The sequence below is a fragment of the Embiotoca jacksoni genome, unplaced genomic scaffold, assembly GCF_022577435.1.
Source record: "Embiotoca jacksoni isolate LCO1_2020_lvr unplaced genomic scaffold, fEmbJac1.0.p SCAF_36, whole genome shotgun sequence".
Lineage (NCBI taxonomy): Eukaryota > Metazoa > Chordata > Actinopteri > Embiotocidae > Embiotoca > Embiotoca jacksoni.
Window position 1 is genome coordinate 2144512 of NW_027185388.1, and position 235000 is coordinate 2379511.

General features: G+C 39.8%; 5 protein-coding genes across 6 annotated transcripts; 2 read left to right on the plus strand and 3 right to left on the minus strand.

Annotated features, from left to right (window-relative positions):
• Nucleotides 1-77185: 77185 nt before the first annotated feature.
• On the minus strand, nucleotides 77186-80746 carry cunh4orf33 (chromosome unknown C4orf33 homolog). 2 transcript variants are annotated; one of them, XM_069165972.1, is made up of 6 exons: nucleotides 80463-80746; nucleotides 79937-80130; nucleotides 78882-78942; nucleotides 78725-78776; nucleotides 78423-78622; nucleotides 77186-77977 (listed from the first exon to the last, which is right to left on the minus strand). In XM_069165972.1, exons 1-6 carry the CDS (start codon nucleotides 80501-80503, stop codon nucleotides 77881-77883), a joined length of 645 nt encoding a protein of 214 aa, XP_069022073.1. In that variant the 5' UTR covers nucleotides 80504-80746; the 3' UTR covers nucleotides 77186-77880. The 2 variants fall into 2 exon arrangements, with proteins under 2 accessions (XP_069022073.1, XP_069022072.1); XM_069165971.1 differs by having other exon boundaries at nucleotides 80201-80746.
• Nucleotides 80747-80823: 77 nt separating this feature from the next.
• On the plus strand, nucleotides 80824-92632 carry sclt1 (sodium channel and clathrin linker 1). Its single transcript, XM_069165902.1, has 21 exons — nucleotides 80824-81233; nucleotides 81385-81452; nucleotides 81738-81790; nucleotides 81944-82016; nucleotides 82314-82369; nucleotides 82615-82750; nucleotides 83402-83524; nucleotides 83712-83777; nucleotides 84562-84632; nucleotides 85518-85608; nucleotides 85930-86021; nucleotides 86229-86406; nucleotides 86504-86602; nucleotides 88707-88778; nucleotides 88912-88986; nucleotides 89122-89264; nucleotides 89400-89592; nucleotides 89870-90066; nucleotides 91381-91459; nucleotides 92109-92204; nucleotides 92349-92632. Exons 1-21 carry the CDS (start codon nucleotides 81200-81202, stop codon nucleotides 92406-92408), a joined length of 2055 nt encoding a protein of 684 aa, XP_069022003.1. The 5' UTR covers nucleotides 80824-81199; the 3' UTR covers nucleotides 92409-92632.
• A 246-nt stretch (nucleotides 92633-92878) lies between these two features.
• On the plus strand, nucleotides 92879-144848 carry dnah6 (dynein, axonemal, heavy chain 6). Its single transcript, XM_069165903.1, has 82 exons — nucleotides 92879-92953; nucleotides 93290-93380; nucleotides 93481-93557; nucleotides 93711-93890; nucleotides 94152-94493; nucleotides 94634-94768; nucleotides 95400-95502; nucleotides 95594-95660; nucleotides 95768-95957; nucleotides 96102-96203; nucleotides 96300-96410; nucleotides 96598-96681; nucleotides 96796-96916; nucleotides 98144-98295; nucleotides 98654-98806; nucleotides 98955-99206; nucleotides 99406-99534; nucleotides 99742-99855; nucleotides 99981-100124; nucleotides 100278-100433; nucleotides 101193-101243; nucleotides 102142-102234; nucleotides 102340-102459; nucleotides 102833-103013; nucleotides 103129-103225; nucleotides 103479-103704; nucleotides 104389-104553; nucleotides 104931-105032; nucleotides 105176-105301; nucleotides 105466-105621; nucleotides 105958-106119; nucleotides 109045-109182; nucleotides 109858-110025; nucleotides 110144-110292; nucleotides 111447-111554; nucleotides 111740-111866; nucleotides 113012-113224; nucleotides 113305-113526; nucleotides 113677-113799; nucleotides 115848-116030; nucleotides 116352-116495; nucleotides 117708-117929; nucleotides 118574-118721; nucleotides 119239-119396; nucleotides 120831-120962; nucleotides 121454-121625; nucleotides 122240-122386; nucleotides 122524-122597; nucleotides 122700-122854; nucleotides 124022-124253; nucleotides 124344-124496; nucleotides 124975-125115; nucleotides 125777-126019; nucleotides 126196-126363; nucleotides 126498-126733; nucleotides 127929-128073; nucleotides 128388-128504; nucleotides 128809-128932; nucleotides 129187-129383; nucleotides 129742-129945; nucleotides 130536-130661; nucleotides 130879-131043; nucleotides 132089-132156; nucleotides 132407-132587; nucleotides 132786-132965; nucleotides 133124-133357; nucleotides 135024-135159; nucleotides 135366-135532; nucleotides 136062-136252; nucleotides 136451-136611; nucleotides 137705-137793; nucleotides 138648-138794; nucleotides 138900-139038; nucleotides 140926-141045; nucleotides 141331-141452; nucleotides 141795-141924; nucleotides 142005-142132; nucleotides 142293-142478; nucleotides 143267-143339; nucleotides 143587-143738; nucleotides 144144-144366; nucleotides 144597-144848. Exons 2-82 carry the CDS (start codon nucleotides 93311-93313, stop codon nucleotides 144698-144700), a joined length of 12126 nt encoding a protein of 4041 aa, XP_069022004.1. The 5' UTR covers nucleotides 92879-92953; nucleotides 93290-93310; the 3' UTR covers nucleotides 144701-144848.
• A 4461-nt stretch (nucleotides 144849-149309) lies between these two features.
• Nucleotides 149310-187433, minus strand: chrna8 (cholinergic receptor, nicotinic, alpha 8). The gene is given in 11 exon segments (XM_069165949.1): nucleotides 149310-152372; nucleotides 152374-152472; nucleotides 152969-153078; nucleotides 154532-154618; nucleotides 155230-155424; nucleotides 158209-158376; nucleotides 159265-159344; nucleotides 166084-166193; nucleotides 169922-169966; nucleotides 176503-176642; nucleotides 186916-187433. Coding segments are annotated over 11 exon segments (1614 nt in total). The 5' UTR covers nucleotides 186986-187433; the 3' UTR covers nucleotides 149310-151862.
• A 6137-nt stretch (nucleotides 187434-193570) lies between these two features.
• chrnb3a (cholinergic receptor nicotinic beta 3 subunit a) lies at nucleotides 193571-206735 on the minus strand. Its single transcript, XM_069165941.1, has 8 exons — nucleotides 206331-206735; nucleotides 199986-200146; nucleotides 198435-198479; nucleotides 197094-197203; nucleotides 196399-196912; nucleotides 195206-195396; nucleotides 194517-194733; nucleotides 193571-194215 (listed from the first exon to the last, which is right to left on the minus strand). The coding sequence occupies exons 1-8, from the start codon at nucleotides 206404-206406 to the stop codon at nucleotides 194084-194086; spliced, it is 1446 nt and encodes a 481-aa protein (XP_069022042.1). The 5' UTR covers nucleotides 206407-206735; the 3' UTR covers nucleotides 193571-194083.
• Nucleotides 206736-235000: the final 28265 nt, after the last annotated feature.

Sequence of the window (235000 nt, forward strand, 5' to 3'; positions counted from 1 at the left end):
CACATGTTGGACATAATTAAGTGGATGCAGCTGAGAGAAAGATGAGGGTAGGGCATCTTTAAAGTTTTGTCAGACCATACTGACCTTGGTAACAAAGGCTTTTGCTCAGAGTTATTAACAGTAATTGGATCTAATTATATGATGCAAAAAAAAAAAAAAGAGGAGGAAATTGCAGAGGAGTTTTCAATTGAACAATCATTACAAAGACTGGAAAATAACACAATAAGAGGTCAAGCAGAACCGGTGCTGCGTTTGTGCATCCGTGCATGTGTTTGGATTTGTGCCCCGTGCTCTTGAAAAAACAAGCTGTTATTAGTTATTATTAAAGCACAGCAGATCCCAGATATGTTTACTTCCGATTGATCACTTCTGGGGGTTGCACAGTCGCAGTGAATTCATTGATTTAGCACAGTTAATATCAAAAACCAACAAATATGTTCCGATTTTTTTTTTCATTGGCCCCGATAAGCGAAGCCAAGGAAAACGAAGCAGCTATTTCTCAAACATATCAAAATCAGTGATAAAAAGATACGATTCATTTGCATTGCATGGCCGTACTCAAAAGAAATAACGAATGAAAAAGCAAGAAGAAAAAAGGCAGACTCTGTGATGGGGCAGGCTCAGTGAAGGTGTGTAGGATTACCTCTAGAATATCAAAGAGGGCCAGCATCAGAAAGGGTTAGGCCTGCCGTCATTAAGCATGCTCTCTTAATGATGAGGCTCTCACTTCTGCATTGATGAGAGAAGGAGAGAGACCAGCGGCCAGCTAATTGGAGTCACTTTCTGCATGACTGAGTGTGTGTGTGTGTGTGTGTGTGTGTGTGTGTGTGTGTGTGTGTGTGTGTGTGTGTGTGTGTGTGTTTATCTATGAGTGAACTTCAGGGTGTTTGTCTGTCCGTAAGAGAGAGACAGAATGTAGCTCCATTTTAGCCACCCTGCGTCAGGAATACCTGATTCCAGCTCATTTTACTGCATTTTAAAGACGCCTTTCCAGCCGCTTCTCCGTCACTGGGCTAACCTGAGGGGAGAGACAGACACCTCGCTAACAAGAAGAATTTAGCCAGGGAAGCAACTGAAGGGCGGACATATTGACAGACACAGAACACAATTGAATCAAATTAGTCCACAGTGTATTTATTTAGTCCAATTAGTTCCAGGACTAATGCCAGAAAAGGAAATTGCCAATAAACAGCTCACCTCCATGGCACCTTACGCCTTTTTCAGGTGAGCTAAAGGGCAAAGTCGGATGTACAAACATGCTCAATCCGACAACAAATAATTGATTAGACCTTTTAAAATACAGATCAAGCCACCGTTAAATTTAGCGGGTTTGCATCACACCGAAACGCCCCTGACAAGGACAGCGTTTAACACGAATGGTCACAGACAGGTGGTCAACCCAAGCACTGAGCTTCAACCTGTAACCACGCTTTCTCATTGCTGCTGCAATCAGTCAGTTTGCTGTTGTTAAAAAGCAAATGTGACAAGCATCCTTTTTTGGTCCATATTCACACAAGTAGATTTTCATTTTAAAATGCATGACATCCGTTATGTTCGCGTCTAGTGATAACATAACTTTTTCGAATCCCTTAAATGGAAACTTTTTAAACAATGCTGACCTCATTTTAGTCTGGATGGATGAAAGCTGATGCTGTGTACAGATTATAGACTGTATATTAAAGTGGAAGTTGTTTCCCAGTCTGACGCCGATATGGAAGTGCCTTAAGATGCAATACCACTGATTGCAGCTAGAGGGTGGCTCCAAAAAGCCTCTGCCTCCATAGGCTTCCTTTCAGCTTGTTTTTGCTCCAATTTATTTCAGTTTTGCTAAAGTCACTCCTTGTTATTACTTTTCTGGTAGTGCATCTGAAAATAATCCCATCATTAATTAGAAAATACGTCACGAAAAGTTATGTTTTTGGGGGCGTGTCTGTTTGATTGACAGGCCTGTGGTGCAGTCAGGTTGCGGCTATCGGTAGGCGGGACGTAGTATTGTCGGGTTTCCAATCAGTCTAAGTCAGATCCACCGCTCGCTCCTTCAAGCTCGTCCACATATGGTCACTTCTGGCTGTAAACCGCTCCGAACTAGAAAGAAGGCGCCGGCCAAAACCCAAACTTGATGCTTCATAACAGCCGTTCACGTCATTGTTGGTTGCCACTTGGTACAGATAAAAGATTTCGTTTGAGTTTTTTCCCAGTGACTCATTGTGTAGTTGGGTGTTAAATAAAAAACAAAGTTAGGGATTTCCACGTGTTTATTTTTAAAATAATGTTGTTGTTTTTTTTAAAGACATTACATTTCATTTTCTGGGGCTGCTTCAGTTTCATGTTTTTCTGATATGGTTAAGAAACACTTATTTATCTTGAAAGATACATAAAAACACTGAAGTGTGAAGTTTGGCCCAGTTGTCATTTAACTAAGATGATATTGCCTGTTTGACTAATTTGTAATACAAGACATGAAAAATCTGAATTTGAAGGAAATGATGGCAAACAGTAGCAAACAGTGAGAAGAAGAAGAAGAAGAAGAAAAACAAACTGGGTTTGGAACTCGCATTACTGAAGACAAGGTTGCATCTTCAAGCTTTGTCTGAGAGCATAAAGGATATTGGATCTTAGAATTGTTCAGAACAATACCAAGAAAAAGATCTCTTTTACTGTGGCTAAGAAACATGCTCAGAAGCAGACTTGTGAGAAAGTCTGATAAAAGCAGAAGGTAACCTCTACTGAAATGAATATTATATCCAATCACTGAAATTAAAACAGTCATTAGATACAGATCAATGAAAAAAAAAAAACATTTTGCAAAGGTTGTTTTGAGGGCACTGATTTATGAGGACACTTAGAGTTGACTGCTGAAAGAAAAGCAGCTTGCCGGAATGTGCTGGGGAAAAATCCCAGGCTGCAGTACCTTGAATGTAAAAGATTTTTTAAGTTGCAGGATGATCAAACCCTCCATTCTCTGAAAGTTTTTGACAGCTAGTTCAGCCTGAATCTGGTAGTTGAATTTGATATTAGCAGTGCAACACAAAATGGCATTGCAGCCTCAACAAAAAGTAAAAAGAATGCTATTTTCAGTTTTGCTGATAGGCACATAGCCATATACTTCCAACATCCAATAACCTGCAGGTTGAAATTTATATAGCATGATGTTCCTGTACTGCTGTACCTCCTGTAACTGTACCTTGAAACAACAGTTAAAAAGGATAATAATTAACTGGAAAAACGTTAGTTGTAGCAAGAAATGTATTTTTAAATCCAGCACCATCCAGTTGTGCTGATAATGTCTTGAAGAATCAGGTAGTTGGCACAAGTTTGTTTGTTTTGAGGACTACTCTGAGAAAATGCACGTCTCCCACCTGTCAATCACACAGGAACATCTCAGCCTTATTACTACCAACAAAACAGACAAACAAGGATGTCCACAGAATACGTGACATGGAATAAACTGAAAACCAAAAATAAAGCTGCACTAAGAAACCAGGATGAAAATGGTAATTCAGAGCTAAAACCAATCTGAGAAGAGTACCTGAAGGTCTATGGCGGCGAGTCACTTTAAGTTAATTAGCATCCCGAAAGCCGAAATAATGTAAAAAACCTCTAATTAGTAAAGTTACATGGTGCGTCAGAGCACATTCTTTCAACGTTTTAAGTCCATGTTCCACTGTGTACCAGACCAAGTACCACTACAGATACCAACTACAGCTGCATCAACCTAATGTTAGCGTTACATTAGACGTGGCATGACTAAGCACACACAATTTATTATCTGTAAGATATTTAAATGGTTCCCAGCTATTTTTTTTTTTTACATCATTGTAATGTGATGTGCACATATAATAACTGTTGTCTGTAATAAAATGACATTAAATGAAAAAGTTTTGAACTCGGGCCATTCGGAGTATAATTGTCATGAAATTCCAGTCCTCAATTCAAGATGATCTGAACTGAGAAACTGTACTTGAAAGAAAGGCTTTTACTGTCCTCCTTTTCTGCAATCCTTTTGGGAAAACTTATCCAAACATCTCTGGGCAAAAACTGAAATTCAGGAAAAACTTTTTTTTATCCGGATCAAAATATGCTGACCTCTCAGTTCTGTTGTGTTTGGGTGAGACAATATATCTGATGTCTAAAGAGCATCCTGAGGTTAACACACAAGCGAATCAATTAGTATGGTACCGCTGTAAATTAATACAAAGTTTAGTAGGTTACACTCTGCAGTCCTGCAAAGTTGTATTTAAACTTTTATAAAGTAGAAACAAATACTGTTATTGTTATCAAATGCCACAAACCTAGAACACCAAGCATTGACTGGTTTTATCCATTTTTAATGAAATATGTCCATCAAAGGATGCTTTGCAGCAGGCGACATTTTATTCTGTGTCTCTGTAAAGAGGAAAGTATTTTCATGCTTTTCTGAAAATGCCAGGCAGAGAGGCATTTTGTATTTTTGACCAGGGAAAAAGGCTTCAGTGGACACGGCTGCTTAGACTGTTGAGCACAGCAAGTGCTCAAGGTTTGGAGGTCAAAGAGAAGACAGGCCATATTCCTTCAACTTTTGCATGCTTTTAGCTTCATGCACTTCACTCACCTGTTTATCAAGCTTATCGGGGGAAGGGGAGGGGGGGGTCTTCTTTCTTCTGAACCAAAAACTCTCTTCCTGTCCCAGTACATTATCAGCAGGTGTGGTAGATATTTGTCAAGGGATGAACTGAAAGACCCCAAGAGGTCTTTGCTGGTGATCCAATGCAATTTGTTCAATATCTGAACAACACAGTCAACAGAACGATGTCATTTTATTATAACTATTATAATATATTGTATGTTTTTTTTTTTTTAATTCCTTGGTTGCTGCTCTCTGGGTTCACTTCAGGGTCAGTAACACCTACACAGAGTTGTGTCTCACTTTAAAACTTCAATATATTTGCCAATTAATGTAGAATCAAAGTTTGAGTTAACAATGATCTGTGTGAAGGGATTTTTCCTCCCACAGGTTGGTCTCTGTGGCACCCATGATTCTGGGTCAAACAATGGTCAAACTCTATCACAATCTCTGGAGGATTTGATAAACATTGTAAAGGCCTCTGTTGTTCTGATTATGAAGCGACGTGGTTATCTTTATTTGGCCATGTGTTGCAGTCTGTTAAGAGTTTTAACAACGGTGAAGTGAAGACTCTGTTAAGAGTTGGATTGGCAAACACGCTATGAAATGTGTTGGCTCTATTTATATGTGACATATGGCAAAGAAGATCAAGACCAATGTAGAGACGAAGAGAAGAGGAAAAATAACAACAGAAGGAGAGAGAAAATGGTAAGACATTACAGTTCAAGTATCTGAATGGTCACTTAGTAACTGTAATGCAATGTTTGTATTTATAGCTACAAAGGCAAATGGCCAGCGCTCCTCCCCATCACAGGCTTTGAGCACTTGGCAGTTAAAAAAAGGCAACTCAACAGCAACAATATTATTTTAAACAGGTCATCTTTTATAATTTTTCTTATGTATTTTTGTTCTTGGTTGGTTATACCCATGTGATACATCCAGAGAAAATATAAATCCATATTGTCCATTTAGTTAAGCCAAATCCAGGCTTTTGAAACATGTGTCTAACATTGCCAGGTTTGACTTTGTCTTAAAAATGGCCAACAGACCAAATATCCCATGTTTTCTTACATTTAGTAAAGGCTTTTTTTTTTTGTCCAGCTGTGTACATGACATGATACTGATTAGGAAAAAAAAAACAGGACCTTATCATACTCGGTAATATTTTGACAGTTTGAATACCTGTTATATTCTGGGGCTGAATCTGGGTGCAAGAGGACCAATCAAGAAGTGCTTAGTGCCTGCAGAAGCACCTCCAATTAGTACAAGTTTAGCTGACCCAAAACCATGGTCATATTAACGAACAATTATCTCCTCTGGATATTGCTATATTAAGTGTGAAAATACTTCACCATCTCTTTATCGCAGATATATGACAGCATACTAATTTCAGCAGGAAATACAATCATCTGATTTTGGTAGAAAACTTCCCATTCATTGGATTACAGACCACTTCTATACTTCGATCTTAATTTGGATTTAATTACAGAGGTCTATATATCCACGATATTTTTTCAATATTGATCGTAAGATGATAATTATAGAATTATTGTATAACAGTAATTAATGAAGTCATTTGAGTAATTACAAGAGTTACAAATGATATAAAATTTAAAAAAAATTGACAATTCAGGCAGGATTTGCAAAAAAGTTGGTCTCAAGCACTTAAATCATCAATTATCTCAGGTGCATGAGCTACAGAAACATTTTGACATAATGTATGTCTTGATCAAAGTACATGAAACTGTAATGATGTGATACAAAAACCATCTGTTCTTTTTTCGAAGCATATTTTTCGACGATATTTCCATTAAGATACTGTACTCCAGCTGGTGTGAAGTAGCTGTTTTGTGATAGCAGGCTGGACATTTTAATGAAACTGGAAAAAATAATTGCTTGTGCTTGTGATGTTACAGGTCCCATATATGTAGTAAGAGCTTTCACTTCTTCCACTTCATTAGCTTAATTACACTCTATTTTATAGTGATATTTATTCCAGAGTACAGCAGCTTTGAAGCCTTTGAAAAGCACTGGCACATTCTCACAGTTGCTTTACAAACCGGACCAGCTACAGGTTGAATGATGAGGAGTTTTTATTTTTCCATCCAGTATGAATAAATTCAATTTAATCTCAGCGAATCCTCTGAGAAAATGTGATATTGTTGGTTGAATGGTGTTCATTAATTCAGTGCGGTGAAATGCTACTGAATAGCTCTTAATAAATTTGACACTTGCCAGATTTCTGCATTAATTTAAATATTCTGGAATCTCTATAGCAGGTTTTTATTCTAACCGAAAAAAGCGCACATCCATCCAAAGAGAAGCAGCTAATCTGTGTTTGCTCTGAGTCAGAACCTGCCTATCTGGGTCTTGTGAACCAATGTATGTGGCGATGGACCTCACATTTGGTCTGTCTTGTTTTCTGAACTCCCAGGGGTGATGATGAAGCAGTTCGTGTACCACAGCACTGTAAAATAATTGGGCTACCGTTGGGCTACAACTGTCAGTCACTGCTACACCAGGGAAAGGCCTGTGTCACGTATTTGGCTTATGTAAAGACATGAATATTACTCCACTTTAAAAATTCACAAATGAAAACGAGAATACCATTTTCTCCTCTAATATTCTTGTCAGTCAAGATTACCTTCATGGTGTATCACTTTTCACTGCAACTTATATACCTGAGGAACCAACTGATTTTGACAAATAAATACAGTAAGGTGGCCCCAAAATATACTCAATCCACACGTAAAATGGATGAATTTTATTGAATTAGATAACAAAATATCAAAACAAATGGTATTGATAGAATATATGGCACAATTGTGAAGTAAAATATTCTACAAAAACAATTAAGGCATGACACAATAATAGATCGACAGTTTAATGTGCATGGCCCTTAAACGTTATTCAAAAAAACAAGTTTTCTATGTTTGTCTGACTCAAGTTACTGAACCGTGTAAAAACAACAACTTCATACACTCTGCAAACTATTTCAACCCATCTCTCACCACAACTTTATTCAAGGAGCTTGTAAACAGCTGCTTCTTGCGCATCAGTTAGGTCAGTTAAATGCTGAATATATTAGCAAGCTACCCAACAGGAAAGCGTGTCACCCAAAAAAAAAACACCTGCAAATCTGAAGTGAGTTGGAGTGAATAGCTTTCACTTAAATCTGCTTGTCAAAAGCCTTCCCTTTTGTAAAGTCTTTAGGGTTCATTTTAATATATAACAACACATACAAATTCAGAAGCAAATACATACATAGACACACATATTGATATTGTGGAATGATAAATGTTAATATAAATGCACTGCAGGGTTTTTGTGATAAATGAATGTCGATGTTGTGTCATAAGTTGAAAAGAATTATAAATAAATCTGGTTATTTATTTAGTATCCCTCAATTCCCCGTCTGAGCCCGCTCACCAACGAAATGAAAAGTAAAAAAAGATTTTGTGTAAAACCTAAACTTTGGCAGGTGTTTCCCAAAAGTGGTTTGACACGGATCACAGTTACAGTGTTTTACTATTCAATTTAAAAAAAAGTCAGCAGTAAAATTCGGACTTTATCCACATCAGAGCATCGACAAGCTGACATATTTCCTTTCTCCGTAGCATCCCGTTGGTGCTCTATGGGGTCTGGGTCGGGACTATGAAAGATCCATTTCAAAACTCAGATTTTCTCCTGTCCAAAAATATTCCTTTCACAGCTGGCTGTTATGCTGTTGATCAGAAAGATACAGAATAATAATTGGCAGATTTTGTTATGTGTTCATCCAAATTCATCTGTATGCTTCAGAGTTCATGATTCCATCAATAAATACAAGTTTATCACTGACAAAAACAGACTTTCATGTTCCCACCTCTGTGCTTTATCGTACAGTCAGTGCAGCCTGATTAGGATTCTTCCCCTGGCTTTCTCCACGCAAACTTACTGCCATTAGATCCACAAAGCTTAAATTTGGACACACACCTCAAAGCTGCAATAGCTGTCTTATTCTTTGAGTGTATGGATACATTTTTTCCGTGTCAGTCTCCCTCTGCATCCATGATCCTTTCATAAACTAACGGAGTTGTATTTGGTATTTCTTGTTGATCTCTGTAGTGCTCTTTGCTACCGTTTTTCACATATAATGCCATGTAATCTTCTCGTATCTTCAGGGTCTGCTTATAGGCCTTCAACAAGTCCTTCATTTTTTTTGACAAAATACTTGAATGTGGAGGATAGAAGATGGAAATTTTGCTCATCTGACAAATAGAGTAGTTTTTTTGTAATTACTTTCAACCAACCAGCTCCAAGCTCCAAGGATGTTTTTTTTTTTTTTTAACAAATTAACTGCATGAACCTCATCAAAATTTGCAAACAGTTTAACTGTCTTTCCTTTTTAGGACTACTGTGTGGCACCAACGTCATGAAAAACGAAACGTCGACATCAGTACGGCGTTGTGTCTTCTGTACTTAATAGGTTGAAATTGTCACATCTAAAATTAGAAAGTTTAAGTGCTGGTAATAATGCAGTGAGAGCAAACACTTACATAAGTGTTCTCCACGGGGCGTGAATTTTGGGTACAGACTGATAATGTTAGCACTGTACATTTGATCAGTGTCATATCTCTGTTGGCAGGCTGTAAAATACGTTTATTATAGCACTTAAGTTCCACAGCAGCAACACAGATGTCAACCAGCTGCAATGTTGATTCCCACAGCCACAGCAGCACAGCAAAACCCAAGAGCTCCTTTGAAAAAACTAACATAAGACAGAGCCTGCAACACGCTAGATTAATCAGGTGTACTAAAAATATCACCTTGCACCAAATATATATATATATATATATATATATATATATATATATATATATATATATATATATATTTGAAGTATTATCAAATTAAATGATGAAAGATTTGGACAGCCTTGACTGTCCTGAAGAAAAAAAAAATCAAGATACAGCATGAATGGTCAGTCAACCAATGGTCAAGACATGAATTTAAAAGTGAAAGTAGTGGATTGACAAGTATTTACATGTTTTGGCATGTTACCAGGCTCGTATGGGACCTATAGCATAAGCTCAGTACAACAGTGGGACAGAGTTATTGTGAATGTTGGTTGTAGGCAAAGAGGTGCCGTGCTGCCAGTGATAGCTGATTGTCTGTGTACTCAAGGGGATTACAGATATTGCAGGTTTTTATACATATCTGCTCTGTTGTTATTTTGCAGGCTTGATGGATGGTTGTTTGCGGCATTCATTTTTTAGCCTTGGCTTTCATTCTAAAAGCAGCGTGTGTGTGTGTGTGTGTGTGTGTGTGTGTGTGTGTGTGTGTGTGTGTGTGTGTGCATAACGTGTGCCTGTGTGTTTTTTTCATATGCGTGGAAGTGCATTGAAACCCCAACGACAGCCCCCATGATTGATACCGCATGTAAAACTAAAACTGGCCCTGCCTGAATGCTGTAATAAATTACACTTGACGACAACAGCGTGTCCAGAGATGACAGCAGGACGCACCCCAATACCAATAAATCCATATTTCCCCTTGTACTCTGTTCATTTGCTCGCTTTTCTTCCAGGCGAGGTTCATTGCCAAGTCACACAAGAGTAGATTTTATGCTGCTTTACGGAAGAAGAAAGCAAATTCTGACTGGGAAAATGAGTTTTTGTATAGGGAGAAAAAGGGGACGGCATCTGAGAAATGAGAGAGAAAGAATAGAAAAAATATCACCAACCAGGCCGCATTGAAACTCACAGTTGTTGTTGACTTTTCACAAAAGAATAGAGCGAGGAACAGATTCTCAGAGAGAGGAACAGATTCTCAGACCGAGTTTTATTCCTTTTAAAGAGGGGTTAACAAAAGGCAGCCGTATGACAGACACAACAACAACACAAACAGCCACCCAACAGATAATTGTATGGTCAATTGCTGGAATGTTTTGAGGTATCTGATTTCAGATTGAGTTTATTGTTGAAAACTTGAAGAAATCTGATGCACTCAGGAGGGTGATTAATTAAAAAGCCTTTAATCAGTCATGGCTATTCAATCACAGTAAAAAAAACACATGCCTACGCGTTTCAGCCTCTAAGGCCTTCATCAGGTCAGGTACAAACCAGTTGCCCTTGGGCCGTTCCGTATCTCGGTTGGTCAGTGGTCACATGACCGGTGTTGACCAATGAACTGTCACACACGATAGCAGGCACAGACACATGGTAGGAAACAATGCAGATATTAATAATAATAAAAAAAAATCTTAAAATGTCTTAATAATTTTAAATACATTCAGACATTAAATGGCAAGTAACATTTAAAGTGACCCAGTTGTCCAAATAGAAACAATACACAAAGGCACAGTTACAAAATTGGAGATAAATCCAGTTCTCCATTCAAACAGGGGTATTGCGTAGCTTTTAATGTGTAGATTCAAAATGGTTCTCTTATTAAGAGCCTTTTTCACCTGTCGACGCCCCTCACTGACTTTTCTATCTGCTCTACATTGGTCATATTACAGCAACGATTACAATTTCCTCACTTGTTGAAATGTTCAAACTGTTTGATCCCCAAACTGAAGAGCACCAGAGGGACGACAATTCACACACATCCGAGCAGCCCTCCAGGCTGACACTTTTTGACTGAGTTTATTGTGTGCCATGCACTTTTATCACCTATTTTCACACCACCGGCTTATTGCTTTCTTCAAATCTGATTGTGTCAGTATGCAAACGGATTCGTGTTTTACCTGCACTGGATGTGTGTGCAGCGTGCTTTATCTGCCGCTCTCTTTCATCTTGAGGCTCATTTTAACTGACAGCCCACGGAGTGTCATTTCATGGCAAGCGTTAGTCGAGCTTCTTGCTGGGTCGCTCTTTTGTTCGCCACGACTGTCAAAATTATATGGTGAGCATTGTATCTCCAGCCTAGCCTAAAGTCTGACTCACCCAGTGCTTTATCTTTGGTTAGGTCTGCTTGAGGAGGCAAAGGCCCAGAGCCAAATCTATTACAATATGACGATTTATGTTTTCACAATTTATGGACTTACTTTGAACTTGTGGATGTAAACTTTTAACCCCTTCATACATTGAGGTCACTACAGTAGACAGCTATTCAAAAGCTGTATATGCATGGGTTTTGATGGTATAGTCACACATCAGCCACATCAGTGGATGCTAATGAGTCATCCCATACACTGCCACCCATTGGCCAACCATTGTATGTGTACCCCAAATGTGTCAAAACCAATATGGCCGACAGGAGACCAGAAATGCCATTCAGCTCAGGAATATCTTGCAAATCCTTTTCATAGAAGAACCCCTTGCAGGTGAAACAAAAAAAAATAATCCAACATCAAGTAAGAACTATGGATTATGAATCATGATTCATTTGTGACAGGATTGCACGATGTTCACTCGAGTGGACACGTGCTCAAAATCATAGCAATTCAAAAACTTTTTTTTTTACATAACTTTGCATTTCCAAAATATTGCTCTCTTTTTTAAATAATCCATGCATGAAAGGAGAATAAGCCACATTTTAAAAAGTTTCATTGTGATTTGGACCGAGACTTGTGCTGAGCAGAGCCAAAGTTTTGAATGACTTGACTGCGACACTTATCAACCCTACAAGACTGCAGATATATATCAGGCAAGTCTGTGAACATGCTAAAAATGTTTCCTACGCAAACACACATGAAAGCTTTCGTATCTACATTGCGCATAGACATGCAGAAACACGCAGGTAAATAGAGAAAGCAAAGGATGAAAAGCTCAGACCCCCACAAACACACTCAGACGCATCCAAATGACATCTTAAATCTGCATACATAGCTCATGTTGGAGGGAACGATTCGGTAGCGAGTGAAAAGCCTACATGCACTCAGAAACACATAAACACACTTAGACACATGCAGTGATCTGTTGTCCTTGTTGTTGTTTTTCTGCCTTGCCTTTCATGTTCAAAGCTTAGTGTGTGATTCCTGCCTCTCCAGTGAGGATAGAGGGAGAGAGCATAATCTGTGTGACGGGGTAGAGGTGAAGAAAGAGAAAAAAGGTGGCAGAACGAATGGGAGGCAGAGGAGAATGTATAATTGAGCAACCTTGGCGATCTCACATCCTCATAACACGATTAGGACTAACCTGGCATCTAAATATGGAAGAGGAATATGTTCCTGTAGGTTACCATTGCCACAGGCCTCCATATTTAACAAGATAATATTTCATAATATTTGTTGATTACTTATTCCCTGTAGGTGGATGCGAGCAGGGTGTTTCTGCAGCTGCTGGTCTGATCTTCATAAACGTCTTGGAGCATGAAAATGAAGCCACATATAAATGTAAAAGAAAAAAACGAAATATTCGAGCGACAAAAAGAGAGTATCCAAAACAGAAAACTAAAAATGAGAGAAAAATCTCAGAGCAGTTCGATGTTGGCAGTTATCGATGAGAACAGTCACGAGAGTCACTTCACATTTCAGCCACCAAAACGGCTACCAGCAAGAAATAATGGGTCAGTAGAGCCCATGTGTGTTTGTGTAACCATAATAAACAGAGTCAGCGTGAAGTAGAGATAATGCCTGGCAGATATTAACCGCAAACAGGCTCCAGATTCATCTCTCTGTCCCCAACAAACACACACAGACGCTCGTTGCACCTCTGGCATGAGGCCAAAACCCGGTAGCGATGGGGTAGAGTGACAGAAGCAGCAGTTGGCAGGATATCAGCGGATGACAGCGTGTGTATGGGAGAACATTAGTGTGCGTGGGTGTGTGCGCATGGCCACATACTATGTGTGTGTATGTGTGTGTTGACAGAGACAGCTGGGCTTTAAACAGGAGCAGGCTGTTGGATAAATCAATGAGGCAGTGGGGTGGCCACCACCTCCCCTGTTACTCAGCAGAAAGGACCCCTGTTCATGGGCTTAGGACACATCTCAGTGTCTGTGTTTGTGTGTGTGTGGTGGGGTGGGGGGGGTTTGTGAATATCTGCCTGCTGAGTATTTGCCAGCCAGTGTTTATGGATCCTGCTGTGGAGCACAGTGTAGCCCACGCTGTAGAGCACATTCTTCTTACAAAACTTTTTCCTTCTTTTGATCAACAGTTGTTGGGTTGGCCTTTTTTTTTTGTTTTGGTTCATGTAATGTGTATTTTTTATGCAACCCCCATATCACGGCAAAGCGTGAAATCGACACACCGATCCACAACAGCAAAATGTGAAATAGCCACACTTTGGGCTGTCTAGACATTACATGTTTTGAAAGCGTGAAACTTGCACGCACGTAAATGTAATGTGAGGAGAGACCGTGTCACCGAGGTACCACAGGAAAAGATATGTTTAGGCGTTGTTATGAGGTAGGAGGGTGTGGCTTGGTGTCACAGCCTCACACACTGTTATGTGGGACAATGAGTTTGAATCCAGGAGGTGACAACATTTTTATTGAGTTGTTTTTTGTTTCCTAACCCCAACTAAGTTGTATTTTTCTGACCCCAACCATGTGTTTATTTAGTAACTATCATATTAGTAGGTTTCATTCCTGTCCACTACAAGAAAATGTGTAATGTTCACGCCTAGACAGTGAAAAGCGTGGCTGTTTCACGTTTCGCTGTAGTGGACTGGCGTGTCTATTTCACGTTTTGCCGTGATACTGGGTTGTATTATGTTAAATGTTTAGAAACCAGATTTTGTTGGATTCAAATTTTGGGATTCTTACATATGTTTGTCTGAAAGGTCTCAGATAGTTTTAAACTTGATCTCGGGAGCACAAAAGGTCAAAGAATCATCCCATTTTGATATTTGGTGAGCAGTTCTTAGTGGTACAGCAGTACATTCCAGTCAGGAAAAGTTTTTAACCTTTCCTGACTTAAATAAAAAAAAAATTGCCATTATCACACTCTTGAAATGCTATTTGTTCCCCAAAAAAGTGCGTTAAAGGCACATACCAGCTTCATTACATCAGAGAGACATAAAATAGAAGAGAGTTTAGGTTCTTAAAATGTTTACAGTAGTTTTTAAATGTCAAATGAAGGTCAGATGTTTGAGAGAGAAAATCCAGGTCGAAAAGAGAAGTTGTGGTAAACCTCGTGTACAATACCAACAAAGAGCACCTTGAGTGTGGTCTGTTGTTTTAGCCTTGGCTTTTTCATTCTTAATCTCCAAAAAAGCAGGTAGTGATTAAGGGCCGTCCAACGTGGAAAGTGGGGTTATTCTTATGTATAAGTAAGTAAGTACATTTTAATTGTATAGCAGCTTTTACAGATATAAAATCACAAAATGCTTGACATCAATAAATCAGAAAAAGCCCACAAACAGCACTGGCTGTCAACTGGGTGTCATCCATATAACAGGGGGTGGAAGGAGATCTTATATCTGTAAAAGACAAACTCAAGAAGTATGTAGAGTTAATAAAATAGGACTGAGGACTAAAGCCTGTGGACCACATGATATATGTAAGTAGGACTTCTGATTTACAAAGAAAATCTATCAGTTAGAATACAGAAAATCTGTCCATGGCAGCATGTCATCATCTCTGATGTCAGCATTTTATTTTACAGGCTTTTCCCCCCGATTTCACCTATTTCTAAAGTCATAATTTGTCGTGATAGCCTCAGGGTCACATCTGTAACACCACACCCATTGAATAAATGAGGGAAATTTCTTTATTTGCACATCGCAATGACCTTCCCGGTACACTACCATGACCTGACAACCACTTTACTTTCATCCATTTCCTGATCAGAAACTTCAAATTGAAAATGATTCATCTTTTAGCTCATGGCAAGTGCAGGATGGATGGAAAACATTCATCAGGGATGTTACACAGCAGGCAGTGAGGTGCTTCAAGCTTAATCCTCAGACTGGATCAGCATGCCAATATGCTCGCATGTGCTGATGTATAATGTCTACCATGTTCACCATCTTACTTGAGCATTTTGGTGAGCTAAAATTGGCAATTGGCTTGAAACACAGAGTACAGTAGAGATTGATGGTACATAAATTAGCAGGTATTGGGTCATAATTTGTCCTGTTCGGGCATAAATATGTGGTCATTTATTGTTCATTGACTAAACATCATGACTACAGGTTTGTATAATTGAGGTAATATGTTTAAACCAATGTCATCATAACATGTTGTTTAACAATAATAAAACAAGCATGATACAAACAACATAAGGACCTACTTGAAATATTATAATATATAATAGGCTGTAGTTCAAGAGGGTGCATTTAAAGGTTTATTTTATGGAAATGTAATTAGTTTATGAATGGCTGAATGGCGTGTGTATGTGCTGATGTAAGGAAAGAAACCCGGACTGATCTATTATTTTTTTCTGCCGAGATCCATATTTACATTCAAACAATAAATTAAAAAACTTTCAAGATCTTTCTAACAGAGTAAACTGAACTTGTTTATTGTCAAGGTTATAGTATGTAAATGACATCTCTTCTACATCAAAAAATGTTAGGAATGACTTTGTACTACGAAGTGTTTCATGGTCTCAAAGAGTCGCAGTATATACCCATCAACATCGCACTACGTCTATAGAAATTTAAGTATCCTGCCATATCCTCAGCCAAGCCGATGCAACCTGTTACAAAAGCAGGATTCTTAGTCAGCCACCTGTTGCTATGGTTACAGAGACCATCAGATAGGTAGTACACTGAGAAATGAATTTCCTCTCAACCAGCATGCATTATCGCTCTTTTTATTTCTTCTTCTTTTTTTTCTTTTTTTTTATGACAAGCACACATCTCTGCTTGAGGAGATGATGAAAAGCAGATTCAAGGTGTGGGAGGTTGTGAGGGAAAGTGATGCGGGGTGCCACTGAAGGGCAGGTTAACCCACCTGAACAAGTAAAATATGGATCCCGCTACTTTAAAGAGACGGTCCTGTTGAACGGTTCATGTTGTTGTTTTCCTATTATCCCCATTCACTCAACAGAACTTTTCATCATCCTCAGTCTCTCGCTGTTTCCGTCCTTCAGCTTACAGCAGAGGATGTGCTCATGATGTCCCATTGCTGAGGTTACGGATGTCGTCTGCACTTTATTCTCTCATCATCTTACCTAAATCTCTCTCTTGTTGCCTTTTTATCTCTCTCTCTCTCTATGCGTCACTCTCATACAGTTGGGCCAACATTTTCCCTCTTCAAGCAGTGATGTGATGCCTCGTGCTCATCTTTAAGTGTGTACCTATGTTGTGACACATGCACGCTCTCAAGGACAGGTAAACGCAACACAGGCATTGGCAGCTAGCGCTAAGGCACAAAACAGGCTTTGATGTCGTGCCATCGACACGTGAAAATCTTTGCAGACCTCGTACATCAAAGCCGATATCCGTTTAAGAGGTGACGGTAATGTCAACAGAGACAGTAGATGTACTTCAGATGGCCCAAGTCCGGTGTTGACTAATATTGTAAAAAAAAAAATTGGTTGTGTACTTTTCCACCTTTGCTCTTTGCCAGGGAATGAAGGTCATTTTGTCGTTGGGTGCTCTGGTCAAGTTTTTTATAAAACTGATTCATGATTATCATTTTCTTTCAACTGCGAATGCCTGACTGAGACCGCTATCGGTGGGGTCTTTAACTGTAACACCAAATCTGAATGGTCTGTGTTTGAAGTCTCAGTTGTGGAGACGGCTGCTTGGGGATGTGTCAGAGATTACACCAAGCCTTTCATAGCAGCATCCTATTAACTCGCTGGTGGACAACAGCAAGTAAAGGACGCTGAACCCGAAGATAGCGGCCCTCCAGGCTTGGCTGGTTCAGGGGTCTTCTGATGGTAGTGGAGGTGAAAACACTGTTGTGCAAGGAGATTGTGGAGGTTGGTCTTGGACAATCCTATTTTTAGCAGGGGAGAGATGTGCTTTATTGGGATATTAGATGGTTGGAGAGAGCGCTATGAAGGACTCCTGAACCACACCAACAGGTCCTCTGTGGAGAAGGCGGAGTTATGAAGCCTCACCCAAATCTCTGGCAGTAGTCTCTGAGGTCATCATGTTGCCAGCGTAGATGAGATTCGTCCACAAAAACAAAAGTTCTCTGGACATTGTTAGAATGTCTTGTCTGACAGGTCTCTTCAATGTCCCATGGGACTGTGCCTGTGGACTGGCAGACCGGGGTGGTATGGTTCTAGAGGGTGTGCTGCAATTATTGCGATATTTGCTTTGCTTATTGTGGTACCAGAATAAGCATCCATAAAACGGATGGATCAATTAAAAAAAAAATTCAATTTTCAAACAACTAATGGCAAGCTAGTGAATAAGAATATAATAATAAGAATAATAAGAATAAATAAGAATAGAGTGACGTTTTAAAATCAGTCAAAGTTCAATCACAAGTAGTCTTAATCCAAGCTATAGGGTTGGAAAGTACCTTGTTTTTTCAACCCACTGCATCGTCACCCATTGGTCACCTGCTGACACCATAATGACCTGCAGAAACAATGTATTGGAATTTTACGCTTTTATGATGGGAGTAAAGTGGAGCCAGCCCCATGTGGCCATTATTGGTGTTGTGTTTGAAAGCTCTTCTGCTTTGACTTTACTTTTCAGACCTTTGCTCCGTTCACTCGTATAAACAGTCTATGTTCTGCAGCCCATATTTTCACTTGTACCACAATGTACATGTTTGTTCGAGCAGCCTTCAAAAATTAAAGCCAGAGTCTGATATTTTCATTGAGTCATTTGTGACCCCCAGTCCATTGGGGATACTCCAGATGGTCAGTGTACCATTCAGTAATAATAATTTCTGAAATCCCATTTTTTTTCCCATGTTAATCTATTTGTATTGGGTGAGCCCTGTTAAATAATAATTACACTACACTATGTCATTTAAGGACTTAATTATTCACACTGTTGAACTACATGTGAGCACAAGGATATCTTTTGAAAAACATATAAATGTTTGTGACACCTAAAATTTATACTAGCTTGTATATGAGTCAAACGTTCTTTACTGCAAACCCTTGCGATACTTAAAAGAGCTGTTTGCATTGAGTGTGCCGTGGCATGATTGAGTGATAGTGCATGATTGAACATGTGGACCAGTTTGAGTGAGTAAGGGCTGGAGCCATTTTTTTTATTCCCAGTCTGTCTTTGAAGCAGTATAATAACTCTTCACACCAGCACGGTGAAGTAAATCTACTATGGTTTGTTTCTACGAAGCAAACCATTAAACTCCAGTATTACACCTACTTACATCGATAAATTGAAGTAAATTGAGCCGAACATGTTGTTTCTAAACATAAAAGCATAAATACAGAAGGCTGTTATGTGATGGAGGTATAAAGTTTGATGACATAGCCACTGAATAATGCACTGAAGCAAACACACACACACACACACACACACACACACACACACACACACACACACACACACACACACACACACATAAATAAAAATCAAAGGGATAGTTGTCATCAAAATGATACATACACACAAAACATTGCACATCTCAGGAGAAATGTTTATTTTCAGAGACTGTCTTTTTCGGTTCCTCTCGCTCTCCTTCAAAGATCCTTGCCTCACCCGAGCTGAGTGAGTTGCTGCCATGCCACCATGGAGAGTTTGAAAGTTAAAAGACGGTGTTTATTGTTTCTAAAGGAATATGAGAATACACAGACATTTCCTGCCACTGCTGTCTTTTTGAAGTGCAATCTCTGTTTATCTTTCCGCAGGGTTTTAGTTTACATTTGAGAATACTCAAATAGAATGCTATTACAAGTTTAGTGTGAAATAAACATCAAATGTGATATGCGGTGCTCTCATCATAATTGCACTGTGCAAGACGCCTTATCTTTTTCAAAGATACTATTAGTGGAAATAAATTGGACATGATACATAATAACATCAATAAAGAGGCTTCTTACAGGTACACCAGTCACAACAATTGTTTCTTTGTATTGAAATAATATTGCAATGGTGCGTTCTGAAAAACAGATTTTTAAACAAACTCAGTGTTCCCACTGGGAAGCCGAAAGCGTCACACACGTTGGGAACACTGCTGTAGTTTTCATTCCAAAATGAGATATCCTTCATCTGAAAAAAATGAAAATGGCGTTGACTCTTTTTTACTGCTGCAAAAATGAAATTATTTGTAGGATTTATTTTTGCATGAGATATTAGTTATCATAAGCTCTTACTCGATGAATTAGTTACATCATCAGCTGCATCCTTGAATTTTTACACACTGATCCCTGAATTTCATTTAATTAAGAACAAAATTGAGATGACCTCAATACACACGGTAGTTGGCATTGTTCAAAGTTCCTCTCCTGGCATTGATTTAATCTCGAATAACTAATTGTTTGAAACCCTGACTATCTAACTTCATGTTTTTAAGACTGAATGTCACTGTCACTTCCAAAACAGAAATGCTCAGTCACGCCTTATTTAACTCATGGTATGTCTTTTAGCTTATAAAAACTCCTCATAGACACGTTACCAAGGTTACGAATTGATTTTCAGTTGAGGAGGTCTTCAAATACGAATTTGGAGGACATTCTGACGCTGATGTACCTCGTAACATTACACACAACAAATTAAACCTGTAAGCCTTTACATTTACCACTCAGCTCACGTTGGGATTGACTAACATGACGCATGGGCATGTAATAGCAACATTAAGGCTAACCCAGACTACACCTAACATTTACTCTGGCAGGCAGAGAGATATGAACTTTCAGCTCAGGTTAAGAGTATAGCAAACCCCACGCGAATAAGAAATACCGTATACCAACATATATGTTTATCTATAAGCCACATAGGGTCATTGAAAGAGACTCTGCACAGCCGTTTGTAAAGTGTAACAATGTAATTTTCCATCTATAGTTATCGGTCTACCACCCTCTTCAGCTTTCACCTTGGAAGAGAAAAGCACATAACTGATAAACCAATAAGAACAGTCACAGTTTGTACTTTCTTCAACCTTCTCTTTCCACCAGCTTCTGTGAAAATCGGTCCACCACATCAAAGTCCCTAGATGCTAACATCTAGATGCTGACAGACGTTAAACTGAGGGGAACGTTTTCATCTTGTGCTTAAGAGAAGAGAAATTACAGACAAACTCCACAATCAGTGAAGTTGATATATTGCTAAATGAGATTCAGCCTCAGCAAACTGTTTATTTGATCTTTTCACACTTGGGTTGTTCAAGAAAACAAAAATATCCACAGCAGAAGGGCAGGTGACAAACGTAACAAACGATGTCACCCATAATAAGAACTGTCAAAAAGGGTGAAGGAAAAATGGCTCGGCCTGAAAGTGATGATGAAAAAAGGAAGATTGCACTACATAAAGGAGACATCCATGGCACAGGAGGGGGGGGCAGAGGGCCACTTCAGTGTCATCTAAAAATGACAGAATAGCGGCTCTGGTAACTGGTATGACATCCCTGAAAAGGATTCATCGCCACTGAGCCAATCACAGAAAAATAAAGGAATTCAATCTGATGTTGCAGCAAAACTGAAATCTGTACTTACAGTTCATCACAAATACCAAATTATTAAAACCAAGTGGCAGTAAGTGATGTTTCAGTTTAGGTTGCTTAGGCTTCGAGATCTGCAACGATGTGCAAGAGAAACATGACATCGTCATTGCAGGCATTGCATCAAGCAGGGACTGAGGTGGGTCATTGTAATGTAAAAGAACAAATATTGTTAACAGAAAAAGCTCCTAAACTGCAGATTTGAAATGCAATTTAACACTTTTTTTTTTTTTTTTTTTTTTTTTTTTTTTTTTTTTTACATTTTCTTACATACCCATGTGAAACTTCTTATCAAACCATTGCCTTCCCATTCCCTTTGTTGATCATATTCAAGTCCTCTCGCTTTTCTTTTAGCTCGGTTTTGGGCTCCACCGACTTCTAAGTAAAATCCTTGTTTCTTTAGCTATTAAATGTCCCACTATGTTCACCAGTTAGCTTCTTACTTTGTCTGTTGGCCGTTTAGTGCTGAGTCAGACAGTTATTTTTATTTAGCCTTTTTATTGAAAACAGATTTGATTAAAAAATAAATGCTACACTGTGATTAGTAACAGTAAACAAAAACAGTCCACAAAAAGAAAACAATGAGGCGAAGGCAGATTCGAATCGATTGATCAATCAATCAATCACTCTAAACACGATTAGAATGATTTGTGTTTAATTCGCATGTAGTTTCAACCCATCAGATTTGAGTCAAACACGAGAAAACCTGAATCCATACATTAGTTTAGGTTTCGTCGAATAACTTCGAAGACTTCGTTGGTAAATCTGCCGAGGCGAGACGGTATTTTCTCTTTGAGTATTTGTCTCTTTGTGGTGTTTGTTTGTCGGGAGGCTGAGCTACTGCTCAGGTCATACAACTATTATGATTATATGATTATTGTCTTTGAATTTCAAAGCACTTCCTTCGTATATGTGTGCGCAGCTGTGTCAGGAGGTGCGTAAACTTAAATTGTCTCCAGACGACAATGCCTATATCGTGGGTTAATTGAGCCAGAACTGTGGATTGTGTTTGTGTGTTATTGTTGTGAGCTCTATTTTATCTCTGTGCCTTGGCATAATTGCTGTGTATAAATTTAATGCGGGCCTAGATAGACTATCTGAGGCTGACTCATCTGCAATCATCTGCTTTAAACTGGGCATGGCTAGTGAAAGAGCATGCATCTGCAATAGTACGTAGGTGGAACAGTCTGTCGACATATGATCAGTAAAATAAAGAAGTATTAATCCATAGAGCAGACCAAACAAACTCCAACACCATCGTTATGAAGCAGTCAAGTAAAACAATGATAAGCAGTGATGAAAAGACTCTCCCAGCTACCAGGCTTTTGTCTGGAGCCTTTGATGTTGCCAAACTCCAGCCTCACCGAGCAATCAGGCAACGACACCACAAACGAGCCACTATCTCCAATCTCAGTGCAAACAGATTCACAGAAACACGCTGGAATACAGAGGGACAACGTGCGCGAACGGAAGACACTCCGCGTGCACACAAATCGTGTCCTATCAGTCTCTGCAATGGTAGTCATCTACATTATTGAGAGACAAAGCAGAGAGACTCAGAAGGAATGGGAGCTTGTACATCAAAGCCAGCTTGCTTGATAGCGATCGTCGCTCGTGGCCGCATGGAAACGCAACACATCACTCTCAGCAGGACTCTGTGACATTGGTCTGTGTGTGTGTGTGTGTGTGTGTGTGTGTGTGTGTGTGTGTGTGTGTGTGTGTGTGTGTGTGTTTTTGAGAGATTTATCATGCAGCACTTCATCCATACATCCAGTTCTCCATCTTATGTGTTGTGCATGTGTGAGTGAGTGTGTGAACCCGTGGTGTTCAAGCCTGGGGCAGATGTGATGCGCCAGATGTTTTCCATTTTTTTCTATATTTTCTTTATTTCTTCTTCCCTTCTACATATATAGACCAGCTTACAAACTCTGTAAACGAAAAGCGGCTTAAATAACCAAATTATACATGTACAAGCATTTTTTTTTCTCAGGGTTGAACTTTCGGTTGTTTGTGTCTGAAGCAGCATTGATTTTTTTTTTTTTTTTTTTTGTGGCTATTCAACTTATTGCTGCCATTTTTAAAGGTAAGTTTGATTGTTAGATTATATTTATAACTGTTCTTTTCATGTCGGTTGAAGTCAGATTTTGTTTTTGTTTTTTTAAAACAGTCTACAGTCATACTTTGAACTCCCAAAATGGATTGGCATAGTTGGCATGCTAACACGCTCCCAATAATAATTCTAAAAAGATTAATGATTGCAATTCATCTCTTAGGAGGAAAAATATGTACCAAATGTGATGGCTACTTATCAAGTAGTTTCTGAGATATTTCATACTCACACTGTAGCGGCATACGGAAGTCAGCGATTGTTGCAACAAGCTGTTAGCTTGAAGAAAAAGTTCAGTTAATTTTGGAAATACACGTATTCATTTTTTTTTACTTTTTTGTTCAAAGAGTTGCATATTCTTGTTCCAAATACGATTATTTAAATTACATTTAATTATGTAATTACCTTTAACAGACTTTGGCTGACATGAGACATCCGTGTTTGCTTACTTTTGCTGTCACTTTTGTGCTTTTTTGCACCACGTTGAGTACATGAGAGCTTTCAGAAATGTTTTTCTCTCCCAGCGAGAGTACTGGAAAGCACAGCTGTGTGAAAAAAAACACTGCTTGATTTTGTCAGCCTGCTTAAAATTCTCTCTTTATACCACATAGATTTGTTTTGTTTTTTTCCATATATTGAAACCAAGCCTACGTCAACATCAAGGTAAATCAGTTGTGGCTTTGCTCATTGTCCCTTCAGCTCTCAGCACATGAGTGGGTGGTGGAGGGATGAAAAGTTTAGAAAAAAAATCAAATCACAAAATGGTAAAACAGGCCGAAGAATTGAAGATTCAGTTCTCATCACCGTGAGTTGACGTCATATCGAGATGAGAATATCACGGTCAAAATGTAAGATGGGTCACAATCACCTGTCAGCGCAGTACTCCTCAAAAGCAATCTCAGAGAGAAGATATGGACATGTTAAAGTGGAATCAAAGAATAATTTCGCTTTACCGATCACAGCAATCACGCTTGGATTACTTTTAGAGTGGCTTTGCTAAAGTTACTCAAATGAATAGACAGTTTACATCAGGTAAAGATATCTACGGTCCTGGCTGGGTAATATTTGGTACCTGCTTGAAACCAAACTTTTATGCGTCGCCTACCAAATAAATATAAGGATAAATTTCCCCTCAATAGTAATCACAGAAATAAACACAAGGTTCCTTCTTTATACTTGCCCCATCGAATGAACGATAAAGGGAAAAAGAAAAACAGATGTTGCTATTACATGAAGTTCAGGGACTCTTACTTTGAGATAAGAGAAAGGTAAAGGTTTTGGCACAATAAGGAGTCGAGAGTAGAGCAACAGAGTAACAAGAGCTTTTAAAATGAGCCCACGGCTGCGGAGGAGGAGAGTTGGAAGAGAGAAAAAAATGAAAGGAAAACTGTCCTCCTCAAGGATAAAGAAACCAAGAGAAAAGTATATCCTTGCTTTCAAAAAATATTAAAGGCACTCCTTTCTCTGCTTTTGAACAACATTCTGCATCGTCTAAGAAAAATATGTATTAAAAAAATTCTTATTTTTTACGTGAATTCATGTTTAGATACATGCATACATACAAGAATTACTCAAACCAAACCAGATGACATTTTTACAATATTGCGTGGGTGGTAGAAATGGTTTGGTCAAAGAAAGTCAGTGAATTCAAATGCGATTCTATCGTACTAAACAGCATCAATCAAAAATAATGTTGATTTTTCTGGAGAGCCAGGGACAGGTCAGAGTGTTTTATTGAGTAGCCTGTTGTGCTAATGAGATCGAGTCTTTAAACATGGGGAATTTAAAATGACAAAGAGTAGGTGTTTTAAAGGGAGACAGAGCAATAACAAGTTGACAGGACTGAAGAGCAAGTAGGAGGTGAAGGAGACCAGCAGTCATTACAGTAAATTACCTTTTGAAAATGTGAGATGGACAATAGGGAAAAGAGAAATCATCTCACAGGCGAAGGGAAACGTGGAACCCGGTGCTGAAGTATTCATGCAGTTCTCGATGTTGGTTTTCATGCATTAACTCGCTTATTAGTTGTTGTTTTTTTATAACATATGATTAGCAGCACTCACACATTTCAGAAAGTGAAAGCTATTCAAAGAAATGTGGCATTTAACTACAGTTGGGAGAAGCTAATTGGGTAGAAGGGGAACTTAAACGTAGGAAAAAGGGGACCCAGCACATCCGTAAATCCAACAACTTTTGAATGTGTGTGTGTGTGTGTGTGTGTGTGTGTGTGTGTGTGTGTGTGTGTGCCTGCCTGCGTGTGTGTGTCTGTCACAGTGACATGTCAGTGAACAGACAGAGGGAGAAGTGAGTAAAAGAGCTGTGAAATTGTGAAAAGAGGATATTCACACATCCCATATTATTCAGTGTCTTTTTGTTGTTTTCTACTGCCGCTGAAACAATGTGTAGTCTACCTGTCCGGTGCTATGTATAGATTCAGTTGTGTGAGTGTGGGTGTTTGGAGGAATGAGAAATTGAACTGAGAGTAATCCTTGACTAACAGACTGAAATGTACTGTACAGACAGACATAGGCGGTATGATGTAAGCACCTCAAAAAATATTTCTGTCTGTCAAAGATACATCATCAAAATCCACCCTTTCCATACTGGCCAGAGAAATAAACTTGTGGCATTGCAACACAAAGAAAAGGGACACAACATCCAAAAATGTATTATACAGTCTGTATAAATGCAACATTTACTGTCTTTTTATCTTTGTTTTTGGTCTCCACCAACTCTTGACAGAAATATCCTTTGCAAGATGGTTGCTTAATTTGAATATTTGGTTATTTGTACTGGGAACGTTGTCAGAAAACAGCAGCCTGCTGTGGCTGGAAATGATACTGTTGTGTGTGATGAAAGTGAGACAATAAACCCAAGGTGCCAAAAGATGCCAAAAAATAAGAAGCTTTAGCAGTCTGAGTTTTGTCTGAGTGGCCAAATCAAGGCAGTCTCTTCATGCTGGAAGTAGTAGGGGTATTGTTGTTGTTTTGTTTGGGTTAGGGTGGATCCATTGTAACATAATTGTAACTACCTCATTATTATCTTCAGCTGAACTTCAATGCATTTATGTGCAAATTTTGTGAATTTTTGTTGGCTGAACCACAACAGCAGGACCAGGCCTGTTATAAATCTGAATGTCTCTCACTGAGTGAGTTCGTGAGTCAGTAGCTGAGTGATCAAAGTGACACTCAAGTGGCGACCCACTGTGACATCACCCACTGGATTGTAAAATGCAGTTTAAAGCTTTGCGTCTAGCATTTTAGCCCTCGCTAACATTCGTGGTTCAGACTGAGAACCCCCCGTTTGATGGACAACACTAATCAGATGGTTTGAATTTACCTAAAGAGCAAAAAGCCAAAAATCATTCAGTGGCCACTCAGTGTTATTGCACTTCTACAGTGCCTTCATTTTTCAGACCCAGACAGTACTTCCATTTTTACACACATGCATACGTTTTATAACCATATATGTTCTATTGTTACACCATTAGTCAGCCGAATGCCGCAATTTTTGTACCCATATCAAATTAAAAGCTATCGTTTCAAATTAAAAGCTCTTGAGTGTTTCATACATGGAGCAGCCTTATACTACTTGCTAATGAGAAAATTGTATTTTAAATAATGAGCCCTGTAATGGCACTTTTCCTCACGCTGCTGCCTGTATCATTCCATGGAAACGTGCAGTACATACAACTACACTCAACCTCAGGTCAAACACTCATTTTGGTTGAATTCATTAGTAGTTTTTAATGACGGCTTCTACTTTCAGATGAGTTCACAGCACACGAGAAAGAACTGGGCAGATTTTCTCAAAGCTGAATCTTAAAGCTATTGAAAAATTAAAGTTGGGATTTTTCTCTTTGTAGCCAAGCTCCAGAAAGTTTATTCACAATATCAGCATACAGATTATTTCAACCACTATAATTTTCTTTGACAAAGTAGCCTCCACTCACCCTGCCTCCAACCCATAAGTGGAATGCAAGCTGAGACGATGTGGTGGTGATAGTGGGGCGTGGGGCATCTGGGTTGGCATGCAGCCGAATAGCTGGCATAGCGCTGCAGACACAGCTGCAGGTAATTGGGGCGTTAGTACTAATGTCTATTTATCTATTTTGCAATGAAGCTGGCACATGGCTCCTTACTGGTGCTTCTATGCGCCGGCAGAACATTTTCTGGACTGTAACATGGTCCACCATGGTTCACAGATTGCCTCAGTATATAGTATATAGGACCACAACATGCTACAGGTGCCTATATTCTGGATCGCATGCATGCAGCTTCTGATAGCCATCTGTCTGCTTGTCTTTTAACTGCCTGATGGCCTCAGTCCTCTTTATACGTTTGCCTGGATCGGGTTGCTGGCTGTGCTGATCATGGAACGATCACATACTACCAACCTCCTGAGTGTATGTTTCAGTATCAGATCTGCGTGATCCAGTGTTACAGGCTATGCTCGCTCAACAGGTGTCAGATAAATTGTTCATACTGTCTTCCTCGTACTGACAGGTTTGGTTTGTGGTATCAGTCTGGTCGTGTGGAGTCAGTTTTGCTGCACATGTGGGGCCTGTTTTCAAAATTAACATCTTTCATTGACTTGTCAGCTACAGTTCAGACCCACTGACAATGTTCTACATTACCTCACTCATTTCGATCCTAGAAGCCCAAAGAAGCTAACTTGATGTATCTCGAAAGAAAAATACGAGTTATTTTTGACTGCAAAAATGGATGACTGCAGCTGCTTTAAAAAGTACTAATGCTGCCACTAAAAACAGTATTTGTGTACCTTAACAAAGATAGTGTGTGAGATGTTTTGTGTATACATACAATAGTTACTGACTCAGAGGCTGACGGAGTGTATCAGCTGAACAGTCTTTAGAAATCTTTCTGGTGCAAAATGGAAATAAACTGCAATGTTTAAGGAGCGTAATGTCAAGTGTTAAATGACTAGTGTTAAATACAACCTGGCTATAAAAGGTGAATATACAACAAGTGCTTTGTTAAAGAATATATCGAGTTGTATGTTGTTTCGCTCTTTTTGAGAAGAGTAATGGGTAGATGAGTAAATCCGCTTGCCAGAAGAGGACAGCTAGAAAGATGTGTTTTCTCATTAGCTTCAACATTTCCTCATCACTGACAAGTGTGTGTGTGTGTGTGTGTGTGTGTGTGTGTGTGTGTGTGTGTGTGTGTGTGTGTGTGTGTGTGTGTGTGTGTGTGTGTGTGTGTGAGAGAGAAAAAGAGAGAGAAAGAGCAAGAAAGCTTCCTTCTCCCTCACTTGGAGCTATTGATTGAGTCTGGAGCTGAGAAACAAGATATCACACAGCAACCAATCTCAGGTTGGATTATGTCATATCTCTCTTTCTCTCTGGCTTTTCCCTCCACTACACCTTTACTCTCGGTTCCCTTCACTCAAGTGGACAGATCCTCAAGGTGGAAAGAAAACTCAGCACACGTCCCAAGATATCAAACTCCCCAGTGAATCTCAACAAATCATTTTTCAGAGGCTGCCAATTATACTGAGGGCCTCCAAAACTTGGATGACTTCAAGGACTTTTTAAAAGTCTATGGTAAATTTAACTTTGGTACAGTGTTGACAGCTCCGTGAACGTAGCTCTGTAACATGTTATAAAAAATTATATGCTTTTGTTAGAGAATTCTGTGTCCATGACAGCACTCTGAATGATCCCACTCTGGTTCAAATACAGATCTTCTGTGAAAATGGCTGTGCAGCTTCTCTTTTATCCGTGTTTGTCGCCCTATAACCACCACATTGCATCATTTTCTTTTTAACCAACTGAGGTAATTTGCATTGCACATGTGATCCCCCTTCCTTTCATTTGCATGTAAAAGAATGTCCCTACCATCCAAGGTTGACTGAACTTTAGTTGAACTTGAATGCAAGCACATGACAGACGAGGCGCTGTGCCACTGCTGAGCAATTTGCATGTAAAGATGCGACTGGACATGTACCAACTCTAATTTTGTGTAAGCACACGACTGGACTGGCACCAACCGCCTTGTGAGGAATGCCAATTTATAAAAGACATGCAACTCACAATGGCAGACAGCAGCTTAATGCACTATACATACATTAATTTCATCCATTTACCAGCAAACCTTACACTATCTGTTACATGTACGAGTATTTTATTTTAGTTCTGACTGTTGTTTTCTCCACCAAATCAATTTTGTCAAACTCCAATCACTAAAAAAGATGTTAAAGTCTTGATTGTTTGTCTTAGTTGGAAAAATGTCAGCTATTTCTTAAACAGGTCACCCTCTTTTTCACAACCATTCAAATTGGCTGCATTTTAGGAATTCTTTTAGGAATGCTATGTTCATAAACTAGTGTTTTTCTTCCGCTCTCTGTATCAGGTTATGCTGTACTAGGTCCAGTCTTTTGTTCTCTGTTCCGCCTGTTGTGCACTTGTGTTGACTTGGGGGTGATTTTGTACATTTTCTTACATACCCCTGACTCGCTGGTAAACTCTGGCCAAAATGGGACAGAACAGAAAAAAGAAAAAAACAAGTAGTTAGTGTAATACAAGGGTTGATGTGTGGATCCAAGAACGGTTTCGTATCATTGAGACGAGGTCTTTATCAGCCTTCTATAAAGCTCAGTGTATGGTGCATTTGATTGTATGGGTATGAAAACTCATTAAAAGTTTAACATTTTTGTTTGATTTCAGTGTCATTTTAGCTTCAGCAGAGTAGACAGACCATGGATGGCAACACTGCAACTTTCACATACTGTTGGAATAAAAAACATCTCTTGGCAAGGCGGATGCATTTCCACCTTTTCAATATCTGGCTGAAATGTGTCTTGTTCAACATTTACAGTCCATCTTAAAATGCCTCTTAGATAAATGTATTCATATCTTTTCCAAGATCAGACAGCTACCCCAAAAGACGCGTTTAAGTGGTCTGTCTCCACTTGTTTTTTTTACTGTGGTCTCCACTAAGTCCTGAGGCAAAGAACTCGCTCTTTAGCTGCTAAATGCTCCACTTTGTTTACCAGATAGTTAATAACTGTGTCTGTCTGCTGTTTGGCTCTGGGGAAGATTGTATACAGTTGGTTCTTAAAGCTTTTTTTTTTTTTTTTTTTTTGTGGAAAATGATTCTATAAGAGCAGTCAGTGTGACCTGAAACAGTAAATGTACGAAACAAATGAGCTGAACCGCACTATAAAGCTCCATAAAGCAAAGTTAAATAGCAGATTCAGCTGGTTATTGGAACGTATAGGTTCATCATTATGAGATGCTCTCGCTTGCATGTTCCTGTAATTAGACAAGCTAAAGCATTTTGGAATAACTTTAATGTAACAGGGAGGCCCGGCTAACACCAATATAAAAGGCATGCTAGTTAGGACTAGATGAAAGCATGTACAATGTATAATCCTTTCAAATTATTACCTGATGAAAAGTTCTTGACCTCAGATAAAACTCTTTTTCATATGATACATTTACGCTCCATCTTGTTTCCCATCCCATGGCTTTACCCCTCCATTAGGAGCACCCTCTTCTGGGTAGTGGCCCTTCACAATGAAGCAAGAGTGAGTAGGGCATAAAATCTTAAACCAAGGAAATGGGACACCACTTGTTGCGTCAACAATATCCGCAATCCTCCTAAGTTAATTATTGATAAGTTTATAAAACTGAGAAATTTGATTATAAAATTTTTGGAAATATAAAGTATGATGGCAAAAAACAATCGGTAATGGAAATCATTGCTTGGGCTCAGGAACACTTCCCAAAAAACATTGTCTGGCAACACAGTTTGTTGCTGCATCCACAAATGCAGGTTAAACCTCTACCGCGCAAAGAAGAAAACAATAAATAAACATGATCCAGAAACACTCTTCTCGGGCCGAGCTCATTTAAGATGCACTGAGCGAAGTGGAAGTCTCAGAGAATCCACTATTAATGCTTACAAACAAGACCTCATTCAATTCGTTTGAACCAGAAATAGCTTTATTATCCCCAAGCTACACTTTCAGATAACAAAAATATTCTTGAAAACAATTTATTAATTTATTTTATTGAACATTTTTCTGCATCTAAAAAAAAACCCTCTCTGTTTGCAGGGCTAGTTGGAGGGCTAAATGACCACTACCCCTCAATCCCTAAAAGAAACAGGACACCCTACGTTACCTGGGCACATGCAAAACAGCGGGGTGGGGGCCAGGGGGAAATTGAGATTGGACCTTAGTAAAATATTAGTAATAGCCATTTCAAAAATACCGGTTGAGAAAGAACAGCTTTGATGGTGTCTTGTCTCTGAGAGGTTCCTTGACTGTATTTTACACACTAAAAAAGACTTGATGGTGTAATTTATGAGACGATGAACTAGATTGACTTGATTAGTGTTATATGAGCCATTACACGTATCAGTCACATCTGACATCACATCGTGTATGTCAGTCTATATAAATACACTGGATCTATTAACCTCCCGTAACTCCTGTAAGGAAAGTTTGTCAGAGAAATCTCCGAAGGGGAATCAAGGTGTGTGCTCAAAACAGTACATACTACTTCATATTTAATGTTGTCCGAACATTAAAAGAAATCTGCATAAATTTCTGATGCGAGCACAAAGACTCACTCAAAGGTAATTTACCGTAATATGCAATATGTTGTTAATAACACGCCTCACATGAAAACGGATGGGATCCCATGGACAATTTCCATTATAAATAATGTATAACACATTGTTTCCTGCGGGGTTTTGTGCAGTACACGGTGTAGCTGTTTCATGTTGCATAGAAGAGAGATGTCGAGTGAAATGGCAAGAAATAACATACAGAATATGAAATTTCAAGGTCCAGACGTATATATCTCGATGAATGTGATTAGAGTATGTACTACTGTTTTCTTTACGAAACAAAATCCATCTCCGTGTTGTGAGGCCTGTCAACACAGTTCCACTGTCATGAGGCAGAGGAAGTTCAAAAGATCTCCTCAGATCTTCGGCTCGGCTTGTTGCAAGAGCATGAAAGACCAAGCTTTATATCGATGTCGAGTGTCCACCGTAGTACAACCCAGCTGAATGGAGTGGGTGGTAGAAGTGTAAAGGAAATCAGAAAAACAGATCCAACTGAAAGGTATCTCGACTGAACCTGCTGGCTCTCTTTCCTGTCAAAATGCTTCGTAACATTTGCCAGTAAATGCTGCATGATAAGACAGGTCCATTTTTTATTGTAAGGGTCACCAGTCCTGCAGGAAAGAGCACAGAAAATAATAACTGAAATGCTCAAATGAAAGGCACTTCTCTTGTGTGCCAAAGTCAAACAGGTATGATTTAATGACCCGGGAAAGAAAACAAATTAAAAAAGAACAGAAATGGGAAGAAGATATTTGGCGCGAAAGGTGTCGTGGTAGAAGAGGTCAGGGTGGACGACAAGGTGATGCTTGTTAATATTGATATATCTCATTTTTCTTCAAAGGCTACACCCGCCAGCCTCATCATAACACTATGTCTCTCTCTCTCTTGCTCTCTTTCACTCTGACAGGACAGGAACAAAGATATTTTATTTAATCTCCTCTCTGTTTTCAGGAAAGGAAGTTTTTTTTCCTTTAATAAGATTTTCTTGAATATTAAAAGGAAAATGAAACTAAGTTAATAATATAAGGGAGCTTCCTTCTGCTCCTTATGTGGCAATAATTAAGTCCCAAGAGTAGAGCTGGGTCTCTGTGTGTGTGCGTGCGTGCGTGTGTGTGCGCGCGCGCATACTGTAAGCACATGTTTAATAAAGCACTGTCAGTTGTTAACTATTTTAATGAGTTTTGCACTGACCTCTTCATCTTCTTAAAATCCTAATTCAGCCTTCACTGTCTATCATACAGACATTTCCTGATGGGGACGTGTGTGTGTGTGTGTGTGTGTGTGTGTGTGTGTGTGTGTGTGTGTGTGTGTGTGTGTGTGTGTGTGTGTGTGTGTGTGTGTGTAGTGTTAATTTTATGCACAACTCACTTGCAGCAGCACCTGCAATTAACGGGAATCAATGATGTGCCTGTGTCTGAGGCTGCAACGGGAGGAAAGTTTTAGGTTAATTGCTGTCTCACTAAGATAAAGTTTCCACTAGTCCAAAATGCAGCGTGGGATTCCATAAATATGAAGTGTGCACTGGCAATGCCAACTCCAATGGCAAAAGCAAATACAGGTACCCATCAGGTCCAAAGCCAAATTAACTGTGGGCTGCTTATGGATATGAACCACCCTTTCCAAAATGAGGATAAAACTGGCCATGCATAGGTAATCCTACCTTAATTGGGGTTTGGCTGAAATGTAATATGACACACATGGTAATGATCTGTGGGCTTGATTATTTCAGATGGGGTCCAGTCACAGAGAGAACAGGATTTTATAAACAATGTGCTTTTGTGTTGTGACAATTGCTTTCCTGATGCTGTTTGACTTTGGTTCACAGAATTAACAAAATAACCCAATCAAGTTCTTGAATTTTAAATACAGTTTTTTGGTAACACGTTATTGTAAGGGTGTATGAAGTACCATGAAATCATGCGTGACTTAAGCATTACATCAGGCATTAATGCAGCATGAATCATACAAAAGGAACAAAAGTTCTAAGAGGGGAAAGCCATGGCTTCATCATGGCTTTTTATGATAAAGTCATGAGTTACTAACCCTAAGTTCATCGTTGGCTTTGTGCTGCAGAGTTTGGTTCAGCGGTCCAAAATATTTGCTTAGAAATGAATCGTGATAATTCTTAAAAAGATCATAGTTATTGATTATCAAATCAACTTAATGCTTTAATTAATGTGTTGTTCATGCATGAGATCATGAATGAAAGACTTTGAACTCCTGATGATTCATGAGGTACTAATGCTTGAAGTAAATGTGAATTCATGGTAATTCATGTACCCTTACTATAAAGTGTTACCAGCTTTTTTTTTTTTTTTTTTGCCTCTATGAGAAGGACCATTAAAAGTTAATCCCTCAGGTTTAAATAGAATCAGACTGTTTTAATAGCATTCTGGTTTATTGGCATTAAGAGGTCTGCTGTTCAGCTTGTTGTGAAGGGAGGAGCCCACTTGGAGCCGCACACACTCACTTTGTTGCCAAGGCTTTGTACTTGGTAGTGTCTTACTTGGGTTTATGAGAATAGCATTCACAGTGTTATCATATAATCCTGTGAATGAATGGGTTGTTTTGTGTGTGAAGGCCAGTAGTATTATAGTGTCAATCGACCTCTGCGGTGTTTTTCCACATTGACACGGCACTTTGCGTGTACGTCAAAACTAATGCAGCAGTTGTCACCGTTAGTGCCAGTCTAGCATTAGATTCAAATTCAGAGATTTCTGTACAGTATTGTACTTTGAAAATAGAAAACTGGCGACAGACAGAAAGACACTCTTCAGTCCTCTGTGCGTATCTGCTGATGTTGATTACCATTTCGCCAGCGGAAGCTTACATCTTAGAACATCCCCTGAGGATGGATCCACTTTGCATTTGCCGCTTCTGCCGGAGCCACAAAAAGAACTTGTGTTTGTATCCCTCTGCACCAGTTTAAGTCGTTGTTGGAGTCATTATATTTTCAGTTTGTCCATCCATCCCATTCTCCACATCCCAATATCTCAGTATTTCCTTGAGGGATTTCAAATTTGGCACGTAGTTTCATTTGGACTCAAGGATGAGCTGATTTGATTTTGGTGGTCAAAGGTCACTGTGGCCTCTGGTCTGCCTGATTACTGTGACATGAAATCTGTTGAACACCTTGAGGGAATTTCTTCAAATTTGGCTCAAACGTTTCCATCTGCTCAAAGATCATCTGAAAAGATTCTGCCTGCCGAAAGTCAAAGGTCAGGGTGACCGTGACCTCAAGTCCATCCCAAGCTCATGGACACAAAAGCTCAGGAAGCCCTTGACTCTTGACAAACATGGATATAGCAGCTTACTAGCTGGCAGAGGCATACAACTGAGGCGCTAATTGTAGTTTACTACAGAGACCATAACAGATCATAACAAAGAACTGTCATTACTAAGAGGCTGTGCCATCCAAAACAGAATAACAATACTCGAATACTAATCAAGAAATAAAATGAACTAAGACAAAGAATAGAAAAAAAAGATAATGAGAAATGTCAAAGATACTGGTGTTTAAAAAAATAAGCAATAAAAAACATGATTTGCTTACGTGTTGAAGGAGACTTTGGTCCATCTTTGAAGTGCTTGATCACCAGCCATTGCTAAAATGAAGAGAAATGTTTGACACTTCTTCAATCTAATCCAATTAAACCATCACAGTCTGGGCACAGCAGCATTATTAAGAAGTCATCTTTGATGTGAGATTAAAGGAAAAGATTCAAGAAAAGTATAAGTGGGCTAAGGTGGCCGAGCTTCTTGGTCAGTAAACAATTTGACCTTTTTGCTGCCACATTATAGCTGGCAACTTAAGTTTCCATTTTCATTTATTCACAAGTAAAGTCGGTGGAGATTAAGAGCTCATAATTTCCTTAAAATAAAACAGAAAAAACAGTTGACTATATTCCAAATGATTTATTTTTGGCATTTATACATTCAGCCTCTCCGTTTGCTTTATGAAACAAACTCTGGGAAATGCTAAGATATGCACACTTTCTAATTAGTCTAATAAGTTTTGAGCTTGTTAATTACTTTTTTTCTTTAAGGTGCAATCACAAATATTTCATTGGGTTTTTGGCCATAATTAATATCAGACTTAATTACAAGTGCAAGCAAATGTACTGCATTTTAGATAAACTTCTCCCGATCTAATAATTAATACAAAAAAGCCACAACCCAAAGTCTGCTCCAGCAGAGTCGGAGAGACCAGCTGCTGGTTGTGCAGTTGCCACCCCCCGATCTTTAAGGTAGTGACCTAATTAATGCCGTGGTTGAGGGAATTTAAAGCACTGCAAATGATCACAAGTAAATGAAAATAAAATTGTCACACTTTAACGACACAGAGGTCACATTTAGAAATATGTCGAACACAAGAAAAATGTTGAATCTCATTCACAAATTTGATAATGTGTGCATGGCATACCCAGCCAATGGTCAAATGGAAAAAAAATATGTACATGATACGTGATTGCTTTTAAGTCACACACAACAAAATATGTGTTATTATATAAAGTTGTAGCTGATGATACTTTGTTTGCTTTTAATATTTTCATTGCATAATGACTGCCTGTTGTGTCTGGGCTTGTGAGAATGGGCCACACAGGTTGATGTATTTTCACTTATATTTTGACAAATAATATTGAAATAAACTGCTATTTTATCACAAAATCAGCACAAATAGAAAAAAAAAAATGAAGAGCACAAAGTTTTGTTTTGATGATCTCTCTTCGCCTCAGACTTCAGGTGCAATGACTGCATCACCGTTTAGACACTGCACCCACAGATATGTGACATTCTTCATTTGACACTATCAAAGCTTTAATTAACATTTCCAGGTAAAATGAGAAATTGTTTGGTGAACTATTCACTTTGCTTTTCAAACATACAGAAAAAGTGGAGCAGCGCTGAAAATGTTTTAAATGCCAATAGTTACATTTTAAAGTAGGTCTGGAAAAAAGACCTTTGTGCTTTTACAGGCTTTTTCTCAAACTCAAAGGAGCTCATGATATTTTAATACAATAAGTTATCCTTGTAACAGCTGCAATTTTCAATATCAGTGTGTGGACGCTGGATTAAATGATTGTTTGAAATGTGAAATGCATGATATGTAATGTACAAAGAAAACTGCCAACATTTTAGGATCTTTCAGCTCTTCTTTGGTTCAGTGTCACTGCTGTCTTTAGTTTGTAGCAGCATTAGGCAGCGCGTTTTTTTTTTTTTTATATCAGAAATGGTCTGATAAAACTGCATGCCAACTATCTGACAGACAAATTGGCAACTGGCTGGGCTAACACGGTGGTGCCTCAGGCTGCTAATTAGATAGATATTTTGTTCAGGGGTTGGAGGAGACCAAAATAGAGGTTAAAGGAGGTTAAATATTCATCAGAGGGTCAGAAATCCAAATTCAAATGAATGCTAACGTTACGCTAACGTATGTCTGCTGGATGTGTAATCTAATGCATTGTTTGCTAACACTCACGATAATAACTTTTTAGTGGCAATACAACAGTGTTCTTTAAAAAAAAATAAAAAAAAAATCCTAGCTTTCAAATATAATATTGTCCATTAACAATACTCGTATCCAGGCCTTCCCAATACAACAGTACCCTGCCAAGCGAATGAAAGTTGAATCTGGACCTCGAGTGAGACTGGAATAATTAACAGCTCTTTTGATGGTGGCTCTGCTCTTTTCCCAGCCCAGGGCATGACTTTTTGTTATGAAACCATAAGTGTTACCAACCTCTTGGCTCACAGTGTTGAAAATTAGATCCTCCAAGCATGAAGAGAGGTTGACGGATGGGCAGGAAGACATCCGACTGTGCAACTTTCAAAGCAGTTTTTTTTTTTTTCAGCGAATGTTTAAATCTGAAATACTGGGTATGAATTCATCAAACTAAGTGTTTTTTTTGAAGAAAAAAAAATAGATTCCCTTCAGTTACTTTGGAAGACATATGAGCTACTTCCATTTTCAATATACATTTCTTGAACTAATATTTGCGTGTATGATGAACTCTTTTTGTCTCTGAGGGCTGACAGCTCTTTAGTTTTCTTTTCTCCCAGAAGCCGAGGGGCTTTTTAATGCTAAGTGCCAATTACTAGCACTCCAAGGTTAGCGGGCCATCTAGCCCACACTCTGTCTGCACTTACTCTGCAGCAGGAGACAAGCCTCCAGCCCTCTGACCAGACTCACACTCCCTCTCTCTGTCACTCCTCATTTCTTCCGTGCATTGTTGTCACCCCGTCTCTCTCCTTCCACCCTTCTCACATATTTGACTTTTCCTGTGCTGTCAGCTGTTCGCTATCACGTCTTTCTCTCACCCGGGTTAATCTTCCTCTCCGCTAAAGTGACAAAGATAGAGGTTGTTCATTAAAATGCACTGAAGCATTGCAGTAATGGAATAGACTCGGTAACTGTTCCCAGTTCCTGCACATGTGCGCATATGTGTCTGTCTTTGTGTTTGCCTGGGTCTTTGTTGGTCTCTTCGCGCCGTCGTGTGTGCATTCAAGAGGATCTGACGTATTGCAGGAATAGCAACCTTCGCTTCCCTCTGTGAGTGTGATACAGTGATACAGGCCGTATGCTTCCCCTCAGCGATCAAATCAAATAGGCCCTCATCTCCCAGTGAAGCTCATTCAAAAACGACGGCGGTGATTGACAGTTGCCGTGGGCGCTGCATGCAAACACAGGCGCACAAAACCACAACTCGGATTTATCTGTCACAGCCAGGCAAAACAGCATGGTTGTGAGTTAGATCTCGACTCGGCTTGTATCACGCATTCAAGCATGTGTGCACTCGCGAGCGCTAAAGAGAGGAAGGGGACTGGCTCTACTTAGGAGGCATGACATCGGTGATTTGCAGCAGTGGGATCCAGGTCTCCTCCTGCGAGCTTTGCTTTTGTTTTCTGTTTTTTGCTCGACAGGATTTGACCTTGTTCAAGGGAAATGGGGAGTCTTGTTCTCCTGGTAAAAAGACAATATTGTCACCACGCAGGTTTAAATACACAGACACACATTTACAGACATCATTACCAGACAAAAAAGTCAACTGAGGCAGTTTGTGTGGGTGTGAAGCGAAATTCAGATTGATAAATTCTCCGTGCTCGGCTGCAAGAACTGTGCAATAATACTTCAGGAGCTACGACACCATCAGTGAATGTGTGTCGGGAAGTGGAAGTCTTTTAACTTGAACAGTTGACATTGAAGGCAGCTTTATTCACAGAGATACATAATGTGTGTACGCAACATCAAAACACAAGAACAAAGTTGGTGGAGTGAGATGAGTGTTCCAGAGAGATGTTAATAACAGGTTCATCTTTTTTTTGTTGCCAATTGGGTGCAGTTGAAACAAGTTAAAAAACACAACACCAACATATGATCAAATTTTCTGTTGATAGGGCAAATTTGTTCATTTCATTTCAATTTTATTGGTTGAGGTACGTTTTAAGGCTAATCTTAAAAGCAGAGGGTGTCTACCTCCCAAAACCAAACTGAGAGCTGATTCCACAGCAGAGGAGCCTGATAGCTAAACGCTCTGCTGTCCGTTCGACGTGAGGAAACTCTAGGAGCAAGAAGCAAGTGTGCAGTGTAATGGTTAGTTCAGACCAGGCAGCAACAAACAGTGACGTCACCCATCGGTTTGTGAACGGGCGTTATGAAGCCACGAGTTCAGGATTTGGCCGGCGGCATCTTCGGAGCGGTTTGGAGCCGGAAGTGACCATATTTGGTCGCTGACTCGATCTGATTGGAAACCCAGCAATACTACGTCCCGCCCACCGACAGCCTTAACCTGACTGCACCACTGGCCTGTCAATCAAACAGGCGCGCTCCCCAAAAACACCACTTTTTGAAGCTTATTTAAGAATGATTGACAGGATTATTTTCAGATGGATGATCAGAAAACTAATAAGAAGTAGTGACTTTAGCTAACAACACTGAGATAACTCATGGAGACATTTTATTGACTTAAAATTTCATGAGAGAAGTTGAGTGGGAGTCTATGAAGCTGGAGGCTTTTTAAAGCCAACCTGTAGTGGCACTCGGTGTTATTGCATCTTAAGGCACTTCCGCATTGGCCTCATTTTTCAGACCATGCAATCTATGCAAACAAACAAATGTCCGCGAATTCGAATATCTAACTTGAGCGGAGGTACTTGCGCGAGTAACTCGAGGAGAAAATTTGCTTAGTTTTTTGTCTAAACACAACATAAGAGTGAAGTATTCTATTTAGATAATGGGATACTATGAGGTTTTTAGGATATGATTGAGCTCGGTCATTGGGGACATTTTATGCTACGAGAGGGATTTAGCATCCTCCTCCTGAGGAAGGTTTTTGTCTCTTTAGCTCCTAAACTAGCAACTGCCTGTTAATGAGTGTAAGTCCAACATTCCTTCTGCATTTAGGTCAGATTTTGATCTCCACATCCAGAAATATCTTTTGCTTCATATTTCAACTGGAGATAAGATTGCTAAACCAAACCCTGAATTTGTGGCATGTTAAAAAAGCTGAAGGCAGAAAAACAAGAAAGAATTTTTGGTCTCCTTTTTACTCTGTTTTAGTCTTTAATCATCAACTCCTGAGGAATAAAGCTGTCTTTTTTTCTCTGCCAAATGCTCAAACGTGTTCACCAGCTAGTTCTAATTTTACCATTTGGTGCAGAACAAGTCCAGTTGGGTTTTTCAAACTTTTTTTTGTGGCACAGCTGCCTCCTTTTACTGGAAATGAGGACGAGGAGAGTGTTGAGAGTAAACCAGAACAGGAAAGTTGTGGGCAGTAAAACCAAAACAAAAGTTGAAAGACCCTTAAGCGCTCTGTAGAACTGACTGCATAGTTGGGTCAAAAAAACTGTCTTTGACACAAATAATGACCCCTTTTTACATTACACATAGTCATTTTGTCTATTGTGAATATTAAATTATCATTTTGGCAGCTTTGAATTAGACTTAACATCTTGGCTCTAAAGCTGAGTTTGTTGAAAAGCTTTGACGATCAAGGCTGACTTCAAAACAGACCCAAGCTGTCAAGATATGAATCACATCAATTCACTATGATGGAGAAGAAAACTAGAGTTGGAAACAAGCCTGATCATCTCTAAAGATCAAGTTAATGTGGCATGGGAGGGATTTCATGGCAGTTCTTGCCATTGTAACAGTCGCAGACTTAAAGTAATCTGGAGTTGTCGATCACGGCTTTTCTGTGAGCCCTGCTCTTGGAACAGGAAATCCAGGTTTTCCCTGAAATTCGGTTAAATACATCTGGACAACTCGATAATCCGTCGTTCTGGAGTACCGTTCTAACTCCAATCCCCAGATTTGTCTCACTTATCTCCTTAAATTTGTCTCTTTGTATCTGCTAATACAGAAACAACTGTGAAATTGTGCCCAAAAAGAATAAACACACACACACACACACACACACACACACACACACACACATACACACACACACACACACGCGCGTTAACACTGGTGGTGTTTTGTTGTTCTAACACTGTGTTGTGTATCTTTAATGACTGTGACAATGGACTGACAGTTAACGGTCAAGTAAAGCAGGGAATTTGGAGCATTATACGACTTATTATACCGGCTGTGTTGAGTTTGTCAACGCAAAAAGATGTAACAGTAAAAAATAAATAGATAAACTGTTGAAACAATCCAATATTCTGAAGCTTTCTGAAATTCAGCATTGACTTGTTGGAGGAAAATTTGAACTTAAGTCAGAAGGGTTTTACAGTGGCGAGCTCCCGGGAGGAGCTGATCATTTTACAGGCGCTCACGGCACCGAATCCTCCCTTCAGATCATTGCAGGATGAGAGAAGTCGTCTAGTCGGATTCCCATTTACTTATTTTCAAATACAGAAAACATGCGAGGTGCTTTGAGATGCACATGAAATTTGACTCAATATGCCTCTGGTCTGCCTTTCAACTCTCCCACACTATGTGGCAGAATAACTCAGACTCAGCCTACCTGGGGGAGAGATTGATCTCACAACGAGAGGTCCAGAGAGTTAGAACAATCTGCGTGTGTGTGTGTGTGTGTGTGTGTGTGTGTGTGTGTGTGTGTGTGTGTGTGTGTGTGTGTGTGTGTGTGCGCCAAAATAGTAGAAGGAGAGACTGAAAAGGTTATGAAGAAAGGTAATTCTTTTCGCAGGAAGAACAGAAAATACAGACTACAAAAAAGACAAAAGTGGAAAGAAGGTGAATAATAAACCACTGGACTACAGACAATGCGAGGAAGGAGCAGATACAGAGACAGCAGCAGTAAAGAAAAATAATAATAGTATATTCAGTTCACACTTTCTGTATCTTAACAGACTTGCATCTTAGTGTGCATTTCAGAGAGAAGAGATTATTTTGATCCCTCTCAGCTATACAAACACTTAGATATGTGGCTGTTTCTGAAGCAGACAAACAAGAAGTGTTAAAGGGGTTAATAACACAAATTATTCAGGTCTTTCTGTGATCACAGGTGAAGCCGTCCAACAAAGCTGTAAATGAGCTCATTAGCCTTCAGCAACTTCTCTCTGCGTATCCGTACACTGAAATTTGCCTTTGGGTCTTCTCAAATGTTAAGATGCTGCATTTATAAAAGAGCACTAGTTCTATTTGAGAGCATCTAGCGATTATATAACTACTGAGAAACCCTTCTGCTTGAAGGTTGTTACAGAAAGCAAAATATATCAAAAGCTACGTGTATTACATGACCCAAAGCCTCGGAGTCACACGGATCAATAACTTCGCACAGGAACCGTATGTTTTGTTATGTTCAGTAGATACAGAGGCAGCAAGGCCATGTTGTTGCCAAATGAATTACCAGGAGAAGGAAAAGCATTTGGTCAAATAAAGTGTATGATTGACCTTTTGGACTATCTTGAATAGTTAGCAGTACCCATTGCAGAGTAGAAAGCCTGTGGATTTTTAAGTGGAGGAATGCCCTTGGTCCTGACTGCCCGACTTTCTGCTCCACTTAAAGTGTAATTTTCAGCATTGTAAAGAGAAGAATTTATGCAGAGAAGTTCCTGCAAACACACCTTTACACACTTAAGACTTCATCTCAAGGCAATGATGTTGTAAGTCACCGCAGCTGGTTCGCAGGTGACCTTGAGCTTGATCGCGGCAAAGGTTAGGAGGTAGAGGCTCAACACTGATTTACTCAATGGAGAAATTGACTTTACCCCCGTACAAAAGAATTACACAATGGTGCCGCAGAGGAGTGAAGTAAGGAAATGTTCTCTTTGGTCTTACCAACCTGCATGGTGTCTTCTTTATCCTTCAGCAGACTGAGAGAGGGAAAAGGTCTGGGGGAAGTTGGAGAGTGACCAGAAATAAGTCTCAGCATGCCAAAGAGGAAGTGTTTGTTGGATCGTCTAACAGAGTCTGAAAATCACTTTCTGTGAGCAGAAGAGGAAGTACTGTGTCCGACAATTTTGTCACTTTCGGAAACTGATAATCCGTCAATCAGACACGCATCGACTGGCCAACTGTTCGGAGGTATGAAAGTAGGCAAAAGCTAGTTTCTCCACATAACTGCTTCCATCACTTTTGGTCACACTGTTGAATGCCTTTGAGGGGGGAGACTGCCTGAATGTGTGCTGCTACTGTATTCCCATTTGGACATTTTCATCTTGTCGAGACTACAAAGACACGGCGTGCCTGCAGCCAGAAGGAGGCTTTTCATCGACCTTTCACTTGCGGCCATTCAGAACAGCTTTTGACACTTTTTTCCTGTAGATGCTATTGGGCAATATGATGTGCTTCCTCAGTTGTTTGAGACATGTTAAGACCTCAAGAGAGCTGCCAATCAAACTAATCTCGTAGGCTCCAAACTGGGAGACTGAGAATTACCACTGCACTGCATCGATCATCAGTCCGTCATCAATCCTAGGAGCAGCAGATCTGAAGCAGCAACACAATACATGTCAGGCTCCGGGGCCAATGAAGTATCTAGAATATGAGATGAAGAACTTAGCAGGTCATTGTGGATTCTGTTGTGGTGCAGCCTGAAGAATGAGTCTTTTTGTCAGATAACTAAGTTTTGTTTTGATTGGCCAAAAATGTTATACCTGTAAGTCTCAGTGAAGCCAACCTATCCAATTCCAACTGGCTGCAAAGGCAATGTTCTATGTTCAATTATGATGTCCCTCAACCAAGAACACTGTTCAACCTTGTCAGAGCCTTTCTTATGATTTCAAGAGCTATTTTAATTTCCTCCTCTGAAGGAGCCTTTGTAAGTCTGAAAGAAAACTCAAATCTCAAAACTCAAAAGGTTTGGGCTTGAAATGTTGGCCATGTTTGAAAGGATGGGACATTTTTAGAGGCAGGGACCAAAGATGCAATCCAGTTGCATTATGGGAAAATGCTTGGTTTCTGGTGACTGACCCATACCAGGGACTGTTTTTTCTTTTGTTTTGTTTTGTTTATTGGTCTCTTGTGCAGCATCCAACTTTATAAAAGGAAGGGCAGTAATACATTGCTGGAGTACCCCTTGCAAAAAAAAAAAAAAAGTAATATTGTACTACCAGCACTGCATAGTGGTTGGGCAAACCATTCCCAGTACCCCAAATTAATTACATTTAATTTATATAGCACCAAATCACAACACAACAGATTATTTCAGTAAAGTCCTTACAACACAATATTAATATATATATATATATATATATATATATATATATATATATTAATAATATACACAGATCCTCCGCGATCACCTCACGGACCCGCTGAGGGAACCTGAGACACAGGACGACAAACATCGCCGCTGCGCTTTCGTTAGGCCGCGGTGAGCGAACCCTTCTGCCACAACTACAGAGTCAACAGAGACAGAAAGGCCACAGATGATAGAGAGGAGGAGAGGTTTGGTGAGCGGGAGACGGGGTGGGAGGTGACAGAGTCATACAGGGGGGACGGAGGGGAAGCAGAGGCTTCCCCTGTCACCATCTGTAGTCTCGTGGAGAGCATAAATCCCACTATCTGTGTCATGCATACTGTACTGCTGCTGCCACTGCATCAGAAATCATCAGTGCTCTCACACTCACACACACACACACACACACACACACACACACACACACACACACACACACACACACAGATCAGTACACCACACATGCACTCACAGACGGACACGACACACTTAATGTCTTCCACCCCTCTTAGCCCCATCTGTCTACGTCTGTTGCCCTGCTCTTCCCTCTTAGGTGCACATAAACATTGTTGTCAGTGTGACGGACACAAACCAAAACAGGAAAACACACCAACGACTGAGCACACTGATGCACGCACTCGCACAAACTTACACGAAGATTTTTGTTCCCTTCTTCTGCTGCTACCTCTTTTTTTCTCACTCATCTCATCGATCGTTTATTGTCGTCTCACCTCAACAGCATCACAATCATCGTTTCATTTCCCTTCATTGTCTTCTTTCTCCTCCATTTCCATCCTTTCTCTTCATATCTTTCTGTCCATTTGATCATCCCCCTCAGTGTCCAGCATTCTGCCTCTTTCAACTCATAAAACCTCGCTGAATGGCTACAGGGTAAACCTGCTTCCTGTTTAATCCCACCCTCTGTTTACTGAAGTTGTAAGCATGGCATAGCCCCTCCCTTCTTCTACTTTACATCTCTGCAGGTTTTCTTCTCTCTTCATTTTGTGTTCTTGGATGATTCATTGGTCTTTTCCATTGAGATCTTGTCCTCTATCTGCAATTTCTTTCCATCCCTGCCTTCATTTATGCACTTTTTATCCGTGGATTATTTGTGTTGTCATCATCCTCCTATTTTTCTATCTCGTCTCTTTCTTAGCATCTCCTACTCCCGTAATTTTTTTTCTTTTCTTTTTACTCTTAATTTTTCCTTTCCTTCATTGCCCTTCTCCCCTACTTTGCATTCTTGTTCTATCTTTAAATTGCACCCCGTCTTTATATCGTACCCTCCTCTCATCCTTTTCTTTTTATTTACATTCCCTTGAATCCCATCCATCTCTCCTCCTCTGTTCTCCCTTTGCAACAGCAGATCAGGCAGATTTACATTCAGCACCACAGACAGTGCCTCCACACTGAGAAAACAAAGAGTTGCAGTGCCACCTGTTGGTCGGCGTCGGCACTACGCCAACATGCATGCTGTGGAGTGGGGAGGAGGAGGAGGAAAAAAATTATTGTTTTGCTCATAACACGGGACAGATAACTTCCACATGCTCATACATATGTGAATAAGGCTGAAATGTAAGACCGGCGCGCCAATCCGATGTCTGCACCCACAAAAGTCAACTTAGAGGGAACAAGCTTTAACTCTGAGTGCTACATAGCGGAGATTCAGCGGGGAGATCTATTCGAGAGGTTAAGCTGGCAGGCCTCGAGGTAATGGCAACCATATATTACCCCGTAGTTTCATCCCACTGCATGTCGGGCCTCATAGAAGCAGTGCAACTGCGAGGCGGTTGAGCCAGAATGGGGATCTCAAGTCTCATTCCGTTCATGGCAGCCAAAGGGAGGAAACAATAGCATCTGCTGTCCTCTGAGACAAGGAATTTAATCACAAGCACAGCCAAGGTAAGATTTGAATGTAAAGTAGCAGAGTGATGGTTTGTCTGTGTGTGTGTGTGTGTGTGTGTGTGTGTGTGTGTGTGTGTGTGTGTGTGTGTGTGTGTGTGTGTGTGTGTGTGTGAGAGAGAGGGAGAGAATGTGTCTATTAAAATGAATAGAGATGTTTATGGTGGCATTTATACTAATAACAAATGTCAACAAGGGGGGTGGATGATACTCATGGTGTGTAAGTGTGGGACAAGTGGAGGCGCACACGTGTGTGTGTGTGTGTGCGCGCGCGTGCACATATGCGCATATGTTCACAGCTGTGATTAAAACCAAAAAGTTCAGCAAATGAACACACACACACTCACACTCGTCACCACAAACCCACACAGGGGCACTGATCCACTGCAGGGATTACCAGTGATCCATGACTGGGCTCACACTGGTGTGTGTCTTTGTCTTAGTGTCCCGTCCCACTGGGAACACCAGTTTGTGGGCGCACACAGTAAGTGTTACTGCGACGTTGTTTACGTGTATTTTCGTATATCTTTGGAGGGTTCGAGAAAAAGGCAGAAATGGAAGAAGACAAGGAGAGGGAGAAATCAAAGCCGAGCGGTGGCAAAAAAAAAAGGAAGAAGGGAACGACACAGACAAGAAAATGTGTTATCTTTATCTACCTTCATCTCAATCGCTCTCTTACTCGCCCACTCACACACACACACACACACACACACACACACACACACTAGTAAGTACAATGATCACAGAGAGGTGATCTCAAAGCTTAGCCAGTCAGAAGACAGCAAGCCGCCAGAGAAGCACAAGAAGAAGACACAGAGAGCTTTGGATAACCACTCTGTACTCTTCTGTGTTTATAGAAGAGGGCATCTTTATGAATACATAAATGCAACACATACATGGAGAGATAATTATAGGAACACATTACTTATATACCATAAAACACCTCTTTTTTTTGTCCCTGCAGCTACAGTATTGGTCTCTCATTAATTTCAGCAGCTGTCTCTCGGACATCCAAGTTTCCCGTTGTTGTTTTTTTTTTTTACTCCATCTGGTCAAGTTATATCCTGTTATACAAAATTCCTCATTGTAAACCAGTTATCAAGGGACCTGAACGCAATTACAATAAATACATGTGCACTCATACACATGTACGCCCTCCCACACACACACTAAGTATGCATGAACAGACAAGCATGAATTAATTCAGCTCTCAGGGGGAAAAAAATGTATTACCCAGAAATAGTAAACAGTTTAGATACTTAGATCTGCTGTTAGCTCGACATCGACGACAGCAGGAGGAAAACATCATTGCAAGAGTGTATGGCAAAGAGAAGGCGAGCAAATGATGCATCAGAAGTTAGTACTTTATCTCTTCCTGTTTAAATGTTTAAGTAGAAACTTTTTACTCTAAATCCACCTCTCTTACGTAATAATAATGTGTACAGTTGCTTTTTTTTTTGTGTCCAAGTCAAAAGAAACTAAACAAGTAAAATACCATCACTAGTGTTCTATTTCATTCTTATTGCCATCCAAAAACATGCACCTCAGGTCAGGTTACCTGGCGCCGCGCTAGTGGCAGCCTGCTGCAGCATCTCCCCCCTGAGAGTCCCCCTGCTGTAGTGAAGAAATTTCCCCTCGGGGATTAATAAAGTGTATAAAATCAAAAAAAAAAAATCTAAAATATTGGCCACCACAGATGTTCTTCCTGTACGTTGCCAAGATGGCGACCGTTTAGGGTGGAAAGTGTCCAACGTTTCACGTGTCTTTTTTTGGACCGTTTTTACTTGTAGAGCTCTGAGTGTTAGTACACAAGTACATCCAACGTATATAACATTCTGTCACTGTCAAATACGCAACTCATATTTCGATATAAAAACAGATCCAGAGGCTGCAGCTCATTGGGTCACAGTTACATGTGAGTTCATGATGGTGATCATAAAGCGTGATCTCAGGATTTTGGAGTGTTTGCTGGTTGTTATTGTTGTTGTTGTTGTTGATGTTTGGAAAAGTAAAATGTCCTATTAAAAAAATGCGAGGTTAGGCTCGATACAAAACATTAATGTCTCTTTGCTAACTGGTAGCTGCAGGAGCTCGCTTGGTGGAGGCAGCCAGCAAAATAGGCAGGAGAGATGAAAAAGCATCAGAAAATCCATTCAGTTGCTTTAAAATACAACTTACACACACAGCTGTGCACAGTAAGACAGACACACTTTGAGGGCAGAGGAACTTGGTGTCGGTCTGTCACAGAGCGTTGACCACAGTGGGACACACACACACACACACACACACACACACACACACACACACACACACACACACACACACACACACACACACAAAAACATTAATACACACACATACACACACACACACACACACACACACACACACACACACACATACACACACACACACTCGCATATACTCACAGCTTGACCACCCATCACTGCCCTCTGATTACCACCATCTTCCACAGCCGCCCTCACCCTTCTCTCCATTCCTCCTACACACTCCAATGATTCTCCCTTCTTTCTCCTGCTTCCCTGCATTCATCCACCCCCCTCCACACACACACACACACACACACACACACACACACACACACACACACCCCTCCATCTCTCTCCAGCCCTCCCTCCGTCTTCCTCCGCCCAGCTTCCACCTTTTGTCACCGCCGCTTGCCCTCTCATTTCTTTTCACACCACATTCTTTCCTAACCTTCCTCTCTCTCCCACATTAACATATAAACTGCCTCAGCTGCTTTTTTTTTTTTTAAGGCTTAAGTGCTCAGTGACTTAATCAGTCAGACGCATAGTCACTTACCTGCTCATTCACTCCCTTGATTAGTCGACTGCTCGCTCGCTCACTCATTTACCTGTTTGCCTTTTCGATCTGACTCATTAGTTCACCGCTTCCATCATTCACTTGCAATAACAAAAGTTTTATTCTCGCAGATATGCTCCTACAACTATAACTGCAGCAACCTTGGGATATGCAGAAAGTTTCTTATCGTCCATCTTGAATACGTTTACGTACGTTCGCTGGGTTGTTTCTTTGTTTTCTTGGATCGATTCGTTAGCTTCTTAGAGGCCGTTATGGTTCCAGGGATGTTGACTGGGCAATATAGCATCTTTATACCCATTTCAAGTTTTTCTCAAAATGATATTCTTGAAGTTTACTGCAAAAACAAGGTAGCCTGCCTCCACCCGACTTGTAACCCACAACCTCAGTCTTCATTGTGAATATAGTCTGGAAACCTTGTTCGTGTTAAGGTTTGTGTCGTCACTCTGAAAGGTTGGCCAATCAGCTACCGGTGGCCAAGTGTGATGACCTGTGAGTGATGACCAGCATACAACATACATTATATGGTGGTCGAAGCTGATTGGTTTCAGACTTCTCCGATACTTTACCCCAAGGTCTTTGGCCATGAAGATGAACCGACAGAAAACAATCCCCAGACCCAAATATTCACGCAATGAATTTAGGTCTGGTAAATACCCATCTAAACAAGGGACTTTTCAGAATAACAAAATGACCCTGTAGGTTTATGTCATGAACACCTGTTATTGAATTATTTCAACTTAGTGTATAAGAAATCATGTGTTGTCCTGAAACTGCAGCGTGTTTGTTGTCTCCTGCATGTTCATACTACTCTTTTCTTCTCTACTCTCCCTTCACCCTCAGCAGATTTAGGCAGATTGCTGGCCGCCGCTGAGCCCGGTTCTGTTGAAGGTTTCTTCCTGTTAGAAGTCAGTTTTTCCTTTTCATTGTCAGCGGTTTTCTTCCTGTTTAAAGGGGAGTTTTTCCCCTCCAGCTATTGCTCATGTGGGAAGGGTTAAATTGTTGGGTTATTTTTTTTATATTCTTGCAACCTTTACAAGAAAAAAAAAAAAAACACTTGAATTTCCCCGGTTTTCTCCATGGGACACGTGGGATCTCATGTATGACACAAGTTGCAGCACACGATAAAAACAGGAAAATATGAGGAAAAGTTGTCGCATGAGCTTCACACATTACACCATGAAGATGTTCTAAAACCACATGTTTCCGATAGACAAAGTACAGTTTTCACACGTGTCATGTGGTCAGTTTTTGCACACATTAAATTCATCTCGTTTTTCTGTAAGCAGTGCAACAATATAAAGAGGAACACAGCAATTCAACAATTCTTGCAAAAGCGATAGCCGGAGCAAAAAAACTCCCCTTTAACAGGAAGAAAACTGCCGACAATGGAAAGGAAAAACTCCTGTTGTGATTTGGTGCCATATAATTAAAACTGAGTTGAATTTCTTTGACCACCTGTCCTGATTTGACCTGGTCGAAGCTTTAAATTGTGTTATTGGTTTTAGGACATTTTATTTTCAACTCTACTGTCCACAGAAGTTTACTTTGTCAAAAACAACAGAGATACACAGTCATTGTCGACAGACACCTATTTCCTGCAGTTATATAATTGGGTGGCTCCAGTCATGGTTTGTGAGTACACAGGGATGTGTGTATTTGTTCGTTTCCATTGTGAGACCATCACATGGTGTGTGTGTGTAGCCTGGTGTGTTCATCGATACATAAACAGAGACTCATTCACACTGAGATGTGAAAGGTTCTGCCACCCTGGTGTTCCCCTCAGGAGGTGTGTGTGTGTGTGTGTGTGTGTGTGTGTGTGTGTGTGTGTGTGTGTGTGTGTGTGTGTGTGTGTGTGTGTTTAAACACACCCCTGTCTGTGTGTGCATGTGTTATTTGTGCTCTTTCATTTGCACTTTTCTGCTGTGTGCACAACCTTTAATTGCCTAGGAGCATTCGGGCCTAAATTATAATTCACCTTTAAATTCCCCCCCCGCGCTGTCACTCAGTTCACGCACATGCACGCCGAGCATCGAACTGAGATACCGAGGTACACAATTTCTTCACAAGACCAACAAAACTGAAGCATGAAAAACAGGCACAGAAATATGCCTTCACCTTCTTCCATCTCCCTCAGTGTCTAATTAATCACCAAGTAGTAATATCAGCACCATCTCCACTCGCCTGCTACACAGCACTGCTTGTCTGCTTGTCCATCACAGTGCAGCATAAACCTAGCGAAATGCAGGCTGTTGTTCAACAATTTGGAGCCTCCTATTTGTGCTCACCGAACTCCTTGGAGAGAAAGAGAGAGCGAAAACAAGGAGCGAAAACAAGAGAAGCAACAAAGTGACTGAGAGATGGAGACGGGGAGCGAAAGCAGCAAGTTGGAGGCTGAGTCACTGACTGACATACTGAGTGGTGAATGAATGATCAATAAATGAATCAGTTTTGGGGCAAAGTGTAAGTTGTGACTGACAGAGAAGCTGAGAAAATAAACAAATAGGCAAAAGCGAGTTATACTGGATGTGGGCGAGCTCGGGTGTTCTCAATACCAATTAATTAAATAAAAGGTTTTGTGCACCAGCGGGTTAAAATTAAATGTAGAGAGCTCATGTAGATGGACCGGTGAAATATATATTTGTGGTGCAAAGAAAATGAATGTGGGTGAATGATCTTTTGACCATTCACCCACATTCATTTTCTTTCCATATTCATGTCCAGGGTTGTGACTGGACCTTATCCCAGCATGCATCCTGTTAAATTCCTGAGTTAAAAGAATATAACGTTTGCCAGTGGTGTGATAAACAGAGCATTTACCAATATACCTCTCAGTAGGAGTTTAGTCCTGCTCAATTATAAGTTGAACTTAGTCAAGTATAAATTTGAGCATTTCTTACGCACAGTTTAATTTCGTTTTTCGTTTTTTTGCCCACACACACGCACTTGACAGATAAACATGCCCAGCAAACCTAATTTTCTTGTTTTTGCACTGTGGAATCCACATGAGAGCACGTAACCAAGTAGCTTCAACACCAGACTAACAAGCTGTGCTTCACTGCCATGTTTGGTTGAAGGTTTCTAGCCGGTTTCACCTCCACAACACATTTCCAGCTTGTGTTGGGAAGCGGTGGGCTGCATTTATATAACTTTTTCTTTGACAATCTGATACCAAGTGCGCAAAGTGTGTGTTTGCATGATTTGAATTTTGCTAAAACAAAATCGTATTTAACAAGCAACAACGGACACACACAGAACGGACATGTCTGCAAAACAGAGGACAAAATCCTGTTACACTTGCTTCGAATACATACATTAAAATCAATTTTATGCACTTTAAAATTGCACATAATTATATTCATAGAGATAATAAAATATAACTTAAATTCTCCCCAACATTTTTGACCTACCTACAGTATATTCAGCAATGTTTTCTGTCAGAATTTAGTTCAAAAATCCAATGATTAAATTAGCTAATGTCTGAGATTCTTCCCTAATTTCAGACGTTTAAGATTCACTGCTCGTAACCCCGACGAATTAAATAAAGAATCAGCATATCGGAATTGGACAGTGGGGCGAATTTGATCTACATCATTCGTTATCTGTATTTTTCCACGTGTACAATCAAGTGCAACATCACTGCTGCCTTTGAAGTGAAACTGTTAAAGAGTTTGCCCTGTTATCCCCAGTTTGTTTGAAGCACACTGAACTCTCAAAGCCCCGTGCACACAAATATTCCACCCACACAGCCAATGTTTCTGACACCGACTTTGACATGAAAAAACAAACTGTGCTCGCTCTTTCGTTAGTTTTGTTGCACCTGTTTGGTCAGAACGGTTCACATCTTAATACTTCTTTTTTTGGATATAGAGTTTGGAGATGTTATGTAATTCCTGGTGTACTGTTTATCCAGCCAACCTTAAACTGGTCTAATTACCCTGAGCAACTAATAAACAACAGGCCTATGTATCTGTTTTTTAATCATTCTTTCACCGAAGAGTTAAAAAAATAATGAACTAACTCCAGAGCCAGTACATTTACTCTAATGTTAGTGTAATATCTGTTTTCTTCAACCTTGTGAAAAAAAAAAAAAAAAAAAAAAAACATGCTGCTGAATAGATTTTAGAATTTTGGATCAGTAACGAACCAGAAATATTTTTAAGAGAAAAAGGAGAGGAGCATGCCTGCTCTAAACAAGCAATGCAAAATAAAACTATTAGTTTTACTGCATCAAATGAGATAAAGTATAGCTCTCCAGTCATATTTATTTCCCCTGATATAAAGCAGATCTAATTACATTGTCAGCGTGAAAAGCAGAATTGCAGTTGAGTTTTAGAATGACCTTAAATTCCTACAACCCGCTGGTTAATAATTAAGGACACGCAGGCTTGTGTGTTTTTTGTTTTTTTAACTTGTGTGATTATAGCTTAGGGATCATCACTTCGGCTTTCTATCTATTGAACAGTGAATGTTGTTTTTTTTGCCTGCCACAAATTCACATCTCCAGTGCAGTTAATGAAGACGTTCATCGACTCCAACTCTTGAGGTGAAAAGGCAAAAATAAACAAGCACACCTCGATGCTTTTTGAGCAGTGAAGCAGTGGAATGTGTGGATAATATGGGATTTGCCTGTCCGGACATTTCGCTCGATGAAAAATAAGGCGGGATTTTATCTGGTAAACAGGACCATTGCTGATGTTGTGACTCCAAATGGGTCTTTACTCTGCATCATTATCTCTGGAAACACATTCTTCTGCAAGTGTTTAGCCCAGTGATGTGATGTCATTGTTTTATCATGAACACATCCGTAAATTATCATTGTTTCCCGAGTCTTCAGGTGGAGCTGTGGCAGCCGATCATCAGCATACGAAGTGACTTTTTTGTTGTTGTTTTTTTTTAGCTGACAACGGGCCAGACCTCTTTGATGGAGCTGCGTGGGTGCAACATTTACACTATTAAGGTGTTGCCGATGTCAAGAAACAACACAAAGAACAATTTAAATCCTGCTTCACACTCTGAGAGGCCAGAGAAATCAGCAGATGAAAGGAATATGGCTGGCTGGGTGTGTGTCTGAGAAGAACACAAAGAGAGACGACGACGTGTTGGGGGACAGTGCAAAAGAGGCAGGCACAGCCAGACGAGGGAAGTGGTGACAGCTGGTATTCAAACTGGTGTGTCAAACCTGACAGCCCGAAGTCTGTGTATGTCAGCTGTGTATATTTCTGTGTAAGTTTGAGTGCAACTCAGCATACATGCATGTCGGAAGTAAATCCTGTCCGTACAGGAATTACAAGAAATGTGGCTTCATATTTATTTGTTTTTTAAAGTGTAAATGTGCGTTTATTTTAAATTGTTAACACTGAATTTCTAGTGTTTTCAGCAGTAGTCACCAGCGTCAAAATCAGTTAGACTTTATGACACACAAATGGTCGGCACTACAACCACATGGATTTCCCCCCATCTAGATAGTTCTGTGAAGAATGTTTAGGAAAAAAAGCAACGTTTGGGTTTCATGTTTTTTTCTACAAAATTCCCCAAAAATGTCCAAGAAATTTTCACTCAAATTCAATTCAGTGCTGATTACAGGGAAAATTGAGACAGAAAGCTGGTTAACTCGTGAGATTTATTGAAACAATGAAGCTTCCAGTAGTCAATGATCAATTACTAAAGCGTTTCTTCATGAAAGTTCCTCTAAAAGTCAACAACTTGTTCTAATCTCAACGAAGCTACCTGAAATGACAGAACACTTAAAAACATTGTTATTTCTGAGAAATTTCCAAGGAAAGTATTCAAAATTGTTCGGTCTTTTTAAATCCCTAATGACCAGATGTACCTCAGGTCTGGAGTCACAGGTTCTTGGCCTTTTGCGTCACAACCAATTCATCAGATACAAATTATAATCAAAGCACAACTTTAAATTGCCGAAGGACATGCAATGGAGATGATAGAAAACATTATGCTGAAGTTATGATAAGTGCAATGTTGACTGTCGTGAATACAAAATATATTTGTACCTCAAAAAAGGCTTTTCATAATTCTCAAGAGATTTGAAAGAAAACAACTATATATGTATTCCAGAACTATTCCCTTAGATCAGACTTCTAAGACTCAGTCGGCCATAACAGGAAAAAGCTTGTCATGTTTAGGTCTTATTTGGACTGTGAGGAAGCTAAGAAGACTCTGCTCAGTGATCTCAAGCTGGACACATGCTCATAGAAGGTCAAAAGCACAGAAACATAACTAGGTTTTTTTTGTTTTTTTTAATCTAACAGTCATTGTGAAGTTTTAAAATAGGAAGTTGGAAGTATTGTAGCTGTAGCTATTTATTGACCTTCTCGGTGGCATTAACAATCTAACTCTGACCCTTATCGTGCCTTTCCAATTATTGGCAGCAGAGTTTTCAGTCTTTCACCCGAGCTAAACAGGACAGTATATAATGGCCACTTCAAATTCACTGAGCTTCACAACAAACCATAGTTCACAGGTTCTGAAAATACAGGCAGGGACACTAAATGATGATCAAGAACAGAGAACAAAACTGGTTCTATAAACTAATCCGTACCAACATATTTAACCAGTCAGTGTGATAAAGCAAGATAACCTGTCGCATACCGGAGGCGGAACAATATATCCACAAAATACTGATCTGAAGCCGGTCCACAAATACCACCGCAATGGATTAGACTGTCAACAAGGATGTCACGGTCATTAGCCTGACTGCAGCTTCCAGGTCAAGCAGCACTAATGCAGTACGTTCACCAGTATTTTGCATGCGTCAGCAGGTCAGTAGTGAACCTGAGATGCGCATGCGCTACAGCCGAAAGCCGCGAGTGGGCTGTTTGATCTGGTTATAAAATCTTGTAACCTGTCGACAGTCACCCCACCGCAGTGACGGAGATCCTGGCCAGTGAAGCAGAAAAGAAAAGCCATTTAGCCAGAACATTAGCGAGGAGGTCTGAGATTTCTTGACACAGTCTGTGCTCTTTCAAATGTGCAGTTATAGGCAATTATATTACATTAGGGGAACAAGACAGTGACAAGAAAAACCTAATAGGTATGGGTAAGGGACAGGGAGGGTGGGGGGTGCTCACAAAGACAAAAGATGTATCACTCTGTAACACTACGAAATCACAGTGGAGACTGTTTTTGTATTAACAGAGGGAGAAGTCCTCTAGTAAAGCATCACCTGGTTGACTTACATACAATTCAGCAGTCGATCAAGTCAGTCATTTTCACGTCAATAATTGCCGATGTTGCATTTTTAGTAAATGAATTGCATCGTGAGATAACCTGCAGTGTCGCACTCTGGTAGTCTTCCACGGCTGGCTGGATAACTAAACTAGATAAGTAGTTGAAAAGGCTTTTGAATTGTTATCCATTTATCTGTAATAGCTCACCCAAGTGCCTTTTAAATGGTTAAGATTAGCTCTTATGTCACGACACATGCCAACTGCCTGATTCACATCTATTTCAATAGATGTGAATCTATCTACTTAATAATAATTTATGTCAGTGGGAAGAAATACACATGAGCTTCACACCTGTCAGTGGGATTTGGGATAGGTCTGCTAATGTGCACTAAAGCCACCAAAATAGCACTTAGAGCTGGTTTGAGCTGGCAGAGATACAGGCTGCAATTTCCTCAAAATTGACACCAAAATTAGATTTCACCAGTGCAGCAAATCCACACAAGCACAGAAAAAAAAGCATCTTGTGCTTTACCAAATTGCAAATGCTCCTTGATCTGTGCCTCCACCAGATTTGCGCAAGTACAGAAATAGGGCCCGTGAACTACTTGTTGACATTGTTTTCCTGAGTTTATTTGTGTAACAATCTCAGTACAATTTGTGAGTTTAAACATCACATTTTGTGTGATGTTTCCCTCGCTATGCATTCACGCAAAAGAGGCAGGTTGCTTCTATCCAAATGCCGGTGTCGTTGGGCGAGATTTTGAATCCCGAATTGCTCCTGATGGAAAGCGAGCACCTTGCATTGCAGCTCTGCCCCATCGGTGTGTGAATGTGTTTGTGAATGTATTCCTGATGTTGAGCACCTTGCATGGCAACTCCGTTTGTGTGTGAATGGGAAACAGTGGAAAGTGCTTTGAGGCTGCTACATTGATAAAGCATTGCATAAGTGCAGACCATTTACTATATTTTTTTAAATGACAGTTGTAGCTTTACAGTAAACTCAAACTGTTGTGTTTTCAGTAATCAGCTGATTTAAGCTGTTTCTAGGTGTTTTGATTTGTTCAAGGGGGCCGAGCATAACAACTAGCTCACTAGTATTAGTTGCTGTGACATCGATGCTACACTAAGCAAGCCAAATTTGAAAAGAAATCAAACATTAGCATCAAAAGAAATGAACAAGGTAGATGAGAACAGCGCTGCAGAGATCTACTGGGCTGGCTGACAATGAAATCATAATGAAAAAAATCTAAAATTTAAGGTTTGAACCCCCCCATCCCCTCTTCCCAAATGAATTAATTTTGTGATTAAGTAAACATCTCTAGTTCAATCATATCCTTTTTGATTTACATGTATATCGGCTCATTACTACCATGCTCCCTTACCGTTAGCCTTGAAAGTATATTCTTGCTGTAATGTGTCGCTACAGTACCTGAAAGTAAGTTTTCCTTTTTATATAAAAAAGGACAGGGCTCGTGAAGATATGAGCAGAAATGTTTAAGCTAGTCAAGCGCATCGTTGTCTGAAAAGTGATATATAAATATATATATATATATATATACTTGGGTGGCTGGTTCCATGGTCGACAAGATGAAACACCAGTTTCAACAGTGAAATACTTGAGAAGATGAAAAGACGTGAAAGTAACTTTAAAGTAAAAGACATTTTTATTTTTTTTAAAAGCTGAATAAGTATTGTAGTTGGCATAAGAGGGAATAATAGAATAGAAAAAAATATGATATTCACACTATCCACTTAGTACTTTGTTATAGACACAAGATTAGATAGGAGCCTGGAGTTAAAATGTCAGGTTTAGAAAGAACGTGCTCAGATTGAGATTCACCGCCGTCCTCCTAATCGCTCTTGCGGTGCTGCGTGGAAGTCTGCCGAGGTGTGTGCGTACGAGTGCGAGTGTGTTGTGTGTTTATAATAAAAAAGAGAGAGGTACCTTTAATGGAACCCCACATCCATCTCGGTGTCGCCGCAAATTTAAATGAGACATTTTCCCTTCTTTGCCTTTCAGCGATGAGGCATATTAATAAGCTGGGAAACGATGCTGAAAGGTTAGATAACTTTTTTCTTTTTTCCATACCAGGAAGAAATTGTGTGTATTGTCTAAGGCGCTGGGAGGCTTTAGATGTGGGGTGTGTGTGGAGGTGAGTCAGGAGCACATCAGAGATTACACACAGTTGTGTGGATCAAGGAGAGAAAGGTTGATCAAACACTTGTTAGAGGTCCATTTCAGTGGTGACAGTTTCTGCAGACTGCTTCCAAGTATTTCTATGTGCTCAAAAATCAGTGAAGGAGCGCTTGGCATCGAACCCACCCACCTGCCCCCCCCCCCCCCCCCCCCCCCCCCCCCAGTTTCCTCCCACTCTTCCCCTTTGGCACTGCAACACCTATACTTCTTCTCTTTTCATTACCTTTCCATTTCTTCTTTCTCTCTTTGTCTCTGTCCCTCTGCCTCTCTCGGTCCTTATCAGAAGGTGACAGAATGGTTTCGCGGCACGGCTCAGAATAACTCTGCAAAAGGCCACGAGCGACTCATTCCCATTTTAGAGAGCCCTTGTCATTTCTTAATCTCTTTTAATTCTCACATTCCCTCATTTGAAGGTGGAATCAGTCGCATTGGAAATGTGTTTCGGTAGCAGCACTCTCTGATGTTGTTGTCACTTTTACAGCAGATCTCGTTCTCACCTTGCCTCAGCTTGAGGGCTGCCTCACTCGCCATTTTCACACAGACATAATTAAAACCTTCTTTTTGAAGAGTGGCGCTCTTTGATGATTTTTTACAATGATGATGGGATTGATTCATCTGAGGGTGGATCCAAAAAGTTCCCGGACGCTCCTGTTGCGTGTGACTGGGGCGCGGCACCGTGATTGTGCACGGAGCATGGGGGAAGCTGTAACCCTCACGAGCAAATGTACGTTGCACATTTGCAATTTCAGAAGCTGCTTCGAATGGCGTTCGCATTTTAAGAAGGACAAAACATCACGGTACAAGACTGAAAAAGGTCACATCAGGTCAAGAACACAACCAAGTGGGTTTGCAAATGTGCGTGAACACAAAAACACACACTCACACACTCACCAAGGTGCTGATGTTGATCAAGTGACATAATTTGGCATACGTACAAAATGTATAGCTTCGCCCCATCGCCATGTGTATTATTATGCAGCGCAACAACAATATTCTTGGAACTTATTGATCGCATCTCGAATACTCCCATTAAGTAATCATCGCTGTTGACATCCTCAAATTAGAAATCTCTCGTGTTTCCAACTCTTCCATTACCACTCAGTAATGTGTAACATAATTAGCCAATGTGTTAAGCTGACTGATGTTACATTAGTTCCAAAGAAACAAAAGCTTTTCCAATTAGCATCTTATTTTTAGCCGTCCACATGCGTGGTGGCAGAGCGCAAACTCTCGACATGTCAACACGTTGCCAAGCAGCCGGTTTTTCATGCTGCTGACTTGCAGCATCGTACACTGTCTTCTATCCAGCAGTCATAGAAATTTGAAGCAAAAAAAAACTAGTGATATTTAAATCATTGTAATTAGATGTCTGCCACTCTGGAGAGCAGGGTGACCGCAAAGAGGAAGCGACAAACTGATGAAGCTGGGAAGTAGGAGGGGAGTAGAGGAAGGCAACAGAGAGCAAAAGAGGAGTCAGAGCTCCCTGCTAAGTGAAACTCAAATGCAAGAGACTTCTGTGAAGTCAATGAAGGATACGCCTCCGCTTGTGCGCTCCTCCACTTATTCAAAAACTGACATATTTGAGATTTTTAAATCATTTACTCTGCATGGCATTATGAATAATTTTCTCTTTCTGCATGATTTGACGGAATATTGAATCTAAACACACTTCTGTGCCCGTCGTTGAGGAGACCTTAGAGATGATCATCGCTAAGTATTGATTTTTTTAAGATTGAAAAGTATTTTTATTGAAACCACAAGCATTCTTTATGTACGGTCTTGGCTCGTCCCCTCGCTGCAGTAAAGACATAGCTGTCTAATCTGCACTCCCGGCTTCAGATCTAGTTTCTTTGACGCACGCAGAGGCGCAAACACAGTAGGTGTTTGACAGAGGCAGCAGTGGCACCGGCTTTGGGTGGAATTCGGTAGGGCACTGCGACAAAGCTTTGATGTTATCCTCGGGAGATAATGTGACTTAGATTCATGAGATACATAGAAAGAGAGAGAGAGAGAGAGAGAGAGGGAAAGAAAGTAGGAAGAGTGAGGTTAAATGTACGGAGAGATGAGCTGTGTGTCTTGAGAGAGAAAAGAGAAGCTGACAACGAGAGACTTTTCTCAGTGAAGAGGATTTAATCACAGTCCCTGCAGTTAACCAGTAACATCCTCATCCTTATTCTCACCCTCTGTGTCTTTTTCCCTCCATCCAGCTCTGCGGTTTTCCCCGGACACACACCATTTAGTCCGAGCACCCCCCCCCCCCCCCCCCCCCCCACACACACACACACACACTTAATGGAAAACTAAAGGCGTTCCGGCTCATTCCACGTTCGTCTGAGTCGAGCGCAGTAACTCTCCAAACGTAGCTTGTTATTCCATTATCACTGCTGTGTGTGTGTGTGATTCCTTAAGAAGTCCCAGAGGTGCGTAGTTTTTGAGAACAGAGCCATCAGGTGTCACGGTGTACAATTTTCTTACCATCTGAGTCACGAAGGGTGAGCCAGCGGTGGCAGGAGAGCTGGTTGGAGAGACACGTGTCAGACTTCAGCTCTCCTGACCGAGTCGGCCTCTCTCACTCCCCGAGGCAACCCCTGAAGTACACAGACGTAAACCTGCAAGATGAGGGATTCTCACGCCTGCAGTGGATGAATAGGTTAAAAGAAAAACTTACATGCATACACTTGGGGCAAGAAGAACATTTAAAATGATGGCATGAGTGACAATTAAGAAGGTACAAGAAAGGTACCTTTTGTCAGCCACATATTCTCTGTTTCGTGAGTTAAATCCTCTTTTTTCTGGTCGCATCTTGTCAGTACAGCTTTTACAAGACAGAATAAGGCAGCTGTACCAGGGAAAACAATGATTCCTGTGCTGAGTTCATTTGCATTTGAAAAAGATGCTACAAGAGGAATTGCACCTCGTTGTCAGAGCTGTTAACATTTTAAGACGGAGTACAGGCTAAATGGTTTGTCGAGGTGGAGGTACTTCGCTCTGTGCCCACTAACAACAACACAAATTGCTAAACAATTAAACGTTAAGCAGATTTGGATGCCAGTTAATGGGAGTGAAGGCCACTCATTGAGGGTTGATAAAGTTCAGGAACATAGCTAATGAGTAAAACAAAAAAAACGAAGTGAGGTGAGGTGCCTCTGAGACTACTGTGCTGTTAGTTTCTTCATTTTGAGTTGAGAGGAAATGCACTGAAAAATGTCTGAAGGCCAAAATTAGAGCCAAGATCTGGCTATTTCAGCATTTGTTTGTTCAGCCAAGCCAGTCACCATATTTTCAATGTTAGAAGGATTTGTTACAGTTTAAAAACTGCCATCGTAAAACCCATATAAACACGAGGTGGTGAAACAGCAGCAGTCTGGAAACATTTTGAATCCCCCCTCGTATATAGTTGTGTGTGTATGTTTGACGTTTACTGATCTTAGTTACTTACATTTTGTTGTAAAAAGTGTGACGCCAAATGTGTCTTTCTTTGGTCATCATTAACTGCATGAAAGCTGTCATGACCTTTCTGTTTATTTGCAGAACAAAGTGAAGGAAATGTAGATATTATTGCGCAAAATCTTTACAGTCAATTTCTATTTCACAGATATTTTTGAAAGAACTTCCAATGTTGTTATTTTGTTGCAGCGGAATGCAAAGTTTCAAAATGAAGTGCTATAAAATTAGTATTTACAAGAGAATTTAATTGAATGAATTAACACGGCACGGCAATTTGGTCATTATAGCGCTAATGGCGTAACAATTATATAATAACTATGAGGAATTTAAGACTTAATTGTTGAGTTCGTGAACAAACTTAAGTGGGGCAAATTAAATTTTACAAAATATTTTAATGCTGGTGCGATTAGCCAATATTACAGAGGATCATTTACATACTAAGTTGACGACCATTATGCATTTTTTTTGCTTTGAATTAGTCACAATATAGTTAATGATACTGAACTCCAAATCTACCCACAATTCTTGGTTCTGTAAAAGGACCTGGTGTCTGTTTCATAGTTCTAAAATAAACCGATTTTTCTGATGTCGCTGTTTATTGTCATAAAGAAAATGCATTAAAAAAAAATCTGGAATTTTCATGTGACAATCAAAGCAGATATGAAATTAGGTAAACTATAACCTTTATTTTAGAGCGACACAGATTCAATCTGAACAATACTGTCCAACCAAGTTCCTATATTTAACCTGTACTATCTGCAGTTTGGTTCAAACATTAAATAATACTCCTGGAAGGCCACATCAGCAGCACAGTTGGAAACTGTTGTGTCAGCATCATCTGTAGTTAGTTATTGGTATCAGACAAGCTGTATTGTATTAGTTTGGGGGCAGAAGGAGTTTGGATTTAGCTGGACATCAGCACTCTGTCAGTTTATTTGATAGCGTATTCACGTTAGACCTCATCCATCTACCAGCTCGGTTCCATATTTCAGGAAATGTCACCTGAAACAATCTTTTTTTTTTAAACGCTTCATCTACATGCTTGTAACTAAGAGCTCATGAATAACAGGTTTTGAAAAATACTCAGAAATCAAGAGTAAAATACAATGGTCCTTCACAAGCCAACATGGCTGCCATCTCTCCTAAAGCCTCATTCTGAGATTATCATCTGTTTACAGTCCAGCCAATAAGAAAGAGCCATGTAATGTAAAGCTCTGCAAATATCTGGATGTACTTACATTACTGAAGTTACAACTAACTTGTTTCAAATAAAAGAAAACAAGTTTTGAAAAGTGATAAATGTTGAGCGGGAGTTAATTTACATTCACATCTGGTATGTGCATGCATATATTTCTATTTTAAGCTTGAATTGGCTGTATTATCTCCCAGTTTATTATGTTTTCTCATTTGAAAAGTGTAATAGGCAAACTTGTGCATGCACACACATACAGTTACACACATACTTATTATCAGCACAACATATCGCATGTGGTGCGGATCAGAAATTCTGTCTGTCAGTCATTCCGTCTGCGTGGCATCACACACTGACCCAGGACATGATTCAAGTAATCCTTTCCTATCCTACAATGGACACAGGCTATTCTTCACATCTAAGATGTATGTGCATCTTCATATCAGGTGGTATTTGCTACTGACATTAACTCACAGTTCTATATGCAGTGTCAGCGCTGACCGCAGAGAGCAAGAAGGTGAAGAACTCATTACCATAGAAATGCCCTGGAGTCCAAAGACGACGATGGAGAGAATGAATTCAGATATTGTTACTGTACCTAAGACACAACAGCCTCACTCTTAAAAAGTTATTTCCTTTGTTATATTGAACTGAATTGCTGTCCATCTATACATATTGCAGTATTTAGATAAATATTTCCCACATACTGAGTTAAAAGCATTTTTATTTCCAAACGTCCTGTTTTGTTGTTCTTTATACTTTCCATAATTTCCTTTAAAAGTGCATCATAATTGCAAAATAATTACACTATAATTTGCAAGCTATAATCTTTAAACATTTAAAAGCTGAAATTTGAAACAATGCTGACAAGTGTGTTTTCAAACATCTCATTGCTTTTTGTGTGTGTGTGTTCACAGACAGCTTTTGCACAGAATACTTTGCGTGTGTGTCGATTTAAGGCCTGAGGTGCATTTAACTCGGTAAAAGGTTGTTGTTTTTGGTTCGCAGTAGTCCATTGTGTAAATGCTGAAACAAAATCTTGATTTCTCCAATTCAGCATTAATATGTGTTTGGAGATTTTGGGCTGAAACAATCCCTTTACCAGCCAGCCAAAACACATTGAATTATCTCCTCGTACAAGGGGTGAGTTTATATAATATTCCCATCGCTTGGTACAGTTGAATTTTGTGGACTGAGAGAAAACTGTTCTCCTTTGTGCTCGGCTCGTCTTTTCTTCCGTCCTCTTCCACAAGCGGAGTCTGTTCATCTGGAGGAAGATGAAAGGATGACTTTTGCTCATTGATATAAATAAATGGAGAGAGAGAGGGATGAGGCGAAGCAGTGTAGGAGGGGAGATATCCTTGGGGCAAAGGAAAGGAGTAGGAGAGAGGGATGAGCCGACCAACAGGGAAGGAGAGGAGGTGGAGGGTGAGGGCGAGAGGGAGGTGGGAAATGAAGAGATATGCAAAGAGAGAGGAGAGAGAAGGAAAGAAAGAGCGATGGAGGAGCAGAAGGAGACAACGGGGAGGAGGAAGAAAATAAAAGAGGAGGAGAAGAGACAAAAAGTAAAGAGGAGAAGAGATACGGCGAGAATGCGCGATAAGAAAAAAACAACTTCTCACATTATGAAAATGAGATTTTCTACCACATATGATTACAACTATCATCAAAGGGGTCCAAGTGATTGAGAGTGCATATCCAGTACACTATGTGCAGACAGAAACATGAATATGTGTCTTCAAAAATGTGCACATTTGGTTGCTGCCTACGCACATTGAGATACATTTGCACCCCCCTGTGTGTGTGTGTGTGTGTGTGTGTGTGTGTGTGTGTGTGTGTGTGTGTGCATGAATCGCCCCTGAGTGTTTCTTGGTATTTTACGAGCTCATCTGTCTACTTTACCTATAAGCTTGCACACTTGTATTGCTGCTTACAGTGTGTGTGTGTGTGTGTGTGTGTGTGTGTGTGTGTGTGTGTGTGTGTGTGCAGCATGTGCGAGTCTTAATCTCATCCACCTGTGCCTGTAGAAGCACATTTATATGAAGCACCAGTTAACCTTTCTTTCCTGTCTTAAGCCACGGCTTTGTGACATTTTATTAACTGTGGCAGGTGATATATTACCACACTTCCCACGGTATGATTACGTTACCCCTCTCTCCTTTCCCACTCTGGTTCCTCTTCCCCACTGCTCCTTATCTCGCTCCTGCTCTTGCTGCTTCTTCCCTCCTGCTCCATGAGGGAGAGCTTGGAAGACAGGGAGTCGGTTTATTGGGGTTTTGGGAGGATATAGAAGCTTTTCAGCCTGCAATGGAGTGCTCTTTACCAAGTAGGCAATCCTATGTGGTTACCAGGGATGGCTTTGTCACCGCTGGTCTCCAAGATACATGGAGGACTTTAAAAATAGTAGCACTGGTTTGTAAGAAAGATGTGTGCGGAACATAATGATAGAGTAAGAGAAAGAGTGAAATGGAAAAACGTATAAGAACAGTGAAGTGCACTTATTGTTGCTGTGATACAGGTCGGATGTTCAGCGACATTGTTACCTGAAAAAGGACAGCGTGAGTGATGAGATGTGGGGTATCGATGTCTCCGTCTCCCACTGATAGATGAAGACGTACAAGAGGACTGATGATGCCTCTGTGGACAGATGGACAGATGGGTATAAAAAAAAAAAAAAGTGATGATGAATGGTCATAGTATATTTTGTGTTGTAACTCACTTTTTTGGTGTATCTGAAAAGAAGTGTGTCTCTTCAAAAAGTCTAACAAGAGCAAAAGTGTGTTTGTGTGATATATAACACAATAGCTGAATGACTATTTCACTATAAACTATCATTCAGGTCACGGTCAAACTCTTCAAATGCAACCGGATTTGTTTGAGGGTCAGGAAAACATTTCACCTCTCATCCCAAAGGCCTCCTCCGCTCTGCACTGAACTGAGAAAGCCTTTTCAGATGGCAAGGTGAAAAGTCTTTAAAAAAAAATTCAAACAAGTTCAGTTGCCTTGGGATAACACTTAGATTGACAAAGGACATAACGTCATACCTCTGAGGACACTTTTTAAGTATTAATTATCAAGTATTTAATGAAAGTCGCAAGACAGAAAATGTCATGCCTATGTGTCTTTTACATTTTTTGGCCTTGAGAAAGGGTTTTGAAAGTAGTTTTATTTTGTCATATTGTAATTTGCTTAATACACAGCAGTGCAGCATTATGGACTTGTGGCTTCTGACTGTTTCCAAATTGGTATCTGTATGAAACAAACAAGCAAAAGTACTAGTAAAGACATAGGACCACATTGATATTCCATAAGCTGTTTTATATTTATGCACACGAGTGCCTGTTAAGAGACAAATCACATCATGTATAAAGCGTCCATGGCACCCGGACGTGCACGCCAATTGGAGTAAAAAGGAATTTCTTGTGCCGAAACATTAGCTTATAGAATAAAGTTAATGCTGCGTAACCATAACTACTCCTGCCTCTTATGCATTTACATAAGCAGGACATCTTGTGTAGTTGAACACAGTTTTGAGTACGTTAGCCTCAGAATGAAAAATTGGTATCTGTGTTTTGTCTGCCGAAGATTTCCATTCAAATTCAGCCTGACGTTTTTTTTTTCCCTATTCTTGTGAGTGTGATATTTCAGGAAGGCCTTCAGGGACCTTCTTCAACTTTGGCACAAATGTTCACTTAGACTCATGGATGAATTGAATAGAATTTAGTGGTCATAGGTTAAAGGTCAAGGTCAGTGTGACCTCACGCAATGTGTTTATTTCTTGTTCAGTTATTGTGTTAAACCATTGACATTCACTGAAACTAGAGAAGAGTCACCAGGTCAGCAAACTGACCTACTGTAGTAACATTGAACACAAACTTATCAGCATTAGCCATTATATTTGTCATAAGGCAGAATCAACAAAATACCTTTGATCACTGGATTGAGCAAAAGTGCAGTTTTATGCTAATGATTTCAACTATTCATTTGGTAAAACAAAAATTGTTACATAGTCTGACTTTAACATTTCTTTATCTTCTGGTGGATGTTAATTTTCAGGATAAATGCAAAGTCATGCGGATGAACCGATGATTTGCATCTACATTAAGAGCAGAAAAGGGCATGTGAGGATTTTGAAACTATGGCATAATTAATAGCTGGCAAGTTGCTTACCCGGCCTTAACTGTTGGGAGGGGCTTACCTATCACATTAATTTGACGGACAGGTTTTGGATGGGATTTGGTCCACTGAGAGTCAGCAGCCCACCAGTCCAGTCAGTCACCTTCATAGAGTCTGACACCAGACTGCTTTCCTCTAATTCAAACTTCACATCCAATCACTTTTCATTTTCTCACAGAACCTGTTAGACCCCGCCTCCCTCCCCGCGCTCCTATTAGGTGATTGTGTTTTAATTTGGAGCAGCGAATGAGCTATTAGCTGTCGCCAACACGTTATCCATATAATGCTGCAAAGGAGCACAGCAGCTGTGACAGTTTATCCTCATTCACTCACTCACTGAGCCACATGCACACACACGCACACACACAATTGCTTGCAAAATTAAATGCACCTACTTTTGGAAATGAGATTAGCCGAAGTCTGACTGGAGACAGACAGAAAACACAGAGAAGGAAAACGCAGATGCAGACAAGTGAAGCCGGTTCCTCCTGTTTCTGTGCTGTTAGGTTAAAAAGTTAGATGTGGCCTAACACTCTGATCAGATATTCACAAGGCGGCTCAGTGAGACAAAAAGGATCGGGGGGGGGAAACTGCAGACAGTTTTTCTTCTTTCTGAAAGGAGACACAGAGCTGTAGTTAATTGCAGTTGCAGGAGATGTCGGAGCATTATCAGTGTCTGCTTGGCATCGGAGTTGGCTGGCAAACTAGATAGAAACCTTATCAGCAAGTTAGAAAGTGAGAAGAGGCGGCAGTAACAGGAAGGGGAGCTAAAGAGATGAAATAGAAGAAAAGGAAATGGAGGAAGAAAGAAAGAAAGAAACAAAGAAAGAAACAAAGAAAGAAACAAAGAAAGAAACAAAGAAAGGAAAAGAGGATGAGGACAAGAAAAAAAACACGAAGACAGAAAAATAAAAGATATTCAAATATTTGTCTTATCTGTGGAAAAGTTGTATCTTCTTCACTCATTGCCATGTTGGTTCTGATCAGAAGATCAGTTTGACTGGTTGCCAACCAGCAAACATCAGGAATGATACAAAAATACTATAAAATAGAAATAAAGCCTCTTTAATGACCTCTTTTCTTGCCATTTAGTTCTCCTTTGCAAACCTCTCCTTTTCTGTACACTCCCAGCAGAACGAGGCCCAGTGTTGACTTTTAGCATTTATATCTTGCCTTCCACTCGTTCTCTCTAAGTTTGCCCTCTATTTCTCTCTCCCGTGCATTTTCTTTGTCTTAGATAAGTTTTTGCATTGCTTTCATCTGTTTCCCTTTTTTTTTCACCTCTCCGTGCTGTTTATGCGTTTTTTTTTTCCTTTCAACTCTCCTACTCTAGCTCATTCCTGTACCACCTCTTTGTATATCCTCCTTTTCCTTTGCTGCACTTTAGCTCGTACCGCGACAATCAAATTCTGATCACATCTTTATATCAAAAGATGCCAACCCTCCAGGAAGCCCTACTTTCATGTGATGAAACTTGCTTATAATCCTTTCGAAGCTGTAAAGCCAAGGCTGAATATTAACACTCCACATTATTGACCTTCTACTTACACAGCGCTTCTTTGTCTGTTTTATGACTCGGGTAGTACTTACCGGCCTGAGTGTGTTAGCAACAGGTGAAATTCCACATTAGGTCAATGGTGGAATTTTTTTTTTTGAGTGACAAAGACAGAATTTCAACAGAACAAATCTGCTGCATTTTCAGAGTACAATATGTTTACTATTTTGGAGTGTATTTTTATTCATATCCTTCCTATATGACATATTTTAGTTTAGAGAAGGTTACAGGTGTCATATGGGTAAACAAGCCTTTTGGAGCTGGTTTTATTCATCTTAATTCATTATAAGCTTTTTATTCATAACTTAGACATTGTGATTGTGGTCAAAGTTGCAGTTTTAGGAGGTGCTCAACATGATGGTCCTGCTCACAGCAACTCTTTCATTTATAATAACTCGTTGACGAAGATGGTTTTAAGGAGATATCTTCTTTTATCAATTCACTGTTCCCCGTTTTATCCTTTTTTTTCTTAAGTATCTAAGACTTGCCGAACATTGTCATTTGTCCAGATTGTGGATGTGGGATTGTTAGGGGATTAGGGTCTGTTATATCAGCTGTGTTATCTTCAATCCACCCAGGAGACAGCAAAGCTGTCAACATGCCCAACATGTCACTGTGCTGCATGGACTGTTAAGGTTATTAGAGGTGGGGGATAACTTTTTGGCCGTTGCCATCTTGGTTTTTGGAGCCAGTAGTGACCATATTCTGGATGAGCTGGGGAGGAGCAAGGGGTGGATCTGACTGATAACCTGATGACACTATGTCCGACTACAACCATGGCATGTCAACCAAAAAGGCAACATAATTACTAATTAGCCATAATTACTTGTGGAAAAACTATATTGAATTTGTATTTCATGAACGAAATTAATGCTTTGTTAATCTGACTTTATTTGGAGCCGGTGAGGGTTTCTGAAGCCAGCCCCTAGTGGACCTCAACCGTACTGCACTTGAAGTCACTACCTCATTTGCTTCACTTTTAAGACCCGGAGACTGTGTACATTTTCACATACAGTCTTCTCAAATTTGTTTGGCTGCATGACAACAAACCCAAACAAACAGACAGACTCATGAGGAATTATCTTCAGCCCCAAGAAAAACACAGAGTCCTAAAACAGATGGTGCGGGACACACTGAGCCCTGATCTCAACACCGGGGAGTCAGTCTGGGATTACAGCAAGAGCTAGAGGATACCTTGATTGTGACTTTCTGAGTGCACAGATGTTAGTTGAATGCTGGCTTTCTTTGTTTGTAGTGCTTGTGTAAGAAAGATTTATTTTGAATTAAAGTTATGGAATTATCTTGACATCAAGTTTTTACATGTCAAAGAGCAAATTATATGAGCGATATATACCCGTTTAAAGAAAAGTTTAGGGAAATTGAATACAAACATCACATTTTTCTTATTTCTTGTCTTATTACTATGCAGTTTTAATTTACATTATACAAAACCGCCCTGCTCTCCTCAGTTTGTTTTAGACTTTGCTGTCCCGCACTCTGTTCAAGTCATCTGGAAAAAAATTATTTGTCTTTTAGCCTCACAAGAAATCAGTGTTCTGCACTGCACAGTTCTCTAGCATGTTAAAGTGCAGCGAGATATTTAAAAAAAAATGTATATCTTATGACCCGGTCAGATTAGTTTGGTTGCTGTTCACAACTACTGGCTGTGTATTGGCACCAGAGTGACATCATTGAATTCTTCAAACGGATGGTATTCCTGTGTAGTAAGGGGCAATTACGGCATCTAAGTAAAGTCGTCACCTAAAAATGCACACCGTTGATAGATGTCTAACGCTAGTGGTATAATTAATTGGGTCAGTGGAGATAAATGACTATGCACTGATCATCCAGTGACTTTCAAGCCATTGATTTGTCCCTTATCTTGGCTAATAAGATGCTGTTTGGGGAGGACAGGGTGGCAGCGGTTATTCAGACCGAATCCACTTAGTGTTACCTGCTCCTCAGGCTGCAACTGATTAAACCAATAACAGTTTAATTAAGAGTAGCATTAGTAGCAGCACAAGTTGCAATGGTTGTAAGAGTATGTTCTTCATATTCATCAAGAGGAGTTTCTGGTTTATGAAGCAATATGAGAGACAAAATCATGGCCAGTGTGCGTAAAACTAATAATAGTAATAGTCTTAAGAAGCCTTCTGGGACTGCATGTGATTTTTATATGACCAGTCAAAACGTCTGCTGTAAAAGAAAAAAGGCTTTTGGTCCGTTTTGTTGTCCCTACAAGATGTTTGTATGTTAAGCAATATATGCCTCATTTTTAGCCAACCTAAAAATGGTTTATTGGCAAAATGATGGAGGTTTGTCCTGCATAATTTTTTTTTTTAATTTCTCTTAGATAAATTGTGGTCTCGTCTCTGATCAGAGTGAAAACAGTTCATCTCATTATGAAAACACAGAATGTGCAGTGTTAAGCTTTGTCAGCATCAAACCTCAACCTGGACAAATGAATGTAAATGTAAATCAAATGCAACAACAAATTATAAGAGATTCAGATTCAGATTTTTAAACATCGTGAACTTTAAAAATATAAAGAAAAAGGAATAAGAAAAAAAATGAAGTAATACAAAAGGGAGCAGCGATTCTGTAGTGACAATAAATCATAAAGGTCACAACGGGCACCGTGCATCATTTCAGACGACAGGGTAAATGACATTAATAACAATTTAATGACACTATAAGTATCAGTGAATGACATCAGCAGCATGTGTATGTCGAGTTCAGTAGGAATTCAGTGAATATTGTGTGTGGGGGTGAAATTTGAAGGAGTCATTTACAAGACTGATAGCCTGTGGACAAAGTAACTTAGCTCAACATATATGATTTGAAGTTTTTCTGCTTTATATTTTTTTCAGTTTTCTATCAGTTTTTCAGAACCCATCATTTTTATTTCTGGTTTGATTGTAACTAGTAGTGTAACTTCTTAAACTGTGTTGAGTAGATGCAAAAATACCTGCACCAAGTTGGCCTATTGCATTGACTTTTCTTAACTTCTAAATTTTTTAAGTGTAATATTTGATTTTAATAAATCCATTGTGTTTGAACAGACTGTTGGCACTGCATCAGACAATATACTTTGTATATATTTATCATTTAAAAAATGGTCCATGTTAAACAAAGTGTTCTTGGCTTAAGCCAACCCGGTATCACGGCTAAACGTGAAATAGATACGGTGGTCCACTAGAACAAAACGTGAAATAGCCACACTTTGGCCTCTCTAGGCGTGACAGTTTCACGTTTTCCTGTATTGGGCCATCGTGTCTATTTTATATTTTGCTGTGATACTGTAGTTGCTTAAGCATCTTCTGGTAAATACACTTTGAAATGGATATGCACGATTCATGTAAATTCTAAGAATAAGTGCAAAACTAGATGAAGCAGAATTTTCGGAATAAAATGAAGTGCTCATGAGGCTGAAAATTTGCACTTGAAATATAGTACAATCAGGAGTTGTCAGTAGTTGAAATGCTGCAAGAAGTTAAATTGACAGTTGAAATACATCAAGTGAAGGCCTCCACAGTCACTCTGTATTTGAAGACAGTCACTTAGATTATACACTTCATCTCCTTCCTTGTGTGGTGTGTTTCCTTTAATAAGTGAGGTGCAGGTGCTGAATAGATGGAATGCACTGAAAGAGATCAGCATTCGAACTGCTCCTAATGCAGCATGGGCAACCGTGACACCTAACCCAGATAAATACCATAATTATCAGCTCTGCCTCTCATGGCTCACCCGTCTGCCGATTGTCTGTCGTATCCATCATGCCTACACAAACACGTGCGTGCACACACACACACCAACAAACACACAGAGCGTTTTGATGTGTCAAATCTGTATCCATCATTGGCAAGTCAAAGTGAGATTTAGTGCAGCACCCTGGCAGGGTAACCGCACTGTGGGCGAGTTCATATTAAATTGTCTACTGAAGTGGGCCAGATTGTGTTAGACCAGTCTATCCATTCATCTGCGCTAATGCTTTTTCTGCCTCCATCCATTTCACCAACTGAAGGGGACTGGAGAGAGGAGGACAGGGGCCCAGGGGAAGAGCAGAGGTTAGGAAGAAATGACAGGGAAAAATTCGCAAATGTAGAAAGAGGCTAAGTAGTAGAATAAAGAATAGAGATAATGGAGATGTGAACAAAAGGATAATAGAAGGACGAGAGGAATCACAAACATGATATATATGAAAGAAATGCATGACTCGGGAGTTTGAAATATACGAGGAGGGACGAACTGCAGAGTGTAAGGATCAATATTCCAACCATCTTACTTCATTTCGGTTTATTTGTCATTAAAATCCATATAATACAATCATTTGACATAATGAGACGACATGCCATCGATCATGGACTGTATATAAAAGTGGATGTAACTTCCAGCACTAAAAAATGAGCCCGATGCGGAAGTTCCTTAAGCTCCAATACTAGGATAAAAGTAGGAAGAGAGGAATCACAAACATGGAGTAAATGGAAGAAATGCATGACTGTAACCAAGTAATGTAAATTATTATTATCTTTGGGTTCACAATATGTGTTTAGCTGCATTGCTGTTTTAATATTTGTCACCCTTTTGAATGAGCACGCTCATACCTCCTTCTGTAGGGGCAATACGGGATAAAACGAGACCTAATGGAACAAAACGCAGTGCCATGTACAGCACATAGTAGCAGCTATACTAAAGAGGCCTCATGGTAATGAGCTTGAGGAGGTGAAAACACACACAAACATTAGCAGATAAACACACACGCATGCGCACACACACACACACACACACACACACACACACACACACACACACACACACACACACACAACACCTCGATGTGCTAAGACACTATCAGCATGCTCTCATTTTTGCAGGGACCACTTTTAAGTGTTTGTTGCTATGGCAACTGTGTGATTTATTTCCCAATTAAGAGTTAGTGAACTTGCTCACTTACAACCAGTAATATCAAGCTGCACATAAATTACCTTCGAGCGTAATGCGGTCCGTTTGCTGTTCAAAACAAAGGAGAGTATCACCGCCTCGCATCTTCCAAACAACCAAAACTTCTCTATCAAAAGTTTTTGCGAGTTTGTCGTGCAAGAACAAATATTCTCTAATAATTGTGTGCTGCATCTATTTTGGCAATTAATGCGCTCGCTTAAAAAGGCTGGAATTCAGCAGGCTTCACATCCAATAACGACCTTTTTCATCCATCTCGCTTAAAATGAAGATAAACAATGTGCGGATGGATGAGAGAGTCAGCAGGCAGGTGGGAATGTAATGGAATCAATTAGGCAAACACTCGTGATTTATATTCTGTTATGATAACAAAGAAAGCTTAATTTAGTTTCTTTTCCCTTCCCACTGATATCATTTGTTTCTAATGTTTATGCGATGATAACGTATGAATCCCACTCCCTCTGGTGACAAATAGATTGAGCATGAGTGCCCTTCTTCATATTTCTCTCTGTGTATGGGCCCCATGTGTTTACAATGTGTGTGTGTGAGCTTATAAAGCGGAAATAAAGGTTAATTAATAGCTCTGAGTATAAAATGTTACTGCACATGTTAGCACTGATTTATAAACATGAAGGAATTATCTGACTGTATCTGGTTGCAGTAGTTTGTTATATCCGTGTGTGTACTTTTTCTAGATGTTGACATGAACGATGTTTACGTATCCATGTGTGAATATGATGAAAAAATACTCATGCTTGCCCAAGGTCCATTCCTCCGTAACGAAACCCTTCTTTCCCTCATTTTTTTTTTTTTTTTTTTTTTTCCCGTTCTCCCTCCTCTCTCGTCTCCTGCTTATTGCAGTGTTCTTGAGAAGAGGAACTCGTCTGGCCCTCATTAATGTCCCTGGCATCCGCTTGGCTCTGCGTCGCTTTTTTTTTTTTTCTCTCTCTCCCCGGCCTTTTACAGCTTCATCCCACATTCTAGCCATGCCATACTCATACGCGTAACCCTAGCAGGCTTCAACTGCAATTAGTACTCGTGTCATCACGCATTCACAAACACGCACACACACACACACACACACACACACACACACACACACACACTCTGCAGAAGCATCTAGGTCCAGGTCTCTCTTGAGCCCACTGCCGCCCTTCCCATCCTTCACCCCTGCAGCCCTCTCAGTAATGATGGGCTAGTTGGACAATAATTAGACAGAGTTAATACGAATTCTGTTGATCCAGGACAACACTAAGGCGCCATGTTGCCTTCCATTAGGGCTTTATCTTTTTAAAAACTGAATGGAGGACTGGCACAACCAGTGTCGTATTATTTTCTGACAGTTTCGACGTTGTTGTAGAGAATATATCCGGAATAAGGTACCCTACAGTTTAGGCCTAAATGGCCCTCTGATGATTAAGGAAGATAAAGTCCCTCATGAGCACTGATCAAAGTTTGCTTTTCTTTGTGCAATGTATTATACTGGAAGCCAGCCATACAAGGATTGTATACTGCATAGTGTTGATAAGTTCTATCGCTTTGTACAATCTGAAACAGTTTTTTTTGGCATTAGCTCGCAAAGGCCACGAATTTTGCCGCTATCTTATTAGCTCCAGTATGAATCTTTCATTTGGGCCTCTATCACAGCGTCTCTAAAACTAGGCAAAGTCATTACTGTTTTCACTTTTTCAATCTATCGCTCTTTTTATGTTCCAAGATCACTTCTTTATCCCTCGCGTTCTATTTTTCATCACAACTTTATCCTCATTCATATCCTCAAACACTCTTTAAACTTAAGGAAATGAGACCCAGGTCTCTTGCAAAAAAAAAAAAAAAAAAAGGAACTAGGTCTGGGGTGATCGCCAGAAAGTTTTTGACATGAAGAATCACCCTTAAGCTGGTGTTGAATGTTTTAGAGCAGGGTCTCGGTTTCTGAGCGGGATAAGACAGCTCTTGTGTCTGCTTGTCTGCTGGGGCTTTGGAAGGTAGAGGAGAGGCAGCTACCTCCTCTGCTCTCCCCTCTCATCTCTTCACACTAATTAGAGAGAACTGGGTTTAAATCTCAGTGGGGACACACATCCTCGGCCTTCGCACAGGTGGGTGTGCGTGGTCGTGTGCTTTTTCATCAAAAGCGCTTCGTTTTTGTCTCAATGTGTCCAGAAACATATATTTTTAGATCAACATTTTATTGGTTGGATGCGGTCTGGTAAAATACTGTGACAACAACCCCTTGTGTGTGTTGTGCCTGTGAATATTGTGCAGTGTGGTGGCAAGACACCGCAAGTGATGATAAGGAGGGGGCTTAAGTGGTGGGCTCTCCAAGCCTAATCACTGCACCCATTTCAAAGGCGAGAATGCCAATTAAAACTGATAAGGCTCAATATGGGCTTTTGGGCTGCCACAGCGAAGAGCAACACAGCCAACATGAAAATCAATCAGCCCTCCATCTCCTGGTCAGAAGAAGCAGTATGCCAGTCAGGGATCCGAAAGGAGCCTCTGATAGCCTAAATATGTGCGCTTTATAGAGAGCTATAGCATCAGCGGGGAGAGACTCACGGGGTCACGGAGAGAAGAGAAAGATTTGTGAGTCCCCAGTCACTTGCGTGTGTCGGTGTATGTCGGAGATCCGAACGTCTGTGATCTCAACTTCTAAAAGTAGGTGGAAAAGTGAAGTGAGTGAGTGGGGACTTTGATGTATACGAGGAGGGATGAACTGCAGAGTGTAATGATCAATAGTCCAAGCAGCTTATTTTATTTCAGTTTATTTGTCATTACGTAGCTTGCGGGACTAAAAAAAATTAGGCAGATGCGTAAGTGTCTTGAGCTGCAATACCACCGAGTGCCACTAGAGGTTATTCCGCGCTTTTGTTCGCTAAAGTCGCTTGTTAGTGCTCCAGCTGTCCATCTGAAAATAATCCGGTCATTACTTACAAATTAAGCTTTAAAAGGCAGTGTTTTTGGGGGGCGTGTCTGTTCAATTGACAGGCCTGTGGTGCAGTGAGGTTACGGCGATCAGTGGGCGGGGCGTAGTATCGGTTTCCAATCAGATCGAGTCAAAAAACAATGAGTGACGTCACTGTTGGTTGCCGCTTGTTATCGATTCACGCTAAAGGAATGGGTTGACGTTTTGGGAACCTTGCATCTTCGCTTTGGGAAAATATTCTTCCTCACTAACCGGGGAAATACAGCAAGAGGCTAAGCTTACTAGCTGATTGCTCTAGCTGCATAAATAGTGTCCAAACATGAGAGAGTGGTATTGATCTCCTCAAGAAGAAAGCGGAAAAAAAAAAAAAGTGTATATCACGAAGTGTCAGACAATCACTTCAATAGGAATGGCACTTAAAACATAATCACACATCAGAAGTACAATTACAGTGACACTTATTGAACAATCACAGAGACAAACCAGCCAATAGAACTCACCAGCAGTATGTAATCAATATGTAAAAAAACAAATGATTTAACAAAAAAAAGAAGTGGAATGATTGCGAACAGAGGCCGACTTACAAAGAGCACTAATCCAAAAGCTCTGGCACGTATCCCTGAAAAGATATTTTGCACATCAGTGGTGTGTGTATGATTGTTTGTATGTGTCCTCTACCAGTCGGGGCAAAGAATCACAAGGACCCGCTGGAGGTTATCTCACTGAAGTGAAGCGTTCAGGCTACACCGGCGCTGAATGTCAAAGTGAGCACTCCTTGCCACCGAGCGCAGCGTAAGCACTGTAGGTCACACTCTGCTGAGGCAATTTAAGGTGACGGCCAGTATGTGTGTGTCTCCGTGCTCGCACAGATGTGTGTGAGGGCTAATGTGCTTTGACAAGCCGATAACATATTTCTTGTCATATCGTTTGACATCATTAACTAATAAAGATTGATTGCCCTTTGTTCCCTGTCAAAGACTGTTTGTGCTGTTGCTCTGCCGCCGCTGTGGTGAGTTTGTGTATCTGTGTGTGCGAGAGAAGAAACAGAGAGACAGAAAAGGAGAGTTTTGTTGAAAAGCTTCAAGGCTTTCCGATCCAAAGATCCGAGTGTGGCTGGATCCAACCTTCTCCCATGATGCTCTGCAGGCGGAAATTTTGGAAATATTCCAGGCGGTGGCTAAAAGAAAAAAAATATATTTAGATACATATACAGCATGTCTCATTTTTTTGTGTATAATTCTCAAACCAGGCTAATACCTCGCAAATAAAAAAAAAAAAAAAAAAAAGTTGGGGATTGGCCTATCAGCGACAATTATTCTTTAAATTCTAACTTAAATACTTAAAAGTGGCTGGAAACATTTCAAAACATCAATTCCACACATGAAGACGTGTTTATTGTTGGACTACTATTGTTGCTCTGGAGGGAACTCTTTAAAAGTTTGAACATATCTGTAAAAAATGACCCTGATGATGTCATCAAAATAATGCTCATGATCAAGACTTGGATTAAGGGAAATGTATGATTTACAATTTAAATGAAACTACACTCAGCTACTTAGATACAAACAAGAAATGCTTTGCTACGACCTCTGACTCTGCTCTTTCGGAGTCAGCGTACTCACAAGTTGGGCTTTTGGCCTTCCACTACCTCCTCCTTGGGGATGGGGTAGAGAGCCTCGTACGTCCGCTTCTCTCCGGAGCCGTGGATGGCGTAGGAGTTCATCTTGTTGATGTTGGGGGGGAAGTAGGACCAGGGGATGAGAGCCTCACCCATCCACCTGTCCCCTGTGATCGTGGTACTAAACACCATGGGCAGTTGTTGCTTAAGAAAGAAGTAAATAAAATAAAAAATAAAGTGAGAAATACTTATCACCGAGCATAAAAAAAAGCCCCCTAATAAAAGCTCCCTTTGTGTCACACCTACCACGAACGCTTGGCCGACTCCTGACAGCAATAATATCAGGTGTTGTCCGTGTCTGAAGTAAAAACACAGAGAACATGTCTCTTTTTTCTTTTTTTTTACTGTGACTGTCTATAAACATATGATCAGAGACAGAACGAGAGTGTAGCTCAGTACTTACGGACAAAGCTCCACCTCCAAGTAGTTTTCTGTCGTGCTATCAAGGAAGAAAGACTCCACGACTGATGAGATAAACACAAAATGAAGATAAGACCTTTAATCCTACATTATATTAAAAAAAAAAAAACTGCTTAAAATGTGTTATTAAACCACAATGGCACCCATTCCACACAAAAAAAAAGAAGAAAAAAAAGAAGAATTAAATCATTTGAGTCATTTCTTTCAGGTTAAAGTATAACAATATTATGCAAAAACACAGGATACATAAACTTTGAAATACGATAATGGGATCAGCACACCCACTAACCTAGCAGCATGCTCATTATCTACCTAGATTATAATGGGGTTGGTTTCCAATTTATTAAGTAACATTACCGAGGCCAAATATGTGGGGCTCATTAACAGGAAATCGAACTTCCTTAAGGTCAATTAGAAGGGATTGTTATTACTCAACCTCATTACAAGGTTTAATTGCTATGTCACCATAATAATGATAATGCAGTTACTGTAATGCTCTCATAAACAGAGCTAGTCCCTAGTCTCCCTGACCGCATCGGACTATATCCATAATTTTATCTCAACTGGTAGAACGGTATGGAATTGCATCGCACAGACTAAATTGTGACGATTGTGGGGCGTGAACCATAAAAGCACTTCATGTACAATGCAAAGCAATCTATTACAAAAGGCCATAAAAGTGAAGTTATAAAGTTCAGTTTAAATAAACATTACGGGGCCTGGTTCCCACGCCCCACAGCAGTTGTACTTTGTCAGCAGAATAATTACAATGTTTTGCATTTAAAGGAATACTTTGACATTTTGAGAAATATGTGTATTTGCTTTCTTGCTCAGAGTTACCAGCAGATGTAGAGTTGCAGCGATTGGTTGATGAATCGATTATGAAACTACAGTAACTACATACTGTGTCACAATCCATCTAATTGTTTAAATTTTTGCTGTCACTTATATTCGCAGGTAATTATCATGGATTTACCAACACATCCCGAAGAGCTCTTGCCACAGCAAGAGTAGAAAAGCTCCTACCGTCTTACCCACCTTCATAATTCCACAGTCCGGGGAAGGCCTGACTGGGGGGCCCCGCAGGAGCGGCCGGGTCATTGAAGAACGGACCAAACGCCTCCATCTTCAGCCCGCCTTGCCCGGGAGAGAAGACGACCCTGATGGGGTCATGATCCACGAGGTTGCTGTCCCAGGTGTGCTCGATAGCAAACTGCATTTGCGTGCGAGGACTGGGAGAAAACAATTGTGTGAGGATGAGAATCTTCTGTAACACAGTGTAACAATAAAGTAAAAACTTACAGGGATTCACAGCAGAGCAGAACGTGGATAAGTGTTAGAAACTGCAGCCCACGAGCTTCCCCCATGTTGTCAAAAGGCTTTGTCAATGGCTACAACGTCAGTGTGCTTAACATGAGCTTGTTATGTCATTATATATATCTGCTGTGGCTCTTCAAGCAGATTGTTATCAAGATAATATCCAAAACAGTTCTATTACTTAGTAACAAGGCTGTAAATCTGACTTCCTGATACAGGAAACTGTGACCTATCCCAGTGAACTTACTTCTTGAGGTTGTTAGTCCTGGTGTGAATATAAATCAGCATAAATCTACCAAAAACTACGTTATTTTTTACAGCAGGAACACAGTAACATTTGCATCCTAGTTTGCTGGCGAATCACATGACTTGACGGCCGACAGCTATCCAGCATTTCCCCTATAGTTTTTGTTATTTGCTAATTAACCCGAGATGACTTGCCAGAAAGCATAATCCCTTCTACAAGATATATTTTCTAGAAAAACTAAAAACAATAACAATTTGTCCTGACTTGGAAGAGGTCTTCGATGCTTCCTGATACAGAGCGGAACCTTTTTTTTGCTTTATCTCTTGTACAGACGGAACAGCTTCAGCGATGCACATCTCTGTTGCCATTGGTCGGTATTTGTTTACTTTGAAACGGGCGGCGGAAACAAGGATCAAATGAACAAAACCTCACTTATAATTCTTCATATTTAACTACCACGCATGAAATTATATATTTACATACTTTTTTTTTTAAAACCGTTGCTGTTCTGTGGAAAATGTTGATGTAGCAGCTGAAAACGTTTAGTTAGCTGAGATTGATTAGCCACTGAGCTAACTGTAAATTGTTTAAACGTGTTCGTTTTAAAAAGTCCCACACTGAAACTCTGCCTCGAAAACAACGGCTGACATCACTGAGGACGTATTGTACCTGCTTCTGTGCTTTTAAAACTCCAGTCTGCAAATTAGTGGGGATTGTTTTTATGGTACATATTCAACATGGACGCAGAACGTGAGTTTTTGCGTGATCAAGGTAAGAAGAACAAACACGCAGTTGCGTCATCGTTTGGTGACAAATAACATCTAACTTAAAGTTTAGCTGTATTTGCAAAGAGTTGGTGCGCATTTCTTTTGCTGTCACAGGCTATGATATTTATTATTTCACTTGTCTTGTCTGTTTTCAGTCCACAGGTTAAATTCTGCTCTGAGCCAGTGTCAGTATGAGCACCACACTCAATCCACATCACCTCAGGTACAAACACATCGTCACAAACCTCAAATTAACTCAAATAATTCAGGTTTTTGTTATTTGGTATCTTCAGTTAAACTTTTTTTTTTTTTTTTTATGTGTTTGGCTTTGTCTCCAAATGATTCAAGACCAGCATACATAGATGATTTTGATAAAAATGATGTTTGGAAACCTTCCAACTTTATTTATTTTTGCTAACTAAGTAAATAGTAATAATTTTTGTATTTAACTAATACTAAGTACCCAAAAATGCTAACCCTCATCCCTTGTTTGTCTTACGTTTGATAGGTTGAGGAGGGAAGATTGGCAGAATCTCTGGCACCCTGGATCTCAGATAAAGGGTCAGTTGATCCGTTTGTGTAATACTTAATTCATCGACACATTTAAGAGATGGATGCATTCAGTAAAGTTGTGAGGAATATGTTCATATGAATGTAGTAGAAAGCACATACATTTCCTCCCATAAGTGACATCTACATTCATCTTTGTTTTAGTGTAATGGCTCCTCTGATAGCAGAGTATGATCGGCACATTGATGAAATGACTGAGCAGCTACAGACTTACCAGGTAAAAAAGAAGAGGCACACAAATTCAGTTCTAACATTGTCATCAATCAAACTCACAAACCTATGAAATAACTTGATTTTATTTACCGATATATTATAAATATGCAGTCGTGTATACTGAAGCACTGTGATTTGTTTATTTAAGGCTTTAAAATTTTCAAAATTGAGTTTTCGAAAGACTGATGCTTTAAAAGATGGAGCCGGGTGATGAATATCCTGGTCTGTAGGGATCAGGGTATTTGGTCTGATTTTATTTAATTGATAACATTTAATGTTAATGTGTCGTTTAAATCAACAGGCGCAGATGACAAAAGTCAAAGTGAAGTTGGAAAGAGTTGTCAAGGAAAACGAAAGGTAAAAAAAATTCCACACATATAGACAAATCTGTGACAGCCAAACCTATCTATCATGAGAGATATTATTAGAGGATATCAGATAATTTATTACATGGATTATTTGTGGAGTCGCAGTATATGCTTGATTTACAATAGTAAAGGTTGTTGTGTTTATTTGAAGAAGAAAAAAATATATATACATTTTTTTTGTTTAAATAAATGAACCTGTCAGTGTTAACTACCAATACCCACCACCTTTTCCAGGCTACATGCAGAGCTGAGGGAGTCTGTTGAGAAGCAGCTTCATGCCCTGCCCGTGGCTTCAGGAGTGGAGGGCAGCTCACTGGAGGAGGACATGGTCCTCAGAAACCTCCAGGAGCAGGTCCAGCTGTCTGAGCAGGTCTGCATATGTCCGTTTTACATGTTTATATTACGTTTCACAGTGTGTGTGTGTGTGTGTGCGTGTGCGTGTGTGTGTGTGTGTGCGCGTGTGCGCGCCCACCGGTTCAGTGCCTGGAGCTGCTCACTTGCATTCTGCTGCCTTTTATACACCGAGGCCTTAAAGTAAACAGAGATTTCCTCATGCATTTCACAAAACTTGAGAGTAGGGATGCAGTGTGAAGAGCTTGTTAAGGTCAGCTGTCCATGGTGCTGAAAATACACTTCAAACAACCAGCATTTTACCATATATAAAGTGTGCTGTAGAAATATACAAGTTCCCTCTGACTCTATTTTACTGTGTTAACTTGGTTGCGCTGTGTGACTGCTTACTTTCTCGAAGAGCAGCAGTATCTATCGAAGGTTAAGGGTGTGTTACTGTCAGATCTTTACTGATAGGCATACCCAGAACATTGATAATTAAATGTATGAGGTACCAGCTGCTGTACCATGTATTTAAAAGGGCACAGTTACTCTCTCATCTTGGAGACGCACAAGCGGATCACGCTGTTGCGTGACGTCGGGCTGTTTACTGGCAAGAAATCCACAGGAATACAGAAACATGTCGGTGGATTTTTTTTTTTAAATTTGTTTTTTACATGTCTGTGTTTAGGAGCGCGTGCAGGCCATGGAGCTGTGGCAGACAGCCTCCCAGGAGCTAGACCGCCTCCAGCTGGCCTACCAGAAGACCATCTCTGACGGACACATCAATGACGCTCAGAGACAGCAGCTCAAGGTTCAGCACATTAAACATGCCGAGCCAGCACATTATCAGAACATCAGCACTTCACCACTAGATGGCACCGTTATCAAATAAACGAGGTCAATTAGAGCCATTTGGCCTCAATTATTGCATGATATAAACATAAAGTCATTACTGGCTTTTAACTTTTATTGCATTTTTTTTTTTCCCCCAATCACAGGATCAGCTTGTTCAGTTCCAGCAGCACGCGTACAAACTCCAAGTGGGCAATCAGAAACTGGAATCGGTAAGTGACGGTTAATTAAAAGTGTGTTAAATTACCACCTCCCAATTAGCCACAGGATCGAAACGCTGTGCACTTCTTAGAAATGAACCCCGCTCTAATAATTAATCTTCTAACTTTAGTGAATCGGTTTCGAAATCACACGGCCAGTCAGACACAACTGTCGTGTTGTATAATGGACTGTCAGCTCACTTGGTAATCCTCGAACTGCATCAGCTTTTTTTTTTTTCCCCCTCCATTACACACTGTTGTTCACTTCTCTCTCTCTCTGTCTCCCGCTCACCTACAGTCACAGATAATTCAGCACCAAACAGTTCAGACTTTATTTAGAGACAGTTCAGGTGTCTGAGACTCAAGTTTACTCTGATATTAAGGGTACAGCATACTGTGGATGTATTTATTCACACAAAAACACATGAACACGCACACACACACACACACACACACACACACTCATATGCTTGTTGTGTACTCTGGTCCCAATACAGTGTGTGAGTATAGTAATACTATATCCCTTTGATGCATTTTTAATGAGCGGGCAAGCCTTGGGCTTTTCCCTCTTTTGACTGTTCATGCAAGCAAGCCGGCTTTTTCAGTACGCGCATGTGGGAACAATTGACTTTGTAGCAAGTGAGTGACTGACAGAGGCTCCTCAGGGTTTTTCTGGTTGTTCTGAAAGGACACGGAAAGTTTTTTTTAAGAGAGAAGTTTTGTGGGAGAAAGTTGGAGCTGTGCGTTTGGAATCATGCCACACAAATATCAGTCGTGTCTCTCTTGCCACAAACAGACCAACCAGCAGTTCCTGAAGACGGTGACAGAGCAGAGCACCGAGATGGAGGAACTGCACAGCCAGCTCAGGTAACTAAACACACACACACACACACACACACACACACACACACACACACACACACACACACACACACACTCACTCACTCGAAGTGGCGGCTGCCACAGGTCCTGTGAATGTGAATGTGTAATATCAGGCACACTGTCACGATCAGGTACGAGGAACTCCAGCAGGACAGCAATTACCATAAAATAGGAAGTGAACATCAGTAAACAAAGTGTCTCACGTGTCCTGCCACCTGTGTACATGGGTTACATAACTTATACAAGTGACTGTATGAAAATAAATAAATGCCGAATGAGCATTTCGCTGTCAAACACCATAAGAAAATACAATGAAATGAAATATGGTGGATTTTATTTTATTTTTTTTTCTTGTAAAATAGCCTTTGCTGTATACAATAATTGTGGTTGAACCAGAATCAAAATTTACAAATTAAAGGAACAGTTCAACATTTTGGGAAGTTAGCTCATTCACTGAATTAACATTCGTGCTGCACACATGAAACTGCAACCAACAGCTGGTTCGCAACTTCCTGAAGTCACTTGTCAGGTTGCCAAACAACCAGCGGGGCAATTATTGGTCTCAGCCAAGAACCAGGCTGGCACATAACTCCCCCATACAACCGCAACATTTTGTCTTGTGCTCTTCAGTTTTTGTACGCATTAAACAGACAAAGTATAACACGATAACCAGTCAGCTTTAGAGGTGCATCTTCATAAAACGCAAACAGGCATAAGAGTGGTATTGATCCTTTCAGCTAACTATTGGCAAGAAAGCAATTAATGAGTGTTTTCCAATTTGTTAAATACCCTAAAAAGGTGTCTGTAAGATCTGGATTACAGTCAGTCTTCTGTTTTGTGATCTTGCTTTTTCTCTCTGTCCTGGTGAAGGCAGACCAAGACCGAACTGAGGACGGCCACCGCCAAAGTGGACGAGATGACCAAATTGTTGCAGAACGTCCAGGACCAGGTGCAGAGGCGGGTGAGAGAAGAAAAAAACGGAAATTAAAAAAAGCGGAAGAAGAACTCAGTCAGAACCCTGAAGCATCATAACACACAGATGTAGTGTTTAAAACAGTTGAAACAGCAGCTTTATATGCATTATGTGCAGCAATCAATACATAGTTTGGTGTTTTGGTTATTTTAGCTTTAAGTGGTTTCCTTTGGGCTTTCAAAGCTACTATTTGTCATTATTTTGGATATTTGACAAACATATCGATGCATCCATTTGATTATTCTGTAATGAAAAATCCTAAATTATTGCAAGCCTGCTCTGATTGCCAAATCTCGTGCGTGTTTTCAGGAGGAAGACGTGGCAGAAGCCCAAGGCCGAGAGGACGCGGCAGACAGACGGCTTCAGCAGCTTCAGGGAGCTTTGAGCCAGCTCGAGACCAGGTGAGCACATGTCGCCGCCTCACCTGTGATCACAGCAGCAGCAGGCCATCTACCGTGAGGAGGACCGGTGCTTCAGATGAAGGCGCTGCCACGCGTTGATCTTATGGAAAGGTTTACATCTCAGCGTGAATGTCACAGAGCCGAGCAGCTGTTCCCTGACGTTCCCTCTGCCGCTGCCGGCTCTCACTGCGTTTTCTCCGCCACTAGGCTCAAAGCTGCATCTCAGGAGGCAGAGGCGGTTCGCAGAGAGCAAACGGTGTGGGAAAGAAAGGTCGGGGAACTCCAGGCGTGCTGCAGCAGCCTTGAGGAGGAAAAGTACGAGGCGCTGTCGAAAGTCAGGGAGAGCGTTCAAGTGGCCGAGGAGGCCGCTCTGCAGAAGGACCAGGTGACGGCGGACGCTCTGTCTCTGTCTCCTACCACCGCCCATCCTCTCAATCTGTTCAGCCGCGCCATCCGCTGACATGTTTACCCTGTCCCTTCAGGCCCTGTTAAGAGAGAAACAGAAGACAGAAGAGGTGGAGAAGACAAAGGAGGTAATCAAACAGCTGATCCAGGATGCTGCAGTCCGCACCAGGAAAGAGGTACAGTTACCGAATGGCTTTTTACTGAAAAAAAACAAAACAAAAAAAAAACCTTCACGTAATTTGACGTGTGTAAGATGAAAAATCTGCTTTGAAGTGACTTCTAAAGAAATCCCATCATTACTTAAAAGCACCGGATGACGTCAGCATATTTGCTGCCAGCTCTGTATATATATATATATATATATATAAAGTTTCAATATAAAGTGGCATTCCCAAAGATTTCAGAAAACCACAGACTTTTTGATTTATAATTAGTTTTACATGAAAGCACAACCGCCAGCTGTACCAGTTGCTTCACTCTCCCCCTGTTTAACCTCAGTCAGAGACATGGTGATTAATGCTCTATTAATGGGTCCTCTTCATGGAGCCCTTCAGCTGTTTAATCCCGTTAATGCAGCGTAGTATGACTGAACACGCTTGATGTCATCTTAGTCTCTGGCCGGCCTTCAACACACGACGATGTTTTGAAGAACGACTGTTGGCGTGTTCGAATTTTTTTTGTATGTCGTGTACCTTCCCATGAATTTGCTTCTTCTTTTTTTTTTTTTTTTTTACCTTCCAGGTAATTTAGTCATTGAGTTGGAGGTTGAGTTTAAATATTGCAGCCAAAGTGAGACACTTTTTTTTTTCATCTCAATCGCCGCTCTTATCCTGATTTAAAGCCATTCAGTTTAATGGTAAGCATGTGTAATGAAGAATTAATCCCCAAAGTGCTGATAATTGGTAGTCAAACCTCAGATTTAACTGAGGACATGAGTACCACTCAGATTTTAAAGAATGAGGGATGGATTTTCAAAGGTGTGTCCAGAATTAATTAATATTGAGACTCAGCTTATAGGTCCATTTTTTTGGGGTTAATTTTTAAAGGTGGGTATCGTTTCTTAGTATCTTACATACATGCATTTTGATACATCCTGTCCAGGGTTTTATGTCGTTCCACGGATACACAATTGCTGGAATTGATGTGCCGAGAAGTGTTAACCTACAAAAGCAAGCAAGTAATGGATGGAAACAACAAAAGTTTCAAAATGTCTCAGCAAATGTTTGATAAGGAAGGAAATGTATTTAACATGTTTACGTAGGTGTCCAGAATGCATTTCAGTGAGAATCATTGAATTCAATTGAAACTTGGTAGATGGAAAATTCCCTGTGGAGTTTCTTTTTAAAGGTGTGGATGACTTGTGTACGTGCATCAGAACAAATAAACCAAAAATGACCCCCTCTTAAGAGCATTGTTCCAAAATGCTATTGGATTCCATTACAGAACATATTTTTGTAGCTCCAAGAAATGTTTTGTTTCTGAAGAATAATGACTTGCTACATATCATAATGCGTTTCCTCTTCCATTATCATTGTCTGCTTTGCTGGGTGTTTTTCTTCGTTTCTATAATGGACTGCAGAGATATGACAGGAAATGAAGGGTGTTGATAATGATTACAATTTTTTTTTAAATCGCCTTCATTGGACAACGAGGGCAGTACAGAAAGTTACAGCAATACACACACTGTACAACACACTGTTGAGTATATAGCAAGATTTTTGTATCAGATAGCTCCAGTAATATCTCTCTTTGTTTGTTTGTTTTAAGACCTTTGTCCCTCTATTATGTGTTTCCTCATACTTGGACACAGAATTCAAATTAAAGTTACTATCACAAAGTATTCAGGTCCATAAATACATGTCGATTTGTGCTTTGACCTTTTTAATGCTTTATTCATTCCTTATTTATTATTTCATTGTGCTAATTTACATGCATTTGTTGGTTATCAGACATTACTGTCCTCTGTATCAGTCGGTTTTTTCTCCAAATCTTTTGCTCAAAAGTGAAGTACTTGCTGGATACATTGAAAAGAAAAGGTGCACACAAGAAAATTCCTGACCGCCTCAGAGGTTAGAAACTGGTACGCAAAGGGTAAACAAAACATAGTCAAAGCAAAACTCACATATGTTTCACTTTAGTTTGGAACCTGCTGAGTTGAGTCACCGTCTCAAGTACCTTTTTTTGTAAAAAAAATTTTACGTCAAATAAAAGTTACAGTCTGTCGAACGGAAAGAAAGGCCACAGATCTCTGAAATCATGTTGTCACTTTATCTATAACAGGTGGAAAATGTGCGCAAGCACTGCAACGTTCAAATCCACCGCATGGCAGAAGAGCTGTCGGCACTCCAGCTGGTAAGAAAGCTGCCCCACCGAGGGGGACAAATTCCTCTCAAAATCACACTTAAAGTCTTCTACCTGTCCCGCTCGTTCTCTCTCCAACCAACCCATTTTCCTGCTTCCCCGCTCTCCTTCCACCTTCCTCCAGGAGTGTGCAGATAAAGAGTCTCAGATCGAGAGGTCCCTGCGAGAGAGAAAGGCAGTGGAAGAGGAACTGGAGAAGGTATCAGTGCAACCGCAGAGAACGAAGCAGCTGCAGCTCGCTCTAATGTTCTGATGGTGTTAGATTATGTTGTTTTATGAACGAGCCCAGGCAGCGCTGATCAGTTTAATAATACCCGTGTTGTGTTTGATCGAGGTGTATAAGGAGGGCAGGGCGGAGCCTGAGTTCAGGAAGATCGATGCCCTTCATCAGAGGTGTCTGGATGCAGAGAGGTTGAGGGACGACGTAAGCCTCACCCTGCAAAGCACCCACAGCAAAATGAAGAAGATGGAGATGGAGTAAGTGGAACTTAAACATTGCAGGTTTACTATTCTTTAGTTTGAACTTCGTATTCTGCACAGGAAGTTAAGCTCTCTACCTTTACTCCACCGCTTAACCCTCCCCTCCCCCCCGATCCATCCGTCCACTTGTAGCTATGGCGAGGAGCTGTCGCGGTGCCAGGAAGAAGTGCGGCGGCTGCAGGGCTTCCTGGCTGCAGCACGCGACGACTGCGTCGGTGTCAGTGACGAGCGGCTCCAGCTGCAACAGGAGAACTTGCAGCTCCGCAGGGAGATGGACGAGCAGCGCAAGTCCACCCTGCTGGTCCAAAAGAAGGCCAAGCAACAGGTAAGTTCATGAAAGAGGAAAATAGGACGGATGTAAACCAATCAATCTTTACCTACGTTAACAGTGAACAATTTAAAATTCATGTACAGGTATTAAAAACACGATTTAAATTGTAATTTTAAAACGGATCTCAGGATACTTAAAAGCATGCAAACTTGCCGAAAGTGAAAATATTACTGGCTGACTGCAGCATTAATTTTGATGAGTTAATTTGTGAATCGTGTTAATCTATTTAAATGAGTTTGGGAGCAGTAGGTTGACTTGTGTTCCCCCGAAGGTTTCACAGATGGAGCAGGAGCACAGCCTGAAGGAGCAGGGACTCGACGCGAGGGTGAGGGAGCTGGAGGAAAGCAGCCGCAGCTCTAATGCTGATCTGACGCGCTTACTCACGGCGCAGCAGAAAAGCACTCAGCGATGGAAGGAAGAGGCCAAGAACCAGGTCCAGGCCTTCGAGACTAAAGTCACAGCCCTCAAGTAAGAACTTATTGAGGTAGATTCTAACAATTACCAAGGAAAGGAAAGGAAAGGAAAGGAAAGGAAAGGAAAGGAAAGAAAAGAAAAGAGGGACACAAAATATAGCCTAGGAAAAGCACTTTTGGAGCCACAGGCGACAAATACAATATTTACAATCTTCTTGCTTACTCTGACGACATCTTTGAGTGTGACTGCTTCTGGGTGTTTACAATGATTGAGCTTGTGCAGATCAGCGGTTATCAAAGGCTGACATTGTTCCCATAGTAATTTAGGGTATGTAAACAGGAAGTATTGTGAGTTGGTGAAAACTTAGTACAGACTATTTGTTTTAATTTTGGTGCCATGAAAAGTTTTCAGATTTAGTTCCTATTTACTGTGAACCCACGGATGTAGACAATTTACTGGGCTACTGTGACACTGAAGAACCTTTTAAAACTTCTGCTGTCTTTTTTTTTTTTTCAGTTTTTAGCAACTTTATGGGCGTTTTTATTGCGGTAAACATTTGCAACAAGTTTCTTTGACAGCGTAAACCACGCGGAATCAAAACGTACGTGTATAATGTCTGCGTGTGGACCGAGTTGGGACTCGGACTCGGACGGATAATAGCTTGCGTACACTAATTGCTTCCAGGAGCTTTGTGCTGCTGCTGCTGCTGCAGCAGCTATTGTCCATGCTGATAAGCGGGCCAAATGGGCCGGCCAAATCACAATACACTAACTAAGTGCTGGTTTGAAACATCTGCGTGCATCTTTCTCTTTCACCTCACACAGCACTCCTTGCCTGTTTCCCCTTCCTCCTGCCTCTGGCGTAGAAAGATGAGAAGCAGTGTGGGGCTCAATAAAGCAAGCAGGCTGAGCAAACATTTTCTGGTTAAATAAACCCTGCAAAATGAAGCGTACAATGATAACCAGTCTAATGGAAAGTAGTGAGTACTGCTGGCAGACTGCTAAACAGAGATGATTTCAAATCAGATGAAATACATCAATGTTTAATAAAGCGCTTTATCAAATGCAATACAAACAGTGTTTTACCTCACTGCCTGAGGACTTCACTGTGTCAGTTTTATCACTAACACTGGCTCTCATCAACAGATAAGGTGGAGCATCAAAGGTTTTGATAACAGCTGAAACAAAAATTGACTTACCACTTGAAGTTGTTTTGCCGTCAGCGACAGCTGTACTACGCTGAAATGTATTGGAAATACTGATGCTGCTGGAGGACTTTAAAATAAAGCTTTATAAATGTTTTAGTTGTCCCTGTGAGAGGTTGCCCGGCTCTTACCTTCACTTGTTTTTTTTTTATTGTTTTTTTCAGGGCAGAGCTGAATCGGCAGAAGCAGCGATCACACGAGCTCGAGATGCAGCTTGAAACCGACCATAATACCATTTCTGAGGTTTGTGTAACACACAGACACACACACACAAAAGTACACGTGGTGAAAGGGAAAATGAAACCGACCAATTCTCCAAATATATTCTAGAATCGTAAGTGGAAGATGGCTGTAAAAGGAAGATGACATCTTGCACTGTGGGACGCTGTCTTCCACCTGATGGAAGGACCACCTGTGCTCTTTACTGTTCAATCCCGTTCAGATGCTGTTAAGAGTGTGTGAATGTCAGGACCTCTGTAACACCAGAGACTAATGTCTTCAAAAAGACAGAAGGAGGAAGTATTTTCATTGGAAACCTGCTCCCTAAGGGTCACAGAGTGGCGCACCGAAAAGCTTAACTTGATGCTGTCCATGGTATGAACTTAAACATATTTAAGTTTAGTTTCAAAACTAAAAATGAAACGGGGGTTATAGGAGAGCTTCAAAGAATGTCCAATGAACTGAAACAATTTGGGTTTGTTTAAAGGCAAATGAATAGTACTAATAATGTGAGGATGCACTGACACATTTTTACCTGACCAAAGTATGACTATGTTAATGTTTGGAGGTGGTTTCACCGTACAGTCCTCGTCACTTTAGTGTGTTAAAAACACGCGTTAAACAAGAGACGTTTGTGTTTTCACTCTAATTGATGATGTGTATGTTTGTGCAGTACGAGAGGCAGCGAGCAGAGTGTCAGGAGAAGACGAGTCGCCTCCAGAGACGACTGACTCAAGCTGAACAAAGGGCAGCTACTGCTACACAACAGGTACTGTAACTTGTGTAAAGACAGTAACATGGCATGTTAAGAAATGTGTTTTTCCTGTTTTCTTGACATGTGGTTTGAATGCTGAAATTATTTGCTATTGTGCTACTTTCAAAAATAATATTTGTTTGTTTGTTTGTTTTACAGCTGAGTATGCGGGCGTCGCAGCGAAGGAAAACAGCCATGGTGGATCCAGAGACTGTATAATGGCATATAGGTCACTGTGCTGTAGAAGTAATGAAATCATGTTTGTTAAGAACATTTTGCTCTTTCATCAACATTGGTGTTGGCAGTGTTGTGGTATTTAAATAGCAATATTTTTCTAATTTATGATACACCAAAAGGTTTTCTGCTAAATAGTATTTATAAGGAGGTAATCATGTCCAAATGTGTAGAATGTAAAATAAACTTTGTTATAACTACAAATTAAACTCTGTGGGTTTTATTGTGTGTGTGTGTGTAGACAGGATTTTATTCATTCAATTCATTGCTTTGTGTATTAAAAAGGAGAAAAAGTTGCATTTGTCAGTTTTTTTTGTGGGGCGAGAAAACTCATGATACCAATAACAGCAACGTGCCTCTGTTTGGCTGCGTTGCATGCTGGGAAGGGAATGTAGTTGCTAGGAAACGGTAAACCTCAGGTCTGTGTTGGCGGTTAGCAAACCATGACAGCGCGATGTAGGTCGATATATAAAGTCATAATTAGTTTGGTAATATAAAAAAAAATATCCTGGAGCTGATTATTTGATACGGTAAGTATGCTTGAATGTTGTCGAAACTTATAAGACTTTTTAAGTTTTCTAACTCGACGGTGAGTTTGGAAAAAACTCAAATTAAACCATCCGATAGCAACAGTTACTTTTTTTTTATGCATTGCTGCTACTATATAAAGCGTTAAAAATATCATATTAAATATTTTTAAAACGATTCCCTGGGGTCAAAAATGTGAAGAACCTCTCAAAAAATACAATTCGTTTTTGCAAAAAAAAAAAAAAAATAGCGTGACATTTCTTCAGGCTTGTACAGCTTTTTTTTTTTCTGCACCACTTTCTCCTTCCCGCTGTCCTACTGTCCCTCTTCTGCTCCAGAACCCGTCCGGACACATTACCATGGCCTCCGGGGTACCGAGCGCCTTTCTGCCGAACCTCCCTGACCAAAGCATGGACAGTGAAACTGCAGGTAGGTACAGCTATATTGTGCCTTTTAAATGTTATGCTTTTTTTAAAAAAAATTTTTTAAAGTCAGTAAACTTACATTCCACTTGACATACTTGTCCCAGAGCGGCTGCCCAAGCTCCCTGAAACACAAACCTCCACAGTCCTACCAAGACCTCCAGTGCATGTGAGAGACCCACAGGTGAGACAAACCGAGATCAAATCCAGACACTATGAAAAAACAACAAAAAAAAAAACATTCATTGTATTTATTTATTTAAAACTCCTGCCTGTCTTAAAGTAATTGAAGCACGGGCTCTTTCGCTGATGACTCATTTTCGTCTCCCTGATGTAGGCTGCCTTAAAGAGACGTGTAACACGAAAACAGCCCAGTAGCCAACACTTAAAAGCCCGTGAGCAGATGCTTTTTCCTGGCTGGTACAGTCAGTCACCTTCACCTATACAAAATGAGCAGCCACTCAAGCGCCGCAGACAATTGCCTGTCCACCTCCCTCCTCTTGAGTACAAAACAAAGGTCAGTGACATTCATGTTTTTGTCTTTACTTCTTTTGGAAGTTTTAACTTCACATCGTTGAATAATGTATGTTCAGAGTTTGACAGTGTTTCCTAATCTTTCAGCTGAAAGTGGACTTTTTCTTTGTGCAGCCTAACATCTTAGTTCATGGCATGTACCCATAAAATGTGACCAGCAGAGATTGAGAGCTTGGATTTGAGCTCAAATTCATTGTTTGGAAATGAACCTTTACTCTCCGTCTCCTCTCCTCTGTTATCGCAGAATGTGGTGACAACCCCGAGTCTCCCCAGCCGTCCCTTTTCCTTAAAGACCAGTACATACCTGGACCCATCCTCGGAAATTAAATTTTTTAAGTACAGCAAGAATGACTGCATGTTCATCGACCATAAAGGTGTGTTATCGGTGCGTGAGGACGAGTTTGACTTTACATCCGTCGAACGCTGGGAAGAAGAGTATGAATATCACTGCAAGCTGGTTCGCATCCCCTTCTTTGCCCTCTTCAAAATGTGGAAAACCTTCTATGTCTGGCGCACCGAAGTTCGCTGGAGGAAGATTCGTTTGGCCCAAGAGTTCCTGCAACAAAATCTGTTTATTGTCAATATGGTATGTGTGTCTTATTATCTTCATGATTTTAAGTGTGGAATGCAACTGAGGAAAAGCAGTCTTTTAGGTTGAAAACCTTAAATTTGTGTGTGTAGTTTGGACGTTATGTTGTTATAAACGTGTTTTTGTATGTCATACAGTCTCTTAGTCCTGCATTGATGGATGTCAAGAAAATGTGTAACCAAATTAGTGACACAGGCTTGTGTCACTTGAAGAAAAAGAACACGTACTCGCTGCAGGACTTCCAGGACACCCAGCTCAAATGGCTGCAAGAGGTGCTGTTGTCATGTAAATTTGTAAATTAAAATTGGTTCAAGGAACATGAGGGAACACCAGGGAACGTCAGGGAACACCAGGGAACGCCAGGGAACGTCAGGGAACACCAGGGAACATCAGGGAACACCAGGGAACACGAGGGAACATGAGGGAACATGAGGAAACACCAGGGAACGTCAGGGAACGTCAGGGAACACCAGGGAACATCAGGGAACATCAGGGAACATCAGAAATTATTATTTCACGTGTTTTCCTATTGCGCGAGTGGTTTTATTCCCTTCCCGTTTGTTTACAAGTAACAAACACTTCAGTAAAGATTTGCCTTCTCTTATATTTGCTTTGGAAGACAAACATGCCGGAACATTTTTTAACTTAAAGGGCTTTGGCTACAAAATTATGAATTCAAAGACTAAACGCCAAATTCCCATTTGAGAATAAAATAATGTGTCTGTTTCTTGTCTGCTCAGCACAACGGCAGATGGTTTTTCTGTTCATTATAGGTCATGGAATTTCAGCTTTTTAGTCAATTAAAGTCAGGAAAAAAATCAAGGAACCCTTTGTTTGAATAAAATAAAAATCTGTCTTTGTGAGCCTCCTCAGAAGCTTTTTGCCCTTATTTATGATTTTCAGGTATGCGATAACCTGGAGAAGTTTCAAGACCTGGTGAGAGAGGTGACGGTTTGCGCCGGCCGCCACTACTTGTTGGAATCTCAACCCAAATCGGATCGTCCAGGTGCGTACAGGCTAAACCACATGAACAGACTTGAATGTACATACTGTACATGGGCCGAGAAGTTCACATGTTTAATAATCCTCTGTCACAGATGCTGAAAGCATAAAGAAAAGTATCGCAAAGATCAGCAATGTTTTTTTTTGCAGCCGCATCACCTGGTGGGTAAATTTCTTGCATTTGCTTCTCTTTGACTGCAAATGAGTCATCGTTCTCCGATCAGGCACATGCATCCCGTTAACCCAGTCGCCATCTCTCACCCGTCCAGCTTCACTCGTCTCGTTGACTACATGGTTATCACCACCTTGCACAGCCTGGTGGTGAATGAAGTGGATAGATTACTGGCTGTACTCGAGGAGCAGGTCGCTGAAACTCCCAGCCACGCCGTGATTCAAACCTGGAGCCAGAAACGCATGGCCGTGACCGACCCCGCTGAAAAAGAGACGGATAAGAAGAAGGTAAGACAGTCTTCCAGGATTGGCAACAGCAACGGCATTGTTTTCAATATCTACCAAAAAAAAAAGAAAAAAAAAGCTGTCAGGTAGAAACAGGCTTGTGTTCAGTTTAGTTTTTGTTGGTGTGTGTGTGTGTGTTTGTTTTAGCCTGTTGAGTCAGAAGCTCCTCATGGCCATCCTGTATTCATATCGGAGTTGATGCTGGACACAGATGCTTTGACTTTCAAACCCTCAGAGGAAGAGTATCAGGTTTGTTTTCCAACTTATTCTGAATGTTTGCATTTGAAGTTATTTTGTTTCTCACTAAAAACCCGTCTACGACACACTTCTGGTTCATTTCTACAGGACGCTCTCGCAAAGATTATCGAGCAGTTCGGGGAGACGGTGATATCGGTTAAGACTCTCACGGCAGATTCAGATTTGGCTGAATTGATGCAGTCTGAAAATGTTGACGTGGTAAAAACAAAATTCTCTTCACTTCAACCTGACATTCCTGATGTGTTGTTTCAAGATAACTTTTTTGTTCTAAATCTGTTATGTTGAAAAATATTCCGAGACTTTTAGATAACATCGGGAAATTGATTGCTGATATAGTTTTTTGTGTGTATTTGTATGCTTTTTTTTTTTTTTTTTTACCTTATAGGTTTTGGAATTTGAAAATGCCCCCTCTTTGGAAGCCATCATGGACAATGATGACCATCTTCAAAGTACCATACAAAGCATCAAGGTCACTTTTTTACTTTGCATTGTTTTCTTTCTCTTGGTGTGTTGTGTACTTTGTTCTCATAGCTCCGTATGTGTTTGGGCCTGACTTCCCCCCCCTTTTTTTTTTTTTTTGCAGAAATCTCTCCAGTTTACCTTTGATGCTGCAGAAGTGTACGCACAGACGTATGAGCATTTTCGAATATTCTACAAGGAGAACGAGAGTCTGGATCTGGACGCAATGCAGCGGCAGGATCACGGTAATGTACAGTAAAAAAACATAAATACTTTTTGTGTCACATCTTCCTCTCAATTTAAATAAGATACTCTTGCTACCAGAGGTACTGGTATTGTAAACATACATTATTTTGGATAGTTACAAAAATAGAAATGCTTAAACGACTTTCAGATTTCCTCTTCCTTTAAGGTGCACTATAGTAAAAGTTATACTTACGTTGAGTGTTTCACATGCATTGGGTGTGTAATTATAATATAACAAATATGTATACAGAATAAATCTCCTTCCTCCGAAAACATTTGCAAAGCAGCTGTTTTGAATCATTGAAATCCGGCATTGTTTATATCTATAGTTTGCTGGAGTCGTTGCAATAGTCAATAATGTGTTACTGCCACCGTTCGTCAGCAGAGCAGTGAAGACGGCTGCATGAATGTGAATCATAAAAAATATTTGTCATTGCTCCATGTAGTGCTACGATGGGTCATCAACTCAGTAGACCTTTCAAGACCTTTTAATACCGTTTTGATTTTCTTGTCTATAAACGATGTCTTTCTGAAGCATATCGCAGGTTTGTAAATCCACTTTTTGTTTTTGCAGTATGAAAATCAGCTTGCGGAGAAAGGTTTCTTTTTGTCTGACATTATTTGGCCTGTTATGCAAATAAGAGCAGCCTATTTTTAGAAACATCTACTTGTTGCATTCTTCTGTTGTGAGAAGCTTCTACATCTGAGGTGTAAGAACAGTTTGCCTGGTTTGCATTGCACAAGAACTGCAGTCAAAAATAATCAAACCCTACTTTACCAGTTTATTACAGCTAAATTCTCTCTACAATTTAAATGTGTCTGTAGGTATTTGTGTATTCTGATATTTGTATAGAATCATAAAACCTACTGATTTAGGTGTAAGAACAAGGTAATCCGTCCTTGGTACAAATTCTCTATTCACTGCATATCAACAGACAGAAGATATTCTTTTGATTTTTTTGTTTTTCCTTATCTTTTTATCTGCCTCACTGAAATGGTTATTATGGGACATCTGCTTTTATTAGCGCACATATATTCTGGGAAGCATCTGGCAAAGGGCAGAAAGCAGGGTGTGGGAAATGGAAACATTTTGGAAAACATCCAAATAACATCTGGTCACCAAAAAAGACAAACAATAAGCAAGTATCCGCAAGTGGTATTTTATGGGTACATTATGTAAACGTTTGTTTCTTTTTTGTCTGATGATTGTTGACGTTGTCTCACAGGTGTGTCCTTCTTTGAGAAATCGCTGGAGTTGTACCACAGGGAGCACAAAGAGGCCTTAGCCATCCAACAGAAGAGAAATCTGGGATTACTGCTCGTGGACAAAACACAGCTCCAAGAGGAACTGGTGTCTTCACCCCTCCGTTGTCTGGAGGTCAGGACTCCCTCACACGCACACATCACACATGCTGCACACACCGACATGCACTCATGTCTTGTTCAAATGTGCTGTAACACTTCAGTATTACAATAGTTTTCGAATTTTCTGCACAATAAACTTAAGGCGAGTATGGAGTGTTTTTGACCACTGCAAAAATGTGATTTTGAACAAAAAAGTAGGGAGCCCTTTTTTATATTCGTTAGTCCTCCTCTGAAATTACAATATAAGAAATGTACGTTGCCCCTGTGAGTTAACTAATGGAAGAAGTTTGTTGCTATTTATTGAAGTAACAATACAGTGAAAATGTTGAACACATGAAGAAATCATTGCTCTTCTGTATTCTGTGTTCCAGCTCATCAACGAGATGCTCACCGAGCAGGCTAAAACAAAAGTGGATGCTATAATTGCTGAGGCTTGTGAAGCCCAGTTTAAACTGGAGTTCAGTCCCTCTACTACAGATGAGTTGGCCAACTTTATCTCATTCTTGGATGAGATACAGGAAAGGGTAAAATATAACTTTCTTGATATTAGCAATTTAAAGCAAAGTTATTTTTTGTCCCCAGGCTGGTCTCTTCTCTTCTTCGCTTTACCCTCATCTCAACTGTTTTACCTACACTTTACTTTTTTTTTTTTTCCTTTCTACCTTTCACCAGTTTAAAGTACTAAAAATGGAGCAGGACACAGTCTGTAAAATGTACAACCTGATCAACAAGTACTCAGTTTCCACGCCACCTGAGGATGTGGCGGTTTTTGCTACATTGCAACCCTCCATTAACTCATTGGAAGACATCATGAAGACGGCAGTAACAGAGAGGAACGCCACCATGGAGAAGTTGCGCCTCTCCCTGCAAAAGGACATACATACACTTCAAGATGAGGTCAAGAAGGCCAGGGGCAAGTCACTGGTATGTGGAGAGTTTTCATTAATTTTTTGTATTTATAATGCAGGTTAATGACTTTTTAAAAAGGGGATCCTACATTTGGTTTACTTACAAGCTAGTTTAAGTTTAAACAGTGCAATTACTGCTTTGTTACTCCAGGTGTGTCCATGGACATGTTCCTGTCCCATTTTGACTTGATGACCTTGTGGTTTTTCATGTGTAGGATCCACGACTCCTCGACATCAATGCAGATACGTCTGAAGTGCGCATGCTGCTGGGTGAGATCCAGATTTCCATAAATGAGCTGCAGGGCCAGGCGTCCACCTACATCTCCTACCAGAAGAAATTGAAGGTGCTGCAATTGTTTCAGATCCTTTTTGTGTGGTCTGAAGATAATTCATTCAAACATTTTCCAGGTCAAGTCATAACGATGATATTTTGTGCTGGAGAAGTTGGTTAAATGGGGAAAAGTTCATATTATTTAAACATTATCAACCAGCAAGCCAGCCAGCTAACTCCACCTAACCTCGTTTAACCCTCGATCTTCTGATGAATAAAGGTGGAGGTGACCAGGTTTGAGACCTTGGAGGACTTAATAGCAGATTTCAAGCTAAAGCAGCTGCTGTGGGACTCTCTGGAGGAATGGGACTCTTTACGGGATGGATGGCATGAGGTGAGACGCACAAATGTTTTCTATGTATGAGCCCGAACACATTCAGACAATCTAACCAGACATATGCGGAGAACTCTTCCTTCTCTTCTGAGCTCCACTGTCCTTCTGTGTTCGCCCGTCCCCAGAACACACTTGAGGAACTGGACCTGGAGCAGTTCAGCTCACAGGTCAACAAATATAGCAAGTATGTCAACCAGCTGGAGAAGGGTCTGCTGTCTAACAATATTGTGCCAGTTCTGAAGGGCAAGGTGGAAGTCATGAAGCAGAGGGTGCGTATGACAGCGTGTTCTCCAGTGACTGACAGCTTTGTGTGTGCTGTGTAGCATAATGTTACTGCACGTTTAATTTCAAGTACAGACTGCAAGCAGGTAACTGCAGATTTTTAACTTATTGATATTCATGTGTTGTTGTTTTTTTTTCAGCTGCCTGTGATCACTGATCTGCACAACCCATGTATGAAGGCAGAGCACTGGAAGGTCTTGCAGTCTGTTGTGGGGACCTCACTGAATGTCCAGCAGATGACACTGGCTGCTTTGGAGGAGCTCGATGTCTTCTCATACGGCAAGGAGATCCAGGAGGTAACAGATATGTAGATACTAACTGACTGTTAAGTCAGATAGGGAACTTTGTACTTGCTCCAAGCTAATATTCCCTACTACCTTTTGCTGAATCGGTCATTTTATATGTTGTTGATTAATTGATTGAACTGTTCTCCCAAGCCCCTTGTGGCCTTACAAGAGACTCTACTGCAACAACAACTAAGCTGATCTTATGACAAATGATACACTTAACAAAGCAAGTGTTAACATGACTTGCATTTGATATACTGCTCATTAAAACAAAATTTTCCTCATTAAAAAGTTTACTCATACTTACTAATATACAGAGTAATGCAACAATGGAATTCCCCTCCAAATTACACTTCACAACAAAAGAATAGTAACATAATATGATATATATATATATATATATATATATATGTATATGAGTTTATTTGGTTAGATGATGTTTGTGTATTGTATGAGTTGTGTAAAGTGCATCTTTGTATTGTCACTGTGTAAAGTATAAAGACCCCAGGAAGAGTAGCTGCTGCTATGCAAAAGCTAATGAGGATCCAAACAAACAAACAAACAAACAAACAAACAAACAAACAAACAAACAAACTCACTCAACATAGTACCTGTAGCCAAAACACAAAATATATGAACTGAATTATATTGAAATAGCGAAACTCCTTTGGTCATTGTACCGGGGGAAATTAAATACAAAATAGAATACATTTTTTCAACAACAACAAGATCACAAAAACATTATCTAACACAATGCTTGACTTTCAGGTTTCAGGACAAGCTTCAGGAGAGGCATCAGTGGAGAGCATTATTGCAAAGGTGTGTGGACTACACACAAATATATGTACAGATATTTTGTCTCCTGGAAAACCTAGAGTAGAAGTGACGTGCACATTCTTGTTTGTTGAATATGAGGCATTGTTTAATCAGCTCTCATAACGCTGATTAGATGACTCGGGAGTAAATAACGACATTATGTTGATTTCTGCCATTTTTAACAAAGATGCTCCCTAATATCACATAAATAGGTCAATCCCTATTTTTATGACCTGATACGCACAGCTTAAACTGCAGTGGGTGTGTTGGCATGTGATGCACCTATGTTTGCAACATGGTTGGAGTTGGACAATTACATTGTGGAAATTAGTGAATATGGTAAAAGGATGGCATTTATTATAAGCAATTAAATAAAAGGTCACAACTTGGGGAAATGCGGTTGTTTGCTTTATAGTCGAGAGTCAGATGAAAACATATGACATCTGTCTGTTAAATAAGAAGCTATATGTGGTTATCTTGTCTTATTTTAACAGATTAACAACAAAAAAAAAGACATAACATGTCAGATAATTGAGCATTAGAGGTGCAGATTGGTGGATGTTTTTTACCTGTCAGACTGAGCCCGGTTAGCTATTTTCTCCCCCTTGCTGTCACATTTACTGCACTATCAGACAGGAAAGTGGTATCGATCTTCTCAATCAAAAAAAAAAAATCAAAGAAGTGAGTAAGTGTATTTCCAAACCCGTCAGGCTTGTTTCTTTGAGTTGAATTGATGTTTTTCCTTTGTGCCACATCCTGTCCAGCCATGAGATAAGTCCAAAGTCACTTTGCACACATTTATGACCAGTGTTTTGCGGGAGAATGCAAACGTGTGAAAGCTATTTACGGAACGCAGTCGATTGAGCCCATGTTGTTTAACAACTCTTCATGAGTCATGCAGGTGGAGGATGTGTGGAAGACCACTGAGTTCACTGTGCTGTCTCACGGTGAAGCCGAAGAAGTCTTTATCTTGGGAGGCACAGATGATATCCAGGTGATAACACGCATCCCTCACACACAAACTTTTGTAAAACAGCGGTATTGTTTCAGCATCTCTGATCGTGTGTGTTTGTTGTTCCTATGGTTGTTTACTTTGAAGGTACTCCTGGATGACAGCATCATCAATGTGGGCACAGTGGCATCTTCACGCTACGTAACTCCCATCAAGCCAAGGGTGGACAAGTTGCTGAAACAGCTGACCCTCTTCAACCAAACACTGGTAAAGGATTAAACAAAAAAAAGAACATCAAAGATTGATCTTTAATTCGGCTCCCAGTGTGTTTAGATAGTACAGGCTTGTCTGCCTCAATAAATGCAGATTTGATTTGATTTACATTGGATTTGTCTTTAAATGTTACACAGCAGCTCTCTCTAGTGGCTGCAAACAAGAAGCCAAAACATGCTTTGTCAATGTTCATTGAGTTCAGTATTTCAGGGCATGTAAAGAAAAACTAAAATCACATAAAACTGCAGTTCCTTGGCCTAATTAAATTCCTCCACCTTGTTGATTCTCCCTCTCCTCACATCGACACTATCGTCTTCTGTCACCTCACCTTTCTCTGTTTTCCATCTTTTTCTGACCTCCTTTCCAGGATGAGTGGATCACATGTCAAAGAAACTGGCTCTACCTGGAGAGTATCTTCTTGGCACCAGATATCAACAGACAGCTGCCTGCTGAGTCCAAGATGTTCCTTAAAGTGGACAAATCCTGGAAGGAGGTCATGACAAAGGCCAAAAGAATAACCAATGCCCTGAAAGTAGCCACACAGCCTGGTAGGAAAAACGAGCAATAAAACTTGTAAATCCTTAACGACATGTTCACAGATGCACTTATTCAGTTAAACACATCGTCACGCTGCATGTAACCCCGTCATTTCATCCCACGCAGATCTGTTGGAGACTTTTCAGCACAACAACACTCTCCTGGATGAGATACAGAAGTGTCTGGAAGCTTACTTGGAGTCCAAGAGAGTCATTTTCCCCAGGTACACACACAATTTGTTTATGAGATGAGAAAAACAGACATTTACATCATTTGTCATCTTTATTGATCATTTAATAATTTTTGTATTATGCTTTACCTTATTTCTGGGTTACTTTTTACAAATGCATCATGTATTGCTGGACAATCTTTTCACCATTGAGGCTGCAAGTTACTCCGAAAACCTCTTTCCAGGGAGCACGATGAAGGTGTGGTTTTGAGTCCTCTGATATTCATCCTTTGTCTGTGACGTACAGATTTTACTTCTTATCCAATGAGGAGCTGCTGAAGATCTTGGCTCAGACACGAAACCCTCAGGCGGTGCAGCCCCACCTCAGGAAGTGTTTCGACGCCATCACGCGACTAGAGTTCGGTCTTCTGCCCGATCAGTCCGCTGATGCTACAGGGATGGTGAATGCTGCAGAACAGGGGCCCATATACAGCAAAGACATCTTGTATATGGTGTCCCCTGAGGGAGAGAAGGTCAGGTTTAAGTAACCTTAACACATTTGACCATTACGCTCTGTGACTGTGTTTTATTAGGTCTGTTGATTTAATTGAAACAGAAAAATATGCTCCTATCATTTTGTAATCGTCCTTATGGCAGTTTACAGCTCTTGGATTAAACCACTGAGCTGGCCGCAGGTTGCTGTAAAGTAACGGCAAGAAGAAGCTTCCGCTTGTTTCAAGAGATGTTTTGTTGACATCTATCTGTAGAGAAACACTTTATTCAACAATATTGTGTATTCTGAAATTTCAGCTATTTTGAATAACACCACTTTCCTCAGACTTTTTGTTTGTACTCAGAATGAAAACACATTGAGAATGAAATGTGTGTCATTATTGTGAAAGCAACATGTTTATTAAGAATGTGTTGGTGCCTCACAAACACAAGAAAAATTGGCTGCTAGCAGCTAATCCGAGTGTGACACTGTGTTCGCTAGCTGTTTTCTGCTCTGAGTCTTCTTGTACTCAGATTAAGTTGAATCTCTCCTCCCTTGTAAAATATACCATAGACAGCATTATGATTTAGTTGTGTAGCATTTGTGCTTGCTAAAGGCTATGAGAATTGAAACAGAGGATTTCCGATGAACCCTAACGTGAGAAGACAAAACTGATGCGATTGAATCATCAAGTGTATCTGATCTCACCCTTCTGTGCTTGTAGGTGCGTTTGATCAGAGGTCTGAAAGCACAAGGAAATGTGGAGGACTGGCTTTGCAAGGTGGAGGAGGCTATGTTCGTCTCACTGCGACGCCTCAGCAAGGCCGCCATTGCAGACTACCAGATGATGTCCAGAGAGGAATGGGTGGTGGCTGGACATCCATCACAGGTACACACACACACACGCACACGCACACACACACACACACACACAAACACACAAACACGCACACACACACACACGCACACATACACGCAGAGCAGAAGTGTGTAATGTTGTGTGTATAGTGTTGCATTTACTGACTTTGACATGGGGACATGTTTCACAGTTACCAGTAAATTGCACTTTTCAGGTATATTATTTTCCTAACTTTGAGAACCTTCATGAGTGAACTAACACTAAACTAAAGCTTTGGTAGATTTTTTTTTTATTTTTTTTTATTTTTTTTTATCTTTAGTTACTATTTTCAGGTGATCCTTTGTGGTCAGTGTTTTTTTTTTTTTTTAATTTTTTTTTATATAAATGGTGGCCTGTGTGTCCACCAGGTGGTGCTGACCGTCTCACAGATAATGTGGTGCAGGGAGATGGATGCCTGCCTGGGCGGAGACTTTGCTGACCTGCAGGAATTTGAAGTCATCAATTTTGATGTAAGACGCACTTCTAATTATTGTACTTCTTTCTCTTTTTCTCATTGTCTGGGTACAAATTAATTTTGGCTTGTTTTCTACTTTTTTAATTTCTACTTTAAAACCTAAGTGTTCTTGTATGGTTGTATTTGTGTATATCCCAGAGGCTGAACGCCTTGGCAGCTTTGGTGCGCGGACAACTCCCTGCTTTACACCGTAATATCATCACTGCCCTCATCACCACCGATGTCCATGCCAGAGACATTGTCACCGATCTCGTCCGGCAGAAGGTACACCAGAGCGGCGTTAGTGCCACACCACTGAGCTGCTTCTATCTTTCTCTGTTCTCAGCTTGGTTTAATAGCACACTCATTGACTGGAGATGTTCATGTGTTATATGCAATCAGAAAAGATGTTTCATAAATCACCAGTTTAAATGAGTCTTGTCTTTCAGGTTGACTCCAGGTCCAACTTTGAATGGCAGAGACAGCTGCGTTACTACTGGGACATGGACCTGGACAACTGTATAGCGACAATGGCTCTGTCCACTTACATTTATGGCTATGAATATCTGGGGGCCTGTCCTCGGCTGGTTATCACACCGCTCACGGTAACACAGAATAAAATATTGAAGTTATGCATTCATACGGTCTTAATTTAACCCTTAAATGACTCCTTTTATTTTTCAAAATACAATGCTACTGAAATCAACTTGGATACATACATTTTTAGATTAGTCCTACAGGCTCCCACTGTGGCAGATTTTCATAAACACTGTATTAGTTCATTTAGATCTACAGACAGATGTCCTGAAAGTGTGTTTATCATGTAGTGGCCACAAATGAGAACATGACACAGGAACAAAGAATATTTGTTTATCTGTAGTAGTGTAGAAACATTCATTCTTCCGTCCTTTTGTTTTTCTTTTTTTGCCCCTGATCTGCAGGACCGCTGCTATCTGTGTCTGATGGGAGCTCTCCAGTTGGACTTGGGAGGTGCTCCAGCTGGGCCGGCAGGGACGGGCAAAACAGAGACCACCAAAGACTTGGCAAAGGCCCTGGCCATCCAGTGTGTGGTGTTCAACTGCTCCGATGGACTTGACTACAAGGTCAGCCATGAGGGATTCTACAAATCTATATTCCACATGTCATTATTGGGTTTTTTTTTGCTCCTTTTATTACTACCTCTGTCTTTTGTTTGCTGTTTTTCCACTCAGCAAAGAATTTGTTCTTTCATGTCTTTCCTCACTTCTTCACTTGCATGTGACTCAGAACTTTTTCTCAGTGGCCTTCATAAACACAGCATCTGTTTACAAAATGTCCATAAATCTTCTCAATCTGACTGTACATACCAGGGGATGCCATTAGATGGCCCTATTGTAAAAGCAGTGAAAGCACTGAACAGTTGTGTGAATCTAGAATCATGCATTGATTGTATTGTGTTGATCACTCTGTTTTATTTCTATGTGTATTTATTATACTACTAATCTATTAAAGTCCTGTACTGTCCTGTAATTCAATTTAAACAATGGGGATGCATCATCAAAGTTCAAAATGTTGAGGTCAAACCTGCTGTCACACCCACATTGATGGACAGATTTTTAAATCCAGGTTATTCTTTGTTTTGTTTGTTTGTTTACAGTTTGTTTACAACATTCACATTTCATCAGTTGTGATCTGTTGATAAATATACGCGATACTCATATTTCTTCCATAAATGATAACCTCCAGTCGGATATGAGAACGTATCTGTATTCTATAAACCCCCCGACCCCCAAAACTTCATAATGGACCTCTAACCTTGAAAGATACTGTGCATTTCCATTTTAATGTTAAACAGTGCACTTGCAGTGCAGGGAGGTTGGAGTCTGTACAGCTGAGAGCACGTACAGACAAGAGAGGTGGAAAGCCGATCTCTCTCTCTCTCTCTCTCTCTCTCTCTCTTTCTGCTGTAGTTGGTTCATGCTAGGCGACACCTGATGTACAGTTGAAACCAGAAGTTTACATACACTGTGCAAAAAGACACATAACACTTTTTTTCTCACTGTCTGAAGTTAAATCAGACTAAACCTCTCCTGTTTCAGGTCCGTTAGGATTACCAAAATTATTTAACTTTTGCTAAATGTCACAATAATGAGAAAGAGCATTTCTTAGAGAATTTTATATTACTTTCTTTGAGGTCAAAAGTTTACATACACCAAAAGTACTATGTCTTTAAACAACGTGGGCAAGCCCAGATGATGATGTCATGGCTTTTGAAGCTCCTGATAGGTTAACTGACAACATGTGAGTTAATTGAAGGCACACCTGGGGATGTATTTTAAGGCCACACCTCAAACACTCTGCTTCCTTGTTTGAAATCATGGGAAAGTCAAAAGAAATCAGCCAAGAAATCAGGGAGAGAATCATGGAGCTCCACAAGTCTGGTTCATCCTTGGGTGCAATTTCCAGATGCTTGAAGGTGCCACGTTCATCTGTGCAAACAATTATACGCAAATATAAACATGGGAATGTCCAGCCATCACACCGCTCAGGAAGGAGACGGGCTCTGTGTCCCAGAGATGAACGTGTTTTGGTCCGACATGTGCAAATCAACCCCAGAACAAAAGCTAAAGACCTTGTGAAGATGATGGCTGAAGCTGGTAAGAAAGTGTCATTATCCACAGTAAAACGAGTCCTGCACCGACATGGGCTGAAAGGCTACTCAGCAAGAAGGAAGCCATTACTCCTAAAGAAACATAAAAAAGCCAGATTACAGTTTGCAAAAAGACACCAAGACAAAGACCTTAACTTCTGGAGACATGTCCTGTGGTCTGATGAAACTAAAGTGGAGCTGTTTGGCCATAATGACCACCGTTACATTTGGAGGAAAAAGGGGGAAGCTTGTAGACCTGAAAACACCATCCCAACTGTGAAGCATGGAGGTGGCAGCATCATGTTGTGGGGCTGTTTTGCTGCAGCAGGAACTGGAGCTCTTCATAAAATAGACGGCATCATGAAGAAAGAACGTTACCTGGAAATACTAAGGCAACATCTCAGGACATCAGCCAGGAAGCTAAAACTTGGGCACAAATGGGTCTTCCAAATGGACAATGACCCTAAGCATACTGCCAAAATAGTTAAAAAGTGGCTTGAGGACAACAAAGTCAATGTCTTGGAGTGGCCATCACAAAGCCCTGACCTGAATCCCATCGAAAATTTGTGGGCAGATCTGAAAAGGCGTGTGCGAGCGAGGCGGCCAACAAACCTGACTCAGTTCCACCAGTTCTGTCAGGAGGAATGGGCCAGAATTCCTGCAGAGTACTGTAAGAAGCTTGTGGAAGGATACCCAAAATGTTTGACCCAAGTCATGCAGTTCAAAGGCAATGCTACTAAATACTAAGGAACTGTATGTAAACTTTTGACCTTGAAGAAAGTAATGAAAAATTCTCTAAAATATTCTCTTTCTCATTATTGTGACATTTAGCAAAAGTTAAATAATTTTGGTAATCCTAACGGACCTGAAACAGGAGAGGTTTAGTCTGATTTAACTTCAGACAGTGAGAAAAAAAGTGCTATGTGTCTTTTTGCACAGTGTATGTAAACTTCTGGTTTCAACTGTATATCACAGTTGGCCAGAGCTTTACTTTGGCCGAGCTCAAAATCACAGCCTACTTGGTTTTATGTGTAAATGCTTTCTGTCAGATCTGGCTCCTCTGAGGCATACCAACATTTTACTGTGGTACTAGATACTGCTATCTGTGAGATATTATTAAATTTGAACAGTGTTTTTATGTTACCTTTTGGAAGTAGTGTAAATAACATGTATAATTTACTGATACCTCCTGCAACTGAATAAAATACGTTTACTAGCAAAAGACTGCTGCACATAAAAGCAAAAAGACATGATCTCCTCTTACTTTTGATTATTGCAGTTATTATTAGATTTACAGGTGTTTACAGGTCATTTTAAATATAGTACAGTTACAATATTTTCAATCTTAATGTTCCAGTGATCAAGCCTGTTTTTAATAAGTCACATTACTCTGTTGCAGATGATGGGGCGCTTCTTCAGTGGGCTCGCTCAGTCGGGAGCTTGGTGTTGTTTTGACGAATTCAACCGAATCGACATTGAAGTGTTGTCTGTCATCGCGCAGCAGCTCATAACCATACGAAATGCTAAAGCTGCTAAGGTACACACATACATGCACACACAATACATGCCACTTTTACCACATAGAGAGATAGTCAAGGACATTGCTCTGTGATTGAAAAGTGATGAAGCCTTACAGATCTCAAGAATCTGTCACTGGACAATTAGTCAAGTCAGTATGTTTATATTGTGTATACATACACAACATACTGTATGTTGACCAAATGACTGCACAACAGATAGAAATAACACCAGTTAAGCCATTAAAAAAAAAGCATGTGATTTAATTTTTTATAATGGTTCATTATGTTTCTGATTTAAGGAAGCGATATTTGATTATTGAAGTTGATTATTCAACCCTAAAGGTTTATGTTTTCTGTGATTTTTTTTTTGTTTTGTTTTTTATACCCATAATTCTCTATAAGTAGATGAATAGAAATGAATTCCGTGCGACTTTATGACACAAATTAATATCAGCAAATGAACTTCACATAATTAATGTTTTATGTAACTGTAGCGCTAATCCCACTGGGCGAGCTCGCCTGTAGTCTACTGTAGAACTACTGTATTAAAGCTTCAGAGCCAGCAGGTTACATCAGTTAGAAATTAATTTCAGTTGGTCTATAAATCTCTGCCACACACAAACTGTACTCGCTTCTATAGAAATCCCGCTCGCATACATAAAAAGAGCATCTCACTCAACTATCTTATGCAGCTGTCAAGGTTTCGATTTGAGGGCCGTGAGATCAAGCTGGTGATGACATGTGCTGCGTTCATCACCATGAACCCAGGCTACGCTGGTAGAACAGAACTCCCTGACAACCTCAAAGCTCTGTTCAGACCCATAGCCATGATGGTGCCAAACTATGCGCTCATCGCAGAGGTAACAGGCTGTTTGTTTTATATATGTCTGTCATTGTACATTCACACTTCTCTACATGCATTTTTTTTTTCTTCTTATCTCTGATTTAAACGTATTTGTCTCTACAACCATGTCTCAGGTGATTTTGTACTCGGAGGGATTTGAGTCCAGTAAGACCCTAGCAAGGAAGATGACCCAGATGTACAAGCTGTGTTCAGAGCAGCTGTCCCAGCAGGACCACTATGACTTTGGCATGAGAGCCGTCAAGTCGGTCCTGGTCATGGCGGGGTCAGAGCATCACACTGATACACACATGCATTTGGTTATATTGGGGAAACAAGCATTCACTTTTACAGGAATGTCCAACAGGGATCACTTCAACACTGACATGCATTTATGTGTTGAGTATACTTAGCTCCAATGTCAAATGGAAGATTATGAATGTTAAATAGGAAATGTGTTACTCAGCCCCCAGAGCTGGAAGAGTTAAACTGCACCAGTGATGACTCACGTTTGAGGCTAAGAGCCTCTGACTGTTGAAATGACCTCATTCTTTCTTGGTGTAACTATGGCTGAAGAAGGAATTTAAACACTTCTTAACTTAAGCACTAGTTTCAGTGTAGCATCTGTGTGAAAATTCTTTTACAAAGTCAAATGCATGTCATACCTCGAATAAATGAGGGATTAGACACATTTAGAGATGAAAAACAACTTTGAAAACACAGTTGTTCCTGGTCTGTGTGGGTGGGTAAACAGATTTGAATGGATGTTCTTGACCATGTGTTGTTAAAGTAGTTTTTTCTGATTTGCATTTTCTCCAGCCAGGGGAACTGTTGTAATTGGCTTGAGATTCATTGTGTGTCTTTGACTAGATATTACTCCTCTGAATCTGCTCTCTCAACGCTCAGCACACATTCATTACCTCCCCCTCTAATGTCACTAATGTTTTTTACAATCCAGTGCAATCCATCTTGGTGTGGAGATCAGGTTGTGCAATATTGAATTATCAGCACACACTGCTTATTATCTTTATTACATCTGTATTTAAAATGAGTCTATTTTTCATTAACTAATATTGCCATGACAAGAAATACTGTGTAAATGTATATTTATTTCAACTACTAATGAAGAGACATCTCTGTTTTGGGGTCGTCGTATGAATAGAAGAGTGTTGTTAATTGTCAGTTTGTGGGAGTAAATAACATGTAAACGAAAAACTGAGGATTGATCTGCAAACAAATAAAGAGACTAACAACATAAAGAAAAACAGAAACACTTGGTTTCTAAATGTTCGAGGATTAGCATCAATAACACCTGAATTGTTGTATTGTATAGTATTGTTTTGTAAACTAAAATCGCTCTAAACATAAATAAATACCCCACTTTGAAGGGTTAATATGAAATAATTACAATTTGTAAAGTAATGATGTGTTTGTTCTTAGGTCGCTGAAGAGAGATAATCCCTATTTCAGTGAGGATGTGGTTCTTATCAGAGCCTTGAGGGACTCCAACCTACCGAAGTTTCTCACTGACGATGCTCTGCTGTTTGGGTAAGCCGATCACATGTTTTGATAAAGAAGTAATTACGTGACAAAACTTGACATAAAGAGTACACGTGATTTCAACATAAAAAGGATTATGTCTCGTAAGTAAGCGGTGATGTGATGCTCATGTTTTGCGTATGGAATTTTTTTGGTGTGCGTGTTTTTATGCCAATCTTCCCCTTCCTCTTCAGTGGTATCCTGTCAGATCTGTTTCCCGGTGTGTGTCTCCCTGAGCATGACTACGGTGTGCTGCAGTCCACCATCCTGGAGTCTCTGGTAAAGCGAAACCTTCAGCCACTGGCTGCCATGACCAAAAAGGTACAGTAGACGTGAAAATAAAAAAAGTGACTGCTGTTATTTTAAATTTACGGATTTTATATTTTGCTTTACATGTAACATATGAAAGTTAAAGGTTGGAAGTAACCTTCACTTTTCTTGTTTAACAAATTCCATGAGAAGACGATCACCCAAATCCAATTTGCTCCAACCACGGACGTAGAACTTTTAATCAGGTCATATTCTATATCATTTATAAAAAGCTCATTAATTTCTTAACACATCTGGACACTGTAGACCAGAGTTAATGGCATGGTAGGCATTGCTGGGGAACCATTTTCAGTTCATTGTGCTAGTAAGTCTTTATGGCCCCAGTGAGATCATCTAAAATTGGTTATAAACTAAATTATTGAACAGGTCACATGTCACCAGAAGGTAGAGCAGGTCATGCATTAATCACAGGGTCAGTGGTTTTGATCCCTGGTCACCTCCTCACAGTATTCTTGAGGAACACACTCGAAAGATTAAGTTGGTTAATGTTAGCGTGTCAACATCAGTGTGTAAGTGTGTCTGTGTGTGTGTCTGTGAAAGGATGAATGAAAAACAATGTTTAAAGCCCTTTGGGATTAAAGTGCTTATTTAATGTAGTCTATTTATACCATTGTCATTATTGTAATTTGAGTGACTATTATGTCGAATAGTTTTCAGACATTAAAGTTTTATGGTTCAGGGGAATGAACTTGATCAAGCTTCAGCTGCAAGGGATTAGTTGCTAATGAGATCAATGAATTGCAGATTTTGTATTTTCAAAGGATTCGTTGAAGATTAGAAACCATCGAATATTGCTAGCTTTATTTTAGCCTTGTTTTGGGGGCTTGCCTGTTTGATTGACAGGGTGCAGTTAGGTTAGGGCTATCGGTGGGAGGGATGTAGTATCGCTGGGTTTCCAATCAGATAGTCAGATCCCCCGCAGTTCGTCCAAATATGGACACTTCTGGGTCCAAACTGCTCCGAATGAGCAAGATGGCACCGGCCAATATCCAAACTCAAGTCTTCATAACAGCCATTCACAAACTGATGTGTGACGTCACAAGTCGTTGCCCTTTGGTTTGTTTCTAAAAAAAAAATAGTCCACCTTTAAAACATGCCCACATTCCTCTCCTGTGATCTTATTTTCTTACCACCAGGTGATCCAGTTTTATGAGACCATGTTAGTGCGCCATGGCGTGATGTTGGTGGGCCCCACTGGTGGAGGTAAAACCACCGTCTACACCATCCTGGCAGACACTCTGGAGACCCTCCATCACACAGGGCACCACGCTGACAACCCCTTCTATCAGCCTGTCAAGACCTATGTGCTCAATCCAAAATCTGTGTCAATGGGGGAGCTCTACGGAGAGGTATCCTGGAAAGGAGAATAAATAATTCAGGGTCTTCATTTACCTTCTCCTATAATTTATTTTGACGTCCATCCCTCCAGGTTAACACATTGACACTGGAGTGGCGTGACGGACTGATGGCACTGAGTGTCCGTGATGCTGTGAACGACACCAGCGATATTCACAAGTGGGTGGTCTGCGATGGGCCGGTTGACGCCTTGTGGATTGAGAACATGAACACCGTGCTGGATGACAACAAGATGCTCTGCTTGGCCAACAGCGAGCGAATCAAACTTACTCCATCCATACATATGGTGTTTGAGGTTAGAGCTAACTGTGAAAATAGCATTTGATGTTCTGTCTAGTCAGTCAGCAGCATTTCAAATCCATATGCACAATCTTAGATATGAAGTCAAGGGTAAACAGCTGATGATTAGCGTGTTTTAATCTCAATCTTTAACTGTGTTTTTCAGGTTCAAGACTTGGCCGTGGCATCTCCAGCCACTGTCAGTCGCTGCGGGATGGTATATATTGATTCTGATGAATTAAAGTGGATGCCCTATGTCCAAACATGGATCAGTGGTTTAGGTGCCAAGGTAGTATATCCTGTATTTCTAACTCGAAATTATATATTTTTTTTTTACATTTGATTGATTTATATGTTTGTATAACAAGGAAAATACGGATAGACATTGTCAGATACAAATATAAATGTTACAGATAACAGATGTAATGCGTGCAAGGCATTTAGCTGAAACTAATTTGCCGCACTTGTCTCTGGTTAAGCTTTTAAATCTGGGTTTTAGACTGAATTTTAAAGGTTACTAAAAATATATATTTTTGCTTGAAGTTTGGTCTATACAGTTATTGCCTCTAAAGCAATATCACATGTTTGAGTAATTGACTTTTTTATGTGACTTTTGGTGCCATAGTTTAGTGTTCGTACATATGGTGTATATAAGTTGCTGCATTGTTGATTTCGGAGGTTTCGTTTTCAGTGTGGTTTGTTTAATTAATTATTAGCACAATTATGGAAAAACTGTAAACTCAAACTTCATGATATTTGGTGGATTGGTGACGCATGAGCCAGGGAAGAACTGAGTCAATTTTGGATTGGGTCAGAATCACGGGGTGAAATTATTCCTACTTTTCATTAACATTGCTAGATTGTGCATTTGACCCACAAAACCATAGTGGAAGTTGTCTCGTGACAAAACATAGGCAATGTTGCATACTTGCTCAAAGTCAATACAGAAAGCAATCCTTATGGCTCACTTGGGGACATCGATAAGGGAGACCCAGAACCAATGCATATGTAACATCGGAACAATTTATATTTATAACTACACTCATACTCACATCACACTGAGTTGTCTGCAGATGACTTCTCGGCGGAGGTCTGTGGTCTCCAATCGACAAGCTCTGGGTGTCATTTACACATGCAACACACCTTCCCATCCTTTATATCACTGCTGTATTCTGTGGCTGTGAAATTGTGGGTGTGTGTGTGTGTGTGTGTGTGTGTGTGTGTGTGTGTGTGTGTGTGTGGGCATTGTTACATGAATGTTAATGTGCTTTTCCTGCCATTATGATCGGTAGAACTTCAGCATCAGCATAAACTTTGAAGACAGCACATCACTTGAAAGTTTGCAGCTTGCAACATCAGCCCTGAGCCTTTTCGGGTGACTTAACACCAACGCAAGCGTGGGTCATCTCTTCCATTAGCTTTTAACACTATCTTTTGTTGTGAATCTCTCTTTGGCTCCATGTCTAATTGACTGAGACAACTCTCTTTGCTGACAGGATGTTTATCTGATGATACTGAATTTGTTTGTTGCTTTTTATGTGTCTTCCACCTTCAGTATTTCAACCTCTCTTAGGTACTTCAATCTGGTCATTAACATTGTTTTTTGGGAATTAACTTCCTTGACTTAGTTGAAGTGTTGCATTCCTCTTTGTTTAGAATTACTTTGATTACACTTAAAACGAGTGTGTGGATAACTTAGAGTTTATTTGAATTTTTAATTAATTTTGTATTGATATCTGTGTAGCTGTTTTAATGGAGGGACTCTTTCTCGCTGTTTGTGAAAAAAAGAGTGACTTTTTTCTAATTCTCTGTCTCCTCCATCTTATACTCTCTTTCATTTTAGCAGCATTTGTACCTGTTAAAGCAAAAATGTTAAGAAATTTTAAGAAATAAACGTATCTTCTTTTTTGGCAAGAGTTAGATGATCTATATCTCTTTCATGTCTGTCTGATAAATATGAAGGTTTAGCCAAGTGATTACCTTCACTTTTCATAAAGACTAGAAGCAGAATAAATCCACTAGTTTGTATATGTCTACAGGTGTGTAAGGTAATTGAGCATTAGAGATAGTTATAGGGGGATTTTTTTTTTTTTATTATTTTTTTTTTTTTATGCCAGAGGTAGACTGGTTCATTTCTTGTGCTTCTAGTCTTTTCTGCAAAGCTCACCGTCCTTTGGCTGATTTAAATTTAGCAGGCAGACGTGCCTAATCTTAAAGTAAATAAATGTATTTTCCAAAAGGTTTTTCTAAGTGTATCAATGCAAACCTTACCTCCCTGCCTTCATTCATCTCTCTGTAAAACCCCAATTTTTCCTTTACTCCCTGCTGTCTCCCTAGTTTCCTGACCCAGTGCGCACATACCTGCTGGAGCTTTTTGAACAGTATGTGGAGAAAGGTCTCCAGTTTGTCCTGAAGCATTGTACTCAGGCAATTCGCCAGGTGGACATCAGTAAAGTCACCACTCTGTGCTCCCTGCTGGAGGCACTGCTGCTGGGGAAAGGAAGAGTAGACCTCAATATGGTACATTAAACACAAGATAAAATTGTTCCATTTTATTTGTTTCTGTGGAGCCACACACGAACCAGTCGCAACTGATGACAGTTTTATACAACAAAATTAACAATGGAAACAAAATAGATTCCATTTTTTTATGGAGTCGGCAAGGTCAGTTTATAAAAGACAAAAGGAGCAACGTCGCTTCACAAAACAATATCTTATAGATGACTGAACTTTACAAATATCACATTTTTTTACAAGGATATAATTCAGGATATATTCATTTTGGACAATGTTATCACTTACTTATTGAGCTTATTTGTTTTATTTGTGTTTGTTTGGCAGGATGCAAAGCACCTGTACAGTGTACTGTGTCAGACCTTCATATTTTGCTACCTGTGGGCAGTAGGAGGAAACCTGATCAGCTCTCACTGGGATACTTTTGACACCTTCCTCAAAGAGCAGTTTGAAGACAACAGCCATGCTAAGGTATGCTCCTGTCCTCACACCGACCATTACTCAGAGAGGCATGAGCTCCATTGAACTGCATACTTTCATTACACACCGACATACCACAAAATGTCACGCATGCATTTTATATTTCTAGTGGTGCTGTTAAAACTGCCACTCAAGACATATTTTATCCCTCATCCGTACTGCTGGGAGTCAAATCCATTTCCAATGCATTGGCTGGTTTTAGCATGAAATGGGTGAAAAGGCCTGAAGGTGATACATTACATCAAAGTACTCTTGACACTGGATTTATCTAGCTGGAGCACAGCTAATCTCAAAGAGGATTCTACTTTTATGATATCAGTCGCTCGTGTAATAAATTGGGATTTATTGAGATTGGGAAAGAGCATTCACATTGTACATTTTTAGTAACACCTCCAATGGGATACCAGGAATATTATTGGGAAAAAAAAAACAAGATAAAAGGATGAGGTTTGTGCCAAGGTCATAAAAGTCCATTGGATGTCATTATCCTACCTTGCCAACTTTGGAGAAGTATTAAACCGGGTTTATAGAATAGAATAATAATTTTTAGTCAAGGAGGTGGAGGGGTGGTATTACAAGTCCTCCAGCTCAACAGGAAATGGAAAGTTAATTGTTTGAGAGGTTTGACTCGGCAGATGATTGAGGAAATGTCTTAATAACAGAGGCAGACCCACTGAAGGGTTGAAACATTACTCACCTGAAGGAGGACTGAGCATGTAACGAGGACTAAATTACACTTTCACACTTCCACATCTGTTCAACTGTCTGTGCGTAAGACGCTGATGATGTTGTTACGATGGTGTGCGTATTGTGAATATTTGATCATTTTTACATCAAAGAACTGATTTTGTGTGTACTGTATATATTTGTGTGCGCGTGTACCATGCGAAAACGCCAGAACAGCCAGCTCCAAGCTGTGAAGCTTGAGGGAACAGAAGAATATAAACTTCATACACACACACACACACACACATCCATCAGTAATAGCAGGTTTCAGAGAAAGAAAAAAAAATATGGCAGACAAATTCCATATTCACAAATCAAATGGTCAGGGAAACCTCTAAAGCACCACAGAACAAAAATTAAAATTAACAAAAGCAACTGAACAAACATAACCGTAGCCAACGATATATGATGAAATGTAAGCACCGTGTGTGTTTACATCTCCGTGTCTGTTAATCTGCATTCATCTGTGCTTTGTAGCTGCCGCAGAATGCCACCCTGTGGAGTGTGTACATGAATTTCAACCTCAAGCGTTTGGATCCATGGGAGGGGATAATCCCTGCATTTAAATACAACAGCGAACAACCCTTTTTTGAGATGCTGGTTCCCACCACGGACACCGTCCGCTACGGCTACCTGATGGAGAATCTGCTGTCTGTGCGGCGGTCCGTACTCTTCACCGGTGACACCGGAGTGGGGAAGGTAGAGATTCATGGACTTGTAAAAGAGTGATTTGTGAGGAGAGAAGTAATTTAACAAAAAGAACCGACAGGACTTCCAGCATTGGTGCTTAACGTAAAAACAAGTACTTCATGTTGCTTTTTCACTTAACCCATGTGTTAAACCTGAAACACATGTGGGTTAATAAACACTGTGTGGATATGATTTTAATATGGAGAGTAGTGTTGAATTTAACAGCAAAGAATGTACAGGAAACTAAGAACAAAAACTCTAATGGAGACATTGTTTTCAAGCCAATGAAAAATATTCAGATGAAACTACTAAATAAAATGTCTGTTTTCTGGGATTTTTTTCAAGTTCTTTGCTTTAGATTTAATTCACTGCTTCTGAAGGTTTCATACCACAACTTCCCAGCATGCTGGACACAAAGGACCACAGCTTATCATGTTTGGAAGAGATTTTGAATGAGGGGTCCTCTGTGGTCAGTGGAACCAATGGGAAGAATCTTTTAATAGACTGTAGAAAATGTGGAGGAACATGTGTATACATATATACAGTGTATATATATATATATATATATATATATATATATATAATATTTGGAGGGCAGGAAGCAGTTGGTGTCCGTGTCATTATAGAAGTTTATGTGTGTCTATCTCTTGCAGTCCGTGGTGGCTCGAGGCCTTCTTAACAGCATTCAGGAAAATGCAGGATACCTTCCAGTTTACATCAACTTCTCTGCTCAGACCTCGTCCGCCCGCACACAGGAGATCATCGAGTCCAAGCTGGAGAAAAAGAGAAAGAACATTCTGGGTAGGAGAACAAGTTTGCCATGGCTAATACACTGTAAATGTAAACCCAGTAAAACCCAGGGTCATGTTTGTGTTTAGGAAATGGTGAGTCAAACCCATTTTAAAGCCAAAAACAACCATGTTTGCATTAGCCTTGTTGTTGCGTCTCTGCTTTTTGTCTTCTGGGTTTAAATTTCATATTAGTAACTGTAATTCAAATACTGTTCTCCAGGCTCTAAAATCAAGCTTCAGCGACTGGAACATGCAAAACAAGAGGGTTGCAACAGTATTTTAAAAATGGTTGGCAGTAATGTTTAGTTAATGTATAAAACAGGTGGTGCCCTTGAATGAGACAATTCATCGTTTCATCGAGTCATCCATTCATTTATCTGTTCATACAGTTGTCCTTCACTTCACTGCTTCCACTGTCCATCTACAGTCGGACACATCAGCTCTCTGGCCATCTATTCATCTGTCAGTCCTTACATCTGTTAACTCTCAACTGCCTCTCGTCCTCTTCCCTCCATCCCTCCTCGTAGGCGCTCCTGGTAACAAGAAGTTGGTGATCTTTGTGGATGACCTGAATATGCCTAAGCTGGACAGTTATGGCTCTCAGCCTCCGATCGAACTCCTGCGTCAGTTCCAGGACTTTTCTGGCTTCTACGACAGAAACAAGTTCTGCTGGAAGGAGATTCAGGTAAACAAACAAGACGAGCTACATCATAATGGCGCATTTGACTATGCATGGAGTTCGTCAGATGGCTCGTACAGCGTTGTGTGTAAAGGCCTGCGTGTCTGTGTTCAGTTTCATATTTTCTATTAAAAGGAGCGTTCACACCTTTTTGGGGAAAGAGCTTGTTTGCTGTCCTGCGGACAGTTAGCTGTCAACTCAAAGAGCACAGGACCTTTAAAGTGCTACATGCAGTTACTATGCATAGCTTGCTCAGACTAGCCTCAAATGATAAGCCAAGTACTCATCAGCCTCAATGTCTCATTTTCTATTTTTGCACATGTTAATCACAAAGGATGCAGCGTGCAAACAAAACAGTTTTCGAATGGCAGCAAAGCTCCCCAGAACAAGTCAGACTCTTTCCTCCTGTTTCCAGTCTTTGTACACAGCTAAGATAAACTGTCTCGGAACTGTATTTGAGAGAGATAAAATTGATATTGATTCCCTTATCTAACTGTGGAAGACTGCAAACAATTGAATGTCTCCAAATGTCAGAGTGCCTTTTTAATTCTTTAGATTTGTTTAAGAATCTTTTTTTAAGGTTTTTGAAGACGTGGCTCTTTAGTTTTAGTTTTTACTCAGTCAGCATGATCTTAAGTTCTCCTAGTTGGTCTTTTAATGAAGACTGTCCATTTATGTAAGAAACCCATTTATCTTGTGTGCTGCATTGTGGACCCATAAATTGTATTCAGCAGTTATAGAAAGTTTGCTGCATAAACTTGTGCTAAACAGCCACACACACACACACACACACACACACACACACACACACACACACACACACACACACAAAGACACGACAGATGGTATTTTAGACTGCACTTGATGTCTTGTAATGTGTGTTGGTGAGCAGGTGTGTCACATAACCGATACATTCAGGAAAATCAATACCTGCGTACATAATTAAACTAAGAGACAAGGTCATACATGCAAAGAGTATATTGTAGTGTAAGCACACTGATGCAGCGCTATCAGTGCTTTAATTGAAGTAGAAGTGTAGTGTGTGTGTGTGTGTGTGTGTGTGTGTGTGTGAGTCATCCATGTGCACACACACACACTCACACACACAGTGGTGACAGAGCTGACCTGCATGCTGCTCGCCTGCTTCCGGGAGCAACTTGGGGTTTTTAATGTCTTTGTCCCACGAAACTCGAACCGACAACCCGCTCTACAGTCTGAGCCACAGCCACTTCAGGCTGGTAACATGGGTCTCCAAAACAAAAAATAAATAAATAGATAAGACACTTGTAATGGGATGTTGATGTAATTGGGATTGTCAACATAATTAGTCACCTTTCTATGATTAACCAGATGATGGAAAGTCATGCAATTTCATGTTACTGCTTACTGATGGAGACATTTGATGTTCTTTCTGATTCTGTTCTTCTACCTTTCCTGCAGGAAATGACCATCGCGGCAGCGTGTGCTCCCCCAGGAGGGGGACGCAACCCCGTGACCCCCCGGTTCATTCGGCATTTCAGTATGCTGTGTCTGCCAACACCCTCCGAATACAGCCTCAAACAGATATTCAAAGTCAGGAGCCGCACATACACCCTCTCACACTCTCACCCAAACACACACAGCTGCGCACACACGCACGCACACACACACACACACACACACACACACACACACACACACACACACACACACACACATACAGTGTACAACGAGACATTGCCCTAAGTGAGTTGTCTCATGAGCTCTTAAAGCATTAAACCCATACTTGGAATATTCCACACTTACACAGAGAGCTGCTTTTCCTTAGATCTCTTCTCCATTATTATATTACTGCTTTAAAATCTGTGCTTAAATTTTGAAAGTGTATTTAAAGTTGAAAAAGTTTATTTAATCATAAGTAGATACACATATTCTTCTCTATGATGTCTCACTCTTGCTATCTCATTCGTCATTCTCATTCCTCCATTTCATCCCACTCCCTGCTATTAATTTCCCATATATTACCCTTTATGCCGTCTCTCATGCTTGTTACGATCTCTTTTTCCTTCCACGATTCCCTCCAGGCCATCTTGACTGGTTTTCTCAGTGATTTTTCTGAGGCAGTAAGAAACTGCGCCGGACAGATTGTGAATGCAGCGGTAGAGATTTACAACCGTTTAAGTGTGGATCTGCTGCCCACTCCAGCCAAGTCCCACTATGTCTTCAATCTGCGGGATCTCTCCAAGTGTGTCCAAGGTGAGACATGAGCACACAGACTGTTCACATTGACACACACATGTTCAAATAATATCACGCAAGTTGCAGTTGTTACAACAAGAGTTAAAGAACACAGTGATGGTTTCAATGTTGAAGAGGTAATGGAAAAGGTAATGATGAAAGAGAAAAAGGAAAGCCTAGTCATAGTGACTGAATCACTAAAGATGGCTTTATTTAGAAAGTGTAGAGATACATACACATGCACACAGTCTGCACACTTCCCTTTTTTTTTTCTCAGGAAAACAAACTTGGAGCATTGGGTGGGGGCACAGCTATAATTTATCTCTTCAAGCTACATTACCAACATTTATAAGCTCTGTCTCTGCCTCATGCTCCCAAATTGGCTGCACTGTCATCCCTCTGCCTCGTTTCCTTCGCTCCCTTCGTCCCTTTGGCCACTGAGCATCATCACTGCATAGAAATACATTTAAATGACACTTTGTGCCACACGCTACTTGCAGAATGCATTGCTCAGACACACATTGCCCTAAAGTGAGACATATATTTTATATTAGTAAAACATAACCTCTATTTAAGCCCCCTCATCTTCCATCCTGAAGCTTCGTCGTGTTTTTTTTTTTTTTTTTGCGCAGGTATACTGCAGTGTGAGTCGAGTCGGGTGTCAGACAATACTCAGATCTTCCGTCTCTTCTGCCACGAATGTCAGCGGGTATTTCACGACCGACTCATCAACACCCAAGATAAGACCTATTTCAACACCATCATCTTTGAGATGGCCAGTAAGAACTCTCACAAAACCGTCCTGGTGGTTTACTTTGCTGTATATCAGTGGCTGCAGTTTCTTGTATTTTTATTTTCCTTGTTTAAGAATGCCTTCTTGCTGGCCTCTTTTTGACCTCCTCTCTCTTTCTGCCAGGCAGATATTTTGACATTAAGTTAGACCCCTTATACTTTGTGACTCAGCCCATCATATTTGGGGACTTCATCCAGGTCAGGTTCTACCTCGGGAAACATTTTATTTTCTATGTTCATGCAAAGAATACCCCAAGACATTTCCTTATCCCGCTGCAATCCATCTAATAATCCCTGCAGGTGGCTGCAGAGAAAGAAGATCGTCTGTATGAAGATCTGACAGACATGAATAAGATTCGGGCCGTCCTGCAGGACTATCTTGATGATTATAACTTGACCTTCTCCAAGGAGACCAAGCTGGTCTTCTTTCAAGATGCCATTGAGCATGTCTCCAGGTGTGTACATGCAAACGTGCACCACTGAATTGCCAGGTTTTTATTTCGTGAGCTTCTTAGCTGGTGGTTGATGGATTGTAACTGTAAGTGGTAAAAACTGTGAGAGGAAAGTTAACACAAGAAAGAAGCAACAAGAGACTGTGTAATATAGATTTTTTTTTCAAAAGGAATATCTGAAAACAGCATGACATGATGTTTTAGTATCGTAAAGATAATCTGCGCAATTATATTGTTCGTCTCTATTCTCTTTGGTATAATACAATTTTTATGTTTGACAGATGCATATTTAAATTGAATAGAGTAGCACGAGGTCATGTGAAAAAATTAAACATATTCCCTGGAGATTGCTGACTTTTATTTTGATATATTTCATTTTCTTTGATACATAGTCGACAAATAATACTTGAACACCACGAGGAAAAATAGCCATTTTAAATAATTTATCTGACAAAAAAAAATCAATAGATTTAATATTTCTCTGAGGAAAAAGTGAATACACACTTGGCCTCTAATTCCAGTATTACGCTTTTAGCTGAAATAACTTTCGTTTTGCATTATTGTCTATCAGTCTCTTGACATTGATTTGCTAACATTTTTAATACAACGTGTCCTCACTTGCTACATATTTTAGGGTTTTCTCACATGAGGCTTTGATGTGAGCCATTCCTTGGTGGACTTGATAGTGTGCTTAAGATCTTTCAGAGAGATGGTCTCACATATTTATTGATAATGGTGCAAATTTCATAGCTGAATCAATGACTGCAAGCTGCCCAGTCCCTGAGGCAGTGAAGCAACTCTAAACCGTAACATCTCCACCACTATCAGTTTGATTAGTCTGTCCAAAGCTAATTTTTCTGGATGAAGGATGGCACTTTGCCTCTTTGTTCATTAGCAAACTAGATTTGATCTCATGTTCTTATTGGGCAGAAAAGACCTTTTCCTTACGCGCCTCCTATGCAGGTCAAGTTTGAGCAACATCTTTGTGATTGTAGACGCGTGCACTTCGCTTTCATTAAAGTGATAAGTGAACTGTTTTTCTTAAAGATGCTCTAAAAGGATACATGACTTATATAAATGAAATGTACAACCTGTGAATATCTGTCTAACCACAATATTCCCTGCCTTTTGTTACAAACTTAACAGTACTTTTTCCTCTTTTATTTCTAGGATTGCCCGGATGATTCGCCAGGAGAGAGGCAACGCCCTGCTGGTGGGGGTGGGCGGTACAGGCAAGCAGTCACTGACCCGGCTGGCAGCCCACATGTGCGGGTACCGCTGCTTCGAGATTGAACTGAGCAGAGGCTACAGCTACGATAGCTTCCACGAAGACCTGAGGAGGCTCTACAAGATGGCTGGTGTTGAAGGGAAAAATATGGTCTTCCTCTTCACAGATACACAGGTAACAAAGAAGGACATGACTGCTCTGAAAAAAGTGTATATTTAAATTGTTTTATATTCATTATTGTCCACTCTGTCTTATCTGTTGTAGATTGTAGTGGAGGGTTTTTTGGAGGATATCAACAACATGCTGAACTCTGGTGAGGTGCCTAACCTATTCGAAAAAGATGAACTAGAATATGTGCTCGCTGCCACTCGGCCTAAAGCCAAAGAGGCTGGAATCAGTGAGGAGAACAGGGATGAGGTACGTGGAGACTCAAATACAGAAAGTGCTGTAGAGACCATATATCATTCGGTCAGTGAAAATATACTACAGTATAATTATAAAATAGGTGCAAGCAAACAAATTAATGCAAATTGTCTGAGTTACAAACAACAACAATAAAAAAAAAAATCCACTTGACTTTTACAAAAACTTAAAGTGCATTTAATTGTCCTTCTAGAGAAATTTTAAATCTGAAACAATACTAGCTGTACCTGATATTTGAGTTGTTTAGTTCAAATCAAGATGTCATCAGTTTCTAGAGCTTTAATAGGAGTAGTATAAACACAGACTGGTTACTTAATAATTAAGAACTTACATTAGATTTCAGAAACAACACACAGTCAGTTAATGTTAGCCTTTAATGTCACCTGCCTTCTGAAAAAAATACATCTAGAAATGACTGAATCCTCTCCCCATATGTGTGTGCATGTTTTTCTGCATGTGGTCATTCCTTCAGGTGTTCCAATATTTCATCTCTCGTGTACGGGAGAAACTGCACATTGTGCTGTGCATGAGCCCCGTGGGCGACGCCTTCAGGTCCCGCTGTCGCATGTTTCCTTCACTGGTGAACTGCTGCACCATTGACTGGTTCGTGCAGGTATGCAGAGACAGCTCCGATGTTTTCCTGCCATATCTATTTACGTACTTACTCCTCTGTTTGGTTTGGATTTAATATGATTATCACATGATTATGCTAATACAAAAAAAAGCCTTACAATATAGCCTAAATACAACATAAATCCATCTTATTTGTTGGTACACACACACACATGTTGTGTGAACCAGTGTGTACGACCCCTCTTACGCCTGTCTGACATTATAACCATGCATGTTTTAGCGGCTAGATCCAAAATGTAATTTGTTTCTACCCTGGTGGCATAGTTTTCCACCACCTCCATTTTTCTCATTGATTTTTCTTGCTTGTTTGTTTTGCAACTAACTACCCTCTAGTCCACCATTATCTTTCACCTGCTTATGTTCAGGATTGTAGTTTATGTCTTTCAGGCCGTACCACTCTGTTCACATCCTTTGTTTGATATTGAGTTCATGTTTTTATCTCACTTGCAGAACCTTATAATTTGCATCTTTAGTGAATTCCCCAAAACCACATTTTGTAACGGTCAATACATTTCTAGTGTCCATGTATTGCTGCTTTACTGAATCCCTGTTCAAATATTAAAGAGCTGAAGGCTAAAGCTTCTTTCCCTCTCCCTCACCGCCAACCTTCCCTCTCCTCCTCTGCTCCTCTGGGTGCCCAGTGGCCCCGGGAGGCCCTGCTCTCTGTCTCTGAGGCCTTTTTCCACAACATCGACTTCGGCAGTGAGGAACTGAAGCAGAGTTTCTCGGCCATGTGTGTGGAGATTCACGTTAGTGTCACCGACATGGCCGAGCGCTTCTACTTGGAGCTGAGGCGGCGGTACTACACCACACCCACTTCCTATCTGGAGCTCATCAACCTCTACCTGAGCATGCTTGACAACAAGAGACAGCAGTTAGTTCTGGTACGTCTCACCAAATATCAGCGATCAGTTGTGTTGATGATGAATTGCCACCCTTACATTGTTGAATAAGAAACAGCAGCTTGTTGCTTTAGCTAATGGTTATGTAGTGGGTGATGCAATTTGTCTTATTTTGTAGATTATGTCAAGCGCTATATGAATAATACATTCGTGTGTAGGCCAGGGACCGTGTGAAGAACGGACTGACTAAGCTGCTGGAGACCAACGAGCTGGTGGACAAAATGAAAGTGGACCTGTCTGCTTTGGAGCCAGTCCTAAAACAAAAATCCATTGATGTCGATGCCCTCATGGAGGAACTGGCTGAAGATCAGGAGAGAGCTGATGAGGTCTGCGTGTGTGTTTGTTGTGACAGAACTTTCAAAAACGTGTTTATTGTCTCCTCCACGGTGCGTAAAATGGGATAACGCCCGTCTACATTGTTTGCATGTGCGCAATACAAAAAAATATATTCTTGCCCCAGGTGCGTAACGTGGTGAAAGAAGACGAGGCTTTGTCCAAGGTCAAGGCCGAAGACACCCAGGCCATAGCGGCCGATGCCCAGAGGGACCTGGATGAGGCTCTGCCGGCCCTCGACGGCGCCAATCAGGCCCTTAGTTCTCTGGACAAGGCTGACATTTCAGAGATCAAGGTGTTCACCAAACCCCCAGACCTAGTCATGACCGTCATGGAGGCCGTCTGCATCCTGCTCAACTGCAAGTCAGTATGCTTCCTTTTACTTCTAAAGAAAACAAGACTTTTATTCGTAAAGTCACATAAATCTGCCCTTTTTCTACCCAGTTTATATTCCAAAGTTTTAAACTTTTGAAAGTCACAAAATAAGTCACACAAATTAGGTCGATGTAATTTCAAAGGGCTTTTTAATGATAGAGTCGGAAGAGCGTGGAAGGCAGAGCAGACATTAGGGTCTTGGTGAAATATGCGAGCTAATCTCTACATGATGTGCATTTCATTTGTTCAGCACAGTTGATTTCATTTAACACTAATAGTAAATGGAGAACTGTAAATAGTGTCTGTTGTGTCAAAGCAGAAGCAAGAATGCCAAACAGGCATTGCCAAATGTCATTTCATCTATCACCTTCATTACTGCATCCATTTTCATCAAAGACAATTGTAGATAATGATTATGCTGATGTTTTAGGCTTAATGGCTATCAACACAATTTCAGTTTTAATCATTATGATAACAATCTTGCGCTTGCTATACCATTTCCATGTTTTTGATTTAACATTCAGAGGGATTGCCCTTCCATCACGTGACCCGGCACTCACCCCTCTGTCAACCCTTCAGTTTTAACAGTGATTAATCTACTGGATTGTTGTGCTCCATCCAATTCTGTCCGAGCAAATAAAACAGAACTTAACAAGACTAACGTAACTAAAAGTTAACATGTTAAATCTTGGAGACGCAGGCTGGTGTAAAAACCTGAGCAATTTTACATGGTACATATAAAGCCATATAAATGAGAATAATGCTCTCTGCAGTGTCCATAATATATTTTCTCTTGTTAGATTAGACTAAACCTTGTAACCACCAAAGAGCATGTATCTCAAAGTGAAACCACTACATTATATTTGCAATATCATGATTCATTTATGATTTTTGCATGACCCTGTGCCTTTGTTATCTTCACTAGTGGGTCATTTTTACATAACAATTCCAGGCTTAATTAAATAAATCATGCAACATGTAATATAAATGTGTGAAAACCCGCAAGACTCAAATAGAAAATTAGCTTACATTATATTTTTACAGATTTATTTTTTAACAATATCAATTCTGCAACACATGCACGTGTGATTATTAGTATTATATTAGTCATTATTATTAGGATCTTTTTTTTTTTAGTTCCCCAATTATCCTTAACTTGTCACTAACATCCCTCTCCTCACAGACCAGACTGGCAGGGTGCCAAGCAAGTACTAGGAGATGCCAATTTCCTCCGGCGTCTGACAGACTATGACAAGGACAATATTAAAGCTCAGATCCTGCTGAAACTACAGAAATACGTCAACAACCCGGATTTCATACCCGAGAAGGTCTGTTTGAATTTACTCTCAAACACTTTGATATTTCTGAGCTGGACTCAGATTTAAAGTTGGTTGTGAAATTGGACTTCAAATACTTGGTCAGTTTTGAAAATGTCAGAGTGAGAAGGAAAACAACTTCTTCAGCTCTGATTATGCCAATATAATTATGAGTATGTATTTATGCTATGCAAACTTTGTGGCAAATAAAATGTTGGCCTGTGGTATAGTATGTTGCAGTACATTGTAGCTCGGTGCTATACAAATAAAGTTTATTATTATTATTATTATTATTATTATTATTATTATTGTTTTGCTGCTGTTAGGTGGAGAAGGTATCCAGGGCCTGCCGGTCGATGTGCATGTGGGTCAGAGCTATGGATCTCTACTCCAAAGTCCTCAAAGAAGTTGGCCCCAAGAGAGAAAAACTAGCCAAGGCACAGGTAAGCAACACAGAGTGCAGTAATAAAACATGTTTTAACCTATAGATGTACACACATTACAATGTTATGAATAACAATTTTACTGCTGGCTGTTTTTGTTTGTCAGATTGGTTACAGTCAAAGCAGTCATCCACTTTACACCAGTCTATCCTGTATTCTGTAAATACCATCTGGGATTGAACTGCATACATTAAACTTAATGGTGAAAATGAAAACCACCCAAATATATATATATATATATATATATATATATTTAATGACATCTACTTGCATTCTTTGTTTGGTTCTGTCCTAACCTCTGCAGGAGGAGCTGGATTTGACCATGGCGACCCTGAGGGATAAGCAGCAGAAGCTCCAGGACGTGGAGGACCAGATCAAGGTGCTCCAGGAGCAGTTTGACAGCAGCGTGAATGAAAAGGAGGAATTGGGTGAGGGCTTTGCTCTTTATGTGTTTTCGTGTTTATTCTACCGGGATCTCAAACTACCCATCTGCTGCATCTGTCAATGTTCTGTAGAAAATCTCTTGAGACTGAGTACATTTTTCCAAAAGTCCTGACTTACTTAGATGTTTGGTATCTCTTTCAGCAAAAAAAAAAAAAAAAAAAAAAAATGCCAGTCTTGCTTATGTTTGTCTTCTTCCTTCCTTTTTTTTTTTTTTTTTTTTTTTTTTATTTTTTTTAAGTTAACACAATGGCCCTGACGCAGACTCGGTTGACCAGAGCAGGGAAGCTAACTTCTGCTCTTGGTGACGAGCAAGTACGCTGGCAAGAAAGTGTGGCCCTGTTTGAGCAAGAGATCATCAATGTTGTCGGGAATGTCTTCATTGCAGCTGCCTGTGTTGCCTACTACGGAGCGTTCACTTCCCACTACAGACAGCTGGTAGGTGCAGTGTGATGTGGTACAATGTAAAGCGTTTAGGGCATGTTGTCAGCTGGAACATCCAGTGTGAGCATAATGGAGAGTTTTGCACCTCCCTGCGATATAGTGGACTCCTTAAGACAAAATGACTGAGCCTAATTTCCTCGTTATTGCCTCGTACTTCTGTGAGAAGCAATTTCCACTGCAGTAATGACACCGAACTGAATTTGTTTGTACATTATTAAAAACAGAAGAGATAAAGGCAACAATAACAGTGGTTACAAGGGAAAAACACCAGAAATTGTGCTGTATACAAACTGAAATGCTCTTTGTGTGTGTGTGTGTGTGTGTGTGTGTGTGTGTGCTCCCTTCTCACCAGCTAATTGAAGAATGGATAAGACAGTGCCAGGTGCTGAGCATCCCCATCAGCTCCAGCTTCAGCCTGATCAACATTCTGGGAGATCCATACGTCATTCGCCAGTGGAACACCGAAGGGCTGCCTCGGGACACTGTTTCTACGGAGAACGGGATCCTGGTGGCCGGGGGCCGCCGCTGGCCTCTCATGATCGACCCGCAGGATCAGGTGAGCCTGGTGTTTTATTTTATCTGAAACATTCGCTACACGGCTGCACCACAAGCCGAAAAGAACAGAAAAATCTCTCCTAACAAAGAAGTTCCTGTCAGACAGAGTCATAAACAAAGTTATCGACTGCACCCTGCCCCAGAAGCATGTACAAGATGAAGATATTGTCACAACTTAGGCCTTTTTTTTTGGCTCTCTGGTTCTCGTCTTGACGACTGACGATCCCAGTTTTTCACTCCGGCGAAGTTTGAGCTTTTTTCCCTCCTTTTCCTGTGTTGCTGTTTTTCATTTGAGTTGTTCTATTTCTCTTTACACTGAGGTAGAGATGCACATACAAGTTAGACAGATATTCTGACAGACCTTTTTGGAAAGGTTTCCTTGTCCAATTATGTCTAACAGACTAATAATACGCAGGAGATGATATACGTATTGAACACTTCCATAACACCGGACTCACATGCGGTATTGTTTGTTTCATGCTGCATTACAGTACCATTGGTTTCCATTGTTTACATCAGGTAACACAAAGTATGTGGAGGTCATGTTTTTTTTTAATGGCATTAGATAAATGTTATTTCTTCAACCCTCAGGCCAACCGGTGGATCCGCTCCAAGGAGGCTAAAAACGGTCTGAAGGTGATCAAACTGACCGACCCGAACTTCCTCCGTACCCTGGAGAACGCCATACGCATGGGCATGCCTGTGCTGCTGGAGGAGGTGGGAACACACCACACATGTCGCGGTGAAACAGGCTCAATTATGAAGGAGAAGATTTATGGTTAAATATAGTTCGATAACTGTGTATAATTTAAGAGTTGAGCTACTTCCATTAATTGAACTATGAAACCTTCACTGAGCAACATTTTTTTTGTGCTCTGAGTGTGTTGCGTGTTTTTTGTATGTGCGTGTACATTCTTGTACTATGTGTGTACAGCTGAAGGAGAACCTGGATCCAGCGTTGGAGCCCGTCCTGCTGAAGCAGACGTTTGTGGCCGGCGGGCGAACGTTGATCCGACTCGGAGACTCGGATATCGACTATGACAAAAATTTCAAGTTCTATATGACCACTAAGATGGCCAACCCACACTATCTGCCGGAGGTAAGGACATCACTCACACTCCTTATAATCTTCACATTCAGGAAAACTATGGTTAAAACGTGGAGTTTATTTCTTAGCTCTAGCAACGCCTTGTAATTGATCTATTTGTAATAGTTATATTTCTTTTACCACTATTGTTTTATGTTGTTTTCTAAAAAACATATTTTTTCTTTTTACTCCGTTTTACATTTTATTTTTTTTAAATATTCTTAAATTATTTAATCATTATTACTTTATTTTTGGTCTACAACTGCCTGTCTTATTATTGGCCTGTCAATCATCCGTTAAGCACTTTGAAGTGCACCAAATTGTATGAAAAGCTCTCTATACAGAAATATTGATTGCCTGATTGATTAACAATGACATTTAACTACCTACGCTGCATCAACAGGTGTGCATTCAGAGAGGCAAATAAAATCACTAAGAAGTTTTAGGTTTAACTGCAACCAACAGACCTCTGCTTCAGTGGTTTTATAAAAAACAAACAAATCCCAAACAACTCAACTATGACAACCAGATATTTATAGGCGTGCCAAAAAAATTCATGTATTTTCTGGAATAAAAACAGCAGCACACACAAGAACCTTTGTGGCCCCTTCTGCCACAGCAGCAACATGCCTGCTGGTGAAATAAGTGCTCGGCATCAGGAAAGGTTTGCAGAGATTGTGGAGATGCGGTCACCTGCCAGCTAGCCCGATGTGCTATGCCCTTTAGTTCACAGGAACCCAGGAGGGCAGGAACACCCTGGGAGGGCGAGCTTTTACTCAAGTGTTAATTCAATCAGACCAGCGGTGCATGAAGGCAGTAACAGACAGCCTGAAAGCATTTGACAGTCTAAAAATCTTTTTTAGTTGAACATGCACCGATGATTCAGAGCGACATGACTTGAGTTTAGCAAATGAATATGTGGTGCACGTGTAGAATTGTAGCTGTATAAGTGGGTGACTGGCTGCCACCAAAGAAAATGTGGTTTCCAACTTAGACATTTTATTGTAGTTGAAAAGCTTCATTTGAGTGTAGTTCAGTTGTTGTTTCTGCGTTACAGGTTTGTATCAAAGTTACAATCATCAATTTCACTGTGACTAAGTCTGGCTTGGAGGACCAGCTGCTCAGGTACACACACACACACACACACACACACACACACACACACACACAAATGAAAATCTCATATTGAGTCTTACCCAAATGATCTGATTTACATAATTTACATATAATTCATATAATTGTATATATATACTTGTATGTACCATTGTAATATTATTTGCATATTGCACTCTCTTTTCTTCTCCCTTTCCTCCTCACAACCTCCTGAAACCCTTTCATGTTTCAATCTTCCTGGAATCCATTACCTTCTTTGAAGTGATGTGGTTCGTCTTGAGAGTCCACATCTCGAGCAGCAGAGAAATGAGCTGATTGTGCGCATCAACGCTGACCGCAACCAGCTGAAAGATATCGAAGATCGCATCCTGAAGCTCCTCTTCGCCTCTGAGGGGAACATACTCGACAATGAGGAGCTCGTTCAGACTCTCCAAGAGTCAAAGGTGGGGATTAAGCAGAGTTCATTTGGATAATCTTGCTCTGTGCTATTAGGTTGAATGAGGATGGAATTTGTTTTACCTGTCATCGTCATTTTAATCTCTGTTTTAAACTTCCTTTGTTGTTCTTCTTCTGTCCTTTTTGTTTTCTTCTTCCCTGCTCTTCTCTTTTATTTTTCCTGCTCTGTGTCCGCCATCCTCAAGGTGACATCAGAGGCCATAAAGCATCGTTTGGAGGAGGCAGAAGCCACCGAAGTGATGATCGACTCTGCGAGGGAGCGCTACAGACCTGTGGCCACCCGAGGCTCAGTCTTGTACTTTGTCATCGCCAGTCTCTCTGAGATCGATCCCATGTACCAGTTCTCCCTCAAGTACTTTAAACAAGTAGGCGACAGGAACCAGGCTTTTACTTTTTTTTTTTAATTCAAAACAAATTTTCATCCAGATTTTGTGAGGAATAGTCTCAGAAAATGCTTCAAGTGCACATGCAACGTACTGATTTAGTTTTACTCTCTGGTTTTGGTTTCTTTCTCAACCCACAGCTCTTTAACTCTACCATCGAAACATCAGAGCAGAGCAGCGTGTTGGAAGTACGTCTCCAGATCCTGCTGAACCAGATCTTGCTCACGTCCTACACCAATGTGTCCCGCGGCCTCTTCGAGCAGCACAAGCTTATCTACAGCTTCATGTTGTGTGTAGAGATCATGAGGCAGCGGGGGGAGATCTCTGATGGGGAGTGGCAGCAGTTCCTAAGAGGAGCTTCCTCCCTGGAAAAGGTGAGCTGGGAAATCAAGTCCAGCAGTTCATAAAATGCTGCAGTCAGATGAAAATCTATCAAGTGGGCGGGACTTTAAATATCGTATCAGCGGTATTCACGGATGCAAAAATTTGCAGTCATAATGTTGAACTGACACCAGCTGTCTGTTGCACAATTGTAAACATTGAAGATAAAAATTGGTCTTCCATAGACCAGCTTCGGGAAGGTGTAAAGTTGAAGTTCTATTTCTAATGTAGGTTGTAAATAACCTTCACTATGAAATAGAGGTTGATAAAGTTATAGTGTGACGTGTCTGCTACATTCAAACTAAGCTTATTCTGAATTTACACCTAGTTGGTGCAACAGAAAACAGTTATTGTGAAAATAGCTAAATAGCCAAACTACATCAATTCAGCCATTCTGAGTTTGGGTATCAGAAATGTGAACCGTCAGTAAGGAGATTTGACCACTGAAGCCAGAACAAATCATAAAGCATGAGGTCTAATGGCCTGCAGAAATAGAAATAGAGCGATAACGGACAGTTTCCAAATGTGTCATGAATTCAGGCGGTCATGTAATTCGAAGAAAATGTAGACATTTGTTACAGTTTATTCAGCCGGATCCTCTTTAACTGCAGATAAACCAGGTGCTGTTTTACTTTCCCGTTGGCCCGTTGGCAATATTTTCATTTTCTCCCCATCTAATGTCAGAAAGAGAAAAGAAAAGCCCTCTTCTGTCTCTGTCTTCTGGCCAGCTTATTGCTGCCGAACTCCTGAGACTGATGGAAACGCAGACAATAAGAGGCAGACAAAAGGACATGCAGCATGAGGAATTCAGTCTGTTGACGAAACACATATTTCTGTGAAAGAGGGATAAGAAATATCTCGGTTTTTCAGGCCGTCCATTCAGCCTGCATGCAGCTCAGTAATGGACCTTCAGCAATTAATGAAAAAGTCTCGATGCCTGGAGTCGAACATTGGGCCCTTCAGGACACCTTCAGAAGGGCTAAATTAGCTTCAGCTGACCTCAGAATAGCCTGACCTGCTTACATTTCAATGGTTTTCTTTCGTCCTTCCTCTGTCTCTTCTTTCTCTTATGCAGCTCTCTGCACTTCTTATCTTCTCCCTCCAACCCCGGTGGGACAGAGCGGTGGCTCGGTCGGTGAATAAGAGAAAAGGGTGGAATAGGGCAATGAATAAAAGAACCTTTGAGATTTCGCTCTGGTTTTATTGACGAGTTCAGACGGGTTTTGAGACCAAGGTGTAGATCAGTCAGTGCCACCCGAGGGTTTATTTCTTGTACTCGCACACCATTTGGTTCTCATTTATATGGCATTAGTTAGGCTGGAGGTGCTGCCTGCTTGTCGTCGTGATCCTCATGCTAATTGTGTCCTTCTTCTCTTCTCCTTCCCCTGTCTGTGTGCCTGTCCTGTGTTTTTTTTGCTTCGCAGCTTCCATACATCCATCATCTGCTCTTCTCTTTCTAATTTCAAATGCTTCTCAAATTTGTCTTTGCATCTCTTACATCTACCTGCCTCAGATGTTTGGGAATCACCCTCCACATGACGCTTTTATTGACATCCTTTAATTCTCCGCCGCCTCTCTTCTCAAGGTCCGTCCTCCATCTCCCCTCCACCCCCCATTTGCTGTTGTGACCGTCTCCTCTCCTATTTCCCTGTTTCGTAGGGCTTGGTGGAACGGCCAGATGTGCCGTGGCTAAGTGAGTTTTACTGGCAGACCTGTTGTGATCTGGAGGATACACTGCCCTGCTTCAAGGACATCGCCAAGGAAATCACTAGAACTCATATTGATGTCAAGCTAGGTAACCCAACCCCTCTGTTCTCCTGGTTGATCTAACAAGAATAAATATACATTCATGTTTCTGCTATATGTTTGACTTTCATATAAATCATGTGTCGCTGTCAGGATTTAATATTCTGATCATTCTTTCACCATTATTTCTCCGCAAAGGTCTTAAAAAGTGCGTGTCAGATTTGTGTTGCATTAAATGAGTTTCCTCTCCTGTAGGACGTTTTGAAGCATCTATTAATCCAGAGATATGGGACGGCTACGTGTCAGAGCTGCCACCTCTCGGGGAGGCCAAAGAGGAGAAACAGGACATAAAAGGCTTCTGGAATGAGAGGCTGGGAACCTTCCAGAAGTTAGTTCTCATCAAGAGCTTCATGGAGGAGAAGGTGAGCCTGCGGAAAGATATTTATTTGAGATTTTGAAATATTTGTCCATTTTGTATAATACAGCTAAGCAAAGACTTGGCTAAGTACACTAATTTAAAATTATAATGGCCTGCAGCCTTCAGCGCAACTTCTCCACAGCAGAATCAATTTTTTCTAATTAATGTGTACACCAGGGGTCTCCAGCCTTTCTTCCTCTGGGAGCTCCAAGAGCTACTCATGTTTATTAACATTTATTCACATAGCTGAGCTCCACCCGAAACCAGCTGAATAAGCTTATTTTTTTGTGAACAATAAAAAATGTAATCTCAACACACACATCTTGTATAACAACAGCTTAAATTCAAAAACATGTATTCTTTTTTTCGGTATGCATTTCTTTACGTTTTTAATTGTTGAAGCTCACAGTACTTACATCTGTTATAGAAAATATAACCTACTTTACTTCCTTATTTTCTCGCTGCATATTTTCCGAACCCTCAGTGAGCCTTTGATGTTACTCTCTGACTTTCTTCCTCCCTCTCCCGTCCAGGTGGTTTTCGCAGCGACCGAGTTTGTGATTGTCAACCTGGGGAAGCAGTTTGTGGAAAACCCCCCAATTGACCTGGCTAATCTCTACAATGACATGTCCCCCTCCACCCCGCTGGTCTTCATCCTCAGCACAGGATCCGACCCCATGGGGGCCTTCCAGCGTTTTGCAAATGAGAGAGGGTGTCTCGATAGGTATAAATTATTATTTTATTTTTTTTAAAAGCTGATGTGAAACAGAGCATGAGCATGTTGTACCCAAGTTTACTTACAATCCCTCTAACTTCACCAAAGCGTACTGTGAGAGAAATTTGAAACGTAGACGAAAAACAAAAAATAATCCGTATTTCCAGGTGATCACAGTGGGACTTCTATTTCTCCCATGTTGCTCAGGGTGGAGTCCATCTCATTGGGTCAAGGCCAGGGGCCGATAGCAGAGAAGATGATCCATGCGGCGCTGAAGACTGGCAAATGGGTCTTCCTGCAGAACTGCCATCTGGCTGTCTCCTGGATGTTAGCCATGGAGGAGCTCATAAAGAGTTTCAACGATCCCGGTACTAATACTGACATGAACATAGAAACGTTTGCAGCGTGTCTACGCAGGAAGCGTTTTAGTCCAAAGTCACAGGCACATCTGATCCAACAGAACAGAAATCCTGCCACTTAGTCAGCTAGACTGACTGCTCACCTTTCACTTGCACCGCTTAACCGATGGCAAATTTGTAATGCTTAAAAGTCTATGTTCTTCCACTTTACATGCATAAGCACAGCAATTTGTTTTGGGGGTTGAGCGCAGCCCAAAAGTGGGTGACCTACACTGAACACTGTGCCTGAGTTCATCCTGTGTCGAAACTGCAGCTGCTGCTTTTCCAACGGGCACCTCACATTTGAACCCGTGTGCTGACATAGTGTCACATTTTCACAAGTTTTTAAACATAACTTGATGTGGAAAGCAAAATTACTCAGCAGTACAGAATGTGTAGTTAATTAAAAAATATTGAAGTTAAATAGATACTGACACATACAAATTAAAGTCAGTATTGCAGCTAATAAACATTTAAGGATGATTACTCTTTATTTCAGCCTGCAGTATTTTCCCTAAATGTGGCGTTTGGACATCCATCGTTGCCCTTGCCATCTCAGAAGTAGTGATTGTAAGGAGTGTTTTTCAAGACAAGCCATAGAAGTCTCCTACACATATTTAGATGAACGTGATTTTTATTTCCAACTTATTGTAATTATTATTTTAAGCACGTCTCCATGATATAATATGCCAGATTTATGGCATGTGTAAATACGACTGTTAAAAGATGCAGAAAATATTTGCTGACTCGGGTAACTTTTCTGTTACTTATACAGCACAACTCTGTAAGTATGGCCCAGCACACTGCAGCAAAAAAAAAAAAAACCTCAGAAGAAATATAGAAAATACATCAGCCAACCCGAAGCAATGTGCACACGGCAAAACTGATGTTCCAGACACGCAAATTAATAAATTGTTGGTGTTTTGGGGTTGTTTTTCACAGGGTTTGTGTTTGTGGGGAAAAAAACCCACTTCAGTGCATATTTTTTTTTTTGAGATATCCATTAAATTATTTTTCTTTTGTTTATAGCTTTTGAATAATGTTTCTTTCTGTTTCTGTGCAGAGACATCAATCCACGACAGCTTCCGTTTGTTTCTCAGTTCAATGCCCACCAAAGTGTTTCCTGTTACGGTGCTCCAGAACTCAGTCAAGGTAGTGACACACATAAAGTCAATGCGCCGCCAAAATCTCATTCTACTTAAGTTCTTTTCATTTCGAGGATTGTCTGTCCAAGTTTGCTCCGCGGGATTAATGGTGCCGGTATTTTTACATTCACATCCAGTATGGAAAAAGTTCCGTTTGGAACAAATCTGTATTCTTGGCAGTGAGCAGTAGTCTTTGTACATTGCTCTTCATCATACTACTTCCCACCCAAATGTCTGGAAAGAAAGTTTTAAATATTCATACTGAGTTGAGTCTCCTAAACATCTGGGGGGAAACTTCCAGTTCACGCAGCACATATTGCATTTGTACATTTGTTTGCATAATTCATTTCAATATCGCTGTGTGTTGTAGAGATAGTAGGTTGAAGAAAGCTTATTAATTACAGAGGAACCGATGTTTCTATGCGGAGGCAGCAGATAAAGTCTCTGCAGTTGGGTTTTTTGGGATAAGGCAGACTGGTTATGAAATGCAATATGTGAAGATGCTAAATGGATGTGATTTGTTTTTTTATGGGGCAGTTAAGTGACATTTTGTGCGCTTTGTAATTAGCTGAAAAATAAGGGCAGAAACTGGTGTCTTCTTCTACAAAGGAAGTCACAGCGTCGGTACAAACAGTATTGCAGTAATCAGGAATGCCAGGCTGTGTTGGAAATCAAGTTTTATACTGTTTTATTTTAAGATTTTTTATTTTTTTTTTATTTCATGGGCTTTTATGACCCAAAATTTCATCCCTTCATAGATCTGAAAATGTATTATTAGACATTACTCTTGACCGGATGTTGATGTGTTGCAACTCTCAGCAGTGACCATTGATCCGCGGGTCTCCGTGTTGTCGTTGCCAGGTGACTAACGAGCCTCCTAAAGGCCTGCGAGCCAACATGCGTCGTGCCTTCACAGAGATCACCGCCGATTTCTTCGAAGAGCACATTCTGGGACACAAGTGGAGGAAGATCGTCTTTGGAATCAGCTTCTTCCACGCCATCATCCAGGTTTACCTGCGCTCACCCGATCATCACCGCTTTCGTGCGCTCTGATGTAGTTTACATGCGCTCTGCATTATGTCCTGAAACACGTCGTTTTTCTTCGTGTCTTAGGAGCGGAAGAAGTTCGGTCCGCTGGGCTGGAACATCCGCTATGAGTTCAACGACAGTGACAGAGAGTGTGCGCTGCTCAACCTCGACCTCTACTGCAAAGACGGCATCATCCCGTGGGACGCTCTCATCTACATCACCGGTAGGGCAGCATGAACAGATACATGTTGTACAAGCTTAGATGTACACAACCAAAGCCAATATGTTTGGAGTTGTGTGTGTGTGTGTGTGTGTGGGGGGGGGGGGGGGGGGGGGGGGCACTGAAAATGTAACATGATTTCAAATTATTAGGGCCGGAAACCTTTAATAATTACACACGAGTGCATATTCTTGTGCAAAAAGTGTATTTATGTTTGAAAATATAATTGCAAAGTGAAGAATTATTTCAAACTCCAGATCATTCAGATATAAAGAAGGCAGCAAACAGTCTTTATCTATCCCCATGTCGCTGTCATGTTTGTTGTGTTGCCAGGAACAGACACTCCTCTGTTGTTTCGTAAACAACAAAAACATTTGAGCATGACATGAAATGGGTAAAGTGAAATGTTTGCTGATTTGACAAAGCTTTACAGTTCAGTCACACAATTTCACTTCGTTCAGCAGCTGTGATCCCGAGTTTGTTTGTCTCTCACTCACTGAACTTTCACGTGTGCCCCCCCCCCCTCCGCCCCCGTCTGTGTTTTATAGAAATAAAATGAAAAGAACAGATGCTCCCATGCAAAGCAAAGCTCTTCTTCAAGCTCCTCAGCACAGTTTGTGCATTTTCATTTTCAAGTTTAGATGGCATATTGTTTGCCAGAAAACTCCCAGAACAGATTTATTAGAACTACTGTACTAAGTGGAGTTCTGCTTCAGAGTTTTTTCCTTATTTGTCAAATGAGTTTTGTTTTTTTATTGATTTGTTTAAAGATACATTTTCAGACATGAAACTTTTTTAAATGTAGTTTTAATTTTATCATGTAGTCTCGGCCCAGATATGGAAACTAATCCAATTCCTTGTTTGATATTGTTTTTCCTGGACTTCCACGACAGACATCTTGAAAGTTATGAGAAAGAAGAGGGAGGCATCATCACCCCTTTCATTAACAATGCTCATCATATCTGTAAAGTTCATTTGTTTCCTTAATCTGGTTTTCAATTACACCTCTGAATGATTATTTGGTGGTTCGGTCCCGGCGGAGCGCACCGTATCAAATGGATGTCTCTCATTGTTGTTATCACGCTGTCGTGTTATTAGTTTAATCCTTAATTCTAACGGTCCTCGGGAGCTACACGTTTCTTTCAGGGAAAGAATTTGGGCTCAAGCCAAGCATGACATTGCGTTTCATCTTTTAAAGGGAACAGTTCTCCTCTACTTGTGCCAAAAAAAAAAGACTCTCTACCATGCCTGGAGCTTACCAAAGGCTTTCAACAGAGATTTGTCTGATTATTCATTCCCCTTTTTTACTCTCTTACATAACTATGTGTGTCTTTTCAGAAAGTATGGATTGTCTGATGTATTTTAAAATTTGTTCTTCCTTTTTTTCCTCTTTGGTAATGCAGCCCTGTCTCTCTCTCTTGGATTCTTTCTCATCATTACACACTGAGATTTTCCTCGGTTGTGTCTATTTGATTGACAGGCCTGTGGTGCAGTCAGGTTACAGCTATCGGTGGGTTTCAGATCCCCAGTCTGCATTCAGTTGATGGTATTTCTGGCCTCAGGTTGATATTTTGTAGCCGTCAGAGGTCATCAGGATAAGTGACATGATGCAGCGAGATTTTTAACCTGCGGAGAAGAAGTAGGACAACAATACACTTGGCAGCCTCGAGGAAAATGTCACCACATATAATGTCACCTCCAAGATCGATTTCTTCGCTCTTTGTAATAAAAGTCCACTTGATGGTAATTCAAATTTTACAAACATAGATTCTCTTGCTTTCACTAAGTGTTTTATAATGACTGTGAGTGGAATCGTCATCATTAAAAACCACCATCTCTTCCATCAGTGAACAACACTAAGGCACCTTCTGTGGTCTCTGTGCTCCACAGGTGAGATCACATACGGAGGCCGAGTGACGGACGCCTGGGACCAGCGCTGCCTCAGGACCATCCTCAAAAGCTTCTTCTCTCCTGAAACTCTGCAGGACGGCTACACGTACTCCTGCTCAGGTGTTGCTCATTTGCCTTCTCGCTCTTTGTAAAGTGTATATATATATATATATATATATATATATATATATATATATATATATATATATATATTATTTTTTTTTTTTTTTTTATTTTTTTTTTTTTTAAATATATGCAGCACGAAATAACAGAAAACACTTCAGAGGAATATGGGATTCAATAAAGCAAGTGCGTGGGGTGTTTGCAGAATTGTGTTCATGCTGATGCTCACATACCGTATATTTTCTCTGGATTCATGTTTTTTTTTTTCCCACGGTGTGTCAGGTATTTACTTCGCCCCGGAGACGAATGATCTTCAGCGATACAAGAATTACATCGAGAGTCTTCCAATCATAGATGATCCCGAGGTTTTTGGCATGCATGAGAATGCCAACCTGGCTTTCCAGGTGAGGAAGCAGCACTGAAACAATAACAGGAGGATCTCACTGAAACAAAATCTCTATCTTTATTATTATATATCATTGTGCATATGATTTATAGTTTTCATGATAGAATCAAATGAGAGCAGATGTTGTAAATTATCTTTTGTTGGTGTTTTTTTTGAGGAATGTGTAGATTATATTTCACCTCATTCCTTAAAATATATTGTTTATATGTTTGTCTACATGTAGGATTATAATCATGAATCACTATCCTTCTGTGTTCATCTTACACTGCTGTGTGTGTGTGTGTGTGTGTGTGTGTGTGTGTGTGTGTGTGTGTGTGTGTGTGTGTGTGTGTCTCCACAGCGCCAGGAAACCATGACTCTTATCAGCACCATAATGGATGTGAATCCTCGTTCTTCAGCGCAGGACGGAGCCAAAAGTAGCGATGACATCGTCTGCAAGCTCGCTGAATCTATACTAGCCAAGCTACCTGGTACACACACACACACAGATAAACCACCGCATACATCTCGGTCATTGTTGACGTTCCTCCGCCTGCCTGTCTGTGTGCAGAGCGTCTGGACATGGATGAAGCCGTAGAAACACTGTTTGTCCGAGACACAAACGGCCGCCTCAGCTCCCTCACAACCGTTTTGGGCCAGGAGGTAGACAGATTCAACAACCTGCTCAGAGTTCTCAGGGTGAAACAATCACACACACACACACACACACACACGCACACGCGCGCGCGCGCGAAAACAACACAAAAGAAAACAATATTATCAGAGATCTCTTATGTCCTTTCTACTCTCGTATTGTAATAAGATATTTTGTGTGTATGTGTGTGTGTGTGTTTCCCAGATATCTCTTGTCACTCTGCAGAAGGCAATAGCGGGTCTGGTCGTGATGTCAGAAGAAATGGATCGGATCTACACCAGCTTCCTGAACAACCAGGTTCCCACCCACTGGGAAAACTCCGCCTACCCCTCCCTCAAACCGCTGGCGTCCTGGGTCCGAGACCTGGTCCTCAGAACCTCCTTCATCCAGGTCTGTTAAAGACTGCAGGCACAACACACACACACACACACACACACACACACACACACACACACATGCTTGAATGTGAACTTTTCTAACCTTGAATTGGAATGAGTTTGTGTAATTTGTCTCAGTAAAGCCAACTATAACTAAAATCATATCAATTAATCAGCGATGAATGACAACATGGATGTGATGGGCGTTCTTCTTCTGGCTCAAGTCTCTCTTTAAGTAATTGACTGACATGACAGAAGAAATCTGCTGGTTTGATTGTTTTTGTGTGTGTGTGTATTTCCATGTGTTTATTTATTTTTTTTTTTTATGTGTGTGAAAGGAAACAGCATTAACACATGCCCACTCTTATGTTTATCACTGAGGCGGAGACTATTTCTGTCTCCCTGTTCACCCTCTTTAAGCACTTGGTTCATCTCCCCTGACTGAGGGCTGCTCTTCCGTGAGAATGGTCTGAACATGTGTATTGCACAATCCCTAAAAGTCTCACACACACACACACACACACACACACACACACACACAACCACACACACACACAACCACACCAAAGGGGAGAATTGCATTAGCTCATAAAGTGATGTGTCCAACTGCACACATTTTCTACCCTCAGAAGACAGAATCCACCTGGAGTCACTAAGGCGCTTTTGGGTCCCCATAAGTAAGAAGGGTTCCCGTAATGCAGCGAAGCACACAGACGACAAGGACATTAAGAAAGTTATTTGAAGATACACACCTACTTTAATTAATCTCTCTCTTTCCTCTTTCTTGTCTTCTCTTGCCAGGCTTGGATTACACGTGGTCCGCCCAAATCTTTCTGGATCTCAGGGTTCTTCTTCCCTCAAGGCTTTCTCACCGGTAAAACACCGCAGCCCCAAAATATCTTCCATGTTTTTTAATGAGCCCTTAACCGGAAGGGGGATTTCAAAGCTGCTGGAATATTTCCTAGAATTATAACGAGCCTTTTGACCATTCTCTCAAGTAAATTTACTCAAAAAATAAAGGGATTCATTTTTATTTTGTTATTAACTCCAAACTCACAAACTTACATTTCGCAAAATGACACAATGTTTTTTTATTTTCTCCTCTTCCTGCCGGCCTGTAGGGGTTCTGCAGAATCACGCCCGGTTTTATAATTTGCCCATTGATGAGCTCAACTTCCGCTTCAACATGGTGCCCACGTACAGGGATGAGGTCGCTGTTAGCGAGGCTGTATGTTCTCTGGCCAACACGGCAAAACTGGACATGGATGATGAGGTACTGAAAAAAAAAAAAAAAGAGGTTTTTGCTTTAAGATTCTGAATTCTTCATCTGATTGGTGCCATTTTTTTCTCCATAGTATGTTAATGAGTCTAATGGCTCAAGCAGAAGATATAATGCATAATAACTGTTAGTCTGATATATATTGACTCAAAAACTACATTTATGTTGGTAGAAGTCATATTTTTTAGTTTACAGCTGCTTCCAGGTTGATGGCTGGTTTTCATATTTAACGGAACAGAGATTAATCATTTATTACTGGTATAATATTTTTTGTTATACACAGTTTAATTCCCTGTGGACTCAGATTCAAAAATAAATAACTTTGAACACATCATATTGAGGCAAATCCTTCTATTCTTCTGACTCCACCGTCCTCTGTCTCGTTTGTGGACTCAACAGCTGCCGGAGCCGGAGGATGGTGTTCTCGTTCACGGCATTTTCATGGACGCCAGTCGCTGGGACGACGTCAACATGGTGATCGAGGATGCGTTGCCACGGGTGATGAACAGCGCGCTGCCGATAGTTCACTTCGAGCCGCAGCAGAACTACGTGCCGGAGCCGGACCTCTACCACGCTCCCCTGTACAAGACGTCTGCTCGAGCCGGGACGCTGTCGACCACCGGTACATACCGCACCCACACAGGCAGCCTCACTCACACACGGGTTTAGATCATAGTTTATATTTTTACATTTAAATCCATGACATATTCATAAAAAATGAACGGACAGGTTTATATTTTTCAGTTTTAGGGGGAAAGGGAAGGTCATTTTTACTGCTATACGATGTTAAAAAGAAAAGATTGATTGATATTTTTTTTTCTTCACCCGTCGTTTTTTTTTCTCTCTCTCTAGGTCACTCAACTAATTTTGTTGTGACAGTCATGGTTCCATCACAGCAACCCAGCGACTACTGGATATCAAAAGCCTCGGCGCTACTGTGCCAGTTGGATGATTAAGTTTTCATTCGAGGACAAAGCAGAATTTGAAATGAGGACTGAAACATACACACTTCTATGCACAACTTTCAATTAACTTTGTGTCTTTTGTTGAAGTATTTATGAAGATTTTCACAGACGTGAGGTGCTGAAGGTGCACTAACTTCACACGCGGTGTAATAAACCTTTTCTGAGGTAGACCCCGACTGATCTATCGGCTTGTGAATTCGTGAAGATTAATATCGGTTATGTGCAGCAGCAAAGTGCCTCCCTGCTGACGCTTGATAAGAGTGGCGAGGTACACGTCCAGATCTTTGAAGACGAGACATTATAAACACCATATACGACACAGCGTGCGGTAAGTCAGCGGACGAATGTGCTCACTGAATGTTACAGTACACATGTAGCCTCGGGGAGACGAAGGGGTGGACGGAAGAGGAGATCCAGTAGATGGATGAACAGTGGAGAGTCCACGGCGCTGAGTCGATGTTAATGGTTCACAAACGGAAAGAAAAAAAAAACTTAAAGATAGCTAAGAGGGATGTGTTGAGGCAGGACAAGGAGTGATGATCGTCAAATGATGAAATGTTTCCACCACAGACACACACACATACACACACACACACACATACACACACACACAACATACATACATACACACATACACACATACATATCAGCAGCCTATTTGTGTCACTTAGGGCATGCAGTGCAAGAAACATAAAATATGGTTCTCCAAACACATCAAGTACAACCACTGCAGTACTGGGGCAGAGTGCAGACACACTCCATCTCTGTCACACACACACACCTACACACACTGCCTCCCCATACCTTACCGCTCTGGTGGCAGCATATATAAACATTATATTTAACGTCAACCTGGGGAGGAGGAGGAAGAGGAGGAAGGACAAGATAGATATTTTTACACCAATTCTCAGCAAAACAGAGGAGTCATTTCCTCAGAATTATACACCGTGACCTTTATATACAATATTCACCTCCACTCGAAGTATGAAGTCGGTAAGTAGAGAAGTCCAGAGTGTGATTTTACCCATCGAGTGAATCCTCCATTCACGTGAGGCATTATTGTACTTCACTGTTTTGGTTTTTCTATTATGCATCTTTCATAATGTCATACAAATCAGCTGATATTAACTTATTGCAGATATCAAATCGTTATGTATGTCAGCTGATACGTAACAAGGAACAAACGACTTTTACACTGAAATGAAGTCAGTATAGAAATTAGACACAAAATGAATCAATATAAAAGAGTGTTTTGTTTTTATGGTATTGTTTACGCATGTAATATCAGATAATACAGTTAAAGGTGAAACAGACATCGTGGAGGTTTTTCATGGCATCATTCAGCTAAAAGAGGAAAGCGTCTTTAAACATTTTCTGGGTCATGTAACTGTCTATCACTCTTTTTCTGTTCATTTCTAGTTCACTTTCACGCTTTCTTTTTTCCCTGTTGTCTATTTCTGTGCAGGTTTTGGGAGCTGTGGCCGACGCAGCACACGTCATGTAACCCGCTTCCCTAAAGCTGTAAATGGTGATGAGTTGTCCGGCTCTGTGGGAGCTTTTTACTGGGAAACGTCCCGTCAGAGGTAAAACGCTCCTATTTATTCATTAATCTCACCTCGGTGCAGATTTAATCACAGATAGTGGAAACCTGAAAATAGGTTTATGTTTTTAAACCCTCCTCATGTTTTTTTTGTTGTTGTTTTTTTCCTTGCTTTGGGGATGCATGTCATTCACTTCAATTCATTTTTGTTTTAATTCTGTGTAATTCGCTCCAACTAGAGCACACACACAATGACTGCACTCATGCATACGTTTCTACTGCCTTTGTATCATCGAAGGCAACTCGCACCGACCTCCTAACCTCCTTTATTAACCTCCTTTCTTCCAATCGGTCATTTTATGAGCTAAGATTATGCCCTATGAATAACTGAATATGCATGAACTCTGCTGCATACGTGTTGTTAGGAGACAAGTTGTAAAGAACGGGGTGAAAAGGGATTGAAGGAGGAAATGAGATTATATGCTTCAGTCACCCTGAAACCAGATTAACAATGTTTTATCATCCCACACACACACACACACACACACACACACACACACACACACACACACAGACATTCACTTTCATCCCTGTGGATTAAGTCAGAGGGAAGAGAGCACGGTTGATGTTTGATGCAGATGGGTCCAAAGAAAAATGGAGGTATCTTGTTTTTTGTGTTTTGTTTCATTTCAAAGGGGGAAAGATAAGAAGGACGAGAGGAGCGGGGCGGGGGATTAACGATTGAGACATGAAGCAGACATCGTGGCTGCAGGACAACAGGGAAAGCTCTCAATATTGAATAATTGACAACTAATCGACATGTTTGTACTCATGAAAAGCACAGACTGACAGCGGGTCAGCGCCGCGCTCTCATCAGGGCGATGTGTAATTTGCTGTAATAGTGCTGACAGCAGCCTTTTGTGCTGAACAGAAAAGGTGTGATTATGGAGTGTTTGCATTCATCAGATCAGACTGTCTGGGTCAAACAGGTTATTCAACAGATTTCATTAAAAGTTCCACCCCGGCAGTGACTTTCAGTTTTTTTTTGGCTGCGTACTCAGATATTATCTTGATTGCTTTCAGTGAAATGGAATGGCTCAAACATTTCAGAATTTCCAATATTTATGGAAGCTGAGCTCGACAGCTGCCGGTTGTACTCTCAAATTCAGGGTCGATTAAGTGCTTGTCCATCTTCTCATTTATCATTTGGCACACAGACCGTAAATACAAGTGTTCGTAGCTTCCTGGTCTGAAAAATGAGGCCGATGTGGAAGCGTTTTAAGATGCAATACCACCGAGCGCCACCGGAGGTCGGTTCCAAAAAGCCATAGACTTCCAATTAACTAGTCTCAAGAAATACGAAGTCAATACATTTTCTCCACGAGTTATGTTGGTGTTGTTAGCAAAAGTTGCTCCTCCTTATTAGTTTTCTGGAGGTCCATCTGAAAATAATCACGTCATTATTTAGAGAACAAGCCTTAAAAAGACCTGTTTTTGTGGGCGTGTGTTTGATTGACGGGCCTGTGGTGCAGTCAGGTTACATCTATCGGTGGGCGGGACGTAGTATCTTTGGGTTTCCAGTCAGATCCACTGCTGGCTCCTCCCCCAGCTCGTCCAAATATGGTCACTTCCTGCTCCAAACCACTCCGAACTAGCAAGATGGCGCTGGAGAAAATCCGAACTGCAGGTTTCATAACGGCCGTTCACAAACCAACGGGTGACGTCACAGTTCGTTGCTGCTTTGAGCATAAATTAACATAATTCATAAAATGTTAAAACTATTTTTTTTAATCGAAAGTAATGGCTTCCCAATGAACATCTGCATGGATTCATAATAAAATCCCCAAAATATTCCAGCGTCGATTTACCATACAAATTGGGTCCTGGTCTGTTTAGAGTTTATAGTTCAGAGTCAGATTCAAAGAGGATAAATGCCAAGGCTGAGACCCCGATGTACAGTTTACAACATACAGGTCATAGTGGAGAGCATCTGAGGTTGGCACCATGCAGAGGCGTGCCAGAGCGTTACTCATGTGGTCAGACACCGTCTGAACCAGCGCCGAGTCCCCACCTGAGGACCAGAAGGGGTGTTTGCGTGGAAGCTATAATTGTACAAAGCGCAGGACTGTATAGATCTCACAGGAGGTGCAGGTGTGTAAGCTTTACGTTATACTAACTGCACGATGTCCACAGACATATGTTCCAGCTGACCTGGCACCAACACTGCCACCAAGGACAGCAAACATTATTCTCCAGGATTGCGTAAGCTCCATAGTCTCCCATTCAACTTCTCTCATGTGAAAAGCTAAATTCACTTCTTCTTATTAGTTTTCCCGGCGGTCCAGCTGAAAATAATCCCATTATTAATGAGAAATTAGACCTCAAAAAGTGGTATTTAATGGGGCGTGTCTGTTTGATTGACAGGCCTGTGGTGCAGTCAGGTATCATATAGTCAGTCTCCGTCGCTCCTCCCCAGCTCGTCCACATACGGTCACTCCCGGCTCCAAAATAACTCAATGGTGACGGCCAAAATCCGAACTCGAGGCTCCAAAGTGTCACTTTTTATCAGTACACACACATTTTTTGGGAAATACATACTTTCGCTTTTTTTCTGACAGTGAGAAGACGCACTGTGATACGATTTTTTTTTTTAATATGAAGCAAGAGGTAGAATAGAGGCAGAAGGAAACGGCCTGCTGGACAAAACCTTCCTGGAAACACGACCTGGTAATAATGCATTGGAGTGAATTACACGTTTTTCCCTTTCAGGCAGAATTGATTACCTTTGGAAAGAGGCTAGCTTGCTTATGCGCGGTCTTGTTTGTATGTTACGTTAAATAGTTGCTGGCCAGAAGTTCCTCTTTACTGCACACGAGAGGAATCCTAACTTTTACCATCTAACTCTCAAATATATGTATTTTGCAAAATGTCAAATTCTTTGGTTAAAACTAATTGGGGGAAACATTAAAACTGACTTTTGAAAAACGTTTTTTTTTTTTAAAATGTGACATTTAGAGAACTATAGGAACAATAATATACAATACATACAATCCTAAACCATCAGATGTCGAGCTGTCAACTCTCTGCCTGACAACCTGTAATCAGCCAGTCAACTCCAGAATCTACAATAGTTCACAATTCTGATGGTTTTGGGTTGTTGTTGAGACAACTGTCGTGTGTCAACCACTCACATGCAAACACTTATTTTTAACATTTCTCCTTTATTTTTTGTCCAAAAAAAAAGTCACGTACAGTGAGCATTTGTGTACATTATTCAAAGGAGAATGAATCCTACCGAGCAGCGAGGCACAAACCACAAAGAAAAAAAGACACTCAAGTTGACCAAAATACAACAATGGTGATTAAAAAAAAAAGAATTAAAAAAAATCTAAAAAGCATACGATGGCAAAAAAAAACAAAAAAAAAAAAAACGGTCACACCCTCATTTTAAGTGTAAAGTTCAACATCCATCAAAAAGAATTTCACCTTTTGCAAAACTGATATTTGAGCAGGTTGCTTTACGTTGATTTCTCCATCACACGTCTGCAGAAGACATTTTTTCATCCCACGTCTCATTTGAGTCGTTGCGTCTCGTTTGTTAAAATTCTCCGAGATGAGTCGCGATCAAAGTTTGACATGATTCCTGGATCTGTTACGCGGCAGCAGAGACTCCTCTCGCCACTTCTGTACGTAAAAACCATCATCGCTGCTTCCTTTTCTATTTCAACGCCTTCAACTTACGATAACACGAACGCAACGTGCAACAACAAACCGACCGAATAGTTCAACTTAGGGGGGAAATGATATGATTTCCTTTCTTGCCAAAAGTTAGACGAGAAGATCGATCGCACTCTCGTATCTGTCAGTTCAATTTGAAGCCGGGGTGAGCGCTAGTTAGCTTAGCGTAAAGACTGGAAACAAGTGCGCTGAGCTAGCCACGTGCTAGCTATTGCAAAATGGTGGTTGGCGCGTTTATTTTAAGAGCGCCGCTAACTTTAGCTTCATATTTCCCCCACGGACGCGTGCGTGGTATTAATCCGCTTTAACTCTGTCTAACTGTTCCTCGAACATTACAACACTGGCACCGTTAAACCAAATGTAAACATCACATCCCCGGTTAGACGTAGAAAAGGAAAAGGGTGGAGAGATTATTGGATGCAACGTTCTTCAACACTTCCCGGTACCACGAGTCACTTTTCCTGTGAGTCCATCAGCAGTGGAAGAGACAAATGGTTTACAGTGTCGAGGTGTGACGAAAGGTGGCCGACAGCTGGCAGCTATCCGTCTGGATTTGGCTCATCGATCGAGTGCAACAGCGTGAATTCAATTTTCCCCGAGTGTTTAGAGCCAAACAAAACTCCACGGAACACATTTAGAAACATCGTCTTTCCAACCGCTCCGATCTCCCGTCGTCATCGAGAGTTTTACCTCAAAATGCACCAAACAAGAGTCAGATGCACACTGACTTACTCTCAGAAGACAAATGCTTTGTGAATGAATGTGAGTGATTTACAAATGGAGCGTATCGTCTTCTAACAACACTAAATGAACTGGATTATTATTGTAAGAGATGGAGGCAAAGAGAAAAACCTCCCCTGGAATTACTTCAGGGTTTAATAAACCGATTTTAAAAGAGAAAACACTGTAAATGTCAGTTACGTATGACATTTACAGATACTGTTAAAACTCTCGTCGGTCATATTTATGAATGTAGAAACTGGGTTTGAGCTGTGCAGAAAGGGGACGAAGAAAACTGGTGGTTAGAAATTTTAAAAAAAAAGGAAGATCACATAATGAGACGGACTTGGAAGGTCGAGAAGGTTGAAAGTGACGAGCAGACGAATACATACGTGTAAAAGAAAGGGACACGGTAGAAATGTTAAAGTTCAGTAATTCATTGCCATTTTTCGTTATAAATGCTAGAAACAGGAATATTTGGGGGTTTTGGATCGCTGGTCAAGTGAAACTATCTAAGAAAGTCACCTCAGGAAATTCTAACAGGCATTTTCTACTATTTACGGACATTTTATATAGAAAACGAATAATCAAATTATCAAAACAAAATTATCGGTCTATCAACCTAAAATGTGAATAATCAGGAGTTCAAAGAGAAGTGTGATGTTCAGTGTTTCAGTTACTCAGTAAATCCAACAACGTTCCAAAAAAAAAGAAAAGAAAAAAAGGTTTGATCTCAACTTAAATCAAATTACACTGTAAAATGTAGATTTATTTATTTTTTTTAAAAAAGTGTCGGCAGGTAAATGACGCGGTGCGTCGGTGACTTGGATGAAAAGTGCGTTAGTGTGAGTTTCTACATCTTGAACTTCTGCATGTGGTCTCGGCCTCCACGGATGGCGTACCGTACGTTAGGAGAGAAAACATCACATCACCCCAAACCATAAACCACTGACAAATATGTAGAGAGAGAGAGAGAGAGAGAGAGAGGGCAAAGTTTGGTACTGATGTACAGTAACAACAACTTCTAAATACTTGTGTGGCTTCACATTGTCGTCGTCGGGGAGGCTCGCGTGGCGCCGATCTCGCCGCGTCGGGGTTTCCACTGTTAGCTTTGCCTCCTTTTCTCGCCTGTCGGAGTAGGGAGGACGTCGGCCTTTATGTGAAGTCTTTGGACACGGCCTCGATGAAGTTGGGAGCCGACATGAGGATGGTGAAGGTGCAGATGATGGAGAAAAGCGAGAAGGCCACCAGGCATAGCCGATCCACGACCGCCGCCGCGAACTTCCACTCGCTGCAGACGGCTTCGCCCTCGTCCTGCTCGCGGAAGCGCCGCGCGATGTACTGCACCTCCTCCAGGATCTGAGAGATCTCCGGCACCCGCTCCAGCAGCACAGTCCGTGTCTGGTCCGAGTAGATGTCATTGGAGGAGGTGTTATGGTGGCTGCCTCCTCCTCCTCCTCCTCCTCCGCCGCCGCACACCGCCATGCCTGAATCGGCGCCCGGCGGGAAGGCGGGGTTGTCCGTGCCCATGGAGTGGTAGCCGAAGTACATGTTCATGTTGCCGTTGGTGGTGGTGGTGGTCTGGGTGGGCGCCTGCCCCGGGATGGTGCTCATCTGAATGCTGCTGGTGCTGGTGTGGTGGGGGGCGGAGTGGGTGTACTTGTACGTCGGGGGGGCCGCTCGAGCTCACGGACGTTTTGCTTTCCTCTCCGGGTTTCTTCATGCGGAGGAACCAAGCACACCAGTTGAGGAGGATGACTCGCACCTGGAGGAAGAGGCGAGGAAGACGGAGGTGTAGGAAGAATGAAAAAAACAAAACAAAATTTAATATCACAAAAATTGCAATCATTGTAAATATTTGAAAGCACTATTCTTTAATTAACTACATTTTGAAGCCAATTTCTTAATGGGAGCTTCACCAACCAATCAGTGATGAGAAACATATCCATTCTGCCGGCATAACTTTGAGTACTCACAGATATGACGATCTCAAACTGAATAAATAGAAACACTGAGCTACCTCCGTCTGCTTGTAATGAAGATAACCGCTGAAAATGGACTATGGACTCGTGTTTTTAACATTTTAGCACCGTGTCGTGTTCCAACCAAACCGGTCCAGCTCGTCGCCGCCAGGATTGTAAGTGCGTGGCTATCTGTCGTGTTACGGTACGGGTGCTCGGAGCAACTTGTGCTCATTGGAACAACGCACAACCTACCAGAGTAATACGTCTATTTAAAACAACAAAATATTGATGACCTACCCATTTGGGCATCTTCCCTCCGTGGGGGTCGTGGTGGTGGAACTGTAGAACCAGGACGGTCACCACCACTGACATGCCCACGATCATCATGGTGCTCGCAAAGTACTGAGCTGGAAGAGGAATGGAAACACTTCAGTATCACAGATCCCAGACAAGGACCGCACATACAGTCTGAAATGCACCGGTCAAATGAAAAGATCGTTTTATCTTCATAGAAGGGAAAAAAAAACTAGTATTTTCGAATGAGTGTCGTCAAGTGAGTCAGTTTGTTGGTTCGTCGGCGGGGAGTCATCACACCTCGGTGGGGGGGGGTTTTAACACCGAGCACGATATTCTCACTCTGCATCAGGAAGCAAACACCCACCAGCCCACCCGTACAGCCCTCCCGCGCCACCCACCCCACCTCATCCCTACAGCCCTCCCGCACCACCCACCTCATCCCTACAGCCCTCCCACGCCACCCACCCCACCTCATCCCTACAGCCCTCCCGCACCACCCACCTCATCCGTACAGCCCTCCCGCGCCACCCACCCCACCTCATCCGTACAGCCCCTCCCGCGCCACCCACCCCACCTCATCCGTACAGCCCTCCCGCACCACCCACCCCACCTCACCGCCCAGCGGTGTGACCACGAGGTGTAAATATCTCCTCTGACACCTCAGCTTATCGAGGTCAGCGGTCGCCAGGGTAACTCATTCTTTGCGACTGTCAGCTTTCCCGAAGTTATCTGTCTGTCTGCACAGTTAATTAGAAAAATAAATCTCCACACTGACACCCCCCCCCCCCCGTAGCAGTTTGCAGCTCATCCTGCATGAATCTCCCTGCAGCAGAGAATGTTTAGGTAGAAGGTGGAAGGTTTCCTGGAAAATAACATATTTTGCTTTTTGAAAAAGTGGCATCATCTTTCAAAACAATCATTGAAAGTGAAGCACTTCCTCGGATTCTGAATTGTCTTATGTCAAATTGGAAAGATGTCATTGAAGCATTCTGGGAAAAAAAAAATTGAAAAGTTGGGAAGCTTTATTAAATGTTGTAATAACAGAATGCAATAATTTGCAAATCACATTAAATTGGAAAATAGACCAAAGACAACATATCAGATGTTGAAACTGAGAAATGATATTGTTTCATTGTTTTCCTCAGGTCCCAAACGTTTACAGAGTGTTGTAAAAAGAAGAGGTGATGCAACACAGTGCAAAATATCATCCTGAAACAACTTAATAGAGACGTGTTGCTGCCATCACATTCAAAATGAGCAGATATTTTTCATGAAGCAGAAAAATGTCTCAGTTTCAACATCCGATATGTTGTGTTTGGTGTATTTGAAATTAAATATGGATTTATGGGATTTGCAAATCATTGCATTCTTGACTTTTAAACAGCAACCCAACTTTTTTGGAAACGGGGTTGTGCTTCTGGAACAGTGAAGTGTTTGGCAGGTTTCCCTCCATCATTTTGTCACCGACCTTAAATGTTTTGGGGTTTTTTCTTCCTTTTTAATCGCTTCTAAACGCATGTAATCCCCAAAATAAAGAATAATCGGAGCAGAGTAGTGTCTTACCAATCAGAGGAACAGAGTCTGAAGTGGCGGGCATGATTTCTGCCACCAGCAACATGAACACCGTCAGAGACAGCAGCACCGTGATGCCTGAAGAAAGACGAGCGCAAACAGAGAAGATCAACTCTTTCATCACGTGTCTTCGTTTCTCCTCAATTGTGACTCGAGTGAACTCAAAATAAATCCAGCTGGTCGCTTCAAAACAAAAACAAAACAAAACAAAACAAAAAAAAGCTGTGGGTTTATTTTGGAGTATTTATTCTCTTTTTTCCTCCCTCGAGGGGATTCTCATTCTTTTGTGTTCAGCGTCTCACTGAATGGCATTTTGAAACAAGCTGGCCTTTTCAGGTCCAGGTGATTATCTTTGCTGTGTCGCGTTAATTCATCTGCTAATGAAAAGAATGCAGCACAAATGCAAATTCGCAGCCGTAATGTCAGCATTAGCATAGAGCAATGACAAATAAATGGTTTAGCGATAGCGGGTCTGGTGGGCTGAGATCACAGAGGGGGGGGGGGGGGGGGCGTATATATATATATATATATATATATATATATATATATATATATATACATATATTTATATTTATGTCTACATGTAGGATTATTATCATGAATCACTATCCTTCTGTGTTAATGTGTGTGTGTGTGTGTGTGCGTGTGTGTGTGTGTGTGTGTGTGTGCGTGCGTGTGTGTGTGTGTACCCAGTGAGATCTTCTCTCCAGAGTCGGCCGGCAGCAGGAAGACCAGCAGGGCCAGACCAGAGATGAGGACGCAGGGGATGAGCAGGTTGAGTCCGTAGTACAGAGTCCTGCGGCGCATGGTGACGGTGAACGTCACATCGGGGTACGGCTCCTTGCAGCAGTCGTAGTACAGCTCGTTACGCTTCGCCGGCACACCTGGGGGACACATGAGGACGTGGGTGGGGGGGGGACGGACGGTTAGAAGTCCGAGATACTGAACTACAATATAAAAGTCCTGTTCTCAACTCTGCGTGACTTAAATCTCTTTTATAGACATCGTAAAATAAGCCATTAATGCACAGCTGGGACGGCTGATTTACCTTTTTATGTGCTGAAAAACTAAAGCGAATGTTCTTATGCGTGAATTTATTCTCTACATAAAGGATGTCATGATTTAATATTTCATATAATACAATAATGTGTTTGTTTCACCTTGTCTTTAACAATACATTTTAGCCGACATAAAACCACAATAAAGCACAGCTTATTGACGTGTTGAGCCTGAACAGAGAGTCGGAGCTCCCGAGGAAACGTTGTCATTTCTAATGTCATTTCAAAACATGGATCCACTTGTTTGAGAGAAATCTTTAAATCTTTAAATCTGTAGGCTGAGTTATGCATCTGTCATTGGACATGTGGATTAAAACCAGCATAAAGTTGAGGTATACTGCATACTATATATATATATATATATATATATATATAAATAGTTCAATAAACTACATATATACATATATATATGAGGTATACTAGTAACAGTGAGCCAGTAGTCGAATTTAGATTTGATGTCCAAATGATCAGATTTGGAGATTACCCACAATCCTTTACTTCTCCTTCCACTTTCCTCTCAGAGAACAACATGTGTGTGGCTTCATCTGCATTTAAAACACGTTTCTCATTTAAAAAAGTGCTCCTTGGATTTAAAATTATTCTGCATGTGTCCGTCTGTCCATGCTTTTGGTTTGAGTTTTAAATGTTGGACTGTTATCAGCAGCGTTGTCTGTACTGTAGAAGGAAAAGTCCAAATCTGTAAAGCCCATTAGTGACCGACCTTCACATTACACCAGTATATCTACAAAAACAGTCCTGGATATTATTCACCCCTCGTGTTAATCACCGGGGTTTTATCTCTCTTGTTGGCATATTAAATTTACACAACTAATCTGGCTCAATATCACCTTCGCCTAATCAGAGTCAAATAACAATAAAGATAGGTGTTCTTTTGTGTGTATTCGAGCAGTTGTGCGTCAAAATGATTCGACTTTGATGGATCTCATACGTGCAGTCATTTTAAAGTGGACTGCAGGTAGTGTTATCTGAACATCAACAATCTGTTTGTGTGTATGTGTGAGTCCTTTGAGGCTCACAGTCGCACACAATCAGTGGTGGTTAAAAATCAGCGTGAAGTGTCCTGATTACGGCTCAAACATGATTATACAGCTGTATCAGCCAAACGATATGATCTTAGTTATACCTAGTGTTTAAGCACGGGGATGATACAATCAGCACTGTGTGTGTGTGTGTGTGCGTGTGTGCGTGCGTGCGTGCGTGTGTGTGTGTGTTCATTCATCCATTTCTATAGAAATTGTATTTAAATCAATTGCAGAGATTCAATTTCATTTCATTTAAACTTTGTCACCAGGATGCTGAAGAGAAATGGCCTTTGTTAGCTATCTATTCATTTGATGGATTGCAGACCTGCAGATGCCTTCACCTCGTATTGTGTGTGTGTGTGTGTGTGTGTGTGTGTGTGTGTGTGTGTGTGTCCTGGCACGGCACGGGTATGTTCTGAGGCACCAGGACAGTGTGTGTTCTTGGCCAGCTTGCCGCCTGGCTGTGCCTGAATTAAGTGAACCATTCCTGGGCCAGCTGTCACCGCACACACACCCATGAACCCCCTCAACCGCTCCCCAACCCCCTCCCCCAGCCAGCTGGGTGCACTTTGAATGGAAGTAGGTTTAAGTCTGTTAATGTAAATTCTTCTGCTGGCACCTGATTATTCCCCAAACTCAGGTTACAGATAATATGAGTTCCATAATTTCCACATGGTGAGAGAAGATGGTAAAAAAAAATGGGGAATTAGAATATTGGAAAGAGAGAAAGTGTGTATTTTATCACCTTTATTATATTATATTGAACTTTCTCTCTTTTCCTTTGTTTCTTAGGAAGAGATTAGATGTCTCAGACTTTATTGATTACACTTATTTAAACTTGCATGGTTTAATTAGCTTTTGATTATATTCATACAAAATGTCCGACTCTTCTTCCTGATGGTTGTCAAAACCCTATCAGGTATCAATTTGGACAGTTTACTGAAAGTGCTTTTCCAACTTACAGAGCAACTGGATATATTTTGGAGCTTTGACAGTCCACCTGTCAGGTCCAATATTTAAACTCACAACCACCTGCCTGGTACAGGAATGCTGTCAAAGGCAGGGTTTGTTGAAGGGTCGGATACTGCTGCGCTGAGCAATATTCTCCAGGCTGTCTACAGCACTCTTTCAATTGGAGCTGATAGACAGTGAGAACGGCATCTTACAAGTAGGTCGACACAGCTGAAACACCTGCTGCCAGAGATGCATCACACTGACTAGTTGACAAACTGCCTGGAGGAAAACATGAGGGGGTGGAGCTGAGGTTGAGACCCCATCTGTCAGTCTTTTAAACTCACTTTGATGAATCTACACATCATCCATCAAACCATATCTTAATCCACCTTTTGTCACCATGCAGAAAACTTTTCGTATGTAGTTTGCTGTATGACAAAGACCTTTAAAAAGAAGTTCAAAGCTTAGCGGTATTTAAAACTTCTTATTAAAAGCAATGTGAATGAAAACCAGCCAGAGACAGCAGGAGGACCAAGTCTCTGATTTCCTTTTATGTTTATGCTGGTTTTATCTTCTTGAATGTTTCTTACTGCGCTCCTGTTTTTCTTCTTACCTACAAGGTCCCACTCCCCGTTGGGTATGTAGGTGGAGATGTCGACATCCATCATCTGGAGGTCCAGCAGCCAACCGTTGTGGGTCCAGGAGCCAAATTTCAAGTCACACTTCTGCACGTCGAATGGGAACCACCGGACGTCGATATAGCAGGTACTCTTCAAGATACCTGGAGAAGGGTTGTCAAAAGTTACATTTTAAAACTCAACCTTACTTTATTTCGTTATGGGATTAGAATAATGACTGACAAAGTAATTATTTAAAAAAATATCTTTAAAATGCCCTTTTTACAAAAACATACATTCACTGAGCAGTTTATTAGGAACACCTGTAAACCCACTCATTTATGCAATTAACTGACCAGACTGGTTCAAGCTGACAGAAAAGCTACAGTAACACAGATAACGTTGGGATGCAACAAAGAACTGAGGCACCGCCCGGTATTAGTGTGGTGTTCCTAATAAAGCGCTCCCTGTCAGTATGTTGACATGTGAGGTCGAAAGTCTCGTCAAGTCACGTCAATCTGCAACCTTTAAACCAAAGTGCCCCTGATGCATCACATCAGATTATTGTAACTCAGCACTCACCTCGCTACCTCACTGCTGGACTGTTGCAAGCACAGCAGTCACCATGCTTTTCATTTGAGGATGAAATAATCAGCTTTCACTACAAAAAATTAAATATCTATCGATCTCTAGTTTGTATAGGTTATTGTGTAATTGTTTCAATAGTGTTTGGTGACGTAACGTAACGCAGGATAAGCAAAAGCACGGAGAAAAGATGGCTGTTGGAAAGAGCAACGTTTTCCTCAGACGTAGGCTATTATCTAAGTTATGAAGACAAAATCTACATGACTAAAATTAAAATATATTAACTTAACCGCATAAGAAAAATGAACTTCCAGGACCTCTGCAATTAGAAATATGACACGGTAAATACAACTTTACTTAAACGCAGCAAATGTGTATAGGTACAGCAGTAAAAGGGATATATAGGATATATATATATATATATAGGTATATAGGAGATAGGACAGAGCATATATTTAATGTCTCACCTGGTGGGATGTACTGGCAGGACCCCGAGGCGTTGACCAGAATGTTTGTATGGAACGTAGCATCAAACCTCTCATCAGCACTACGCGGAGATAAAAGTGGAGGGATATGACATCAGAAATAGAAATGAAAGGTTTGAAGAATAAGCCAAAGGAAAAGAAAAACAGAAAGACGGTGAGAAAGACAGAAAGGGAAGGAAAGAAGCGGAAGCCATGAAGTTGAATCGGAGTAATCTGGAAAAAGGGAAAAGATAACAACAAAGATGAACCTGGAGAATAAACAGCAAGTGAGCGTGAAGGTGACACAGCAGGAGGCGGATTAATGTACATCCAGACAGACGGTGTTTGATCTCACTGATCATCTCAAACAAACATGGTTGTCTGCCGTCAGGACGTCCTTCAAACAGACAGGGTTTATGGAACAAAAGTCAAACGACACATTTCACAATCATCTCCGGACTAAATCAACATTGAGAGACAAATTGACAGAGAACAAAATCATCATCTCTAGAACATGACGACATTTCAAAGTCTGTTTCAGAAAATAAAAACAAATGATGTGCATTATGTGTCTGAGGCCAGTCTTACACTGTAATTGCAAATGTTGAGGACTCTATTGTGTTTGATATAAAGCGTCTGTCTGCATTCAGTTCAGTGAAAAGAAGCGTGTCAGAAATGTCAAAATTTCATTCATCGAAAACAAAAAGGGGAAAAATACTTTGTTACGTATTGTTTGTTCACTAAAATGTGCCCAGAGAGTTCATCCCTCCATCAGGGCTTCACAGTCCTTCAGATTTCTTCTCTCATAATAGAAAATGTTTTGAATTTTCAATTAGAATCTGCAATCAAATACAAGGTTACAAACGTTGACCATATCGACCAAGGATGTCTAAGATGTTTGGAGAAAGAATTCTGTTCAGAAATCTTTTAGCTTTGTCGAAGAATAAACTGTTAAAACTTTCAACTGAGTTCATGGTCACTCAGTAGTGGAAAATATATCATCCTGTTGCTGTCGCTCTGCCTGAAACTTAATATGTGGATCTGTCATCTAAATAGCTAATGCTAGATGGGATCGGCGGGAAGGATTCCCTGCTGTCATTGGTTAAGGTTAAGGTTAAGGTTAAGGTTTAGGTTAAGGTCAGGGTTAAGATTAGGAACCATTTGCCTAAGGTAACATAACATAACCTCCTCAGCAGAAGTATTTAAGCAGTAAAAGACTTACTGTTATTTGTATTTATTCATAACAGGCCCAATACATTTTAATACCTTTGCTATGCTGAGATCCCCATGAGATATTGGTACACTGTAGACTGAACGCACCTCATTTTAAAAGATAATTTAATGCTCATCCGAAGCCAAACAAGCTTGACTCGCACCATCATTTGTTTCCGCCCATTAGTGTGTTTCTACCACTTACAGAAGGCTCCTATATGAGATTGGAAGCATGAGGAGACTGTGAGCTGCACACATTAACTCTTCCTGAAGCCTTTTTGTCCGACGGGTAGAACATCAATTTTAGTAAAGTGTGCTGGGACTTTGCCCGGGAGGCGTACAACAGGACAAGCTTTACCCGATGCAGATTTCCAGCCGCCCCATCAATCATTCAAATCTAATCACTCTTTTCACTTTACAGAGGGTGAAAAAACAAAGAGGCTGCGAGAATACTTTTGGAACGGCCGTAATCACTCTCCTCCATTGTATACAGTAAATGCTACGTAATAGCATTTAGCTAGATAAGGATGAGATAAGGTCATGATAAAGGCTTTGAATCCCAATGGAAAAGTTTGGCCATAATGGGATTCTTTTACCGTTTAACTTTCTTTTTTTTTTTTCTGAGATGTGAGCTGTTGAATGAAAAACACATTTGCAATAATTGTTGCCCAAAGTATAAACTGAAACAGTAAAGATAAAGACCAAGAGAAAATGGGAGATGTAAGTGAGATCATTTGCGAAACCCATTTGAAAACTGTTCTTCCAAATGGATAAATTACTGAATTCTACAAAAGCATTTCTCACAGCGCAGCACAAAACATACAGACCTGTTTTTCTATTCAGCGACTCAATGAAACAGCATAATCCACACTGACATGTCACTCCTGTGAAAACATTGCTCCAGAATGCGTTAACACATTATCACCTAGATATGCTCCTGGTTGAGGAAAGTAAAGAAAGCAGTTTTGCAATGAGATGGTTCACATTATTTATAAAAGAAACACAATAAAGGTGGAGAACACGGTCCTTTTGTATCAAAACGTTAGATGCTGAAATATTCAAAATCATGCCACAGACAGAAAAACATGGCTTCTGTATTATTCATCTGAAAAGCAGAGAGCTGTCTACCTTTCAGACCCTCCACCAGTTGGTGTTTTCATTCAACATTCTCAGCTTTGGACTAAAGAAACAAACTGTCCTACATTTTGTACATCGAAATACAAATTCTATGCAAATGAAATAACGTCAAAGTCAATCATTGATCTTTGTCCAGAGGTGCTGAAAACAAACTGCTTCATGATCAAAAAGTGTGCCTGTTAGGAAGTCCCCCGGCAGGATCCCCCTCTGAAGCCGAGTTAGAAACTCCAGGAAGATCAAATCCCTTGAACGGCAGTTTGCTGAAGAGGCATAAACAACAGTCAGAGCCTTCATCTCCATGAATCCATTCACAGAGAGTCGACCCATTTGTTCTGTCAGAGGAAACCCCAACAGAACAGCATTCAGTTGGAGGCTTATCACCTTCGTACCAGTTTACTTCCTGCTCTAAACCTGCAGCTGACATTCCCTGTTACCAGTTTTCGTAGTCACAAGTCGGTCCTCCGGGGTTCCTACCATCACCTGCAACATGACCGGCAGGGCCGAGACCTCTACACCGAGCTGCGTGGGCGGTGGGCTCACATGGTACCAAGCGAGCTGCAAAGAGGGGACCCGAAGCAATGTTGCTTAATCCAGAGGTTGTCGGTTAGGCTCGAAACAACCAAGTTCATATGAAGTGTCAACCACATCGAGCATTTACAGCGTTTCTGGAAGAGCACAATCCAAATAGCGTAAAAGGGTAAAACACAGTGAGTCATGCAAATAGGAAGGAGACACATTTGGTCTCTTCTCAAGGGCTTTCATTGTGTTGCACTTGATTCTACATGCAGAATAAATTGTTGCTTTAGGTACACGTGAGATGAAATAAGATCCAAGAAGTGCAGTTTGACTCAGAGGTCCGTAAATTTGAAGGTTTATCAAACAGCAAAACTCGGCACTGCAGTTTATAACGCTGACACAAGGTTTTACAACACTGAAGCCTTATCATGGTGCCAATTGTATATCTTTTGTCATGAGCGGTACAAAGTAAAAGGTTCACCGCATCATCTTAGACATAATAGACGACCCTGATATATATATGTATATATTCTTAAGATCTCTGCATTGTGAACCCCAACGCGATTGTTTGACTGGCATATTCAAATGAAGGGAAAGCCAATGTCCTTTTTCCCAAAAGGCTGAAGTCGGTCTGTACACCATCAGATCGGGTTACGAGATGGTCAAACTGCTTCAGAAGTCGCCTCCTCTCACGCCTCTCCAGCGCTGGGTGTGTATTTCTGTTTGTACCGAGGTCTCGCTCTTGCATTGACCTATTTTACCAACGGAGATCAGTACAGATTCATCTCATCTCGTAATTTGCATCTCTCTTCTCGCTTCGTATAAACAGTGATTCTTTACTCCGAATGCGTAAAGAGTGTCGGTTCCAATCTGGCTCTGTGTCACAACTGTATTTTCATTATCGTCTGTGATCTGTGATCCCCACCGTAAGCTGCTTAATGTTCTGTATCATTCCTGCTGGATCGCCAAACGTCTCGCTTCTCTCCGCCTTTCTCCCTCCTTCTCGTGCACACACACACACACACACACACACACACACACACACACACACACACACACACACACACACACACCCGGAGCCAAGCTGGAAATCTGTGACGATCTCTCCCTCATAAAAGAATCCTCCTTTACCTCGAAGGAGCTGAAACACCAACGCCATCAATTAAACTCATCTCTGACTGGTCGCCTGTTGTCTTTTCTCCCATTACAAGCTTGAGTTCTGTGTATATGTATATCTGAGGAAGAAGGTTGAGTGCTTCTGACGAGGCATGAGAGGCTTCGATGCATTTAAAACATCTTACTCCCCCGTTAAATACTTCGCTGGGTACATGACAGTTTAACAACGGTCAACAATCAAACAATCTCTCCCCCCTCGGCTCTCCGCTCTCTGTTTTAGTCCCACAAACTGGAGCAGTAGACAAATACCACCTCAGTATTTCCTGAAGTTGTACCCCTTTGCATATTACTATGATATATGTTCAGTAAGGGAAGAACTGTCTCTCATCACTTGATAAACTGTACTGAACACCAGCCATCGCAAAACCCTGATAACAGACTTTACAGCATCTGACTTTTTTTTTTTTTTTTCCTTACTGCATTTTATCTAATGTATGGATCAATCTTGTCGCTGCAGGCCCGGAAATAAAAAACAGAATCTTCCAGAGCCAAAAGAAGTTTGAGACAAACACCAGATTTATCTGTAAGGTAAACATATTTTTTTTTACTTCTATGTTTTCCTCTCTTATTGTTCTTTGTAATATAAACCTTCTGTAGGTTTTAAGTCAAATTCTCATATGTGCCACATCGAGGCACACTGGAGTATTACTGTTGTGATTTTATGTCACAGCTTTTCTTGCAAAAAGGTAAATGTTCTGGGTGCTGTCTATAAATGTGTCAAAGTGTTGGAGGAGAAAATTTGTGCAACAGAAAAGGTCCAAAAGCAATTTGGAAAGTCCTCAATCCTGTCTTGGGAGGTCCTTCAATTGTTTCTCAAAACCAAACAAAGCAGGTCCAGACCACATTGTGGAAATCAAGCTCAGAAACACCTTAGCAACCTCATTTCTTTTGTATCGCTGTAAATCTGGCCGAGCAGGAGAACGGGCACGAGAGCCTCGTCTCCATCCAAACAGGTTGAATAAGGAGACCGGTTCTGTTCCACTGGTCGCCGAATCAAAGAAACCAGGGAGCTGCTTCAGAGACAGATTATTTCTCTTTCATCCAATTCTCGTACAAAGGTATAAAAAGAACTGAGTCCAGCCAGATGGATGTTCGCTCAAGATTTCAATGAGCGTGAAGCTGCTATACAATTATATGACAATACCTCAAAGGGGGAACTCAAAGAAAAGAGTAAGATTTTGCATATAAATAAATACATTTATGAGAGATTACATTCTGTTTATTCTCCTCGAGCTGAAGGATAATGGTAGTGTTTTATGAGAGGCTATCTGTTGACACTTCCAGCCACTTGGCACCGTGTTTTCAGTACTCAGACTCCACATTACTAGCAACAGATGCAAAGCCCCGCTGGGAGTTCCACGGTTTACGTCCTCCCCGAGGGAATCGGCTCAATCATCTCATTAAACCGAGCTGGAAACCAGACCTGAAATTTGCTGTGGGGAATATTTCCATCCACTGTGTTATTGGGTAAACGAACCTCCGTCAATCTAGAGTATCCGTTCATGTATAGCAGAAAACAAATTGGTGGAAATAGAAGAAGAAAAGAGCAGAGGGGAAGTGAACTGAAGTCAACTGCGCTGATCGGTCTGCTGGCCACGAGCTACTCATGTAATTACCAGCAAAAATGAGCTTTCTTTATGTTGGCTGTCTTAACTTTATCTTTGCTTAAAGTCAATAAACTTTATTAAATCATCATTCTAATCCACAAGAGTGAATCTACACGATGTGGATGATTTTAAATGCAGAATGGTGAAACAATACATCACGCTGTCAGTTCAAAGTAGTGGAATTGTGTAAATGTGGAGAGCAGATTACATTACCAGTAAATTTACCAGGGAATGCCTGAGAACCTCATTTTAATGTGATAGTATAAAATATCGTATATAACTTTCTGTTCAATAACTTTTTTTGCTATCTTGTTCAATTTTTGAATGAATATTTGGCTAAAACTTAAATTGCTGGTTAACATAAATTGCTGGATTGTTATTTTGTAGCCAATCAGTGCTTAAAGTCTGTACAGGAGAACCAATGTCGCCCCAACACCGACCATGTCACATCAGATCTCTGTTCCTGAGGTTCGGCAGAGAAAGAAACTGAAAAGGTTGTAAAATGTTGCTAGAAGAAAAATCAATAATTTTAGTTAAAAAAAAAAATTTAAAAAAATATATATATATATATTTTTTTTTTTTCCTTTTATAATCAGATTTTCTCTGCTATTTAGGAAAAACTGCCAATAGCTTCTTGATTAAATAAATGATACAAATAATACAAACCATATTGATAGTTTACAATCAGCTACAGCATAAAAATGTACCTTTACACAGTCAGAGGACATTAACAGTAACACAGGCAGGAAAAGAAGACTTAAAAAAGCATTAAGAAATAAGTTAAAAATGTAATGAAAGAAAACCTACATTAACAGTTTTATTTTTATTTGGTATACGTGGTGGACTCAGATCGTATTCATTGTCTTTTGTTGATGTGGTCCAGGATGGCGCTTTATGTTGTCAGGAAGTGATCTTGGCATCCTGAGAGTCTGAATATGACAGTTTAGTTTGACTCGATGCTCAGCTCATGACGATGTGACCGATTTCCACCGTCTCACAATAAGTCTGCAGCCCGTGAATGTGGCCAGTCATATATATACTATTTTCTTTACTCACATCACAGTCAAAAAGCATGTGTACCACTGCTCCAACTTGATATGAAGCTCTCTGATTTTGTCATTCAGCATGAGGACCAAGAGAAAATAGAAAACAGAAATAGATGTGAGTAACCCACCTGTTGTAGAGGAGGATGTCTGGCATCCATATCATGTTGGAGGGGAAGCGGAGGTTCTGAACCCCGGGGTAGCTCTCTGGGTTCCATGAGAGGTAAATATCTGTCCAATACTGGAACAAAAGAGAGAAACTAATCAAAACAAACAGGGGAAAAGATAGGATAAGGTGACGACATAAAAAAAAGAAGCCAAATTTAGGGCTGTGTACCGCAGTCTGTTTTTTTTAGTTTTGCAAACCAACTTGGTGTTGCTCATCAGCCTTCACAGCTCTGACAGCTGTTTCACAGCTTTAATGGTGTTTTGGTACGATGACACGCATGCTGCATCATCTGTGTGTCACGACGTCTTTCCTTAAAATATATATTCTGGCACAGAGCAATGTCGTATGACTGAACGCTGCAAGGCTCAAAACGTTGTTCCTCTCACTCGCGCTCATACAGACGTTGGCACTGAGGCTTCGTCCCTAAGGGTGGTCGGCAGCGAAACCTCGCCAAGTCATCGGCGGTTGGCACCGACCTCTGCGCACCCATCGGAGCCTGCCGGCGAAGGGCTAACTGAGCCCTGAGTGAGCGTGTTGTGTGTGTCGCCTCTGTGCCTCTTTTCATCGCTTACAATGCGTAGCGAGAGGACGCGTGATCCGTGACGCTATGAATATCAGTGTGTGTCTTGGCGTGTGAGTGTGACGTCCTTTTGTGTGTACGTATAGAAGTTACGCAAAGATGGCGGCATTCAGATGTCGAGGCCACGGGGAACATCCCCTATGGAGCAACCACAGTTGCTCATGTGCCCACAGTACAGTGGGCTCATCTGCTCCCGCCTCTATGTACATGTGTGTGTGTGTGTGTGTGTGTATGTGCATGCATGTTTTGTGTGTACTTGTTTTTGCCCCTGGGACTGTTTTGCGTATGTGAACATGTTTTCATGCTATCTATCGGTGCAAATGTTCCTCAGTCCGTATGACTGATTTTTACAACCCCAACAAATTCATATTCTCATATTGAATTCCATCCGTCTTAAGAGGGCACGCTGACATATTTCTCCACTCATGCAGCTAATGACTTAATCACCACACTTGTCGTCTTTGGGCCTTGGCTGTGCGGTGCTTCTTTTCATGTTGGTTGGCTGGCAAAGAACAACTAACAGCCAACTGAACTCACAGCTCAGTAACTTTGTGGACACCAGGCCGCGTGAGGTAACCGCTGTCTAAGAATAGGTGCGCAGTTACATAACAGAAATTTAAGAAAGCATCTCTATTGTGAGACAACTACGTTTTTTATCAAATGAGTGTGACACCGTAAATTGGTTTGAGGATGATTTGCTTTGACTTGTTGGATCACACATCCAAGATTAGTGACAGCTAAAATAGTTGAAATTTGCACATAGCCACTCCCGAACAAATACAGGATACTACAAAAAGAAAAAACATATTATTTGTGCATAAATTATTAGAAAAAAAATTATATAGTTCTGACAATTTGCATGTACATAAAATTAAAAAAATAGAGCATTAGTCATCACTGTAATTTATGAGATGCCAAATTTTGGATTTGTTTTCTGTTTCTGAGATTTCTGCTTTCAATTTCCCATCAAATATTATTCAGATTTCACTGGGTAACCCACAGACCTTGCCCTAAAAAAAAAATGTTGTTTCCATAGCAACTAGTCCTGTGGCATAAAGTAGTTTTGGTAAATAATTAGCAGTAAATTTTCAAAATTAACAGCTACAATTTCTGGCAAGACACATTACTGTTGATTATTTTACGTTGTATTTTTTCTGGTGCAGTAAATACCCCCAGACAAAATGTATTTCACCGATATAGTTTACAGGTGGGGGCAGAAATCTACGACTGAAATGCTAAATTGTACTTCAACACCCATTTAGAAAAAAATGACCCCTAAACGGAGACTCTTCCATCAGCTGTAAAAGCTGGCTGCAGAGGTGACGCTCAGTTATCCAAAAACCTAAACTCATTACAATTCTCACAGTTAAAAAAAATAAAAAAATAAAATGGCATCCATTCGGATGTGGGACATTCATTGTCTGATAAATCTGTAATCCTGAAGTCCTCCCTGATGCAGTGGAGGTGAACCTGCCTCTTCTCTGACTGCCTGTGAGCTGGTTCAAGTACGTGTGAGGTCTCCTTCCAAAACTGCTGCGTCTGCAAAGGCCCCTCAAGCCGTTGCACCAAAGTGGATGCCAGTATTAAAGAGGTGGCATCCTGAATAATTGATTCATTCATAACTTGTGAGACATTCAGCAGCCAAGGAGACCTGACTGCTGCGACAGCCTTAAAAGGCTCTTCTGACTGAGGCTGCTGTGATAATGAGGCTCTTGTACTTACCTGGTCTAATGTAGCATTTTCCTCAAGCTACTGAGCCTTGTGATTAATATTTATTTCCATACACTTATTTCCAACGTCCCTTTGTGAAATAAAAATGCAGTAGCTTTGCTGGTAGCGTCGATGGTGTTGCTACGTGTTCATGGATTAGCAGAGTGAATGGTGACATCAGCGGGTTTTTTTCCTGTCCCCATTAGTGGATATGAAGGAAGTTTATGAGGCGTGGTGAAAAAGTTTTGAGATTGCGGCACTCAGATTGTTGGAAACCCTAACTTTTGTGATTATATTTTACGTCACTTGATCAACATCAGCATCTGTGTTTCGTGTATTTTTGCGAACCACTGGATTGGGAACATTTTTTTTTGCGTTTTCTAGCAACGGCAGTGGGACGGTGATGTTCTGATGCACGAACGACCTTGAACAGTGGTGCGACAGTAATTGGGTTAGGTTTAGTGGGTTGAAAATACAGGACCTCTCCCCATCCCCCGCTACTCACCCGATTTCATCCTGTTCCCCAAAATGAAGTTCAAGCTGAAAAGTCACTATTTTGACACTGTGGGTATCGAATGCAGCGCGAATCCCAGACGGTTGTTGACGCGCTTCAAGAACTGGACTTTTGGCTTTAGCCTCAGACTTTTAGCACAATGTTGGGGATGTAGCCAGTAAGTGCTCATTGAAGACCTCTTTTTCAGAGTTTCGTGTTTTAATACCAGTTGGCTGTAATAATTAAAGTGGCAGCCACCTTATGAAACTAAAGTTAGCTTAGTGGTCAGCTGGACAAAAAAAACCTGGCAGCAACAGTTACCATTTTTGCCAGCGAAATAAACGGTTGCCGGGTAAAATGAGACGCGCTCCTTTTGTCTATCTCTCTTGGAAATCAAAAAAGAGTGCAAACATTGTAAACCCCACGTGAGCCGAGCCAGAACAGAAAGCTTGACAGGTTTGGCAACATTAACTTTGGAGTAAAGCAGATGGAAAACATGAAGGCTTAAAGGACTCAAAGAAAATAACCTGTGTGTGTTTCAAACTCGAGTCTTGAAATAATACCTTTGAAAACATATTTTTATCCCCATCCCACGCGGTAAATAGGCTTATTATATCATGCTATTGTTAAATATTAATTAATAAATGTGCTTTTTGACCCAACCTAATGACACTGCCTCTTGCAGTAACTCAACAAACATTGAAGGTATTTGACAATGTGCCTGACATTAACTTCAGACTTGTATTTTATATTGTCACACAAGACCCTGAAGATTCAAGTTGTTTTTGCTTCATTTTATTCTTTTGTATGTTCACAGAAACTGTTATCGGTTATCGCTGGCAGTTTTAAATCATACCTGGCTCTATGCCTTCAAAAGCAGTCAGATGTGTGCACTTAAAAAAAAAAAACTAGAATAGCAAAAGCCCCCACAGGGCCCAAAGCAGTGCCTTCCAAAAATATCCTAAATGACAATGATCATGCAGTGATCACAGAAAAGCACTCGGAGAGGAGACGTACCATCTGCAGCCAGGCGTTAGTGATCAACACTTGGTTCTTTTCATCCTGGAGGAGACAGAAAGAAAAAACAGCAGCAAGTGAATAGCAGATAGTGAATGACAATTCTGCAGGGTTGGAATTTTGTATTTATTTTTTTAAAAGGAAATTTAGTACGCCTGGTAAACATGAGGTGAGATTTTGAAACAGATCGGCTATGAAGACAAACTGCAGCCCTGATGAGTCGCAGCTGGTGCGCTCACTGAATGACAATGACGCACTCCGGCTTTTTCCCCTGGTTTCCGATATTCTTGTAACGTCATGCAGCAGAAGTCATTTAGCTGTTTCAGACCGTGCTGAAGCCAACAGATGAGAAAATGAAAAATAAATACGACAAACAGCAACAGCACAGGCGCTGTAAAGAAAGGACGGGGCTCAGATGGGTTTTCTAGCATCTTTTATCAACCTCACGGAGACTGAAACATGCCGAGGCTCTCAAAGGGTCAGCTCATGGTTAGATGGTCGGATGGAGATCTAACAAAAGCGGGAGAGGGTGGAGGTAAAGAGATGGAAGGTATAAAGAGATGAGAGGGAGCGCCATCAAGATTGACAGAGAGAGAAGCAGAACAGACAGGCTGAGACGGGCTGAGAAAGGAAAAAAAAAAAAAAGATCGAGGTCAGAAGTAGAAGCAGAAAAAAGATGAGCAAAATAACAAAATGATCTTCTTCAGTCTGTCTTGTAGAATCCAACATGACAGCGACAAGTTGCGCTCCTTGTGTTACACAGTGGAACGTCGGGTGGCCGTCGTTTTATCGCTCGCTTACATTTGAAAAAAAATGTGCAAACAGCTCACAGCAGCATCTCATCCGGTCTGTGTGTTGTCTTCGTGACTTGTACTTTTCTACTTTCACAGACTCCTTGTTGAAGTTTTATCGCGTTATCTTCTACCCAGAACACAGCGACTCCAATCCTTTGAAAAGTTGATATCATGAAATCAATTTACTCACTTCATTTCTCTCCATTTCTCAGAGCTAATCTGCTGCGGTTTTCTTTCTTATCACACTGGTTCATACTCGTCTTTGTTTCATCCTGTTTTTTTTTGTTTTTTTCAGAGTATTTTATGCTGTGAAACAGTCACAGAGGAGTTTGCTTCGATGTGACTTTAAAAGTCAGGTTCAGTTGTTTCCAAGTCTGTCTTAAGAGAGTGGTCGGGTGCTCATATGTTTACTACCTTCATACTGGTTGTTAACATAGACTGTGTATATGTATATGTATATGTATATATATATGTATATGTATATGTATATGTATATATACTGTATATAAGTGGACAGCAAAAGCTTGATATTTGGAAGAGTTAAAGGTGCCTGGTGTCATTTTCTTGTTAGTTACATTTACATTCATTCCTTATGAAATAACTGACTTTAAAGCTGATTTTAAACAAAATGTTAAATTATGTATTGTTTACCCCATATGTTTACTAGCAGGCTTCTTTGCTGCCTCGACAGGCACATTGCCTCACTTCTTTCCGAATTACCCAGCAGCTGTCAGGCGGCGGAATAACATGAAGCTAGCTGTAGGGGGTGAAATGCATTGACTTCTCTCTTGTGTGCATGAATACTAAAATAAATGGGGACCCACATTGCTCAATAGTACTACTCGTGGTAAAAAAAAAACACACAAGGTACCTTTAACTTTGACTGAGCCTGTCCATTTGAAGGTTTGAACAAAAGCTTCAGATGAAATGAAACCTGAGAAATCCAGATTGATATCAAATCATAATCAATCACACTGATTCCACCTACAAAGAATCAGTCTTTAATTTCTTTTAAAGGAAACATTTTAACAGATAGGGATGCAGCGGAAACTATGACCATGAATAGACAATCGCCTCAGGGTCAAAGTCACCACACAATCTGGTAACACGACAAAACATGAAATAGACACGCCGGTCCACCACAGGGAAACGTGAAATATTCACACTTTGGCCTGCGTCACATGACATTTACTAACATGTCAGTTTCACACTTTCAAAACGAGTGACTTTCAGACTAAAATGTGTATTTCAGGCTTTGCCGTGATACTGGGTTGCACATATGATATCAGGTGCCTATTTTCAGTAAAAATACCATTGAAAAGAAACATGATTTTACGCTTTATGAATAGTAAATAGAGTTCAATTTCCATTCGGAGTCATGAGGATGCATGATCAACGTCCTAAGTTGGTTTCACTCTGTCATCAATGACAGGCAGAACAACACACAGCTTTTATTTCCCTTCGTAGTGAGCAATCGATTCTCACACAGTCGTCTCCTCTCCGCCTCCTCACCTCCCCCCTAACTTCCCCCCCGCACCCCAATCTTATCTCCACCTGTCCTCTCTGATCTGCACCTCTTTTAAACACACTCCCTTCTCCACTGCTGAAATAGAACAGCCTCCTATTGTGCACTTTATAAAGCAACATTTCTCTGTCTCTTCAGACTGCGATACAGTGCTCAATTGTGGAGATTGTGGGTTCGGTTCAAGGTTGCTGTGTTTTTCTTCTATTTTGTTCCTGACCTCTCTTTTGTGGTGTTTTGTGAGCTGTCACTCAGCTGCAACCGGCACTATCAGCCCTGTCACACCCGCTATAAACACTCTAATCTCCACATAAATCTGCTGTGATTGGTTTCAGACCGGCTGACAAGGAATTGATGGACACTTGCATTCTGTGAAAGCTCCTCAACTGTATTTTATTACGAGTCATCTAACATTATATGGACAAGGACAAAAATAGATTTTTCATGCCTATAAATATGAATTGATGCTTCGCCGTAAATAACAATGTATATTGTTCCAGAAAATGCTTTTCATCTGTGGAATTCATTCAGTTTCATCACCAGCAGGGAACAAATGAAGCTTTCTCTTTTCTTTTTTTTTTATTTCAATCCTGATCAGAAATGAGAGTTTCAAAGATATTAAATCAACAAACAGTGAAGAAAATACATCCTGATATCATAATTTATATCTCCTAATCCTCTTTTGTCCTTCTTGCACTTTAAATTCCATCACGGGGAAGCATGAACGAGATGTCCTCTTCAAATAGTTCAACATATATGGTCGGATCTGTGCTGCACTGCATCAGATTGCGTGTAGACAGCGTGGCCTGGTTCAACAAAAGCATGATGAGAAACATCTTTCTGCACACGATTTCTGTTCCAGGAATAAACAAATCAAACGTCAACGGTAATGTTTCCAACAATGAGAATCATCAGGAAGAAACATTACGAATTGTTCAGTAACACTATGATCAAGACACTAATAGAAATCTGTGTCACCATTAATGTAGCACATGTGACCTTGAATTCAGATTCTTTACATAAAACAAACTTTCTTAAAGAAAAAAAAAATCCATTACAAATTATAGTCCTACATTTAAAATGAAAATTTAGTACAAAATTGTAAATATTTTTGGCAAAAGGTAGTAAAGTTTTAACAGTTAAAATACTTACAATGTAGATTATGCCTGTAAGTGTTATACGATCATATATTATTGAATTATTATCATAAAGGCATTAAAATAAGATCTATAGGTTCTGAGACTGCTAATGTTGTGCGCGAACCTCATAATTTGTCACAAACTTTGATGTGCGCTCTCTGCTCAAGATTCAGGTAAAACATTGTGACTCACAAAATTGTGTGTAGTTCAGGCGCTGATTTTAATTAAGTTAAAAAAAAAACTAAAAAAAAAACTTGGAGTTCCCTACTTACTAAGTTCATGTAAGTCCACATGACGGTGCTGCACATTGTTCACGCACAACAGGAGCAGCCTCAGAACTTCTTGATCCACCTTCGTAAGTTAAAAGCTGTCAGATAAATGTGTAATATTTCTCTCCTAACTGAAGTGGATTAGAGGTATGAAGGACCACGAAAGGGAAATGTTTTAGTAATGTCTGAGTCCCTTAATATAAGCAATGAGGACAGTACTTGAGTTCATTTACTTTTACATCCCTGCACTGAAGCTTGTTGGCTTCTCTGTGAGGTAGCTCTCCATATCGGGTGGTGACCAGTGCTGTACTTGTCTGTCAGTCTGTCATTATTCACGGTGGTGAGCCCCGTCTGTGGGCATTAACCTGCCCCAGTTTCACGGTGAGAAAGTTACCCAGGAACAGATGGACAAATCAAAGGCCACATTACACGCACACATGCTGTACACACAAAAGCACAGCCAGGTTTACATTATTTACAACTGCCCAGTGAGTATTAATTCATCTGGTTTCGTCCATTTTATCCGTTATGTACCGAGCCAGTGAACAGCGTCGTTAACAGTGACACATACTGTATATGGAAATCACATTCTCCAATGTACAGGCAACAAAAGTGTATTTGGCTCTTGGTTTTTGAAGTTTTATGACTGCAAGTACAGTGATAATCATGTAACTTTTAGAAGAAATAACATTAAAATGCATCCGAAAACAAACAAAAGCTTTTAATAGTCACATTGCATCATGTTTTAAAAGCGCCATATGTTCTCTCTTGAGACCGCATCGCCCCTCAACTATCTTTCTCCGGTCTGTCGTTCGGTGAGCTCCAAGAATACATTCAAATGTTGTTTAAAATGTGCTGCAGGAGACGTGACATTAATAATAGAAGGAGAAACATATTACAGTCCATCGTACAGCACTTGCCACCATGTCGTTGTCATGAGGAGACGTGCACGTCTTGTGACAGCGCCGGCTCTGGGATGTGACGGCGTGTCGGCTCGGGTTTTTTGGTTGAGTGCTCGGGCTGCGTGGCCGGGCTAACAGGCAGGAGGTTGAGTGTGTTGTTGTTTTTTTTGTGCGAGGGAAGGTGCAGACGAGACGAGGAACGGGAGGAAACACACGACGAAGCGCAGGGTAAAAACACCGAAGGAACAAACCGTAAGACACAAATCCGCCCAAACAACAGAAATGTGGATTTAAGAGGTTTACAGAGTGACAGAAGACGGGAGGATCGTGGCCTGTTGAGCCTGTTGTTGAGCTAAACGAGGTGGTTGTGTGTATTTGTGGGTCGAAAATGTTGGAAACGCAGACAACTGATGCTGAGAATGAAACTTTTCTCTTAAGATCCCGTTTCAAATGGTAAAGATACAAATTTAAAGGAAGAATCACAAGAGTTTGGATTTGGAGAAGGTACAGAAAGTATTTGAAGGAATACTTTGACATTTTGACAAATACACTTAATTGAAAAACCTTCGACGGAGCCATGAACCAACCCGATACGTGAGCTGGACTGGGTCCATGTTCTGTTTCATCTCATTGATTCAGATAGGCTCTCCATTTACTGCGATACAATACGAATGGAAGTGTGTAAAGCATCACTTTCATTTATAATTGTTGAAGCAAGAGATGGAAATAGGAATATCAGTTTTGATTTATAGATGCAAATTTACCTTTAAAGCTTATAAACAAATTACTTTGGTTTTTCTAACTTTTCATTTGCTCTTATTATTCATATGTATCTGCTCTTTCCTATGATGCTGCTTGTAAACTGATCAAATTATCATTTTTAAAAAGCAGATGAAGAAGCAGTCGTGCATCTAACTGCTGCTTATGTTTGTGTTCTCTCTCGGTTAGGGTTTGTTTGGGTTGACCACATTTTCATCCTGCCTGGGGTTGCGTACAGTTTGCCAAGAGTTCATCTCGGAGTCTGTCCAAATATTTGGACCTGTGAGGAAAACTCGTTCTCATTCCCAGGGCCTCAAATACTCAGGTTTAGTCAACGCTGTTACCGTCAATTTTATTTTTAGGAACTTTGAACAATGTAACTCGTAACTTTTGTAACAAACGTAACGTTACCTATGGAAAATGACTTCTTTTAACCCGAACGATGATCGTTTTTTAACCATAACCTCGTGGTTTTTGGTGCCCAGCCGGCTTTGACGCCGTGCGGTGAGAACGGGTTGATGAGGACTTCAGCTAAGCAAACCGTCTCCTGCCTGTGGCTTTAATGGAAATATTTGAAAGTGGCACCAATCTTCCTACTTAACTCCAAGCTGGAAAACAAATAAGTGTGTTTCTCAAAGCGTCAAACTATTGCTTTAGAAGAGTCACGTGAATATCGTTGTGATCAGGGGAAGGAACGTGAGCAGCTGAGGTAGAAAGGGACATAAAGTGAGATGGCATATTTCAACACCGAGAGTGAATTTGTCTTCCTGGATGCAGGAAAGTGTGGAGGGTCTGTAATGATATTTCTATGTAAAATATATTGGGGAGAAACAAAGAAGTTTCTCTTTCAAAGACGAATATTCTCAGTTGAATAAGTGCTGCCGCTGGTGGAATAACAGTTGTTAGTTCAGAGGAAGATGAAGTGCACCAGCCACAGTATATGTTCATTAGCATGTACCACAGTCACGTTGGATAAATCAGATGGGAAACCTCCGACATAAACAAAACAGAAACTTCAGTATGCAAAAACTTTCACAAACAGCACTCGACTTGGCTTTTTTTTTTTGTTGTTGTTTTTTTTTTTGTTTTAACTCACTCTTGGTGTTGCTTTCCAAAACAAATTCCACACCCATCGGTGCGTCTTCCTTATGTCTTCAAGCATACTGTGTAGTTCAGAAAAACACTCTCCCACTCACCACGTCAATAATCTGTAGCAGCGTGAAGCCGAGTTCCACCACGATGGGCGCCGAGTCGTTTTGGACCGGTCTCTCCAGTCGGTTGTAGTTCACCATCAGCTCGCGGTAGAGCTTCCGCTGGTTCGCACCGCCGTGACAACCTGGAAGGAATAGATGGACAGATTCAATATAAAGGAGGGAAGACAACAAAAAGGACAGATAATAAGATGGTAAAGAATGGAAGTGGTTTGTTGTGTAATGCTGCGTTCAGGCAGCTGGGAAGTGGGAAAGTTCCCAGTTGACAGCGTTCACACGACAACACGGAAAGAAATCAGCAGTCTGAATGCAGAAAAGACCAAACAACCTCGTCATCACCCATGTGGACCATCACAGCGATGAAACAGAGTCATTATTGGTATACTACATCTCTACATGTCGCTTTTAGCAGATAGCGTATAAAACAGGCAGCTAACTAACGGCCGAGTGGGTCGGCTGTCATCGCTCCTCGTTGTCTCTCAACACGGTAATTAGTTTAGTTTAAATGCACAATAACCTGCTCTGTCTAGTATGACCTAAATTAACCATGAAGTGAAGTATATATCTGCCTTTCATCGCTAACGTTGCCATGTCGACCGACTTCTCGGAGCTCTCAAAATTCCCAGTTCGACAGGCGTTCAGTGGCTTTCTCCCACTCGGAGGTTGGATATTTCCCATTTCCCAGTTGCTGATGAACGCACCATTACACAGCAGAAGTAACAAAAATAATAAACAATAGAGTCCCCGGAGTAAAAAGTAAAAAAAAAAAAAAAAAAAAAAAAAGAAGAACTGAGAGTAAAATAGAAACAATGGTGGGAGGAACTGACAGCTTTATATTCTGCTGTTTACATCTATAACCAAGACTCAATCAAGCCAGTAGTTTATTCTAACATTTAAAGTGTTCTCCCACACATATTAATGCCTGTAATCTAATCAGTGCTATTATAGCAATTATTTCCAACACTGTTCATGCAGCGCCAAATCCCTGAAGAAACCCTGATTGAGTCACAATATGCTGAATGTAATGAGCCCATTATCAACCCACTGAACTTTAATTGTGTTGACTTGTGATTTCATTTAGTCTCTCCTGTAGTCATTAGGCCTCAGCAAGAGGTTTACGCTGAACAACAAGGCATCCATCTTTGACAGGAATGAATATTATAGCACAGTCCCTCATGCAAAAGTGAAGCCAGTTAGTAACGAAGACAGCCTGTTTTGTCTTCGGCACCATGCCGCTTGCATTGTTTCTCGTTCAACAACTGACTGACTGAGTTAGTTAGAGTTAGTCTGTCTCATAGCAGGCGGGCCATAAAATGAAAACTATGTGTAGTTTATAATATGATACTGAGGAAGCTTAAGATATCAACAAGCTCCTGACGCACAATCCAAAAACATGTCGGTGCGCTATCTTTATCATCTCGAAGCCCACGTGGTAGTATTTCATACGCCTACAGTACGATGGCGCTGAGCGCTCAACGCACTGCAACTTAAGAAAACACATACAAATAGACAAAATACAAACAAATGAAGAAAACATCTTCATCAATTTGACAACACAAAGCATTTAAAAAGAAAAAAAAATGCCCTGCAAGTACAACACAAGACATTACGGAAATACCCCGCAAATACACTAAAGGACAACAGAAGTGTTTCAGAGGACACTTCAAATTGACAAACAAGTGCTAACACGCTTTTTTTTTAAATTATTATTATTATTTTAATCGTTACCACAGTTTATGGCTCATGAAATTATTGATGAAAGCTGTCGGTCAGCGGTGTCGCTGGAAAATGAGCTAAAATAGAAGTGTTTTCGTCATTTAACATTGTGATCGCGTGATTCGGATATAAACATCTTTTTGGTGCCGTGCAGTTGTGCAAGTAAAAAAAAAAAAAAAAAGACCTGCACCATCTTCTTTATTTAAAAATGTATGCCATCAGAATAATTAGAAAGCCTATCAAATTCTAAACACGGTCGCTGACCCTGCAAAACTTTTGGAGGACAACTTTCCTCTCTTGAAGTTTGCCATCAGCAGAACATTCACTCAGCTTCTGGACTCCCTCATTCGTCAGTGTCTCATTTCAGCCAGAACTGAAAAGGTCTCCGCCTGCATGTCCCCGGTGACCCGCGTCCAAATTAGATGTTGTCTCAACATATTCCTGCAATTACTAAGTGACAACCAGGACGTGAGTGAAACCACACTGACTGAGTGGATGACTAATTAGCTAATGAGGCGAAAATAAACAAAAGACGGCTCGCTGTGCGTTTGTATGCAAGGATGTCGGTGTCACTGTCAGACGGGGAGGGGGGGCGTCCTTAAATCTTGGAGTGACAGGGAATCCGCATAACGGGTGAGAATGGCAGCCAGCAAAAGATGTTGAGATTCGAGTGAAGCGAGCCAAGAAGAAAACAAGCCGAACAGTAAAGAGGGCTGTCAGAGAGCCACAGCAAAATATATACAGTACATGACTGAGTAGGTGGCAACACAGCATATTCTTCTGTTGATGTACGAAACAGAAATTAATGTAAGGTGTCCTTTTACTTTCTCAATTACCTTCAGAGTGTTTTCATTGTTTCTAGCAAATATTGGGAAGGTTTTCTCCAATCGTCCAAGCCGTGAAGTACACCGAGTACCTCCTGCCCCAGGAAAACAAGAGGTGAAGATCTTATAGAAGCGCCGTTGATAGACAGAGCTATTAATGTACCAGGTAGGCCATGCAGGCGGCTCTTCGTTAGCTGTGATGACTTATTTCAGAGCGTCCTCGGGCGCTGTGTGTCTGTTATTAAACAGAGTTGAGGTTTGCACTCGGTCAGCTTCCTGAGAGCTGCATATTTATCCTCATGGTGTCCCAAATGTGAAGCTCCATGTCAGCAGTTCAGTGGTTATGTAACGGTTTTCCTCCTCACCACTGACTTCTTTTTTGATGTATTTTCTCAATTTCAATTAGTGCTTTGCATGTACGTTATCTGCCAATATATGATAGTGAGGAGTGTTTAATTCAAATGAAAATATTGGCCAGTCAGTGCCTTTAGATGTTGAAAAAAAAACCTTATTTTTAACACGTTAATTTAGTAAAAGCTGTTGAATTTTAAGGGTTGCAACCGAGCGGCAACCTCCAGGGCTGAAAAATGAAGCCAAAGACTGCAGTTCCTTGAATGGCCACTTGAGTCTGATTCCAAGATGGAGTCAATCCCCGTAGACGCCATTTTAAAATGCCCAACTTTACAGCAAAAGAAGCAGAATGATTAAAGGTTAATTTGAGGGACAGGTTTCAGAAACTAAGCTTCATTTTACCTGCCGCAGCTCCACCATTAACCATTGTGATGTAGAAGTGCTTAAAGATGTATCATCCATAGACTGTGTATACAAGTGGACGTATAGCTTCTGGGTTTGAAAAATGAGGCCGATGCCTTTAACTGCAATACTACCACGGGCCACTAGGGGGTGATTTCATAAGGCTCTGGCTCCATAGACCCCCATTCAACTTCTCTCATGAAATACAAAATCCATCATTTTTTTCCACCAGTCATTTTGGTGTCATTCGCTAAAGTGACTCTTTCTTATTAGTTTTCTGGCAGTCCATCAGAAAATACTCCTGTCATTAATTCGATATTAAGGCCTCAAAAAGTGTAATTTTTGGGGGCGTGTCTGTTTAATTAACAGTGAAGTCAGGTTTCAGCTATCAGCAGGCGGTGCGTAGTATCCTTGGGTTCCCAATCAGTGCGAGTCATTTTCACAGTTCTCTCCTCCCCCAGCTCGTCCAAATATGGTCGCTTCCCTCTTTAAATCGCTCCGAATGAGCAAGATGTCGATGGCCAAAATCCAAACTTGAGGCTTCATAACGTCAGCTCACAAACCAATGGGGGCCCTTCACTTTGTTTGGTTGCTGCTTTGTATCATCACATTGTGACACGACTGCCAGGTTGTTAGTTACAGGCCCTAAAGATGACCATGTCAACTGCAAATCCATAAATTCTAAGTGAAGAGGATTGATTTATTATCTGCTGCTGCACTCGTAACTGCTCGCAGCTCAGGAGATTCGAGGATGATAATGTGTAAAAGAAGGAGAGGGAGAGTTTAGACGGAGAGAGTATTTTTTTCCTGTTTACATTTTCCACTCTGTAGCAGTTGCCCTCGGGGCGACGCAACAGAATGAGACTGTAATCCAGTCTTCTTTAAAAACCTTTGTGACCTCCTTTAACAAGACAGATCACACCGACAGCCAAGTGGCTGTAAACTGAACCGGAGATGACCCATCGTTTCTGGAGTATTTCTTCTTATCCCTCACAACAATATTGTAACAGCTGCTTTAAAACAGTCTGTCATGAGAAAAGTGGCTGACTGAGGCTGAGCTTTTTCCTTTATGAATTTCAAAGAATCCTTTAATCATCTGTCCGTCTGTCTGTCCTGTCTTACATCCGTTATAAACCCCGATTACGCAATACAATGAACTGCATTCTAACAGTGATTGATGCTGATTTAATTTGTCTGTCAAACAAATTGTCTGCACTTTGTAAATCCAGATGTTAATCCCAGAGGAGGAAAATCCACTCCAGCTTTTGTTCTTGATGTAAAATGTTGGGCCTTTGAATCCCAGACTGATTTAGAAAACAGGAGTTGGGAAATCAGTGAGCGGCACTCTTTCCTACGTCATCAAGTTTCACTGAATAAGACTGGGTTCCCCCTTCCAATATGAGGAGATTATTATTATAAAGAAGATTATTATCTAATTGAATGTATACATTATATATACACAGTACATGCTATATGTATAATATACTATCCTCGCAGTGATTTATCCTTATTCTAAGATAGAAAGTTAGCAAAAAACTTTTCTTGGATACTTAATGAAGGTTCACAACTGCTGTAAAACTAAAACAAAGCACACAATGCAAACACAAATCAGAACCAGAGCAATACTCTAAAAACATAACTATTTAAGACATAAAAAAAAAATCCTGAATTGCAACGCAGTTACTGCTACTAGTTTAGAGCTATGCTAGCTATCAAAGTCAATCATTTAACATTGTTTGCAGATAAACAAATATATCGGAAAATATTATGTTTGTGATGTCAAAAAAAAAAAAATCAATAAAACAAAAATACTCGTGGACAAATGTGACCAAGGCAAAAATGTAGCAGATAAAAAAAAAAAAAAAGTAAAAACTGCTGCAAGAGAAGAAGCCACATTGTGCTCTCAACTCTGCCTGGTTGACTCAGGGAAATCCCCTGCTGTCCAACTACTACTGCTAAATGACCAAGAGGGGGCACTGCAGTACCTAAACATCGAATTACCTATGCTGCATGCACTTTGAAGTAGAAACGTGTATGCCTTTACATTTTTTTAAAACAAAACAAATTCTATCTATTGAACACCTCTAAACAATGTATTGCACTATTCCTATAATAGGTTTTGCTTTGCTTCAGAGGTACCTTTATACTTTCTGTAAAATAATGTATTTGCATCTTTACTGCATTATTTCCTTTAAAGACATCCACATCACCGCCTGTGTGAAAGCTCACGACTTCCGACTTCCTTATGAGTATTTCACTCCTTTTGTACTTCATCAAATTACCTCCATTGTTTGACATTCGTCACATCAGCTCATGTCACATGACCTGTGTCTTGTTTACTTTTCACACTGCAGGAAAACAGAAAACATCACAAAAACACACTTTCCTCTTGTAGACCTGCAGGTGTGTTACCCACTGAGAGAACAACGTGGTAAGATTTTTTTTTTCTGAATCAATATATGGAGGGGGGGGGGGGAGATCTGACTTTAAAGTTAAAAGTAGGAAGAGATGTTTTTCTTCTCCAATGGTAGGTCACGTCCTTTGAGTTTTACCCTCAGAGCCTCATAGAGATACAACATTCCTATTTTCTGTGGTCAAACTGTACTTACATTTCGGTCCATTCTCGCATCTCCCAGATCGCATCTGTTGTTTTCACTTTTCAGCAATAAACCCTGCGCTCACTGATACAGACCCACTGACATATCAATACAGTCTTAACAAAACCTGAAGGCATCTATCAATTTGAAATGGCTAACATATATCTTTCTCATTGCATTAGTGGCATTTCAAATTTCCATTTCAGAGCCCATTGGGGGGCCTCATTCAGTCCTCAATCATTAAAGCTCACTTGTACAGAAATAAGAGTTTCTTTGTATTGCAGGGATGCTGCAGCAATAGACATAAAGGCAATTTTTAATTTATGAGTCGCCCAACCTTGAAAGTACATGCTGCCTGGTGTCGATGCTGTTCTCATTTGTCCTGTCACAGACGATGACACTCACTGACACACAAACTGCTACAGGTTAGACGTGAATCATTCCCGTGTATGAATTCAAATACAATCTAACTTGAAAAAGTGCAATTCAAATAAAAATAAAAAAAAAATTAAAAATCACTTTTTCTGTTTGGAGGCTCACTTTGGTTCATTTATTTTCTGCATGTCGTTTGGAAAATGATACCACTTTGTTTATCTTCGAGTGTTTGTAATACACCCGCCGGTCCACTAGAGGGCAGTGTGTCTGTGCGACAGCTTTGCCTCAGGACTTCGCCACATGCAAACACACTTAACGCAAAAAAAACCTCCGCGTTGGCTTCTCTTAGGCGATCCTTGACTTCCGCCTTTCGCCATCCTTCCAACCTCCTTATAAGAACTTTAAAGCTTTTCTATTTGGTCTCATGACCTCTTTCGAGTGGCATCCGTCACATGACCTGTATCAGTTGACATATGTCTTCTCACGCTGCTCTCTAGCTGACCGGCAGATGTATTACACGCTTCACCCTGATAATGGGCCCCTTATAATTCTTATAATAGAACTGGACAGCATCTTTTCTGAGCTCCACAAACATGAATACTAACTCCCAATATCTTTGTAATAAAGGCTTTCTGATAAATTTCTTATAAAATCCCAGCCCAAGCTGACTCAGACGCTGATGACATCATCATTGTTCACATCACAGTTGTTTTAACAGGCTAAATAGTACTACCGTAACCATTAAAAGTGTGAAATTTGTAGATTCCTCCTTTAATGTTAAGACACATTTACATTTTAAGTAAAATTTGTATATTTACAGCTGAAACGGGTTCACGTGAGGTCTTTGTGGTTCGTGTTTAGGGAACGGTTTCACTACAGTAGAGAGCAGTTGTAGAGAAATCTACTCTCCGAAACTAAATCCTGATCGGGGCTTTCCCGTCTTAGCGTACGCACCATATTGCTTTCAACAGCCAGAGGGCAACACCTAACAGCTTGTGGCTCGCAGCGATAAAAGAAACACTCGAGGACAGTAGGCCAGTGACTGACTAGAGTAGACGAGAGTCAATCTCAGATGCCCCCAAAAGGCAAGAGTAGTGAACATGAAGAGCACGACGAAGGACAATAAATACGAAGCCATTGTACCAACTGTGACTGTGAACGTCACAGAGAATGCAATGAAAATGCCCAGAGAACCAGCCGTTGATATTCACAGCAGCTGACAAGGAAAATTACAGCTTGTTTCAAAAGCCGATAGCTGGCGGGATGAAGTACCTCAGTGAGCAATTAGGCCTCCCTCTTCTGAGGTAAAATATCTGCCCTGATAAAAACAACAACAACAAAACTGAGAAAATTGTCACTTGCATTTTGCTTGTGCAGAGCTTCAGGTTGGATTATAGGTAATTCCATTTTCCTTTGAAAAATGTTCCTTTCTTTTTTACATCAGTGTTGCTGGTAGAAATAATGTATCGTTCACATTATCCCACTGTAGGCCTCCACCATGTGTTTTTAAAGTCTTCTTATTTAATGTCTCCTTTCAAAATATGGTCTTTGCTTCCAGCTGATGAGGGAACATACCTGAAACGACATACCATTCAACACAGGGACAGTTATCTTGACAATACTCACGTAGACTATATGCAACCCCAAAGACAGGTTAAATATCGATTAGCTTCAGGCAATCTGAACATCCAGAAGACTTGGCTGAGTTTAAAATCGAATCGCATTAAAGCAGCTGGTTTGGCAAGTATCTGTAAAAGATCAATACATATGCAGGATCTCAGAGAGAAGGAGGACAGCAGGACTGAATCTGGTTGGATCAACTTATTCTCCTTCAGAATATCAAACAAGGTCACTGGTCAAGTTTGAAGGAGTGTTTCCACTTACACGAGCAGGATTCATACATGCAGAAAACAAGTTGTTCCTGGTTACGTATTTGCTTCAGATTTACAAGTAGAATGAATTCCATGCAGCATTTTTTTTTCGTTTTAAGAAACAAGTGCAACAACTAAATACTGAAAAACTGTCACATGCTAATTTGGTTACCATGTCAACGAAAAATAATCTATTTACACAGCTGGCACTGAACAACATCAGCATTATGTGGAGTCACGTTTGGGACCTCCTAAATGACATTTCACTCTTTAATTTGGTCTCTAGTAATTCCTGGGGAAAATATCTCATCAATTGCTGACTTGCTAACTTTATGAACTTGATTGAGGACAATACAAAAAAACAAAAAAGTATATTTATATTCATAAATTCTCTGAATAATTCGACCTCGTGTTTTCATCAAGGCTCATTCCGAATTAATTAATTAAAAAAATATTTTGTTCACGTAAACAAAGGCTAGCAAGACCCGCAGAAGGTACCTGCATGTGTGAACTTGCAAAAAACAAAAGCCTTTGACAGTATTTGTGGAGTCCAATTAGTAGAAGTTGTACACATACCCTCGAACCTGGCGCAGTGACAGCAACAAGAGAGAGTGTAACGCCTTCCATCGCCAGATAAAAGTCTGTATTTCACAAGAGGTTTTTACACGCGTTGTCAGGTGTGACATTCCCACCGAGCCAGCTCACTTCCTGTTTAGGCGGAAGGGAGGGCGACAAAACTTCTGCACTGCTGGTCCTTTCTCATCAGCAATCACTGTTCAAAACTTGTGTGACAAGTCTACTGCAATAATCAGATAATCACATGTTCAGTGAGCTGTGTAAAGATTGGATCCAGGCTACATCTGACACACTCTATAGACACTGAACGGACGGACCGTGTCGGTGTCAGACAGACGACGACAGCCAGGCGTAAATGTATGAACATCGCTGAAAAGACCTCATTTTAATTTCAGGACAGCTTGAATCCTCTTTGAAGCAATGTCCTGAAAATTGGAACCAATGCTTATTAAACAATAATTGAATCCTTCACTTCACTCAGCTATGAAAGTAGTACAATCTGGGCCTATTCTGGCACACAGCCCTCCAGACACTGACCCTGAATATCCAAACGTGCTTTATTTCTGGTGATTACAGATCTCGTGGAAAATATTTGACTTCATTCTCGGTGTCTGAGAAAAGTGCTGTGGGGCATCAGCATCTGGATGTCTGGCGAGAAATACGCCTCATTCAGTGCAGACGCTCTTATTATGCAGAGCATGTGTTTATCGGCCTCGGTAAAAGAGCTTCTTTAACTTATATTTATCCTCCATACAGTGTCCAGTTCATTGGAAAAGCTGTGAGGAAACATACACAGATACTCCTTACTATTGCCCTCACCCGTTTGCATGTGGGACCTTATAAATAAGGAATCATGGGATATTAAGCCTTCCAATTAACTAAACACGTTCTTAATTCAATTTTGAAGATCTCTGAGACTAGTTGATTAAATCTGATGCGTCTATATCTCAAGTCCTTTTTCTCTCCCTCTCCTCCAGTCAGACAGCAAAGACACTAAACGAGTATATTTCTATCTGTAAAGCAAGATGACATAATATACTTCTGTGCAGAAATATAGAGTGTAACCAGGGATTCAAATATATCACAGAGATTTAACCTCCTTTGAGGCCACTCCAGTTCAGTTCCAGTGTTGTCACGCATTTAACAATCCTTTGGCAGCAGATGAGACTGAAGGGATGAAGGGCCCCTGGACTTCGTGCACGCCCTCCTTATTGTGGGCCAGATGTTGTCGGCCCATTAAAGAAGGCTCACTTGAGTGCGGCGGCGCGCGCACACTCACAGACACTCGTGCACCTGCTGCAAGCTTGTAAATTTTGTAATGGAGCAGTTTATTAAACCATAAAAGACTCAACCTTGGCACATACAGCCTACTTTAATCCGTAATATACTGCGTGCCGTTTTATGTCACACGTTTCTGGATTAATATTGATAAGAAACATTCCCAAGAATCTACGAACAACTCCCTTCACTGTGGATACAGATGTTTCTCTCATGCCAGATGTGCTACAAACAGCCGAACTACGCCGAAGTGTGTCTCAACAGCGGCTTGCATCCGTCTGACAAATGTTTAACTGACAACAGCAAATGACAAAAAAAGAATTTAAAAGAACAAGCTCCATCTCCCACTCTCTGTCTCTTTTGGCATCTTTTTGTACAACAGCCCGCCTGAAGGCTCCAGTGACCCACCTTGACAGCAGAATGTGGCCCACAGGTAAACTCCGACAAACACACCTCCGGTGAGCTTCCGAGGCTCCATGGCAGCGGCGCGGCGCGGCGGAACTCCCGCTGTGTCCCGCTGTGTCCGCTGTGTCCCGCTGTGTCCGCTGTGTCCCGCTGTGTCCCGCTGCAGATGTCAAACTTCGAGGGAGTGCAGCTTTGTCAGACTGCGCGTGCTGCTCTCTCTCTTTTCCCTCTCCTGTCCCCTGGTCGGGTGCCGGAGGAGACGGATTGTGTCTTCCCGTGTTGCGGGTCGACTGTCACTTCAAAAGTCACTTTGGATTCAGCTCTCCTCCTTATTCCCCGCGCTGAGCTGTATTTTGATATCAAACATCTCGAGCGTGTCCTCTGCGTGTTTCCTGTCGGATGTGCGCGCGATGACAGCCACCTGTCCGCTGGCTGCTCCTCCTGCTCCTCCTGCTCCTCCTGCTGCTCCTGCTGTTGCGCAATGCCGCCAACTTCGTCAAGGTTTGTTCCCTCCGGTCATCCTCACCTGCTTTGTGGACGATGACTGCAGGAACACGCGTAATGCCCAGCATGCACACTTTACCAACAGAGGGCGACATGCCCCGCCCCCTTCACTTTCGGAAAACTTTCTTGCACTCAAGTTAAATGCTTGATTAAATATTTGTTTGACCTTGTTGTTTTTTTCCTGAGTCAGTCGGTGAGCATGACCTCACCAGCCTTAAATAGGACCCCTTCCTCCCACGAGGGAAAGATGACGGTCTAATACAATTCAGCACAAAAACAAACAAACAAACAAAAAATCCTGCGTAAATTCAGCTCAGGTATGAGTCTGAGAAAGGGACTCATCTTCCCCTTCCTTCATTTCTCAGAGGATTATTTCCACTTTAAACTGTTCGTTTTATCGCTGTCTTCCTGCAACACCTCCTTTCCCTTCGAGCCACTTTGTCCTCTTCAGCAGGGAAAGTCAAAGCCCACTTTTACACAGCAGCCATTTCTCACTGCTTTTCCTCTGGGAGCAAATTCAGAAAGTTTTGAATGGAAGAACCATAAACTGTTGGAAAGGCTTTAAAGAAAGGGGAACCTTGGAATATTAAGATCCAAAGAGCACAGTATTAATAAACCCCACATCATTCACAGTTACCTTGTTTATTCTGTGTTTTAACAGAATGTCAAAAAAAAAAAAAAAACTTCATCTAATATGAAACTATAAAAAATATACACAAGTCAACAAAAACATGTCTGAAGAATCAGTTTGAAGTGAAAAAAATAATGACAGTTTGGCAACCGTATAGCTACTAAGAAAGTAATTTTACAGTATAGGGCAGAATAAATAATATAATAATAATTGGGAGGCAGGTCTCCTTCATGTAGTGGTAAAGAAGGTTTTTGGCGGGATGTTACACAGTGATTGCACCATTTAAACCATTTAAACCCATATTTTGTAAAAACAAAATCCTCATCTAGCACATGCAAAATGTTTGCTGGTTTACTGTGATTCACTGCAAAGCTGTGACACTGACACGCTGTCCTCCAGTGGACTGGTAGGTGTATTACACACTTTGCCTTAACACCAGATTGAAGAATTGTTAAGACATACTTAAAAAATAATGTGAACCTACCTTTTAATTGCAACTAAGGTTGTTTTTTTTATATCCACAGACTTTATATAAAAGTAGACGACGCTTCCAGGTCTGAAAAATGAGGCCGGTGCGGAAGTGCCTTAAGATGCAATACCACCGAGTGCCACTAGAGGGCTCTATAGACTGCCGTTCAACTTTTCTCGTGAAATCCGAAGTCGAAATTTTTTCCACAAGTTATTTTGACGTTGTTAGCTGAAGTCGCTACTTCTTATTAGTTTTCTGTCGGTCCATCTGAAAATAATCCCTCATTCATTAGAAAATAAACTCAAATCAAAAAGACGTGTTTTTGCGTGGGGTGTCTGTTTGATTGACAGGCCTGTGGTGCAGTCAGGTTCAGGCTATCGGCGGGCGGGACGCAGTATCGTCGGGTTTCCAAGATTACCCTATTTAATCAGTGACTGTCCCTTCTTTCATTTACCTGCCTTTGAAATTGGTTAAATTATCTTCATTTTCTGATCAGTTTGACTGATGGCTGACCCGGCATGAGGTCTGACCCGGCATGAGGTCTGACTCGCTGAGTCACGAGCATTTTTGCAGCAGCAGTGCAGATGATGATTTAAGTCGGATGAGCACAATTCTTCACGTCGGCATGCACCGCTGCGTGTGTCTTTAATCGGCGTCAGCAGCCGTCCAGTTGAGGTGATTTGCGTTGCGTGTGGCCAATTGTTGAAGCATATTGCATCACATAATCACCTGTAACACGACGTGTGCGACATGTGGCTGAGCTTCAGAGTGGTGCTGTCAGCACCTTTCACCGCCATGACATGAGACGGAGCGTTATTGCGTGTGTTTGTGCACACGTGTGTGGAGGAGCTGCAGCCTCATTAGCTTTTTGCTGTGATGGAGTCCTGATCTGTTTCCTCACCCGTTTGCTACGCCGGCCTTCTTGGCATCATGTTCTTCCTTCTGTGTCCCTCTCAGTCACCCTCATCAGACCGCCATCAGCTCATATTTAATAAATGTCCTTTTGGCCGAGCCTGCCGGGAGCTGCAGTCGATACTCCGTGTGTTTTTATGTGTCTCGTTCTATATGTGCACCTGTTTATTTGTTTATTTACAGTGCGGCCCTGTATGTGTTGTGAATTCCAGTCCAACTTAAAGAGGTCCCTGCCTCACTTTATCACACACACACACACACACACACATATATATATATATATATATATATATATATATATATATATATATATATATATGGCAGTAGCCGCGAGCCCATCCATAAATATCAAAAACATATGATCATCTCGTGCAGAATCATCAAGCAGAAGGCTGGATATGTGATTTATGCTCGGGCTGATATACCACTGCATACTTCGCCGTGTTAAATCAGCATTTAGCACAGTGTGTATGGGAAGGGAAGTGACTCGAATGCAGCTACCGTCAAAGAAAAACTGAAAAGAAAAGCAAAATCTCAGCACCGAACTGCAGACCAACAAAGATGAATTTCGTGGAATATTTAGCAGATAGAGAAACTGATATTTACCTTAAAAGCTGCTTCTTAAATTTGCCAAGTGTCCAGATTTACATTAAAGCAATTGTTTGCTAACAGGATGAAACTGGAACATAAAAATAGCAGAAAAATATAGTTATAAGTGAATATGATAAATATAGGCACAAAATCATTACATCAGTGGAAAACCTAATTCAGTGAAGCTGTTTTGGTCTCCAACAACGTCGATTGTGTTTTTTTCTAAGGTAGCATACACAGTGCTCTTTTCATCAATGCAGCATTTTAATGTGACCTTTACTGGATTTATTTAAACAAGAGTAGATGGAGCTTCGTGTTAAGATCCATAACCAGCCGCTGGATCTTCTCACAGCAGCTCCAGCGCTATTTTTTTTCTCTAGAAACCTCTTTCTTCGCCTCTTTGTCTTGTCGTTTATCTATTTCTTCGCTTTCATTTCTCGTCCGTGTGCACAAAACAGAAACTAACGCTTTCCCCTCTTTCCAGGATGTCCAGCCTCCCGTGATGCCGTTCAGGATAGAGCCGGTATTTGTGACGGACGGACGGATCAGGTCTCACGACAGAAGACATAAAAGGTAAACCTCACACACAAAACACACCGTGTTTTTCTTTGACAGCCAGGATCATAATTTAAGAAAGGACAAGCTGAGGTGAGCAACACAGTGTGTTTTGCAGCACCAACAACAACCTTTTTGTTGTGCCTAAGTGCTTCTGGCAGTTTGAGTCATGTATAGTCACAAGGCTCATACACACACACACACACACACACACACACACACACACACACACACAGAGTTTGTATATGTGATGTTACAAGGGATAACAAAGGCAAGAAGCAATCCATTTGCTGTGGACTCTGCTGTTCGGTCAGTGATTGGATGAATGATCAGGCCTCTCCCATAACTCCACCCTGTATTTTGGCCATATCGTACAAGCCAAAGTTGTCCTCATTAGAAATGCATGTGAGACTGACCTTGCTGAGAATGTGTGTTTCAGCCTTTCCATCCAGATGAGCTTCAGTACACAGCGGTGATAACAGATATGAGGCAGAAAATTGAGTCCTCCGATATGCCCAGAATTTCCCCAGAGTGCTCCCACGATCACCTTTTCAATCTTTTCTTGTTCATTGCAGCTGGAAATGTATGTCGGTATCACAGAAAATAAACCACGCGCTTCCCAAGTCTTTTATTGTGTATTTTTTAAGCCAGTCCCTCAGTAAAGCCGTACAATGACTTTATATTAGATTCAAATATCGGACACTTTAAGGTAGAGCAGGTTGGATTCTGGTTGAGTAGTATCTGGTTTATTAGTGAATGCTCATTTAGTTATGTAAAATACTGCCTGCCATCCTCATCAAGTTTTAGCGCCTCATGTATAAATGTATATCAGCAGCTTGTATTATATCCTGCAAACATTATTGTTTTCATTATTGGCCAGGAAATTAGTTTCAGACATTCATGGTCTCCAGAGGAGGTTTCCGAATGACTTCTGTTATGTTTTGTCATGATATTTAGCAGCTATTTATGGTGCTCCTATACATTTATTTATGGTGCTCCTTTATAATGAATTCTAATAAACTCGATAATCTATTAACTTTTAATAAGCAAAAAAACATTGACACAAATTTTCCGTGAGCTCAAATCTTTGTTTTATGACTTAATAATACTCTCGACATGCAAACGACATCCAGCAAACAAAGTCCTGCCAATCGGAAATGAAACTGCAACATTATGTTTTTGTGATACAGAGAGTGGATGGAAATGTGCTTTAATTTATATTTTCCTTAAAATATTCAGTTCAACTATGTTCGAAATTGGAATAGAAACCGCCTCTGATCCACAGCTGCTAGCATGGTATTCAGTCGCAATACTGCTGGTGTTTTTTTAGTGAATTAAAGTCAGATAATATGATTTTTTTTTTTATTCAGTTTATGTTGATGTTTTTGTTGTGGCTCCTCAAAGTTTAACATAGAGAATGAGTCACAGCTTTTTTTTCTCTTTAGATGCAAATAACTGATGTCCCCTGTCATACAAATTAAGATGATTAAATTATGAATCTCACCAGAGAAAGAAAGTACATGAAATATGTTTTTACTGAAAAGAGGAGATCCCTTCAAAATATTCCAGGTGTCTTACACTCAAAGACCTGAAAGTTTGTTTGTTGGGGTCCTGAGGGGGTTCGTCTCTCCCCTCCCACCCCCACCTGTCATGGTCTGTCTGTGTCACTGTGTCCCGCACACGCACACTCACACATTCCATCTCACTCTCAGATACCTGTGCGCCCACACACACACACACACACACACACACACACACACACACACACACACCTGTCTGCCTGAGTAAGATCTGTAGCCGTGAATAATGGACGAGTGGGCTGAGGTCAGACTGCTCTAGTGCTGGAGGAAACAGAGGAGAGACTTTCATTTGAGCATGCCAGCCATTTTTAATAAGCCAAAGAACAAACTCATGTCTTCCAGAAAGTAGGCCAAAGCACGCAAACGCTATGATATCACCGGGGAGCGCCACTTGTAGCAATATTTGGAGGGTGCCAATAGCCTGAGGGCGAGACAAGACAGTTAGAGCGGCTAATAACGTAAAAGGTTTCGAGCAGACAAAGACAGCCAGCTGGGAAAATAAGTGTGTGGGGGTAATTAATGAGCCACTGTCTCCTCTTGTAATTACTACTGATGATGTGCCCCACAGCAAAGCAGACAACTCAGGGAAGCTCTAATAGATGTGGTCAGAGGGGCGGGGGGGAGGGGGGGGCTGACAGCATAATGCCATGTAATATACAACACTGTCATTGCATTTGATCTCACAGGCTTTCATTTTCTCTGTTAGCTGTTAATGAGCGTAAAAAAAAACCCCTGCAGTTTTTCATCAGAGCTGATGCAGTGAATGAAGATGTGTCATTTTGTTTTATTGCATTTTTATATGGTTAATGTCTTTATTTGGTTATCCTCTTATTTATGAGCTCATGAGCCATCTGTGACAGTATTTTTGTTTGCATGAAACCAGGTGTTCATATGACAAAATAAAAAAGACATTTGCTGCCATTTAGTGGTGATACTGTGTCATTACAGCTAAAATAAATAAATAAAACAAAATAAAAAATAAAATTGGTCCACCTTATATTGCCTGCTCTCTTCCATACTTAGAAAGTGCTAGATTAACGTCTAGGGGCACCCATAGCAAAAAAAAATAGGACCCCTACTGACCCTCCTTTTCATCCATTCTACCTGCAGTTTGTATGTTTTACTTGAACAAAGAGTTTATGAGGCTAATATGTATTCAGAAATATGACTATGTAAGCACAACATACTTAAAATAATAAAGGTTTTAAACGTTTAACTCTAGGTAATGATGCAGGGGCCACTTTAAGCTCCCTGTCTTTACATTTTCACACATTTGCAGTCAATCAGATTAATACAAACTAACAAACATAATGAACCTGCAGTCCGTCGGGCCCTCGTGACCGTCTGGGGTCCTCGGGGTCCTCTGGGTCGCTGCTCGCTTTGCCTGTCGGTCATCAATGAGTCGGACTCAAAAACTGCACGACTGATTTTCAGCTTTATTTTTTTCATTCTGAGTATTATTATAGAACATACAGCAGAGTAACATTTGACTGGACAACAAAGTGCATGTGACACATGAAACAAACTCAGAATTCATGGAGTGACATTGTGCATTTTGTTACATATATATTCAACAGATATACAAACATGGATCTTCAGTTCATACCCGCTACTTGAACCTGCTTATTGCTGTCACTCCTTTGCACTCCTGCACATGCATCTTAAAAGGAACGTCAAGCTGCATGTAGAACTTTAAATTTCCCCGCAGTCGTTAGAGGCTGCACGCCGTACTGTAGGGAGGTAAAAGTTTGTAGCCCGAGCTTGTTTCTACGATAGAAATATACATTATGAATCTTTCATCGAGTCGTATCAATAAATCATCGTCAAAGACAGACAGGAAAACAAGGAGGCGGACTTGGTGAGTGAGTGAGTGTGTGTGTGTGTGTGTGTGTGTGTGTGTGCGTGTGCGTGTGTGTGTGTACGTGTTCATTAAGGTGAGCTGAAGTACATCTGCAGAGCAGGGGTGAAGATTAGAACAGTTCCCAGTATTGACACCGTGAGGAAGGCCCACAGGAAAATCCTGTCCAACACCTGAGCCACGAATTTCCAGTCTTGTACAACCTGATGAGACAGACAGACAGACAGACAGACAAAGAGAGAGACACAAACAAAACAGAACACAGGTGTGATTGTGTGTCGACCTCGGGCAATATTTCACAGCGAAAACATCCGTCATTCGGGACACATCCGTCACGTTGTGTCATTTTAACTTTGTAGAACAAACGAGACATAAATAATTCTAGCGAGTGAAAAAGCTGTAAGAGGATGCAGAAATTCAAATAGAAAGTAACCCAACATACATCCAAACACCCCCCCCCCCCCCACACACACACACACCCTTTATGTCCACCCGCTGCCTCACCTCTCGTATGAAGTGCTCCTTCTTGATGTGACGGCTGATGTAGCGAACTGAGTTTGTGGCTTTCTCCAGCATCGCCAGCCAGGCCGTGTTCTCGTCCTCCTTCCCTCCGAGCGGGCCTCTCTGCTGGGTGCCGCTGTGGCAGGGAACCCCCCTCCTCCCCACACCTCGGCGGGTCTTCAGCTCCGGGCTGCGCATCTCCATATCCGGGTAGTGGTATCTGAGGAAGCTAAATGTGTTACTTCTTATTTTGAATAGTAGCTTCTAATTTGTACTGGCAAATAGCAAAGGAATTCTCTTAAGATCTTAGCAAATATGATTTCTTGTTTTATTGGTGAGTGTTTGATGAGAAGATTGATGTCACTCTCATGACTGTAGAGTAAATGTAAAGCTTCATACAGGAGACTGTTGGCTTAGTTAGCATCAGGACTGGAACCAGGGAGAAACAGCGAGACAAACATGGTCCAGACCTACCAGCACCTTAAAAAACAAATTCTTTACACACTAAATCAATTCAGTTCAGGTCAAGGAATTTATGGTCATATCCAGTAAAATTGAAACCGTCCATATGTGAAAAAAATGTTTTTTTTACCTTCATATTTAGGCTTAATTCATGAATTATAGTGTTAAGTTGTTGCAAAACAAACAAACAAACAACAACAAATATTGGTTTAACTGAGGCTCACTATTACCTGTCGGTGTGTCCTCTCATACACAGCAGTCTGGGCAGTCTCTGGAGAAAGAGGCTCTTTACCCAGGGGGCCATGGGGTGGTAGGTGGCAGAGGAGCGGTGGTGGACGTTAATCACAAAGACGGTGACGATGATGGAGAAGGTCACAAAGATCATGATGAAGAGCAGGTACTCTCCGATCAGCGGGATCACCTGTACGTGGAAAAAGGAAACAGTTATTGAATCGCATAAACAGCTCACTTTAAAGTTTAAATCATGTTTGTTTACCACATCAAAGGCGTAAAAATATGTATTGTTTGCATCTTCAAAAAACAACGTTAATTTAAGTTTTATATAGATCTATTTTTAAAAATGTCATCATTTCTGTCAGTTTGATAAAATAATCTAAATGACATATTGGGCATCAAAAATCCTTTTGTCCTTTACAACTGATTGTTTTAATTCTCATGAAAAATAAAACATCTGTTTCAAAGCCCAGCGAACCATTGTGGATATTCTGGTGATGATGTCGGACTCCTCTGCCCAGGATTAAAGTGGGCGGAGCTATGATGGGAATTAAGAAGGAAGTAAAAGCACCCTTGGAAGTGTACATGGTGAGTGTGTGGCTTTTCAGAGCAACAGCTAGTAGCGACTTTGACTTTACTTTCACTTATATAATATATCGTACACTCTTATTAGTATCCAGATTTGTATTGCACTGCTTGTTACTAATTTTAAATGTAAAACAATTCAGGACTCAAATTTTTTACAAAAATTGCCTTTGCCTTTGTATTTGTACTTTCATTTTTGTAACCAGCCCTCTTTAATATCATGCAATAGCATACAATCACCCTCATTTGAGAAACTTTCCAGAAACATAATAACAGTATATTTAGGAGGCATATTTAGTATTGGACTCGATGATTCTGGACACAGTCATTGTCTTTTTTAACTCTGCTTTCAGTAGACGACTAAACTGGACTGAGATGGATCTGAAGTCAATAGCTCGTTAATTGAGGTGACATGCGGTTTGTGCTGCAGGTAATTGAGAAGACCGTGGTTGTGATCTGTGTTAATTAGGACACGCTGCAATTAAGATTCCAATCAGGATAACTGAGGGCAAGCAGGATGTAAAAAAAAAAAGAAATAAAAAATAGAGCCCAGCAGAAACTTACGAAAGAGTACAGCTTTCTAACAACTGCACTGGTTACCCACCTTTGAGGATGAAGGGATGATTTCTTCTATGACCAACAGGAACACAGTGAGTGACACCAACACTGATGTGGAAAGCGACAGTTTCTCTCCTTCGTCTGATGGCAGATAGAAGACCAGCACAGTGAGAAAGGACAGACCGAGGCATGGGATGATGAGGAAGAGGGTGTAGAACAGGGGCAACCTCTTGAGGATGAAGGAGTAGGTGACAAACGGGTACCAGTACACCTCATCCCTCCTGCTTCCTCTATTTCCCGTGGCATTGAGAATCTCCCATTCGCCATTGTCAAAGAAGTCCTTGCGGTCCACGTAGTGATCCACCAGGACCAGGTCCACCATGTTCCCGTCATAAGTCCAGGAGCCGAACTTCATAGAGCAGTTCTGCCGGTCGAAGGGGAAGAAGGTGACGTCCATGGTGCAGGCGGACTTGTAGCTGGCGGGCGGAGTCCATGTTATGGTGCCATCCCAGCGCACTATGGCTTTGGTCATCAGGGAGCCCTCGAAGCGACCGTCAGCACTGGAAAGTAGATGGAAAAGAAAAGGAAAGAGGGAGGGATAAGTTGTGACGAGCAGGCAGACGGGATGAAGTGGAAGAGACAACAGGAAGGAAAGGAAAATTGATTTTTTTTTTTTTTTTTACAAATGAGGGCCGAGGTTTCCAGTGACTACTAATGTGTGCGGAGTGCAGAGTAACTCACTTTTCATAGAGAACAATGTCAGGCAGCCATATAGTCTCTGAAGGCACTCTGATGGAGGTGATACCGCCGTAGTCATCCGGGTTCCACTTCAGCTTCACATCAATCCACTCCTTTTTAGAAATAAACAATAATAACATAATTCATTTACCCAATCTGAGACATACGACAAAGCTGAATACGTCTCTAAGTGCAGTTTCCATTTCAGCACCATGGACAGCACCACACTGCTCCCTGCATGACTGCCGGATAGAAACAGCTGAACGAACCTCGGTTTTCTATGAGTTACATTTGAACTTTTAATCGAAGGTTTCACCATTTATCCAGACAACATGGTTAAATCTGACACAGATTTTATTTGCAGTCACTATCTAAGCACCTTTGGTGTCTGCTAGAAAAAACTAATTCTCCTTAAAATAGGATTTTTCTAAAATAGCTTGTTTACCAACAGCAGAATCTCTTTCAGCCGAATTATTTATATATTTGTTACATTTAAGTATATTGGATGTTTGTTGATTTCCTTTGTTAATTATTTGCCAAATTATGAAGATTTGACACAAATAAAAAAATAAAAAATTCAGTGATTATTAAAAAAATGATTATTAGAAAAATCTGTCAAGATAGAGAAAAATATCATACAAATAGCAATAGACGACTTGATAGATTTGTCATAGTGTTTCAACATGTCACCTTCAAAACTGTTTGACCATTTGATATGTTGTCTTTGGTCTGTTGTCAATAAGATTTGGGTTTACATGACTTACAAATTATTACATTCTGTTTTTATTTACATTTTACACAGTGTCACAACTTCTTTGGAAAGAGGCCTGTAATACATTTAATTATAGTGTGCAGTTGGGATGATTAAAGTCATATCAATACGAGGACTACGACTGAAATTACAACAAAAAAGGAACAAGCTAAGGCAGGTAGTAGTCTAAAATATTCACCGTGTACACTGATAAAGTACACAGTCACACTCAGAGGGTGTTTGCTCAACTGTCTCTGTGCTGCAGTCAAACTTAAACGACTTACGTAAACTTGAGTGACCTTTGAAGCTCTCAAATATTAGTCTGAAATTCACTTCAGCAGTTTCACAAATACAGACACAGACCTCTTCATTATGTCTACATTGAAATAGACTTACATGATGTTTGCACACTGTAGTTGAAAGGTCCTTCAACAAGACCACAGTACATCATAATGTTTGATATTGTACATTTAGGCTACAGTCAAAAATGTCCTCATAGCTACTTTAAGAATTCACAGATGTATATAAAAAAAAAGAAAGAAGTCACAAGTTAAACATCCAAAGTTGGTAAATGTAGTAGTATTCATCCTTACCTGCCAGAGCCAGACGTTTGTAGTCATCAGCTGGTTCTTTTCATCCTGCAAGACCAAAAAGGAAGAAATTGAGTTCACTATTCATGAATCTGCTTACTGGGAACGATGAGAGAGGCTAATGAGGAGGTGAGGTATAAACCAGAAACTGGAGACAAAAAGTTGAGTGGCATGAAAGAAAGTACTTAATCCTGAAAGATAAATCTTTTTGGAGGGTTAATTGCTCCTTTTGCTTGCTTCTTAGAGAGTGCGTTGGAATAGCTTTCGGGGGTTAAGTCCCTTGCTTTAGGGTATATCGACTACATTTAATGATTTAAAAACACTTAGGTTACTCCTCAATGACATATATCACTGGCAAAATATTGCCATATATTGTACAAAAGTAACTGAGAGGTATGGAGGGTTAGTGTGGTGGAGGATTAGGTGGAGGATGTTATAAGATGTGGAGTTGCAGTGCAGGAAAATGCTTCACAAACATGTCAAAATTAGAGAATCAGGAAAATCTATAAAATAGATTTGTATGCTGTTTGGAGGCGGTGAGGCCGAGCTGATTGCATCCACGCTGAAAACAAAACGAATCAATCTGTGGCGTTAATGCGGTGTAAATATTGGTAGTTTAGTTAGAATACCACAAGATGTCACTCTCATAAATGTTATTTGTAGCATGTCAGGAGTAGTAAAATGCTGATGCAGGCAAAATAATGGCCTCTGTGGAGTCGGGCAAGCAGCTTCCTGAGTGTGTGTTTGTGTGTCCTTGTGTAAATAATGAATGCGACCTGGTTCCTCTCGGCCTGATGGCCTCATTACATCCTCTGCAGCTATGAAAGACCACTTTGGACCTCTTGTCGCCTTTCTTTCTCTCTTTGCTCCTTTAAAGTCATCAGGTGCTCGCCCTCTTCCTCGTTTATCCTCCTCTTGTCCTCATGTGTTTCATGACTACAATCATTTCCTCTTTAACCATCCTCTGCAGCTCCGACTGTCCGCTCCATTCCTGCCTTTCTGTCTTTTCTCTTTTTTATTTCCTTGAAACAAACAATATCTTCCATATTGGGCTAACAGACCTCAGTCTATTCCCTCGTTTACCTCTTTCATCCCTACAAACAATCACCAGTTGTGCTTGTGCTCTATATTTTCTTCCCTCAGTATCAATAAGGGTGAAGTACACTTCCTTGCCTATTTATTTATTTTCTATTCGTTCTTCTCTTGTTCCAAAAAAATAACAACCCCCCAAACCTCAGAAGACTAAAAAATGTATTATTATTATTATTATTATTATTAATATTAACCATATACCATAAGGCAGCGTTAACAAGTGCACAGAGTTGTCACGGAAACAGAAAGAGGAAACAGACCGTTTAAAATGCAATTATCTATCAAGTATTACTATTATGTTATTAGAACAGGGCTGGAATCATGACTTTACTTAAATATTTGTTAATTTGAGGTCTTTAGAAACATCTAGTGTCCGACAACATTTTCAGAAGCCAGTCTACATTTTTTTTTATAAACAAATAAGATCCTGTGTATTGGTGAATGTGTGCGTTATTTCCTCACCACGTCGACCAGCTGTGAGATCTTGAGTCCGAAGCGTACGGTGATGGTGTCGTTGGCGTGCAGGACGGGCCGCACCCACTTCTGGTAACCCCTGAAAAGGTTCCTCAGCAAGGAGTCCTCCAGCTCAGCCAGCGACACGAAGTCCTCCTGGACTGGAAGTACTGATGAGGACACAAGAAAACATCAGATAGATACAGCGATGTTTATAATCAAATAGTGCTGAAAATAGTAAGAGTTGATTAGCAGGAATCTTTTAACCGTTTCTTTTCTGTTCTGCTTCACTAACATGCTGCTGTCTCATGTGTCTGATGTAAATGATATGCTTCTGTTTCAATCAATCTACACAGGCCGCATAATGTCTCATGTTTCACTCGTGCTGTGTCCGAGTAGTATTTCAACATTTAATTTTCTTCTCTGCACATAACTGCAGTGACTACGTGTTGGTGACTCACACTCCTGTGTTCACTAATGAAAGACTGATGCTGCTGCTGTTTCTGCTCGTGAAGTTCGACATCAGTTTCACACGTTTTTGGCCTCCGTGGTTGAGCTCACTGCTTTGCTAACGTGCTGCTTTTGCTTACTGTGTGCAGGCGGCGTAGACGTGGTGTAACATACTGCCATGCTGGCAGCTCGTTGAGGCTCGCAATCACATGCTGATATTAAGCAGGTGTTATTTTTTTATCATGCTTACATCTTACACACGTTTGCTACTGAGCTCTGAGCACAAAGTACAGCTGAGGGTCCAATCTCTGCTTTATTTGACTATAAAGCAGAGATTGGATTCTTTGAACTCTTGACAGGATGATGCAGTTAGATGAAAAGTGAAGGGATCGACAGAGTTGCAAGAATTCATCATAGTGGGGACATGAAAATCGGAACCAAATTTCTTAGCAGTCCATTAAAAAGCTCCAAAACCACAAATGTCATCTTAATGGTGGCACTAGCAGAAATTCAAACAGATTGAATACCTGGGAACCATCAATGTCTTTACAAACGTTGGTGCCAATCCATCTGTTAAAAGTAGAGATCTCTCACTGGACAAGTGAAGACTTTGATCATCAAAGTGAAACAGATTCATCATCAGGGTACCATAGATATCTGTATAAAATGTTCTGGCTATCCACTAACTGATATTTCATCCCAGACTGGTTTCAGGTTCTCAGGCGAGGATGCGATGATTATCTTTCTTTTGCCTCATCGTATTTGTTCATTTCTTTCTGGGTTTGGACTCTTGAGTGGATAAAACTCTCCGTTGTAGGGTGTTAAATTGGACTTGAACTTTCTTCTGGTTTAAACATTTTGTAAAATAAATTACTTGACTGAACAAATTACCTAAAAATTAGAATTAGTTGCAGCTGTAATTTTATGGTTATTTAGCATTCATGTGCGGAGAGAAATCTGCACACGCATGTCACACGCTTCCAAGTTTTACATGTTTAAGAGCATACAGAAAGTCATGCATACAGAAAGTCATGCATGCACCGTCTCTCCTGACTCTCAGAAGGAAGTCGGAGGAGAACTTAAGTCAGTTACACGCGCAGTCAGTCTCGGACTGACAGCTGGTCACGGCCGAGCGAATGCATCTCTGCTCCCAAGGCTGACAAAATGATCATGCTGACGTGATCACCTCAGACAGAACGATCGCCAGGGGAGACCAACCGAGCTCAGAGCGCTTTGTGCAGTCAGGCACGAGACATAATATTCAGTTTAAGAGTGACGCTTAGGCTGAGCAGGAAACAGTGCTTTTACTTCCACCGGGCCGCCGCTTATTTGCAAACAGCTGGGAGATATCAAATCTTTTAGGTAAACAGTTACAGAGAAGGACAATTACGATGTGTAATTTAGTTTGGTTCAACTTCACACATCAGTTAAAAAAATACACATGTAGGGGTGTAAAACTTAGACTGTATGTAGAAACATCTTTCGTCGAGTCGTCAGACTGTTCAAGGACGATGCAGTGAATATAAGTCTGCATATTGATCCAACTGACAGCCAGAGTTGTTCATCAAGAGCCGCATGCCCATTCTCATTGTCCTTGAGCAAGACACTGAACCTCTTCTCTGTTACTCATTGGATATAACGAAGATGCCAATGACAGCAGAATTCGCTGGACGCTCGGAGCATTATGTGGTATTTGTACTTGAGCTGCCACTGGAGCCTCCCGCAGTAACTCTGCGACTCTATCAGCTCAGAGCCTCGAGCACTTGTCCACATACGAGTCTGATGTTTTGGCACAGCCTGTGGCCGTGTTGCAGCAGAGGCTGATAGACAGAAAAGAGAAGTTTGAATCAACAGCCTCTCAAACGAAGGGAACGCAGTAGAGGAGTGGAGAGGGTTGATAAGGGGAGGAATGAGACAGAGTGACCCAGAGCAATTCCCTCAGGTGTCTCAGAGAGACAGAGCAAGGGGGGACGGGGAGAGGTTGGTGCAGAAGGATACATTAACTGGGGCAGTGGGAATGAGAAGAGACTGCAAAACAGATAGCAAGGAGAAAACAAATTCCCTCTTCAACTTGCATCTAAACACAGAAACACTGTTCTCTACTCTATAGGATACACTATAGTGTGCACTGCAATTGACTGGTGAGCAATAAGAAGGGCATCCCGAGTGATATATCTTTAAAAGATTATATGACGAGACTGATAAAATTATCCAGGGTGACATATCAAGCAATATTAGCTCAACGGCTTAATTTCAGCCACTAAGAAAATGTTCAGACCCCTTCGCTGTTTGCAGACTTTATTGTGTTGGAGATTTAATTTCAAATGTATAAAACATGTTTTTGTTCTCAAAAATGTATTTAAAATTAAAACTGAAATCGCTCATCTACAAAAGTATTTAGTACCAATGCTACAGCACTCCAGATCATGGTCGGGTGCATCCTGTTTTTATGCTGGAGAACTTTCTAGAACTTGATTTGAGTCCACCTGCGGCCAAACTGATTGAGCAGAGTTTAGAAAGGTGCGCACGAGTGTATGGACGCTCCCACCATTTATTCTCCATGTCAGGACAAAAGCCAAGCTAAGAGGTCCAAGGAATTCTCTGAGTTTAAGTTATTAAATTGTGACGCGGCGTAGATCAGGGAAAGGGTGTGAAAACATTCCTAAAGCTTTTTCAAAAAGTAAATGATTACTGAGTCGCCTCAATCACTGTGAAATGGAAGAAGTTTTGGAATCACCAAGATTCAAGGTCATCCAGCCAAACTGAGGAACCAAGCAAGATGGGCCTTAATCAGAGAGGTGACCAAGAACCCAACAATCAACCAAACCTTCAAGGATTGAGATTATGAGGAAATATATTCCTGATGAGACAAATAAACTCTCGGGCTGAAACTCCAAGCGTGATGCTAGTCACCATTTGTCACCTGGTCACCATCCCTACAGTTAAAGGTGTCGGTGGCAGCATCATGGGGGGTGCGTTCATCGGCGGGGACAATGACACTGGTCCGAGTCGAAGGAATGATGAGTACCACCAAGAAAACACTGCCTGAGAGTGCATGTGACCTGAGACTGGGGTGATGGTTCACCTCTCAGCAAGGCAGCGATGCAAAGCAAACAGCCAACACGACAATATAGTCGTAGTTGGCACACGTCACTGACCTTAAGTAGCCTCACTAAAGCCCAGACTGACACCCCCTGGAATATCTGAGGAGAGACCTACAGATTGCACTTCACAGTCCCTCCCCATCCAATCTACTTTCACTTGGGAGGATCTGCCAGGAAGAATCGAATAAACTGCCCAAATCCATGAAAACGCAAGCGCTGTAATTAATTCTACAAAGTAATTAATGAAGTGTCTGAATACTTTAGAGATTTCAGATCCAGTTGCCTACCAGAGTGCTGATGAGTTTGTTTGTTTTTAACTGTAGAATGAGAGAAAACTCTCTGGTGTGTGTGTGTGTGTGTGTGTGTGTGTGTGTGTGTGTGTGTGTGTGTGTGTGTGTGTGTGTGTGTGTGTGTGTGTGTGTGTGTGCAGGACGGCCTGTTTTCAGTCTCCTCTCGTTTCCTGTTGGGTGTGCCGCAATCAGAAGTTTAAGTACATGCCGTGTTCAGACTCCGACAGATTACCTCCCATTGCATCAGATCCCAACTCTACTTGAAATGAGGCATCAGCACACTCACTCAGCTGAATCCATCCATCTCCCACCACCACAGGAAGCAGCTCTATCTCCAGACACTCATCAACAACAACACGGGAGACACACTCGTCAAACACTGGAGTGATGGATTCCCCTACAAGAGCCAGCTTCCCCCCCTCAGAGAGATGCTGATTGACCCTGTGTGTGTGTGTGTGTGTGTGTGTGTGTGTGTGTGTGTGTGTGTGTGTGTGTGTGTGTGTGTGTGTGTGTGTGTGTGAGAGAGAGAGAGCGAGACAGACAAAGACAGAACTTTGCTGATTGAGGAGCAACCCGGCATGCAAACACGCACCCTTCTTCTTCCTCAATCTGAAACACCCCATGGGTGACATAGTGGTATGGTCACCTTGACACTGCTCCCATCTGTTCCCTGGTGGAACCACAGCGGGTTGTACCACTGAGAGGGGTAATTGGGGCGAGGAAAACCAGAGGGGAACCCGTTGTTTTGTTTTCCCACGAGTGCATGAATGACACTTTACCTTTGAGTTTCAGGCTTTTTACCACAGTTTTGTTCTTTAACTCCTCTACGTGTCACTGACGCTTCCTGACCGTTGATCGGAAAGGAAAATAAAGGGAGACTGCAAAGCAAGCTTTACAATCAAAGCCGCAGCCTCTGCTCGTGCTTTACCCACAATGCAATGAGACAGGTGCCTCTGGGGGAGCCAAGACTTTTCACAATGGTTTACGCCATGAGTCATAATAGCCTTGAGCGTACAAGCGCACATGCCCAAACATGTTGGTTCACACGTGGTAATGTTACGTCAAAGACACTGGAAATCACATGACCAGGGTGACCACATGTGTGCTGTAAGGTAAACAACACAAAGCACACCGAGGAAGACCTGTTAACAGTTATTACCCGAACTACTTCCACTGAAGAGATTATCATGAGTAAGGAGAGCACTGTTGTAGGAAAGAAATATTCCAGTTGAATTTTTTAGGGCAACTCTTCAACACCGTGCAGTCTTGAGGAAATTCCCTTCATTACTTTTGTATTGGGTTGGTGGAAGAAATCTCCAAGATGAATATGTGAAAACTAGATAAAACCCAGAAATGAGCTCTTATCCTCATGTGAGCAAACCCAGCCTTTAAAATCCATCTCGCGTGCAGGACACGATCCTAACCCTAAACTAAACCTAATTCTAACCTTAATCCTAAAACCAAATCTTAACCCTAAAACTGCCCTCCAAAGTTGTGAGGACCAGCCTGAACGTCCTCACGTGTGTTTGTCCCTCATGTAAATATGTCTTGTTTTTTTAAATTGATCCTCACACCGTATATTAAGACAGGTACACGCGCACACACACAATAACACACATTTGTAAAGCTATCTTAATAAGGACATTCCCTGATATAGTACACAGATTACGTTCTTTTTTTTCCCCCCTTACTCTAACCTTAACCATCACAGTGAAGGGCCTAACCCCGACCCTTACCCTAGCCCCCCCCCCCCCCCTTCCTCCAGAACCCTAAAAACAATGTCAATCCTCAAACAGCCCTTTGAAAGGTTGAGAAGGTGTAAAAATGTCCTCAGTCGATGGTGTAAAATCCCTGCAAGGATGGATATAATAGTACACACACACACACACACACACACACACACACACAAATATATATATATACAGGCCATTCCATCTCTTGACTGGAGTGGTTGGTGTATGCTTTACAGTAAGCTCATACCAACATACCATGGTTGACACACACACACACACACACACACACACACACACACACACACACACACACACACACACACACACACATTGTATTGTTATTGGCCCTTATTGTCCTCCTGTAGCTGCTGTACAGCCCATCCTCGGTCACACTTCTCCAGAGGGGCGCTGCGCACTCACTCTTTAATAAATCATGAATGTGCTGCTCCTCTCACCTGACCCCATCAATTTGTCCTGCTCCCTCGCACAATTAAAAGTGCAATCACATCTGAATAATAAATCACATCTTCATCAAACATGTTTTTCTTATCAGGAAGCACTGAGTGGGATGTGGCACATTGGCCAATTAGTATTTAGGGGTAATTAGGCTGTAAAGGGGTGATGTGGGTTTTGATCGTGCAACACGATGCCAAATCGAGGAAATACATTGTTCGCCCCCCCCCTCCAAATTTCCCCTTTGTTTTGCACAGAATAGACACGACCTGACAGTTGCACAGCTTCAACAGTTTAAACACAAATTTGTTTCCAGATTCTTACCTTGCATAGTCGCCTTCCCGAGAGCCATGGAGAACCACAGCACCGCAACCGCAAACTTCATGCTTCCTCTTGTCATCCACAACACTGGACTGACTAATCCAGAGCGAAGATCAAATCATGTCACTGTCCACACAGTCCTGCAGGAAGCATCTCTTCCACCGCCGAGCGGGACCTCCAGAGAAGCACCGCTGCGATGTCCAGTTTAAATAATGAAGGACAGCTGGCTTGTTGGTGGCTTTGTTTAACACGTACCGCCTTCACACTGCGGAGCAGCAGCAGCGTGTGTGTGTGTGTGGTTTTTTTTCTCTTCCTTCCTCCGGTTCTGTCGCCTGTTCTGTTTCCCTGCAGCTTTCTTTTCCGTGTGTGTGTGTGTGTGTGTGTGTGTGTTTGTTTGTCCCGGTGCAGAGATGGATGCTGCCGGAGCGGAGCCGGTTTGAGGGCGGGACAGAGGAGGAGGGCTGGCCCGTCACAGAGCATCTAGAGGGGAGGACAGATCTGGTCCCCATCCAGAGGGAGATGAATTAGTAAATAAATAAATATGTTCGATACGTTTAATTGGGCGTTTCAAATAAAGATCCACGAGTTACGATTTCATTTAATTGCTGATTCCTGAGCAGAAATGAATTAACTGTGGGCAATTATGTTCTTGGTTTCCTTACAGACATAATTTATTTGTTAAATTATATTTGTTGTTGTAAGTTTCTGTTAAAAAAAAAAATTGATGTGGCTTTAAAATTAGATATTGCACATTAGTACAGAGCAGTTGGATGATGGTCAAATATAGGTGACAAGATGGGTGAGTAAATAAATTAAATAAATAAAAAAGGAAGAAATTGTTTCTATTTGAAACATTTTTAAAAGTTAAAAAGCAGAATTAATCTTGTGTATTATGTTGCCTGCTATTCTCCCCATGCAGATCTAAAGTGAAGTGCTGCTGTATTTCTGCTTCACCATCATTGATTGGAGTCAGACATGCTGAGAAATGTGCTCTGCTGCACATGGTGTGGTTACACCAAACAGTGATGTCACTAACGGCAAGATGAGCAGCTAAACAGCTGAACATCAGCAAAACTGAGATGTTCAGCTGTTGTCAAGCTGCTTTTTTAACTTTTTTTTTTCTCCAGAGCTGAGTTTTCTAGCACATGTGGCAGAAATAGTAACACAAGGACTAAGAATACTAAATAGACTGTAACTCTGGAAGATACTTTCTGACTCAGCCTGCGGAAACCACACACTGTCTTGCTTTTGCTGAATACATCTAGTGCTCAAAAACTCTTGCTTCATACCTCCAACATCACCACTTTACTTGATGAGCAACACATAGATGTTGTGAGACTCTTTGGTTTGTGGTAAATGCCTTAAGATCGTCTTTCAGGAAGCAGCGATCTGTAAGTGTCCTCTGAGAAGCCCTTCGCACCGTTTAATGGACAGTACATTATCATAGCTTATCAGAGAGTGCAATTTGATGCTTCATTCATTCAGCCACACACAGACACTGTACACATGCCGTGCTATGCCACGTAATCTCCCTATTGTCACACGATGTGGGTTTGAAGCCGTAAGCACAAAGAATGTTTCAAGCAGAAGTGAATCCATGCTAATCATATGAGGACACGGTGCAGTGGAGTGAAAAGAAGAAGAAAAAAAAAGCATCCCAAATGACTGGAACAATCCTGAATACTCTTCCACATCACATCCGGGAAGCAAATCGGATTAGAGCCCATAATGTATGTGGGCACTAAGAACCCTGATTAGAGCTTGAACCCAAAGGGCTGCAGATGGTTGTGTAATTATTTTATGTATGTTGTGTCTCCAGAGCTATCACCTTTCGTTGATAAAAGTTAAAGTGGGAAGGATGAGCACTTACTGTTTGGAAAATCCATCTCATCGTCTGCTTTACAAGCTGAGCAGACGTGGGGATATGACTATCGATCGCGCAGTTTCAACACACTGCTGGAAAAATGTAGGAAAATACATCATCCTCAAGTTCAGTTCCCTCCTGCTGATTTAACAGAGAGAAAATTGGCCCGACATGAGTATAATCAGCTTTATTTCCCTCAAATGAAATATATAATGCATTGTGTCGCAGCGTAAAAAATACCAAGTGGAGAACAGAGTGGGGAGTGAACAATGGGAGTGAGTTATTGCAAACCAGTATCACAGGGAAAGTGTTGAGAAAATACCAATCTGTCCTCCCCCAATAGTAGAAAATGTGTTAAATATATTGTCCTTTTATTAAGTTATTTACTGTGTAACACAACATTTATTTTGGATGACGTACTATAATGTCAGACTTTAATGGCATTTTGGACGACATACTATGGTTTTCATGATATTTTGGATGAAATGTCAGGATCCCTCATCTATCCCAGTGTGTTTTTCCAATTGTTTCCCTCGATCTCCTTTCTTCTCATTTCTGTCATTCCTCCTGTTTGTTTTCTATGTCTGGTGGGTGTGGCCTCTCCGCTTCCACTCCTCCAGGCCCCTCCCTCTTCCACTCCTCCAGGCCCCTCCCTCTTCCACTCCTCCAGGCCCCTCCCTCTTCCACTCCTCCAGGCCCCTCCCTCTTCCACTCCTCTGGCTACCTGGCACTGCTGCACCTAATTCCAATGATTACCGCCTGACAGTATTTCAACCCCAGGTCCTGCACTTCATCGTGTCAGTCCAAGGAGACCACCAGTCGACGCTCGCCTGAAATCCTGCCTCGGTCTATCCAAACCCGCCTGCAGGTCCAAACTTGTTGGTTGGAGACATCATCCAGACGCCTCCCCTCTATGTGAACACACACACACACACACACACACACACACACACACACACACACACACACCCTGTAGCCTCTCCCATTACATGGACTCTGATTTCTCGCACTGTGCCGGCACTCATTCACTCTCACCTCCTCCTCTGGGAAAATCTGGACTCCACCTGTCTGCTGGACTCGTGGACAATGTTCTGGACTCACACACCCACAAACACATCCATGGAGTCCATTCACTAACTACACAACCTGGATTCTACCTGCACACACACACACCTCATTCTACCCAGAGGAAAAAAGCTCCACTAATTCATTATATTGATGTTGATTATAAAGTATGACATTTTTCGGACGCCATGCTATAGTATGACGTTTTTATGATATTTTGGACTACATGCTATAGTATGACGTTTTTATGATATTTTGGACGACATGCTATAGTATGACGTTTTTATGATATTTTGGACGACATGCTATAGTATGACTTTTTTATGATATTTTGGATGACATGCTATGGTATGACTTTTTTATGATATTTTGGACGACATACTATAGTATGACTTTTTTAATGATATTTTGGACGACATGCTATAGTATGACTTTTTTATGATATTTTGGATGACATGCTATGGTATGACTTTTTTATGACATTTTGGAAGACATGCAATAGTATGACTTTTTTAATGATATTTTGGACTACATGCTATAGTATGACTTTTTTTATGATTTTTTTGGAAGACATGCTATAGTATGATTTTTTTATGATGTTTTGGAAGACATGCTATACTATGACTTTTTTAATGATATTTTGGATGCCATGCTATAGTATGACTTTTTTATGATATTTCGGAAGACATGCTATAGTATGACTTTTTTAATGATATTTTGGACGACATACTATAGTATGACGTTTTTATGATATTTTGGACGACATGCTATAGTATGACGTTTTTATGATATTTTGGACGACATGCTATAGTATGACTTTTTTATGATATTTTGGATGACATGCTATGGTATGACTTTTTTATGATATTTTGGACGACATACTATAGTATGACTTTTTTAATGATATTTTGGACGACATGCTATAGTATGACTTTTTTATGATATTTTGGATGACATGCTATGGTATGACTTTTTTATGACATTTTGGAAGACATGCAATAGTATGACTTTTTTAATGATATTTTGGACTACATGCTATAGTATGACTTTTTTTATGATTTTTTTGGAAGACATGCTATAGTATGATTTTTTTATGATGTTTTGGAAGACATGCTATACTATGACTTTTTTAATGATATTTTGGACTACATGCTATAGTATGACTTTTTTATGATATTTTAGACGAAATGCTATAGTATGACTTTTTTATGATATTTTGGAAGACATGCAATAGTATGATTTTTTTAATGATATTTTGGACTACATACTATAGTATGACTTTTTTAATGATATTTTGGATGCCATGCTATAGTATGACTTTTTTATGATATTTCGGAAGACATGCTATAGTATGACTTTTTTAATGATATTTTGGACTACATGCAATAGTATGACTTTTTTATGATATTTCGGAAGACATGCTATAGTATGACTTTTTTAATGATATTTTGGAAGACATGCTATAGTATGATTTTTTTTATGATATTTCGGAAGACATGTTATTAGGGCGGCACGGTGGTGCAGTGGTTAGCACTGTGACCTCACAGCAAGAAAGGTTCTGGGTTCGAATCCGGTCCTGGTCTTTTCTGAGCGGAGTGTGCTTGTTCTCCCTGTGCTTGCGTGGGTTCTCTCCGGGTTCTCCGGCTTCCTCCCATCATCCAAAAACATGCACCTCAGGTCAGGTTACCTGGCGCCGCGCTAGTGGCAGACTGCTGCAGCAGCTCCCCCCTGAGAGCCCCACTGCTGTAGTGAAGAAATTTCCCCTCAGGGATTAATAAAATGTATCAAATAAAATAGTGTGATATTTTGGACTACATGCTATAGTATGACTTTTTTATGATGTTTTGGAAGACATGCTATAGAATGACTTTTTTATGATGTTTTGGAAGACATGCAATAGTATGACTTTTTTAATGATATTTTGGACGACATGCTATAGTATGACTTTTTTATGACATTTTGGACTACATACTATAGTATGACTTTTTTAATGATATTTTGGATGCCATGTTATAGTATGACTTTTTTATGATATTTTGGACGACATGCTATAGTATGACTTTTTTATGATATTTTGGACGACATGCTATAGTATGACTTTTTTATGAAATTTTGGACGACATGCTATAGTATGACTTTTTTATGATATTTTGGACGACATGCTATAGTATGACTTTTTTATGAAATTTTGGACGACATGCTATAGTATGACTTTTTTATGACATTTTGGACGACATGCTATAGTATGACTTTTTTATGATGTTTTGGAAGACATGCAATAGTATGACTTTTTTATGATATTTTGGAAGACATGCAATAGTCTGACTTTTTTAATGATATTTTGGACTACATGCTATAGTATGACTTTTTTTATGATATTTTGGACGACATGCTATACTATGACTTTTTTATGATATTTTGGACGACATGGTATAGTATGACTTTTTTATGATATTTTGGAAGACATGCAATAGTCTGACTTTTTTATGAAATTTTGGACGACATGCTATGGTATGACTTTTTTATAATATTTTAGACGACATGCTATAGTATGACTTTTTTAATGATATTTTGGACTACATGCTATAGTATGACTTTTTTTATGATATTTTGGAAGACATGCTATAGTATGATTTTTTTATGATGTTTTGGAAGACATGCTATAGTATGACTTTTTTATGATATTTTGGAAGACATGCAATAGTATGACTTTTTTAATGATATTTTGGACTACATGCTATAGTATGATTTTTTTTTATGATATTTTGGACGAAATGCTATAGTATGACTTTTTTATGATATTTTGGAAGACATGCAATAGTATGACTTTTTTAATGATATTTTGGACTACATGCAATAGTATGACTTTTTTTTTAATGATATTTTGGACGACATGCTATAGTATGACTTTTTTATGATATTTTGGACGAAATGCTATAGTATGACTTTTTTATGATATTTCAGAAGACATGTTATTAGGGCGGCACGGTGGTGCAGTGGTTAGCACTGTGACCTCACAGCAAGAAAGGTTCTGGGTTCGAATCTGGTCCTGGTCTTTTCTGAGCGGAGTGTGCTTGTTCTCCCTGTGCTTGCGTGGGTTCTCTCCGGGTTCTCCGGCTTCCTCCCATCATCCAAAAACATGCACCTCAGGTCAGGTTACCTGGCGCCGCGCTAGTGGCAGCCTGCTGCAGCAGCTCCCCCCTGAGAGCCCCACTGCTGTAGTGAAGAAATTTCCCCTCAGGGATTAATAAAATGTATAAAATCAAATAAAATAGTGTGATATTTTGGACTACATGCTATAGTATGACTTTTTTTATGATGTTTTGGAAGACATGCTATAGAATGACTTTTTTAATGATATTTTGGACTACATACTATAGTATGACTTTTTTAATGATATTTTGGATGCCATGCTATAGTATGACTTTTTTATGATATTTTGGAAGACATGCAATAGTATGACTTTTTTAATGATATTTTGGACTAGATGCTATAGTATGACTTTTTTAATGATATTTTGGACTATATACTATAGTATGACTTTTTTATGATATTTTGGAAGACATGCTATAGTATGACTTTTTTATGATGTTTTGGAAGACGTGCTATAGTATGACTTTTTTAATGATATTTTGGACTACATACTATAGTATGACTTTTTTATGATGTTTTGGAAGACATGCTATAGCCTGACTTTTTTATGATATTTTGGACGACATGCTATAGTATGACTTTTTTAATGATATTTTGGACTACATGCTATAGTATGACTTTTTTTTATGATATTTTGGAAGACATGCTATAGTATGATTTTTTTATGATGTTTTGGAAGACATGCTATACTGTGACTTTTTTTAATGATATTTTGGACTACATACTATAGTATGACTTTTTTATGATATTTTGGACGACATGCTATAGTATGACTTTTTTATGACATTTTGGACGACATGCTATAGTATGACTTTTTTATGATATTTTGGACGACATGCTATAGTATGACTTTTTTTATGATATTTTGGAAGACATACTATAGTATGACTTTTTTATGATATTTTAGACGAAATGCTATAGTATGACTTTTTTAATGATATTTTGGACTACATGCTATAGTATGACTTTTTTTATGATATTTTGGACGACATGCTATAGTATGACTTTTTTATGATATTTTAGACGAAATGCTATAGTATGACTTTTTTATGATGTTTTGGAAGACATGCTATAGTATGACTTTTTGATGATGTTTTGGAAGACATGCTATAGTATGACTTTTTTATGATATTTTGGACGACATGCTATAGTATGACTTTTTTATGATATTTTAGACGAAATGCTATAGTATGACTTTTTTATGATGTTTTGGAAGACATGCTATAGTATGACTTTTTGATGATGTTTTGGAAGACATGCTATAGTATGACTTTTTTAATGATATTTTGGAAGACATGCTATAGTATGACTTTTTTTATGATATTTTGGACGACATGCTATAGTATGACTTTTTTATGATATTTTGGACGACATGCTATAGTATGACTTTTTTATGAAATTTTGGACGACATGCTATAGTATGACTTTTTTATGATATTTTGGACGACATGCTATAGTATGACTTTTTTATGAAATTTTGGACGACATGCTATAGTATGACTTTTTTATGACATTTTGGACGACATGCTATAGTATGACTTTTTTATGATGTTTTGGAAGACATGCAATAGTATGACTTTTTTATGATATTTTGGAAGACATGCAATAGTCTGACTTTTTTAATGATATTTTGGACTACATGCTATAGTATGACTTTTTTTATGATATTTTGGACGACATGCTATACTATGACTTTTTTATGATATTTTGGACGACATGGTATAGTATGACTTTTTTATGATATTTTGGAAGACATGCAATAGTCTGACTTTTTTATGAAATTTTGGACGACATGCTATGGTATGACTTTTTTATAATATTTTAGACGACATGCTATAGTATGACTTTTTTATGAAATTTTGGACGACATGCTATAGTATGACTTTTTTATGACATTTTGGACGACATGCTATAGTATGACTTTTTTATGATGTTTTGGAAGACATGCAATAGTATGACTTTTTTATGATATTTTGGAAGACATGCAATAGTCTGACTTTTTTAATGATATTTTGGACTACATGCTATAGTATGACTTTTTTTATGATATTTTGGACGACATGCTATACTATGACTTTTTTATGATATTTTGGACGACATGGTATAGTATGACTTTTTTATGATATTTTGGAAGACATGCAATAGTCTGACTTTTTTATGAAATTTTGGACGACATGCTATGGTATGACTTTTTTATAATATTTTAGACGACATGCTATAGTATGACTTTTTTAATGATATTTTGGACTACATGCTATAGTATGACTTTTTTTATGATATTTTGGAAGACATGCTATAGTATGATTTTTTTATGATGTTTTGGAAGACATGCTATAGTATGACTTTTTTATGATATTTTGGAAGACATGCAATAGTATGACTTTTTTAATGATATTTTGGACTACATGCTATAGTATGATTTTTTTTTATGATATTTTGGACGAAATGCTATAGTATGACTTTTTTATGATATTTTGGAAGACATGCAATAGTATGACTTTTTTAATGATATTTTGGACTACATGCAATAGTATGACTTTTTTTTTAATGATATTTTGGACGACATGCTATAGTATGACTTTTTTATGATATTTTGGACGAAATGCTATAGTATGACTTTTTTATGATATTTCAGAAGACATGTTATTAGGGCGGCACGGTGGTGCAGTGGTTAGCACTGTGACCTCACAGCAAGAAAGGTTCTGGGTTCGAATCTGGTCCTGGTCTTTTCTGAGCGGAGTGTGCTTGTTCTCCCTGTGCTTGCGTGGGTTCTCTCCGGGTTCTCCGGCTTCCTCCCATCATCCAAAAACATGCACCTCAGGTCAGGTTACCTGGCGCCGCGCTAGTGGCAGCCTGCTGCAGCAGCTCCCCCCTGAGAGCCCCACTGCTGTAGTGAAGAAATTTCCCCTCAGGGATTAATAAAATGTATAAAATCAAATAAAATAGTGTGATATTTTGGACTACATGCTATAGTATGACTTTTTTTATGATGTTTTGGAAGACATGCTATAGAATGACTTTTTTAATGATATTTTGGACTACATACTATAGTATGACTTTTTTAATGATATTTTGGATGCCATGCTATAGTATGACTTTTTTAATGATATTTTGGACTAGATGCTATAGTATGACTTTTTTAATGATATTTTGGACTATATACTATAGTATGACTTTTTTATGATATTTTGGAAGACATGCTATAGTATGACTTTTTTATGATGTTTTGGAAGACGTGCTATAGTATGACTTTTTTAATGATATTTTGGACTACATACTATAGTATGACTTTTTTATGATGTTTTGGAAGACATGCTATAGCCTGACTTTTTTATGATATTTTGGACGACATGCTATAGTATGACTTTTTTAATGATATTTTGGACTACATGCTATAGTATGACTTTTTTTTATGATATTTTGGAAGACATGCTATAGTATGATTTTTTTATGATGTTTTGGAAGACATGCTATACTGTGACTTTTTTTAATGATATTTTGGACTACATACTATAGTATGACTTTTTTATGATATTTTGGACGACATGCTATAGTATGACTTTTTTATGACATTTTGGACGACATGCTATAGTATGACTTTTTTATGATATTTTGGACGACATGCTATAGTATGACTTTTTTTATGATATTTTGGAAGACATACTATAGTATGACTTTTTTATGATATTTTAGACGAAATGCTATAGTATGACTTTTTTAATGATATTTTGGACTACATGCTATAGTATGACTTTTTTTATGATATTTTGGACGACATGCTATAGTATGACTTTTTTATGATATTTTAGACGAAATGCTATAGTATGACTTTTTTATGATGTTTTGGAAGACATGCTATAGTATGACTTTTTGATGATGTTTTGGAAGACATGCTATAGTATGACTTTTTTATGATATTTTGGACGACATGCTATAGTATGACTTTTTTATGATATTTTAGACGAAATGCTATAGTATGACTTTTTTATGATGTTTTGGAAGACATGCTATAGTATGACTTTTTGATGATGTTTTGGAAGACATGCTATAGTATGACTTTTTTAATGATATTTTGGAAGACATGCTATAGTATGACTTTTTTTATGATATTTTGGACGACATGCTATAGTATGACTTTTTTATGATATTTTAGACGACATGCTATAGTATGACTTTTTTATGATATTTTGGACGACATGCTATAGTATGACTTTTTTAATGATATTTTGGACGACATGCTATAGTTTGACTTTTTTATGATATTTTGGAAGACATGCAATAGTATGACTTTTTTAATGATATTTTGGACTACATGCTATAGTATGACTTTTTTTATGATTTTTTGGAAGACATGCTATAGTATGATTTTTTTATGATGTTTTGGAAGACATGCTATACTATGACTTTTTTAATGATATTTTGGACTACATACTATAGTATGACTTTTTTATGATATTTTGGACGACATGCTATAGTATGACTTTTTTATGATATTTTGGACGACATGCTATAGTATGACTTTTTTTATGATTTTTTGGAAGACATGCTATAGTATGATTTTTTTATGATGTTTTGGAAGACATGCTATACTATGACTTTTTTAATGATATTTTGGACTACATACTATAGTATGACTTTTTTAATGATATTTTGGATGCCATGTTATAGTATGACTTTTTTATGATATTTTGGACGCCATGCTATAGTATGACTTTTTTATGAAATTTTGGACGACATGCTATGGTATGACTTTTTTATAATATTTTAGACGACATGCTATACTATGACTTTTTTAATGATATTTTGGACTACATACTATAGTATGACTTTTTTAATGATATTTTGGATGCCATGTTATAGTATGACTTTTTTATGATATTTTGGACGACATGCTATAGTGTGACTTTTTTATGATATTTTGGACGACATGCTATAGTGTGACTTTTTTATGATATTTTGGAAGACATGCAATAGTATGACTTTTTTAATGATATTTTGGACTACATGCTATAGTATGATTTTTTTTATGATATTTTGGACGAAATGCTATAGTATGACTTTTTTATGATATTTTGGACTACATGCAATAGTATGACTTTTTTTTTATGATATTTTGGACGACATGCTATAGTATGACTTTTTTATGATATTTTGGACGAAATGCTATAGTATGACTTTTTTATGATATTTTGGAAGACATGCAACAGTATGATTTTTTTAATGATATTTTGGACTACATACTATAGTATGACTTTTTTAATGATCTTTTGGATGCCATGCTATAGTATGACTTTTTTATGATATTTTGGAAGACATGCTATAGTATGACTTTTTTATGATATTTTGGACTACATACTATAGTATGACTTTTTTAATGATATTTTGGAAGACATGCTATAGTATGACTTTTTTAATGATATTTTGGATGCCATGCTATAGTATGACTTTTTTAATGATATTTTGGACTACATGCAATAGTATGACTTTTTTTTTTATGATATTTTGGACGACATGCTATAGTATGACTTTTTTATGATATTTTGGACGAAATGCTATAGTATGACTTTTTTATGATATTTTGGAAGACATGCAACAGTATGATTTTTTTAATGATATTTTGTACTACATACTATAGTATGACTTTTTTAATGATATTTTGGATGCCATGCTATAGTATGACTTTTTTATGATATTTTGGAAGACATGCTATAGTATGACTTTTTTAATGATATTTTGGACTACATACTATAGTATGACTTTTTTAATGATATTTTGGACGCCATGTTATAGTATGACTTTTTTATGATATTTTGGAAGACATGCTATAGTATGACTTTTTTAATGATATTTTGGATGCCATGCTATAGTATGACTTTTTTAATGATGTTTTGGACTACATACTATGGTATGACTTTTTTTTTAATGATATTTTGGATGCCATGTTATCGTATGACTTTTTTATGATATTTTGGATGACATGCTATAGTATGACTTTTTTATGATATTTTGGAAGACATGCAATAGTATGATTTTTTTAATGATATTTTGGACTACATACTATAGTATGACTTTTTTAATGATATTTTGGATGCAATGCTATAGTATGACTTTTTTTGATATTTTGGAAGACATGCAATAGTATGATTTTTTTAATGATATTTTGGACTACATACTGTAGTATGACTTTTTTATGATATTTCGGAAGACATATTATTAGGGTGGCACGGTGGTGCAGTGGTTAGCACTGTGACCTCACAGCAAGAAAGGTTCTGGGTTCGAATCCGGTCCTGGTCTTTTCTGAGCGGAGTGTGCTTGTTCTCCCTGTGCTTGCGTGGGTTCTCTCCGGGTTCTCCGGCTTCCTCCCATCATCCAAAAACATGCACCTCAGGTCAGGTTACCTGGCGCCGCGCTAGTGGCAGCCTGCTGCAGCAGCTCCCCCCTGAGAGCCCCACTGCTGTAGTGAAGAAATTTCCCCTCAGGGATTAATAAAATGTATCAAATAAAATAGTGTGATATTTTGGACTACATGCTATAGTATGACTTTTTTAATGATGTTTTGGACTACATACTATGGTATGACTTTTTTTTAATGATATTTTGGATGCCATGTTATCGTATGACTTTTTTATGATATTTTGGAAGACATGCTATAGTATGACTTTTTTAATGATATTTTGGACTATATACTATAGTATGACTTTTTTATGATATTTTGGTAGACATGCTATAGTATGACTTTTTTTATAATATTTTGGACGACATGCAATAGTATGACTTTTTTAATGATATTTTGGACTAGATGCTATAGTATGACTTTTTTAATGATATTTTGGACTATATACTATAGTATGACTTTTTTATGATATTTTGGAAGACATGCTATAGTATGACTTTTTTATGATATTTTGGACGACATGCTATAGTATGACTTTTTTATGATATTTTGGACGAAATGCTATAGTATGACTTTTTTATGATGTTTTGGAAGACGTGCTATAGTATGACTTTTTTAATGATATTTTGGACTACATACTATAGTATGACTTTTTTAATGATATTTTGGATGCCATGCTATAGCATGACTTTTTTATGATATTTTGGAAGACATGCAATAGTATGACTTTTTTATGATATTTTGGAAGACATGCAATAGTATGACTTTTTTTATGATATTTTGGACTACATGCTATAGTATGACCTTTTCATGATATTTTGGAAGACATGCTATAGTATGACTTTTTTAATGATATTTTGGACTAGATGCAATAGTATGACTTTTTTAATGATATTTTGGACGACATGCAATAGTATGACTTTTTTAATGATATTTTGGACTAGATGCTATAGTATGACTTTTTTAATGATATTTTGGACTATATACTATATAGTATGACTTTTTTATGATATTTCGGAAGACATGTTATTAGGGCGCCACGGTGGTGCAGTGGTTAGCACTGTGACCTCACAGCAAGAAAGGTTCTGGGTTCGAATCCGGTCCTGGTCTTTTCTGAGCGGAGTGTGCTTGTTCTCCCTGTGCTTGCGTGGGTTCTCTCCGGGTTCTCCGGCTTCCTCCCATCATCCAAAAACATGCACCTCAGGTCAGGTTACCTGGCGCCGCGCTAGTGGCAGACTGCTGCAGCAGCTCCCCCCTGAGAGCCCCACTGCTGTAGTGAAGAAATTTCCCCTCAGGGATTAATAAAATGTATAAAATCAAATAAAATAGTGTGATATTTTGGACTACATGCTATAGTATGACTTTTTTATGATGTTTTGGAAGACATGCTATAGAATGACTTTTTTATGATGTTTTGGAAGACGTGCTATAGTATGACTTTTTTAATGATGTTTTGGACTACATACTATAGTATGACTTTTTTAATGATATTTTGGATGCCATGCTATAGTATGACTTTTTTATGATATTTTGGAAGACATGCTATAGTATGACTTTTTTATGATGTTTTGGAAGACGTGCTATAGTATGACTTTTTTAATGATGTTTTGGACTACATACTATAGTATGACTTTTTTAATGATATTTTGGACGCCATGCTATAGTATGACTTTTTTAATGATATTTTAGACGACATGCTATAGTATGACTTTTTTATGATATTTTGGACGACATGCTATAGTATGACTTTTTTATGATATTTTGGACTACATGCTATAGTATGACTTTTTTATGATATTTTGGACGACATGCTATAGTATGACTTTTTTATGATATTTTGGACTACATGCTATAGTATGACTTTTTTATGATATTTTGGACGCCATGCTATAGTATGACTTTTTTATGATATTTTAGACACCATGCTATAGTATGACTTTTTTATGATATTTTGGACTACATGCTATAGTATGACTTTTTTATGATATTTTGGACGACATGCTATAGTATGACTTTTTTATAATATTTTGGACGCCATGCTATAGTATGACTTTTTTATGAAATTTTGGAAGACATGCTATGGTATGACTTTTTTATAATATTTTAGACGACATGCTATAGTATGACTTTTTTATGATATTTTGGACGACATGCTATAGTATGACTTTTTTATAATATTTTAGACGACATGCTATAGTATGACTTTTTTTATGATATTTTGGAAGACATGCAATCGTATGACTTTTATGATATTTTGGAAGACATGCTATAGTATGACTTTTTTATGATATTTTGGAAGACATGCTATAGTATGACTTTTTTATGATGTTTTGGAAGACATGCTATAGTATGACTTTTTTTTATGATATTTTGGAAGACATGCTATGGTATGACTTTTTTATAATATTTTAGACGACATGCTATAGTATGACTTTTTTATGATATTTTGGACGACATGCTATAGTATGACTTTTTTAATGATATTTTGGAAGACATGCTATAGTATGACTTTTTTACGACATTTTAGACACCATGCTATAGTATGACTTTTTTATAATATTTTAGACGACATGCTATAGCATGACTTTTTTATGATATTTTGGACGCCATGCTATCGTATGACTTTTTTATAATATTTTAGACGCCATGCTATAGTATGACTTTTTTATAATATTTTAGACGCCATGCTATAGTATGACTTTTTTACGACATTTTAGACACCATGCTATAGTATGACTTTTTTAATGATATTTTGGACGCCATGCTATAGTATGACTTTTTTTTAAATGTTTTGGACGACATGCTATAGTATGACTTTTTTATGATATTTTGGACGCCATGCTATAGTATGACTTTTTTATGAAATTTTGGACGACATGCTATGGTATGACTTTTTTATAATATTTTAGACGACATGCTATAGTATGACCTTTTTAATGATATTTTGGAAGAGATGCTATAGTATGACTTTTTTATAATATTTTAGACGACATGCTATAGTATGACTTTTTTATGATATTTTGGAAGACATGCTGTAGTATGACTTTTTTATGATATTTTGGACGACATGCTATAGTATGACTTTTTTAATGATATTTTGGAAGACATTCTATAGTATGACTTTTTTATAATATTTTAGACGACATGCTATAGTATGACTTTTTTTATGATATTTTGGAAGACATGCAATCGTATGACTTTTATGATATTTTGGAAGACATGCTATAGTATGACTTTTTTATGATATTTTGGACGCCATGCTATAGGATGACTTTTTTTATGATATTTTGGACTACATGCTATAGTATGACTTTTTTATGACATTTCAGACGACATGCTATAGTATGACTTTTTTATGACATTTTAGACACTATGCTATAGTATGACTTTTTTAATGATATTTTAATGACGCCACTTTTTTTTTATGTTTTGGATGACATGCTATAGTATGACTTTTTTATGATATTTTGGAAGACATGCTATAGTATGACTTTTTTTATGATATTTTGGACTACATGCTATAGTATGACTTTTTTATGATATTTTGGACGACATGCTATAGTATGACTTTGTTTTATGATATTTTGGAAGACATGCTATAGTATGACTTTTTTAATGATATTTTGGAAGACATGCTATAGTATGACTTTTTTATAATATTTTAGACGACATGCTATAGTATGACTTTTTTATGATATTTTGGAAGACATGCTATAGTATGACTTTTTTATAATATTTTAGACGACATGCTATAGTATGACTTTTTTATGATATTTTGGATGACATGCTATAGTATGACTTTTTTAATGATATTTTGGAAGACATGCTATAGTATGACTTTTTTATAATATTTTAGACGACATGCTATAGTATGACTTTTTTATTATTTTTTGGACGACATGCTATAGTATGACTTTTTTAATGATATTTTGGAAGACATGCTATAGTATGACTTTTTTACGACATTTTAGACACTATGCTATAGTATGACTTTTTTATGACATTTTAGACACTATGCTATAGTATGACTTTTATAATGATATTTTGGACGCCATGCTATAGTATGACTTTTTTTTTATGTTTTGGATGACATGCTATAGTATGACTGTTTTATGATATTTTGGACGACATGCTATAGTATGACTTTTTTATGACATTTTGGACGACGTGCTATAGTATGACTTTTTTATGATATTTTGGACGACATGCTATAGTATGACTTTTTTAATGATATTTTGGAAGACATGCTATAGTATGACTTTTTTTATGATATTTTGGACTACATGCTATAGTATGACTTTTTTATGACATTTTAGACGACATGCTACAGTATGACTTTTTTATGACATTTTAGACACCATGCTATAGTATGACTTTTTTAATGATATTTTGGACGCCATGCTATAGTATGACTTTTTTTTAATATTTTAGACGACATGCTATAGTATGACTTTTTTAATGATATTTTGGAAGACATGCTACAGTATGACTTTTTTATAATATATTAGACGACATGCTATAGTATGACTTTTTTAATGATATTTTGGACGCCATGCTATAGTATGACTTTTTTATAATATTTTAGACGACATGCTATAGTATGACTTTTTTATAATATTTTAGACGACATGCTATAGTATGACTTTTTTTATGATATTTTGGAAGACATGCCATCGTATGACTTTTATGATATTTTGGAAGACATGCTATAGTATGACTTTTTTATGATATTTTGGACGCCATGCTATAGTATGACTTTTTTATGATATTTTGGACGACATGCTATAGTATGACTTTTTTTTATGATATTTTGGAAGACATGCTATGGTATGACTTTTTTATAATATTTTAGACGACATGCTATAGTATGACTTTTTTATGATATTTTGGACGACATGCTATAGTATGACTTTTTTAATGATATTTTGGAAGACATGCTATAGTATGACTTTTTTACGACATTTTAGACACTATGCTATAGTATGACTTTTTTAATGATATTTTGGACGCCATGCTATAGTATGACTTTTTTTATGTTTTGGATGACATGCTATAGTATGACTTTTTTATGATATTTTGGACGACGTGCTATAGTATGACTTTTTTATGATATTTTGGACGACATGCTATAGTATGACTTTTTTAATGATATTTTGGAAGACATGCTATAGTATGACTTTTTTACGACATTTTAGACACTATGCTATAGTATGACTTTTTTAATGATATTTTGGACGCCATGCTATAGTATGACTTTTTTTATGTTTTGGATGACATGCTATAGTATGACTTTTTTATGATATTTTGGACGACGTGCTATAGTATGACTTTTTTATGATATTTTGGACGACATGCTATAGTATGACTTTTTTTTATGACATTTTAGACGACATGCTATAGTATGACTTTTTTATGACATTTTAGACACTATGCTATAGTATGACTTTTTTAATGATATTTTGGACGCCATGCTATAGTATGACTTTTTTTTTATGTTTTGGATGACATGCTATAGTATGACTTTTTTATGATATTTTGGACGACATGCTATAGTATGACTTTTTTATGATATTTTGGACGACGTGCTATAGTATGACTTTTTTATGATATTTTGGACGACATGCTATAGTATGACTTTTTTAATGATATTTTGGAAGACATGCTATAGTATGACTTTTTTTATGATATTTTGGACTACATGCTATAGTATGACTTTTTTATGACATTTTAGACGACATGCTATAGTATGACTTTTTTATGATATTTTGGACGACATGCTATAGTATGACTTTTTTATGATATTTTGGATGCCATGCTATAGTAAGACTTTTTTATAATATTTTAGACGACATGCTATAGTATGACTTTTTTATAATATTTTAGACGACGTGCTATAGTATGACTTTTTTATGATATTTTGGACGACATGCTATAGTATGACTTTTTTATAATATTTTAGACGCCATGCTATAGTATGACTTTTTTATGATATTTTGGAAGACATGCTGTGGTAAGACTTTTTTATAATATTTTAGACGACATGCTATAGTATGACTTTTTTATGATATTTTGGACGCCATGCTATCGTATGACTTTTTTATAATATTTTAGACGCCATGCTATAGTATGACTTTTTTACGACATTTTAGACACCATGCTATAGTATGACTTTTTTAACGATATTTTGAACGCCATGCTATAGTATGATTTTTTTTTAAATGTTTTGGACGACATGCTATAGTATGACTTTTTTATGATATTTTGGACGCCATGCTATAGTATGACTTTTTTATGAAATTTTGGACGACATGCTATGGTATGACTTTTTTATAATATTTTAGACGACATGCTATAGTATGACTTTTTTAATGATATTTTGGAAGAGATGCTATAGTATGACTTTTTTATAATATTTTAGACGACATGCTATAGTATGACTTTTTTTATGATATTTTGGAAGACATGCAATCGTATGACTTTTATGATATTTTGGAAGACATGCTATAGTATGACTTTTTTAATGATATTTTGGAAGACATGCTATAGTATGACTTTTTTTATGATATTTTGGACTACATGCTATAGTATGACTTTTTTATGACATTTTAGACACCATGCTATAGTATGACTTTTTTAATGATATTTTGGACGCCATGCTATAGTATGACTTTTTTATAATATTTTAGACACCATGCTATAGTATGACTTTTTTTATGATATTTTGGACTACATGCTACAGTATGACTTTTTTATGACATTTTAGACACCATGCTATAGTATGACTTTTTTAATGATATTTTGGACGCCATGCTATAGTATGACTTTTTTATAATATTTTAGACGACATGCTATAGTATGACTTTTTTAATGATATTTTGGAAGACATGCTACAGTATGACTTTTTTATAATATATTAGACGACATGCTATAGTATGACTTTTTTAATGATATTTTGGACGCCATGCTATAGTATGACTTTTTTATAATATTTTAGACGACATGCTATAGTATGACTTTTTTATAATATTTTAGACGACATGCTATAGTATGACTTTTTTATGATATTTTGGACGACATGCTATAGTATGACTTTTTTATAATATTTTAGACGACATGCTATAGTATGACTTTTTTTATGATATTTTGGAAGACATGCCATCGTATGACTTTTATGATATTTTGGAAGACATGCTATAGTATGACTTTTTTATGATATTTTGGACGCCATGCTATAGTATGACTTTTTTATGATATTTTGGACGACATGCTATAGTATGACTTTTTTTTATGATATTTTGGAAGACATGCTATGGTATGACTTTTTTATAATATTTTAGACGACATGCTATAGTATGACTTTTTTATGATATTTTGGACGACATGCTATAGTATGACTTTTTTAATGATATTTTGGAAGACATGCTATAGTATGACTTTTTTACGACATTTTAGACACTATGCTATAGTATGACTTTTTTAATGATATTTTGGACGCCATGCTATAGTATGACTTTTTTTTATGTTTTGGATGACATGCTATAGTATGACTTTTTTATGATATTTTGGACGACATGCTATAGTATGACTTTTTTATGATATTTTGGACGACGTGCTATAGTATGACTTTTTTATGATATTTTGGACGACATGCTATAGTATGACTTTTTTTTAATGTTTTGGATGACATGCTATAGTATGACTTTTTTATGATATTTTGGACGACATGCTATAGTATGACTTTTTTATGATATTTTGGACGACGTGCTATAGTATGACTTTTTTATGATATTTTGGACGACATGCTATAGTATGACTTTTTTAATGATATTTTGGAAGACATGCTATAGTATGACTTTTTTTATGATATTTTGGACTACATGCTATAGTATGACTTTTTTATGACATTTTAGACGACATGCTATAGTATGACTTTTTTATGATATTTTGGACGACATGCTATAGTATGACTTTTTTATGATATTTTGGATGCCATGCTATAGTAAGACTTTTTTATAATATTTTAGACGACATGCTATAGTATGACTTTTTTATAATATTTTAGACGACATGCTATAGTATGACTTTTTTATGATATTTTGGACGACATGCTATAGTATGACTTTTTTTATGATATTTTGGAAGACATGCTATGGTAAGACTTTTTTATAATATTTTAGACGACATGCTATAGTATGACTTTTTTATGATATTTTGGACGCCATGCTATCGTATGACTTTTTTATAATATTTTAGACGCCATGCTATAGTATGACTTTTTTACGACATTTTAGACACCATGCTATAGTATGACTTTTTTAACGATATTTTGGACGCCATGCTATAGTATGATTTTTTTTTAAATGTTTTGGACGACATGCTATAGTATGACTTTTTTATGATATTTTGGACGACATGCTATAGTATGACTTTTTTATGATATTTTGGACGCCATGCTATAGTATGACTTTTTTATGAAATTTTGGACGACATGCTATGGTATGACTTTTTTATAATATTTTAGACGACATGCTATAGTATGACTTTTTTAATGATATTTTGGAAGAGATGCTATAGTATGACTTTTTTATAATATTTTAGACGACATGCTATAGTATGACTTTTTTTATGATATTTTGGAAGACATGCAATCGTATGACTTTTATGATATTTTGGAAGACATGCTATAGTATGACTTTTTTATGATATTTTGGACGCCATGCTATAGGATGACTTTTTTTATGATATTTTGGACTACATGCTATAGTATGACTTTTTTATGACATTTTAGACGACATGCTATAGTATGACTTTTTTACGACATTTTAGACACTATGCTATAGTATGACTTTTTTAATGATATTTTGGACGCCATGCTATAGTATGACTTTTTTTTTATGTTTTGGATGACATGCTATAGTATGACTTTTTTATGATATTTTGGACGACGTGCTATAGTATGACTTTTTTTATGATATTTTGGACTACATGCTATAGTATGACTTTTTTATGACATTTTAGACGACATGCTATAGTATGACTTTTTTATGACATTTTAGACACTATGCTATAGTATGACTTTTTTATGATATTTTGTACGACATGCTATAGTATGACTTTTTTATAATATTTTAGACGACATGCTATAGTATGACTTTTTTTATGATATTTTGGAAGACATGCAATCTTATGACTTTTATGATATTTTGGAAGACATGCTATAGTATGACTTTTTTATGATATTTTGGACGCCATGCTATAGTATGACTTTTTTATGATATTTTGGACGACATGCTATAGTATGACTTTTTTTTATGATATTTTGGACGCCATGCTATCGTATGACTTTTTTATAATATTTTAGACGACATGCTATAGTATGACTTTTTTATGATATTTTGGATGACATGCTATAGTATGACTTTTTTAATGATATTTTGGAAGACATGCTATAGTATGACTTTTTTAATGATATTTTGGAAGACATGCTATAGTATGACTTTTTTACGACATTTTAGACACTATGCTATAGTATGACTTTTTTAATGATATTTTGGACGCCATGCTATAGTATGACTTTTTTTTATGTTTTGGATGACATGCTATAGTATGACTTTTTTATGATATTTTGGACGACATGCTATAGTATGACTTTTTTAATGATATTTTGGAAGACATGCTATAGTATGACTTTTTTATGACATTTTAGACACTATGCTATAGTATGACTTTTTTAATGATATTTTGGACGCCATGCTATAGTATGACTTTTTTTAATGTTTTGGATGACATGCTATAGTATGACTTTTTTATGATATTTTGGACGACATGCTATAGTATGACTTTTTTATGATATTTTGGAAGACATGCTATAATATGACTTTTTTATAATATTTTAGACGACATGCTATAGTATGACTTTTTTATGATATTTTGGACGACATGCTATAGTATGACTTTTTTTTATGACATTTTAGACGACATGCTATAGTATGACTTTTTTATGACATTTTAGACACTATGCTATAGTATGACTTTTTTAATGATATTTTGGACGCCATGCTATAGTATGACTTTTTTTTAATGTTTTGGATGACATGCTATAGTATGACTTTTTTATGATATTTTGGACGACGTGCTATAGTATGACTTTTTTATGATATTTTGGACGACATGCTATAGTATGACTTTTTTAATGATATTTTGGAAGACATGCTATAGTATGACTTTTTTTATGATATTTTGGACTACATGCTATAGTATGACTTTTTTATGACATTTTAGACACCATGCTATAGTATGACTTTTTTAATGATATTTTGGAAGACATGCTATAGTATGACTTTTTTTATGATATTTTGGACTACATGCTATAGTATGACTTTTTTATGACATTTTAGACACCATGCTATAGTATGACTTTTTTAATGATATTTTGGACGCCATGCTATAGTATGACTTTTTTATAATATTTTAGACGACATGCTATAGTATGACTTTTTTAATGATATTTTGGAAGACATGCTACAGTATGACTTTTTTATAATATTTTAGACGACATGCTATAGTATGACTTTTTTATGATATTTTGGAAGACATGCTATAGTATGACTTTTTTATAATATTTTAGACGACATGCTATAGTATGACTTTTTTATGATATTTTGGACGACATGCTATAGTATGACTTTTTTATAATATTTTAGACGACATGCTATAGTATGACTTTTTTTATGATATTTTGGAAGACATGCAATCGTATGACTTTTATGATATTTTGGAAGACATGCTATTGTATGACTTTTTTATGATATTTTGGACGCCATGCTATAGTATGACTTATTTATGATATTTTGGACGACATGCTATAGTATGACTTTTTTTTATGATATTTTGGAAGACATGCTATGGTATGACTTTTTTATAATATTTTAGACGACATGCTATAGTATGACTTTTTTATGATATTTTAGACGACATGCTATAGTATGACTTTTTTATAATATTTTGGAAGACATGCTATAGTATGACTTTTTTTATAATATTTTAGACGACATGCTATAGTATGACTTTTTTATGATATTTTGGAAGACATGCTATAGTATGACTTTTTTATAATATTTTAGACGACATGCTATAGTATGACTTTTTTATGATATTTTGGACGACATGCTATAGTATGACTTTTTTTATGATATTTTGGAAGACATGCAATCGTATGACTTTTATGATATTTTGGAAGACATGCTATAGTATGACTTTTTTAATGATATTTTGGAAGACATGGTATAGTATGACTTTTTTATGATATTTTAGACGCCATGCTATAGTATGACTTTTTTATGATATTTTGGATGACATGCTATAGTATGACTTTTTTATGATATTTTGGAAGACATGCTATGGTATGACTTTTTTAGAATATTTTAGACGACATGCTATAGTATGACTTTTTTATGATATTTTGGATGACATGCTATAGTATGACTTTTTTTATGATATTTTGGAAGACATGCTATAGTATGACTTTTTTAATGATATTTTGGAAGACATGCTATATATAGTATGACTTTTTTTATAATATTTTGGACGCCATGCTATCGTATGACTTTTTTATAATATTTTAGACGACATGCTATAGTTTGACTTTTTTATAATATTTTAGACGCCATGCTATAGTATGACTTTTTTATGATATTTTAGACGACATGCTATAGTATGACTTTTTTATAATATTTTAGACGACATGCTATAGTATGACTTTTATGATATTTTGGTTTGCATACCATATCAACGCATTTTTACGACATTTTGGACGATATACTTTAGAATGAGGCTTTTATGACATTTTGGAGGAAATATATTTTTAAATACACAACATATATTTATCTCATACACATCTCTTTTCCATCCATTTAATGCTTTGATTATATAAAAGTGTGTGTATTCACGTCAGGGTCACAGTCCGGACCATGGTTACGTCCTTGCTCTCAAGACAAAGCCAAGACAGCACAAAGCCTGTCTTTTTCACATTTTACCGTGATACTAGGTTGTTTATTGAGGTGCTAAAGGCCGACAGCCAGACCCTCTGACAGAGTGCAGAGAAACTAATTTGCTCCATTTGCTTTGTGTAATTTATTCAGGTAATCGTGTAAGTAGTATGTTGACTCACAAGTTATTGAGAGCTGGTGAAGCAGACAGATTCCTGCTCTCTCCCCTTTAATAAGTTTCAGCTGAGAAGCAGCTGGAAGAATAACTGCAAGGTGAATCATTCTGCACCCACACACAAACATGCAGAAATGCATGGGATTTAATGCTTCATTCATAATCAGCATGAACTTTCCTGCACACACACAGGTCACATGCTTGAAAACCTGCCACTTGGCTGCTTTTGTTGGCTTTGTGTATCTCATTAAATGCTTTCTAACTCAGGCACCTGATCGCTGCTCCACCGTTGCCAAGACTTGCCCGCGGGAAGAAACCCAAGCCTATCTGTATACCACACGTGTTTGAAGACAAGCACACACACCTATCAAGTAAGCACAACCTTCCTGCTTATCTAACACCAGAGCAAACTGTGCCACTTCTGTGTCAGAGTAAACAAACCGAAAGTGACTGCTCCACGAGGCTTGTTATCCAACGCCGCAGGTAAATGTAGAGTCTGTATGGTCTTTAAATTGCAGACTACTTGAGTAATTAGTCTGATTCCACTTCCAATCCAAGTTAATTAAGAAAATGAGTTCACATTAAGGTCATCAGTGCTGAAGGGAGGTCGGTGGAGCAATTTGTTCCTTAATTATACCAGAAATTCTCTCTTTAATTTTTTTTTTTTTGTATAATTCACTAGGATGTGGAACAGAGCAATGAGTCTTCAGTTTTCTTTCTTGTTTCTACCGCTTCGTAATAGCTCTTCATCTGTCTACTACCCACCTTTTTCTTCTCCTTTGATGAGAGAATGAATAGTAATAATAGCAGAGAAACCCACTGGCTCTGTGGGATTTTCCGGGATGACTGTATTTGTGTTTGATTGCAATGCACGCAGTGAATGTTTGTTAACAAACGTGCATCGACAGAAGGGTGACATAACGCCACATTTTATGTTGTTGAATTACTCAGTCACTGTGGAATTGCAGCTGCCCTTTAAGCAGACCATAGCAGATCAAAGCTTAATGTACCTGGCTGCCTAACACACACACACACACACACACACACACACACACACACACACACACACACACACACACCGAAAAGTCTCCCATCTCTTCATCAAACTGCAGTCGTTCCCACAACCATTTAACAGTCACGCTCACGTGCGTGTTCAGTGACCTTTTCATTCCAAACACTTAGAAAAAGGCCAACCATGATCAGAATAAAAGCATTTGCCTGTGGCTATATGTACGTCTATATTTAGATTCTATCAAGTTGCATGTGGGAAATGTAGGATCACAGATTTATGGAGCTCAACCCAAACTATGAGGAATAAAGCTGATGCTTCCTCAGCCTGTGCAGCTTCAATTGTAGATGTTCTGTTTGGAGTTATTCCCCAAGACGCCCAATACCAGACTGATCCTATGCATCCCTGTATAGGCATATAAGCAGCTTAATTTCACGCAAGAATATTGAGAAAAAAATGGCATGACCGTGAATCCACCCTGCAAGAGCTAATACCTGTCATCAGCTGCTGGCATTTGTCATGCTGATGTTTTTATCCTTCCTTCTTCGTTGCCTCTTTTTTTGTTTTGTTTATCAAAGTATTTCTTTTATTTCTTTTTCATAAAACAGATGTTTTATTAGGAGGTTTCTTCTTTTTATTCAACTTTTGCTTTCTTACTCGCATTCCATTCCACCATTAGTCATTTGTACCTTCATATCTTTCTCTTTTTCTGTTATTTGGGAGTCCTGTGTTTACACAACATACTGTATTCACCTCCAGCAGTTTAAATGAGATGTAGTTTATTTCAGGTAAAAAAAATTATGAAGAAAGTGCATGCTTTTGTCCAAGCGCACATGTGGAGACACAAGGAAAACAAGCATCCGAGTAATCGCTTATTAAGCAGAGGGTGATAATGAAAGCGTGGTGCGACTCGTCATCCACCAGCAGTGATCCTGTACGGCTGAGTGATCAGTGTCTCCAGGAAGGAGCGTCTCCTGGGAGAATACAGCTAAACCATCCTCTCAGTCCTGCTATCTTTCATGGAGATAAAAAGAAAGAAAGAGAGGGAGGTGGACAACGTAGGGAAAGACGACCATCAGCTGTGGATTTCAAAGAGAATTGTTTAGAGCCAAAACAAATGCACTATTTTTTTCACATGTTTTCTATACAGGTTGTGCATTTTAATGCAGGTTAAAAACAGGTTCCCTGCTGTCAGACATATAAGAGTGGAAATGCACTTTGGGAACATTTGGGGGACAGAACAGGAATCAGTTGTTTGCTCACCTTGTGCAGACAAAAATGTTTTCGAAAAAACAGTATGAGCACTGTTGTTTAGCTCTCAAGATGAAGCAGTTCTCCAGGTCTAATTGAGGGATCGGGGTGAAGAGCTCTCTACAAGAGCTGGTGCACATATGTTTGCACAAACAGCATGGCTCAGATGCTTAAGAGGAGCTTTAATGATGAAACAACAGCCTCTTCAATGCAAATTAGATTCAGAGAATGATAAAAAATCAAATCAAAACCAGAGGACGGAGAAAGAGGCAGACAGAAGCTAAAGCAGGCACAGAGACACGGAGGGTCGGGGAGATCGGAAACCACGATGCTGATTATGACAAAGCGATAAGTCTGATTTTCTGCCCCAGTTGCCGTGGCAGCCAGGAGCAGCTGCAGTGGCAGGATAGCATTCGTTCTGCCATTCCTCTCCTCCGTTCCCCGAGCCGGTTGATTATCAACGATACGGAAAAACAAGGAAGATCCTGCTGGGCCCGCTGCCCAGCACATGCCGGGGCCACAGGAGGGGAGGGGAGGGCAGAGGAGGGGGGGGGGGGCATGCATACTCTAGGACACAGACAGCATGGTGTTGGCGTGGTTTCTATACCACTTTATGCTTCAAGGTATTAGAGACGAATAGAAAACACTTGTCATCACTCTCATAATTATGTTTCAGACTGAGTAAATGACACATACAATGCTCCCTCTAGTGGCCATAGTGATTACTGTATGACAGGAGCAAAGGAGGAAGTCAGGTGGTTTAGTATAAGAAGTGAGAAATATCATGTCGAAGGTAGTTGAGTGGATCAAAAGAGAGAATTTCATGCATGAGGTTTCTGTTCGTATCGAAACCATAGACTGTATATAAAAGTGTCAATTCCGGGTCTGAAAAATGAGGCCAATGCAGAAGTGCCTTAAACTGCAATACCACCGAGTGCCACTAGAGGTTGGCTCCAAAAAGCCTCCGGCTCCACAGACTCCCATTCGACTTCTCTCATGAAATTCTCAGTCAATAAATGTTTTCTCAGAGTTATCTCGATGTTGTTAGCTAAAGTTGCTCCTTCTTCTTAGTTTTCTGTCCGGCCATCTGGAAATAATCCCTCATTAATTATGAAATACGACTCAAAAATCGGTGTTTTTGGGCGTGTGTTTTTTTGATTGACACGCCTGCGGTTCAGTCAGGTTACGGCTGTCGGTGGGCGGGACGTAGTATCGTCGAGTTATCCAATCAGATCGAGTCAGATCCACCGCTCGCTCGCTCGCAGGTGCTCATACTAACGACTCGCCAGAGTTCACACGATCAGACAAGACGTTCTACCTCTCATCCTCAGATTTGAGGTGAAACGTCTTCAAGAATTTCAGTCCAGTTGCCTTTGGATAATACTGACCAGGATCTGGATGAATGACAATCGTCACAGATACGTGTGTTGCTATGGGTAACTAGAAGTCACAGAGGCTTGCAGAGGAGCCAACAGACTACCCAGATGTCAACATTGTCTTGTGGTTTGCACATCAATCAAGGTTATTGGTTGATCATGCCTGTGTGTGTACACAGGTATTCAGCATATACTCTCCTCTCTGCAGCGTATCTAGGACTAAAAATAATCCGTATATATAGTATGTTCCAGTGCACATCTTGCAGAGGAAGCCTGCGGTCAGTCATGCCAACGGTTTTGCTTGTGCACAGGAACGTTTTGTACCCTGACTCTGGCCTTGAAGGCAGTGCCTCCTCTCATGCAACATACTGTAATTACCCTGGTAAAACTGCAGCAAGT

Coding starts and splice junctions, on each gene's coding strand:
- cunh4orf33 (XM_069165971.1), bottom strand. CDS start 80,265: ATGGGGGAAGCTCGTGGGCTGCAGTTTCTAACACTTATCCACGTTCTG. Junction 78,943..79,936: donor CGGACTGTGGAATTATGAAG/GTGGGTAAGACG, acceptor TTATCTCATCAG/TCGTGGAGTCTTTCTTCCTT. Junction 77,978..78,422: donor GAAGGCCAAAAGCCCAACTT/GTGAGTACGCTG, acceptor TTTTTCTTTTAG/CCACCGCCTGGAATATTTCC.
- sclt1 (XM_069165902.1), top strand. CDS start 81,200: ATGGACGCAGAACGTGAGTTTTTGCGTGATCAAG. Junction 83,778..84,561: donor GCAATCAGAAACTGGAATCG/GTAAGTGACGGT, acceptor TGCCACAAACAG/ACCAACCAGCAGTTCCTGAA. Junction 91,460..92,108: donor ACCATAATACCATTTCTGAG/GTTTGTGTAACA, acceptor ATGTTTGTGCAG/TACGAGAGGCAGCGAGCAGA.
- dnah6 (XM_069165903.1), top strand. CDS start 93,311: ATGGCCTCCGGGGTACCGAGCGCCTTTCTGCCGAACCTCCCTGACCAA. Junction 100,125..100,277: donor TGGAAGTCATGAAGCAGAGG/GTGCGTATGACA, acceptor TTTTTTTTTCAG/CTGCCTGTGATCACTGATCT. Junction 116,496..117,707: donor AAGACAACAGCCATGCTAAG/GTATGCTCCTGT, acceptor TGTGCTTTGTAG/CTGCCGCAGAATGCCACCCT.
- chrnb3a (XM_069165941.1), bottom strand. CDS start 206,406: ATGACAAGAGGAAGCATGAAGTTTGCGGTTGCGGTGCTGTGGTTCTCC. Junction 198,480..199,985: donor TCTCACAGCTGGTCGACGTG/GTGAGGAAATAA, acceptor TTGGTCTTGCAG/GATGAAAAGAACCAGCTGAT. Junction 194,216..194,516: donor AGGAGCACTTCATACGAGAG/GTGAGGCAGCGG, acceptor CTGTCTCATCAG/GTTGTACAAGACTGGAAATT.